Below are 264,116 nucleotides of genomic sequence, written 5' to 3' on the forward strand. Positions count from 1 at the left end.
ATCCAGTTCTGCGGGGTGCTTAGATCTGGCCCACGGGTCTGACGTGGAAACAACAAAGGATTTGGCACGTGGTGTCTCTGCCAGCACATTGGGGTGTGGTGTGGGGAGGCCTGATGTACCCCCAAGCTTAATTTTTGCTGGCAGAGGGAAATCAGAACAAACTAAAAACAAAACAAAAGGAATAACGTTTCCCCTTTTGCATTTGAGCATGCAGGAAGGGACAGGAAAGAAGAAAGGGAAAAAGGAAAGACAAAGAAAAAGAAGGGAAGATTGGAAGGGAGCAAGGAAGTAAAAATAAGGAAAGAGGGGAAGGGAGAAGGAGAATGAGGAGGAAAGGAAAAAGAAAAGAAAGGAAGGAAGGAAGGAAGGAAGGAAATGATTATAATGAGAGTGAGAGTCTCTGAGGTTAGTTGGGGGAAAGATTAGAAGCAATGTGAGAAAATATTATTTTACTGAAAGAGTAGTAGATGCTTGGAACAAACTTCCAGCAGACGTGGTCGGTAAATCCACAGTAACTGAATTTAAAAATGCCCGGGATAAACATATATCCATCCTAAGATAAAATACAAGAAATAGTATAAGGACAGACTAGATGGACCGTGAGGTCTTTTTCAGCCGTCAATCTTCTATGTTTCTATGTTTCAAGGAAGTCCTGCCTTAGCACCTGGCCACCACAAGTGTCCCTGATACGAGTCCCGTGTCACATTCCCCTGGAATCCTCCCCCTAGCCTGCCAAGGTCAAACACAACCCCGATGCGGCCCTCAATGGAATCGAGTTTGACATTCTTGTACTATGTAATAACAACAACAAAAAAAGGCCTTTAATTTCCTTTATGTCTTGTTGAGGGGTCCTTATACTATTTCCTGTATTTTATCTTACAATGGATACATGCCTGGGATAAACATAGATCCATTGTAAGATAAAATACAGGAAATAGTATAAGGGCAGGCTAGATGGACCATGAGGTCTTTTTCTGCCGTCAGTCTTCTATGTTTCTAAGTAAATCAAACCTCTGTGAAATCAAACTGTCGACTTAGGAAGCAACTCTGATTGACAATCAATTTCACACATTGTCAGCACATTCAACTTTGTACAGAGCAAAGTATTCAATGAGAATATTTCATTCATTCAGAACTAGGATGTGTTCCTTGAGGGTTCCCCTTATTTTTTTGAGTAGTGTATATGCCAAGGCAGGCCTAACTGAATTTAAACACTCTATGATTTCATTCCCAGTCCTGGATCCGATTAAAGGAATCTATTATTTTCCTTAGTAGTCCAAGAAATGTATCTCAGAAGTCTACAAACAGGTACAGTAGTCCCTTGCTGAAAAGTCAGGACTCCGGTAGTTTAATCAGAACTGGTTTATTCATAACGAGGCAAAATACAAGCACTGGAACAGCAGTTTTCCGAATGAAGGCAACGGCTAATCCGTTGCCCTATTTATACTCTCTTAAAACGGCGGGCTTTTTCTTAACTGACAACGATTTAACCTTCGCGGCTATTTTCTAAATAGCCGCGTCTTAACCAATCACAGATTTTCTGTGAATATTTTTAAACGAACACAACACTTGCTATACCGCGCTTCACCTACTGCGGCTTCACTTCATCGCGGGTTTTCAAGAAATATTAATGAGAAAAAGCATTCGCAGATCTTCGCTGGTTCGCGGGTTTCTGAGGAAGTCGATCGGCAGATTTAAACAGCCCGCGGAACTCGATCGGCAGGTTTTTCAAAAAAAAAATATCTAAAATTGTAAATACTGTATTTAAATACTGTATCTAAAATAAATACTGTGTGGGAAGGGTTTATAAACACTTAAAACAATGAAAACTTACCAAACAATTACAATATAAATACTTAAATAATTACTATCAGTCGATAAATTCCCCACCGTGGATTTCACCTATCGCGGCCGGGTCTGGAACGTAACACCAGCGATAGGTGAGGTCTTACTGTATAGCACAATTTACCTATGGCTGGAATGTAGCAATTGAAAGGTATAATATATTTAAGGGCAATGGAAGCAATAAAAAAAGGAGAAGCTACACTGTGAGTTAAAATTAGAAACATAGAAACATAGAAGACTGACGGCAGAAAAAGACCCCATGGTCCATCTAGTCTGCCCTTTTACTATTTCCTGTATTTTATCTTACAATGGATATATGTTTATCCCAGGCATGTTTAAATTCGGTTACTGTGGATTTACCAACCACGTCTGCTGGAAGTTTGTTCCAAGGATCTACTACTCTTTCAGTAAAATAATACTTTCTCATGTTGCCTTTGATCTTTCCCCCAACTAACTTCAGATTGTGTCCCCTTGTTCTTGTGTTCACTTTCCTGTTAAAAACACTTCCCTCCTGAACCCTATTTAACCCTTTAACATATTTAAATGTTTCGATCATGTCCCCCCTTTTCCTTCTGTCTTCCAGACTATACAGATTGAGTTCATTAAGTCTTTCCTGATACGTTTTATACTTCAGACCTTCCACCATTCTTGTAGCCCGTCTTTGGACCCGTTCAATATCTTTTTGTAGGTGAGGTCTCCAGAACTGAACACAGTACTCCAAATGTGGTCTCACCAGCGCTCTATATAAGGGGATCACAATCTCCCTCTTCCTGCTTGTTATACCTCTAGCTATGCAGCCAAGCATCCTACTTGCCTTTCCTACCGCCCGACCACACTGCTCACCCATTACTTAAATCTATTTGGGAATCCAAGTGAATAGACATAGTGTAGAGAAAATATTGTTAAAATAAGTGGAAGAGGTACAAATAAAAGCAGTGCTTTGGTTGATGTCTACTATCACTCACCAGGAAGAAGATGTGGATGTATTTCCAAACTGAGGCATAAAATAACAGCTGCAGGGGACTTTAATTAGCTTCGATGCTTCCAGAAAATGCCTAACTTGTATTACTAACAACCATCAATTTTACAGAAAGGAGGAAGTGCAAGAGGATCTTGCAACACCAAAGATAAGACTTAATTGAGGTGTAGTTAGAAAGAAAAGAAAAGCATTTACGTAATACAACATTGGAGTTTTTGATTTTAAGGAAAATTAAAGCTAAGTGTCATATACAGAGAAATAATATTTAACTTTCCATAGAAGAAGAAATTAATGGGTAAAGTTACTCCTAGGAATGAAGATATCAAAAACAATATAACAACAACAACAACAACAACAACAACAACAACAACAACAACAACAACAACAGAGTTGGAAGGGACCTTGGAGGTCTTCTAGTCCAACCCCCTGTTTAGGCAGGAAGCCCTACACTACTTCAAACAAATGGTTATCCAACATCTTCTTAAAAACTTCTAATGTAGCATTCACAACTTCTGGAGGCAAGCTGTTCCACTGACTGATTGTTCTAATTGTCAGGAATTTTCTCCTAAGTTCTAAGTTACTTCTCTCCTTGTTCAGTTGTCCATCCATTGATTCTTGTTCTACCTTTAGGTGTTTTGGAGAATAGGTTGACTCCCTCTTCTTTGGGGCAACCCCTGAGATATTGGAATACTGCTATCATATCTGCCCTGGAATTTCAAACATAGAAACATAGAAACATAGAAGTCTGACGGCAGAAAAAGACCTCATGGTCCATCTAGTCTGCCCTTATACTATTTTCTGTATTTTATCTTAGGATGGATATATGTTTATCCCAGGCATGTTTAAATTCAGTTACTGTGGATTTATCTACCACGTCTGCTGGAAGTTTGTTCCAAGGATCTACTACTCTTTCAGTAAAATAATATTTTCTCATGTTGCTTTTGATCTTTTCCCCAACTTAAATATTTTAATTAATTGGATTGTTGTGACTGTTTTTACTTGTTGTGAGCCGCCCCGAGTCTTCGGAGAGGGGCGGCATACAAGTCCAACTAATAAATAAATAAATAAATAAACTAACTTCAGATTGTGTCCCCTTGTTCTTGTGTTCACTTTCCTATTAAAAACACTTCCCTCCTGAACCTTATTTAACCCTTTAATATATTTAAATGTTTCGATCATGTCCCCCCTTTTCCTTCTGTCCTCCAGATTATACAGATTGAGTTCATTAAGTCTTTCCTGATACGTTTTATGCTTAAGACCTTCCACCATTCTTGTAGCCCGTCTTTGGACCCGTTCAATTTTGTCAATATCTTTTTGTAGGTGAGGTCTCCAGAACTGAACACAGTATTCCAAATGTGGTCTCACCAGCATTCTATATAGCGGGATCATAATCTCCCTCTTCCTGCTTGTTATACCTCTAGTTATGCAGCCAAGCATCCTACTTGCTTTCCCTACCGCCTGACTGCAAACAATTCCATTTTGGGCAAAATGGAAGAACATCTTGGGAAATCTTAGGAAAGACCTGAAAGGATAGGAGTTAAAAAGAGGGCCATGTCATCCAGGAGTAGTTTAGGCAATTATCCCACAGTTTTAGGGAGTTTCTTTGGACTAAGCTGAAGTTGGAGAAGGATGCTAAGAACAGCAATACACTTGTATTATGCAGTGCTGTGTGATTAGTGAAAGTTTTTCCTACCAACCAGTGATGGGTTTCTACCTGTTCACCCTGGTTCAGGCAAACCAGCAGCAGTGGTAGTGGGAGATGCTGTCCACCGACTCAAGCATTATCACAGACGTCCTGCGCATATGAAGAAGTGTTGTGCGCATGCATTCCCATTCCCAAACCTGTAGCAAAGATAACTGAAACCCACTATAGTGTTCCCTTGACTTTCACAGGGGATGCATTTCAAGACCGCCCGCGAAAGTCAAATTTCCACGGAGTAGAGATGCAGAAGTAATTACACTATTTTTGGCTAAGAACAGTATCGCAGGACATCCCCTAACACTTTAAACCCCTGAATTACAATTTCCTATTCCCTTAACAATTATTACTGGTACTCACCATTGAAGAAGATACTTAATGACCCTGATAATGATTAATATAATTATTTATTAACAATAATTATGATGTTGCAGGTGGGAAAAACCATGGTGTAGGAAAAAAAGTATTTTTTAATTAATTTTTTTTAAAAACCGTGGTATAGACTTTTCGCGAATGTCGGACCCGCGAAAGTCAAGGGAACACTGTACTACTACCAGCCAATAACATGCTGAAGAGGGCAGGCAGCAAAGCCAGAAGACTCAACCAATGACTTTGCTTATTGCAAACTTCACACATGTAATCAAGAGTGCATTGTTCAATAGTGAATCAGACCAGAGTCAACAGAAGCAAGATATGGATCTGCAATGGCAGCAACAAACTTCCCAGCAGTATTATTTTCATACTTTAATTAAGCCTGACCTTTGCTCAAGGTAGGAATCCATATGAAAGTATCCCCAGTGTGTCTATCCACCAGCCTACCACTGAAGGAAATCCACCATCTCTCTGGGAAATTGATTTATTCCACTAACAGATCTCCACATGTAAATTCAATTCAATTCAATTTATTAGATTTGTATGCCGCCCCTCTCCAAAGACCCGGGGCGGCTCACAACAATAATAAAAACAATATTATAGTGCAAACAAATCTAATATTAAAAAGAAATATATAAAACCCTATTATATTAAAAACCAGACAACACATACATACCAAACATAAAATATAAAGAGCCTGGGGGAAAGGTGTCTCAAATCCCCCGTGCCTGGTGGTAAAGGTGGGTCTTGAGTAGTTTATGAAAGACAAGGAGGGTGGGAGCAATTCTAATCTCCGGGGGGGTGTTGATTCCAGAGGACCGGGGCCGCCACAGGGAAGGCTCTTCCCCTGGGACCCGCCAGACGACATTGTTTAGTCGACAGGACTCGGAGAAGGCCAACTCTGTGGGACCTTATCGGTCGCTGGCATTTAATGTTTGCTTGTTTGTTTATTTATTTATGTATTTATTTATTTACTTGTCATACAAATCTAGTATTGTAGTACGTTTAACATAATATAAGTATAAAGTAGAGATAGAAAAGATAAAAAGACATTAGGACAGGGATGGTAGGCACGAAGGCGCACTTATGCACGCCCCTTACAGACCTCTTAGAAAAGGGGAGAGGTCTATTGTAGATAATGTAAGGTTGAAGATTTTGGGATTGGGGGAGGAAACAACAGAGTCCGGTAGTGAATTCCAGGCGTTGACCACTCTATTGCTGAAATCATATTTTCTGCAGTCTAGTTTGGAGTGATTTACATTTAGTTTGTATCTATTGCGTGCTCTTGTGTTATTATTGTTAAAGGTGAAGTAGGCACTAATAGGGACTACATTGTGATGTATGATTTTATAAACAACAGTTAAATCATTTTCCCCAGAGTTTCGGAAAGAAAAGAAAGAGAAGAAAGGGAAGGGAGGATAAGGGAAGGAAAGGAGGGAGGGAGGGAGGGAGGGAGGAAAGAAAGAAGGAAGGAAAGAAAGAAAGAAGGAAGGAAGGAAAGAAGGAAGGAAGGAAGGAAAGAAGGAAGGAAGAAATCTATCCGTTGAAAGATAGAATCCAAAGCAGGCCTCTTTTGCTAGAGTGAGTGGGATGGGCCAATCACACTGAGATGAGATAGTTCCTGAGATACCCTTGGTCCATGCCATAAAGGGCTTTAAAGGTAATAATCAACCATTTGAATTGGATTTAGAAGAAAACTGGCACTGGTTTTACATATGCAACCGCGAGAGCCTCTAGAACTGTCCATGCCATTGCATTCATATATCAATTGTACCTTCCAGGGCAGCCTCATGTAAAGCACATTGCAGTAATCCAGCTGAGAGATGACAAAGGCATGAGTGATGTATATTAAGTAATGGGGGACCGGCAGGAATCACATATCTTTATCTACTTCCTATTCAGCATTAAACCATGTACTAGGCATTCCATGTAGTCTCATCATGCATCCTTTGCTTCTACCATATGCATCTCTTAAATCAGCAGTCCCCAAACTACGGCCCACGGGCCGCATGCGGCCCTCTGAGGCCATTTATCCGGCCCGCGGGTGGGTGACACAACACAGTGTTCCATCTAATTTTCTATGAATAAAATGCGGTATTTTGTTAGTAACTAATATCAATTATCAAAAAAGTTGCAAAAGTTTTTCCCCTAATTTTGTCATCCAGTTACATTCATTTTCTTTTAATTAAATTCACTCCTTAATGTTCCTTCAAAAAGTACACCAATTATATTTCTAACTTATTAACCATTATGCCAAAGTGCTTCCTTCTTTCTTTATACATTTTTCTATAAGCCAAGAAAACCTACAATCAGATGTTAACAAAAGAAAATTAAAAACAAAACATAAACATATATGAATTTCAGATTTCTCCCCCCCCCCTCTAAATAGTACATTCCCATTTTGTTTTTTACTTTAAAATAAGGTATGTGCAGTGTGCATAGGAGTTTGTTCAGGGTTTTTTTATAGTCCGGCCCTCCAATAGTCTGAGGGACAGTGAACTGGCCCCCTGTGTAAAAAGTTTGGGGATCCCTGTCTTAAATGCTATGGTGGCTCAGTGGTTAAAATGCAGTATTGCAGGCTAACTCTGCCTATAGGCAGGAGTTCAATCCTGACCAGCTCAAAGTTAATTCGGCTTCCCATCCTTTCAAGGTTGGTAAAATGAGAATCCAGATTGTTGGGGGCAATATAATAATAATAATAATAATAATAATAATAATAACAACAACAACAACAACAATAACAATAACAACAACAACAGCAACAATAACAACAACAACATCAATAATAATAATAATAATAATATTAATTAGATTTGTATGCCGCCCTTCTCCGAAGACTCGGAGTGGCTTTATATGCTATAAAGCACTATGGAGTGCAGTCTAAGTCCTATTGCTATTGTTGCACCCAGCAAGCAACAGTCAATTCCATATTCACGTTAATTCTATAATTACAGCCTATTCACTTTTTTACTCATTTTCTCTGAATCTACAGATATACAATGAACTTTGTTTCAAAATACTATGTAGTGATACTTTATCGTTAATTGGTTCTGGGAGGTAAAACCACTAACCTCCACTAACCCCCTCAGAGAGGGTCCGCAACTTGGGCATCCTCCTCGATCCACAGCTCACATTAGAGAAACATCTTTCAGCTGTGGCAAGGGGGGTGTTTGCCCAGGTTCGCCTGGTGCACCAGTTGTGGCCCTACTTGGACCGGGAGTCACTGCTCACAGTCACTCATGCCGTCATCACCTCAAGGCTCGACTACTGTAACGCTCTCTACATGGGGCTACCTTTGAAAAGTGTTCGGAAACTTCAGATCGTGCAGAATGCAGCTGCGAGAGCAATCATGGGCCTTCCTAAATATGCCCATGTCACATCAACACTCCACAGTCTGCATTGGTTGCCAATCGGTTTCCGCCTTCTGCCGCACGAATCCCAGCGACCAGTTAGGTCCCACAGAGTGGGCCTTCTCCGGATCCCGTTGACTAAACAATGCCGTCTGGCGGGACCCAGGGGAAGAGCCTTCTCTGTGGCGACCCTGACCCTCTGGAACCAACTCCTCCCAGAGATGAGAGTTGCCCCCACCCTCCTTGCCTTTCGTAAGCTCCTTAAAACCCACTTCTGTCGTCAGGCATGGGGGAATTGAGATATTCCCTTCCCCCTAGGCTTATAAAATTTATGCTTGGTATGTCTGTATGTATGATTGGTTTGTCAAATTAGGGTTTTTTAATTTAACTCAAACTTAAATATTAGATTTGTTTATATTGTCTTATTATTGTTGTTAGCCGCCCCGAGTCTAAGGAGAGGGGCGGCATACAAATCTAATAAATAAATGAATGAATGAATGAATGAATGAATGAATAAACAAACAAACAAACAAACAAACAAACAAACAAACAAATAATTCAATTCAATTCAATTTATTAGATTTGTATGCCGCCCCACTCCGAAGACTCGGGGCAGCTCACAACAACAATAAAAACAGTATAACAATGGAACAAATCTAATAATAAAATTACATTAAAACCCCCCAACAATTTAAAAACCATACAACACATACATACCAAACATAAAATATAAGAAAGCCTGGGGGAGATGTCTTAATTCCCCCATGCCTGGCGATATAGGTGGGTCTTGAGTAACTTGCGAAAGACAAGGAGGGTGGGGGGCCTTCTAATCTCCGGAGGGAGTTGATTCCAGAGGGCCGGGGCTGCAACAAAGAAGGCTCTTCCCCTGGGGCCCGCCAAACGACATTGATCGACGGGACCCGGAGAAGGCCAACTCTGTGGGACCTTATCGGCCGCTGGGATTCGTGCGGTAGAAGGCAATAAATGAATGAATGAATGAATAAATAAATAAATAAAACAAGTATTAAAAACAAATGCCATGTAACTTACCATGGGAACGACTTCCTATCTGTCCCTTTCCTATGTCAGCGACCTTCCCAACATGACCATCTTCCTGTCCACTCTCTGCAGCATCCCCCTTTTCCTTTTGCAGTAATGTCCTCACTGATTCCTGTCCATTCTCCATGGCCACCCCCCATTTCCTATCACAGTGCATCAAGAACCCCAACAAATGAGTATCGGGACAACATTTTCCTGAGAAATTTGACAAGTTTGGAAGCAGTTGAGTATCAGGACACCACATTACGTTTAGCTGGTCCTTAGACATTTTCCAATGTGGAATTTTCTTAAGCCCTGAGTCCAACTGCCTATTTAGCACTCGATGTAAGTTCTAGAACTCCTACACTTATCCACTGCTTGCTCAATCATGTCTGCTGAATGCTGGCACATGTTTGTTCATGCACATATTTTAAATAGCAGCATTTGGCTGGAGATGTTCTGCTGAGATAATATTAACAAAGACAGTCCACAGGTCAAAGTATTATTAACTAAAGGTTCTTATTAATATAAGCCAAGGAGATACTACGGAAATTATATTCATTTGATTATAGCCTTGTTTTAGAGCTATTGCACTGTAGTTTCTGCTCTGGCAATCTCACACTACTTACCAGAGCTTACAAAACTTTCGCCAGACCCATCCTCGAATACAGCTCATCTGTTTGGAACCCATATCGCATTTCAGACATTAACACCCTTGAAAATGTTCAAAGATACTTCACCAGAAGAGCCCTTCACTCCTCCACGCGAAACGGAATACCCTACGTAACTAGACTGACAATCCTGGGTCTTGAAAGCTTAGAAGTACAGTATAACGCCTTAAACAAGATCTAAGTATTGCCCACAAGATCATATGTTGCAATGTCCTGCCTGTCAAAGTCTACTTCAGCTTCAACCACAACAACACAAGAGCACACAACAGACTCAAGCTTAATATTAACCGCTCCAAACTTGACTGTAAAAAATATGACTTTAGTAATCGGGTTGTTGAAGCGTGGAACTCATTACCGGACTCCGTAGTATCATCCCCTAACCCCCAACATTTTAATTTATGTATGTATGTATGTATGTATGTATGTATGTATGTATGTATGTATTTATTTATTTATTTATTTATTTATTCATTTATTCATTCATTCATTTATTCATTCATTCATTCATTTGTTCAATACACAATACATATGGAAGAGAATAGACATGAAGTAATATATATAAAGATAATATGTAAAAATAGAGGAGAAGATATATGAAAGGAAGAAAATATATATGATATATGAGATAAAGGAAAGACAATTGGACGGGGACAAAAGGCACACTAGTGCACTTATGTACGCCCCTTACTGACCTCTTAGGAACCTGGAGAGTCTAAGGGAGAAATGTTGGGGGTTAGGGGTTGACACTATTGAGTCCGGCAATGAGTTCCACGCTTCGACAACTCGATTGTTAAAGTCATATTTTTTACAGTCAAGTTTGGAGCGGTTAATATTAAGTTTGAAGCTGTTGCGTGCTCTTGTGTTGTTGCGGTTGAAGCTGAAGTAGTCATTGACCAGTAGGACGTTGCAGCATATGATCTTGTGGGCAATACTTAAATCGTGTTTTAGGCGCCGTAGTTCTAAGCTTTCTAGACCCAGGATTGTTAGTCTATTTTCGTAGGTTATTCTGTTTCAAGTGGAGGAGTGAGGGGCTCTTCTGGGGAAATATCTTTGGACATTTTCAAGGGTGTTGATTTCTGAGATGTGGTATGGGTTCCAGACAGATGAGCAGTAGTCTAGGATGGGTCTGGCAAAAGTTTTGTAGGCTCTTGTGAGTAGTGTGATATTGCCGGAGCAGAAGCTACGTAGGATCAGGCTAACAATCCTAGAAGCCTTTTTGGCGATATTTTACCCTTAGACTATCCACGGTTGACCTCTCCAGATTCCTAAGAGGTCAGTAAGGGGTGTACATAAGCGCACTGGAGTGTCTTCCGTCCCCTGTCCTATAGTCTCTCCTATATCTTGTATTTCTTCTCTACTATATCCTCTATAACCTTCATTGTGTATTATTGTGTATTGGACAAAATAAATAATTTTTTTTAAAAAAAACCTTCATTTCAAAGAAACAAATTACATATATCATGGATGAGTTAAAAAGTTGTCTTTTTATTTTAAAGCTAAGGATTTTATGAAAGTGGCATGGACATTAACTTCCGTTTCCTAATTTAGGGAAATTTGCATAGGTCTTCTGCTTTCATCCTCCCAGACCAGACTTATATTGCTGCATATTTGTACTCCTGTTGTTATACTTAACAGTGAAGAATCTTTCTGAGCTGATCAGATTCTTCCAGTCTTGGAAGGAAAAGGGGAAAATTACTGTGAAAGAGATGGCAATGACATGTATTACAAAGAAAAACATTTCAAAAAAATTCACAGGAATAGACGCGTTCTTCAAAAGCTTCTCGTACTATTAGGAAAAAAGAGTAATGGTCATAATAGAGTCTACCTATTATAAGATTTTTAAAAAATCACAGGACTAGTCTCGTTTGGTGACTTTTTTGGGTGGCCATTAAACAAACAAGTGGTGATAAGTACAAATGCCATGATGGTCATTAAACAAATGTCATGATCACTAAACAAAACCATTGTTTGCTCTAGCATTAATTTTATGTATGTATGTATGTATGTATGTATGTATGTATGTGTGTATATATGTATTTATTTATTTATTTAGCCCAATACATAATACACATTGAAGAGAATAGATATGTACTGTAGTAATATAACTAAAGAAACGAATAGAAGAAAAGATATAAAAGTATAGGTGAACAAATTTGAAAGGAAGAAAAGATAAATGAGATAAGGAGAGACAATTGGACAGAGAACGGAAGGCACACTGGTGCACTTATGCACGCCCCTTATTGACCTCTAAGGAACATGGAGAGGTCAATCGTGGATAGTCTAAGGGAAAAATGTTGGGGGTTAGGGGTTGACACTACTGAGTCAGGTAATGAGTTCCATGCTTCGACAACTGGGTTGCTGAAGTCATATTTTTTACAGTCAAGTTTGGAGCGGTTAATATTAAGTTTGAATCTGTTGCATGCTCTTGTGTTGTTGTGGTTGAAGCTGAAGTAGTCATTGACAGGTAGAACATTGCAGCATATGATCTTGTGGGCAATACTTAGATCATGTTTTAGGCATCGTAGTTCTAAGCTTTCAAGACCATTTTGCTGAAAATGGGAAGTAAGTGCTAGTTTTTTCAAAACCATCGTAAAACACTATCACCTGACTGTGGAATGCTGCAAATGGCTCTAAATAAGGTTGTGTTTACCGAGAACCCAAATTGTATTTATTTATTATGCATTTAATTGTCAAACATGTATACAATAGTAATAATTTGTAAAAGCAACATAAGTAAAAAGTAACATAAGTAAAAAGCATTGATCACTCTATTCCTAAAGCTATATATTCTGCAGTCAAGTTTGGATTGGTTTTCATTTAGTTTGAATCTATTACGTGCTCATGTATTGCTGCGGTTGAAGATGAAGTAACAATCGAGTCGTCGACGCGTGGAACTCATTACCAGACTCTATAGTGTCTACTCCCAACCCCCAACATTTCTCCCTTAGACTCTCCACGATTGACCTCTCCAGGTTCCTAAGAGGCCAGTAAGGGGCGTACATAAGTGCACTGATGTGCCTAACGTCCCCTGTCCAATTACCTTTCCTTTTCTCATATATCCTATATATTCTCTCCCTCTCATCCACTCCTCTTCTTTTTTACTTACTATCCCTATATATACTACTTAATGTCTATTTCATTCCATATGTATTGTATATTGGACAAAGAATAAATAAATAAAATAAAAAAAGTAGTCATTAACAGGAAGGACATTTTGGTATATGATTTTATGAACTACGTTTAGATCAGATCGGAGGCGATATAGTTGTAAATTGTCTAATCCCAGTATTCAAGTCTGGTGGAATAAGGTATTTTGTTGCGAGAGGAGTAGTGAAGGACTCTTCTTGTGAATTTTTTCTGGACTCTCTCAATTGTATTAATGTCTGATATGCAATGAGGATTCCTGACAGGTGAGCTGTATTTCAGAATTGGTCTAACAAATGTTTTGTCAGCTCTAGTTAGCAGTGTAGTATTGCCAGATAAAAAGCTGCGTAAGATTAGATTAAGAACTCTTAGTGCTTTGTTGGCAATGTTGTTACAGTTGGCTCCAGCACTTAGGTCACTGGATATGAGTAGTCCAAGGTCTTTGAAAGAGCGAGGGTCATATACAAGTTCATTTCCTCCAAGTTTGTCTTTTGTATTATTATTCTTTTTGCCAATAACAACAACAACAATAATAATAAACATTTATTTATAATGCCCTTTTCACAAAGGGCATAACAGCAAGCCATATACAATTAATAAAGACATTCAGTAACACTTATTAGGTAATATATACACTTAGCAAAAGCACAGCTAATAAAACCATAAAACTTGTTAAAAACATTCCCAACCACTCCAATATCTTCCCCTCTTATTGATCCCCGGAACAAGGATGTTTCAATTTGCCGAATCAAAAAGGAATGTTTTTAATGCCTTGCGAAAACAGAGTAATGTGAAATGTGTAAGACGGAGCATTTGTTGGTTGAGATTTGAAGTTGTCAGTTGTTTGACCATTCTGCTACATGGTCAAGGTTTCTTTGAAGGGTAGCAGGATTGCCGGTGATATTAAATAGTTTAAGATTGTGGTCACATGTTTGCAGGGTAAATGGTATAGTCGCAACTTAGAACTACGACGCCTTAAACATGATCTAAGTATTGCCCACAAGATCATATGCTGCAATATCCTGCCTGTCAACAACTACTTCAGCTTCAACCGCAATAACACAAGAGCACGCAACCGGTTCAAACTTAATATCAACCGCTCCAAACTTGACTGTAAAAAATATGACTTTAGCAATCGAGTTGTTGAAGCGTGGACCTCATTACCAGACTCCGTGGTGTCAACCCCCAACATTTTCCCCTTAGACTTTCCACGGTTGACTTCTCCAGATTCCTTAGAGGTCAGTAAGGGGCGAGCATAAGTGCACTAGTGTGCCTTCCGTCCCCTGTCCAATGGTCTCTCCTATATTTTATATATCTTTTCTCCCATCCATATATCCCTCCTCTACTCTTCATTGATGTATTCTATTCTCATATCTCTTCTTCTACCCCTTCCCTGATATTTACTACTACACGTTTTTATTCTCCTTAACTTTCAATTTGTATTGGACTAACTAACTAACTAACTAACTAACTAACTAACTAACTAACTAATAAAAACTTCAGATCTGGATCATAAATCCTCTTTTTTCATATGAGTTCGTAAGTTGAGAACTATCTATAATATCATGGGAAACTTGAATCTTCTAGATTTTGCCTCTTCCATGAATTCTAGGTAGCCTAATTCAAAGGTCTCCAACCTTGACAACCTTTAAGAATTCTGGGAGTTGAAGTCCACAAGTCTTAAAGTTGCCAAGGTTGGAGACCCCTGTTCTAATGGAAATACTACACGATGCTCTTTGAAATCTCAGACCTGTTCAGATAACCCAAATCAAACTCAGAGATTCCCTTGCTTCGCTCCTCTCTCTTACTTCATCTGTCTCTGTAAAAGGAAAATGGGAAATGAGTAATACCCATCTAGATATTCTTTAATCATCTCCTTTGAGGAAGGCTGAGATACAAGTTTAATATGTACTTGAATAATTAATGTATTACTATTATTATTATTTATCATTACTGAGAGTCAAAACAATTTTAAGATTACCTTGACCTTGGGTCAGCAAAGATTAGATGTTCTCGTTGACCAGCTGAGTGACGCTTTCAATGATTCATGTTTAAAAATAGGGTTAGGAGAATTAATTGGATCTCTCTATCAGCTGGGAGTTTTGTAAAAATTGTAAAAAATAATAATAATCAGGAGATAATTCAAAAGTCTGCATTGAGGTAAGCCATTTCTTTCACCAATCAAGCAGGCCTGTTCCTATTCAACATAATCAGTTCTATGGCTGCTTGGCTTCATATGTAGGGGTAGGGTGGGTTGCTACCGGTACGCCCCGGAGCTCCATTCTGGAAGTGGCCTGCAGATTGCGCAATTTGTATTTGCGGTCTTCACTTGTCTATCACGTGACACCATCTTTTTAAAAAAATCATTTTATTTTTTCTTGTGCATGCGTGGAAGTGAAATCTTGTGAGGGGACATGCGAGAGAGAGAGATTTTGGCAATTCTTTCTTCCACACTTGCAGAAAGTTCCTGATTGTGGGAACAATTAATCAGTAGAACAACGAGCCTCCAGAAGTTGTGAATTCTCTAACACTGAAAGTTTTAAAGAAGAGATTGGATAACCATTTTTCTGAAGTGGTATAGTTTCTGCCTAAGCAAGGGGTTGGACTAGAAGACCTCTAAGGTCCCATCCAACTCTTCTATTCCTGTTCCTATTCCTATTCCCATTCTCATTCCCATTCCTATTCCTACTCCATTCTTTCCTCGACTTATAACCATTTGTTTAGTACTGTTTGAATTTACAACAGCACTGGAAAAGTGACTTATGACTGTTTTTTATACTTATGATTTTGCAGCATCCCCACAATCACATGATCAAAATTTGGATGCTTGACAATTGACATGTGTGCATGACGGTTGCAGTATCTGGGGATCATAAGTTTTATTTTATTTTATTTTATTTTATTTTATTATTTTATTTTATTTTATTTTATTTTATTTTATTTTATTTTATTTTATTTTATTTTATTTTATTTTATTTTATTTTATTTTATTTTATTTTATTTTATTTTATTTTATTTTATTTTATTTTATTTTATTTTATTTTATTTTATTTTATTTTATTTTATTTTATTTTTTATTTTTTATTTTATTTTATTTTATTTTATTTTATTTTTTTAAATTTAATTTAATTTAATTTTTATTTTATTTTTTTATTTTATTTTTGTTTTGTTTTGTTTTGTTTTGTTTTGTTTTGTTTTGTTTTGTTTTGTTATTTTATTTTATTTTATTTTATTTTATTTTATTTTATTTTATTTTATTTTATTTTATTTTATTTTATTTTATTTTATTTTATTTTATTTTATTTTATTTTATTTTATTTTATTTTATTTTATTTTATTTTATTTTATTTTATTTTATTTTATTTTATTTTATTTTATTTTATTTTATTTTATTTTATTTTATTTTATTTTATTTTATTTTATTTTATTTTATTTTATTTTATTTTATTTTATTTTATTTTATTTTATTTTATTTTATTTTATTTTATTTTATTATTGTATTGCACAGAAGCAAAAAATGCCCAATACTCTCTCGCGCATGCGCCCCTTGTGAGATTTTGCTTCCTACACATGTGCAGAAGTAAAATCCCACAGGGACATGCGTGCGCACATGACGGAGATGCAGTGCTACGCGTGCAGCTCCATTTTCGCTACCAGTATGACTGGGTAACAACCTGATACTGATTTCACCCCTGATTTGTACCCCTTCAGGGTTTGTGTCATATTAGGCTCTGACGTCTACAGTAACATTTTCAATGGGAAGTTAGGCCTGAGGCCACAAGAGCTGAAAAGCAGGTAGAGTAATATTAATGGTTGGAAATCAGTGTCATTTCATTCACTTAAATGAAACCTGGCTATACTGGTTACCCTGCTTTTAGCTCCAGGTTGTTCTGACATTTATGACATTGTACTTAAGATAAATATAATACAAATTCTACTTAATGTAACATTAATCATAGATTTTAGCCATAGACCTTAAATTCCTACTAGTTAAGATACTCAGCTGTAGCAAAGCTAAGGATCTGAGAGTTCAGAAATCAAATAATTTTGAGATTATACAAGTAATCCTCGATTTAAAACAGTTCATTTTAGTGACCATTTGAAGTTACAATGAAAAAAGTGGCTTATGACTGTTTTTCACACTTATGGAAAACAGCATCCTTAGGGCCATGTGATCAAAATTCGAATGCTTGGTGGCAGACTCATATTTAAGACAGTCGCAAAATCCCAAGGTCATGTAATCACTTTTTGCAACCTTCTGATTCACTTAACAACTGCAGTGATTCACTTAAGGGCTGTAAAATGAGGCAAAACCTCCGTGACCGCCTTCTGCCGCACGAATCTCAGCAACCGATTAGGTCCCACAGAGTCGGCCTTCTCCGGGTCCCGTCGACGAAAATTGTTGTCTGGCGGGACCCAGGGGAAGAGCCTTCTCTGTGGCGGCCCCAACCCTCTGGAATCAACTCCCTCCGGAGATCAGGATTGCCCCCACCCTCCTTGCCTTTCGGAAACTCCTTAAAACCCACCTCTGTCGTCAGGCATGGGGAAATTGATTCCCCCGGGCCGTTCCGTTTTATGTATGGTTTGTCTGGGATGTATGACTGTTTTATATTAAGGGTTTTAACTGTTTTTTTAATCATTAGATTTGTACTGTGTTTTGCTGTTGTGAGCTGCTCCAAGTCTCCGGAGAGGGGCGGCATACAAATCTAATTAATAATAATAATAATAATAATAATAATAATAATAATAATAATAAAAATAAAAATAAAAATAAAATTCATTTAAAAACTGGCTCACTTAGCAACATAAATTTTGGGCTCAGCTCAATTGTGGTTGTAAGTCAAGGACTACTTCTACCAACTTTGGCTCTGGGTGGGGTTGTGCTAACTCAGACAGCCTTGTCCTATAATTTTTGGCTTCTGGGGGAAGATGACCAACTGGAGGCAGCTCCATGGAAAATCAGGGGCAATTTAAGTTCAAAATTTAGAAAGGAAATAAAAATGACAATACCAGATAACAATTGAAAACTTTTGTTTTTGTAGGCTTCACAATGGAGACCGTTTAAAGTATTGAAGAGTTTTGCAACAAGAATCAACAATCATCTGGGTGGATTAAAGGGAGAGATTACGCTGTACACTATAGAAAAAAAGGAATTGATTAGAGATAAAAGGGGACATGCCCTTTATGGAAAAATGTGGTATACTGGCTTTGCTTCAGTGAAGTGCTGCCAAATTTGTTACTACCACAGTGTGGGCGTGGCTTATTTTGTGGGTGTGGCTTGCTGGCCATGTGACCAGGCGAGAGTGGCTTGATGATCATGTGACCAGGGGTTGGCTTAAAGGTCATGTGACTGGCTTAAAGGTGGCCAACTTGATGACAATCATGTCAAGGATTTGGGTTAGGGTTAGGGTACCTGGCCTCTCCTCGCCTCAAAGAGATATAATTTCACTATCTATTTACTATTACTGAACATCCAAAATATACTATTTAATTCTACGTATATATGCCATATGTGTGCATATATATATCTTACACACAGGAACACAAAAATATACATTATCTACTACATAAACTGTATGTGTATGTACACACACGTACGCACAGCTCTTCTAAAATTATACACATTCAACCTCATTTACTGCGATAGGAAATACATACCCAGAGCCCAGAAGGGGAAAAAGAAAATCAAAAAATTTCTACCGGTTCTGCATAACTGACCGTACCTGTAGGAGCCCATCACTGTTTTGCTTATATTCAAGAAGTTAAAGTACTTTCCAATATAGTTACTTTATACTTTATACCAGTGTTCCCTCTAAATTTTTTTTGGTGTGGGCGGAAAAGTATAGTGTCTGAGTGGCAGTCCCTTCGGGACTGGGCGGCACAGAAATATTAAACAAACAAACAAACAAACAAACAAACAAACAAATAAAAAACCCACCCTGTTTTGCCTCAGAGAATTTCAAAAGAAAATACTGTACTGTGTGTCTATAACAGTGAGCTCATAATAGGGCAACTCTATCAATATCAAAATGCCACTTAAATAGTTGAGCTAGTTTCAAACTAGATTTTGATTTTCTTTCTCTCTTCCTTACTCCCATTCTTTTTCTTTCTCTTTTCCTTCCTCTCTTTTTTCTATCTGTTTCTCTCTCTTCCTCTCTCTCTCTCCTTCCCTCTCACTCTTTCCCTCTTGGCTTCTGGGCAGGTTTGAAAAACTCTGAGTTGATGATGATTTTTAAGTGAGCGATTGCTCACTGCTCAGCTTAGAGGGAACTATGCTTTATACCTTATAGTGTATTAAACTGGGTTTATATTTATCAGTTGTGAAATTCTTACTCTCTGGGGTTGGTTGGTTGGGTGTTAAAAGACATTTCATTACCTGATTTAGTAACATCATCAATAACTGTGAGGTTTACTCCCAGTTATTATACAATACCTTGCTCTACCAATGTTATTGTGGGTATGGTTTTCTTATTGGAAGCTCTTTCATTAGAGTACTGTTTTCTGCTTGATTGTCTGGTGTTAATCCATGTTTACCTTGGCTGCAGAAAAGAATGTGTGCTGATCTTTCCTTCTTAGCTTTTTTATTGAATCTTTTAAATTGTGTATAAATATAGTTTATCTTGGTAGATAATGAAAGCTATGTTATAAATTTAGAATAAGAGTAATGTAAATTTATCCTCATATCTCCTGTAAAGGAAATTTGGAAGTCATTTCTTGGTATTTCTTTTTTCTTTCTGCATTTTAAAAAGAAATCAGAATGATTTTCAATTTCTTTTACTTTGGTTTCCAAATCTGTGTCAATATAATGATAAGCAAAATATGTATAAAAAAATTAACAACCTGGCACTCGTGCCTGAAGCTTCTAACAACAATAACAACATAAATCAGTTCACCATCTCATCCAAAATGAACTGGATTATCATATTTTTGGAGTATAAGACACACCTTTTTTCTCTCTAAAAGAGGCTGATAATTTGGGTGCGTCTTATACTCTGAATGTAGCTTTTTTCTTCTAGCCCTAACTATCTGCTAACTTCCATTGCCAGATGAAGGCTCCCCTTGTTGGGAAACCCCACCTCTGGACCTTCCGTTGCCAGCGAAGTGCCCGTTTTTGTGCTGCTGGGATTCCCTTGAGGTTCCCCTCCATGGGAAACCCCACCTCCAGGCTTCCGCGTTTTTGCAATGCTGCAGGGGAATCTCAGCAGGGGAATCCCAGCATCGCAAAAATGGGTGCTTTGCTGGCAACGGAAGTCCAGAGGTGGGGTTTCCCAGCGAGGGAAGCCTCAGTGAAATCGCAGCAGCACAAAAACAGGCGCTTCAGCTGGCAAAAGGGGTAAATTTTGGGCTTGCACACATTAATCGCTTTTCCATTGATTCCTATGAGAAACATTGTTTCATCTTACGAACTTTTCACCTTACGAACCTCATCCCGGAACCAATTAAGTTTGTAAGACAAGGTATCACAGTACTTGTTCTCTATTGTCATTTAACAAAAATATGGTGGCAAGCTTCTTTGTGGTTGGAATAGGTAGGATTTCCCTAGTTCAGCAGAGTTAGCTATCTGGCAATATTATTATTATTATTATTATTATTATTATTATTATTATTATTATTGTTGTTGTTGTTGTTGTTGCTGTTGTTGCTGTTGTTGCTGCTGCTGTTATTATTGTTGCTGCTGCTATTCTTCTTCTTCTTCTTCTTCTTATTATTATTATTATTATTATTATTATTATTATTATTATTATTATTTATTAGACTTGTATGCCGCCCCTCTCCGGAGACCCGGGATGGCTCACAACATTCAACACAAAACAATATACATACAAATCTAATAATTAAAACTATGACTAAAATCCCATTATCTTAAAAAACAATCAATATTCCCCAATCATATCCACACATAACAATTAATGGTCAGAAGTGGGGAGGTTTCTCCTGGTTCGGATCGGTTCTATAGAACTGGTAGTGGGAATTTCCCCCCGCTTGCTGAACTGGGAGTGATCACTGGTTGGCCATGCCCCTGAACCGGCTCTCTTGGTGCTTTTGGCTTCTGTGCATGCGCAGAAACTGCTTTTTGCTTCTGCACAAGGGTAGAAGCTGAGTTTTTGGCACTGCGCATGCATGCGTGCCTGTGTGAAGTGCGTACTCACATGATGCACCCACACAATGTGCAAAAACCACACATCCACGCAGCGTAGAAGCAAATTATCTGGTGGTAAGGTAAGTTAGAACCAGTAGTGGGCTGCGCCTGGTACAGGCCACATTGTAGTGTGGTAGCAGAAATTGAGATGCGCACGCAACTCTGCGTCCATGACCCATGCCTGCATGAGAGTTTGCTTCCTGCGCATGTGCAGTAAATGAAATGTCATGTGAGAATGTTCTCTGGGATGCGATTTTGCCAATTTTTGCCTTTTTTTTGGCTTCCACACATGCGAGGAAGCAAAGAAATTGCCGAAAACCAGTGAAATCTCATGCACACAAACATGAGAGTTTATTTATTTATTTATTACATTTGTATGCCGCCCCTCTCAGTATACTTGGGGCAGGGGTTTGCCTCCTGCGCGTGCGCAGAAGTGGAATCTTGCACCAGCATCTGCACGTATGCAGGCCAGACATGTGCCCACCCGCGCCAGTCACTGGGAGCACATCAATAGCGCTGGTGTGCCCTTCACTGGTTAGAATCCACCTCCGGAATGAGATAAGTATTTCCTACAAACAAGAAAATACTTTCAGGTGCATTTTACAGTTAGAAGAAGACAATCAAGGACTGCTTTGTAATGTGCCAAATTGAATAGGAGGAGATTGTTTATCCTTTTTTCTGGGCAGGCATAATTGCAAGCATGAAATACCTGCAATTGTTCACTCCTTTGATTTCCAGTGGATGAAGCTCTTATGGAAAGGCTAGCTATTCAAGCAGAAGAGCACGTGTACGTGTAATAATTACATAATTACACCAATTTGGATAATCCTGTTCCAAAATCCAAAAATGTGGGTATGGGAAAACAAGACATATTGATTATGTACCGTATTTGGAGGACTTGTTTTCAACAATGAAGATAATCCAGTGATGCCTTCAGGTTCCCCTTAATTGTAGGAGACGCTAACGATCGATTTCCTAATCACAGTCTTTTGATCTCAGTCTTTGCTGCACTAAGGCTGGATATTACGTAATTTGAAATTTCTAAAATGGGACAACTGGGCAGTCCCCTACTTTATGATATTTTACAGGTGGAAAAAAGTAAAGCATGAATCCCAGCGGCCGATAAGGTCCCAGAGAGTTGGCCTTCTCCGGGTCCTGTCGACTAAACAATGTCATCTGGCGGGACCCGGGGAAGAGCCTCTTATGTGGCGGCCCCGGCCCTCTGGAATCAATTCCCCCCGGAGATCAGAACCACCTCCACACTCCTTGCCTTTTGTAAGTTACTCAAAACCCACTTTTGTCACCAGGCATGGGGTAACTGAGATACCCCTAGGCTATTATAGTATTGTGTATGGTATGACTGAACTGTATGGTTTTGATGTTATGGGTTTTAGATGTTGTTTTAATGTATTGGATTTGTTATATTGTGAGCCGTTCCAAGTCCTCGGAGAGGGGCGGCATACAAATTTAATAAATAAATAGATAGATAGATAGATAGATAGATAGATAGATAGATAGATAGATAGATAGATAGTGTTCTGCCGGGCTCTCTAGTATGAGCCTCCCAAAAATTCAAGGGTACACACATATTTGAAAATTCAAAACAATGCTCTTTATCACAAAATTCAAAAGAAACAAAGCACCCTCTTTGTATTGCAAAGAGCACTCGTCCCAAAACAACCTTGTAGGCTGTACAATTCCCTTAATCAGTCCTTAAGTACTTAACTAGCAGCTGTGAAGAAACGTCACAGCCCTCCTTCTTTCAACGAAGTGAGACACACACACTTTGCTCTGCTTTGGTTTCAAAGGCATGGAAAATCAACAACCAAAGTCCGGAAAACAGCAAAACACGGTCCTGAAGAACTGCGATCAGATAATCTTCCACAACGGCCAAACCAACACGCTGCTTTTGTATCAGCAGCTTTAATTACTAGAGCCCCACCCAAACACAGGTGGCCTCTCTTATCTCCTGTAATATGTCCTCAATTGGTCTCTTCTACACATAACTTTGTGCCTGCCTGGGTCCAAGACTTCCGCATCCGAATCGACCGAAGATAATGGAGATTGGCTTCCTGGGCTGTGTGCCAAGCCCCCCTCTTCCAAGTCATCCCCACCTTCTTCTTCGTCCGAGGAAACTGCACTACCTGCCTCTGTCGGCAATAAAACAGGCCTATGATAGATAGATAGATAGATAGATAGATAGATAGATAGATAGATAGATAGATAGATAGATAGATAAAGGGTGTGTTTGTAACCATGCATGACTATATGCTGAGGCGCATGGGATGCTGTTACCTTCCCATTGAAGTGGTTATCTAGTGGTTATCTATTTATCTAGTTGCATTTGCATGCTTTTGAACTGCTAGATGGTGCAATGGTTAGAGTGCAGTACTGCAAGCTACTTCTGCTGATCAACGTCTGCCAGCAGTATCGCAGATCAAATCTCATCAGGCTCAAGGTTAGCTCAGCCTTCCATCCTTCCGAGGCTGGTAAAATGAGGACCCAGATTGTTGGGGGCAATATGCTTACTCTCTGTAAACCGCTTAGAGAGGCCTGTAAGTAAATGCTAAATGCTATTGCTAGGAGCTGGGACAAGTAAGGGGAGTTCATCCCATTGTGCAGTGCTTAGGTCATGAATCCAGGATTATCTTTAACTGCTGAGCCGTCGTGCCCCTCCCATAAGTGGAAATAAGGACATTATTATCTTTTTAAAGATGCCAACGTTAATACTATAAACTTGATTAGCATGCTCGCTGATTAGCATGCTTCGCTGATAAAGTCGCTCAGATCCGGGCCGACCTCGACTCCAATTGTAAGACAGAGTCGACTGACAACGAGTCAGTCGAGGTGACTGGGACACGTACTTGTCCACCTGTCTGGGAAGAGTTTGACCTGGTGACACCTGATGAAGTGGACAAGGCCATTGGAGCTGTGAGTTCCGCCACCTGTTTACTGGATCCGTGTCCCTCCTGGTTGGTTTCGGCCAGCAGGGAGGTGACACGGAGCTGGGCCCAGGAGATTACCAACGCTTCCTTGGGGAGGGGAGTTTTTCCATCACTCTATAAAGAAGCGCTCGTGCGCCCCCTCCTCAAGAAGCCCTCCCTGGACCCAGCCGTGCTTAATAACTATCGTCCAGTCTCCAACCTTCCCTTTATGGGGAAGGTTGTTGAGAAGGTGGTGGCACTCCAGCTCCAGCGGTCCTTGGAAGAAGCCGATTATCTAGGTCCCCGGCAGTCGGGTTTCAGGCCCGGTTACAGCACGGAAACCGCTTTGGTCGCGTTGATGGATGATCTCTGGCGGGCCCGGGACAGGGGTTTATCCTCTGTCCTGGTGCTCCTTGACCTCATCGACCATGGTATCCTTCTGCACCGGCTGGCGGGGTTGGGGGAGGGAGGCACTGTTCTCCAGTGGTTCTCCTCCTACCTCTCTGGCCAGTTGCAGTCGGTGTTAGTGGGGGGTCAGAGGTCGGCTCCTAGGTTTCTCCCTTGTGGGGTGCCTCAGGGGTCGGTCCTCTCCCCCCTGCTATTTAACATCTACATGAAACCGCTGGGCGAGATCATCCAAGGACATGGGGTGAGGTATCATCAATATGCGGATGATACCCAGCTTTACATCTCCACCCCATGCCCAGTCAACGAAGCGGTGGAAGTGATGTGCCGGTGCCTGGAGGCTGTTGGGGCCTGGATGGGTGTCAACAGACTCAAGCTCAACCCGGATAAGACGGAGTGGCTGTGGGTTTTGCCTCCCAAGGACAATTCCATCTGTCCGTCCATTACCCTGGGGGGGGATTATTGACCCCCTCAGAGAGGGTCCGCAACTTGGGCGTCCTCCTCGATCCACAGCTCACATTAGAAAACCATCTCTCAGCTGTGGCGAGGGGGGTGTTTGCCCAGGTTCGCCTGGTGCACCAGTTGCGGCCCTATCTGGACCGGGACTCATTGCTCACAGTCACTCATGCCCTCATCACCTCGAGGTTCGACTACTGTAATGCTCTCTACATGGGGCTACCTTTGAAAAGTGTTCGGAAACTCCAGATCGTGCAGAATGCAGCTGCGAGAGCAGTCATGGGCTTACATAGGTATGCCCATGTTTCACCATCACTCCGCAGTCTGCATTGGCTGCCGATCAGTTTCCGGTCACAATTCAAAGTGTTGGTTATGACCTTTAAAGCCCTTCATGGCATTGGACCAGAATATCTCCGAGACCGCCTCCTGCCGCACGAATCCCAGCGACCGATTAGGTCCCACAGAGTGGGCCTTCTCCGGGTCCCGTCAACTAAACAATGTCGGTTGGCGGGCCCCAGGGGAAGAGCCTTCTCTGTGGCAGCACCGGCCCTCTGGAACCAACTCCCCCCGGAGATTAGAACTGCCCCTACTCTTCCTGCCTTCCGTAAACTCCTTAAAACCCACCTTTGCCGTCAGGCATGGGGGAACTGAAACATCTCCCCCTGGACATGTTTAATTTATATATGGTATGCTTGTGTGTGTGTGTGTCTGTTAGCATATGGGTTTTTTTAAATCTTTAAATATTTTAAATTTGTCAGATTATTTATGATTTGTTCCACGTGTTGTGAGCCGCCCCGAGTCCTCGGAGAGGGGCGGCATACAAATCCAAATAATAAATAAATAAATAAATAAATAAATAAACAAATAAATAAATAAATGCTCACCTAAAATAGGAACCGTGCATTATGATATTTAGAGCATCCTCACATTTGATGAGAATTTGGGGTTTGGTGATGTATTTATAACAGTTGCAGCATCTTGGGGTCATATGATTGCCATTTGCACCCTTCTCAGCTGGCGTCTGACAAACGAGGACAACGGGGGAAACCATATTCATTCAACATCCACATGATTCTTTAACAACTTCAGTGATTCACTTAACAGCTGTGGAAAAAAGGTCATAAAATCAAGCCCAATGCCTTAACAACTGCCTTGATTGGCAAGGGAAATTCTGGAACTCAATTGTGGTTGTAAGTTAAAAGGCTGTCTGTAGTTTGGCGTTTGTTGGTTTGGTTTTTATGCTCTGGCAAGAGGCAATGCAGTTTATTTTATTATTATTATTTATTTATTTATTTATTTATTTTGTCCAATACACAATGAGGGTTTTAGTGGGTATATATCTATATACACATAGTAAAACACATGATGAAGGTTATAGAGGAGATACTCATAGTAAAATATATCTAAGAAATAATAGAAAAGAAGATATAGTAATAGAACATATCAATGAAAGAATAAAAGAAGAGATATAGTTATAGAAGAAAGGTATAGGAGATATAGGAGAGCAATAGGACAGAGGACGGAAGGCACTCTAGTGCACTTGTACTCGCCCCTTACTGACCTCTTAGGAATCTGGATAGGTCAACCGTAGATAATCTAAGGGTAAACTATTGGGGGTTTGGGGATGACACTATAGAGTCCAGTAATGAGTTCCATGCTTCGACAACTCGGTTACTGAAGTCATATTTTTTACAGTCAAGTTTGGAGCGGTTAAATTAAGTTTAAATCTGTTGTGTGCTCTTGTGTTGTTGTGGTTGAAGCTGAAGTAGTCACCGACAGGCAGGACGTTGCAGCATATGATCTTGTGGGCAATACTTAGATCTTATTTAAGGCGTCTTAGTTCTAAACTTTCTAGGCCCAGGATTGAAAGTCTAGTCTCATAGGGTATTCTATTTCGAGTGGAGGAGTGAAGGGCTCTTCTGGTGAAGTATCTTTGGACATTTTCAAGGGTATTAATGTCTGAGATGCGATATGGGTTCCAAACAGATGAGCTGTATTCAAGGATGGGTCTGGCAAAAGTTTTGTAAGCTCTGGTAAGTAGTGTGAGATTGCCAGAGCAGAAGCTACATAGGATTAGGTTTACAACTCTTGAAGCCTTCTTGGCTATGTTGTTGCAGTGGGCTTTGGCACTTAAATCTTTTGTAATTAGTATACCAAGGTCTTTAACCGAGTGGGGATTATCTGTGATAATTTGATTATTCAGTTCGTCTTTGGAGTTCAGATTCTTCTTCCCAATGTGTAGGACAGAGCATTTGCTTGTTGTGGTAGCTTTCCACACAACTTTGCAGTGATTAAATTTAGAAGCCAGTTGCCTCCCAATTGACTTAAGTCACATGAGATTATTATATGCTGCCAAGGTTTGCAGACAAGTCTATTAAATGGGGCAGAGACTGACAAGGTCAGCCACATTTAGTAAACAGAGCCACACAGAAAGCATTGTAGGAAATGCTAATACCACTCTTTAAAGCCTTAGTAAGACCACACCTAGAATATTGCATCCAGTTTTGGTCATCATGTGATAAAAAAGCCATTGAGACTCTAGAAAAAAGTGCAGAGATGGACAATCAGGATGACTAGGGGCAGAGGTGGTTTCCTCCCAGTTTATTTATGCCAGACCCATCCTAGACTACTGCTCATCTGTCTGGAACCCATACCACATCTCAGATATCAACACCCTTGAAAATGTCCAAAGATATTTCATCAGAAGAGCCCTTCACTCCTCCCCTCGAAACAGAATATCCTACAAAAATAGACTAACAATCCTGGGCCTAGAAAGCCTAGAACTACGGCGCCTAAAACACGATTTGAGTATTGCCCACAAAATCATATGCTGCAACGTCCTACCGGTCAATGACTACTTCAGCTTCAACAGCAACAACACAAGAACCCGCAAAAGATTCAAACTTAATACGAACCGCTCCAAACTTGACTGTAAAAAATATGATTTCAACAATCGAGTTATCGAAGCGTGGAACACATTACTGGACTCAATTGTGTCAACCCCTAACCCCCAACACTTCTCCCTTACACTCTCCACAATTGACCTCTCCAGGTTCCTAAGAGGCCAGTAAGGGGCGTACATAAGTGCACTGGTGTGCTTTCATCCCCTGTCCAATTGTCTTTCCTTTCTTCCACCTATCTTATATATTCTCTTCCTTTCATATATCCTCTCCTCTAAGTTAACTTTCCCCCTCATATATATTACCACATGTCTATTTTTCTTCCTATGCATTTGTGTATTGGACAAATGAATAAATAAAATAAATAAAATAAAATATTTATTTAAATTTATATGCCACCCAACTCCCTAGGACCGTGATGGCGAACCTATGGCAAAAAAAGTTAAGCAACTCACTTAACAATCTTCCTCACTTAGGAATGGCAATTTTGGTCACAATTGTGGTTATAAGTTGAGTACTCACTGTATATGCAAAGAAGTATTTATACTAATTGGAGCTATATCCGGGTCCCAGTTTGTTTTTTAGCAAGAAAAGAACAGACTTCGTCCTGTAATACCTACCAGTGAAACTAAGGTAAATATCATATCATGCAATTTCCCATTACCTGACGATTGTGGGAGTTATGGAAACAGGCTAATCAAGAATACTATGTCATCACTGCCATATTATTAAATTTGAGATGCGAAGAAAAGTAAAAGAAATAATGTGCTTCCTGGTGCCAATAGCAGCTGGGCTCAGACTTGAAAATACATCATTTTGATGATTCTATCTTTAAAGAAACTTGCAAGACAGAAAGAACTTGAAAAAAGTTGCAAAAGACATTAGAAATTCAACTCATCAAAGAATCTGTAAAGATGATCTTTGAACTGCCCAATTAAAAAGCTTTTCCTGAATGCAAAAAAAGAGCAAGGCACCTTCATTCACACGCCGTGGTCGTGCCCCAGAGTGAAGAAATATTGGACAAAGATAAAAAAATTGGTCACAGGAAATAATAGGAATAACAGTAGAATCTCCCCCAGAACTCTTTTTAATTAGGTATTTTCAAAAGGCAGTACGATAAAAGTACCAAGTACAGTAGTACGAACCTAATTGGTTCCGGAAGTAGGTTCGTAAGGCGAAATGTTCGTAAGACGGAACATTGTTTCCCATAGGAAATAATGTAAAAGCGATTAATCCGTGCAAAAAGAAAAAAAATCGCAAAATGGCGCTCCGCTGGGCGCCGCCGCCTGGCTGTCACCTTTTAAAACAGCCGGGGGGCTTCTCGGCGTTCTCCCGAACCAGAACCCGAACCTGAACTTTTCGGGTTCGGATTTGGGGGAGCGGCGGCACCCAGCGGAGCGCCATTTTGCGATCTGCGGTGGGTTCGTAAAAATTTCCGAACCCCGGGTTCGTATCACAAGTTCGTATCACGAGGGGTTTGTATCACGAGGTACCACTGTATCTGATTTTGCACATCACAACAGCTGCTAGGATTGCATACACACAATGCTGGAGGAACACTAATACAACCATTGAAAATTTGGTAATCAAGACGATATATCCATCCTAAGATAAAATACAGGAAATAGTATAAGGGCAGACTAGATGGACCATTCTGCTGTCAATCTTCTATGTTTCTATATGTGATTGTGCAGAAATGGACAAATTAACCATAGAACGTAGAGGACAAAATGACTCAGACTATTACAAAATATGGGAAAAGTAGTATAATGATGATGTTTACATTGTATAAATATAGCAATAATGTATATAAAAGGTTATAGTTCTGCTCAAAGGGAATGCTATGATATGTATAATGTGAAAAATCAATAAAAACACATTTAAAAAATAAAAAAAAAGTTTCCTGAAGCCCAAATGAAAACAGCTTGGGTACTTATTACACTCCTCGTTTTAGAATAGTCTCCACTCCATGAACACTAAAAAACTAGCTTACAACCACCAGCACACAATGAAAACTGGGGAAGGAAGTGCTCTTTTTGCTGCATCCATCTATTTGTTATCAGAGGTTTACAATTTATGTCAGTTCAAGGACCTCACAAGATTTTTACTCAGCATGTTGTGGATGGAACATTTAAAGTAAGCCTCATATTGTGGGTGGATTGCAAGGGGGGGGGGAATTTTAAGGGGGGCGCAGGCAGCAGGCAGGATGAGGTGGAACGCAGTTCCAGTGGTGTAAATGAAGATGCATGCACAGCTCCTGCTGATCGGCAGCTGTCACTTCCTGGATTACTGGTCTCGGCTTAGCTCTCCTTTTCTTCCCTGCTGATGCATCTGCGCTCCTTGCTTTTTTCCTCTTTCCTCCTTCCTGGCCTCGGATGAGCTTCCCTCTCCCCTGCTCGGCTCCCCTCCAGCCTCAGGAGGCCACTTCCCACCTGAGATGCAAGCAGAAGGCTTGGGTGGAAGCGGCGCTGGCAGCATTTATGCTTCTGGCAGCACCCGTTCACCTAGCTACCCAGCCTGAGGTGGGGAGCGGCAACCCAGGAAAGAGAGCGCGGGAAACCCAAAGCAAATTGTCACCCCAGTGAGCGACACTGGTAAGGTTGTAAGCCAAGGACTTAACAGTTCACTTGAACAATTATGATTGTTCAAGCCACTCGCACCTGATCACATGGCTGGCAAGCCACTCCTACCCAGTCACATGGCTGGCAAGCCACTCCTACCCAGTCACATGACCATTAAGCCACACCTACAAAATAAGCCACACCCATAGTGTGGCAGTAAAAAATTTGGCTGCCCATTACTGGGCGTATGCACAGGGAGGAGTGCACACGGCATGAGTGTGGGCAATCACGTGCGCACTAGCGTTCACACAAACACACCCTTCTGGCACATGAACCAAAAAAGGTTCCCCACCACTACCCTAGGCACTTTCTACTTGCAAGAGGTTTAATACACCAAATACAGTTTTTAAAAGGGTGGCTTAAGTTGGAACAGGTTTAATGTTGCATTGAAAGTTTATTGGGTGACTTTAGTTAGTGGCTTTTGTCTCATTTTAAGTGACCCTACAATGGTGATAGTGTGGGGACAATTGACTAGGAACTGAGGACACACTTCAAACTCTCAGGGTAAAGGCCAGCTATAAAAGGCCTTCTTGACTTCTAAAATGTGGTTATTCTAGTAACAATGACCCCAGGCTTCTTTGCAGATGAATGACATTGGCTGTCTTTCGTGAGCACTTAAAATGATAAGCCTTTTTTTAAAAAATCAGAATTTATCCCCGTTTCTACCCAGGCTGGAATGTGAAATTCTGCAATTGATCTGCTGTCTGACCGGTTGGAGAAGTTTCTGCTGACCTTGAATGGTTATTGCAGTGAAGGATAATGTCCTGCCACTGGGAAATGTTACCATGAATTACAACCACTATTCTATCATAGGTGCTTCTGATGTACGTCTTTGGAATAAGAAGAAATGTTTCATAGAGGAAAAAAGAAAAATAACTCTGGGGAACAATTTGTAACACAATTTCTGTTGAGTTTGATTTTTGAGCTTTTTTATAGTTAATTAGGCATGCTGGTTTCAAAACTTTCTTCTACCACGTCAAGTTTTTTCTCTGCACCCTATATATATATATATGTCACATGTTTGTTTTTTTCCTGAATTTGAAAATTAAGGGAGACTAGGATAGATCTATTTCGGCCTTATTTTGGCCTCATCAGCTAGCCATACCCACTGGGACTTGAACCTGCAACCTTTGCCTTGTAAGGCAGAGAATTATCCTCTAGGCTACAGTATCCAATCCCTTCAGCTCTGCACCAGGGAAGGGTTACATATTTTGTGTTGAATCACCCTGGTGTATTGAAGGAACATCACAGCTCCTTTTTTTGCCTCTCAGCCTAACCCAGGGCCATTTCCAAGGCAGTTAATTTTATTGATAGCCGACAATTCTATCTGTATGTGTCACATGTTTTTTTTTTGCTGAATTTGAAAATTAAGGGAGACTAGGATAGATCTATTTTGGCCTTATTTTGGCCTCATCAGCTAGCCATACCTTCATTATATATATATATATATATATATATAGAGAGAGAGAGAGAGACAAAAAAGGAGCTGTGATGTTCCTTCAATATACCAGGGTGATTCGACACAAAATGTAACCCTTCCCTGGTACAGAGCTGAAGGGATTGGATACTGTAGCCTAGAGGATAATTCTCTGCCTTACAAGGCAAAGGTTGCAGGTTCAAGTCCCAGTGGGTATGGCTAGCTGATGAGGCCAAAATAAGGCCGAAATAGATCTATCCTAGTCTCCCTTAATTTTCAAATTCAGCTTAAACATGTGACATATATATATATATATATATATATATATATATATATATATATATATATATATATAAATATATAGTTAATTAGGCAACATGAGCATCAAATTGCATTTTTTACATAGCCATCTTGCTAACTTCCTGGAAAATCTTGATGCAGTCAGTGATGAGCAGGGTGAGTGATTCCACCAAGATTTGATGATCATGGAAGCAAGGTATCAAGGTAGATAGGATGTACCAGGGGTGGGCTACTGCCCGGATGGGGTGGAACGCAGTGGGGTAGCAAAAATGGAGCTCCACCCCAGAGCAACTAATTTGCACTGAAAGATGTTGAAAGAAAATGCAGGGCGTCCTGCATAAGCCACATCCACAGTGTAGTAGTAAAAATTTTGGTAGCCCTTCACCGGGATGTACATATGATGGCTGACTATTGTTGGAGCATCAAGCAAGAATGTCCACAGATGAAACACTCCAGAAAAAACTATAAGCAAAAATGTTCACCTTAATATGTATAATTACCATTCACTAAAAGAACAACTATTTGTATGAACACAATTTAACTTGCAGTAACGATTATAGCCTTTGTTATGAATTAAATTATTCTTTGTATATAGTATATTTGCTAGGATTTTACTTTACTTTCCTTTATATGCACAATTTGTATGACTTTTGAGGATATCCTGTAGCTTAAAAGGTTGACGTGATAGACAAAAATTCTGGTTATTTTTGGATCCAGAGGCCAAATGTAGCTGAAAACAAGTCACATATTTAAGATAACAAAATTGCTGTTCCCCAGTGTAATGGAATTAAAATAGGAGATGTCGCTTTATGATTAGCATTCAACCTCAACTAGGTTGGCCAACTGAACCACAGAGGGACCATAGCAAATCAACAAACAACAACAACAACAACAACAACTACCGTACTACTACTACTACTACTACTATTACTACTACTACTACTACTACTACTACTACTACTATTATTATTATTATTATTATTATTAAGGAATTGTATATATTAGGAATTGTATATATGTTTTTGGTTTTTTGTTTGTTCCTGGATGCATCGAACAATTTCTCTTTATAGACCTAAGTTTTTGAAAAGCCATTTGGCATTTAAAGACATCTGGCCTTCTAGCAGGCCTTCATCCCATGTCAAAAAAATAACAGCAAAGAGCCATTCAGTAGGTCTGGGTGCTAGTAAGGGTCAAAAACAAATCACAAAGATGAAAACATGATAGAACGTGAGATGTCATGACGCAAGCGATGGCCTTTTGTATTTGCGTCCAGATGTCAGATGCAAGGACATTGTTGATGTGGACAGCACCACAATATTGCAATGCCTGTTTCATCTTTTGTCCCCTTTGGTCTTCTCCAAGCATTCATCAAGGCTCTGTGTTATGTCTGTCCATATGGTGGAGAAATTGGGTTGTCGGCAGCCCAAGTACAGCAGCCTGCCAATCTATGCACCATTCATGGAGAACAGCCAGGAATCACAAAGTCTCTCACTTACTCAGAGTAGTACGAGTAGTGACCGATAGAACGTCAATGAATCAAGGCTGAGAATAAGTACCTCCTCCTTCCGTCAGTGCTGTTGTCTGACATTTTCATCTAAAAATAACTTTATAGCCAGCCTCCTCCTGTCCTTGCCTTACTACAGGCTTCCTTGTTCAGACAGATATGAATTTGGGGGTGGCGGACTGCCAGGGTTAGCTCATTACCTGGCTAGGGTTTAGCAATAAATGTCTTATTTTGCTGGATGTATCACTGAATGGCTTGACAAGCAGAAAGTATTTATTTATTTATTTATTACTTAGATTTGTATGCCGCCCCTCTCCGAAGACTCGGGGCGGCTAAGTGTGTTAGGAAAGACTGAGGAAGGGGAGAGAAAGGTAATCAACTGCAGGAAATACGACTTTCTTGTAGTTGATGCATAGAACTCACTACCTGACTTTGTGGTATCATCACCTAACCCCCAAAACTTTGCCCTTAGATCAGTGACGGTGAATTTTTGTTCCCTTGGGTGCCAAAAGAGTGTGCTCACATGCTATCATGCATGCCTGAGTGCCCACACCCATAATTCAATGCCTGGGGAGGATGAAAAGAGCTTCGCTCCACCCCCAGAGGCACCCTGAAGGCTGGAAATGGCTTGTTTCCCAACTTCTGGTGGACCCAGTAGGCTCATGTTTCGCCCTCCCCAGGCTCCAAAGGATTCCCTGGAGCCAGTGGAGGGTAAAAATGCCCTCCACTATTCCCCCAGAGGTTCTCTGGAAGCCAAAAATACCCTCCCAGAGCCTCTGTGCGAGCCAAAGATTAGCTGGCTGGCACACACATGCATGTTGGAGGGCAATGGCTTGCATGCCAGCAGATATGGATCTATGTACCACCTGTGACACCCATGCCATATGTTCGGCATCACTGCCTTAGAGTATCCACCGTTGACCTCTCCTGATTCCTAAGAGGTCAGTAAGGGGCATGCATAAGTGCAGGGGGGGACATGATCGAAACATTGTTTTTAATAGGAAAGTGAACACAAGAACAAGGGGACACAATCTGAAGTTAGTTGGGGGGAAAATCAAAAGCAACATTAGAAAATATTATTTTACTGAAAGAGTAGTAGATGCTTGGAACAAACTTCCAGCAGACGTGGTTGGTAAATCCACACAGTAACTGAATTTAAACATGCCTGGGATAAACATATATCCATCCTAAGATAAAATACAGGAAATAGTATAAGGGCAGACTAGGTGGACCATTGATCTTTCCCCCAACTAACCTCAGATTGTGCCCCCTTATTCTTGTGTTCACTTTCCTATTAAAAACACTTCCCTCCTGAACCTTATTTAACCCTTTAACATATTTAAATGTTTCAATCATGCCCCCCCCCCTTTTCTTCTGTACTCCAGACTCTACAGATTGAGTTCATTAAGTCTTTCCTGATACGTTTTATGCTTAAGACCTTCCACCATTCTTGTAGCCCGTCTTTGGACCCGTTCAATTTTGTCAATATCTTTTTGTAGGTGAGGTCTCTAGAACTGAACACAGTACTGTATTCCAAATGTGGTCTCACCAGTGCTCCATATAGCGGGATCACAATCTCCCTCTTCCTGCTTGTTATACCTCTAGCTATGCAGTCAAGTAATGAAGGTCTGCCGTCTTCGGCACTTCTGGTGTGCCCTCCAAGGCTGTCTTGGGCGTGGGTGTATCTAGTGAGTGCACATGTGTCCGTCAGCATGAGACTTGGCTTCTGTGCAGGTGCAGGGATGCACGAAGTCTCATCAGATTTTGGCCATTTTTGCTGATATTTTTGCTTCCGTGCAGAAAAAGGTTCACCATCACTGCTATAGGATGTTCAAATTATTAGACTTGTTTTTTTAAAGACTGCTTCATTCTTGTTCTAGACAACTTAACAAAATGAAGAAGCTTTTTAAAATAAATGCTTGATCTGAAGAGGCCCAATGCTATTGTATCTTCTTTTAAATAGCAGAGAATAACTATATCTCCAGAAAGTCACATCAATTTTAACAACCTGTGCGCAATTATTGTCTGAAATGTTAAAGTGTCCTGTTGTAGTATTAAGATAAGGCAGCTGAGTTAAACCCTGACCTAGTCATGTTTGGAGTCGATTTATTTAAATAATTGGGAGGAATTAGTATGACTTCATTTAAGAAAACTTTCTGGAATTAATATACTACCACAATGTACATTTAATAATAATTTCTCTAATACAGTGATACCTTGTCTTACAAACTTAATTGGTTCCGGGACGAGGTTCTTAAGGTGAAACGTTTGTAAGACGAAACAATGTTTCCCATAGGAATCAATGGAAAAGTGATTAATGTGTGCAAGCCCAAAATTTACCCCTTTTGCCAGCCTAAGCGCCCGTTTTTGTGCTGCTGGGATTCCCCTGAGGCTCCCTTCCATGGGAAACCCCATCTCCGGACTTCCGTGTTTTTGCGATGCTGCAATTTCACTGAGGCTCCCCTCGCTGGGAAACCCCACCTCCGGACTTCCATTGCCAGCGAAGCACCCATTTTTGCGCTTCTGTGATTCCCCTGCAGCATCACAAAAACACGGAAACCCGGAGGTGGGGTTTCCCATGGAGGGGAGCCTCAGGGGAATCGCAGCAGCACAAAAAAGGGTGCTTCGCTGGCAACGGAAGTCCAGAGGCGGGGCATCCCAGCTGCGGTGGTGGGTTTGTAAGGTGAAAATAGTTTGTAAGAAGAGGCAAAAAAATCTTAAATCCTGGGTTTGTATCTCGAAAAGTTTGTATGACGAGGCGTTTGTAAGACGAGGCATCACTGTACTTTGCTATTTTTATGGGTCAGGCATACATGCACAGAAATACACAGCAAACAGTGTATATAATCTGTGCTTTTTGTTGGGAGGCAAAACTTTTTCCCCTTGTTTTCCTCCCCCAAAACTAAGTTGCATCTTATACTCTGAATAATACAGTATATTTATGGAGCAGTGAAACTGGTTTAACTACAGTCCAAACGTTTTCCTCGTAAGTTCCAAATACTGAATTTCCCTATTTTTGGAAGGGTCATTTTGAAGACGGAATTGTTGACTTATCATTGCATACGTAGGGTGTACCATGTTTCCCCAAAATTAAGAACCTGTCTTATATTTCTTTTGAACCCTGAAATAAGTCCTTGGCCTTAGTGCCATGCACTCAAAAGCCCGACCGGACTTATTATTAAGGGGTGTCTTATTTTGGGGAATATGACAGTTCTTCTGACAGTAGATCTTTTTTTGCTAGCAATGTTTTGTTTATTTATGTTTTCCAGTTACAGGGAGCAAGGAAGGCTGGACAAATAAATTTATATATGTCACTGCTATTACTATTAAAGTAACCAAGCCAATGTGAGGTGTCTAATTAATTGATACAATATATAATTATAATGCAAGCTCAAAGCCCCGGCTGACACAAGGGGCAAATAACTTGAGCTCTCGTCATCCATTAATATGGCAAGGTAATGAATGAGTACTGAAGTATGGATCTTATTATCATGTCTACACACATGTGAGCTCTTTAAAGGTATTAGAATTAATTTGAAATCACCCTTCCTGTTTCTCCCAGAGGTTAATGAGTTGCTTCTGAACATGACTTTGGGAAGCTAACAACATCGAAATACACAATATTGGAACGATATTACAATAAATACATATTGGTAGTCGAGATTAAAAAACTCCCACGATCACCAGCACAACCACCCCGTAAATAATAAATATGTGAAATAATATCTTCTGCTTTTGGTTTTGAAGGGTAAAGAGTATGGAGGCAGGTAAAGTCTAAGGTTCAATATAACTTATCTGATTCTGCCTCAGAATGAGGTAAGAACTTTGCCATTACAATTAGCAAACTTCAGTTAACAGCTTAAACTTATAGACGACAATGTGAAAAATAAATTCAAATCACTTTTTGTATGTAAAGAAATGTAAACCGGAGCTAAGGGAGAAATTGAAACTTATTGTAAATAATATAACCCCCTAAATGGTGGTGGGTTTTTATTGGTGTTGGGCACATTTTTTTAAAGTATTTTTGTTTGTTGTTAACTTAGTAAATAAACTAATAAAATAATAATAATTTAAAAAAAACAGCTTAAACTTATGGATGATCCAGGCTATCATAGTTTGATCAATAAACCAGGGGGAGTGTGAATTTTGAACCCAATCAACCTATTATCATTCGATTTATTGTTAGGATTAAGGTTAGCAGTTCAAAGTTGTTATTGCAAGACAGATTTGCCGACATAAATCGAATGAATGGATGAATAAATAAATAACTAAATGAAGGCATCTAGCCTTGGTATCCTGTTACAATGCAGATTTTCTCCTGAGGAGTCGATATAGCAATTCATAGCTTAAATTTATTCTCTGCTTACTCTGTCTGAACCACCCTAAATTAATGGCTGTCACATTCTATGATAATGAATTCATACCAATCCAAAAATATGGTAGGGAATTCATTATCATAAACAAATAACAAAAACAGATGGAGGACTGTCCTTGGAAGAACTGTGAGATATTTATTGAAATTTATTTATTGTTCATTGATATTCCATCTTTAATATTTTTTGGGGGTGGGGGAATAACATAAGGTGGTGAATATATCTAATATTACTTCCTACTTTCCCATCAACAATCATCCTGTAAAATGGGTTGGGTTGAGAGAGGGCCTAGCCCAAAATCACCCTGCTGGCTTTCATGCCGAAAGTAGGCCCATGGTCGCCTGCTTTCTAGGCAGCACCTTAACCACTACGTCAAACTTTTAATTTCCAGGGAAAATAATAATTAAGTTCAAGGGAATTAATAATCAGTGCCCAGGTATCAAAATCTATCATTGCTACGAGGGCTGCCCAGAAAGTAATGCACCACAATTTTTTTCTCATCTTACAGTAATGGTACGAATGTGGAACTTTAGATATACAGTGATACCTCGTCTTATGAACCCTCGTCATACGACCTTTTCCAGATACAAACCGGGGGTTTAAGATTTTTTTGCCTCTTCTTCCAAACTATTTTCACCTTCCGAACCTGCCGCCGCTGTTGGGATGCCTTGCCTCTGGACTTCCGTTGCCAGCGAAGCACCCGTTTTTGCACTGCTGGGATTCCCCTGACGCTCCCCTCCATGGGAAACCCCACCTCTGGACTTCAGCGCTTTTGCGATGCTGCAGCGGAATACCAGCAGGGGAATACCAGCATCGCAAAAACGGATGCTTCACTGGCAACGGAAGTCCGGAGGTGGTGTTTCCCATGGAGTGGAGCCTCAGGGGAATCCCAGCAGTGCAAAAATGGGTGCTTCGGCTGGCAAAAGGGGTGAATTTTGGGCTTGCACGCATTAATCGCTTTTCCATTGATTCCTATGGGAAACATTGTTTTGTCTTACGAACTTTTCACCTTACGAACCTTGTCCTGGAACGAATTAAGTTTGTAAGACGAGGTATCACTATACATTATTTGAATTGCGTGTGTAAATTTTGCATTTCTTCAGACAGATAGCGTAGCTGCAGCAGTGTTTTGAAATAGCGTCTGTAAGTGATGTACGTTACAAGCAGCATGTCGTCATTGAATTTCTCACTGCGAAGAAAGAAACTGTTGGGAACATTCACAAATGTTTGTGTACAGTTTATGGAGAATCTGCAGTCGACAGAAGTACAGTTAGTCACTGGGCACAGAAGGTGAGGCCATTAGAAGAACGGAACAGAAGAACAGAGGGTAAGGCCCTTAGAATAAGGAATGCTACCGACAGGGCATACACGCGCTTGTGTCTCGCTGGAGAAAGGCCATAGAACGGGACAGAGATTACGTGGAAAATAGCGAGTATAGAAGAAACATCATTCTTTCTTGTGTGTAAGTTTCATTGTGTTCAATAAATAATTGTTCAAGAAAAAAAATGTGATGCATTACTTTCTGAGCGACCCTCGTCCCTTCTTTCCCACACCCCAACACTGGCCTCATGGCGGCAGCACCAACAACTGTGTGCATCAGGGGCCCATGTGCGCGCTGGCCTACGTCTGCTTGCTCGTGGCCATAAAGGAGGAGGAGGAGGCTGAGTGGTGTATTGGTGCCACGGTGAGGATGGACGGTGTGCAGGGCCTCTCAGATAAGCCAGTGGGGGCCATTTGGGGTAGGTCCACCCTCCCTGCCTTGTGGCAGTGTTGGTCTTCTCCGGGTCCCGTTGACTAAACAATGTAGTTTGGCGGGCCCCAGGGGAAGAGCCTTCTCTGTGGCGGTCCCGGCCCTCTGGAACCAACTCCCCCCAGAGATTAGAACTGCCCCCACCCTCCCTGTCTTTCGTAAACTACTCAAGACTCACTTATGCCGCCAGGCATGGGGGAGTTAAGATATTCCTTCCCCCTAGGCCATTACAAGTTATGCATGGTATGTTTGTGTGTATGTTTGGTTTTATAATAAGGGTTTTTCGTTGTTTTATTAATTGGATTGTTACATGCTGTTTTTTTATCATTGCTGTTAGCCGCCCCGAGTCTAGGGAGAGGGGCGGCATACAAATCCAATAAATAAATAAATAAATAAATAAATAAAATAAATATTAGCGCACTGTGTGGCTAAGAGCAAGCAGAAGTGGGCCTTCTGTACATAGGGGTGAAAATAAATAAGCTCTCAAAAATAAGCCCTAGTGCTTATTTTGGGACCTAAAAGAAAATCAGACCCAATCGGGTCTGGGAAACAGGGTAGTGGCGATATTTAGGGGTCATGGAGAAACAGGGTAGTAGCAATATTTAGGGGTCATGGAGTAGGAATTGACTCCTGGTGGCCTCGTGAACCAATGTTTGCTCTCTTGACTTCTTTCCAGCAATACCTCACAGGTCTTCCAAGGACAGTCCTCCAGTTTTTTTGATTCTGTCCATTCATCTTATCTGTCGTCCTCCCTTTCTTCTTCCCTCTGTCTTGCAACACATAATTTTTCCTCTCCCGTCATCCACTTGTATTACGGGCCCCTCTGTAAGGTAAGTAAATGTTACAGCATCACAATAATGCTACACATTACTCTTTGGGTCACTATATGAAGGTCTCCCCTTTGCTTTGCCTAAGAGCCGGGGTGGCGCAGTGGTTAGAGTGCTGCACTGCCGGCTACTTCAGCTAACTGCTAGCTGTAGTTCAGCAGTTCAAATCTCACCACCGGCTCAAGGTTGAGTCAGCCTTCCATCCTTCCGAGGTGGGTAAAATGAGGACCCAGATTGTTGGGGGCAATATGCTGATTCTGTACTTAGAGAGGGCTGTAAAAGCACTATGAAGCGGTATATAAGTCTAAATGCTAAATCTAAATGCTATGGAAGTTTTTATGGAAGTACAGTGCTCCCTCCACTTTCGTGGGGGATGCGTTCTGAGACCACCCGCAAAAGTCGAATTTCCGCGAAGTAGAGATGCGGAAGTAAATACACTATTTTTGGCTTTGAACAGTATCACAAGCCTTCCCTTAACACTTTAAACCCCTAAATTACAATTTCCCATTCCCTTAGCAACCATTTAGATTATTACTCACCATGTTTATTTATTAAAGTTTATTAAAAAATATTTATTAAAGGCGGACGAAAGTTTAGCTATGACATATGACATCATCAGGTGGGAAAAACTGTGGTATAGGGGAAAAAACAGTGAAGTATTTTTTTAATTAATATTTTTGAAAAACCGTGGTATAGACTTTTCGCGAAGTTTGAACCCGCGAAAATCGAGGGAACACTGTATTTTAAAAACTAGAATTTTAAGGATCGCTTTTTTATGTAGATTAATTGGATTGTTTTACTATTGTTTCTTGTATTTGTTGTGAGCCACCCTAACTCTAACCCTAACCCTAACCCTAATCTTAGCCCTAACCCTAACCCTAACCAACCCTAACCCTAACCAACCCTAACCCTAACCCTTAAACCTATTGCTTTACTGCTGGAAATCTTCCACCTTTTGTTCTAAACTAATAAAATCACTTTAAAAATACAACAACCCTGACTTCTGAAACAGTGACATCAAAAAGTTGATTGCCCCCCCCCTTTTTTTTCTTAAGGCAGGTTGCCATAGCTGGTTACATAATGTACATTGCCCAACAAAAAGGTCAGCTTAGTTTACGGCTGTGATAGCCTCTGTGAATGTCCTCTTTATAATTATGGAGAGCTCCTTCCTTGGTACAATGCCAGCAGCTCAGCCCTCTCCTCCTTTATGTCTCCACCCCCTTGAACATTTGACATGTGGCACAGGTGAATAGGCTTATAAGTCTTACGATAAATAGCAAGCTCAGGGGTGAAGTTGCAATTCAACTGGATTTTTCACTGTCTCCTTGTTTGCGGAGTGGGGAATAGTACCTGAAATATATATTCATCCAGGTGTTGCTTTCACTGTGAATTTTGTCATCTTGCATCACTCAAGACTGCAAAAGAAAGAGCAATTATTTGGGATTGACTGAAATAATTTTGGGCAACCTCCGAGCAGGTTAGTAGTACAACTGCTATCTCCATTTGCATCCTATATAGCTTTGCTTCTTTTTGCCTAAGCAGGGTAATTTCAATAGAATTGTTCTGGATTTCTGGGGTTTTTTTCCCCTTGGGGCCACGAGGATGCTTCTAGATGGACCTCTTCTTTTATTATCATGCAAAAGAGTTGGCAACACGGTCAGTTTCAACAGAACATATAGTCCAGGGGTCCCCAAACTTGACAACTTTTAAGACGTATGGACTTCAACTCTCAGAATTCTCCAGCCAGGTATTCTGGCTGCAGAATTCTGGGAGTTGAAGTCCACAAGTCTTAATGTTGCCAAGTTTGAAGACCACTGATATAGACTAACCAACTAAATATGGATTATAAATGGAAGAGGACCATATCGTGCAGAAAAAACAATTGCTGCCAACCTGCCTTCCATTGAGGACCTGTATACTGCACGAGTCAAAAAGAGGGCGGTGAAAATATTTACTGACCCCTCGCATCCTGGACACAAACTGTTTCAACTCCTACCCTCAAAACGTTGCTACAGAGCACTGCACAACAAGACAACTAGACACAAGAACATTTTCCCTCCGAATGCCATCATTCTACTAAACAAATAATTCCCTCAACACTGTCAAACTTTTTACTAAGTCTGCACTTCTATTTCTACTAGTTTTGTCTCATCATTCCTATCATCCATCTCCTCCCACTTAGGACTGTATGACTGTAACTTGTTCCTTGTATCCTAAGATTTTTATTAATATTGATTGTTTCTTCATTGCTTATTTGACCCCTATGACAACCATTAAGTGTTGAGCCTCATGATTCTTGACAAATGTATCTTTTTGTTTTATGTACACTGAAAGCATATGCACGAAGACAAATTCCTGGTGTGTCCAATCACACTTGGCCAATAAAGAATTCTATTCTATTCTATTCTATTCTATTCTATTGTACTTTACTCTACTCTACTCTATTCTTCCGGTAAGGTGGGAAGGGTGCGACTCTCCAGAGGCAGTTGGTTCCATAGAGTCAGAGCCACCACAGAGAAGGCACTTCTCTGTGGGTCTGCCAGTCAGCATTATTTGGCTGGCGGGACCTGGAGAAGGCCGACTCTTCTTATCGGCGGCTGGGAGGTGGTGCAGCAGAAGGCGGTCCTGATGATAGTCTGCTAGCTTGGTGTAATGGTTAAGGCATTAGCCTAGAAACCTCGAGATTTTGAGTTTGAGTCTTATCTTAGGCATAAAGCTGAATTTCATATATCTCTGAATAGCATTTGATGAAAAAAAACCAGAGAATTTTTTCTGAAACATATTAAGCTGGGCAATATTAAAACTCAAAGTCTTGGATCAGATGCTATTCATGGAACTCATAAACTTCTTTAAGCTCTTGACTTGCATTGGCATCCTTTGGTCTTGAAAGACCATGGTATATGCTCTGGATTCCCCAGAGCACAAAGCCTGGGTAGGTTAGTATGGAGGATGGACTGTTACCCAAGCAGCAGATCCTCCCTCTCCAAGTCTCTGAAATAATCCAATGGGATGGCAAAGGACAATACGATTGGTTCCAGCTACGTCGCAGGAGTTATCAGAACGTAGCTGTACACAGTCACGATCTACTTCCGGGACTCCGACTCTGGATTTTGGTTTACTCCTGAAGCCTTTTCCAACGATGGATATAGCCACAAAGCAGTGGAGGTTTGCAGTCAGAGTTTCCCTTCTCCTAGTGGTTGACCAGGGCGCCTTTCGTATCTTGACGTGCTCTTAGTGTACCACATCACTTGTAGAGACCTCCTTCATGACTGTTGACCTATTCTAGTAGGTTTCATCCATTCACTCCACCAGAAGCTGTCTTCAAGAACTCTTGACTAAAGGGTTATATTTTGCTCCCAGGATTTAGAACCAATAATCCTGAGGACCATAGGCATGAAACACTTGATCTCTCCCTTTTTTCTTTCCTGTTTACAAGGTTGAGGAATTCAGTGATATAATTTTAATAACAGCAAGAGGAAAAGAACCCTAAATATGTATATATATCCATCACTCATAACGTTATGAGCACAGCAAACATTAACTATGAAATAAGGAAGGAATATATGTATAAAATGTGCTGCGCAAATATTCTCCAAGGTGAACTTTCACACCTTTTAAACAAACAAAAAGGATTTAATCCTTATGTAACTGGCTAAATCCAGCATTTCTTAAAGGATCCTTGTCTCTCTCAGGATCTGCTTTTTTGCATCCTGTTAGCAAATAGGTTGAATTTTTATTTCGAGGTTGTATTATTAAAGCATCAAATTCTTAAAGACAGAGGAGTCTTCTTTGGAATAAGCCCCATCAAGGATCCAAATTGCCTAGGGCAGGATTAGTAATAGGACATAAACTAGGAATTATAAATCACTATGACTAGATTAACTAATCATTAAGACAAAAATGAATACATAAAATTGCATTTTAGTACAATCGGTGGCATTAAAGCTACATATTTGGGCTGCAAATTCTAGCAAGGAAATATATCATGCTCTAATATTTTGTTGTCATCTAGTAGTTCCTCAGATTTTGGCAGCTTGTACAGGTAGTCCTTGTCATACAACAGTTCATTTAGTGACTGTTCAAAGTTTCATTGGCACTGAAAAAAGTGACTTTGACTATTTCCCCCCTTAGAACCACTGTCGCATCTCCATGGTCATATGATCAAAATACTGATGCTTGGCAATTCCATAAACTAGAGCCATATGATCATTTTTTGCAACCTTCTGATAAGCAAAGTCAATTTCCAGTCACAATTCAAAGTGTTAGTTATGACCTACAAAGCCCTACATGGCATCGGACCAGAATACCTCTGAGACCGCCTTCTGCTGCACGAATCCCAGTGGCCGATTAGGTCCCACAGAGTTGGCCTTCTCGGGGTCCCGTTGACTAAACAATGTCGTCTAGGGGGACCCAGGGGGAGAGCCTTCTCTGTGGCGGCCCCGGCCCTCTGGAACCAACTCCCCCCAGAGATTAGGACTGCCCCCACCCTCCTTGCCTTTCATAAGTTATTAAAAGCTCATCTTTGCCACCAGGCATGGGGAAACTAACACACACCCTAATTGTCAAGGCTGGTGTATGGTTTGATTGGTTGTGTGATTATTTTATTTTATTATAAGGGTTTTGAATTGTATTTTAAAATTGGATTTGTACACTGTTTATGTTCTTGTGAGCCGTCCCGAGTCCGCAGAGAGGGGCGGCATACAAATCTAATAAATTATTCTTATTCTTATTCTTATTATGTCAATACAACACAGCAAACGAGATCACTATGCTGGAGTTCGTATTTCATCACCAGTCGGGTGCTTCCCAAGCACCTAGGACTGCGTGATGTAGTGGCGAATTATGTTTGCCGATCCCAGTAAAGCGGCCTTTTGCAACTGACAGATAGAGATTTTGTCAATTCCTATGGTTTTCAAATTATTATTATTATTATTATTATTATTATTATTATTATTAATTGGGGAAGCCACCTTCATTTAAGAACTATTTTACTAACTTAGCTGAATCAATTCACTTAACAACTATGGCAATAAATGTCGTAAAATGGGGCAAATTCACTTAACAACTGTCTTACTTAGTAACAGAAGTTTTGGGCTCCATTGTAGCCATAAGTCGAGAACTACTTGTAGGTGATGGTTTTAAGGGAGCACTTTCGTGGGAGTGGCTATTAATCCCAGGAGGTCTAAATATTTTCATTTGGATCTTTTTAAATGTTATTTTAAACTTTAAACTGAAAAAAGTTCTAATGAAGTAAAAATAATAAAAATAAAGAGAAATAGTAAATTATGACCAAAAAAAAAGAAAATAGGAAAAAAAGAGGGAACAGATAAAGGAAACTGCTTCCACTCTTTTTAACAAGCATAAATGTGCTTTATATTTTACCCTCTCTAAAGCTACCTCATAATGTCCTTCGCATCATTCCTATCAGCCATCTCCTCCCACTTATAATTGTAACTTGTTGCTTGTATCATGATTTATATTAATATTGATTGTTTCCTGATTGCTTATTTGTACCTTATGACAATCGTTAAGTGTTAATTGTTGTACCTCATGATTCATTCTTTTATGTACACTGAGAGCATATGCACCAAGACAAATTCCTTGTGTGTCCAATCACATTTGGCCAAGAAAGAATTCTGTACTGTACTGTACTACTCTGTACTGTACTACTCTACTCTACATTCCATAAACTATCCTTTCTAATTTTCCAACCCATACATCATAAATTTATGTTTCTATCTTTCTCAGCAAAAATTCCATAAGGAGTTTCCAGTAAGTGCTAAATGTAGTCGAACTTTCGCTAGTCTCACAAATTAATTTTGCTATCTCTGCTACTTCCGTCATCTTCCTCAACCATCCCTCTATTGTTGGTGTTTTAGAGCAATGGGTTCTCAATCTGGGGGGTCGGGACCCCTTTGGGAGTTGAACAAATTTCCCATGGAGTTAGGAACTAAATTAGGTTTCTATTCTGGTGCCTTGGAATATATTTTTACAATCTGACCAATCAGGCGTTTACAGTATGGGTGTCCCTCTGACCTTCCTGCCAATCAGCTTAAAGCTCTGTTGGGAGAATTGGTGCTAGACTTATGACTGGGGGTCACCACAACACGAGGAACTGTATTAAGGAGTTGCAACATTAGAAAGTTTGAGAACCACTGTTTTAGAGTTCTCCCATTCTTAGACACATAATCGTCCAGAAGTAATCATATATTTTACACACACACAATTATAGAAACATAGAAACATAGAAGTCTGACGGCAGAAAAAGACCTCATGGTCCATCTAGTCTGCCCTTATACTATTTTCTGTATTTTATCTTAGGATGGATATATGTTTATCCCAGGCATGTTTAAATTCAGTTACTGTGGATTTATCTACCACGTCTGCTGGAAGTTTGTTCCAAGGATCTACTACTCTTTCAGTAAAATAATATTTTCTCATGTTGCTTTTGATCTTTCCCCCAACTAACTTCAGATTGTGTCCCCTTGTTCTTGTGTTCACTTTCCTATTAAAAACACTTCCCTCCTGGACCTTATTTAACCCTTTAATATATTTAAATGTTTCGATCATGTCCCCCCTTTTCCTTCTGTCCCCCAGACTATACAGATTGAGTTCATTAACTCTTTCCTGATAAGTTTTATGCTTAAGACCTTCCACCATTCTTGTAGCCCGTCTTTGGACCCGTTCAATTTTGTCAATATCTTTTTGTAGGTGAGGTCTCCAGAACTGAACACACACACATATATATAATCACAATCCAAGGTTCTTTTCTAATTGACTGTCCATTAATCCCCCCCCCCCCCCCCCCAAAAAAAAAATCTGGTTTCAACAGAACATTGATCTGTAGAATCTTTCAGCCCTTAATAGAACTGGCATATTGCAGTTTTGCAACAACCAGCAAACTGAGGAAATGCACAGCTTTCTCATCCCAGCCTGAAGATATCTTAAATTACCATTTCCTAACCCTGCATGCCTCTACCTGTATTTTGCTATCCTCCCACAGCAAAGCACCTTTGGAGCAGCTCAAAGTACTCTAGTCTAGAAACAATGTTTTCCATAAGGCACATTTAGCAAGTCCCATGGAACTAAGGTCACATTCCCCAGAATCTTGTGGTACCTTAAGTTTCGCAAATGTAAAAATCTTGGGACCATTTTTAATGGAATCTGTTACCAAAACATGAGTTAACTAAGTTCATTAATGCAAAAACAATTGCCTTTTAAATTCTTTTATCACTCTCCCCCCCAAGCCCTTCTTTCTTTTTTTAAAAAATATTTTTTTATTATTTTTCATTAGACAAAGACAGACAACATTCAGCATTCAAGGAGCTACCATTGCTCCGCTTATCATAGAAGTCTAACTAATGCAAAAAAAATATACCTAACTATAATCAAATCGATTCAGAAATATAACACTCACACTCTATATTCTTATTAAATTTACCTCTGTTGTTTATACGTTATAGATTATATAACTTTAATTAATTTTCTTATCTATAAAATATAAGATACTTAAACTAGTAATACAATATTAAAAGATAATACTTTAATATTAGTGATATTGCAAAAATACTCTATATTTTTATTATTTTTAAATTATTACATTCTATTTATTGCTGTCATGTTATTTAATTAATTAATTAATATTCACTTATTTAATATAACTAAAAAAAAATAAAAAGAACACATTGTCATATTAATTTCCAAATATTCTTTCATCTATACTTTAATATTAGTGATATTGCAAAAATACTCTATATTTTTATTATTTTTAAACTATTACATTCTATCTATTGCTGTCATGTTATTTAATTAATTAATTAATATTCACTTATTTAATATACTGTAACTAAAAAAAATAAAAAAGAACACATTGTCATATTAATTTCTAAATATTCTTTCATCTATACATACAATTAACCTTCTAATTAATAAATTCAAATAATTATAATTTCTTACTTATATAATTTTACCACTATTTTTAAGATTCCACCATTTATATACTTTGTCCCATATTTTATAAAATTCTGTTTCAGCTTGATTATTTAAACGTTTTGTCATCATATCTAGTTCTGCACATTCCATAATTGTTTTAAATACTTCTACGTCTTTTGGTATTTCCTTTTCTTTCCATTTCTGTGCAAATGTAATTCTTGCCGCAACTAATATATGTATTATTAAATAATAAATTTCTTTTTTATACTTTGTATTTGAAATACCCAGTAGGAAAAATTCAGGGGATTTTTTAATCTTTTCCTTTGTTATTTCGTTTATCCATTTCTCTACTTTATTCCAATATTCCAAGCCCTTCTTTCAACGACAGTTGTTGAACTACTTTGTCAAAACTAAAATTAATAAATAAAATTTATTGAAAATGTAACATTTAAATAAAATTTGACCCAGCTGCTGTGGCATACAGGTGGAACTCTTGCTTCACAATCAGGAGATTGTGAGTTTGATCCTAGGTAGGGTCTCCTGCTTGGGCAGGGGGTTGGACTAGATAACCTGCAAGGTCTCTTGTTAATCCATTAAATCCATCTCGTAGATTTCATTAAATATACTGTCATCTAGGATGCCTACCTCAATAATAATATAATTAATATTAGGTTTCATAAGGGATATGCAATCTGATGCCATGTGATTTAGAATAGAATAGAATTCTTTATTAGCCAAGTGTGATTGGACACACAAGGAATTTGTCTTGGTGCCATATGCTCTCAGCGTACATAAAATAAAATATACATTTGTCAAAATCATGTGGTACGACACTTAATGATTGTCATAGGGGTCAAATAAGCGATGAGGTAAATCAATATTAATAAAAATCTTAAGGATACAAGCAACACATACTGAACTATAAACCAACCAGACTGAGCTCATACATCTGGTATTACAAACCAATGTCTTTGTGTGTCTGTGTAGGTGTGTGTGGGGGGGGCAGGCTTATTATTATTATTATTTTTAAAAAGCTGGTGTTGTGAGAATGCAGCTAAGTTTTTTCTTTATTGATTGATTGAACTTTAGCTTGTATCCTTAAGATTTTTATTAATATTGTTTCCTGATTGCTTACTTGACCCCTATGACCATCATTGTTGTACCTCGTGATTCTTGACAAGTGTATCTTTTCTTTTATGTACACTGAGCACATATGCATGAAGACAGGTTGCTTGTGTGTCCAATCACACTTGGCCAATAAAGAATTCTATTCTATTCTGTTCTATTCTACCTTCTGAGTACACAGTCTCCGTTCCTGCCTACTGAATGACTCCTTCCTTCCTTCCTTTCTTCCTTTCTTTCTTTCTTTTTCTTTCCTTCCTCCTTCTTTCCTCCCTCCTCCTCTTTCTTTCTTTCATTCTTTCTTTCCTTCTTCCTGCCTTTTCTTTCTTTCTTTTTTTCTGTTGTTCCTTCCTTCTTCTTCCTCCCTCCCCTTTCTTTCTTTCCTTCCTTCCTTCTTTCTTTCTTTCCTTCTTTCTTTTCTTCTTTCCTCCCTCCCCTCCCCTTTCTTTTTTTTCTTTCTTTCTTCCCTTTCTTCTTTCTTTCCTTCTTCTCTCCCTCCCTCCCCTTTCTTTCCTTCTTCCCTCCCTCCTTCCCTCCCCTTTCTTTCTTTCCCTTTTTTCTTTCCCTTCCTTCCTTCCTTCCTTCTCGAACAAGTATAGGGTTGCAGTTTGTAGTTTCAAGAAAGACGTGAAATAACTTCAAAACCGAACAGAAACCCTACTTTTAATCCAGCGTTTCTCTTAGAAGTCCACAAAAATTACTACAATTGAGCAACGCCGATGTAAACCCAACCCTTTCATCTCGATGCCGCCTTGGACCTTTAACACATATACGCGTCTTCCCATTCAGCTGGGAGCCGGGAAGGGCGTACCATTCCTCGTATGCGTGGGGGGAGGCTACTGAAAGGCAGGAGGGGAAAAAAATCTATTTCCGGGATCGGAAGCGAGATGGAACCGCTCGGGTTGGACCTTGGCACGAGAGATAGTAAAAAAGCCACCCTTTGGGAGAGAGAGGGAGGAGTTTGCCCGGGGTACGTTCTTAGCCCTTCCCTCCCCACGTCGCCCAGTGGTAGAGTCCGTTCTCCGCCCCTTCTTTCTGTCTTGGGCTTTCGGGAGGAGAGCTACCGCTCTTGCTCGTCGCCGCTGCAATGGGCCGTCGTTTTCCTTCCCACTCGGGGGGCCCGCTGGTGGGTGAGTGAGTTTGGGGGGCTGGGGGGGATCCCCAAATGTCGGAAGGGAAGAATTGGGGCGGAGATCGTATCGTGGGGTTCCCTGGCTTTGCTTTTAAACGGAGGGCAACGTAAAGAGGCCAGATTTCTGGGTTCTGGCTTTGCTTTAGAAGAGGAAGGGACCCGGTCCAGGAGTAGGAAGCTGGAAAGTGAGACTCTTACTCAGATGCTACGATAACGAAGATTGCAGAAAAACAAAGGGGGAAAGAAAGCAAAAGTGGCACCCCGGTTCTTCTGGGCCTGGAGGTTTTCCTTGTTATTGGAGAGGGGCGGCATACAAATCTAATAAATAATAATAATAGTAATAGTAGTAATAGTAGTAGTAGTAATAGTTTTCGGAGAGGGGCGGCATATACAGTAAATCCAATAAATAAATAAATAATAATAATAATAATAATAATAATTATTATTATTATTTGGCAAAAGGTTCAGTTCCTGTCTTTCAAGCCAGGCGCTTGCTTGACACCCTTGGATGGATTCTTTTTTAAAAGTGAAATTTTACAATTTTATTTTATTTTGTTTTAAAAAAGAAGATGTTCAGTGGCTATTTACTAAGTCTCCACTACTATTAACTACTAGTTTTTCTCCTCATTCCTATCACCCATTTCCTCCCACTTATGATTCTATGACAGGAACTTGTTGCTTGTATCTTTAAGATTTTTGTTAATATTGATGGTTTCCTCATTGCTTATTTATTTATTTATTTATATATTCAATTTATTTATTTATTTATTTTAATGCCACCCTTCTCCTTAGACTTAGGGCAGCTTACAACATGTTAGTAATAGCACTTTTTAACAGAGCCACCATATTGCCCCCACAATCCGGGTCCTCACTTGACCTCTATGACAATCATCAAGTGTTGTACCTCACGATTCTTGACAAATGTATCTTTTCTTTTATGTACCCCTGAGAGCATCTGCTTCAAAAACACAAATTCCTTGTGTGTGCAATCACACTTGGCCAATAAAGAATTCTATTCTATTCTATTCTATTCTATCAAAACTAGAGCATCCTATTTCATTGGGAAAGAGTGGGATGGGATCAATGTGCTGGTTCCTTGGCGTGATAGGTTTAAAAAAACCAAATCCAATGAAATCAAAGTCATTATGTTGGCACCAACATCTCTTTTGGATACTTGAGTTTTTCTTCTTCCTTGAAAAAGTTTTGCCTTTCAGAATGAATTCTGGAATGCCAGCCCGGCTGAAATCTCCATCTTTTTTCAGGTGGTATTAGAGTTTCCTTTATGTACTCGTCGGAATTGTGAGATTGTGTCAAGAATTTTGGTGCCTTGTGTAAATCAGTCTCTGTTGAGCTTTTAAATGCGGCAGATGATTGACTTGTTAATGGAGGCTGGCAGGAAGTGTGTTTTGTTTAGCAAGTGGAGAAATTACAATCAGGATGTACAAGATAGCAGGTATAGGTATAAACATAAACATGAGCAAAGTAAGTACAGTGGTACCTCTACTTAAGACCTTAATTCGTTCTGTGACCAGGTTCCTGAGTAGAAGCAATTTTCCCCATATAAATCAATGTAAAAGCAAATAATGCGTGCAAACCCATTAGGAAAGAAATAAAAGCTCGGAATTTGGGTGGGAGGAGGAAGAAGAAGAGGAGGACAGTTACTGCCGAAGGGAGAAAGTGAGGTGAGGAGAATCAAAAAAATCCAAAACTTTAAGGCTTTAAAAAAAAAAGAGGGACTTTGAGGCGGCGAAGAGGAGCACACGCCTCCCATACCCCTGGCACGAGGCTGCCTCCCATACACTGCGCCAGAGAGAGAAACCCAGGCGGGTGAGAGGGGGGAACCTCCCACTCCTTTGACCGAAAGGCGGCTGCTGCTGCTGCTGTTGCTACCTGCTGCCTCTTCCTTCCCATGCTGAAGGGCTCCCCTCTCCTCTTGCTCGTTCGCTTTGTAGCCGGTGCCTTTCCTTCACTGTGGTGACTCCTCAGTTTGGCTGAAGCCGAGTTGATCTGGCCGGGGCAAAGCGTCCCCTTTGGCCTTTCTGCGGCCAGACGCTCTGGAATGCAACCTCACGCCGGGTGTATGGGAGGCAGCGCAAGGGAGTCACCACAGCGAAGTGGTTTATTCCCTCTCCAAGTGCCCAGAGAAAGGAAAACACTCCGTTTGCTCTGGGCTGCCAAAGCCTCTTAAGGGCCACTAAAAGGCTCCTGGCAGCCCAGAAAAGCCCGAGATGGCCGGGATTAAAGGGGGAACGGCAGGAAACTGGCTGGGCCTTTGTGCCGCTCTCAAATATCCTGGGAAATTTTTCCAGGCTCAGGTTCTTAAGTAGAAAATGGTTCTTAAGTAGAGGCAAAAAAATCTTGAACACCCGGTTCTTATCTAGAAAAGTTCTTAAGTAGAGGCGTTCTTAAGTAGAGGTACCACTGTACAGATAAATGAGGACAATAGGACAGTAAGACAGGGACGGTAGGTAGGTATGGACGCCCCTTACAGACCTCTTAGGAATGGGGTGAGATCTAAGGTTAAAGCTTTGGGGATTTGGAGAAGAAACCACAGAATCTGGTAGTGAATTCCAGTATTGACCACTCTGTTACTGAAGTGGTATTTTCTGCAGTGGAGTTTGCAGTGGGTTTCCATTAAGTTTTTATCGATTGTGTGCTTGTGTATTGTTGTGGTTGAAGTTAAAGTAGTCATTGACATTGGTGGACGTTTTGAAAGAAGAGAAAGCAGTCACTCATTGCTGAGAAGCAACAGAAAAGAGAACCCCTCCTTTCCTACGTGATGAGATGTGAAATACTTTGGGATCCATCGTGGCAGTTCACTGGGCCACATCATAGTCCTCGTTGGCTCCGTACTTACGATACCTTTTGAGGAAGCCTTAAGTATGTGAAGCCAAGGATGCCTTACAGTGGTAATTTTTAACAGATTAACTTCTTAGAAATTAATGTTTTAGCAAGTAATTAATGTCAGTTAGACACCTGAAAGGGATACATTTTTCAGAAATTAAAAGACTAACCCTGTGATATATTGGGGATAGACTGAATTGAATTCATGAAATGATTTGGGAAAAAATAAATTGGAAGGGGTGTGTGCCCGTTTAACTCCTGTTGGCATGTTCTTAAATGTGTCTTAAAAAGAGGTGCTGCATTTTCACAGATCCCTTTTTGACTTCAAATCTTTGCACATCTTTAAAATATATAGCTGGTCTGATTCAGAGTATGGATGTATTACTAGCAGACATTTATAATCCCACATATACTCTTTCCCCCTCCATGTTCTGACTCTCCTTGGCATTTAAAAATATTTGGGTTCAAAGAGATTTTGGGTTTTCCTTGGGTGGAAATAGTTTTCATGACTAACGTAGACTCTCTTTACAATTATTCTTCCTATACACCTGGTCACCTGTTCATTTCTATTTGGTTCTATGTCAAAGTTGCTTGTATCCTAAGATTTTTATTAATATTGATTGTTTCTTCATTGCTTATTTGACCCCTATGATAATCATTAAGTGTTGTACCACATGATTCTTGACAAATCATATTTAATTGGATTTGTATGCTGCCCTGAGTCCTTGGAGAGGGGTGGCATACAAATCCAATTAAATAAATAAATAAATAAATAAAATCTATATTTTCTTTTATGTACACTGAGAGCATATGCACCAAGACAAATTCCTTGTGTGTCTAATCACACTTGGCCAATAAATAATTCTATATTCTATCTCTTACTCATGCAGTGTTAAGAAATTTGATGAATAGAATAGAATGGAATAGAATGGAATTCTATATTGGCCAAGTGTGATTGGACACACAAGGATTTTGTCTTTGGTGCATATGCTCTCAGTGTACATAAAAGAAAGGATACATTGGCCAAGAATCATGAGATACAACACTCAATGATTGTTGTAAGATACAAATAAGCTATCAGGAAATAATGCAAATCGCAAGGATATTAATACTAGGTTTGATTGTCAGCCCTAGGAGATAGATCTGATCAAAAAACTGACTCCCCAGGAAGACTAGATATATATATATGGGAGTCACTGCTCACAGTCATTCACACCCTCATCACCTCGAGGCTTGACTACTGTAACGCTCTCTACATGGGGCTACCCCTGAAAAGTGTTCGGAAACTTCAGATCGTGCAGAATGCAGCTGCGAGAGCAATCATGGGCTTCCCTAAATATGCCCATGTCACATCACTCCGCAGTCTGCATTGGTTGCCGATCAGTTTCCGGTCACAATTCAAAGTGTTGGTTATGACCTATAAAGCCCTTCATGGCATTGGACCAGAATATTTCCGGGACCTCCAGGACTTAATCACCAGGTTAATGCATACTCCCGTGCTTGTTGTTTCTGTATCAGGTTTCTGAATATTCCCTTCAACTCCTTGTTCATAGTTTTCTTCATCTGTAGACTCATTTTTCTGAATTAATGTCGCCCACTGAATAATGCTTCCTTCAAAATAGTTTTGGTCTTTCCCCCCCCCTCCAAAGTATATGTTTGGGCTTCTATATATCGTAGTGTTTGATTGTGACAGGTGGAAAATTATACTGGCTTTATACAGTTGTCCTTGTTATGTAATACAGTACGTGTTTTTAAGTGCGCTACAGAACATAAGACAACCTCAAATATGTGCTTAGGGATTGGCTCCTTATTATGGTATTTGTATTGCTTAGAGATAAAGTAGTGCCTCCTACTGGCTTTGGGGGCATTATTGGTTGTGTTAAACTAGAAGTCACTCCCTTATAATAGTTTTTCTTATCATGGTTGCAAAGCTGGCCTGCACATTTAGGCCGGAGAAGGCAAAAAAACCACCCCAAAACCCTCAGGAACTCTTGATGGAGATTTGAAAGTTATAGCATTAATTCAGAGGGGTTGGACTAGATGAACTTTAAGGCACCTTCTAACTGCTGTGAAGTTTTGAACAACAGGTTTAACCATGACAATAAAATCGTTAAACATTGCTAACATGAATAAATATATTCATTTCTCTGTCTCTTTGAGATTTCTGTGTAGAATACTTATGGTTTCCTTTAGTTCACATACATAAAACACATTCCTAGCCTTACATTAAAATATCTCTGTACTTTCTTTCCTTCTTTCTTTTTTCTTTCTTTCTTTCTTTCTTTCCTTCCTTCCTTCCTTCTTTCTTTCTTTCTTTCTTCCCTTCTTTCTTTCCTCCCTCCCCTTTCTTTCCTTTCTTCTTCCTTTCCTCCCTCCCTCCTCTTTTCTAGCCTTACATTAAAATATCCCTGTACTTTTGCCCAAGAGTGGGCCCTCTTAGGGCTTTTCCTAAAGAGTGGATCCCACATATTTGAACTGTGACCACATTTGAATCAAATGTACTTCTATTGATATGGGGGTTGTTGTAACTTTTCTAGGGCAAATAATGCCTCTTCTCTGTTTGCAATCAAAATTGACTTCTGTCCCAGAATTTGGTGAATTTGTTCCTGGAATGAGGAGTTGAAAGAATCTCTGACATCTGGTTGGCTAGGTGCTATGTTTTTTATTAAGATAAAAGCACTGTTTGCCTTCTGACATCGAATAGCACGTGATGTTCTGTCTCTGTCCTTTCTCCACTCACTGTCTCCTCTTTCGGGGACAGAAGTACATCTTGTGACACGATGAAGTAAAAACCTGCCACAAGTACAAGGTGGGCAGGATTTCATTAGATTCCCTTTAGAAAGAGTTTGGAGAGATCCAGGCATGGTAATGTGGGAGGGAGAGAGAATCGAGTAGTGTTAATTCAGACCTTTTTTAGTGGGCCTAGAAGGAATAAAAACACTTAAAAGTGCAGGAAAGTAATAAGAAGACAATGGAAGTAAAATAGAAAGAATAATAATAAAAATAATATATATATATATATATTATCCCAGTGGGTATGGCTAGCTGATGAGGCCAAAATAAGGCCGAAATAGATCTGTCCTAGTCTCCCTTAATTTTAAAATTCAGCAAAAAAACATGTGACGTGTGTGTGTGTGTGTGTATACAGTATATATATATGTATATATATTTGTTTTCGTAGATTTTCACGGGTATATGTATATAGATTGTTCTGAGTTCGGGTTTTGCCCCGTGTAATGTAGACACTCAAAACATTACACGGGGCAAAACCTGAACTCAGAACAATATATATATATATATATATATATATATATATATATATATATATATATATGTTTTCGTATATTTTCACGGGTATATGTATGTAGATTGTTCTGAGTTCGGGTTTTGCATATATATATATGTAGATTGTAGATTGTAGATTTTACATACATACATACATACATACATACATACATACATATATACATACATATATACAGTGGTACCTCGAGATACGAGTTTAATTCGTTCCGGACCTGGGCTCTTAAGTCGAGCAGCTCTTATCTCGAACGACTTTTCCCCATAGGAATTAATGTAAATAATTTTAATTGGTTCCAGCCCTCAAAAAACTCACAAAGTTAGTCTAAATTATGCAGAAAGACATGTTTTTAATGAAGAAATGTACATGTACATATAAATGAATAATGAAGTTTCTTTCACTTAACTTGTAAACTTTCTTAAACTTTTAAATTTACATATGTTCAACTTCTCTGCCACCCAATCCTGTAGGACAGAGGTCCCCAACCCTTTTTGCACCAGGGACCGGCTTTAAGCGATCAAGAGAGGAATGGGTGAATGAATGGACGGAGGGTGGGAAGGAAGGAAGGAAAGAGGGAAGGGACAGGAACAGAGGAAGGAAGCAAGGAAACTTATGAAAGGGGAGAGTAAGAGAGGAATGAGTGAAGGGAGGGAGGGAGGGAAGAAGGTGGGAAGGAGAAAGAAAAGAAGAAATAGAGGAATGGAAGGTAAAAGAGAGAAAGAAAAAGAGCAAGAAAGAAAGAAAGCAAGAAAGAAAGAAAGGGGGAAGGGACAGGAACAGAGGAAGGAAGCAAGGAAACTTATGAAAGGGGAGAGTAAGAGAGGAATGAGTGAAGGGAGGGAGGGAAGAAGGTGGGAAGGAGAAAGAAAAGAAGAAATAGAGGAAGGGAAGGTAAAAGAGAGAAAGAAAAAGAGCAAGAAAGAAAGAAAGAAAGAAAGAAAGAAAGGGGGAAGGGACAGGAACAGAGGAAGGAAGCAAGGAAACTTATGAAAGGGGAGAGTAAGAGAGGAATGAGTGAAGGGAGGGAGGGAGGGAAGAAGGTGGGAAGGAGAAAGAAAAGAAGAAATAGAAGGGAAGGTAAAAGAGAGAAAGAAAAAGAGCAAGAAAGAAAGCTGCAAGCACCCCCCCGAGCCCCCCAGGCCGGCTGCAACCTTTTAAAACACGCGCGCCGCTTCGCAGCTGTCTCCTGAAGCCGAACGCGGAAGTTAGCGTTTGGCTTCAGGAGACAGCTCCTTGGCGCTTGTATCTCGAATTTGGGCTTGTAAGTAGAACAAAAATATCTCTCCCCTCCCAGCTCTTATCTCGAGTTGCTCTTAAGTAGAGCAGCTCTTATGTCGGGGTTCCACTGTATTGTTCTGAGTTCGGGTTTTGTCCCATGTAATATTTTGAGTGTCTATGCGACGTTTCGGTGAAATCACATTCACCATCATCAGGCTGAAGTTGTAAGCTTTGTACTGCTGTAAATATAGTTTTCTATATTTACAGCAGTACAAAGCTTACAACTTCATCCTGATGATGGTGAATGTGATTTCACCGAAACGTCGCATAGACATGCAAAATATTACACGGGGCAAAACCTGAACTCAGAACAATCTACACACACACACACACACACACACACACACACACACACACACACACACATATAAAGTTACTTTTCATCCTCACCCCAAATATAAGCAATTTCAGTAACCAGCCTTCTTTTAAAATACAACAAATGATCTCTTCTTCATATATCCTGTATCTTATCTATAAACAAATCCATAAAGCTTTGTCATTTCAATCTTGATGTCAACAAAAGCCAATTAAGGTTTTCCAAAGATAACGTATCTATTTTAACCTTGATCAAATAACTTTATAGTCTTATTGTGTGAATAGAATAGAATAGAATAGAATTCTTTATTGGCCAATTGTGGTTGGACACACAAGGAATTTGTCTTTGAGTGATAGGAACGATGAGAAAAACTTCTAGTAGTAGTAATGCAGCCTTAATGAATAGTTGACCGTGGTAAGGGAATTATTTGGTTAGCAGAGTGATGACGTTCAGGGGAAAACTGTTCTTGTGTCTAGTTGTCTTGGTGTGCCGTTTCCATAGCGTGGTTTTCAGGGTAGGAGTTTAAACAATTTATGTCTAGGATGCAACGGATCAGTAAATATTTTCACAGCCTCCCTTTTGACTTGTGTAGTATTCTGTTCCTCAATGGAAGTCAGGTTGGCAGTAATTGTTTTAAAAGAACCCAAGTTTGAGAATTACTGCTCTAGAGGTTTGGTTCTATTGTCAGATTCCATTTACTATTAAAATGTTTCTTTAGATATATTAAAGAGTCTCTTTACTTGTAATGTTCTCCTTCTAGCACTCTGGAAGGAAAGAGAGTAAGTTTTAATCTTTTCCTTTGTGGCATTCTTTTAGTATTTGAAGAGTTTTGTCACTTCTCTCCTTTGATGGCGCTTCTCAAGGGCCACTTCTTTTCATAAAGTTTGATTCCTAGTGCCTTTATCATCTTTACTCTGATCTCTGAACCTATGATTTTTCTGAATTGTTTTGTCTTACTAACGTGTTAGAATTCTTTGAGGATGTAAATAAACACATAGATAAAGGGGACCCAGCTGATATTGTATATCTTGACTTTCAAAAGGCTTTTGACAAAGTCCCTCATCAAAGGCTCCTAAAAAAATCTCTTCGACCACGGAATTAGAAGACAGGTCTTGTCCTGGATTGGAAACTGGTTAAATTGTAGGAAGCAAAGGGTGGCAATAGAAACATAGAAGTCTGACGGCAGTAAAAGACCTCATGGCCCATCGAGTCTGCCCTTATACTATTTTCTGTATTTTATCTTAGGATGGATATATGTTTATCCCAGGCATGTTTAAATTCAGTTACTGTGGATTTATCTACCACGTCTGCTGGAAGTTTGTTCCAAGGATCTACTACTCTTTCAGTAAAATAATATTTTCTCATGTTGCTCTTGATCTTTCCCCCAACTAACTTCAGATTGTGTCCCCTTGTTCTTGAGTATACTTTCCTATTAAAAACACTTTCCTCCTGGACCTTATTTAACCCTTTAATATATTTAAATGTTTCGATCATGTCCCCCCTTTTCCTTCTGTCCTCCAGACTATACAGATTGAGTTCATTAAGTCTTTCCTGATACGTTTTATGCTTAAGGCCTTCCACCATTCTTGTAGCCCATCTTTGGACCCGTTCAATTTTGTCAATATCTTTTTGTAGGTGAGGTCTCCAGAACTGAACACAGTATTCCAAATGTGGTCTCACCAGCATTCTATATAGCGGGATCATAATCCAATAAATGGACAATTTTTGGATAGAAAGAAGTGAGAAGTGGTGTACCCAAGGTTCAGTTTTGGGACCTTTACTTTTTAATTTATTCATTAATTTATTAATTTATTTAGTTATTTATTGGATTTATATGCTGCCCCCTCCAAAAACTTGGGGCGGCTAACAGCAATCATAAACAGTGTACAATAAGAATCCAATTAATGATCTGGATGTAGATGTAAATAGTGAGGTAGCAAAATTTGCGGATGACTCTAAATTGTTCCGGGTAGTGAAAAGTGAAACTGATTGTTGGGAGCTCCAGAAGGATCTCTCGAAATTGAGTGAGTGGGCAACAAAGTGGCAAATGCATTTTATCCTAAACAAGTGCAAAGTTATGCATATCGGGGCAAAGGACTCCAATTATACCTACCAACTGATGGGGACCAAGCTTTTTGAGGCAACCCAAAAAAGGAATCTTGGGGTTTTGGTGGACAGCTCAATGAAGATGTCAACCCAGTGCGCAGCAGCAGTAAAAAAGCCAAATTCCATGCTTGGCATGATTATATTATATTATATATTATATTATATTATATTATATTATATTATATTATATTATATTATATTATATTATATTATATTATATTATATTATATTTGTAACATGCTTTGCTGAATTTGAAAATGGAGACTAGTATAGATCTATTTCAGCCTTGTTCTGGCCTCATCAGCTAGCCATACCCTCACTGGGATTTGAACTTGCAGCCTTTGCCTTATAAGGCAGAGAAATAACCTCTAGGCTACAGTATCTAATCCCTTCAGCTTTGTGCCAGGGAAGTGTTACAGTGATCCCCCGATCATTGCGAGGGTTCCGTTCCAGGACCCCTCGCAATGATCGGTTTTGCGCGAAGTAGCGCTGTGGAAGTAAAAACACCATCTGCGCATGCGCAGATGGTGTTTTTACTTCCCAGCAGCGAGGAGCCGAAGATTGGGGTTTCCCCCCCGCCCACGCAAACTCCTCACTGCTGCCGCGCCCGCCGCTCGCCCGCCCTTCGCCCGGCCACCCACCGTTCGCTCGCTGCTCGCCCGGCCACCCGGGTTCGTTTGGCTTCGGGACATGCCGGCGGCGACGTTTTAAAACAGCCGCGCGGCTTCCCAACTGAGTCCCGAAGTTCGCCTTTGGTAAAATGAAGACCCGGATTGTGGGGGCAATAGCCTAGCTCTGTTAAAAAAGTGCTATTGCTAACATGTTGTAAGCCGCCCTGAGTCTAAGGAGACGGGCGGCATAAAAATTGAATAAATAAATAAATAAATAAATAAATAAATAAATAAATAAGGAACATAAACAAACGACACCTCAGTGCTGAAGACATATAAACCAATCAGAACGTATCACCAACCTACAAATCCAAAACCTCCTCTAAAATATCGTACTCGGACTTTAGAGAATATTATAGTTATTGTTGTGGTTGGCTCTGGCCCAGCTCCTGCCCCAGGGAATGGGGAGGTGGATGCAGGGGAAAATTCAACATGTCACAGGCCTGTGTTATTGCCGACAGAATCAGTTCAGAGTTTAGTTTCCTCGGACGAAGAAGAAGGTGGGAGTGACTCGGCAGAGGGGGGCTTGGCACACAGCCCAGGCAGTCAATCTCCCTTATCTTCCCTTGATTCAGATGATGACGTTTTGGACCCACGCAAGCGCAGAATTATGCGTAGAAGAGACCAAGTAAGAACATATTACAGGAAATAAGGGAGGCCACCTGTGTTTGGGTGGGGCTCCAGTAATTAGGGCTGCTGCTATAAATAGCAGCATGTGGGTTTGGCCGTTGTGGAAGAATATCTGATCGGAGTTCGTCAGGAATCTTGCGTTGCTGGACTTTGTTGGTTTTTCACGCCTTTTAAACCAAAGCAGAGCAACGCGTGTGTTTGTGTATCTCACTTCGTTGGAAAAAGAAGGGGTGTGAAGTTTCTTCATAGCTGCTAGCTAAGTACTTAATGACTGCTTAAAGGAAATTGTACTGACTACCCGGTTGTTTTGGGACGAGTGCTCTTTGCAATACAAAAAGAGTGCTTTGTTTATTTTGAATTGTGTGATAAAGAACATTGTTTTGAATTTTCAAATGTGTGTCTGAAATTTGTACCCTTGAATTTTCGGGAGGCTCCTATTAGAGAGCCCGGCAGAACAGTTATAGTTATAGTTAGTTTATTAGATTTGTATGCCGCCCCTCTCCGAAGACTCGGGGCAGCTCACAGCATAATAGTGATACAATACATTACAAATCCAATAGTAGAAAGTTAAATCAATTAAAAAACATTAATACACAGTAAAATCCCTAACTATACAATCATACACATTCAACCTAATCCATCATACAGTGAGGCTGAAAACATAATAAAAAGGGGGAGAAAGTGGTAATTTATTATTATTATTATTATTATTATTATTATTATTATTATTTATTAGATTTGTATGCCGCCCCTCTCCGAAGACTTGGGGCGGCTAACAGCAATTTAAAAAGACAATGTAAACAAATCTAATATTAAAAACAATCTAAAAACCCCCAATTTAAAGAACCACTCATACATACAGACATACCATGCATAAATTCTATAAGCCTAGGGGGAAGGGAAATTTCAATTCCCCCATGCCTGACGACAGAGGTGGGTTTTAAGGAGCTTGCCTGGCGACAAAGGTGGGTCTTCAGCATTTTACAGAAGGCGAGGAGGGTGGAGGCTGTTCAAATCTCTGTAGGGAATTGATTCCAGAGAGCCGGGGCCGCCACAGAGAAGGCTCTTCCCCTGCCAGCCGACATCGTTTGGTCGATGGGACCAGGAGAAGGTCAACTCTGTGGGACCTAATCGGTCACTGGGATTCATGCGGCAGCAGGTGGTCCCGGAGGTATTCTGTTCCGATGCCATGTAGGGCTTTATAGGTCATAACCTATAACCCAAAAGTATATCTTCTACTCTGAAAAGTATGGCAACTGACATTGATCCTCGTGGGACCAACTTCCAGAAGTATGTCCCAGGAATTGTGTTTTTAAGGATCAACTGAAGCTCAGGTTTAAATTAGCATGTGAGCAGTTGCTTTGCATATGATGCAATGAACCAGCAAAATCTGCCTCCGGCTCTGTTGCTGACTTTAAAAATATGCCAATCATTTTTAGAGTAGCTTGTTTACCACTCTGCCTTTAACATAGGATGGTGACCTAATTGGAACCACCATTGCAGGGTAAAGGATAGTTGGGTCTTCCCTGCCACCATTCCTGTTGGAAGTGAAAAAATAATGAAGACCGAGTGAAGAGTCTATCTAATTCAGATGGCATACCAGATTATGGCTACGCTAGATAATAATTCAAGGCCAATAGAGAATATCTTATCTGTAGCTCGGGGTTGGACCAGGAAGTTCTTAGCGCTCCCCAAGTTTGTTGGTTCTTCTTAGCTGTATGAAGAGCCATTTATTGATTGATTGGTTGGATTTATATGCTGCCCAACTCCGAGGATTTGGGGCAGCTTACAACATATAAAAAACAATACAAAGTGTCATAAATCCAATTAAATTAAAAAAAAACCCTAGCTAATCGAAAAACCCAAATTTCATTAAAAATCAATAGTTCCCATTCCAAACGAACAAACATATTTCATTCATCAGCCAGGGATCTAGAGTCTAATGGCCTCAAGCCTGGCGGTACAAGTGAGTCTTCAATCTCTTGTGGAAGGTGAGGAGTATGGGGGCAGTGCGAATCTCTGGGGGGAGCTGATTCCAGAGGGCCGGGGCCCTCACAGAGAAGGCTCTTCCCCTGGGCCCCGCCAGACGACATTGTCTAGTTGACGGGACCTGGAGAAGGCCAACTCTGTGGGACCTAACCGGTCGCTGAGATTCGTGCGGCAGAAGGCGGTCTCGGAGATATACTGGTCCGATGTCAGGAAGAGCTTTATAGGTCATAACCAACACTTTGAATTATGACCGGAAACTGACCGGCAACCAATGCAGACTGTGGAGTGTTGGTATAACATGGGCATACCTAGGGAAGCCCATGATTGCTCTCTGCATTTTGCACGATCTGAAGTTTCTGAACACTCTTCAAAGGTAGCTCCATGTAGAGAGCGTTGCAGTAGTCGAACCTGTGGGACCTGACAGGTCGCTGGTCAGTTTGAGACGCGAACCATGTCTTTAGCAACAGATACAGTATGCCATAACATTATTTGCTTGGTTTTGATTTATTTCGTGTGTCATATGAACCTAAGGCATAATTAGGTATATTATAAAACTACCCACTATGTTAGATAATCTGGCAATCTGAATTTCCTTGTTCAGGCTAATTCCAAAGTAGTCTGCAAATTGCCGGTCTTGTTTTTCCGCTGTATTAAGTTATTATTTTTCTCAGGTTTACAGTTAGCTTCCCAAGGTATCGTTTTTTACAAAAGTGTTGCCTTTTGGAGAAGCTCTGTTTCATGTCTGGGCTGTAATAGATCCTTCCGAGATGGCTTTACATAAGCTTTCCCCCCTTTCTGTCTCGTTTCCAGCTGATCTAAATCGAAGCTGATTTTGAGGCTCCTTGCTTATAATCAAATTGTCAAGATTGCTTTTAGGCAGCTGTACTTGATTGTGGCTTTGATGGAAGAATAAAAAAAGAGAACCATCTGTAATTCTGTTCCCCAAATGATGTTCACTTATGCCCTGCTTAGTCAGCAACATTAATATATGTGAATGTGATTTGCAGTGACCCTATTGCAGTGGTTTTCAATCTTTTTTGAGCCACGGCACATTTTTTACATTTACAAAACCATGGGGCACATTGAGGGGGAGGGGGCGGCTAAAAAAGTTTGGACAAAAAAATTCTCTCTTCCTTTCGCTCTATTTCTCTCTCCCTCTTTCTCTCCCCCTTTTCTCTCTCTCCATCCCTCTTTCTTTCTCTCTTCCTTCTTTCCTCTTTTTTGCTCTTTCTCTCTCCCTCCCTCCCTCTCTCTATGTCTTTCTCTCTCCCACCTTCCCTCCCCCTCTCTCTCTTTCTTTCTCTCTCTTGCTCTCTCTCTTGCTTTCTTTCTTTCTTGTTCTCTTTCTCTCTCTTTCTTTCTCTCTCTTGCTCTAAAAAAGCCCTTCCCCATCCCTTTGGAGGCTCTCCGGAAACCCAAAAAGGCCCCCCAGAGCCTCTGTGTGAGCCAAAAATCAGCTGGCCAGCACACACATGCACGTTGGAGCTAAGCTAGGGCAACGGCTCGCATGCCAGCAGATATGAATCCACATGCCACCTGTGGAACCTATGCCATAGATTCGCCATCATTGCACTAGGAAGACAAATGGGGAGGGCATCAGGTTGTTCAATGGGGGACATGGGGGGATCTGATGTTAGTCTGATTGCCACTTTCAGTCTGGATTATTAAGTGATCTCAGGTTGGCTGGCTAGTTGGGGTTCTATGTTCTTCGCACCTCTCCCCCCACCCCACCAAAGTGTTCTCAGTATTATTATTATTATTATTATTATTATTATTATTATTATTATTATTATTAGTATTAGTATTAGTATTAATTAGATTTGTATGCTGCCCCTCTCCGTAGACTCGGGGCGGCTCACAACAGTGATAAAAACAATATATAATGACAAATCTAACAGTTAGAATCTAAAATAACAATAGTACATTTAAAAAAGTCTAAAAAGCAAGGAAGCCCAATATATAAAAACATACATACAGTCATATCATGCACAAAAACTACATAGGCAGGGGGAGATGTCTCAGTTCCCCCATGCTTGACGACAGAGGTGAGTTTTAAGGAGTTTATGAAAGGCAATTAAATTAGGTGTGTGGTCCAAATGAAGGTCTTAGTATAATCACAGGATGTCCAGCTAATCCTACAGCTGGCATGTTGGACCTTACCTAACCACTGTATCATTTTCATTTCACTAAACTGTAGGCAAATAAGGCTCTTCACTTAATTAAACTACACCCTCCAACACTCCCTGGTCAGGAATTTCCCACCCTTGTGCTAAGAAATTATTGCCAAGATCAGTAGTACAGTACAGTGGAACCCCGACATAAGAGCTGCTCTACTTAAGAGCAACTCGAGATAAGAGCTGGGAGGGGAGAGATATTTTTGTTCTACTTACAAGCCCAAATTCGAGATACAAGTGCCAAGGAGCTGTCTCCTGAAGCCAAACGCTAACTTCCGCGTTCGGCTTCAGGAGACAGCTGCGAAGCGGCGCACGTGTTTTAAAAGGTTGCAGCCGGCCTGGGGGGCTCGGGGGGGTGCTTGCAGCTTTCTTTCTTGCTCTTTTTCTTTCTCTCTTTTACCTTCCCTTCCTCTATTTCTTCTTTTCTTTCTCCTTCCCACCTTCTTCCCTCCCTCCCTCCCTTCACTCATTCCTCTCTTACTCTTCCCTTTCATAAGTTTCCTTGCTTCCTTCCTCTGTTCCTGTCCCTTCCCCCTTTCTTTCTTTCTTTCTTTCTTTCTTTCTTTCTTTCTTTCTTTCTTGCTCTTTTTCTTTCTCTCTTTTACCTTCCCTTCCTCTATTTCTTCTTTTCTTTCTCCTTCCCACCTTCTTCCCTCCCTCCCTCCCTTCACTCATTCCTCTCTTACTCTCCCCTTTCATAAGTTTCCTTGCTTCCTTCCTCTGTTCCTGTCCCTTCCCTCTTTCCTTCCTTCCTTCCCACCCTCCGTCCATTCATTCACCCATTCCTCTCTTGATCGCTTAAAGCCGGTCCCTGGTGCAAAAAGGGTTGGGGACCTCTGTCCTACAGGATTGGGTGGCAGAGAAGTTGAACATATGTAAATTTAAAAGTTTAAGAAAGTTTACAAGTTAAGTGAAAGAAACTTCATTATTCATTTATATGTACATGTACATTTCTTCATTAAAAACATGTCTTTCTGCATAATTTAGACTAACTTTGTGAGTTTTTTGAGGGCTGGAACCAATTAAAATTATTTACATTAATTCCTATGGGGAAAAGTCGTTCGAGATAAGAGCTGCTCGACTTAAGAGCCCAGGTCCAGAACGAATTAAACTCGTATCTCGAGGTACCACTGTACTCATTTTAAATCAGCTTACTTTTTAGTTTGTCCCCTCCCTCCCTGCCTCTCTCTCTCCCTCCCTCTCTCTCTCTCTCTCTTTTATTACTGCTTGCAAAAAAATTAAGGAAAGTTCTACAAACATTGCCCAGGGACACTTGGGGCAAAGGTCTTGTCTATGGCAGTGTGTTAAATGTCACTAGAATTAGCGACAGTGTGACCACCTCTTCTTGTCAAGTCAGCTTGCTGGAGACCATTGCTCTATGTTTTCGTCATGGCTCATCGTTTTTTAAAAATCAAAATTACTCCCCCTCCCATCCTTTTGCTGCACGAATAGGCAGAGGAGCCAGCATTTAATCCTGTTGTGCAAGAGACTTGGCACAGAAGGTCATTTGAAGTGGGAACTAAGATTAATCTTCAAACAAAAGTTGATGTTGTAAGAGGGAGGATTTCTTACATGCTGTATATTAAAAACCGTCTTCCTTCAAAGAACAGCATGGGAAGGATTTCCTTGCCATGTGACTAGCACAGGATATTTATATTTATTTTTATTATTATTATTTTTATTTATTCCATTTTTATGCTGCCCTTCTCCTTAGACTCAGGGCGGCTTACAACATGTTAGCAATAGCACTTTTTTTAACAGAGCAAGGCTATTGCCCCCACAATCCGGGTCCTCATTTTACCCACCTCAGATGGATGGAAGGCTGAGTCAACCTTGAGCCGGTGATGAGATTTGAACCGCTGACCTTCAGATCTACAAGTCAGCTTCAGTGGTCTGCAGTACAGCACTCTACCTGCTGCGCCAACCTGGCTCTTACAAGGTCTGGTGGCCACCTTTGGTTGGCCAAACTGGTCCCTTCAGATGTATTGGATCACGGCACCTAACTTGGAGAAAGTAGCTGATCAGAGAAACCAGGTTCACACAATTTACTAAGCTGTAACTTGGTTTTTTCTTTCTTATTTATATAAACATAAAAATAAATTTTTATATGAACATAAAAATAATTTATTTCTTATAAAGAGCCGGGATGGCGTGGTGGTTAGAGTGCAGCACTGCCGGCTACTTCAGCTAACTGCTAGCTGTAGTTCAGCAGTTCAAATCTCACCACCGGTTCAGGGTTGACTCAGCCTTCCATCGTGTTGGATGGCTGCCAACAGGCTTGGACTCAATCCAGACAAGACGGAATGGCTGTGGGTACTGCCTCCCAAGGACATGTCCATCTGTCTGTGCATCATCCTGGGGGAGGGAATTATTGACCTCCTCAGAGAGGGTTTGCAACTTGTGCATCCTCCTCGATCTACAGCTAACATTAGAACACCATCTTTCGGCTGTGGCGAGGGGGGCGTTTGCCCGGGTCTGCCTGGTGCACCAGTTGCTGCCCTACTTGGACAGGGAGTCTTTAATTACAGTCACTCATGCTCTTACCACCTCGAGGTTTGACTACTGCAATGCTCTCTACATATGGGCTTCCTTTGAAGAGTGTTCAGAAACTTCAGCTCGTCCAAAATGCAGCTGCACGAGCAGTTTTGGGCCTTCCAAGACATGCCCATATCTCGTAATCACTCCGCGGACTGCATTGGCTACCGATCTGTTTGCGGACACAATTCAAAGTGTTGGTTATGACCTATAATGCCCTACATGGAATAGGACCAGACTACCTCCGAGACCGCCTTCTGCCTCACGAATTCCAGCAACCGGTGAGGTCCCACAGAGTTGGTCTCCTTAGGGTCCCGTCAACCAAACAATGTCGGCTGGCGGGACCTAGGGGAAGAGCCTTCTCTGTGGGGGCCCCGGCCCTCTGGAATCAGCTCCCCCTGGAGATTCGTACTGCCCCCACCCTCGTCTTCCGAAAGAGTTTAAAAACTCATCTTTGCCGCCAGGCCTGGGGTTCCGTAGATCTTCCCCCCTGACCAATTAATGTATTATTAATTGGATTGTTGTTACTGTTTCCTGTTTTTTTCCGTACATGCTGTGAGCCGCCCCGAGTCCTCGGAGAGGGGCGGCATACAAATCCAATTAAATCTTAAATCTTCCGAGGTGGGTAAAATGAGGACCCAGATTGTTGGGGGCAAGACACTGACTCTGTAAACCACTTAGAGAGGGCTCTAAAAGCACTATGAACCAGTGTATAAGTCTAAATGCTATTGCTATGCTATTATTTACATCCAGTTTACTACCACATATCACACGTACCTGGTAGTATGTAATTCGAATGAATACAACATAACACCAGTAAATCAACATGCTGTACAAAAATGAATAGCCAAGAAAACCAAATTTCAGCCCGATGGTTGAAATGTTGTTAAAAGGCATTCTACAACTATCAAATGTCCTTCTGAATAGCTCTTATTTTCAAGGCTTTCCTAAAAAAACCACAAACTGAGATTGAATCTGCAGAGGGAGGGTGGAATCTGCAGATTCCAACGGATGAAAACCTCCAACGAGGAACATTGACTTCTTTATCCAAATCTCTGATTGGGGAAAATGACCATCAGCATAGTGATAAATAATAGGAAGGAACCTTTTGATACAGGTGGTCTTACAGGTACCCACTTTTGTGCCATGTACTGCTTATAGGTCAAAATTATTTTATGCCACTGTTAGCCATTGATTTATTTGTTCTTTTTAATTTATTAAATTTATTTGCTACCCATCTCGCCTCAAGATGATTCTAGAATCATGCCTATCAAGAGGATAACCAGCCCCTTAAATTTTACATCGAAACTAACACATAGATTAGCACCCAGTACTGGGCCTCCAGATCAAGTGTTATTCAGGCATGATGCTGTAGTAGAGAGTAAGGAGGATGATTTGATGTATGTATGTAGGGAGGGGGCACAATGGGCTGAAGCATTTTTTAAAGTCTCAAACGGCTGTATAACATTTGGAGACAGCCATAATTGTAGCTTCTGAGTCGTCTTAAAAGGCAACTCCGTGTAGACTGTGTACAGAAGACGCCTCACCCTCAACTGACAGATGACCAAGGATGGGAGAGAAGAACCCTGCAGTATCCACAGAGGAATAGCTGAGAAGTTACAAGGCAGGGTGATGCCCCAGTCACCACTAAAGACTGTACGCATCATAGTGAATATTATTTTATTTTATTTATTTTATTTTATTTTATTTTATTTATTTTATTTATTTTATTTATTTTATTTATTTTATTTATTTTATTTATTTTATTTATTTTATTTATTTATTTTATTTATTTATTTATTTTATTTATTTATTTTATTTATTTATTTATTTTATTTTATTTATTTTATTTTATTTTATTTATTAATTAATTAGATTTGTATGCCGCCCCTCTCTGCAGACTCAGGGCGGCTAACAGCAATAGTAAAACAGCATATAAAAAATCTAATGTTTAATAATTAAAAAACCAAACATACACACAAACATACCATGCATAAATTGTATAGGCCTAGGGGGAAAGGAATATCTCAATTCCCCCATGCCTGACGACAGAGGTGGGTTTTAAGGAGCTTATGAAAGGCGAGGAGAGTGGGGGCAGTCCTGATCTCTGGAGGGAACTGGTTCCAGACGGTTGGGGCCGCCACAGAGAAGGCTCTTCTCCTGGGTCCTGCCAAACGACATTGTTTAGTCGACGGGACCCGGAGCAGGCCGACTCTGTGGGACCTAACCGGTCGCTTGGATTCGTGCGGCAGAAGGCGGTCCCGGAGATATTCTGGTCCGATGCCATGAATCCCGGTACTTTATCAGGAAAACGTTGTGCCAATTGAACACAACAGTTGGGACTTAATGGGGTTGTTTCCTTTCCAACAGGGCTGCTGGACAGCAGATGTCTCATTCAGTAAGCACACTTTGCCTCCTCTTATTGCCACATGTAGGCTAAACATGGGCAAATACATCAACTCAGCCAGATTTACTACTAGACTTCCTCCACTGCGGCGTCATGTGTTGTTTCTGGCACTTCAGCTCCTGAAGGGTTTTAGTAAGCCATGGTGCCATTTGGGAGGGGATCCAGAAAGAGTCTCGCTTTGGAGCAGCAGTAGACTTGCCTCGCTTCCAGCTACTGGCTGCTTATTGGCTGCTGAACAGAACTTCCTGTCAAGATAGCTGGGAAGATGCCAACATAGCTTCTGAAAATCCATTAGGGCTGGAGTCAGCAACCCATGGCTCTGGAGCCATATGTGGCTCTTTCATCCTTCTGCTGCGGCTCCTTGTTGCTCAAAATATGTGTCGCAACCGTCAATGTGTAATAGCCACCAGCACATGATTTATTGAGCTTTTCGACCCCCCCAGTTGGCCAAACATGGATAAATCCAAGAAAAGAAAAGTTTCAGAAGAAAACAAAACATTTAATTCAGCTACATATGCTAGTTTTGTGTCTCTTCAGGAAATAGCGAGGCATGGGAAGAGTTTTGTGGTTCCCGATGTTTTCTTTTAGAAACATAGAAACATAGAATTCTGATGGCAGAAAAAGACCTCATAATCCATCTAGTTTGCCCTTATACTATTTTCTGTATTTTATCTTAGGATGGATATAAGTTTATCCCAGGCATGTTTAAATTCAGTTACTGTGGATTTATCTACCACGTCTGCTGGAAGTTTGTTCCAAGGATCTACTACTCTTTCAGTAAAATAATATTTTCTCACGTTGCTTTTGATCTTTCCCCCAACTAACTCCAGATTGTGTCCCCTTGTTCTTGTGTTCACTTTCCTATTAAAAACACTTCCCTCCTGGACCTTATTTAGCCCTTTAACATATTTAAATGTTTCAATCATTTCCCCCCTTTTCCTTCTGTCCTCCAGACTATACAGATTGAGACCCTGCTGTTCTGTTCGGGTCGTATGTGACCCGAAGCCAAGTTTGAGTCCCTGCAAAAAATTTTCCCTGCATATCTGAAACTTGAAATTTCATGCTGGTTCATCATTTCAGGGGTTCTCTCTATGAGAATTTTTTTGGGGGGGTGGGGGGCTTAGTTTTTGCTGGGCAAAAAAAGTTACAAATCTTATGTTCCTGGGTCACCCTGACCCGGACCGAAAACTCTTCATTTGCAGTGCTTATGTTTGGTCTTTTTGAAAGCTTTTTTCACTTGGAAAGTAGTCTGAACATTTCTGCACACAATGATATGAAAATTGAAATGAAAAAAGTAAATCTTATTGGTTTATTTTGCGGATATAATGCACGCCCCCCCCGTTTTTGTGAAAAAATTTTCAATTTATGGATAGTTTTGCTTGCAAAATGCATTCTATTTTACTAAAGTTGGTGTGGGATTGGTAGCTTGAACATTTCTGAATATAAGAAAAATATAAAGGAACTGAAAAAAATGATTCTTATTGGTTTTTTAACATCAGAAATAAGGCCTCCCCCCCCCCCTTGGCTGCTTGCAACCATTTTCACTTTTTATTTTTTTATGCTCCAAATCCGAAATATTCTTTAAAATCTTAGGCATTCATTTACTCAATTTAACAATGCTGATCATCAAAAAATATTTTTGGGGTGGTGGCTAATTGTTTTCTGGGCAAAAAAAAATCATAACTTTGAATCTGTTTCTGTTCGTATGTGACCGGACCAAAAATATTTTTTTTAGGTATTTGAATTTGATCTTTTTGAAAACTTTTTCAACTGGAAAACTAGTTTGAACATTTATGAACATAATGATATGAAAATTGAACTGGAAAAATTGAGACTTATATTTTTATTTTGATCAAAAAGCCCCTCCCCCCATCCTTTTTTAATTTCGTGTCAATTTCTATTTTTTAAGGCTACAAATCCCTAAGGAATTTCCCCCAAAAGGTTTGATATACTAAATTGAACATTTCTGAATATAAGAAAAATATAAATGAACTGAAAAAAATGGTTCTTATTGGTTTATTTTTGCCACAAAAGGGCCACCCCCCCTCGGCCTTGCTGTGTGCCATTATTGTCACTGTTTATACATATTTGTCTAGAAATATTTGGAATATCCTTTTGAAAATCAACCACATTGTAGCCAGAGAACTAATTTTATGAAACAAATCCATTTTACTAAAAAAAAGTATGTAAGTTTGAAATTAAACAGCATAATGTTTATATAAATTGAAATAATTGAGGCATACTTTATGTGCAAAATAAACCAATATGCATCAATTTTTCCAGTTCAATTTTCATATCATTATGTTCAGAAATGTTCAAGCTACCAATCCCACACCAACTTTAGTAAAATAGAATGTATTTTGCTAGCAAAACTATCCATAAAGTGAAGACTATTTTAAAAAAACGGGGGGGGGGCGTGCATTTCATCAACAAAATAAACCAATATGCATCAATTTTTCCAGTTCAATTTTCATATCATTATGTTCAGAAATGTTCAAGCTACCAATCCCATACCAACTTTAGTAAAATAGAATGCATTTTGCAAGCAAAACTATCCATAAATTGAAAAAAATTTCACAAAAACAGGGGGGGGCGTGCATTATATCCGCAAAATAAACCAATAAGATTTACTTTTTTCATTTCAATTTTCATATCATTGTGTGCAGAAATGTTCAGACTACTTTCCAAGTGAAAAAAGCTTTCAAAAAGACCAAACATAAGCACTGCAAATGAAGAGTTTTCGGTCCGGGTCAGGGTGACCCGGGAACATAAGATTTGTTACTTTTCTTAAACAGAACAGCAGGGTTAAGTCTTTCCTGATATGTTTTATGCTTAAGACCTTCCACCATTCTTGTAGCCCGTCTTTGGACCCGTTCAATTTTGTCAATATCTTTTTGTAGGTGAGCTTTTCGACCCCCCAGTTGGCCAAACATGGATAAATCCAAGAAAAGAAAAGTTTCAGAAGAAAACAAAACAATTAATTCAGCTACATATACAGTACAGTACTAGTTTTGTGTCTCTTCAGGAAATAGCCAGGCATGGGAAGAGTTTTGTGGTTCCCGATGTTTTCTTTTCTGTGGGAAACGGGTCCAAATGGCTCTTTGAGTGTTTAAGGTTGCCGACCCCTGCTTTAGGGGCCTGGGAGAGACTGCCTGGATTGTTTCCATTGCCTTACAGAGGTCCTGGGAGGCCACCTTCATAAATCAGACAAGGGTATGATCTGACTGTGGCAAAGGACCAGGAAAACTCCTCCGTCTCAGGATCATTCAATAACTGCTCAGGCAAAAACTGAGTGTGTGCCTTGGAAAGGAGCTGAAATAATCTAAGACAAGCCAGTGTCGTCATAATGACATGAGCTCTCAAGGTTTACTCAAGGCCTTGCAAATTGAAGTCCCCCAGAGAGAGTGGGCCTCCACCACCAAAGCTTATACGTATCAGACACTGTAGTTATATCTTACAAGCTTTGTAATTTGTATTTATGTATTTGTAATTACAATGGTCTATTTGCTCCCGAGCGTCGGCGGTGCAGCAGTTAGAATGCAGCAATGCAGACAAACTCTGCCCACAGCCAAGAGTTCAATCCAGACTGGCTCAAAGTTGACTCAGTAAAATAAAGGACCCAGATTGTTGGGGGTTGTATGTATGTATGTATGTATGTATGTATGTATGTATGTATTTATTTATTCATTCATTCATTCATTCATTTATTCATTTGTCTAATACATAAATACATAGGAAGAAAATAGACATGTGATAATATAAAAAGAGGGTGAAGGTGAACTTAGAGGAGAGGATATATGAAAGGAAGAGAATATACAAGATCGGTGAAAAAAAAGATCGTGTTTTAGGCGTTGTAGTTCTAGGCTTTCTAGGCCTAGGATTGTTAGTCTATTTTCGTAGGATATTCTGTTTCGAGTGGAGGAGTTGATGTCTGAGATGTAATATGGGTTCCAGACAGATGAGCTGTTAAGCATTATGAAGCAGCATATAAGAACTGTATTTTCCGGAATATAAGATACAGTAATACCTCATGATACGAACTTAATTGGTGCAAGGAGGAGGTTCGTAAGACGAAAGGTTCGTAAGACAAAACATTGTTTCCCATAGGAAACAATGTAAAGTCAATTAATCCGTGCAACCAAAAAACCCCCCGCAAAAAAACGGCTTTCGGCGACTGCTGGGAAGCCGCGCGGGTGTTTTAAAAGGTGACAGCCGGCCTGGGGGGCTTGCCAGCACCCCCCGAACCCGGGTTCAGGGTTCGGGGGGATGCTGGGAAGCCCCCCAGGCCGGCTGCGACCTTTTAAAAGAGCCGCGCCGCTTCCCATCTGTCTCCTGAAGCCGAACGGCAAAGCCGAACTTCCGCGTTCGGCTTCAGGAGACAGCTGCGAAGCGGCGCGGGTGTTTTAAAAGGTAACAGCCGGCCTGGGGGGCTTCCCAGCAACCTCCCGAACCGAACCCGGGGTTCAGCAAAATTTTGCCTCTTCTTACGAACTTTGTTCGAGTTACGAACCGGCGTTCGGGAGGCTTCTGGGAAGCCCCGCCGCCCGGCTGTTACCTTTTAAAACAGCCGCGCGGCTTCCCAGCAGTCTCCGAACGCCGGTTCGTAACTCGAAAAAAGTTCGTAAGAAGAGGCAAAATTTTTCTGAACCCCGGGTTCGTATCACGAGTTGTTCGTAAGACGAGGGGTTCGTATCTTGAGGTACCACTGTACATCTTTTCCCCCAAAAAAAGAGGCTGGAAATTTGGGTGTGTCTTATACTCCAAATTAGCTTTTGTCTAAGCTTTTCCCCCTAGCCCTAATGAGGGGCTAACAATCTTTCTGGCTTGCAGGCTTGTTTTCATTGCTACTGCCGCCAATTTTTTTTTTTTTAGTCCTAATGAAGGGATAAAATAATGTGCTGAAGCTGACCAGACTAAGAATACTATCTAGATGAATGAGGTAGTTTCCCCCCCTATTTTTCCTCCCCCAAAACTAAGGTGCGTCTTATACTTTGAAAAATATAGTACGTGCCAGTGCTATTACTACTTGTTCTGCACCACACCTTGGGAGAATGTGTAATACATGAGATAGTAATAAAAATTGTTTTAAATTTAATTTGGGTAACCTTCATAACTTGCTGATTCATCTATATACTACAGAGTAGTGTGTAGGAACACTCATTTTCTTCTATATCGTGTGTCAAAGCAATGGAAGTGATGTACCAGTGCCTGGAGGCTGTTGGGGTCTGGATGGGTGTCAACAAATTCAAACTCAAGCCAGACAAGACGGAGTGGCTGTGGGTTTTGCCTCCCAAGAACAATTCCATCTGTCCGTCCATTACCCGGGGGGGGGGGGGGAATTATTGACCACCTCAGAGAGGGTTCACAACTTGGGCGTCCTCCTCGATCCACAGCTAACATTGGAACACCATCTTTCGGCTGTGGCGAGGGGGGCGTTTGCCCAGGTTTACCTGGTGTACCAGTTGCGGCCCTATTTGGACAGGGAGTCATTGCTCACAGTCGCTCATGCCCTTATCACCTCGAGATTCGACTACTGCAACGCTATCTATATGGGGCTACCTTTGAAAAGTGTTCGGAAACTTCAGATCGTGCAGAATGCGGCTGTGAGAGCTATCGTGGGGCTTCCTAGATTCGCCCATGTTTCTACAACACTCCTTGGCCTGCACTAGCTGCCGATCGGTTTCCGGTCACAATTCAAAGTGTTGGTAATGACCTGTAAAGCCCTTCATGGCATTGGACCAGAATACCTCCGGAACCGCCTTCTACCGCACGAATCCCAGCGGCCGATAAGGTCCCACAGAGTTGGCCTTTTCCAGGTCCCGTCGACCAAACAATGTCGTTTGGCAGGCCCCAGGGGAAGAGCCTTCTTTGTGGTGGCCCCGGCCCTCTGGAATCAACTCCCCCCGGAGATTAGAATGGCCCTCACACTCTTTGTCTTTCGCAAGTTACTCAAGACCCACCTATATTGCCAGGCATGGGGGAATTAAGACATCTCCCCTCAGGCTTTCTTATATTTTATGTTTTTTAATATAATTTTATTATTAGATTTGTTTAATTGTTATACTGTTTTTATTATTGTTGTGAGCCGCCCCGAGTCTTCAGAGAGGGGCGGCATAGAAATCTAATAAATTGAATTGAATTGAATTTCTTTGAGGGTTGGATCAGCATTATAATTCTCCATGGGCCAGTGGAGGTGGGGGGGAGGAGACCAAATGGACACCTCCTGCAGTATCGTGCCAGCCAAAGTGGGGTGGGGGGGGCGACGTGCAGCCCCCTTGTGTCTCATTTTCAACCTGGATGGCCTCCTGCAGTACTTTGCCAGCCAAAACAGGGTGCGGGGAGGCATTGCATGGCCCTACATACCACATTTTGACCAGCAAAGTGCTGCCGGAGGCTGTCCAGGCAAAAATTGGGGGGGGGGGGCATTTTGGCTGCCAGAGGTACTGTGAACTGATCCTTTGCTATTTTCAAGCCGGCCCCGCGGTCCAGTTTTAAGCACCCCTGCTTTAGAGCCGGGGTGGTGCAGGGGCTAGAGTGCAGCACTGCAGGCTACTTCAGCTAACTGCTAATTGTAGTTCAGCAGTTCAAATCTCACTACCGGCTCAAGGTTGACTCAGCCTTCCATCCTTCCGAGGTGGATCAAATGAGGACCCAAATTGTTGGGGGCGATATGTTGATTTTGTGAACCACTTAGAGAGGGCTGTAAAAGCACTATGAACTGGTATATAAGCCTAGATGCTATTGCTATTTATATATTAGATAGGTTGGTTATACTGGAATAAGGCAACTGTGTAATATTTAGGAACTCAACTACCAGTACATATAGAATCATAGAATTGGAAGGGACCTCCAGAGTCATTGGGTCCAACCCCCTGCTCAATGTAGGATTCACTAAACCATCCCAGAAAGATGACTGTCCAGTCTCTGTATGAAGACCTCCAGTGAAGGCGAATTGTTCCACTGGCTTATCACCCTTACTGATAGAAAGTTTTTTCTGATACCTAATCTAAATCTACTCCCTTGCAATTTCATTCCATTGTTTTTAGTCCTTCCATGTGCTAATGAGAACAATGCTGATCCCTCTGCTCTGTGACAGCCCTTCAGATATTTGGGGACAGTTATCAAGTCTCCTCTCAGTCTTCTCCTTTGCAGACTAAACATCCCTAGATCCTTTAACCATTCCTCATAGGACATGGTTTTCAAGATTAAATCCAGTCCTTTGAATTGTTCTCAGAAGCTTGTTGAAGGTCAGTACAGTGTGCACAGATATGGCTGTAATGGCTTCTCTCACCAATCCATGGACCAATGAAGTGCAGTTTTTATAGTTTCCAGATGGTAGCTCTGCCCAGAGTTAATAATAATAATAATAATAATAATAATAATAATAATAATAATAATAATTATTATTTATTAGATTTGTATGCCGCCCCTCTCCGAAGACTCGGGGCGGCTCACAACAATAATAAAAACAATGTTACAGTGGAACAAATGTAATGTTAAAAGAGAAAAATATATAAAACCCCATCATTTAAAACCAAGCAACACATACATACCAAACATAAAATATAAAAGCCTGGGGGAGGTGTCTCAGTTCCCCCATGCCTGGCGATATAGGTGGGTTTTGAGTAATTTACGAAAGACAAAGAGGGTGGGGGCAGCTCTAATCTCCAGAGGGAGTTAATCCAGAGGGCCAGGGCCGCCACAGAGAAGGCTCTTCCACTGGGGCCCACCAAATGACATTGTTTAATCGACGGGACCCAGAGAAGGACGACTCTGTGGGACCTTATCGGTCGCTGGGATTCGTGCTGTAGCAGGCGGTTCCGGAGGTACTCTGGTCCAATGCCATGTAGGGCTTTAAAGGTCATAACCAACACTTTGAATTGTGACCGGAAACTGATCAGCAGCCAATGCAGGCCACGGAGTGTTGTAGAAACGTGGGTGAATCTAGGAAGCCCCACGATGGCTCTCGCGGCTGCATTCTGCACAATCTGAAGTTTATTGCAGTAGTCTATTTAGTGGTGGTGGAATTACTGGCTAAATGAGAGGAGGGGTGTGTGTGTTAAGAGGTATTCCAATATGGAATGCCTTTGGGGAACAAAACTTCATAGAGCAGACTAATTAAGCCTTACCTGTTGGCTCCCAAGAGAAAGCAGCCGGTCTGTCGAGATTCTTGCAATATAGGGTGATCAACAATAAAGATCTGCTTTGGCCTACCAGTATATGCAGTGATACCATGTCTTACAAACTTAATTGGTTCCGGGACAAGGTTCTTAAGGTGAAAAGTTTGTAAGATGAAACAATGTTTCCCATAGGAATCAATGGAAAAGCGATTAATGCGTGCAAGCCCAAAATTCACCCCTTTTGCCAGCCAAACGCCCGCTTTTGCATTGCTGGGATTACCCTGAGGCTCCCCTCCATGGGAAACCCCACCTCCGGACTTCTGTGTTTTTGCGATGCAGCAGGGGAATCCCAGCAGGGGAATTCCCACCATCGCAAAAGCAAGTGCTTCGCTGGCAATGGAAGTCCAGAGGTGGGGTTTCCCAGTGAAGGGAGCATCAGTGAAATCGCAGCATCGCAAAAACACCGAAGTCCTCAAAACTCCATCTCCAGACCTCTGTGTTTTTGCGATGCTGCGATTTCACTGAGGCTCCCCTCGCTGGGAAACCCCACCTCCGGACTTCCGTTGCCAGCGAAGCGCCAGTTTTTGCACTGCTGGGATCCCCTGCCGGGATTCCCCTGCAGCATCACAAAACACGGAAGTCCAGAGGTGGGGTTTCCCATGGAGGGAAGCCTCAGGGGAATTCCAGCAGTGCAAAAACGGGTGCTTTGCTGGCAACGGAAGTCTGGAGACGGGGCATCCCAGTGGCAGTAGTAGGTTTGTAAGGTGAAAATAGTTTGTAAAAAGAGGCAAAAAAATCTTAAACCCCGGGTTTGTATCTCGAAAAGTTTGTATGATGAGGCGTTTGTAAGATGAGGCATCACTGTATATTGAGTTCTGGTTCCTTGCCCCTGACACTGCTTATGAGTTACCAATTGCAAGGTTCTCTCTTTCTTTTCACATTCTTAATAGATCAACAGACCAGTCTTAGACCTTTAATATATAATGATTTCCCCCCCAAACTAAATTAAAAATAATCCTCTTTAGAAGAACTCCCATTCATTCCCCCCCCCCCCACGTTGTTCAGATCATTAAACATGCTGCCAGAGATGTCTTGGTTATATTGCCAGTATTTAAATCACATACAGGTAGTCATTTTGGCTAAAGAATTGGCAATATCTTTTAAGTGGATGGGACCTTTAATTTGCAGAGCTGCTACCAGTGGTTCTCAACCTTTCTAATACAGTTATGACCTATAAAGCCCTTCATGGCACTGGACCAGATTATCTCAGGGACCGCCTTCTGCTGCACGAATACCAGCGACCAGTTAGGTCCCACAGAGTGGGCCTTCTCCGGGTCCCGTCAACTTAACAATGTCATTTGGTGGGACCCAGGGGAAGAGCCTTCTCTGTGGCGGCCCCGGCCCTTTGGAACCAACTCCCCCCAGAGATTAGAATTGCCCCCACCCTCCTCGCCTTTCATAAGCTTCTAAAAACCCACCTCTGCCGTCAGGCATGGGGGAACTGAGATATTCTTTCCCCCTAGGCCTTTACAATTTACGCATGGTATGTCTGTCTGTATGTTTGGTTTTATAATAAGTTTTTTTTTAGTTATTTTAGTATTGGATTGTATTGTTACATGCTGTTTTTATCATTGTTGTTAGCCGCCCCGAGGGGCGGCATATACATCCAATAAATAAATAATAATAAATAAATAAATAGTTCCTCATGTTGTGGTGACTCCCAACCATAAGTCTAACACCAATTCTCCCAACAGAGCTTTAAGCTGATTGGCAGGAAGGTCAGAGGGACACCCCTACTGTAAATGCCTGATTGGTCCAATTGTAAAAATATGTTCCAAGGTGCCAGAATAGAAGTTTTTTAGTTCCTAACACCATGGGAAACGGTCTTTCGACCCCCAAAAGGGTCCCGACCCCCACGTTGAGAACCAATGTGCTAAGCAGAGCTTACATTCAGGAGGTTAAAAAAAATAGCCTTGTAGAAGCCCACCTCCCTATTTAGTATCTTCTCTGGAACCAATACTGGTTTTTTTTAATAGTGTTTACACATTCAGCTTAACCTGATTACTGTATAAATCCATGTTGTTTTGGGTTTGCGCAACCAACTACATGTACAGTGATGCCTCGTCTTACAAACGCCTCGTCATACAAACTTTTCGAGATACAAACCCGGGGTTTAAGATTTTTTTGCCTCTTCTTACAAACTATTTTCACCTTACAAACCCACTGCCACCGCTGGGATGCCCTGTCTCTGGACTTCGGTTGCCAGCGAAACACCCGATTTTCCCCTCCCAGTGAGGGGAGCCTCAGTGAAATCGCAGCATCGCAAAAACACAGAGGTCTGGAGGTGGGCTTTTGAGGACTTCAGTGTTTTTCTGATGCTGCGATTTCACTGAGGCTCCCTTGGCTGGAAAACCCCACCTCTGGACTTCCATTGCCAGCGAAGCGCTCGTTTTTGCAATACTGGGATTCCCCTGCTGGGATTCCCCTGCAGCATCGCAAAAACACAGAAGTCCGGAAGTGGGGTTTCCCATGGCGGGGAGCCTCAGGAAAATCCCAGCAGCGCAAAAACGGGTGCTTCGGCTGGCAAAAGGGGTGAATTTTGGGCTTGCACGCATTAATTGCTTTTCCATTGATTCCTATGGTAAACATTGTTTCGTCTTACAAACTTTTCACCTTAAGAACCTCATCCCGGAACCAATTAAGTTTGTAAGACGAGGTATCACTGTATATGGTTTCAATTTACACTAAGCATTAAACTGGGGGGCAGGAGGGAGAAACACTACCAGTTTCAAACAAGGCCAACTCAACATGGTTTCAAATGGGCTTGTTGGGCCTTTGATTGATGTAATTTGGAGTGTTGGGTGAATATTGTTTTTGGGATAGAGAAATAGTTAACTTGATTTGGATATTAAAATAATCCTATCAATCAAAATGCTTTAGAAAAGTAGGTCAGGATTTGAGCTGGCAGAATCCCCGGTGTTGTTGGTTGAACTAGATCTCTCTGTCCTCAAGACTTGGAGAATGTTTTCCCCAGCCTTAATACTCCCTGCATGTTTTGAATGTAAGAAGCTAGTCTTTTTAAATAAACAGTGATATTTTTGTGATCCAGAGCCATGCTTTTTTAATATTATTTGGGCTCAATTAATCTTTCCAAAATGAATTTGCCACCAAGAATTGCACTGCCAGTATACTTTGCTTTATTGGCAATAAGATTTTGATTTTGTCAGAATGAACTCGGGGAGTATCAAGATTGAAAGAATGCTATTTGTTCATCTGTGATTTAGCCCAGGACATTATTCTTTGTCCCAGGATGAACTGGCCTTCCAGAATTGCTGGATCACCCCTCAGCCAGCTGGCCAATAACAAGAGACTTAGGAATTGTAGTTCGTCAATTCCCGGAAAATGTTTGTTGTCCCTGCTCTCCTAGAAAAATAGTTTAATTGTCAAGGAACTTTGGCTGGAAATGTCAGTTCTGTCCTTGAATTGCCTACTCTAAAGAAAATTGGATTTTTTTCAATGGCTTTTTTTTTTTTGGCGTTCAAAGATTAATGCACAATAAATACTTAGCGACCAATCTGGGCTCAGAAATGTTTGTTTTCATTTATATTACTTATTCCTAATGTTTAACGTGCTCTGCCTGTTTTACATATGTCATGGATACTTTTGGCTACTGCCCAGACAAGAGCCTATTCTCTCATTCTGCCAGCCAGCCCAATGCTTGCTCCAGAGGAATGCAAATGCTGTTCTTCTCACTGCTCACCTTAGTAAAAGGCAGTTAATCCTCCAGCTACCTTGCCCAAAGGTTGCATAATAAGGTTTGTGTAATAAATGAGAATTGAAAAGAAGATTTCTTTACAGAGAGCAAAGTATAAAATTTGCTGTTATCAGATATGAGCATGCTTCCCTATTGAGATTCTCAGTGTGTTGCAAACTCAGACCACAGAACATAAGAACATAAGAAGAGCCATGCTGAATCGGGCCAAAGCCCATCGAGTCCAGCATTCTGTGTCACACAGTGGCCCACCAATTGTACATGGGGATCTTGAGCAGAAAGAGAAGGCAAAACTCTCCCTTTCTCTCGACCCCCAACAGCGTTTTTAAATATACATTGTTTTTATCATTGCTGTAAGCCGCCCGAGTCTATGGAGAGGTGCGGCATACAAATCTAATTAATAATATTAATAATAATAATAATAATAATAATAATTATTATTATTATTATTATTATTTAAAAATGATACTGAAGGAAATCCTGCCTGCCTCAACCAACACAGAGGCGGCACTTGGACACCCGTTTCAATAACCACCGATACACTTGGCATCCATGAATCTGTCTAATCCTGCCTTGAATCTATCAAGGCTGACAGCTGTCACAACCTCTTCTGGGAGTGAAGTCTATAAACCAACGGCTCTCTGAGTGAAGAAATATTTCCCTTTATTTGTCCTCGCTTTCTTACCTATAAGCTTTAGGGAGTGCCCCCTCATCCTAGTATTGTGTGATAGAGAAAATAATTTTTCTCTATCCACTCTTTCTATCCCATGCATGATTTTATACACTTCGATCAAGTCACCTCTTAAACGCCGTCTTTAGAAGAGAATGAAGGCCGTAGATTTATTGCCAGCAGGTGGTTTACCGTCATGGTGTACGGACCAGTGATGGTGAAACTTTTATTCCTTGGGTGCCAAAAGTGTAAACGTGCAGGCTATAGCACACGTGCAAGTACTCACACCCATAATTTAATGCCCTTCATGCCCTGCCCCTGTGCACATGTGTGTGTGACCCTCTCACCACTTCCTGTAGGCCTGTTTTTCGCCTCCCCCAGATCCAGGGGTTTTCTGGAGCTTGGGGAGGTTGAAAACAGTCTCCCCCACCCTCCAGAGACAGGAAATAAGCCTAACGTTAGTTGGGGGAATGATCAAAGGCAACATGAGAAAATATTATTTTACTGAAAGAGTAGTAGATCCTTGGAACAAACTTCCAGCAGACGTGGTTGGTAAATCCACAGTAACTGAATTTAAACATGCCTGGGATAAACATATATCCATTGTAAGATAAAATACAGGAAATAGTATAAGGGCAGACTAGATGGACCATGAGGTCTTTTTCTGCCATCAGTCTTCTATGTTTCTATGTTTCTATTTCCTGATTTCTGGTGGGCCCATTTTTCACCCTCCCAGGCTCCAGAGGTTTTCCCCCAGAGGTCCTCTGGAGGCCAAAAACGCCTTCCTAGAGCCTCAGTACGAGCCGAAGATCAGTTGGCTGGTGCGCACATATGCACTGGAGCTAAGCTAGAGCAACAGATCGAGTGCGGTAGATATGGCTCCATGTGCATGCATGCCATAAGTTCGCCATCATGGGTATAGGCTGTGACAGATGGTTAGAAAGCTGGCATGGTTTCTCGCTTTAAGTTTGGTGTCGGAAACCAATCTGGTAGCTTAGCAATTTTGGCTTCGAAATCCAGATAGATAGGATTTCTCTCTCCTTTTATAGGAGAGCAATAGGACAGGGGACGGAAGGCACTCTAGTGCACTTGTACTCGCCCCTTACTGACCTCTTAGGAATCTGGATAGGTCAACCGTAGATAATCTAAGGGTAAAGTGTTGGGGGTTTGGGGATGACACTATGGAGTCCGGTAATGAGTTCCACGCTTCGACAACTCGGTTACTGAAGTCATATTTTTTACAGTCAGGTTTGGAGAGGTTAATATTAAGTTTAAATCTGTTTTGTGCTCTTGTGTTGTTGTGGTTGAAGCTGAAGTAGTCGCCGACAGGCAGGACGTTGCAGCATATGATCTTGTGGGCAATACTTAGATCTTGTTTAAGGCGTCTTAGTTCTAAACTTTCTAGGCCTAGGATTGAAAGTCTAGTCTTGTAGGGTACATTCTATTCTTTTTTATGCTCCTTTAAAGACAAAATATACTGCAGCTTCTTACTGTCGGAGGCGATTTGATAGATTTCAATTCAAGGTTGTCATGGTGACCCTGGTGACTGTTGTCAGCCATGTGTTGTTATGGTTACCATCTCGTGGGCTTCACTGAAGGATTTTGAGATCATTTTGGAGAACTATCATGTTCTATTCCCTACTTTCCTTGACTTGATCCTTGTTACTGCTGACAAAGAAACTGTGGTCAGCAAAAAGAGCGAAGTCATGGAGATATTTTTTTTGCAGAGGAAGGTAGAAATGGCTGAAAAAATGAAGTTGGCTTAATATTTGTGTTGTCTGTGTGGCCTGAAAATGAGGTCCTGGGTTATAAATGTGATATGATAACTTCAGAAGAAAAGGATTTAGGGGTAGTGACTTCTGACAGTCTCAAAATGGGTGAACAGTGCAGTCAGGCGGTAGGGAAAGCAAGTAGGATGCTTGGCTGCATAGCTAGAGGTATAACAAGCAGGAAGAGGGAGATTGTGATCCCGCTATATAGAGCGCTGGTGAGACCACATTTGGAATACTGTGTTCAGTTCTGGAGACCTCACCTACAAAAAGATATTGACAAAATTGAACGGGTCCAAAGACGGGCTACAAGAATGGTGGAAGGTCTTAAGCATAAAACGTATCAGGAAAGACTTAATGAACTCAATCTGTATAGTCTGGAGGACAGAAGGAAAAGGGGGGACATGATCGAAACATTTAAATATGTTAAAGGGTTAAATAAGGTTCAGGAGTGTTTTTAATAGGAAAGTGAACACAAGAACAAGGGGACACAATCTGAAGTTAGTTGGGGGAAAGATCAAAAGCAACATGAGAAAATATTATTTTACTGAAAGAGTAGTAGATCCTTGGAACAAACTTCCAGCAGACGTGGTAGATAAATCCACAGTAACTGAATTTAAACATGCCTGGGATAAACATATATCCATCCTAAGATAAAATACAGAAAATAGTATAAGGGCAGACTAGATGGACTATGAGGTCTTTTTCTGCCGTCAGACTTCTATGTTTCTATATTTGTCACCCCTGAAAATACGTCATGTTGCAGACAGAGATGGAACTCCTCAGGTTGACCTGTCTGCCAAAATTTCTTGTTTCACATCTTTTGCATCGCCTACAGTTTGAGTTTCGTCATTCATCTATCCATTCTGCTGGGTCTGTACATGGTTGGTATACAGTGATCCCTCGATTTTCGCGGGGGTTGCGTTCCCAGACTGCCCGCGAAAGTCGAATTTCTGCGAAGTAGAGATGCGGAAGTAAAAACACCATTTTTGGCTATGGACAGCCAAAAACTACCCCTGTGCACCCTTTTCCAAGGCCACGCAAGGAGCCAGGCTTGAAGTTGGGGGCGGGGAGCAACGAAAGTGCGGAGGCCGGCAAAAATTGTTTTGAATTTCAGCTGCCCCCCCCCAGCGTCTCTGGCCCCCTCGCCGCTACCCCCCCGCCCGCCCGATCCGCCCCTCTCACTGGCTTTCTTGTGGCACGGGTCCTCCTGCAGCAGCACTAGTGGCTACGTCTTCTCGTCCTCCTCATTTGGCCGCTAGCCATTCTGAGCGCTTTGAGAATGCCTCACCTCTCGCAGTCTCTTAGCTCAGCGCTTTCGTCCCAGCTGTCAGCGAGGGGGCTGCAGGAGAGGCGGGGCAGGTGTTCTCACAGAGAGAGAGCAACAGAGTGAGATAGAAAGGAGAGAGTGAGAGAGAGAGTGAGAAAGAGAGAGAGAGAGAGCAAGAGGGGGGAGAGTGGAAGGTAGAGAGAGAGAGAGAGAGAGAAATGATAGAAAAAAGGAGAGAAAAAAAGAGAAATGAGAAAATGATTGAAGCAGGGAATGACAGGAAAGAGAGAAAGAGAGAGAGAAGTGACTCTAGGTGATGACGTATGATGTCATTGGGTGGGAAAAACCGTGGTTTAGAAAAAAAACCGCAGAGTATTTTTTAATTAATATTTTTTGAAAAACCATGGTATAGCCGTTTCGCGAAGTTTGAACCCGCGAAAATCGAGGGATCACTGTATATGTTGCACCCCACAAAGTCAGGTGTCCTGGGCCTTTCAGCCATAAATTGATGCAATAGTGGAGAATATACTATATGTAAATAAAGACTGAACTGTTGGGTGCTTGATTTTTTTTCTTCCTATTAACTAATCTGCTGATAAAAGGTCTGCAAGAGAAAAATTAAGGTTCAAGAACATCAAGAATCCAATAAATTAATGCATTGTGAGCCGCTCCAAGTTCTCGGAGAGGGGCGGCATACAAATCTAATAAATTATTATTATTATTAATTATTATTGCAAGAATTGTAATTAAGCTGATAGGACTCAGATAATGAGTAGGTTTTCAGAACTTTCAATATAAAATATTTTTTCCCTGGCATGAAGATACAAATATATCTTTTTCTTTTATGTACACTGAGAGCATATGCACCAAGACAAATTCCTTGTGTGTCCAATCACATGTGGCCAATAATGAATTTTATGAATTTGAAAACCGTACCTTGTTATTTATTGGATTTAGGTCTCATCTTTCCCTTCAGAATGGGTGAACAGTGTGGTCAGGCGGTAGGGAAAGCAAGTAGAATGCTTGGCTGCATAGCTAGAGGTATAACAAGCAGGAAGAGGGAGATTGTGATCCCCACTGTATAGAGCGCTGGTGAGACCACATTTGGAATACTGTGTTCAGTTCTGGAGACCTCACCTACAAAAAGATATTGATGAAATTGAACAGGTCCAAAGACGGGCTACAAGAATGGTGGAAGGTCTTAAGCATAAAACGTATCGAGAAAGACTTAATGAACTCAATCTGTATAGGACAGAAGGGAAAGGGGGCACATGATTGAAACCTTTAAATATGTTAAAGGGTTAAATAAGGTTCAGGAGGGAAGTGTTTTTAATAGGAAAGTGAACATAAGAACAAGGGGACACAATCTGAGGTCAGTTGGGGGAAAGATCAGAAGCAACATGAGGAAATATTATTTTACTGAAAGGGTAGTAGATGCTTGGTACAAACTTCCAGCAGACGTGATTGGTAAATCCACAGTAATTGAATTTAAACATGCCTGGGATAAACATATATTCATCGTAGAATAAAATACAGGAAATAGTATAAGGGCAGACTAGATGGACCATGAGGTCTTTTTCTGCCGTCAGACTTCTATGTTTCTATATTTCAGAGACTCAAGTGATGTACATATTTCCCGTCCTTCCAGATTTTCTTTGCAGTAAAAACCCTGCAAAGCAGGTTTTGCTCAGAGAAAGCAACAGGCTTTCGTTTATCATCCATAATTGCAGGTGGATTTGAATGTCAGCCTGAAATGATGCAATGTATTGGTTATCCACCTTTTGCAACACCATTGGCACGCTTAGTCCTTCCAAAAAGAACTAAGAACATAAGATTTTGTCCTAAAGAAGCGGCAGGGTTTAAAGTATGTTGTGCCACTTTATTTAATTACGCTAGTTGCATGCCTGGACTGGCCTATAAGGAAGGCAGGCGAAAAATAATTTAAGTAAGCATGACTTTTCTTCCAGTAGTGCTAGAAAGAGAGGGAGGGATACACCTGTATGCAATAACTATCTTCCTTCTGGGTTAGAGATCATTTTGTTGGCAAGGTCCTATTACATGAATGTTATGAAACCTACGGGAGTGATCAGGTTGATGTTTCCTATCACATTTCAAGCCAGGTCCAGTCCTGGGTGCCAAATGAAATACAGTGATACCTCGTCTTACAAACGCCTCATCATACAAACTTTTCAAGATACAAACCTGGGGTTTAAGATTTTTTTTGCCTCTTCTTACAAACTATTTTCACCTTACAAACCCACCGCCGGTGCCGAGATGCACCACCTCAGGACTCCCGTTGCCAGCGAAGCACCTGTTTTTGCGCTGCTGGGATTCCCCTGAAGCTCCCCTCCATGGGAAACCCCACCTCCGGACTTCAGTGTTTTTGTGATGCTGCAGGGGAATCCCAGCAGGAGAATTCCAGCAGCGCAAAAACGGGCACCTCGCTGGCAACGGAAGTCCGAAGGTGGGGTTTCCCAGCGAGGGGAGCCTCAGTGAAATCGCAGCATCGCAAAAACACAGAGGTCCGGAAGTGGAGTTTCGAGGACTTCGGTGTTTTTGCAATGCTGCGATTTCACTGATGCTCCCTTCAATGGGAAACCCCACCTCCAGACTTCCATTGCCAGCGAAGCGCTCGTTTTTGCGCTGCTGGGATTCCCCTGCTGGGATTTCCCTGCTGCATCACAAAAACACGGAAGTCCAGAGGTGGGGTTTCCTATGGAGGGGAACCTCAGGGAAATCCCAGCAGCACAAAAACGGGCACTTCGGCTGGCAAAAGGGGTGAATTTTGGGCTTGCACGCATTAATCGCTTTTCCATTGATTCCTATGGGAAACATTGTTTCGTCTTACAAACTTTTCACCTTAAGAACCTCATCCCGGAACCAATTAAGTTTGTAAGACAAGGTATCACGGTATATTTTTGTGGTTTTCAGGTATGTGGCTATGGCTGCTTTCTTCAAGAAACTGTCTTTGGTTTATTCTACTTAATCTGGGATAATCTCCGGGCACTCCCAGACTGAAGCTCTTCTACTTTTGCCCTGGGGTTTTTTGGCTCCAGATTGCTGATACTCAAAACCTATAGCAATGTATGTAACACGTTCTTCTTTTTTTATATATATTTTCATTTAGTTTTCATCTCCATGGAAACAGCATCATCTAAAGAGGAACCTTCTTCTGTAAAGAGTCCAGAGGCTTCAGCTGCCTTCAACATGATGGACATCTTCCTCTTCTCCATTGTCATTGGTCTCCTGACCTACTGGTTTTTCTTTCGTAAGAAGAAAGAGGAGATCCCGGAGTTTTCAAAAATCCAGACGCCAACAGCTGGAGCAACGTAAGTGGTTCGACAGTCAGGAGCACTTAACGAGACCTGGCTTTCTTGGGCGATGGATGCAATATGATTCTCTCACGTCTGTTTAGATTCTAAGAATTGAGTGCTGGATTTGAGCATCTTGAATTCATTAAGGATTTAGTCTGCACTGAAAATATAGTCTCCTTGGAGTATTTCCCCCCCCCCCATCTTAGTGTACTATTTATGGTACTTGTATGCTGCTGTTATTTATTGCCCATCCCTGTCCTAGTGAAACGATCTGATTGGCTAGGAACAGGTGGGGGTTGCCACTACCATTGCTACCAGTGCGCTACCCCTGCAGCTTCAGGCCTCCGGCGTGAACATGTGCATGCCCCAGTGAGATTTTGCTTCTGCGCATGCACAGGAAACAAAATTTTACGAGGGGATGCGCATATGCAGAAGCAAAAAATTGCCGAAGTCTTGTGATGTGCCAGTGCCTGGAGGCTGTTGGGGTCTGGATGGGTGCCAACAGACTCAAACTCAATCCAGACAAGACGGAGTGGCTGTGGGTACTGCCTCCCAAGGACACATCCATCTGTCCGTCCATCACCTCTGGGGGGGGGGAATTATTGACCCCCTCAGAGAGGGGCCGCAACTTGGTCGTCCTCCTCGATCCACAGCTAACTTTAGAACACCATCTTTCGGCTGTGGCGAGGGGGGGCGTTTGCCCGGGTTCGTCTGGTGCACCAGTTGCGACCCTATTTGGACAGGGAGTCTTTGCTCACGGTTACTCGCCAGAAGAGACGTCTGGAGAAGCGATGGAGGAAGAGTAAGTCCGAATCCGATCGAACACTTGTAAGAGCTCATATTAAGACTTACAAAGTGGCGCTCAAGGCGGCAAGATGCGCGTATCATGCCGCCTTGATTGCATCAGCGGAATCCCGCCCGGCCGCTCTGTTTAGGGTAACCCGCTCCCTTCTTAATCAGAGGGGAGTTGGGGAGCCCTTGCAGAGTAGTGCCGAGGATTTTAACACGTTTTTCGCTGATAAAATCGCCCGGATCCGAGCAGACCTCGACTCCAATTGTGAAACAGAGTCGACTGACAATGAGTCAGTCGAGGTGACTGGGGCTAAACGTCTTTGTCCATCTGTCTGGGAGGAGTTTGACTTGGTGACACCTGATGAAGTGGACAAGGCCATTGGAGCTGTGAGTTCCGCCACCTGTTTACTGGATCCGTGTCCCTCTTGGCTGGTTTCGGCCAGTCGAGGGGTGACACGGGGCTGGGTCCAGGAGATTGTCAACGCCTCCTTGGGGAGGGGGTCCTTTCCGCCACTTTATAAGGAGGCGGTTGTGCGCCCCCTCCTCAAGAAGCCTTCCCTGGACCCAGCCGTGCTTAATAACTACCGTCCAGTCTCCAACCTTCCCTTCATGGGGAAGGTTGTTGAGAAGGTGGTGGCACTTCAACTCCAGCGGTCCTTGGATGAAGCCGATTATCTAGGTCCTCAGCAGTCTGGATTCAGGCCCGGCTACAGCACGGAAACTGCTTTGGTCGCGTTGATGGATGATCTCTGGCGGGCCCGGGACAGGGGCTTGTCCTCTGTCCTGGTGCTCCTTGACCTCTCAGCGGCTTTCGATACCATCGACCATGGTATCCTTCTGCGCCGGCTGGAGGGGTTGGGAGTGGGAGGCACTGTTCTTCAGTGGTTCTCCTCCTACCTCTCCGGTCGGTCGCAGTCGGTGTTAGTGGGGGGTCAGAGGTCGACCCCGAGGTTTCTCCCTTGTGGGGTGCCTCAGGGGTCGGTCCTCTCCCCCCTGCTATTTAATATCTACATGAAACCGCTGGGTGAGATCATCCAAGGGCATGGGGTGAGGTATCATCAATATGCCGATGATACCCAGTTGTACATCTCCACCCCATGTCCAGTCAACGAAGCAGTGGAAGTGATGTGCCGGTGCCTGGAGGCTGTTGGGGCCTGGATGGGTGTCAACAAACTCAAACTCAACCCAGACAAGACGGAGTGGCTGTGGGTCTTGCCTCCCAAGGACAATTCTATCTGTCCGTCCATTACCCTGGGGGGGGAATTATTGACCCCCTCAGAGAGGGTCCGCAACTTGGGCGTCCTCCTCGATCCACAGCTCACATTAGAAAAACACCTTTCAGCTGTGGCGAGGGGGGCGTTTGCCCAGGTTCGCCTGGTGCGCCAGTTGCGGCCCTATTTGGACCGGGAGTCATTGCTCACAGTCACTCATGCCCTCATCACCTCGAGGCTCGACTACTGTAACGCTCTCTACATGGGGCTACCTTTGAAAAGTGTTCGGAAACTTCAGATCGTGCAGAATGCAGCTGCGAGAGCAATTATGGGCTTCTCCAAGTATGCCCATATCACTCCAACACTCCGCAGTCTGCATTGGCTGCCGATCAGTTTCCGGTCACAATTCAAAGTGTTGGTTATGACCTATAAAGCCCTTCATGGCACCGGACCAGAATATCTTCGGGACCGCCTCCTGCCGCACGAATCCCAGCGACCGGTTAGGTCCCACAGAGTTGGCCTTCTCCGGGTCCCGTCGACTAAACAATGTCGTCTGGCGGGACCCAGGGGAAGAGCCTTCTCTGTGGGGGCCCCGACCCTCTGGAACCAGCTCCCCCCTGAGATTAGGATTGCCCCCACCCTCCCTGCCTTTCGTAAACTCCTTAAGACCCACCTTTGCCGTCAGGCATGGGGGAACTAAAACACCTCCCCCTTGCCCATGTTGTTTTGTTGATTGATTGACTGTGTGCCTGTTTTTATATATACTGTTTTTTTATGAGATTATTAATTTCAATTGGAATCTGGATGGGTGGGCATTGGATCTGGTATTGTGTACTGTACTGTTTTTTATTATTGTTGTGAGCCGCCCCGAGTTTGCGGAGAGGGGCGGCATATAAATCCAATAAACCTAACCTAACCTAACCTAACCTACTCATGCTCTCATCACCTTGAGGTTCGACTTCTATAATGCTCTCTACATGGGACTACCTTTGAAAAGTGTTCAGAAACTTCAACTTATCCAAAATGCAGCCGCGCGAGCGGTCTTGGGCCTTCCAAGAAATGCCCACATCTCACCATCACTCCACGGACTGCATTGGCTACCGATCAGTTTCCGGGCACAATTCAAAGTGTTGGTTATGACCTATAAAGCCCTACATGGCACAGGGCCAGATTATCTCCGAGACCACCTTCTGCCACACGAATCCCAGCGGCCGATTAGGTCCCACAGAGTTGGCCTCCTTAGGGTCCCGTCGACCAAACAATGTCGGTTGGTGGGACCTACGGGAAGAGCCTTCTCTGTGGGAGCCCCGGCCCTCTGGATTCAACTCCCCCCAGAGATTCGCACTGCCCCCTCCCTTGGGACTCTTAGATCTTCCCCAACCACTGAATGCCTTAAGTATGATTGCTGAATGTTTGGTTAATAAGTTAATAAGGTTAATAAGTTAATTTTTTAGGTTCATCTTCTCTTTCTAATTGTTTTTATTATTGTAGTACTAATTGGATTATATTACTGTTCTTTTTATATATATGCTGTGAGCTGCCTCAAGTCTTCGGAGAGGGGTGGCATACAAATCCAAGAACAAGGGGACACAATCTGAAGTTAGTTGGGGGAAAGATCAAAGGCAACATGAGAAAGTATTATTTTACTGAAAGAGTAGTAGATCCTTGGAACAAACTTCCAGCAGACGTGGTTGGTAAATCCACAGTAACCGAATTTAAACATGCCTGGGATAAACATATATCCATTGTAAGATAAAATACAGGAAATAGTAAAAGGGCAGACTAGATGGACCATGGGGTCTTTTTCTGCCGTCAGTCTTCTATGTTTCTATGTTTCTAAATAAATAAATAAATAAATAGTTCTGTTTTTGAACTACCTCTTGCATTTTGGTGTCATGGGAATAGATGGGAAAAAAATATTGGGTCTCTGATTTCTCCAAATCTGAGTCCTTCCGTAGGACATTATATCAATGCTCCCTGCATTGTTTTAATGTGCAAGTAATTACTCCAAAGTTGAATTCAACAGGAGACTTTTTGAAGAAAAAAGTTAATTTTATCTAATAGACATGTACCCTACTTGGTTGGATCAACTTGTGTGTTACTGTATTGAAAAACACTAATGAAAAAGCCTATTCTTGGTAAGGCAAGATTAACTATGTTAAGTGTGTGTGTGTGTTTGTGAGAGAGAGAGGGAGAGAGGAGAGACCGAGAATGAGAATGAGAGAAAGATTGTTTAAAAGCACAGAAAGTACCAGAATCTTGGCAGCAGATGCTTTGGTGTAAAAGCAATCCATTAAATGTAATGTTTTTGTGGATCAATTGTGTAGGAGAGTTTGTTTTGAAATTTAAAAAGAATTTTTTAATCGCTGTTTCCTACCTTTCCTTTTATTGTAATTTCAATAAAGATGATTTCACATCCATATTAAGTTAAAACTGCCAAGATGATTAATAGCCACACTTCCAAAATATTCTGCATTGTTCGGAATCCTTCCGAAATATTGTTTCCCGATCGGATACCACATGCTGATGATTTCAACTAGAACAGTTAAGGGCCTCAAGGATAGTGTGTCAACTAGATACTGGTTCCTTGGAGGCAAAAAGAAGGGAATTGTGAATGTTTAGCCTTCAGAAAATATGACTGAGGAAAGAGCGACAGCAAGAGCTATCATGGGGCTTCCCAGATTCGCCCACGTTTCTCCAACACTCCATGGCCTGCACTGGTTGCCGATCAGTTTCCGGTCACAATTCAAAGTGTTGGTAATGACCTTTAAAGCCCTACATGGCATCGGACCAGAATACCTCCGGAACCGCCTTCTACCGCACGAATCCCAACAGCCGATAAGGTCCCACAGAGTTGGCCTTCTCCGGGTCCCGTCGACTAAACAATGTCGTTTGGCGGGCCCCAGGGGAGGAGCCTTCTCTGTGGCGGCCCCGGCCCCCTGGAATCAATTCCCGCCGGAGATTAGAACTGCCCCTACCCTCCTTGTCTTTCATAAATTACTTAAGACCCACCTGTATCGCCAGGCATGGGGGAACTGAGACAACTCCCCCAGGCTTTTACATTTTATGTATGGTTTTTTATATATGGTTGCATGGTTTTTTAAATGATGGGTTTTTAACTGCTTTTTTAATATTAGATTAAAGGGGAAAGATCAAAAGCAACATGAGAAAATATTATTTTGCTAAAAGAGTAGTAGATGTTTGGAACAAACTTCCAGCAGACGTGATTGGTAAATCCACAGTAACTGAATTTAAACATGCCTGGGATAAACATATATCCATCCTAAGATAAAATACAGGAAATAGTATAAGGGCAGACTAGATGGACCATGAGGTCTTTTTCTGCCATCAGTCTTCTATGCCAGTGTTTCCCAACATTGGCAACTTGAAGGTTATTTGGACTTCAACTCCCAGAATTCCCCAGCCAGCATTTGCTGGCTGGGTAATTCTGGGAGTTGAAGTCCAAATATCTTCAAGTTGCCAAGGTTGGGAAACACTGTTCTATGTTTCTATGTTTCTATGCGTGCCACAGGTGGCACACAGAATCATATCTGTGAGCCCACGAGGCATTGCCCAAATGTCAGCTCTGATTTTTGGCCTTCTTTTTGGACATTGTCACTCTTCCCAGGATTCAGGAAAGCCTTCTGAACCCTGTGGATGGCGAAAAACGGCCCAACTGGAAGTTATTTTCTGAACTTCCATTTGGACCTTTTTTGCTCTTCCCAAGGCTTCAGGAGGCTTTCCTAAACCCTAGGGAGAGCGAATGTCCGGGGGCTTCAGTGAGGCCAATGCACATGCTTAGGGGGGGTGCACGGGGGTTGTACGCATGCACGGGAGGGGGCATTGCATTGTGGGTGTGGGCACGTACACGCATGCACTATTTTGGCACCCAAGGCAAAAAAGGTTCGCCAAATGACCTTTAAAGCCCTACATGGCACTGGACCAGAATATCTCCAGAACCGCCTTATACTGCATGAATCCCAGCGGCCGATAAGGTCCCACAGAGTTGGCCTTCTCCGGGTCCCGTCGACTAAACAATGTCGTCTGGCGGGCCCCAGGGGAAGAGCCTTCTCTGTGGTGGCCCCGGCCCTCTGGGCATCAACTCCCCCCGGAGATCAGAACGGCCCCCACCCTCCTTGTCTTTCGCAAATTACTGAAGACTCAACTGTATTGCCAGACATGGGGGAACTGCGACACCTCCCCCAGGCTTCTATATTTTATGATTGGTATGTATGTGTTGTATGGTTTTTTATCTATTGGGGTTTTTATATATATATATATATATACATATATATATATGTGTGTGTGTGTGTGTGTGTGTGTGTTTGTGTGTATGTGTGTGTGTGTGTGTGTATATATATATATATATATATATATATATATATATATATATATATGTGTGTTTTCGTAAATTTTCACGGGTATATGTATGTAGATTGTTCTGAGTTCGGGTTTTGCCCTGTGTAATATTTTGCATGTCTATGCGACGTTTCGGCGAAATTACATTCACCATCATCAGGCTGAAGTTCCAATCTTTGTGTTGTTGTAAATGGAATGTTAGCAACTGTCATTTCTTCCTAGTATATAGTGTGGGGGTGGAGATTTGTTTTGAATGTAGCAAATAGATTGGGTGATTATGTTTCAGTGATCTGATTGGTTGGTGTAATCATAATTATTAGAAGGAATGACATGGAGATTTTTATGAAGTGTTTTGTTTAAGGCTGATTTCCAAATATAAAATTCTAAAATCATAATTATTAGAAGGATTGACATGCTGATTATTATGAAGTGCTGATTATTATGAACCCGAATATACCAAGACCGTCATACCTGTACCCGTGAAAATATACGAAAACAAATATATATATATGATCTGATAGCTCTAACTGCTAGTTCTCTGCTTTGCAAGGCAGAGTTCACCAGATCGAATCCCAGTAAAGGAAAGGGTGTGGCTAGCTGATGAGGCCAGAACAAGGCCGAAATGGGACCATCCTAGTCTCCCTTAATTTTTAATTTCCAGCTAAAAACATTTAACATATCTCTCTCTCTCTCTCTCTCTCTCTCTCTCTCTCTCTCTCTCTCTCTCTTAATATTAGATTTGTTTTACTATTATGTTCTTTTACTATTGTTGTGAGCCGCCCTGAGTCTTTGGAGAGGGGCGACATACAAATCTAATAAATAAATAATAATAATAATAATAATAATAATAATCACTGCTTTAGGCCAACCTCCTGTTCAATGCAAATCCACTGAGGCCCTTTGGTCAGTTAATAGACTGGCCTGTGTATCATGACCTCGTGCAAAGACCCCTTGACTTCGTGTATAGCCTGTTTCTCAGGTTGACAACTCATAGAATTGGGATTTTTTTTCTTGCTGTCCAGCCTAAATTTACTTCCTTGTATTTATAACTTTTTGCCTGGAGCAATAGGAAATAAACTTTCTCCCTTTTCTATGACAACCCCATCAGGTATTTGAAGGCTATATTCCATCTCCGCTTATTTCTTTTGTAGGCTAAACATTCTCAGATTCTACTTTAACTGCATCTAATAGAGCTTAGTTTCCTAACTCTCCGCCATTGTAAAATCTGTTCTCTGAACTTACTTTGAGTTGCTTCAAACTACTATATTTTTTGGAGTATAAGATGTTGGGAGAGGAAAATAAAGAAAAAATTGCCTCCCAGGAATTTGCCAAACACAAAACAGCAAATACACCGTTTGCTGTATATTTCTGTTCATGTGTGCCCATAGAAACGGCAAAGAATTGGAGAAATGTACATTCGTTATATAAGACACACCCAAGTTTTCACCCTCTTTTAGGGGGTAAAAAGGTGTGTCTTATACTCAAAAAAACAAGGTATGTCAAGTTGAAAGCTGCCCGGAGCTAGAAACAGGATTTAAGTGGGGTCTGACCAAGGGAGGATGGAATTGGAACCATTACTTTTTATGATCTCTGTTCTGTTTTCCTGTTCATGCATCCCAAAATCTTTGGTTTTTAAGCCCTTGCATGACATTGAGGCGTTGCATCACACATAAAGTTGCGCTCTTCAAATAAAATTTGCTTTAGAAAGCAATTTTTTGTGTTGAATATTGGAAATTTTATTTATTTATTTATTTATCTATTTATTTAGTTATTGGAAATTTTATTTATTTATTTGTTTGTTTATTTGTTTATTTGTTTGTTTATTTAAATTCTAAAATCATAATTATTAGAAGGATTGACATGCTGATTATTATGAAGTGTTTTTTTTGTTTAAGGCTGGTTTCCAAATTTCTGGTAGGCGGGACGTGTCATCTCTTTTATTTATGCAAAGGGGTCTCCTCTCAATTTCTATAGCTTCTAGAGAAATTCTTCTATATAAATTCTCTGTTTTGTGGAGTAATTTAGTTTTTTCAAAGTCAATTTCGTGCCCTGTTTTTTTAATGTGCTGGACAAGGGAGGAGGTCTTTTCTTCTTTTTTGACTGCATTCACATGTTCTGCTATGCGTTGGCTCACAAACTAACAGAAGAGTGAGCCAACGCATAGCAGAACATGTGAATGCAGTCAAAAAAGAAGAAAAGACCTCCTCCCTTGTCCAGCACATTAAAAAAACAGGGCACGAAATTGACTTTGAAAAAACTAAATTACTCCACAAAACAGAGAATTTATATAGAAGAATTTCTCTAGAAGCTATAGAAATTGAGAGGAGACCCCTTTGCATAAATAAAAGAGATGACACGTCCCGCCTACCAGAAATTTGGAAACCAGCCTTAAACAAAAAAAACACTTCATAATAATCAGCATGTCAATCCTTCTAATAATTATGATTTTAGAATTTTATATTTGGAAATCAGCCTTAAACAAAACACTTCATAAAAATCTCCATGTCATTCCTTCTAATAATTATGATTACACCAACCAATCAGATCGCTGAAACATAATCACCCAATCTATTTGCTACATTCAAAACAAATCTCCACCCCCACACTATATACTAGGAAGAAATGACAGTTGCTAACATTCCATTTACAACAACACAAAGATTGGAACTTCAGCCTGATGATGGTGAATGTGATTTCGCCGAAACGTCGCATAGACATGCAAAATATTACACAGGGCAAAACCCGAACTCAGAACAATCTACATATATATATATATATATATATATATATATATATATATATAAATAAATATATATTTGTTTTCGTAGATTTTCACGGGTATATGTATGTAGATTGTTCTGAGTTCGGGTTTTGCCCTGTGTAATATTTTGCATGTCTATGCGACGTTTCGGTGAAATCACATTCACCATCATCAGGCTGAAGTTTTAAGCTTCGTGTTGCTTTAAATATGCTGTAAATATTTACAGCAACACGAAGCTTAAAACTTCAGCCTGATGATGGTGAATGTGATTTCACCGAAATGTCGCATAGACATGCAAAATATTACACAGGGCAAAACCCGAACTCAGAACAATCTACATATATATATATATATATTTGTTTTCGTATATTTTCACGGGTATATGTATGTAGATTGTTCTGAGTTCGGGTTTTGCCCCGTGTAATATTTTGAGTGTCTATGCGACGTTTCGGTGAAATCACATTCATCATCATCAGGCTGAAGTTGTAAGCTTCGTGCTGCTGTAAATATAGAATGTTTATTTATAAACATCCAGTATTTATAGAAGGAAGGCAGCTCAGGTCTCGCAGTGTTCGCCTGAGAACAAGGACAGAAACACCAGCCTGAAGATGACGAGTGAGACCTCGTCGAAACGTCGCCAGAAATTTCCAAATCCTACACGGGAAGAAACCCGAATATACCAAGACCGTCATACCTGTACCCGTGAAAATATACGAAAACAAATATATATATATGATCTGATAGCTCTAACTGCTAGTTCTCTGCTTTGCAAGGCAGAGTTCACCAGATCGAATCCCAGTAAAGGAAAGGGTGTGGCTAGCTGATGAGGCCAGAACAAGGCCGAAATGGGACCATCCTAGTCTCCCTTAATTTTTTATTTCCAGCTAAAAACATTTAACATATCTCTCTCTCTCTCTCTCTCTCTCTCTCTCTCTCTCTCTCTCTCTCTCTCTCTCTCTCTCTCTCTTAATATTAGATTTGTTTTACTATTATGTTCTTTTACTATTGTTGTGAGCCGCCCTGAGTCTTTGGAGAGGGGCGACATACAAATCTAATAAATAAATAATAATAATAATAATAATAATAATAATCACTGCTTTAGGCCAACCTCCTGTTCAATGCAAATCCACTGAGGCCCTTTGGTCAGTTAATAGACTGGCCTGTGTATCATGACCTCGTGCAAAGACCCCTTGACTTCGTGTATAGCCTGTTTCTCAGGTTGACAACTCATAGAATTGGGATTTTTTTTCTTGCTGTCCAGCCTAAATTTACTTCCTTGTATTTATAACTTTTTGCCTGGAGCAATAGGAAATAAACTTTCTCCCTTTTCTATGACAACCCCATCAGGTATTTGAAGGCTATATTCCATCTCCGCTTATTTCTTTTGTAGGCTAAACATTCTCAGATTCTACTTTAACTGCATCTAATAGAGCTTAGTTTCCTAACTCTCCGCCATTGTAAAATCTGTTCTCTGAACTTACTTTGAGTTGCTTCAAACTACTATATTTTTTGGAGTATAAGATGTTGGGAGAGGAAAATAAAGAAAAAATTGCCTCCCAGGAATTTGCCAAACACAAAACAGCAAATACACCGTTTGCTGTATATTTCTGTTCATGTGTGCCCATAGAAACGGCAAAGAATTGGAGAAATGTACATTCGTTATATAAGACACACCCAAGTTTTCACCCTCTTTTAGGGGGTAAAAAGGTGTGTCTTATACTCAAAAAAACAAGGTATGTCAAGTTGAAAGCTGCCCGGAGCTAGAAACAGGATTTAAGTGGGGTCTGACCAAGGGAGGATGGAATTGGAACCATTACTTTTTATGATCTCTGTTCTGTTTTCCTGTTCATGCATCCCAAAATCTTTGGTTTTTAAGCCCTTGCATGACATTGAGGCGTTGCATCACACATAAAGTTGCGCTCTTCAAATAAAATTTGCTTTAGAAAGCAATTTTTTGTGTTGAATATTGGAAATTTTATTTATTTATTTATTTATTTATCTATTTATTTAGTTATTGGAAATTTTATTTATTTATTTATTTGTTTGTTTATTTGTTTATTTGTTTGTTTATTTATTTATTTAGTTAGTTAATTAGTTAGTTAGTTAGTTCAGTGTCTCCCAACCTTGGCCACTTGAAGATATTTGGACTTCAACTCCCAGAATTCTCCAGCCAGCGTTTGCTGGCTGGGGAATTCTGGGAGTTGAAGTCCAAATATCTTCAAGTGGCCAAGGTTGGGAAACACTGGGTTAGTTAGTTAGTCCAAAACATAATAATACACAATGAAGGTTACAGAGGATACACTCAAAGTAAAATATATCGAGAGAAGAGAAAATAAAGGAGTGAAATATATCAATGAGGATATATAGTCAGCTAGCTATTGGAAATTTTATTTATTTATTTATTTATTTATTTATTTATTTACTTACTTACTTACTTACTTACTTACTTACTTACTTACTTACTTACTTACTTACTTACTTACTTACTTACTTAGTTCAGTGTTTCCCAACCTTGGCCACTTGAAGATATTTGGACTTCAACTCCCAGAATTCTCCAGCCAGCATTCGCTGGCTGGGGAATTCTGGGAGTTGAAGTCCAAATATCTTCAAGTGGCCAAGGTTGGGAAACTCTGAGTTAGTTAGTTAGCCCAAAACACAATAATACACAATGAAGGTTACAGAGGATACACTCAAAGTAAAATATATTGAAAGAAGAGAAGAGAAAATAAAGGAGTGAAATATATCAGTGAGGATATAGAAGAAAAGTTAGAGGGATAGAAGAGAAGATATAGGAGAGACAGTAGGACAGGGGACGGAAGGCACGCTAGTGCGCTTATGCACGCCTCTTAGTGACCTCTTAGGAATCTGGAGAGGTCAACAGTGGACGGTCTTAAGGGTAAAATGTTGGGGGTGAGGAATAATTTCCTCATGGTCAGGATCAGTAGTGGGTTTCACTTATCTTCACTACCAGTTCGGAACTGGGAATTTGTGTGCACATTGTGCGAGGCACTTCTGCACATGTGCAGATCATCTTTGATGATGTCCAAGTGAGTGGGCGGAGCCTCCCACTGCTGCCGCTACTGCTTCTCCTGAACTGGGGCGAACCTGTAGCAACCTACCACTGCTTAGGATGCTTTACTAATGGAGCCTGTTATTAAGCTGATAGAGGGAGCTCAGTGGTTTAAAAATGGCATTTCCATTGTTCTGTTCTGGGCATTGGGCTAAATATACACTGCTCAAAAAAATAAAGGGAACACTTAAACAACATAGTATAACTCCAAGTAAATCAAACTTTTGTGAAATCAAACTGTCCACTTAGGAAGCAACACTGATTGACGATCAATTTCACATGCTGTTGCGCACATTCAACATTCAGCTCTCTACAAGGGGCTACCTTTGAAGAATGTTCAGAAACTTCAGATCGTGCAGAATGCAGCTGCAAGAGCAATCATGGCCTTTCCCAGATATGCCCATGTCACTCCGCAGTCTGCATTGGTTGCCGATCAGTTTCCGGTCACAATTCAAAGTGTTGGTTATGACCTATAAAGCCCCTCATGGCATCGGACCAGAATATCTCCAGGACCGCCTTCTGCCACACGAATCCCAGTGACCGATTAGGTCCCACAGAGTTGGCCTTCTCTGGGTCCCGTCGACAAAACAATGTCATCTGGCGGGGCCCAGGGGAAGAGCCTTCTCTGTGGCGGCCCCAACCCTCTGGAACCAACTCCCCCCCGAGATCAGGACTGCCCTCACCCTCCTTGCCTTTCGCAAACTTCTTAAAACCCACCTCTGCATGGGGAAATTGATTCCCCTGGGCTGGTCCATTTCATGCATGGTATGTTTGGAATGTTTGGTTGTTTTTACATTAAGGGTTTTAAACTGTTTTAATAATTGGATTTGTGCTATGCTTTATTGTTGTGAGCCGCCCCGAGTCTTTGGAGATGGGCAGCAAACAAATCTAATAAATAATAATAATAAATAACTTTGTATAGAACACAAAGTATTCAATGAGAATATTTCATTCAGATCTAGGATGTGTTATTTGAGTGTTCCCTTTATTTATTTATTTATTTTATTTATTTATTTGATTTTTATGCCGCCCTTCTCCTTAGACTCAGGGCAGCTTACAACATGTTAGCAATAGCACTTTACCCACCTCGGAAGGCTGGAAGGTTGAGTCAACCTTGAGCCGGTGATGAGAGTTGAACCACTGACCTTCAGATCTACAGTCAGCTTCAGTGGCCTGTAGTACAGTACTCTACCTGCTGCGCCACCCCGGCCCTTTATTTTTTTGAGCAGTGTATTATTATTCCTAGTCATCTTTGAGCTTATAGAGTTAAATTCACAGCCTTCAATGGATCTTTCCACTTCTATGAGTCTACAAATGCTGGGATATTTATTATTATTATTATTATTATTATTATTATTATTATTATTTATTAGATTTGTATGCCGCCCCTCTCCGAAGACTCGGGGCGGCTCACAACAATAAAAACAATATTATAACAAAACAAATCTAATATTAAAAGAAGCATATGAAACCCTATCATATATTTAAAAACCAAACAGCACATTCATACCAAACATGAAACAAAATATAAAGAAGCCTGGGGGGAAAGGTGTCTCAACTCCCCCATGCCTGGCGGTATAAGTGAGCCTTGAGTAATTTACGAAAGACTTTGCGCTTCTAAAAGTTGGAGGTGCTGTCGGGAGTGAGTTGGCTTTGAGAACCGGGGAGCATGCTTTGAGATGATGGGTGCCTTAATCCCTGCACCATTTTCTTGGCCCAGTGACTGAGAACAAAACCTATGGGTCCTGAAGACCTGAATTCCTAAATGCAACTACCCTCATATGAATTGATCCTATAAATCTCTTGTATTGCCATCCAAGAAGCCTGGAGGGCACAAGTTTGGGAAACAAACAATGGAAACAATTCCTGCAACACATGTTTCTTGTAAGGAAAAAGACGACAGTGCTAATGGCTGGTGTTAAGCTCACAGTCCTCCTTTCCATGAATTGGATTCAATTAATTCCAGAATGCGTCTTGTGGGAAATAACAGGCAGTGGGAAGACGGCTTTATTATCTTTAAGGAGATTTTGAATTCAGTGGATAAGTATTTGGGCTGATTATTATGTGGGCTTTTCTTGTTTCCCACTCCTAATTTGAACAAGTATACGAGGGTCGCCCAGAAAGTGATGCACCACATTTTTTTCTCAGCCTACAGTAATGGTACGAAGGCGAAACGTTAGATATACATTATTTGAATTGTCAGGAGTGCGTGCGTAAATTTAGCGTTTCTTCAGACAAATAGCGTAGCTGCAGCAATGTTTCGAAATGGCGTCTGTAAGTGATGTACACTACAAGCAGCGTGTTGTCATTGAATTTCTCATTGCGGAGAAAGAAACTGTTTGGAATATTCACAAATGTTTGTTTACAGTTTATGGAGAATCTGCTGTCGACAGAAGTACGGTTAGTCGCTGGGCACAGAGGGTGAGGCCAATAGAAGACGGTTTAGCAGAGCTCCAAGGCTTCATGGCCAGAATAAGGAGTGGTACCGACAGGGCATACACACCCTTGTGTCTCGCTGGAGGAGGGCCATAGAACGAGAGGGAGATTACGTGGAAAATAGGGAGTGTAGAAGAAACATCATTCTTTCTTTTGTATAAGCTTCATTGTGTTCAATAAATAATTTTTGAATAGTGTTGGGCGAACCCAACGAAGTTTGGGTTCGGGTTCGGCACCCAATTTTTTTAAAAGTTCGGGTTCGACACCCAAGCCTAAACTTTTGCCGAACTTCCGGGTTCGGCGTTTGGGAGACCGCCGAGAAGCGCCCCGGCTGTTTCTGAAGGTGACAGCTGGGCGGCGGTGCTTCCCAGAACAGCCGGGGAGCTGTCGGCCGGTCGGGAGGCAAAAAAGGAGGTGGAGAATCCCACGAGGGTATTCCAGGGATGGAGCTTTGACATCACTGAGAGGTCCTTCCTGGCCAGCTGAAACGGGGACTCCAGGAACCCGAACTTTTGCCGAACTTCCTGGCGCTCTCCCAAACCCGAACTTTTGCAAAAAATTCGGGCTCGGGTTCGGTACACTGAACCGCGCAAAGTTCGACACAGACCCGAACTTTACAGGTTCGGTTCGCCCAACACTATTGTTGAAGAAAAAAATGTGGTGCATTACTTTCTGGGCGACCCTCATATATACAGTGGTACCTCTACTTAAGAACTTAATTCGTTCCGTGACCAGGTTCTTAAGTATCGAAGTTTGTAAGTAGAAGCAATTTTTCCCCTAGGTATCAATGTAAAAGCAAATGATGCGTGCAAACGCATTAGAAAAGAAATAAAAGCTTGGAATTTGGGTGGGAGGAGGAGGAGGAGGAAGAAGAAGAGGAGGAGGACAGTCGCTGCCGAAGGGAGAAGGTGAGGTGAGGGGAATCAAAAAAATCCAAAACTTTAAGGCTTAAAAAAAAAAAGAGGGACTCTGAGACGGTAGGGAGGACCATGTGCCTCCCATACCCCTGGCGCGAGGCTGCCTGTCATACACTGCGCCAGAGAGAGAAGTCCAGGGGGAATGGTAGAAAACTGGCCAGGCCTTTGTGCTGCTCTCAAATAGAAGCAGGGGTGGCGCAGCAGGTAGAGTGCTGTACTGCAGGCCACTGAAGCTGACTGTAGATCTGAAGGTCAGCAGTTCAAATCTCATCACCGGCTCAAGGTTGACTCAGCCTTCCATCCTTCCGAGGTGGGTAAAATGAGGACCCGGATTGTGGGGGCAATAGCCTAGCTCTGTTAAAAAGTGCTATTGCTAACATGTAAGCCGCCCTGAGTATAAGGAGAAGGGTGGCATAAAAATCGAATAAATAAATAAACAAACAAACAAATATATATCCTGGGAATTTTTTCCGGGCTCGGGTTCTTAAGTAGAAAATGGTTCTTGAGAAGAGGCAAAAAAATCTTGAACACCCGGTTCTTATCTAGAAAAGTTCTTAAGTAGAGGTACCACTGTACTGTATCTCGTTTTTGGAACTTCTGTATAGCCTTCTGAAGTGGTTCAGCAGTGAAGGGCCCTTCTCAAAATTATAAGCGGCTTCTAATTATTCCTTGAAAGGCCTGTGGTGTAAAACGGTTGCTAAGGCGACGGAGGTCTCTCGCTGGGAAGCTCCCCCTGCTCACTCTTGAATGGGTAAAAGTAGGGAGGGAGGGTGCAAGGGTCCTTGGGAATATTCATTTGTAAGTTTTTTCCCCTTTCTCATTCCTTTCGGCCGCTGCCAGATGTTGACATTCTTGGGTTTGTGCCGGGGCCCTCTGGGTAATTCTGAAAGCAGCCGGCGTGAATCCCAGAGGATCAGGCTGCTGGTGCCGTCTGACTCAAGAGGGGTCGGTATGCGGGCTTTGCTGGGCTGCAACAAAAGGAGGCCGGCCGCTGACTTGGAAGATCCAAGACGGGGTAGTGTGTGAGCAACTCTGGGGACGCTTTGTTTCAGAGTGAAGTTTAGCTGTCTGCAGCCAGTATGAGATTGCAGGGTTGTGAAATACTGCACCCCCTTCTCCCGCTGTTTCCAATTCACTATGGGTTGCACATTTTCAGCCGGGCCCGAGGAGACGTTTCCTGGGAGGTAAGTTTAACCTGGGAGGTTTGGAAGCCTTTGGTGGATATGGGGTTTGCTAAGTTGGGAGAGGGTCGGAGCGAGCCTTTAAAAATAAAAAAAAGAATGATTTTAATTGATTATATGAAGTTAAAAAGAAAAGGAGGCAAACAAAACGCACATAACAAAACATTAAATGGACATTTCCGTAAGCAAGCCTTTTAAATGCAAAAACAGCTTAGATGCAGGAAAACTGCTGACCCAAACATGGATGTTGCCATGGGAGGCCACTATTTGGGGGTGATGCTGAGAAGTTTTTCTCACTCTCTTCCATCCTCCCATACTAGCTTATGTAAAACGGAGCTCTTGCTACTAAAGAAATGAAATAAAGCAGAAATCTCTATTTGGCAGGGAAAGTTAGTTTTCAACCAAAAACCAACTCTAAGATATCTGCCTTGTGTAGGATACTAACGGAAGGGATGATAGCTTGGAAAGATTAGGGGCATAGAAACATAGAAGATTGATAGCAGAAACAGACCTCATAGGCGTGCCCTTATATTCTGTATTCTATTTTAGGATGGATATATGTTTATCCCAGGCACGTTTAAATTCAGTTACTGTGGATTTACCAACCACGTCTGCTGGAAGTTTGTTCCAAGCATCTACTACTCTTTCAGTTAAAATAATATTTTCTCACTTTGCTTCTGATCCTTTCCCCCAACTAACCTCAGATTGTGCCCGCTTGTTCTTGTGTTCACATATAGCACATTTAAGAACAGAAAGAGGGGTGCCACATCAAACTGAAGAGCCATCTTTTCATCCGATAACATCTGCGAGTTTCAAAAGCAAGAGATAAACACATAGTACCCAAGTTTCCCAAGTAATTCAAACCGAGAGGAATACTTGCTTTGGTGGCTGAGTTAAAAAAATAAGTGTAATGACTAGACCGATCTTCTCTATTCATTCTTTGATCGCCTCCAAAGTGAATAGCTGCATTGTGCATAGCTTGGGGTTACTGCTTTGAAAAGAGTTCACAATATTCCGCTGGCTAGTTACTGGTGTGTGTGTGTGTGTGTGTGTGTGTGTTGTACGTGTAGGAGAGCCTTATTAATCTATACCAGATGTAGGCAAAGTTGGCTCTTCTATGACATTTGGACTTCAACTCCCAGAATTCCTGAGCTAGCATGATTGGCTTAGGAATTCTGGGAGTCGAAGTCCATAAGTCATAGAAGAGCCAACTTTGCCTATCCCTGGTCTATACAAGTAGTCCTTGACTTATGACCACTATTGAGCCTTACATTTGTTGTTAAGTGAGACATTTGTTAAGTGGGTTTCCTCCCAAATTTGTGACCTTTGTGCCACTGGCACAATCACTGCAATTGTTAAGTCAGAAACCTGGTTGTTAAGTGACTTGGGCTTCCCCGTCAAAAGATTGCAAAAGGGGATGATCACATGACTTTGAAGCAATTGCCAAACAGCTGAATTTTGGTCACATGATCATGGGGGGGGGTCTACAAAGGTGTGAAAAATGGTCGTAAGTCACTTTTTTCAGTGCTGTTGTAACTTGGGAATGGCCACTAACTGAACTGTTGTAAGTCAAGGACTACCTGTAGTGGCAAACTGGTAGTAACTAACTACTAACTTGCTAAACATTTTATTAAACTCTTGGAATTGTATGCCTTTCAAAAAAGTATACTGGTTGGAAAAGATGTTTCCAGATTCCTGGTTTGATGGTGGGGACTTTGAAAAACAAGACATTCTTTAAAGTGTTTTAGCCTACTCTTGAATATGCTGTTGTTAACATAGAAGTCCGACGGCAGAAAAAGACCTCATGGTCCATCTAGTCTGCCCTTATACTATTTTCTGTATTTTATCTTAGGATGGATATATGTTTATTCCAGGCATGTTTAAATTCAGTTACTGTGGATTTACCAACCACGTCTGCTGGAAGTTTGTTCCAGGGATCTACTCCTCTTGCAGTAAAATAAAACCCTTAACACTTTTTTAAACACACCCAGTACAGTTTTTCCCAAGCTGCAAATGGGAATGTCTTTCTTACCCCTGTCCCTTAGCCACTCTCCATAGGAAGCAGTGATAAAAGAAGGATTAATTTTGGGGGTCTTGTTTATGTTCCACTGATAATTGGGGGGTGTGAACCAGAGAGAATCTTGCATGTGGATTGTGAAAAAGAGTTTATGCTCCAGGCTAATGCTTCTCAACCACAAGCATTCTGGCTGGGGAATTCTGGGAGTTGAAGTCCACATATCCCCACCCCAAGACTTTCTGACTCCAGAAAACGTTGGTTGCGATGCAGCTGATAGAGACTATTGGCCTTGGTCTGCTAAGAAAATAGCATTACAGTGTTCCCTCGATTTTCGCGGGTTTGAACTTCACGAATGGCCTATACCACGGTTTTTAAAAAAATATTAATTAAAAAATACTTCGTGGTTTTTTTCTATACCATGTTTCCCACCCAATGACGTCATACGTCATCGCCAAACTAATAATTTTTGCAAATAACAAAAAAGAAATTATTGTTAATAAATAATTATGTTTATAAATATCAGGATCACTAAGTGTCTTATTCAATGGTGAGTACCAGTAATAATGGTGAGTAAATGGTTGTTAAGGGAATGGGAAATGGTAATTTAGGGGTTTAAAGTGTTAAGGGATGGCTTGTGATACTGTTCATAGCCAAAAATTGTGTTTTTATTTCCGCATCTCTACTTCGTGGAAATTCGACTTTCGCGGGTGGTCTCGGAACGCATCCCCCGCGAAAATCGAGGGAACACTGTATAATGCAGCTGCCAGCTCAGTCTTGCCGAACTTGATGCCTGCTAATTAAGATGGCTTATCATAATTAATATCCCCAAAATATTGTTTGTGCCACTGAAACGATTAAGGAGCGTGACAGATGTTGATAAGTAGCAGATTGGAGAATCTGCTGAACAAGTCAGGGGTTGGTGCATAACTGCAAATGTGAACGTTTCCAAAACCAATCCTTCCTTTCCTTTCTTTTTTAGTGGACAGTCAGCAAATGAAAACAGTTTTATTGAAAAAATGAAAAAGACGGTAAGTTTCACTTCATTATTTTCATGGTTAGTGCTTACTGAAACAGGCTTGTTACCTAAGCTTTTCCAACTATTTCAGACTCTTTTCAGTATGCGAGTGCCAGCTGGAAACAGAACATAGATTTTTTTTTGGGGGGGGGGAGGTGAAATATTTTTAAGTCTTGGATTCCCAGATGTAGTTGGAGTAGTGCTGTAATGTCTGCTGCTCTTAATCATGTATCTGGGAATAATAAATAGTAGAAGAAGAATTCGCTGGAGTATTATTTTCATGTCATGTCATGCTGGGAGAAAGCATGTTTGTGTAAAAATATGTATTTAGTGTAAAATATTGCTAAGAAATTAATGATTTGTTCACCAACAGCTTGGATTGCCCCAAAATTAGTTTCCTGGGTAGCATGCAAATCCATGGGTGGTCCTACAGGTAGTCCTTGATTTACAACAGTTCATTTAGTGACCATTTGAAGTTATAGCAGGCACGGAAAAAGTGATGTACAATTGTTTTTCACACTTACTTTTTTTAAAAAAATAAACTTTATTTAAACACACAAACAATAAAACACATGGAAAAAGAAAAAAAATGAAATAAAAGTTGGACAATTTGGACAATTTGATATTACAATTCTAATAGTGCTTATTTACTATTACATGGATTGTATTTACATATATACATCATGTTTTGCCAAATATCTTATTCTTTATTTTAAACAAAAATCTTTATTAATTATTTACATTAAGAAAAGTAAAAGAAACAACACAACATTTACAGAAGAAACAAGAAATTACATAAGATTACATAATTACATACATACACTCAAGACAAAATAAAGCATTATGCTTTAAATGTGAGTTGTTTTTGGTATCAGAACTTAGTAGTTGCACCTGCTAAATTGCAGGATAATTGGTTTTTGCAGCTTATTCATTTATAACAATTTTTTTCCTTATTTATTAATACACATAAATCTCGTTAATTTATTAATATCCATTTCTATGTGATTACTTTCATTTTCTCTATATTTTTCCATGGTATAATGGTGCCTTGAAACAACAATATTTACTTTTAACAACAGTTTAATTTTTCTCTCTTAGTTTTTTGTATAAATTGCATTATTATTATTATTATTATTATTATTATTATTATTATTATTATTATTATTATTATTATTAGTCAGATCTTATTCTTGTTCTGGTCTGACTGGCTGTTCCAAGAATACGGTCCTTACAGCAGTGTTTCCCAACCTTGGCAACTTGAAGAGATTTGGACTTCAATTCCCAGAATTCCTCAGCCAGCGAATGCTGTCTGGGGAATTCTGGGAGTTGAAGTCCAGATCTCTTCAAGTTGCCAAGGTTGGGAAACACTGCCTTAGAGGTTTGTAATTTTCAAAATAACATTTCTTTATTTAATTTCCCTCATGGTAATTCATCAGAATACCTCTCCGACATGCAGAATTGCATTCCAAACTCACTGGCAAAAAAAAGGTCATAAATTATTTCTAAATGAACAGACTGTCAACTTCAAACATATCCTTATCTCTGGGTTGGTGCACACTATTTTAAAACAGTTTTGTCATATATGGAGGATTAGAAACAATTGATTTTTTTCCCAAATTTTCACCATACCTAACAAAAAAAAAAATCAGGTTTCTTTTCTATTTTTCTCTCTAGTATTTCCTCCAACCACGTTTGAATTTCCCCCCAGTATCTCTGAACTTTGTCACAACTCCACCACCACATGTGATAATGTGATCCAAATTCTTTATTGTATCTCCAACATCTAAGTGAATGCTTTTTGTCTACTTTAGCTAATTGCGTGGGAGTTATATGCCACCTGAAGTACATATTGTGGCTAATGTTATCTTTTTGTTTCTGCTCCACGTTTGTTGCCATTCATTTAAAGTAATGGAGTAGTCAAAATCCTGTGCCCACTTAATCAAAACAAATATTTTGCTTAGCAACGTACATTTTGGACCGCCTGTAGTAATAGTAGTCCCGAAACATCTAGAGCAGGGGTTTCTAACCTTGGCGACTAAGACTTGTGGACCTCAACACCCAGAGTTCCTCAGCCAGCTTTGGAAGTTGAAGTCCACAAGTCTTAAAATTACCAAGATTGGAGACCCCTGATCTAGAGCAGTACATGAACTCCAGGAGCATTGACAAAATCACCGTTGGACAATTACAAAAGGCAGCTCTATTTGGAATAGCTTATACCCTGCAATACCTTTAATCTCATCAGACAAGCACATCTGCGTATTCTAGGTCCTTGAAAAGGGCTCAACTTGTGGATAAAAATGCCAAATCTAGTCTAAACCTTGGATTGACTTTGAAACGAACCATAATAATAATAATAAATACCAAAATGCCGTCTAAACATGCTGGCTGCAACAAGTCATAATAATGATAATGTGATTTTTAATAGGAAAGTGTTTTTAATAGGAAAGTGTTTTTAATAGGAAAGTGAACACAAGAACAAGGGGACACAATCTGAAGTTAGTTGGGGGAAAGATCAAAAGCAACATGAGAAAATATTATTTTACTGAAAGAGTAGTAGATCCTTGGAACAAACTTCCAGCAGACGTGGTTGATAAATCCACAGTAACTGAATTTAAACATGCCTGGGATAAACATATATCCATCCTAAGATAAAATACAGGAAATAGTATAAGGGCAGACTAGATGGACCATGAGGTCTTTTTCTGCCGTCAGACATCTATGTTTCTATGTTACTATGTGATTGCTATATTTCTTTCCATTTCCTTCTGTTTCTTTTACCTTGTAGATTATTTTGTAATTAAAGTAATGTTCTAGAAGAGATAACTTGGTTACCAAGAACAGAGAATAAAAATCATATAAAACAAATGCATAAAACCATACTAGTCTAGACTTTTAGCTATGCAATTTGGGATTATATAAATCCTTCCATTCCTCACCATCCAGTCAGATCTAAATAAGCTTCTTGGATGAGAAGCAAAATGTCTTTAATGAAAACCAGAAAATTCAGTTGCCTCTTGAAAAAGCACCTTTGGGATGACTAAGAATCCTTATAGATTTCAAGCTGGTAGTTCACATGCGTGTATCCCTATCCCTTTTCTGGTCATCCAATAGAAAAACAGCATGTTTTCTTTCTCTGAGTTTGGAGTTCAGTGGATGCAGAGAATGGGCCTGGAGTTGATCAACTACCACTCATCCGAGCCACTGTTGGTGAAAATAATCTATAATTATTTTCATCCTCCGTGTGAAGAATAGATTTTTTTAGGAGTGGCCAGATCAGTTTGTTTATTGGATACCACTTTCTCAAGGAGGAATTATTATTATTATTATTATTATTATTATTATTATTATTGTTGTTGTTGTTGTTGTTGTTGTTGTTGTTGTTATTGTTGTTGTTGTTATTATTATTATTATTATTATTATTATTTATTAGATTTGTATGCCGCCCCTCTCCGTAGACTCGGAGAGCTGTTGGATAAGTCAGTAGTCTAAATTTTCCTTAGCTTGCTTATAATTTAAGACGAAAAGGGCACAGAGAACAGTTAACATAATTTTAACATTCCCCCAAAAGTTGCAAAGGTATAACAACAACAACAACGGAGTTGGAAGGGACCTTGGAGGTCTTCCAGTCCAAACCTTCTTAAGCAGGGAACCCTGCACTACTTCAGACAGATGGTTATCCAACATCTTCTTAAAAACTTCTAGTGTTGGAGCATTCTGGAGGCAAGCTGTTCCATTGATTAATTGTTCTGTTACTCTCCTTAGTTCTAAATGACTTCTCTCCTTGTTTAGTTTCCCCCATTACTTCTTCTTCTACCCTCAGGTGCTTTGGAGAATAGGTTGACTTCCTTTTCTTTGTTGAATACACCTTTGCATTTTCCTGGAAAAACCACATATAAAATGTTACCTGGAACCTGCACTTGTTCAGTCTATTCTCTGTGCATTCTGTTCTTTTAAAAAAAAAATTTTTTTTTTTATTAAGTTGCAAAGACAGACAAAACATACATTACATGTAACGTTTAGTGGAGCAACAATTGCTCCTCTCAAAATAGAAGTCATCTTCATATTTTTATAAAGATTTTATAAAACTAACTCTATCATTGTTTATAAAATACTTAGAAATATTAATTGTAAGACGATAAGTAAAAACACATCTAAAACATTTAAAAATATATAGAAATTTTAAGATTATAACTTAAAATGAACTATGAAGAAAATAAAAGAGAAATAGTAGAAGAGGAAAGAAGGAGTTTATCTTTATATTGTAAATAATCACTATCTAATAGAATATAACTACTAGGTACAAATATATTTAAAGTAGTGTAAAAATAAGGTTATCTCTGTTTCTTTGTATCCCACCAGATATATAACTTTTGCCAAACCTCATAAAATTCTGATTCTTCTTGGTTTTTCAACCTTCTTGTCATCATGTCAAGCTCAGCACATTCTAAAACTTTCTTAAATACTGTATATCTGTTTCTTTTGGGGTCTCAAAATCTTTCCATTTTGTGCATTCTGTTCCTAATTAGCTTTTCAAAATATTGCATGCTTAAGCTTGATTTAGAGTTGCCTGCAGCAGAATGTAGGCAGTGAAAACGCCCTACCATGCCCCCTCTGAGGTCCTCCAGAAGACAAAAAAATACCCTCCCAGAGCCTCCACGTGAGCCAAAAATGAGCTGGAACTAAGCTAGAGCAACATCTTGTGTGCCAGCAAATATGGCTCTGTGTGTCACTTGAGGCACATGTGCCATAAGTTCGCCATTACTGCTTTAGAGCAGTGTTTCCCAACCTTGGCCACTTGAAGAGATTTGGACTTCAACTCCCAGAATTCCCCAGCCAGCGAAGCTAGCTAGGGGTATAACAAGCAGGAAGAGGGAGATTATGATCCCGCTATATAGAATCCTGGTGAGACCACATTTGGAATACTGTGTTCAGTTCTGGAGACCTCACCTACAAAAAGATATTGACAAAATTGAACGGGTCCAAAGACGGGCTACAAGAATGGTGGAAGGTTTTAAGCATAAAACGTATCAGGAAAGACTTAATGAACTCAATCTGTATAGTCTGGAGGACAGAAGGAAAAGGGGGGACATGATCGAAACATTTAAATATATTAAAGGGTTAAATAAGGTCCAGGAGGGAAGTGTTTTTAATAGGAAAGTGAACACAAGAACAAGGGGACACAATCTGAAGTTAGTTGGGGGAAAGATCAAAAGCAACATGAGAAAATATTATTTTACTGAAAGAGTAGTAGATCCTTGGAACAAACTTCCAGCAGACGTGGTAGATAAATCCGCAGTAACTGAATTTAAACATGCCTGGGATAAACATATATCCATCCTAAGATAAAATACAGAAAATAGTATAAGGGCAGACTAGATGGACCATGAGGTCTTTTTCTGCCGTCAGACTTCTATGTTTCTATGTTTCTAAGTAGCCAAGGTTGGGAAACACTGCTTTAGAGGAATACGTTAATTTCTGTTTTGATTTCAGATCCAATTGTAGTGCTCGAGATAGAAATTATGATCTGGCATAAGTAGCTTTATTGACTTGGAGCAGTTCCAAAGTCGTTGCTAATTTTTCTTTCTCCCATTTTGATTTCCTTTCCAGGGAAGAAACATTGTGGTGTTCTATGGATCTCAAACAGGGACTGCTGAAGAATTTGCCAACCGCCTTGCAAAAGATGCTCAGCGTTATGGGATGCGGGGCATGTCTGCTGATCCAGAAGAATATGACCTGGTATGTTCTCAGCAGCCTTGACGCCCTTTTCAATCCCTGCTGGTGTCACCTGAACTTGAGGTTACATTGTCCTATCAAATCTGCTGAGATTTGAATTTACTAAATATTAGAAGATTGCTGTCAAAGAGGTGCGCATGGAATAAAACCCCCATGCATAAGTCTTTCTCAACCTGGTGCTACCCCTAGATCAGTGTTTCCCAACCTTGGCAACTTGAAGATATCTGCACTTCAACTCCCAGAATTCCCCAGCCAGAGAATGCTGGCTGGAGAATTCTGGGAGTTGAAGTCCAGATATCTTAAAGTTGCCAAGGTTGGGAAACACTGCCCTAGGTGATAAGACTTCAGCTTGCTGAATTTTCCAACCAGTGTGGTTTGATAAAATAGGAATTCTATATATACTGCTCAAAAAAATAAAGAGAACACTCAAATAACACATCCTAGATCTGAATGAATGAAATACTCTCATTGAATATTTCATTTGCCCAACTATTCAATTTGCACAACAACATTTGATTTTATTTTATTTATTGGATTTGTATGCCGCCCCTCTCCGGAGACTCGGGGCGGCTAACAGCAATAATAGAACAGTATACACAATAATCCAATAGTAAAAACAATTAAAAACCCATTAAAGTAAAAACCAAACATACATTCAGACATACCATGCATAAAATTGTAAAGGCCTAGGGGGTAAGAGTATCTCAGTTCCCCCATGCCTGACGGCAGAGGTGGGGCAAGGAGGGTGGGGGCAATTCTAATCTCTGGGGGGAGTTGGTTCCAGAGGGTCGGGGCCGCCACAGAGAAGGCTGAACATGTGAAATTGATTGTCAATCAGTGTTGCTTCCTAAGTGGACAGTTTGATTTCACAGAAGCTTGATTTACTTGGAGCTATATTCTGTTGTTTAACTGTTCCCTTTATTTTTTTGAGCAGTGTACATTTTACTTCGCACCATATTAGAAGGGTAAACAATTTGGGGAGAATTGCATAAGAAGAGCAATAGCAATAGCACTTAGATATACATACTACTTCATAGTGTTTTCAGCCCTCTTTAAGTGTCAGCCTATAGAATCAACCAATTGCCCCCAACAATCTGGGACCTCGTTTTATCGACCTCAGAAGGATGGAAGGCTGAGTCAATCTTGAGCCAATCAGAACTGAACTGTTGGCAGTCGGCAGAGTTAGCCTTCAATACTGCATTCTCTAACCACTGTGCCACCAGCTGCCAGCAGTTTGGCAGTTTGAATCTCACCAGGCTCAAGGTTGACTCAGCCTTCCATCCTTTCGAGGTGGGTAAAATGTGGACCCAGATTTTTTGGGGCAAAATAAGCTGTAAACCGCTTACAGAGGGCTGCAAAGCTCTGTGAAGCAGTATATAAGTCTAAATGCTAATCTGCTAGCTTTTTTCCCCTGGTGCCTCTCCAATTTCTCCAGCAGAAGGGAAGCAGCAATGTAGCCAGGATCTAAAGAATGATAAATGGTTTTAATTTTCATTTTTCTTTAGGCAGCAGGGATTGAGTATATAATTTCATGCCTCTAAAAGTTCTGCTGCTACCCTCCACCTGATGGGAAAATTGCAATAGGCAGATTTGGATAGCTACAGGTTGGGGAAAACTGCACTCGGTTATAATTTTGTGTAATTATCACTTGCTCTTCTAATAAAGCATGCCTTGTATCCTAGAGGCCTTGTCATCTCTCAAAAAGCTCTGACAAACTGTCAGAATTAAGACTGTAATAATGACAAGTTGACAACCCACCTAAAAGAATGGCTGGAATTGTATGTCACTTAGATCAGTGATTTTCAACCTTTTTTGAGCTGCGGCATTTTTTTTATATATACAAAATCATGGGGCACATTGAGCCGAGGGGGGGGGGGGTGCTAAAAAAAGTTTGGACAAAAAAATTATCTCTCTCTCTCTCTCTCTCTTCCTCCCTTTTGCTCTATTTCTCTCCCTCTTTCTCTCTTTCTTTCTTCCCCCCTCTCTCTCTCCATTCCTCTTTCTTTCTCTCTTCCTTCCTTCTTCTCTTTTTTGCTCTCTTTCTATCTCTCCCTCCTTCCCTGCCTCTCTTGCTTTCTTTCTCTCTCTCTCTTGCTTTCTCTCTCTCTTTCTCTCTCTTGCTTTCTCTCTCTCTTGCTTTCTTTCTCTCTCTCTTGCTTTCTCTCTCTCTCTGTCTTTCTTTCTTTCTCTCTCTCTCTTTCTTTCTCTTGCTGAGCTTCGCGGAACACCTGACCATGTCTCACGGCACACTGGCTGAAAAATACTGACTTAGATCAGTGTTTCCCAACCTTGGCAACTTGAAGATATTTGGACTATCCAGATATCTTCAAGTTACCAAGGTTGGGAAACACTGACTTAGATGATTTCTGTGAAAAGAAAGGGAATCGGTGAAGCTAGTCTTGCTCAAGACCTGAAAACTTAAGTGAATCTGATCGTATCGTCCAGCCTTTTTGTTAAATTGCTGGCGTGGTGGATAGAGAATTTCACTGTCTAGAAAGAAAAGCTGGTGTTTATGAGTTCCTTATTTTCTGTACCCTCTTCTCTTATAGTCGGACCTCAGTCATTTATCGGAAATGGATAAGTCTCTGGCAATCTTCTGCATGGCCACCTATGGAGAAGGTGATCCCACCGATAATGCCCAAGATTTCTATGACTGGTTGCAAGACACGGATACCAAACTGAGTGGTATAAAATACGCGGTGAGCTTTGATGATCTCGACAGTGTTACTTTTGTGATGGGAGGCAGTGGGTAAAACAGTGCTGCCCAGGAGTTAGGTTATTTCATTGCAATGTGGATATGAATGAATTCTGACTGTACAAAGCCCATCTGAGTGCAACCTTTATGCACTTTGTGAAAGCTAGGAGGGCTGGTCCCAGAAAATGATTATGATAAAGTGTTATGGTTATCCCTGATTCCTGATGCAAATGCTCCTTTGGCAGATTCTAATCGGAGAAGAATCAGAGTCCAAAGGGTAAAGGAGAAAAGTTATCTTTTTTGCAAGTGCACTCACGCAGGCTTGTTAAATTGTAGAGCTGGAAGATATCTTAGACCTCGCCTAGTCTAACTTCCTGCTCAGTGTCCACTAAAACAATTCTGATGTCCTTATTTAAAAGTCTCCCCTTCTTTCCTATTCTTCTGTTCTGTTGAATGCTCAACATTTCCAACTCTCTCTCTCCACTTTACTTTATTTTACATTGCTTTGCTTTATTTTGCTTTGCTTTGCTTTGCTTTGCTTTGCTTTACTTTTACTTTACTTTACTTTACTTTACTTTACTTTACTTTACTTTACTTTACTTTACTTTACTTTACTTTACTTTACTTTACTTTACTTTACTTTACTTTACTTTACTTTACTGTACAGTGGTACCTCTACCTAAGAACGCCTGTACATAAGAATGTTTCTAGATTCTAGTTTACAGAATCAGCACACTGCCCCCAACAAACTGGGTCCTCATTTTACCCACCTTGGAAGGATGGAAGGCTGAGTCAACCTAGAGCCGGTGGTGAGATTTGAACTGCTACAGCTGGCAGTTAGCTGAAGTAGCCTGTGGGGCTGCACTCTAACCACTCCGATACCCCCCGGAGTTGATGAACACAGTTCTTGTGTGGGCCAACTTGGCTTCTGTGCCCTCTGTATCCACGCCTGAGAATTGAGGAAGCAAACTGAGCTTCTTTAATTCCTCTGAGAATTGTTCTTGAATTTTGGAGCATTTGTGGATGATTGAGCTCCAGGGATCAGAGTTCTCTTATTCCTCTCTTTTCGGTCTATTCAAATGCATCATTAGCTCTTTGTTGGAGGTGTTGTGGTGTATGCCAAAAAAGAGGCAACAAGAGGGAGAGATTCAACCTTGACAATTTTTCCTTGACAACTGAAAATCTAACAAAGAGATCTCAAGCCTTTCTCTCATTATTTTACCTTCCTCGCTATTATATTCCCAGGGCTGCTTCTATGAAAACAGGCATTTCGCTCTCTTGTCTCTCCAGCTGTAAATAGTGTTTTTCAAGTCCTCTCCTTCCATGCCTACCATTGGAGAAGCTCTTGTCCACTTCCATCCTTGAACCATCCAGCTCTCCCAAATTAGTTGTTCTTTCAAGTGCTTCCATCTAATGGTCAACAATAAAATAAATGCAGCAAATAACTATAGCATATTTCTAACCTCTACAGTTAATGACCTAAGCTGGATAATATCCAGAGGTCTATGACGTCAATCACAGCTCACTTTGGCTACAGTCCTTCTCTCTTTCCCATTCGTATAAGAGGAGAGACGTGAACATAAATAATGTTATTTCCTCTTGAGTTAGACCTGGTGGTTTTTGTTTTTTTTGTTTTGCTTTGACCACTGCTGCTGCTTCTTTTATTGCTACCCTTCCAAAATGCATCTTGTGCTCCTTTGACAATATGATACCTTACATATCTATATGGTAGACTTTTTCTGCTCTGGAGGCAACACCAAGTTTTATTTTTGCTCTCCTCAGTCCTAATACACTTTTTCTCCTTCCCCCCATGAAATTTGATAGAATAGAATTTTTTTATTGGCCAAGTGTGATTTGGGCGCACAAGGAATTTGTTTTGGTGCATACGCTCTTAGTGTATATTAAATAAAATATACATTCGTCACCCAGAGTCAGTTTGGAGTTGGGTGGGTTATAAATCAATCAATCAATCAATCAATCAATCAATCAATCAATCAATCAATCAATCTCTCTCTCTCTCTTTCATCTATCTATCTATCTATCTATCTATCTATCTATCTATCTATCTATCTATCTATCTATCTATCTATCTATCTATCTATCTATCATCTCTATCTCTCTCCCTCTCATCTATCTATCTATCTATCTATCTATCTATCTATCTATCTATCTATCTATCTATCTATCTATCATCTCTCTATCTCTCTCCCTCTCATCTGTCTGTCTGTCTGTCTGTCTGTCTGTCTGTCTGTCTGTCCGTCCGTCCATCCATCCATCCGCCTATTTATGCCGCCAGGCTTGGGGTCACTAGAAGGGCGGCATACAAATCCAATAAATAAAATAAATAAATAAAATAAAATAAGTTGCTCATCCTTGTACCCAAATAACCATAAACTGCAACGAGGAGGAAGGAAGGAGTAGTGAGTTGTTTATTAGGTTGTTCAAAATTCTGCCATCATCATCATCATCATCATCATCATCATCATCATTATTATTATTATTAAAAGGTGGCAAACAAACAGTACCTAATTCTTCATCTGCCATCTATTTTCCCCACAACTACAACCCTGTGAGGTAAATTGGGCTGAGAGAGAGTGAGTGAGTGACTGGCGTGGAAACTCTCTTGGACAATTTCTTAAGCTTGAAAATAATCCAGTATGTATCCATTTCTCCCTGAAGCCAAATCTGGCCCTTCTCAGGGGAAAAAACCCCATAAACTCACAATTTAACCCATTTGGACGATAACCAATCAAGAAGGTTGCCTTTCTGTGAGATTAAGAATAAGAGTAATTTTTTCCTGACATCCAAAGTAATTCCTTATGAATTGGTTAGCTATGTAAATTTGTTTGTCTATTTTGATTTCTAGGCCGCCCTCCTACGGAGGCTCAGGGCAGCTTACAACATAAAGAATAAATACATAAACATAGCACGGTAGAAATTGAGGTTAAAACCCAAACCAATTTAAAAACTAAAATCCATTAAGCATACTAAAATCCCATTTAACAAGCCTAAAATCCGTCTCATTAAAACCATTCAGTCACATCCATCCATGTTTCTGTCTGGGCTGGAACAGAGTATCTATGTTTAACAGCCCCAAGCCTGTCTGTCTTCAGCATCTTCCGAAAGGCCAGGAGAGTGGGAGCAGTGCAAATCTCTGGGTGGAGTTGATTCCAAAGGGCTGGAGCCGCAACAGAGAAGGCTCTTCCCTGGAGCCTGCCAGCCGGCATTGCTTGGCTGACGGGACCTGGAGAAGGCCAAATCTGTGAGGCCCTGACTGGCCGCTTGGATACAGGAGGCAAGAGACAGTCCCATTGGACTTGATAAACACTGATAAATAAATACATAGAAACGTAGAAGACTGACGGCAGAAAAAGACCTCATGGTCCATCTAGTCTGCCCTTATACTATTTTCTGTATTTTATCTTCGGATGGGTATATGTTTATCCCAGGCATGTTTAAATTCAGTTACTGTGGATTTATCAACCAAGTCTGCTGGAAGTTTGTTCCAAGGATCTACTACTCTTTCAGTAAAATAATATTTTCTCATGTTGCTTTTGATCTTTCCCCCAACTAACTTCAGATTGTGTCCCCTTGTTCTTGTGTTCAAGAAGACTGTGTCCCCTTGTTCTTGTATCACCTCAAAAATGGATATCGTAAACATTTGTGAATCCACAAAAATGTATTCCACATCCAATTTACAAGGAGTAGGAAAACCTCAGGTCGAGCATTGTTTAATAGATGTTTTAAGGCAGAATCCTCATCTGAACTTGCTGAAAGCCTTGTGAAACTCAAAATTACCTTTATTTCCAAGGAGATATTCCTTGGATTCCTCTGATCGCCTCTGAACTGATCCAATCTTCTGCTGTTTTCCAGGTGTTTGGACTTGGGAACAAAACGTACGAGCATTTCAACGCCATGGGGAAATTTGTAGACAAGAAGCTGGAGGAACTCGGAGCCCAACGGATATTTGAACTTGGCCTTGGAGATGACGATGGAAAGTGAGTGGCTGCTGAAATCTTCACTCCCAATTGGTTGGTTGGCCAGGATAGAGGGCAGCCTGTAGCACCCCTGCATATCCACGTGCGATTTCGCTACCTGCCCAGGTGCAGTAGCAGAATTGCGCTGGACTCTGCTAGCACTCAGAGCCACGGGGGCGAGCACACGTCACCGTTCCACCTTAGCAGCCCACCTCTGGTCTTCAGGCATGGCCAATCCTAAGTGGAGTTGGATGCCTATTTTCTCTGGAACAGGGCTGAATAATGTGAGCCTTTTGAATCACATGGACCCGATCTGAAGTTACTGTTCAATTATAATTTTCAGTAAGACAACAAGGAAAAAATTGCTTCCATTTATGACATTAATATTGTTATCTTAATCCAGGGGAAAAACTCAAAGCTGGATAAAAAGGCTAAATCCATTCTAAAACATAGGATGTGTGATCAACTGTAATAATACCTTACTATAAACATTATACATTAAATTATGCATATATTATGTATGCTTTATTGTATACTTTCTTATATAAGTAACCCTAAGAAAGCTTGGAAATTGCCCTGCATAGCCGTCCTGAAGTTACCATGCAATTATAATTTTTAAGATAAAGAAGGGAAAAAATGGGTTAGGTTTATGATATCAACCTTATTATTTCTATTATTGTAGTTATTATAACTCTGTGATGGCCATCACTGAGTTATAGTAACTACAGTAATAGAAATAATAAGGTTGATGTCATAAACCTAACCCATTTCATGTACTGCCTACAAGCTTGAAAAATGAGTCCCTCTTCCAAATCCTTTTGTAAAACGTATTTGTTGTGTGAAATGCCTGATGCAGCTGAACAAGTAAAGGAATGCATTTAAGCAAGAGTAGTACTAGTTGAACTTCCTCCTGACTGCAATTTTTAGAGTCACAGGACTGTCTATTGCGTTGGGCCTTTGACCTCCCGTATGAATGCCAATAAAATCGATGTCCCATATAAATGCCAATAGATCTGATGTTGCCATTTCTATAACTGGTTAGAGAGACACATGATTGAATCTGCTCTTTCTTATGGCTTGGACAGTATATAAAATCAAAAAGGATGATAAGATGAGGGATCTGGATCAGGATTGTTCAACCTTAGCTACTTTGAAATATGTGGATGTTAACTCCCAGAATTCCACAGGTTATGGGAAATTGGAATCCACACATCTTAAATGTTCTGTCGGGCTCTCTGGTAGAATCCTCCCAAAAATGCACAGGTACAAATTTCAGACACACACACGTTTGAAAATTCAAAACAATGTTCTTTATAATGAAAATTCACTTAAACCAAGCCCTCTTTTGGTATAGCAAAGAGCACTCGTCTCCAAACAAACTGGTAATTTGTACAAGTCCCTTATCAGTTCTGTGATACTTAGCTTGCAGCTGTGAGGCAATTCACAGTCCTTCTTCTTTCACAAAGTGAAACACCCTTTGCCCTGGTTTAGTTTCAAAGCGGGGAAAAATCAGCACACAAAAAGTCAAAGTCAGTAAAGCCGTCACGAAACACAACGATCAGATAATCCTCCACAATGGCCAAACCCACAGGCTGCTATTTATAGCAGCCTCGCTAATTAACACAGCCCCACCCAACCACAGGTGGCCTCATTTTCTTTGATAATAATCTCTCAGTTGTTGTTGCCTATGCATCGCTCTCCGCATGTGTGGTTGTATCATTAACTCTTGTTCCGAATCCAAGGAGGAGCTAGATAATTGATCTCCTTCTGAGCTGTCTGCCCCACTCTCCTCCTCCCTGTCACTCATGTCTTCTTGGTCAGAGGAGCCTTCATCATCAGATTCCACCGGAGGCGAAACAGGCCTGCAGCATGTGGATGTCTCCCCCACATCCACAGTCCTTGGGGCAGGAGCAGGGCCAGAGCTAACCACAACATTAAAGTTGCTGAGATTGAGAATCTATAATCTATATACTGGATATTGAATATGATGCCTGTGGTTTTCCTCATCTCACCCTTCACTCTTTCCAACAGCCTGGAAGAAGATTTCATCACTTGGCGCGAACAGTTTTGGCCCGCTGTGTGTGAACATTTTGGCGTGGAAGCCACAGGAGATGAATCCAGGTCAGTGTGGAATAGCAACTAGTAAGAGAAGAGGGCTTGGGAACCCCTGATACACCTTCTGCAAAGAGCAGGTTGGGGCAATGCTGGGTCTCAGCTTCATTTTCAAAGGGGCCTTCAAGTAAACATCTCTTGATGTCAAGGTTCCAGGTAACATCCAAACTAAATCAGAGTCCAAGCCAAAGTGCTCCTCAAAGTTCCAATTTATTTCCAGAGCCATCCTGGCACCTACACTGGGGAACCTGAATCTGAGTTTCCCACTCAGTTGAAGGTTCACATCCCTTGTCCCCCACTCACAAACCTGTCACGTTGCCCACTCAGATTGTGCCAGAGTGGCAAGTCCTCCTTCCACTTCCGCCCAGGTGGGAGGGCATAGGATGTCCTTGAACCACTTGAAAGAATGCTTTGTTGCTGCATCTGTTCCCTCCTGAAAATCACCCCTCCCAAGTTGTTGTTGTTGTTGTTATTATTATTATTTATTATTATTATTATTATTATTATTATTATTATTATTATTATTAATTAGATTTGTATGCCGCCCCTCTCTGTAGACTCGGGGCGGCTCACAACAATAACAAGAACAATGTAAGAACAAATCGAATAATTTAAAAAATGCTAAAAACTCCATTATTAAAAGCAAACATACACACAAACATACCATCTATAAACTGTATAGGCCTGGGGGAGATGTCTCAGTTCCCCCATGTCTGATGGCAGAGATGGGTCTTAAGAGCTTTACGAAAGGCAAGGAGGGTGGGGGCAGTTCTAATCTCCGGGGGGAGCTGGAGAAGGCTCTTCTCCTGGGTCCCACCAAACGACATTGTTTAGTCGACGGGACCCGGAGAAGGCCAACTCTGTGGGACCTAACCGGTCGCTGGGATTCGTGCAGCAGAAGGCGGTCATAAACATCAGATCTTCTATAGATAGTGTGGCAAGCCGTTAAATTTATCACCAACTTCTGCACCGGCTTGACACTTCAGTTTCTAGCAAGAGCAGTTTTGCATGGTGGCAGCAAAGGACGATGGAGGTCCTGTCCCCATTCCCATTCACGTAACCCATGATAAACTGCTCTTGGAAAAACATGGCATGTAGAAGAAGGAGGGAGAAACCCTCAGCCTTGTGGCTCTGCTGTGATCATGGTGGAGTCCCATAAAGTCTTCCTCCAGGTTCACCATGTGACAATATGAGCTTCTTCCCACTCTGTCCCCTGAGATTGAAACCCCAGTCGCTATCTCTCTATTGGTACCCTGGCTTTATTAATTTTACAAATAACTCAAGGCAGAGAACATACCCAACATACCTTTCTCCTCCTATTTCCCCCTCCCCCCCCCCGCCAACAACAACCCTGGGAGGTGGGTTGGACTGAGAGGGAGCGACAGGCCCAAATTCACTCAGCCGGCTTTCATGGCTAAGGTGGGACTTGAACTCTTGGTCTCGTATTTTCTAGCCTGGTGCCTTATTATCATTCATTCATTCATTCATTCATTCATTCAATGTTTATGCCGTCCTTCTCCTTAGACTCAGGGCGGCTTACATGTTAGCAATAGCACTTTTTTAACAGAGCTAGGCTATTGCCCCCACAATCTTGGTCCTCATTTTACCCACCTCGGAAGGATGGAAGGCTGAGTCAACCTTGAGCCGGTGGTGAGATTTGAACCGCTGACCTTCAGATCTACAGTCAGCTTCAGGGGCCTGCAGTACAGCACTCTACCTGCTGTGCCACCCTGGCTCTTATTATTATTATTATTATTATTATTATTATTATTATTATTATTCACAACAATAACAACAATGTAACAAATCTAATACATTAAAAGAAGTCTAAAACCCATTATTTAAAAACCATACAACACACTCATACCATACATAAATAATATAACCCAGGGGCTCAGCTTCCCCATGCCTGACAACATAGGTGGATCTTTAATAGCTTATGAAAGGCAAGGAGGGGGGGGGGCAGTTTTAATCTCCAATGGGACTTGGTTCCAGTGGGCCGGGGCCACACAGAGAAGGCTCTTCCCCTGGGGCCTGCCAGACGGCATTGGTCACTGGGATTCGTGCGGCAGAAGGCGGTCCAACAGGTATTCTGGTCCGATGCCATGAAGGTCTTTATAGGTCATTACCAACACTTAACCACTTGACCAAACTTATATTTCCTTTCTTTCTTTTTTTTCTCTAGTATTCGGCAGTACGAGCTGGTGGTTCACAAAGACATTGCCCCAGCCAAAATTTACATGGGTGAAATGGGACGTCTCAAGAGCTATGAGAACCAAAAACCGTAAGTTCATGAAAAAAAAAAGGCTGAGAGAGATGAACAAGGTATGGAGGTCAAAACCCTCCAAGCATGAACTAGTGGCCGACCTCCCCAGACCAGGAAAGATGTGTAGAATTATGTCTGAACAGCACAAATGGACTGCTGCCCCCATGCGGGGAGTAGGGGGACACACAGTGGGGCTAGTAGGTTTATGCACTATTTATTGAATACTTAATAGTTTTTTTATTGTCCTTCTCTAGTATCTTAGTATGATCCTTAATTACTTTTAAAATAGGAAATAATTAAATAGTATATTTTTACCCATAAATGCTTTAATCATTTTAATAATTATCTAGAACTGAACTTTTATAGCAATTAAGGAAAATTGAGCTACTTGCCTAATCTGTTATTATACTGAACCTTGGGGGTTCAGTACAAAACCTTAAAATGTTACTGTGCTCCTCAACAAATAATGCTATCTATCATTTGTCCTTTTTGTGGCTATTCAAATAATGCCATTTAATCAACTGAAAAAGAATCCAAGCACTTATTTGAAAACTTATCTTGGTCGGCAAGCCACTCCCACCCAGTCACATGACCTTTAAGCCATCCCGACCACATGATTGTCAAGCCACTCCCACCTGGACACATGACCAGCAAGCCACTCCTACCCGGTCACATGACCGTCAAGCCACACTCACAAAACAAGCCACGCCTACAGTGTGGCAGTAAAATTTTTGGCAGCCCATCACTGTTGAGCAGTTTCCTTTATTGCAGTGTTTCCCAACCTTGGCAACCTGAAGATATCTGGACTTCAACTCCCAGAATTCCCCAGCCAGCATTCGCTGGCTGTGGAATTCTGGGAGTTGAAGTCCAAATATCTTCAAGTTGCCAAGGTTGGGAAACACTGCTTTATTGTATCTCACCTATAGACAGACGTCTTGTCAAACTAAGGCAACTATTTGCATTGCCATAGATATACTCTGAGAATTGCTAGAAAGGAGCCTTATTAATTCTCTTTCTCCTGGTCAAACTATGTAAGCTTGGCTGCCTCTTTGCCATCTGGAATGCAGCCCCTTCCTTTTGGGAATCCAGGTTACATTCCACACAGGGCTGGGATTCAAAATTTTTAGCAAGGGGTTGGTTCTCTGCCCGATTGCTGGGTGGGTGTGGCCATGGAGGGCGTGGCCTAGTCGGAAGTGATGGGCTCCTACAGGTACGGTCAGGTATGCAGAACCGGTAGAAAATTTTTGAATTTTTTTCTTTTTTCCCCCTTCTGGGCTCTGGGTATGTTTTTCCTATCACAGTTAATAAGGTTGAGTATGTATAATTTCAGAAGAGGTGTGCATGCATGTGTGTGTACATACACATACAGTTTATATAGTAAATAATATATATTTTTGTGTGCCTGTGTGTAATATGTATGTACACATATTTGATTGATTTATTATTTATTATTTATTATTTATTATTTATTATTTATTATTTATTATTTATTATTTATTATTTATTATTTATTATTTATTATTTATTATTTATTATTTATTATTTATTATTTATTATTTATTATTTATTATTTATTATTTATTATTTATTATTTATTATTTATTATTTATTATTTATTATTTATTATTTATTATTTATTATTTTTATTATTATTTTTATTATTATTTTTATTATTATTTTTATTATTATTATTATTATTATTATTATTATTATTATTATTATTATAATGATTGATTGATTGGATTTGTATTCCGCCCCTCTCCGAGGACATATATACATATAATTAAATAGTATATTTTGGATGTTCACTAGTAAATAGAGAGGGAAATTATATCTCCTTGAGGCAAGGAAAGGCCAGGCACCCTGATGCTAACCCAAAACCTTGATGTGAGTGACGTCAAGTTGGCCACCTCTAAGCCAGTCACATGACCTTTCAGTCACCCCTCGGTCACATGATCATCAAGCCACTCTCACATGATCTACCAAGCCACACCCACAAAACAAGCCACGCCCACAGTGTGCTAGTAAAAAATGTTTCGGCCCTTCACTGCTAGTTGGCCTCCTGCACCACGGCGGGGGTGGGTGGGTGGGGATTTTTGCCCTCCCCAGGTCCCAGAGGCTTTCCTCAAGCCTCTGGGAAGGTGAAAATGGCCGCCCCAGGCTCCAGAGGTCCTCTGGAAGTAGGAAATGGTCTGGCCTTCCTGAATTTCCAGTAGGCCCGTTTTTCGCCCTCCCTGAGCCTCCATGTGTGCCCTGCGCTTACCTGCATCCAAAATGGGCTTCGTGAGGATTCGTGGGAAGGGTGGGCTGAGGTGGGCAAGGCCAGCCAGGCGTGGGATTTAGGGGTTCTCCAAACTGCACAGAATTAGTTGGGGGAAAGATCAAAAGCAACATGAGAAAATATTATTTTACTGAAAGAGTAGTAGATCCTTGGAACAAACTTCCAGCAGACATGGTTGGTAAATCCACAGTAACTGAATTTAAACATGCCTGGGATAAACATATATCCACCCTAAGATAAAATACAGAAAATAGTGTAAGGGCAGACTAGATGGATCATGAGGTCTTTTTCTACCGTCAGTCTTCTATCTGTGTATCTTAGCTAGATCTTCTCCTGAACCCCTGCGAACTCCCGGCAGCCCACCCCCTGATTCCACACCGCAGGTGGGGGCTGAATTGGTTGTAAGCCTTTCCCCAGCTGCGACAATAAAATCTTGACCGTTTTGCAATGTTTGAATTCCCCTTGCAAGGAAATCTGAAAATACATCTTTATTATCTCAGCAATAGTGGTAGCAGTAATAGTTTTTCTTCTGTTGTACTTCCTTCTCCTCTTCCTGCTTCCTTTTAAAATTATTACTATTACTATTTCTTCCTCCTTCTGCTCTTATCACTGTCATTAGGCCGTCTGCTGTTCCTTCTCCTCCTCCTCCATCTTCTACTTAATTATTATTCCTTCCCCTTTTTACTCCTAGTGGGACAAAGAGCGATATATGTAATAAGCAGGGCACACAGACAATAAAAACAATAAAATTCAAGAAGTGATCCCCTTTCTTTCTTTCTTTCTTTCTTTCTTTCTTTCTTTCTTTCTTTCTCTCTCTCTCTCTCTCTCTCTCTCTCTCTTTCCTTCCTTCCTTCCCTTCCTTCCCTTCCCTTCCTCCCTCCCTCCCTACCCCCTTCCTTCGACTAAATTAAAAAATTAACCCCAGTAATACAGAAGCAACGTGACAAAATATTATTTTACTGAAAGAGTAGTAGATGCTTGGAACAAACTTCCAGCAGATGTGGTTGGTAAATCCACAGTCACTGAATTTAAACATGCCTGGGATAAACATATATCCATCCTAAGATAAAATACAGGAAATAGTATAAGGGCAGACTAGATGGGCCATGAGATCTTTTTCTGCCGCCAATCTTCTATGTTTCTATGTTTCGATTGGTTTCATTTTTTTTAAATTCTGAAGAACGGTTGATGCCGTGTAGAGTTATGGGGAAGCAAACTTGGTATATGTGCTTAAGCAGTTCCTAGTGATTTACAGAATAGAAAAATATATCAAAAGATATTGCATGAATTGTTTTTTGCAAATCCACTAGAGAAGATGCCTGGTTTACAGTGTGTGTGTGTTTGTGTGTGCAGTGTAGCATGGATGCCATTGCAAAAAATTGCTTTTGGGGCCTTTATTGTGAAGGACCTCCTTGAGTCCAGAAGATCCAATTGGCAATGCAATCAACCATTCAAATCATTAACCAGATCTGTCTCCCGGGTTTCTTTGTAGACCGTTTGATGCCAAGAATCCCTATTTGGCCCCCGTTACTTTGAACCGGAAGCTCAACGAAGGTGGAGAGAGGCACCTAATGCATCATGAACTGGACATCACTGGGTCCAAAATCAGGTAAATGGGAATTTTGGAGCTGGGAAATTTGGAGATTCTGGAATCAGCAAAGCTGCAGGGCACTGGAATGAAGAGGCTTCCTTTAAACACATGCTTGATGTCTATGTTAACTTTGTTACTTTCCTGTGTGTGGGTTAGCAAGTTGTATTAAGTAGTGCACAATTGGTTAATTAATAGTTCATTGTACTGTGCCAACTCTGCATACAGGGAGACCTTGGTTAATGACTGCCCTGTTTTTAGCAACCATTCACAGTTACAGTAGCGCTGAAAGAGTAACTTAACAACCAGTCCTTGCATTTAGGACTCTTGTAGTGCTTCTGTGATCACTTGATCAGGATTTGGGCATTTCGCAACTGGCAGGCTTTTGTGGCCTTTGCTTCGATTGTGACTAACATTTGTGCATTTCATAGCCAGCGTCCAACAAGCAGTTGATGGAGAAACTGGCAGTAAAATCACAAATTTGACCATCTGACCACCATTTGCGGTCAGATGGTGTTGACTGCAACCATATCACGTGGCGAAGGAGTTGCTGGCTCCAATTAGGGTCCTTAAGTGAGGATTATTTTTAATGGATAAATTCAATAACCAGTTGAAACACGTTGTATAAATGCAACCTTTAATCCATGTCAAAGGATTTGCCTCCTCCTTCTTTAAAAATTGTGACTCTTTGTAATAGAGATGAAATGCTAATAATCCTAGCTTTAAGAGTATTGGATTAATAGTGTTGATGAGAAACTCCCAGGCTTAGTGGGGACCCTTAACAAGGATTGTGAATCCAGTGATCAACTTCAGACTAAACCGTGGGTGAAATTCAGCAGGTTCTGAGAGGTTCTGGAGAACTGGTAGTGGAAATTTTGAGTAGTTCAGAGAACTGGAAAATTCCACCTTTGGCTGGCCCCATAGTGGGATGGGAATGGAGATTTTGCAATATCCTTCTGCCAGGAGTGAGAAGGAAGTGGAGATTTTTCAGTATCCTTCCCCTGGAGTGTGTGTGTGGGGTTTTTAGGGGGGGGGGAAGGAATGGAGATTTTGCAGTGTCCTTCCCCTGCCACACCCACCAAGCCACACCCACAGAACCAGTAGTGAAATATTTTGAATTTCACCCCTGGACTAAACTCTGTGACTATGGTTCATTAAATCATAATGTGCTTTTGCTTTGGCTGAGCACATGGTATAAATCCAGACAGCAATGTTTTATTTATTTATTTATTGGATTTGTATGCCGCCCCTCTCTGGAGACTCGGGGCGGCTAACAGCAACAATAAGACAGTGTACAATAATAATCCAATATTAAAAATGATTAAAAACCCTTATTATAAAACCAAACATACATACAGACATACCATGCATAGAATTGTAAAGGCCAAGGGGGAAAGAGGATCTCAATTCCCCCATGCCTGATGGCAGAGGTGGGTTTTAAGTAGCTTACGAAAGGCAAGGAGGGTCGGGGCAATTCTAATTTCTGGGGGGAGTTGGTTCCAGAGGGCCGGTGCCGCCACAGAGAAGGCTCTTCCCCTGGGTCCCGCCAAGCGGCATTGTTTAGTTGACGGGACCATGAGAAGACCCACTCTGTGGGACCTAACTGGTTGCTGGGATTCGTGCAGCAGAAGGCGGTCCCTGAGATAATCTGGTCCGGTGCCATGAAGGGCTTTATAGGTCATAACCAACACTTTGAATTGTGACTGGAAACTGATCGGCAACCAATGCAGACTGTGGAGTGTTGGAGTGATATGGGCATACTTGGAGAAGCCCATGATTGCTCTCGCAGCTGCATTCTGCACAATCTGAAGTTTCCGAACACTCTTCAAAGGTAGCCCCATGTAGAGAGCATTACAATAGTCGAGCCTCGAGGTGATGAGGGCATGAGTGACTGTGAGCAGTGACTCCCAGTCCAGATAGGGCCGCAACTGGTGCACCAGGTGACCCTATTATTCAACAGACCATAGTTAAACCATACCTTACATGAGTTACAAGCTCAACCTCTTGATTTCTTTCCCAGGTATGAGTCTGGAGACCATATTGCTGTGTATCCAGCCAACGATACTTCGCTGGTGAATCAACTTGGTGAAATACTTGGTGCTGATTTGGATACAGTGATCTCCTTAAACAATTTAGATGGTGAGTACTTACAGATGCCTCCCTTGCATAAGTTATGTGCTTTTTTCATTTTGAAAATGGATGGTGCAAAATGTTTCCCCCATTTAATCAGAGCTCTTGATGCAACCTTTCCCATTCTTCTTTACTGTACGATCTGTGGCTGATGGAACATGCCGTTCCTAATAACCGTAAGGCAGTGTTTCTCAATGTCGGCCAATAGAACAGAACAGAACAGAATTTTATTGGACAAGTGCGATTGGACATATAAGAAATTCATCTCGGCGCACACACACTTTGTGTGTGGACTTCAACTCCCAAAATTCCCCAGCCAGCAATGTAGGTTGGCGCATCTTCAGTGGCTGATGTTAAGAAATACAGTGATACCTTGTCTTACGAACTTCATTGGTTCCAGGACGAGGTTCGTAAGGTGAAGAGTTCGTAAGACGAAACAATGTTTCCCATAGGAATCAATGGAAAAGCGATTAATGCGTGCAAGCCCAAAATTCATCCCTTTTGCCAGCTGAAGCGCTTGTTTCACTGAGGCTTCCCTTGCTGGGAAACCCCACCTCCGGACTTCCGTTGCCAGCCAAAGTGCCCGTTTTCGCACTGGTGGAGTTCTCCTGCTGGGATTCCCCTGCAGCATCGCAAAATCCGGAGTTGGGGATTCCCCATGGAGGGGAGCCTCAGGGGAATCCCACCAGCGGGGCATAATTTATTTATATATTTATTCAATTTTTATTTATTTATTTATTTATTATTTATTACTTAGATTTGTATGCCGCCCCTCTCCGAAGACTCGGGGCGGCTTACAACATGTTAGCAATAGCACTTCTTAACAGAGCCAGCCTATTGCCCCCACAATCCGGGTCCTCATTTTACCCACCTCGGAAGGATGGAAGGCTGAGTCAACCTTGAGCCGGTGATGAGATTTGAACCGCTGACCTACAGATCTACGGTCAGCTTTAGTGGCCTGCAGTAGAGCACTCTACCTGCTGCGCCACCTCGGCTCTATAAGGTGAAAATAGTTCGGAAGAAGAGGCAAAAAATCTTAAGGCCCGGGTTCGTATCTCGAAAAGTTCGTATGACGAGGGGTTTGTAAGACGAGGTATCACTGTACTGCCTTATAGTTATTAGGAACCGCGTGTTCCCACCACTTTATCAAAAGGGCCCCCTTCAGATCTAAGAGTCTACTTTGCTTTTCATGGATAGTTCTCATTCTTTGACAGCTTGTTTAACAGTTGCTGTAGCAAAAACATTTCATGCTGGCATCATTTCCAGTCTGCGCCATAGCGACTATTTGAACCTGGAATTCACTTCTGGCAGAACTAGTTTCCACACCCGATTTCAGGGGCGTTTACATCCAGTTGCCCTTTCAGGTTGCTCAATCAAGATAACTCTGCCGTCTTCTTTGGTCCTCTTTATAAACCCAAGACTTCAACATTTGAAGCGGGGAGACCTGCCAAACTTGCTAGGCTTGTTTGAGAATGTGTATTAGTGATGGGGGCAGACAGGCTCCATAGTTCCCTCTAAGCTGAGCAGTGAGCAATCGCTCACTTAAAAATCATCATCAACTCAGAGTTTTCTAAACCTGCCCAGAAGCCGAGAAGGAAAGAGTGAGAGGGAAGGAGAGAGAGAGGAAGAGAGAGAAACAGATAGAAAAAGAGAGGAAGGAAAAGAGAAAGAAAAAGAATGGGAGTAAGGAAGAGAGAAAGAAAATCAAAATCTAGTTTGAAACTAGCTCAACTATTTAAGTGGCATTTTGATATTGATTGAGTTGCCCTATTATGAGCTCACTGTTATAGACACACAGTACAGTATTTTATTTTGAGGCAAAACAGGGTGGGTTTTTTGTTTGTTTATTTGTTTATTTATTTGTTTATTTGTTTGTTTATTTGTTTGTTTGTTTATTTATTTATTTATTATTTCTGTGCCGCCCAGTCCCGAAGGGACTGCCGCTCAGACACTATACTTTTCTGCCCACCCCCCAAAAAATTAGAGGGAACACTGATAGGCTCCACTTGCATTTTGGGGGGATATTGAATGAAACCTTCCAGCTGAATCTGCAATAGATTCTGGGCTCAGCACTTGGCAGCTTTTAGCGCCACTGCTTCCTAAGCTCTTAACAAAGCCATTGCTAGTGTGTCTTTGTTGCAGTGTGGATGGCGAGGGAGGTGAACGAGGGCTCCTTCTTGGGTTCATATTAAAGCTTAGTGAACTGTTTGTTCTCCTGCATTGTGTGCTCTTTTGCAATTATTTCTCAGATTTCAAGTGCGCTGGTCTCTTTCACACGAGAGCTTTCTCTCCCTTTGCAACATGACCTTATCTGACACAAACGCTTTGGAAATTGGATACTTTAATGAAATCATTTCGTCCTGTTTTTATCCAGCTGTCCAGCCTGCATTGTCCATTAGGACACATGGTTCTGATCTCCATAACTACCAAAGCAATAGAACAATATTGGTCGCCAATAGGTTTCCGGACACAATTCAAAGTGTTGGTAATGACCTATAAAGCCCTACGTGGCATTGGCCCAGATTACCTGCAGGACGACCTTCTGCCGTATGAGTCCGAACGACCGGTTAGGTACCACAGAGTTGGCAGGTCCCGTCAACTAGACCAGTGATGTTCAACCTTTTTTGAGTTGCGGCACATTTTTTACATATACAAAATCATGGGGCACATTGAGCAGGGGGAAGTGGGGGGGCTAAAAAAAGTTTGGACAAAAAAAAAACCTCTCTCTTCCTCCCTTTCGCTCTATTTCTCTCCCTCTTTCTCTCTCTTCCTTCCTTCCCCTCTCTATCCATCCCTCTTCCTTCCTTCCTCTCTTTTTTGCTCTCTTTCTATCTCTCCCTCCTTCCCTGCCTTTCTTTCTCTCACTTGCTTGCTTTCTCTCTCTCTCTCTTTCTCTCTTGCTTTCTCTCTTTCTCTCTCTCTTGCTTTCTCTCTCTCTTGCTTTCTCTCTCTCTTGCTTTCTTTCTTTCTCTCTCTTGCTTTCTTTCTTTCTCTCTCTCTTGCTTTCTTTCCCTCTCTCTCTTTCTCTCTCTTGCTGAGCTTCGCGGCACACCTGACCATGTCTCGCGGCACACTAATGTGCCACGGCACACTGGTTGAAAAACACTGAACTAGACAATGTCGCTTGGCAGGGCCTATGGGAAGAGGCTTCTCTGTGGGGGCCCCAGCCCTCTGGAATCAGCTCCCCCTGGAGATTCGTGCTGCTCCCACCCTCCTTGCCTTTCGCAAGAGCCTTAAGACTCATTTATGTCACCAAGTATGGGCCGATTAGACTTTGGCCCCTGGCCAACGAATGATTGTATGGTTTATTTATTTATTTATTGGATTTGTATGCCGCCCCTCTCCAGAGACTCGGGGTGGCTAACAGCGACAATAAAACAGTGTACAGTAGTAATTTGGTATTGATGATTAAAAATCAATTAATATAAAAACCAAACATACATACATACCATGCATAGAATTGTAAAGGCCTAGGGGGAAAGAGGATCTCAATTCCCCCATGCCTGGCGGCAGAGGTGGGTTTTAAGTTGTTTACGAAAGGCAAGGAGGGTGGGGGCAGTTCTAATCTCTGGGGGGAGTTGGTTCCAGAGGGCCGGGGCCGCCACAGAGAAGGCTCTTCCCCTGGGTCCCGCCAGGCGACATTGCTTAGTTGACGGGACCCGGAGAAGATCCACTCTGTGGGACCTAACTGGTCGCTGGGATTCGTGCAGCAGAAGGCGGTCCCTGAGGTAATCTGGTCCGGTGCCATGAAGGGCTTTATAGGTCATAACCAACACTTTGAATTGTGACCGGAAACTGATCGGCAACCAATGCAGATTGCGGAGTGTTGGTGTAACATGGGCATATTTGGGAAAGCCCATGATTGCTCTCGCAGCTGCATTCTGCACGATCTGAAGTTTCCGAACATTTTTCAAAGGTAGCCCCATGTAGAGAGCGTTACAGTAGTCAAGCCTCGAGGTGATGAGGGCATGAGTGACCGTGAGCAGTGACTCCCGGTCCAAGTAGGGTCGCAACTGGTGCACCAGGCGAACCTGGGCAAACGTCCCCCTCGCCACAGCTGAAAGATGTTTCTCTAATGTGAGCTGTGGATCGAGGAGGACGCCCAAGTTGCGAACCTTCTCTGAGGGGGCCAGTGATTCTCCCCCCAGGGTAATGGACGGACAGATGGAGTTGTCCTTGGGAGGTAAGATCCACAGCCACTCCGTCTTGTCTGGGTTGAGTTTGAGCTTGCTGGGTTGCTGTACGAATGAGTGTGATTGATTTTAATATAGTTAGGGATTTTAGATAGTTATGTAATTTTAATTCAATTGGATTTAATCTTCTTGTAACCTACTGTTTTTAGAAATTGTAAGCTGCCCCGAGTCTACAGAGAGGGGCGGCATAGAAATCCAATTAAAATTAAAATTAAAATTAAAAAAATTAAAATTAAAATTAAAAAAATTAAAATTAAAATTAAAATAATTAAAATTAAAATAATTAAAATTAAAATAATTAAAATAATTAAAATAATTAAAATAATTAAAATAATTAAAATAATTAAAATAATTAAAATTAAAAAAATAAATAAAATAAAATAAAATAAATAACAAAATTGTCCAGTTAACAGCAGAGTTAAAATTGGGTAGATTACCCTTCCCTGTATGAATGCCATCCATATATGTGAACTTCAACTCCTATATTCCAAAGGTGGTTTTTAAAGAGGCAACTGGACTTTCTGTTTTTTTTCTTTGAATATATTTCACTTCTCATCCAAGAAGCTTCTTGGATAAAAAATGAAATGTCTTCAAAGGGAAAAAAAATGAGGAAGTCCAATTGGGACAACCATGATCTGGATGACTGAGAATCTCCAGAGAAATTCAACCCCTATAGTTCTTAGCTGGAGCCGTGCTAGGTTGGGAAAGGTTAGAATATGACTTTGGGTTCCTGTTAGAAAGACTATATTTTGCCTTTGCATCACTGTGGTGGAAGCTCAGGTTTTTTAGTCATTGAACACCATGGTTGATCTTATCCTTCGGTCTCAGCCAGGCAGTTGATGATGCAAGAGCACGCAGAGCTGCCAAGAGGCAAGAGTGGTTACTCCAGAGGAGGTCTCCTCAAGAGTAAGACTTGGGGCTAATTGGTCACTCCCCTCATCTACTTAAGGACAGCAGAGGCAGCTGAAAGGCTGCAGGAAACAACCTTTTAGAATCTTGTATCTGTCATGAGGACCTCGTGTTTAAGAAACCCTCTATTCTGCTTTCCTGCTTTGGCTTGCTTATCGAAAAAGACTTTAGGGATTGCTACTGATTTAAGACTTTGCTGAACTTATGACAGCTGTGAATGAAGATTTATCAGCAGCTGAGTTTTTGTAAGAAAAGATTGCTTTTAGATTTGTGTGTGTCTCCACTACTAAGCCAGTTATTAGTAGTGGTTTATTGATTAAATTAAATTCGTCCAACCCTTGTGTGTGTTACGTTCGAAACTGGGGCAGAACATTATGCAGGATTTGGAGGCTTACACAGTGGTACCTTTATACTTATCGTTAATTGGTTTCAGGATGTCAATGAGTACTAAAAATGATGAGTACCAAACACATTTTCCCCATCAGGAATAATTTAGTGAGTCACAAGGCAGCTGATACCAACAAATTCTAGCTTGTTTGTTGCGTACCAAACAATATGTACTAGGACAAAATTATCACATCAAAATTGTTGGGTAACAAATTTAGTGAGTTTCAAGGTACCATTGTATTTAAATTTCTGAACTCTTCCTCTCTCTTCTTCTTTGCAGAGGAATCCAACAAGAAGCACCCATTCCCTTGCCCAACTTCATACCGCACAGCCCTGACCTATTATTTGGATATCACTAATCCGCCACGCACAAACGTTCTCTATGAGTTGGCGCAATATGCCACAAATCCCAGTGAGCAGGAGCAACTGCGCAAGATGGCTTCCTCCTCTGCTGAAGGCAAGGTGAGTACGGATCTACGTTTGCTGCTTTCTTTAATGTAACATCTGTGGTTAGTGCCACCAAATTTGTACTGCAGCAAGTAACCAGGAGATGGCGGCAAAGATAAAGCCAAAAACTCAGTACAGTGATACCTCGTCTTACTAACGCCTCGTCATACAAACTTTTCGAGATACAAACCCGGGGTTTAAGATTTTTTTTGCCTCTTCTTACAAACTATTTTCACCTTACAAACCCATCGCCGCCGTTGGGATGCCCCACCTCTGGACTTCCATTGCTAGCAAAGCACCCGTTTTCGTGCTGCTGGGATTTCCCTGAGGCTCCCCTCCATGGGAAGCCCCACCTCTGGATTTCCGTGTTTTTGTGATACTGCAGGGAAATCCCAGCAGGGGAATCCCAGCAGCGCAAAAACGGGCGCTTCGCTGGCAACGGAAGTCCAGAGGTGGGGTTTCCCAGCGAGGGGAGCCTCAGTGAAATCGCAGCATCGCAAAAACACAGAGGTCCGGAGGTGGGGTTTCGAGGTGTTTTTGCGATGCTGCGATTTCACCGATGCTCCCTTCGCTGGGAAACCCCACCTCCAGACTTCCATTGCCAGCGAAGTGCTTGTTTTTGCAATGTTGGGATTCCCCTGCTGGGATTCCCCTGCAGCATCGCAAAAACACAGAAGTCTGGAGGTGGGGGTTCCCATGGAGGGGAGCCTCAGGCGAATCCCAGCAGCGCAAAAACGGTCGCTTTGGCTGGCAAAAAGGGTGAATTTTGAGCTTGCATGCATTAATCGCTTTTCCATTGATTCCTATGGGAAACATTGTTTCATCTTACAAACCTTTCACCTTAATAGAATAGAATAGAATAGAATAGAATAGAATTTTTATTGGCCAAGTGTGATTGGACACACAAGGAATTTGTCTTGGTGCATATGCTCTCAACGTACATAAAATAAAATATACATTTGTCAAGAATCATGTGATACAACACTTAATGATTGTCATAGGGGTCAAATAAGCAATGAAGAAGCAATATTAATAAAAATCTTAGGATATACGCAACAAGTTACAGTCATACAGTCAACATGGGAGGAAATGGGTGATAGGAATAATGAGAAAAACTAGTAGAATAGAAGTGCAGATTTAGTAGAAAGTCTGACAGTTTTGAGGGAATTATTTGTTTAGTAGAGTGATGGCGTTCGGGAAAAAACTGTTCTTGTGTCTAGTTGTCTTGGTGTGCAGTACTCTGTAGCGACGTTTTGAGGGTAGGAGTTGAAACAATTTGTGTCCAGGATGTGAGGGGTCAGTAAATATTTTACCCGCCCTCTTTTTGACTCGTGCAGTATACAGGTCCTCAATGGAAGGCAGATTGGCAGCAATTGTTTTTTATGCAATTCTGATTCTCCTCTGAAGTCTGTGTCGGTCCTGTTGGGTTGCAGCACCAAACCAGACAGTTATAGAGGTGCAGATGACAGACTCAATGATTCCTCTGTAGAACTGAATCAGCAGCTCTTTGGGCAGTTTGAGCTTCCTGAGCTGGCGCAGAAAGAACATTCTTTGTTGTGCTTTTTTGATGATGTTTTTGATGTTAGGTGACCATTTTAGGTCTTGAGATATGATAGAACCTAGAAATTTGAAGGTCTCTACTGTTGATACTGTGTTGTCTAGTATTGTGAGAGGTGGAAGGGTGGAAGGGTTTCTCTTAAAGTCTACCACCATTTCTACGGTTTTGAGTGTGTTCCGTTCTAGATTGTTCTGGTCACACCACAAGGATAGTTGTTCAACTTCCCGTCTGTATGCGGATTCATCATTGTCTCGAATGAGTCCGATCACTGTTGTATCATCTGCAAACTTCAGTAGTTTAACAGATGGATCGTATGAGATGCAGTCATTAGTGTATAGAGAGAAGAGAAGTGGTGAGAGTACACAGCCTTGGGGGGCACCTGTGCTAATTGTACATATATCTGATGTGATTTTTCCTAGCTTCACCTGCTGCTTCCTGTCTGTTAGGAAGCTTGTGATCCACTTACAAGTGTGTTCAGGTACCGCTAGCTGATTTAGTTTGGTTAAGAGAATGTCCGGTACGATGGTATTGAATGCTGAACTGAAGTCCACAAAGAGGACCCTGGCGTAGGTCATTGGAGATTCAAGATGTTGAAGGATGTAGTGTAGAGCCATATTAACAGCATCATCTGTTGATCTATTTGCTCGGTATGCAAATTGCAGGGGGTCTAACAGTGGATCCGTGATGGCTTTCAAATGGAACATCACTAGCCTTTCAAAGGTTTTCATAACTACAGATGTTAGAGCAACTGGTCTGTAGTCATCCCGGAACCAGTTAAGTTTGTAAGTCAAGGTATCACTGTATATTGCCATCTGGGAGTCCTCTGTATTTTTTGCAGCCCAGCTCTGAAAATCCTACTGTGTTTCCCCGAAAATAAGACCAGGTCTTATATTTATTTTTGCTCCAAAAGACACATAGAGCCTTGGTGGTGCAGTGGTTAGAGTGCAGTACTGCACGCTATTTCTGCTGATCACTGGCTGCCAGCAGTTCGGCAGGTCGAATCTCAGTAGGCTCAAGGTTGACTCAGCCTTCCATCCTTCCGAGGTGGGCAAAATGAGGACCCAGATTGTTGGGGGCAATATGCTTGCTCTCTGTAAACCGCTTAGAGAGGGCTGTAAAAGCATTGTGAAGCGGTATATAAGTCTAAATGCTATTGCCATTAGGGATTATTTTCCAGTTAAACCATATTTTCAGGGAAATATGGTACTAAATATATCCGTCTAGTTGACGAACTTAACTGGGGTTTATTTTGGGGTAGGTCTTATATTACAAGCATCCTGAAAAATTATGCTAGAGATTATTTTCCAGTTAAGTCTTAGTTTGGGGAAATACGGTATCATTGATCCTTGGAAGGAGAACCCTGTTTTCGCCGGCAGAGGGCTAGCAAAACAAACTCAAAGCAAAACAGAACAAAAGGAGAAAATGTTTTGCATTTGAGCACCCAAGAAGGGACAGGAAAAGCAAATGGGAAAGAGGAAAGATAAATTAAAAGAAGGAGAGATGGGACGAGAGCAAGGAAGGATAAAGAAGGAAAGAGGGGAAGAAAGAAGAAGAAAAGGGAGGGAAGGTCCTGCCTTAGCCCATGGCCATGGGGAAGCCTTCCCTGGAGGACAAGTGTTTGGTGGTATCCCCGGTCTTGCCCTCCTCTGTTGGAGGCAGTGGATCCCCCCCGGCCCAGTATTCGGTTCCTTACCAGTACGGGCCACACTGCACACTGGTAGTAAAAACGGCAATGCACGTGCAGTTCCGGGTAACAGCGGGCGGATGCATGCAGGTGTGCATACGCAGGAAACAAAATCCCATAAGAGGACACGTTTGTTTATGTGACATTTTGGCAACTTTTGTTCTTCCGTGCATGCGCAGAAGCAAAAAATTACCTAAATCTCATGTGTGTGTGTCCTCTCGTGAGATTTTGCTTCCTGTGCATGCGCAGGAGCAAAATCTCACCGGGACGCGTGCGCCCTCCTGCCAGTCACCCAGAGCTGTGCCTCCCTACCCCCAAACACAACCCTGATGTGACCCTCAATGAAATCGAGTTTGGCACCCCGGGTGTAGAACAAACCTTTTTTTGAAAATGAATCCACCTTGATTGCTTTCTCCCCTAACGTAAATGTTTACTCAATCTAGGGTTTGTATCTCAGCTGGGTTGTGGAATCCCGGAGGAATATCCTGGCTATCCTGCAGGACACACCTTCTCTGCGGCCCCCTATTGACCATCTTTGTGAACTGCTTCCCCGTCTTCAAGCTCGCTATTACTCCATCGCTTCTACATCCAAGGTGAGCACGTTGGCCAAGTCTCCTCTTTGACAATCGGATGTATTTTTACCTCTTTTTTTTTTTAACTACAACCTGTGCTCTTCACTGTTCTCAACCTTTCTAATGCTGCGACCCCTTAATATAGTTCCTCATGTTGTGGTGACCCCCAATCATAAGTCTAGCGCCAATTCTCCCAACAGAGCTTTAAGCTGATTGGCAGGCAGGTCAGGGAGACACTCCCACTGTAAACGCCTGATTGGTCAGATTGTAAAAATACGTTCCAACGTGCCAGAATAGAAGCTTTCGTTCCTAACAACAGGGGAAATTTGTCTTTTCCCATGGTCTTAGGTGACCCCTGTGAAATGATCAAAGTGTTCCCGGCGCCCAGGTTGAGAACCACTGATATATAGGAAGATTGATGTCAGCTGTATATTGTTTCTTTAATATCCAGTCTGCAGTAAGAAGAAGAGCCGAGGTGGTGCAGTACTGCAGGCTACTTCAACTGCTAGCTGCAGTTCGGCAGTTCAAATCTCACCGGCTCAACGTTGACTCACTTCCATCCTTCCGAAGTGGGTAAAATGAGGTCCCAGATTGTTGGGGGCAATATGCTGAACTCCGTAAACCACTTAGAGAGGGCTGTAAAAGCACTATGACTTGGTATATAAGTCTTAAGGTTTATGATTCATTCTGAACCCTGGACAGAGATTAATCCTGTCCCCAAATGAAGTATGTGATATACACTGCTAAAAAAAAAATGGAACACTTAAAAAACAGAATATATCTTCAAGTAAATCAAACGTCTATGAAAACAAACTGTCCACTTAGGAAGCAACACTGATTGACAGTCAATTTCACATGCTGTTGTGCAAATGGAATAGTTGTGCAAATGAGAATATTCAATGAGAATATTTCATTCATTCAGATCTAGGATGTGTTATTTGAGTGTTCCCTTTATTTTTTTTTTGAGCAGTATAGATAGAAATGGAGACTTCACTGTTAGAAACATAGAAGACTGACGGCAGAAAAAGACCTCATGGTCCATCTAGTCTGCCCTTATACTATTTCCTGTATTTTATCTTAGGATGGATATATGTTTATCCCAGGCATGTTTAAATTCAGTTACTGTGGATTTACCAACCACGTCTGCTGGAAGTTTGTTCGAAACATCTGCTACTCTTTCAGTAAAATAATATTTTCTCATGTTGCCTTTGATCTTTCCCCCAACTAACTTCAGATTGTGTCCCCTTGTTCTTGTGTTCACTTTCCTATTAAAAACACTTCCCTCCTGGACCTTATTTAACCCTTTGACATATTTAAATGTTTCGATCATGTCCCCCCTTTTCCTTCTGTCCTCCAGACTATACAGATTGTTGTCCTGAAAAAACTCTTGACAGCTCTTTCTTGCATCCCTTCCCATCCCTCTCCAGGTTCACCCAAATTCCATCCATATCTGTGCCGTTGTCGTGGAGTACACTACCAAAACGGACCGAGTAAACAAAGGGGTGGCGACTAACTGGCTGAAGAACAAGCAGCCCAATGAGAATGGGCACAAATCCACCGTGCCCTTGTATGTCCGGAAATCCCAGTTCCGGCTGCCCTTCAAGTGTAACACTCCTATCATTATGATTGGTCCAGGCACAGGGATCGCGCCCTTCATCGGTTTCATCCAGGAGCGGGGCTGGCTCAAACAACAAGGTGAGTGCTGAGCTCAGGTTGGCCTCTCAGCAGCAATCCCAGCGACCAGTTAGGTCCCACAGAGTGGGTCTTCTCCGGGTCCCATCAAATAAACAATGTCGCTTGGCGGGACCCAGGGGAAGAGCCTTCTCTGTGGCGGCCCCGGCCCTCTGGAACCAACTCCCCCCAGAGATTAGAATTGCCCCCACCCTCCTCGCCTTTTGTAAGCTGCTTAAAACCCACCTCTGCCGCCAGGCATGGGGGAATTGAGATACTCTTTCCTCCTAGGCCTTTACAATTTTATGCATGGTATGTCTGTACGTATGTTTGGTTTTATAATAAGGGTTTTTAACTGTTTTAGTATTGGATTATTATTATATGCTGTTTTATTGCTGTTGTTAGCCGCCCCGAGTCTGCGGAGAGGGGTGGCATACAAATCCAATGAATGAATGAATGGATGGATGGATGAATGAATGAATGAATGAATGAATAAATGAATGAATGAATGAATGAATGAATGAATGGGGTCCCCAGGTTAGATTGCTTGGAAAGCAAGCCAGGGAAAATCCCCAGGTGGTTGGCTGTGGGGGCGAATAGAGCATCCGCCGGTAGAGGCAGGTAGGTTGTTTATTTTAGTCGTTGCATTCCTTTCCCGCCTTTGCTCTGAGAGCTTGAGTCAACCTACGTGGGTTATCTGCTCTCATGATCATCCAAACAACCACCCCGTGAAGCAGGTTGGACTGATAGGGTGACTGGTTTAGAGCAGTGTTTCCCAACCTTGGCAACTTGAAGATATTTGGACTTCAACTCCCAGAATTCCCCAGCCAGCATTTGCTGGCTGTGGAATTCTGGGAGTTGAAGTCCAAATATCTTCAAGTTGCCAAGGTTGGGAAACACTGGTTAAGAGCCCTGCCTGGTGAGCCATCTGATTGAGTAGAGGCTTGCATTAAGTTTCCTTGAACCGGATCGAACATCTTTTTAAAAAAATTACAATTTTTAAAATTTTATTTCACATCTTTGACTCAGGTTTACACATAGAAACATAAAAACATAGAAGATTGGCGGCAGAAAAAGACCTCATAGTCCATCTAGTCTGCCCTTATACTATTTCCTGTATTTTAATCTTAGGATGGATATATGTTTATCCCAGGCATGTTTAAATTCAGTTACTGTGGATTTACCAACCATGTCTGCTGGAAGTTTGTTCCAAGCATCTATTATTCTTTCAGTAAAATAATATTTTCTCACATTGCTTCTGATCTTTCCCCCAACTAACTTCAGATTGTGTCCCCTTGTTCTTGGGTTCACTTTCCTATTAAAAACACTTCCCTCCTGAACCTTTTTTAACTCTTTAACTATGATGGTGAACCTATGGCACATGTGCCACAGGTGGCATGCGGAGACATATCAGAGGGCACGTGAGACTTTGCCCTGTGTCGGCTCCAGCGGATGAAGGAGGATTGTGCACATGGGCGGGGCAGCACGCAGGGTTGTGTGTGCAAGCGTGAGGGGGGAAGGGGTGAGGGAATGTGCATGCACGCTAGCACAGCCGCACACACCCTTTTGGCATGCGAACCAAAAAAACGTTTGCCATCACTGCGAGAGAAAATCTCCGGATCACAAGAGGTAAACTTCCAAATAAAAACACCACATATTTATATATACAGGGTGCGTTCCAATAGTAATGCAATTATTTTTTTAAAAGTAATTTATTGAACAGATTTGCACAAACACTTACAATTCTTCAAAGTACTGTCCTTGGGCCTCTACACATTTTTTCCAGCAACTCTGCCATGACCAGTACGCGACCTGGAAGGCGTCTTCGGGGAACTCTCGCAAGGCCTTCGTCACGGCTGATTGGATCTCTTCTATGGACAAAAAACACGCCTTGCCACAATGTGCTATGAGTCTGTGAGTTCCTGGCCAAACACCAGGCGCCAATGCTGCCTCACCCCCCTATAATCCTGATGTCGCCCCAGCAGACTTCTTTTTGTTCCCAGCCCTGAAAGGAACCCGATACAATCAGCTGTGACGAAGACCTTGCGAGAGGTCCCTGAAGATGCCTTCCAGAGCGCATACCGGTCATGGCAGAGTCGCTGGAAAAAATATGTGTTTGTGCAAATCTGTTCAATAAATTACTTTAAAAAAAAATGCATTACTTTTGGAATGCACCCTGTATATCATCTTCACCCATACTATATTATTTTTATTTTAGATTCTAACTATTAGATTTGCCATTATATACTGTTTTTATCATTGCTGTAAGCCGCCCCGAGTCTACGGAGAGGGGCGGCATACAAATCTAATAAATAATAATAATAATAATAATAATAATAATAATAATAATAATAATACTCCTTCATGACACTCCTTCTGTCACCTCCCCTTACACAATAATTTTATATAATGGTTTTTTAGCAGACTTACAGTATTTGGTGCTCATACTTTCCAACTTTGAGAGACCCTACAACATTTATCACTTATATAATCACTTATTTCCCAATTTTATGTCTTTATCATGTCAGCTTGCCCTCTATTCCCACATATAAACATCACCCTCTAGAGACAGACATATCTCGTTTATAAAGACTAACTGAAGATTATCACACTAAAGTACATTTTTTATTAGATAGTTGTGGGTTTTTTTTGCAACAACCCTTCAAAGATTCATCTCTTACAAGAATAACTTCTCACATGCTGGCATTGTAAAAGGCTCAAAGAGTGACTAAAGCACTATGGTGCAGTATGTAAGTCAAGATGATTAGGGGATTGGAGGCTAAAGGAAACATAAAGGACGGTGCTGGAATTGGGCATGTCTGGTTTAATGAAAAGAAGGGCTCGAGATGACATGATAGCCTGTTTCAATATGTCAGGGGCTGCCACAAAGAAGAGAGCTATTGTCCAAAGCATCTGAAGGCAAGACAAAAAGCAGTGGACGGAAACTGAACAAAGAGAGAAGCAACCTATAACTAAGGAGAAATTTCCTGATAGTTAGAACAATTAATCAGTTGAACAACTTGCCCCCAGAAGTTGTGAATGTTCCAATACTGGAAGTTTTTAAAATATTGGACAACCCTTTGTCTAAACATAGAAACATAGAAGTCTGACGGCAGAAAAAGACCTCATGGTCCATCTAGTCTGCCCTTATACTATTTTCTGTATTTTATCTTAGGATGGATATATGTTTATCCCAGGCATGTTTAAATTCAGTTACTGTGGATTTATCTACCACGTCTGCTGGGAGTTTGTTCCAAGGATCTACTACTCTTTCAGTAAAATAATATTTTCTCACGTTGCTTTTGATCTTTCCCCCAACTAACTTCAGATTGTGTCCCCTTGTTCTTGTGTTCACTTTCCCATTAAAAACACTTCCCTCCTGAACCTTATTTAACCCTTTAACATATTTAAATGTTTCGATCATGTCCCCCCTTTTCCTTCTGTCCTCCAGACTATACAGATTGAATTCATTAAGTCTTTCCTGAGAAGTTTTATGCTTAAGACCTTCCACCATTCTTGTAGCCCGTCTTTGGACCCGTTCAATTTTGTCAATATCTTTTTATAAGTGAGGTCTCCAGAACTGAACACAGTATTCCAAATGTGGTCTCACCAGCACTCTATATAGCGGGGTCATAATCTCCCTCTTCCTGCTTGTTATACCTCTAGCTATGCAGCCAAGCATCCTACTTGCTTTCCCTACCGCCTGACTGCACTGTTCACCCATTTTGAGACCGACAGAAATTACCCCTAAATCCTTTTCTTCTGAAGTTTTTGCTAACACAGAACTGCCAATACAATACTCAGATTGAGGATTCCTTTTCCCCAAGTGCATTATTTTACATTTGGAAACATTAAACTGTGGTTTCCATTGCTTTGACCATTTATCTAGTAAAGCTAAATCATTTACCATATTACAGACCCCTCCAGGAATATCAACCCTATTGCACACTTTAGAGTCATCGGCAAATAGGCAAACCTTTCCTACCAAACCTTTCCTGCCTTAGAAGGGGGTTGGACTAGAAGACCTCTAAAGCCCCTTCCAACTCTGTTATACTGTTATTCTATATTGTCTGAAATAGAGATCAAATCTGGAGCAGCACATTCAGGCTGCTATTTGTTGCAAGGAGACACAAGGTCACTCAGCAACTCTGAACTGAGGAATGTGTTGTTGTGTTTTAGGCAAGGAGGTTGGGGAGACAGTGCTGTATTTTGGCTGCCGGCATGAGAAGGAGGACTACATCTATAAGGATGAACTTGCCAAATTTGTCAAAGAAGGAGCCCTTACTCAACTCAATGTGGCTTTCTCGAGGGACCAGAAGGAAAAGGTAAGCCTGCTCCATTCTAAAACGTTCCACAATCTGTGGGCATTTGCATGAACTTGTCCTGTTTGGCTGGCTCTGCTTGAAAAATGAACTGTTTGTATGTTTTGTGCTTGGATTTAACTTAATTTAATATAATATAATTTAATCGACTTCTATGCCGCCCAATCCCGTGGAACTCAGGGCGGCTTACAACAATAAAAAAAATAATACAATAGCACAACAATAAAAAGAAGTCGAACACCAGCAGTAGATTCAGTAGAACATTAGATAAGCTTCTGCTGAGAAAAAAAAGAACCAAATAATGCCTGCGTTTTCCATAATTCTAGGAAATTCTGGTAAAGGCATTTTTTAAAAAAAACTCCTTCCCTGCTATTAGTCTGGTTCACTGGATTTTTGAACCAGGCATTATTTATTTTTTCAAAAGCACTTTTGTAGTCCTACCGTGTTTCCCCAAAACTATGACCTACTCAGAAAGTAAGTCCTAGCTTGATTTTTACATGTGCTCCCAATATAAGCCATTATTATTATTAATATTATTATTATTATTATTATTATTATTATTATTATTATTATTATTAATTAGATTTGTATGCTGCCCCTCTTTGTAGACTCAAAATAAGCCCTAATTACGACCCCGCCCACTCCAGGGTGCGCGGGTTACAAATTAGGGTGGGGAGGGTGGAGCTGTCCTACTACTTAGCTTTGTACAGTTGCAGCCAGGCCTCGCATACCTCGGCCCACTTCTTCTACCACCAAGGCTTTCCTGAAGGCCTCTGTAGCCGATTGTGGCCAATGTAGAGGTTCCTGAAGGCCTCTGATAGCGAAAAAGAGGATGGGGGTGATCCCAGGCACGTTTAAATTCAGTAACTGAATTTAAACATGCCTGCGATAAACATATATCCATCCTAAGATAAAACACAGGAAATAGTATAAGGGCGGAGTAGATGGACCAGGAGGTCTTTTCCTGCCATCAATCTTCTATGTTTCCATACATGCAAGTGAAGTGAGTCAGTGGATGACCCCCCCCCTCCCCGGAAAATAAGACTATTATAGAACTGGGAAAGGTGCAAAAAAAGACAACAAGAATGATCAAGGAAATGGAGCACCTCCCTTATGAAACCAGGTTGCAGCGCCTTGGTCTCTTCAGCCTTGAAAGACGGCGTTTAAGAGGTGACTTGATCGAAGTGTATAAAATCATGAATGGGATAGAAAAGGTGGATAGAGAAAAATTATTTTCTCTATCACACAATGCTAAGACGAGGGGGCACTCCTTAAAACTCACAGGTAAGAAAGTAAGGACAAATAAAGGGAAATATTTCTTCACCCAGAGGGTTGTTGGTTTATGGAATTCACTTCCAAAAGAGGTCGTGACAGCTGTCAGCCTGTATATGCTTCAAGGCAGGATTAGAAAGATTCATGGATGCCAAGTGTATCGGTGGTTATTGAAACAGATGTCCAAGTGCCGCCTCTATGTTGGTTGAGGCAGGCAGGGATTCCCTTGGGTACCATTTGTTGGGGCTCAAGGAAAAGGGAGGGTTTTGCCTTCTCTTTGTGCTCAAGATCCCCATGGACAATTGGTGGGCCACTGTGAGACACAGAATGCTGGACTCGATGGGCTTTGGCCTGATTCAGCATGGCTCTTCTGATGTCCTTATGTTCTAAGACCTAGTTCATTTTTGCTGGTAAAAGAAATATAAGACAGGTCTTGTTTTTGGGGAAACATGGTATACTTTTTTCTTTAAAAAAAAAGTATATGCCAGTTTTTATGCTGAAGGAGACACAATCGGTGAATATACACAGCTCTTAAGCCCAATTTTGTTTCTTTCAGATTTATGTGCAGCACCTGCTCAAAAAGAACAAGGAACACGTCTGGAAGCTGATCAGTGAAGGAAATGGCCACATCTACGTGTGCGGGTAAGGATGGCAAGCTCTCTTTGTTCACAGGTTACCTTGCAGCAATCAGCAATCAGAAATTGACTTGCAAACAAGAAAATTAGCAATTTTGCCTCTGGACCAGAACAGTTAGAAAGAAAACAGCAATGCGATGCTAGCTGGAAATGCTGGTATGAATAATGATATCTGAGGGTAGGTTAGGTAGCTTGCAAAGCATGCTTCGTTAGATGACATGTGTTCTGTCGGGCTCTCTGGTAGACTCCTCCCAAAAATTCACAGGTACAAATTTCAGACACACGCACGTTTGAAAATTCAAAACAATGTTCTTTATAATGAAAAGTGACTTAAACTAAGCCCTCTTTTGGTATAGCAAAGAGCACTGGTCTCCAAACAAACTGGTAATTTGTACAAGTCCCTTATCAGTTCTGTGATACTTAGCTTGCAGCTGTGAGGCAATTCACAGTCCTTCTTCTTTCACAAAGTGAAACACACTTTGCTCTGGTTTAGTTTCAAAGCGGGGAAAAACCAGCACACAAAAGGTCAAAGTCAGCAAAGCAGTCACGAAACACAACGATCAGATAATCCTCCACAATGGCCAAACCCACAGGCTGCTATTTATAGCAGCCTCACTAATCATCACAGCCCCACCCAACCACAGGTGGCCTCATTTTCTTTGATAATAATCTCTCAGTTGTTGTTGCCTATGCATCACTCTCCGCATGCGTGGCTGTATCATTAACTCTTGTTCTGAATCCAAGGAGGAGCTAGATAATTGATCCCCTTCTGAGCTGTCTGCCACACTCTCCTCCTCCCTGTCACTCATGTCTTCTTGGTCAGAGGAGCCTTCATCATCAGATTCCACCGGGGGCAAAACAGGCCTGCAGCATGTGGATGTCTCCCCCACATCCACAGTCCTTGGGGCAGGAGCTGGGCCAGAGCTAACCACAACAACATGTAAATTTATCAACATGAATTTGCAGAATTCGCTGAAGAATTTGCCAAAAGCACAAAAATATTCAAAATAATTCAAGGGAACTGAAGTGGGTGACTTCCCTGGATATATTGACTGAATGTCAGTCAGTCTCATAACAGCATAGCACCCATCTGTCTTCGCACAAACGTCAGTCTTTAACCTCCTCAAGATTCTGTTTTGAGAGTGAGCGCCATCTAAGCAGCTTTCTTAAACCATTCCAACCCAGTAGCTGACCTAATCCATGGAGATTACAGATCCTACTAAAGTGGCTCGGTTGAAGGAATTCTATTTCCAGGCCTCAGTCAGAGGATAAATGGCACAATTTGGGTGGTGGGGTGGTGGAGGGGGGTCTGTTGGGAGCATTTCCTAGCTCCGCCTGGAAATAATTGGGACTGAAATGGGACCCTTTGCTTGCAATTGGGCTGTTAAGAATCCTTTTGTCACTTAGATCTGTAAAATACTGTTGCCCTCAACTTGTAACTGCCCACTTGAGCCTGTTTTCCTCCACAATGTCAAGAGGTAGAATTTCTGTCTGTAGCCCGAGTCCTCTGAAATTGGAGAAACATGCCATTTCTTCAAAAATTTGCTTCTCGAATGTTTGATATCTTGAGTTCTAGCCACTTGCTCTTCACTGTCTAATTTTACTTTATTTTTTAAATTCTTCCTTCCAGTGATGCACGCAACATGGCCCGCGATGTGCAGAATGCCTTTTACGAGATTGTAGCTGAATATGGCAAGATGGACCAGCAACAGGCTGTGGACTATGTCAAGAAGCTGATGACCAAGGGCCGCTACTCCTTAGACGTTTGGAGTTAGGGGGCACGTGCTGCAGAAAAGAGGGGTGACTGCAGGCGGCTGGTGAAGAGCAGGGCAAGGACCCATCACTCTGCCTCCAGGGGACTGTGCATCTGTGCATACCTACCTTGACTTTCTCTAGCTCTAGCTCCCCATCCCGTTAAGACCGTTCCGCAGGGTGAATTTTGTGGGCTTTTGGTATTCTATGGCAAGATCTAATTGCATTGAGCTAGATTCTCAGAGCAGTGGAGAAACACCAGCATGCCTGTCTCTCTCACTCGTTCTTTCTTTGGTTGGTTGGTAGGTGCTGGAAAACATATCCGAGGGTGGGTTTTCCCACCTCTTCTTTACCCAACACACTTTTCTGTTTGAAAAAAGGGGGAATACCCTTCTTGTCTCAACTCACAGGCCATCTGTGCTCTGATGGAAATGGTGCTTAGATGACCTTGGCCCTTCAACTCTTTTAGAGTCCTCCTTGGGCTGCACTAAAGAATTACAGTGGCAACGGTTTTCATTGTTGGGATTCATGTGGGATGGGCGCCTTTGAAATGTCTGGAGGAGGCAGAAGGAATCATTTGGAAGGCAAGGGGTAGCAGTACAATGAAGCTCTCATCTTCATGTGTGTTAGAAGGCATGCTTTGGAGGGTGTATCTTCATGCGTGTTAGAAGGCATGCTTTGGAGGGTGCATCTTCATGTGTGTAAGAAGGCATGCTTTGGAGGGTGTATCTTCATGCGTGTTAGAAGGCACGCTTTGGAGGGTGATGGTGGAACTAAAATGCTATGCCCCAGCATGGACCATAGAAAAACCTGCTTGTGATATTTCCCCCTTTGTTCTTTTCCCTCTTGTGGGGGAAACTCATTTTACATGAATCTGAGCTTTCTCCAAGCCACCCTTTCTATTTCTCCCTTGCTTTGTTCCTTAACTGGACGAGATCCTGGACTGAGTCCGATCCAATTTCCGATGCCTTCGGTCCCATGCTGCTCTTCTGGACACAAATTTGCCTCCCGGCACTTTAACTCACCTGCGGTCTGGTGCCTAATAATGTGTGTTTGGAAACTGACCATGCAGCCTGTCTACCGATTGTACATAATTTTAAGAGCTTGTTCTTGAAATAAAATAACCTCTGATTCTTTTGTTCTGCCTCTTTGTGGACTTTTCCAGGGAAGGGAGGCTGGGGGTTTTGGAACGGAAACCATGCTGTTACAACAAAGTGGGGAAGCCTTGCTTCATAGGACCCAAGTTTATTTATGAATCTTTCAATCTAGAGCAAGGATGTCAGAATTAGCGGCCTGGAGGCCAATGCGTCACATTGGCTCCACCCCCACCCTGTTTAGCAAAAGGGAAAAAAGTCCCGATATGTCATGTGACAGACCCGTGCTCTAGAGCAGTGTTTTTCAACCAGTGTGCCGCGAGACATGATCAGGTGTGCCGCGAAGAAGGAAGCTCAGGTTCCAGTCTCGCAACTTTTTGCTGAGAGTGAGAGTGAGAAAGAGAGGGAGAAAGAAAGCAAGCAAGAGAGAAAGAGTGTGAGAGAGAAAGCAAGAGCGAGAGAGAAAGAAGGCAAGAGAGAGAGAGTAAAGGAGAGGAAGGGAGAGAGAGAAATGAGCAAAAAGGGGAGGAAAAAAGAAATGAGAAAATGATTGAGACAGAGAATGAGAGGAAAGAGAGAGAAACAATTGAGAGAGAGAAGTGACTCTTGATTTAAAGCATATGATAAAAAGCACCCAAAGAATAAGAGAGGAAACCCCCCAGCCCTCACCTGTTTTTGGAAAAGGTTCAAGAGTGTGTACACACACACACACACACACACAAGGGTGGGGAGGAGACAGGGATGGAAAAAGAGAGGAGAGTGTCTTAGGGTGTCATTTTGGTTGGTGGTGTGCCCCAGGATTTTGTAAATGTGCTGCGGCTCAAAAAAGGTTGGGAAACACTGCTCTAGAGCCATGTATGAGACAAGGTGTACATTTTTCCTCAGTAGTATGTTTATTTTTGCAATTCGCTTACTGTCTAGTTCCATGCCTGCAAATCTATGCCACGCGTGCCACAGGTGGCATGCAGAGCCACTTCGGAAGGCACGTGAGACCTTGTCCTGTGTCAGCTGATTTTTGGCCTTGGGAAAGCTATTTCGCCCTCTGGACGATGGAAGTTCAGAAAACGCACTCCCAGTTCGCCCATTGTGCTGTTTTTTTGCATTCCAGAGGGTTCAGGGAAGCTTCCTGAAGCCCCAGAGTGCAAAACCTCCCAGCACAATGGGCTAACGGGAAGTGCGTTTTCTGAACTTCTGGTTGGCCCATTAGGCCATTTTTTTCACATTCCAGGTTTCAGTGTGCACATGCACGGGGGCAGTGGTTGGGGATGCGCATGGATGGGGGTGGAAAGGTGTGGGTACATGCACGCATGCTAGCATTCCCACACACAACCCACTTGGCACATGAACCAAAAAAGGTTCGCCATCATTGGTCTAGTTAATCCAGATGGAAGTGAGAAATGAAGAAAGGAAGGATCTGAAAATTTCCATCACTAGTAGTTTGTCTGGGACTTTAAAAAAAAGGGTGTACAGTGTTCCCTCGATTTTCACAGGGGATGCATTCCGAGACCGCCCGCGAAAGTCGAATTTCTGTGAAGAAGAGATGCGGAAATAAATACACCATTTTTGGCTATGAACAGTATCACAATCCATCCCTTAACACTTTAAACCCCTAAATTACCATTTCCCATTCCATTAACAACCATTTACTCACCATTATTACTGGTACTCACCATTGAATAAGACACTTAGTGATCCTGATATTTATAAACATAATTATTTATTAACAATAATTAATTTTTTTTGTTATTTATTTGCAAAAATTATTAGTTTGGCGATGATGTCATCGGGCAGGAAAAACCGTGATATAGAAAAAAACCCATGAAGTGTTTTTTAATTAATATTTTTAAAAAAAACGTGGTATAGACTGTTCACGAAGTTTGAACCCGTGAAAATCGACGGAACACTGTATTCCACCAGCGTTTGCTGGTTAGAAAGTAGTACTTCTAGCCTTTGTTACAATAGTCTGGTATTTGTCTAGGGCAGTGTTTTTCAACCAGTGTGCCGGGGCACACTAGTGTGCCGCGAGACATGGTCAGGTGTGCCGCGAAGCTCAGAGAGAAAGAAAAAAAGAGAGAAAGAAAGCAAGAGAGAGAGAAAGCAAGAGAGAAAGCAAGCAAGAGAGAGAGAGCGTGAGAGAGCGTGAGAGAGCTAGAAAGAGAACAAGAGAGAGAGAGAAAACAAGAGAAAGAAAGAAAGAGAGAGAGAAAGAGAGGGAGGAAAAGAGAGAGAGAGAAAGACATAGAGGGAGGGAGGAAGAAAGAGAGCAAAAAAGAGAGGAAGAGAAAGAAAGAGGGATGGAGAGAGAGAGAAAGAAAGAGGAAGGAAGGGACAGAAAGAGGGAGGGAGAAAGAAATAGAGTGAAGGGGAGGAAGAGAGAGAGAGAGGATTTTTTTGTCCAAACTTTTTTTAGCCGCCCCCCCCCTTGCTCAATGTGCCCCAGGGTTTCGTAAATGTAAAAAATGTGCCGCGGCTCAAAAAAGATTGAAAATCACTGGTCTAGGGAGTCTACAGAGGGGGGCGGCATACAAATTTAATAAATAAAAATAATAATAATAATTTGGAAAAATAAACACCCTCCACTGGGAATTATTATTTTGCCATTCTGGTGAACATCTGCCTTCCTGTTAAAAAAGACATCTAAAGTTCATAACTGCACCATATTCCTGTTTCAGGAATGAACATGCTCACTCTAAAAGTCCTGGGCAAATATGCTTTTTCTTCAGTGTATCCTTTTGCCTTTCTTGCTATTTTAAGGTATTTATAAAATACCCAGTTCCAGATCACTCAACAGCAAAGAAATTCCCATCACCACAAGAACCTAATCATAAGTAAATCCAAATGAACAAACATGGACAATGAAGAAAAGTAAAGATAAAATCCCAAATAAAACCTGATAAAGGCACTCCGTTTGGACTGCAATAGCAATAAGACTAAGACTTATATACAGTAGTACCTCTACTTAAGAACTTAATCTGTTCCGTGACCAGATTCTTAAGTAGAAATGTTCTTAAGAAGCTATTTTCCCCATAAGAATCAATGTAAAAGCAAATAATGCATGCAAACCCATTAGGAAAGAAATAAAAGCTCGCAATTTGGGTGGGAGGAGGAGGAGGAAGAAGGAGGACAGTCGCTGCTGAAGGAAGGTTAAAAAAAAAAAGGGACTCTGAAGCGGGGAGGAGCATGCGTCTCCCATATACTCGGCGCGAGGCTGCCTCCCATACACTGGTTGCTGCCACTGTCTCTTCCTTATCAGGCTGAAGGGCTCCCCACTCCTCTCGCTCACTCGCTTTGTAGCCGACGCTTTTCCTTCACTGTGGTGACTCCTCAGCTGCCCAGAGCGAAGGGAGCGTTTCTTTTCTCTGGGCACTGGCAGAGGTTTATTCCCTCTCCAAGCGCCCAGAGAAAGGAAAATGCTTAATTCACTCTGGACTGCTAAAGCCTCCTTAAATGCCACCGAAAGGCTCCTCTGGCAGCCCAGAAAAGCCCGAGATGGCCGGGATTAAAGGGGGAATGGCAGGAAACTGGATGGGCCTTCGTGCTGCTCTCAAATATCCTGGGAAATGTTTCGTGCTCGGGTTCTTGAGTAGAAAATGGCTCTTAAGAAGAGGCAAAAAAATCTTGAACACCGGGTTCTTATCTAGAACAGTTCTTGAGTAGAGGCATTCTTAGGTAGAGGTACCACTGTACTCCTCTGTGTTTTACAGCTGAATTGTCCAATCTTTCCCGCTTTATGGATGAGGATGGTGGTGCAGATAGGAGATAGTTTTGTGTGAGTGGCGGGCAAGCACGCTTGTTCGGGCAGTTCAATTTTTGGTCCACCTGAAGACTAGTTCCAAAAGGCTCAAGGCAGTGGGTCCCGGCTTGGAGGTTGGGGACCCCTGTTTACAACCCTCTCTAAGTAGTTTACAGAGTCAGCAATTATTGCCCCCAACAATTATTGCCCCCAACAATCTGGGTCCTCAGTTTATCAACCTGAGAAGAATGGAAGTCTGAGTCAATGAAACCAAGCAAGTTTTACCTCATGAATCCAATACCATTAAGTTGGGGCTTGTGTTCTACAAGGTGGAGATCTTAAAACATTCAGAAGTTCTCTCGATGGCTGGAGCAGCTGGACAGAATCAATTCCAACAAAGTTGACTTTTGAGGCATCCCAGTGCAGTACATTTTTTTTTAAAAAAAGTTTATTTATATCCTGCCATGACTATTTTTACAAATAAGGTGGAAAACATACCCAACACACCTTCCTATTTCCCCCCATAACCACCACCCTGTGAGGTAAGTTGGGCTGAGAATCATACAGCCATGCCTACACTGGTCTCCGGCTTTCTAGCCTGATCCCTTAACCATTAGATTAAACTGGCTTCTTGGGCTTTAAATAGGACATCTTCCTATCATTTGCAATCTTCCCCCCCTCACAACCAATGTCATGTACCATTATCTGGAAATGTGATGATCAGTGACTAAAAAACCCCAAGGAATGTGGAAAGGAATCCTGAATTCGTTTTCCATGTAGTTGGTCTTTAAAATATCAAAACACATTTTTCCTCCTATTCATTTTGTGACTTTCATTGCAGTGCAACTTCTACTTAAGCTTTACCTAACTATCTCTGCATGACGTAGGCCTACAGTGCCAGTCGTCTTTAACCTATGTGCCCAATGGCCTAGTTCAGTGGTGACAGCTGTACCCAGCACATCTGGAAGTCAATTCATGAGAAAGACTGCAATAGTAATCTTCTAGGTCATGACACATGAGAAACAGAATTATGGCTGGCCCCAACTCTGCTGGCCATTAGAAAGCAGCTAATGCTTGAGGGATGAAAGTTTACTCAGGGCTTCAATGTTGTTTAAAATATTATATTGTGGTTTTGATTCTTGTCTGATGCCCATAATGCCTTCTGGTAGATGGGCAGCCATGTAAGTTTAATAAAGACTTCCTCGAGGGCAATCTCTGCACTTAAGCTTTGTCTTGTATCACATTTCTCTGTATCTGCACATTGGAGAGGAGAGGGGGACCAACCAGCACAACTGGGAACAATGGGATTAGCAACATCTGTTTTTAAGGGAGGGGAGAAGATCAAAGCATTGCTTAAAAACATTCAGACAAAACCGTTGAAAGAAATTCGGCTGCTTTTGGACAATATTTGCATTGATAGGTTGGTGGGTGATATACAGCTCATCCAGAATCTCAGGAAAGCTCACAACTCCTAGGTACCATTGTAGCTACCAATCAGGCCATGCACGCTTTGGATTCACACCATTTTCAGATGTATTTTCAATGTAATGGGTTCCAGTGAGTCTATAAAGTTCCCTTGGAGAGGGGGTGATCTTTCTTAATGCTGAAGTCCAGAACTCACCTACTTGTAGGATCTGGTTGCTCATCCCCAGCAGCAGAATGCCTAAACTTAAGATTTTAGTGTGATTCAACATCATTCTTAAAAAGTGGGATTGTACTCTAAAGCAGTGTTTCCCAACCTTGGCAACTTGAAGAGATCTGGACTTCAACTCCCAGAATTCCCCAGCCAGCGAATGCTGGCTGGGGAATTCTGGGAGTTGAAGTCCAGATCTCTTCAAGTTACCAAGGTTGGGAAACACTGCTCTAAAGTTCATAATGGTGTAAGGTCTTCTCCTAGTAGAATCCTGAGCTGTACGAAGTATCTATGCATTAAAGTTAAGAATCAACGGTTATGTTCTTCCATATTCCAGAGTTTTACATCCTTAACATAACACTATCTCCCTTACCTAGAAGTGCCAGGGATCCAGGTTTCCCCACGTTCTTTATTTCCCAGCCTCCTGCCCACCCCTTAATATGATAAGAATACATATTCAAAGACAACAATGCATGTTTGGATGTAGGCCAGCTTTTTCCAGTTTTAGAACCACTACAACACTTAAGACACACAAATGACAATGTGGACTGAGATCGGAGGGGACCAAATGCCACCACTGCTGCTTGCTTGGCCAACTATTGTTAAATAAAGGGGTTTTTCCCCCCAGCTTCTCTGGCAAAACACTTCCTAGGTGCTTATGAATCCAGGTTGCCCCTCCAAAAAGAGCACAGGGGTAGAAGTGCTGGGTCTTTGGCCCCTACAAGAGCTGAGAAGGCAACTCCAGGAGGAGAACTGCGAAGAGAGGGCTGAAAATAATCTGGTTATCATCTCAGATTTGTCATAAAATATACACCGAGAAGGGAAAGCAGGCTCTGGACTGAAGGTGCAGATGAGAAGCTGTCTCCTCTGCTCACTCATAAGTAGTAACGAAGAAAATCAGGATAGGGGAACATTTCTAAAGATGGGGAGAAAAGAATCAACCCAGTAGAAATAGGGGAAAACTTTGCCCATATAATCTGCTTCCAATAATAGTTAATGTCCTCAGTACTAAACATTGGGTGGCTTAGGTTGAACCTGCTCCGTTCCTTTGACTGCCACTCAGTTTGGGCAGACAGGGAATTATCAGCCCCCTGCTTTGGAGGAAGGGTACCAAAACCATGCAGGTGTTAGCTGGGAGTTGTATCCAAGGGTCACTTGAGTTCCTCATACAATTCTAATCCTTGAATCTCGCACCTGTCTTACGTCCAGAGTTCCTTTGGCAGCAGGAAGGGCTCAGGTTGGTGGCAGAAGCACTATTCGGACGTGGCTTCATTGACATCTGTATGCAAAAGAGTCACGGGGAGGGAGAGGAGGAAGAGGAGGAGGAGAACACCCAGTATAATTGTGGATCCTTCGGTCAGCAGAGTAGTAGTGCTCCCACCAACAGTGATAGCCAGGAATGGGGACAGGCACTTGAAAGGCTCATTCCTTCTTGGACTTATTCTGGATTTTCTGATGGACAACTCGCAATGTGGTGAAGAAGTTGCCAGTAAAGAGGGCGAGAAAGGGGAGGGCGCACATCAGGACCTGCCAATGAAATTTTCATGGTCAGCGCTTTAAGGGGAAGAGAGGGAAACAGAGGGAGAGACACACACACAAACAGACAGGCAGACATTCAGCAGTTTTCAAAAGGACTGGACTGCTGAAGAGAGATAAATTTATTTATTCCTTCATTCAATTCATTCAATTCATTCATTCATTCATTCATTCATTCATTCATTCATTCATTCATTCATTCATTCGACTTCTACGCCGTCCAATCCCAAAGGACTCAAGGTAGGCTTACAACAATATATAAGAGCCGGGGTGGCGCATAAGAGCCGGGGTGGCGCAGCAGGTAGAGTGCTGTACTGCAGGCCATTGAAGCTGACTGTAGATCTGAAGGTCAGCGGTTCAAATCTCATCACCGGCTCAAGGTTGACTCAGCCTTCCATCCTTTCGAGGTGGGTAAAGTGAGGACCCAGATTGTGGGGGCAATAGGCTGGCTGTGTTAAAAAGTGCTATTGCTAACATGTTGTAAGCCGCCCTGAGTCTAAGGAGAAGGGCGGCATAAAAATTGAATAAATAAATTGAATAAATAAATAAATATATATATACACTGCTCCAAAAAATAAAGGGAACACTTAAACAACACAATATAACTCCAAGTAAATCAAACTTCTGTGAAATCAAACTGTCCACTTAGGAAGCAACACGGATTGACAATCTATTTCACCTGCTGTTGTGCACATTCAGCTGTGTACAGAACAAAGTATTCAATGAGAATATCTCATTCATTCAGATCTAGGATGGGTTCTTTGAGTGTTCCCTTTATTTTTTTGAGCAGTGTATATATAAAAAATACAATAAAAGAAGTCAAATCTAGAATCTAAAACAGTAAAAAAACCTTTAAACCAACCAACCCCCCTCAACTATCCAATCAACACACATCCGTATCATTTGTCACGGTTTGGCCATGACAGATGTCAAGTTCACGCTCCCCCCCCCCCCCCCCCCCGGGGCTGCCGGCAGAGCCAGCCAGGTATTTGCGGCCTTGTGGAAGGCCAGTAGGGTGGGAGCAGTACGGATGTGGGGTGGGGGAGTTGGTTCCATGGAGCCAGGGCAACCACAGAGAAGGCCCTCCCCCGTGGCCCCGCCAACCTGCATTGCTTAGTTGACGGGACCTGGAGGAAGCCGACTCTGTGAGGTCTTATTAGTCTTTGGGAGGTATGCGGCAGGAGCTGGTCCCATAGATACTATGGTCCTAAACCATGTAGGGCTTAGGGCCAGACTATCTAATTTAACAAAGCTGTCAGGAATTAGAAGAACAGGAAGAGCAGCACAAAGCATCAGAAAGGGGTGTTGTGCCATGGATGTTAGTTCAAAGTGTTAAAGCATCTATGTCTTTCGTGAGACTTGTATAGTTTGTTTGTTTGTTTGTTTATTTTTATTTATTTATTTATTTGATTGATTGATTGATTGATTTGTATGCCGTCCCACTCCGTAGACTCGGGACGGCTCACAGCATACAATGAAACAATTCATAACAAATCTAATAACTTTAAAAAAACTTTTAAAAACCCCATTATTAAAACAGACATACATAAATTGTATAGGCCTGGGTGTGTGTGTGTGTGCCTCAATTCTCCCATGCCTGACGGCAGAGGTGGGTTGTAAGGTGTTTACGAAAGGCAAGGAGGGTGGGGGCAGTTCTAATCTCCGGAGGGAGCTGGTTCCAGAGAGTTGGGGCTGCCACAGAGAAGGCTCTTCCCCTGGGGCCCACCAGATGACATTGTTTAGTCCAGTGTTTCCCAACCTTTTTTGAGCCGCGGCACATTATTCACATTTACAAAATCCTGGGGAACATTGAGCGGGGGGGGGGGGGGGAAGTTTGGACAAAAAACCCTCTCTTCCTCCCTTTCACCCTATTTCTCTCTCCCTCCCTCTTTCTTTCCCCCTCTCTCTCCCTCCCTCTTTCTTTCCTCCTCTCTCTCCATTCCTCTTTCTTTCTTCCTTCCTCTCTTTTTTGCTCTTTCTCTCTCCCTCCTTCCCTCCCTCTTTCTCTCTTTCTCTTTTTCTCTCTTTCTCTTGCATTCTCTCTCTCTCTCTTGCTCTCTCTTTTATTCTCTCTTTCTCTCTCCCTTGCTTTCTCTCTCTCTCCCTTGCTTTCTCTCTTGCTTTCCTTCCCTTTCTCTTTCTCTCTTGCTTTCTCTCTCTCTCTTTCTTTCTCTCTCTCTCTCTCTCTTTCTCTGTCTTGCTTTCTTTCTCACACACACTCTTTCTCTTTCTCTCTCTCTTCCTTTCTTTTTCTCTCCCTCTCTTTCTTTCTTTCTCTCCTGCTTTCTCTCACACACACACTCTTTCTCTCTTCCTTGCTTTCTCTCTCCCTCTTGATTTCTTTCTTGCTTTTACTTCTCTCTCTTTCTCTCTTGCTTTCTCTCCTCCTTTCTCTCTCTCTCTCTCTTTCTCTCTGGTGCACCACACCAGCAACAGAGAGAGAAAGAGAGAGAGAGCGGAGAAAGAGTGGAGGGCGGCTTGCTGGTCCGCGACCCCCTGGATCAGCAGCCCCGCATGGCCCCAGCACGGACTCCGCCGTCGCCTTCGCCTCCGCCCAAGAGGCAGCAGCCACATTCACCCCTTCGCCCTCCCAGGTGTCCATGGCGCTCAGCGCCCGGCCAGGCGCCGCCTCCGCCTCTCAGTACCCCGCCTGACTGCTACCTGCAGGAACGGGTGGCGGGACGCCACAAAGGGCGGCGCTTGAAAGCCACCACGGCGCCGTTGTTGTCATCACGGCGCAAAGCCACACAGTCTCGGATCGCTTGCTTCTCCGGCCAGCAAGCCGGCTGCCTGGGAAAGCGGCACGCTTTTAAAATGCGCGTTTTTCAAATGCGCCGCTTTCCTAGGCAGCAGACTTTGCTGGCCGGAGAAGGGTGTGATTCAGGACTGTGTGGCTTTGCGCCACTTCAAAAATTTCTGCGGGGGGGGGGGGGGTCCCTAATGGCTGTGCGGGCGCCCGCCCACGCAGCTTAGAAGCAACAGTGGCCGGTGCCCTCCCACCGGGCCCCAAAAGCTCACGCCGTCACCGCTAGGGAAGCTCCAGCCAGGCTGGGCTCGCGGCACACCTGAACATGTCGCGCGGCACACTAGTGTGCCATGGCACACTGGTTGGGAAACACTGGTTTAGTCGACGGAGAAGACCAACTCTGTGGGACCTAATCGGTAGCTGGTATTCGTGTGGCAGAAGGCGGTCCTGGAGATATTCTGGTCCAATGCCATGAAGGGCTTTATAGGTCAAAACCAACACTTTGAATTGTGACCGGAAATTGATCGGCAACCAATGCAGACTGCGGAGTGTTGGTGTGACATGGGCATACCTTGGGAAGCCCATGATTGCTCTCGCAGCTACATTCTGCACAATCTGAAGTTTCCAAACACTTTTCAAAGGTAGCCCCATGTAGAGAGCATTACAGTAGTCGAATCTCGAGGTGATGAGGGCATGAGTGACTGTGAGCAGTGAGTCCCGGTCCAGATAGGGCTGCAACTGGTGCACCAGGCGAACCTGGGCAAACGTTATTTACAAGGCTGCCCTTAACAGCCATTTTGATGATGTTTTTAGAGAAAGAGTTGTTTTTACCCACCCAATTGACTGGGGACAGCCTTGGAAGCAGGAATAAGTCTCGCAAAAGGAGATAGCTGCTTTAACGCTTCAAAAGGTGGGAACTTTGCCCATACAAAAGATTCTTTGTGAAATATCTTTTTTGAATGCTTTGCACAAGCCCAAATCTGGCTTTTTACAAGTTTCCACTTTCAAATCCAAAAGGAACAGAGCACTTCCTCTTCCCCTGCTTACAAATTCAGTCTTACCTGCCATTCTTTGCATTCTGGGTCCCTGACCAGTTGGAAGAGTGTGATAGCATTGAAGAGTTGCCAGAACTAGAGAGAGAAGATAATTGTTTTATTTGCAACATCTCCCAGACTCCCACCATCAAAGGTGTCTCCGCAAGGGCAGGCTACTGGTTTCTGGCAGCATAATTTTTAGGACTCTTAATCAAAAATACTCTCCTCCAAACGGAGAACTGTCTGCTCCGATGACCATCCCTGTCCTTTGCCACCCACTGCGATTTCAACACAAGCACAGGCTTTTTTGGCAGTTTAATATCACAATAAGGGGACAATAGTTTATTTGGAGTACAAAATGCATCTAAAAATCCAGATTATTCACACGGGTTAATCAGTAGGCAATGTTCCCTCTAATTTTTTTTCGGTGTGGGCGGAAAAGTATAGTGTCTGAGCCTTTGGGACTGGGCGGCATAGAAGTAAGTACTAAGTAAGTAAGTAAGTAAGTAAGTAAGTAAGTAAGTAAGTAAGTAAGTAAGTAAGTAAGTAAGTAAGTAAATAAGAAAAAAATTCCGTTTTTTATTAAAAGAAATTAATAATAAAACAAAACCAAAATCTATTACTATTATTACTCTTCTCCTCTTTTTCCATCCCTGTCTCCTCCCCCCATGTGTGTGTGTGTTTGTGTGTGTGTGTATGTGTGAACTCTTGAACCATTTCCAATAACAGGTGAGGGCTATTGGAAATGGTTCAAGAGTTCACACACACACACACACACACAAATGGCTGGGGTTTTTTTCTGTTATTATTTGGGTGCTTTTTACCATATGCTTTAAATCAAGAGTCATTTCTCTCTCTTTCTCTCTCCCCCTCTTGCTCTCTCTTTTTCTCACTTTCTTTCTCCCTCTCTTTCTATCTTTCTCCCCCTATTGCTCTCTCTCTCTCTTTTTCTTTCTCTCTTTCTATTGCTTTCTTTCTCTCTCTTGCTTTCTTTCTCTTCTCTCTCTTGCTGTCTCTCTCCCCCCTTTCTCTCTCTCTCTCTTTCTCACTTACTTTCTCTCTCCCTCTCTCTCTGTCAGCGAGGGGGCTGCGAGAGCGCTTTCTCTGAGCGCTTTGGGAACGCTTGCCCTGCCTCTACTGCAGCCCCCTTGCTGAAAGTCCGGGATGAAAGCGCTCCCAGCAAAGGGGCTGCGAGAGTGGTGGGGCGGGCATTCCTGAAGCGCACAGAGAAAGCCCTCTCTCGCAGCCTCCTGGCTGGGAGCGCTTTTGTCCCGAGGAGAAGCCGCAGCCGCCACGGGAGAAGTCGCGCCCCAAGGCAGGAGGTGGCGGAGGAGGTGAGGGGGCGGATCGGGTGGGTGGGGGGCAGGGCCGAGAGGCATGGGGCGCGAGGGGGCTGGAGGCACCGTGGGGAGGCAGGGGCGGCCGCGGCTCCCACACCATCACTCTGTTAAACAAATAATTCCCTCAACACTGTCAAACTATTCACTGTCTGCATTATTATTACTATTAAACTTCTCATCATTCCTATCACTCATATCCTCCCACCTATGATTGAATGATTGCAACTTGTTTCTTGTATCCTTATGATTTTTATTAATATTATTTCCTGATTGCTTATTTGTACTCATTAAGTGTTGTACCTCATGATTCTTGACAAAATATATATTACAAAGTATATATATATATTAATAAATATTTATATATATTACAGTGATCCCTCGAGTTTCGCGATCTCGATGTTCGCTAAACGCTATATCGCGAGTTTTCAACCCGGAAGTAAACAACACCATCTGCGCATGCGTGCCCTTTTTTTTCTATGGCCACGCATGCGTAGATGGTGGAGTTTCCCCACCGGGCTGAGCGGCTTCCCCTGGGTCTTCCCCCTCTTGCCCCGGTAAGTGGCGCGAGCAACGGCGTGGGCGCGCGCGCGCGAGGTCCGCTTCCCAGCTGGGAAGCAACAACAGCAACCGGGTGGGTGGGGGAAGCCCCGGCGGCGCGCGCGCGCGAGGTCCGCTTCCCAGCTGGGAAGCAACAACAGCAACCGGGTGGGTGGGGGAAGCCCCGGCGGCGCGCGCGCGAGGCCCGCTTCCCAGCTGGGAAGCAACAACAGCAACCGGGTGGGTGGGGGAAGCCCCGGCGGCGCGCGCGCGAGGCCCGCTTCCCAGCTGGGAAGCAACAACAGCAACCGGGTGGGTGGGGGAAGCCCCGGCGGCGCGCGCGCGAGGTCCGCTTCCCAGCTGGGAAGCAACAACAGCAACCGGGTGGGTGGGGGAAGCCCCGGCGGCGCGCGCGCGAGGTCCGCTTCCCAGCTGGGAAGCAACAACAGCAACCGGGTGGGTGGGGGAAGCCCCGGCGGCGCGCGCGCGAGGTCCGCTTCCCAGCTGGGAAGCAACAACAGCAACCGGGTGGGTGGGGGAAGCCCCGGCGGCGCGCGCGCGAGGCCCGCTTCCCAGCTGGGAAGCAACAACAGCAACCGGGTGGGTGGGGGAAGCCCCGGCGGCGCGCGCGCGAGGCCCGCTTCCCAGCTGGGAAGCAACAACAGCAACCGGGTGGGTGGGGGAAGCCCCGGCGGCGCGCGCGCGAGGTCCGCTTCCCAGCTGGGAAGCAACAACAGCAACCGGGTGGGTGGGGGAAGCCCCGGCGGCGCGCGCGCGAGGTCCGCTTCCCAGCTGGGAAGCAACAACAGCAACCGGGTGGGTGGGGGAAGCCCCGGCGGCGCGCGCGCGCGAGGTCCGCTTCCCAGCTGGGAAGCAACAACAGCAACCGGGTGGGTGGGGGAAGCCCCGGCGGCGCGCGCGCGAGGCCCGCTTCCCAGCTGGGAAGCAACAACAGCAACCGGGTGGGTGGGGGAAGCCCCGGCGGCGCGCGCGCGAGGCCCGCTTCCCAGCTGGGAAGCAACAACACTAACCGGGTGGGTGGGGGAAGCCCCGGCGGCGCGCACGCGGATAAGCAGCAGCAGCGAGGCGGCGGGGAAACCCCAATCTTCGGCTCCTCGCTGCTGCGGTGGAAGTAAAAACACCATCTGCGCATGTGCAGATGGTGTTTTTACTTCCGCACCGCTACTTCGCGAAAAATCGATCATCGCGAGGGGTCCTGGAACGGAACCCTCGCGATGATCGAGGGACCACTGTACTACATGTCTATTTTTCTTCCTATGTATTTGTGTATTGGACAAATGAAAAAATAAATAAAATAAATAAAATGTATCTTTTATGTACACTGAGAACATATGTACCAAAGACAAATTCTTTGTGTGTCCAATCACACTTGGCCATTAAAGGTCTATTCTATTCTACAAAGTAAAAGCTCAATTTTTAAATTTATTTTATAAATTTATAACATGAAATAAATAAACTATGTTATTATTACTATGAAGCACACTTTCATTGTCTCCCATTTAGTCAGTATAAATAGAGTATGTATTTCCCCTGAAAAAAGAGCTAGTAAGAGAAAAAAATAAAATATATGTAAGAACTCTTACATTAGTCTAGTCCAGGGGCAGGAAAAGTTGGCTCTTCTATGACTTGTGAACTTCAACTCCCAGAATTCCGGAGCCTATCATGCTAGCTCAGGATTTCTGGGAGTTGAAGTCCACATGAGATAGAAGAGCCAACTTTGCCTACTCCTGGTCTAGTCTAGTGCAGAAGTCTCCAACCTTGGCAACTTAAAGACTTGTGGACTTCAACTCCCAGAATTCCTCAGCCAGCTAGGAGTTGAAGTCCACAAGTCTTTAAGTTGCCATGGCTGGAGACCTCTAGTCTAGTGGTTTGTCTAAAATCTAGGAGACTGAGAATTCTAGTCCAGTCTTCCTTCCTTCCTTCCTTCCTTCCTTCCTTCCTTCCTTCCTTCCTTCCTTATTAGATTTGTATGCCGCCCCTTTCCGTAGACTCGGGGCGGCTTATGCATGAAAGTAGGCTGAGTGACTTATGACCAGACTCCCAGCCCAACCCACCTTACAGGATTGTTGTTGTGAGGAAAATAGGAGCTAGCATGATTGGTTCAAGAATTCTGGGAGTTGAAGTCCACAAGTCATAGAAGAGCCAACTTTCCCTACCCCTGGTCTAGACTAAAGATAATCCCGAAAGAAGGGATGACGCACTTACTTGGCCGAAGAAGAGGAATGGAAGCAGGAAAGTGAGGCCTCTCCACATCCAGGACTGGAAACCCTCTGCAAGGAAAAACACACAGCCAAAGAATCAGGCCAGGGTTCACCAGTCCCAATGCACTCTTCAGACTGACTTGAGATGGCAACCTTTGGGAGATTTGACAGAGATCATGGACCTCTCACCTCTAACCAGAGAAGGAAATAGAGAAGCTTAGAGACAGACCAAACTGTTCTGTCTAGACCACCCACCGATCAGAATTAAAAGTCCACACACTCATGGGATAATACTTAAAAGGTACATTGATTACAAGACAATCAGGTAAAAAACTGATTAAATAGTTCCAACTCCAATTAAGTCCATTCTGGCAGTATTCCCAGCTTAATTTTCTTAATTTTAAGCTGGAAGCCAAAGTTTAATCAGGGGAATTTCTTTGAAGTGATTCTGTCAGTCAAACAGACTTACAATTCTCCTTGGTTTTTTCAAATGATGAGATTACATGACAATGAGCTTACATGAGTTAGAGCGATTTGCAAGCAAAGTGTTTTTGGAACTCCGGATCTTCCACACGGCCCTGATTTTTACAAATGTTGTTCGCTATGCCCACTTCCCCCAAGCCTGTTGTTTATATAGGGACAAGGCATGGCCAAGTGTTCCCTAGAGCAGTGTTTTTCAACCAGTGTGCCGCGAGACATGGTCAGGTGTGCCGCGAAGCTCAGCAAGAGAAAGAAAGAAAGCAAAAGAGAGAAAGAGAGAGAAAGAAAGCAAGAGAGAAAGAGAGAGAGAAAGAGAGAGAGAAAGAAAGCAAGAGAGAGAGAGAGAAAGAAAGCAAGAGAGAGAGAAAGAGAGAGAGAGAGAAAGCAAGAGAGAAAGAGAGAGAGAAAGAAAGCAAGAGAGAAAGAGAGAGAGAAAGAAAGCAAGAGAGAGAGAGAGAGAGAAAGAAAGCAAGAGAGAGAGAGAGAGAGAAAACAAGAGAAAGAGAGGCAGGGAAGGAGGGAGAGATAGAAAGAGAGCAAAAAAGAGAGGAAGGAAGGGAGAAAGAAAGAGGGATGGACAGATAGGGGAAGAAAGGAAGAGAGAGAAAGAGGGAGAGAAATAGAGCGAAAGGGAGGAAGAGAGAGATATAATTTTTTGTCCAAACTTTTTTTAGCCCCCCCCACTGCCCCCCCCTCAATGTGCCCCATGATTTTGTATATGTAAAAAATGTGCCGCAGCTCAAAAAAGGTTGAAAATCACTGCCCTAGAGCTACTAATGCCAAGACCCCATTCTTTTCAGATATTCTTGTCTGGACATAGTCCTTCTTACTCTAGCATCTAATATGGTCTTGTCCTCTAATTCATCTTCCTCTCTCTGACATAGTCAATACCATAGCAGGGGGTGCTCTAGTCTCGAGTTGATCCTCAGTCTCTAACTCCACATCACTCCAACTCTCGGACTCAGGTGACAAGAACACTAGCCTAAGATACCAATACGCATCCATTTCCTGCTCCTGGACATGGACCAGCCACAATACAAACATTCTTAAAATCTACCTCCCCAAGAATAAAATGCTCATCTCTTTGAGAAGGGCAGGGAAAGTTAATTTGAAAGGCAGCAGAACTATCTCCTAGTCAGATTCAGATTTTTTTGTATCTAAACTACCGGTATATTAACATGATTATTTGCAATTCTCTGCTTTTTAACAACTATGCCTAGAAGAGGACTATAAAAATGTTAATATCTCTAAAGCCAGGAAGTTCATATGAAACATGATCAAAAGAGCCTTTCCATATTAAGTTCTCCTGGTGACTTCAGGAGAACTTAATATGTAATTTTCTTAGCTATGACATAAAATAGTCATTATCTTATTCTGGTGTTTGTTTTTTGCTTGCTAAATAAAGGTTACAGCCCTGGGATTCCCTTGTAATCCCCCATCCAAATATGAACTAGGCCTTATCTAAATTGATGAAACAAGCCTAAGATCTAATTCCAGTACCCAAAGCTAGGGGGAAACTGCAGCTTGGAGGAATTATGGACCATACAAGCATCTCTGCAAGATGAGAATTGACGAAGCAAGTCTAGGCATAAGTTTTTGCTCTCCATCAGGAATTGGCCTGCTGTGGCTTCCCAGCCCCAGTATTTCATTATGATCCCATGGTCACTTTGTTCTCCTTTCAAACCCAGTGACTAGAAGAGCATCTTCTGTAGGGATAGCAATAGCAATACAGTGTTCCGTCGATTTTCACGGGTTCAAACTCCGTGAATAGCCTATACCACTCTTTTTCAAAAAATATTAATTAAAAAATACTTCACGGGTTTTTTTCTATACCATGGTTTTTCCTGCCCGATGACATCATATGTCATCACCAAACTAATAATTTTTGCAAATAAATAACAAAAAAAATAATTATTGTTAATAAATAATTATGTTTATAAATATCAGGATCACTAAGTGTCTTATTCAACGGTGAGTACCAGTAATAATGGTGAGTAAATGGTTGTTAAGGGAATGGGAAATGGTAATTTAGGGGTTTAAAGTGTTAAGGGATGGCTTGTGATACTGTCCATAGCCAAAAACGGGGTATTTACTTCCGCATCTCTACTTCGCGGAAATTCGACTTTCGCTGGCGGTCTCGGAACACATCCCCCGCGAAAATCGAGGGAACACTGTATTATTTAAGACTTGCATACCGCTTCACAGTGCTTAACAGCCCTCTCTAAGCGGTTTACAGAGTCAGCCAATAGCCCCCAACAATCTGGGTCCTCAATTTACTGACCTCGGGAGGATGGAAGGCTGAGTCAACCTTGAACCGGTGAGAATTGCCGAACTGCCGGAAACTGGCAGTCAGCAGAAGTAGCCTGCAGTTCTGCATTCTGACCACTGCGCCACCGCAGTCTATGACGTCACAGCCATTAGGGAATCCCTCACGCCAAAGTTTGACTCAGCAAAGGAAAAAGAGAAAGCAGAAATGCTACCTACCCACAGTGAGATCCATGTTGTGTCGTTCACCCAAAGCTCTCAACCGGTACAGACAACCACTCTGGTAATAATATTGAAGAAACTGGACGAAGCCTATCAAATTTCAGCAAAGGAGGCCAAAATTCAGAGGTGTAGCATGCAAAATGAGATACTTAAATTATACGTCCCTCATTTGTATTTATATTTATTAGATTTGTATGCCGCCCCTCTCCGAGGACTCGGAGCGGCTCAGAACAGAATACAATATTACAAATCCAGTATGTTAAAAAAGCCCATTAAAAGCCCATTATTAAAACCAAACAACTCAGTCACACCATACACAAATCTACAATAACCTAGAGGTAATTCAGTTACCCCATGCCTGGCGACATAGGTGGGTTTTGAGTAGCTTACGAAAGGCAAGGAGGGTGTGGGTGGTTCTAATCTCCGGGGGGAGTTGATTCCAGTGGCCCGGGGCCACCACAGAGAAGGCTCTTCTCCTGGGTCCCGCCAAACAACATTGTTTAGTCGACGGGACCCGGAGAAGGCCGACTCTCTGGGACCTAATTGGTCGTTGGGATTCGTGCGGCAGAAGACGGTCCCGAAGATATGCCATGTAGGGCTCATTGTTATTAAAGTGTCCCCTAAAACCAAAGCTCTAGTTTTGAACCCTTTCATCCATTACCTTTGGTGTTGGTATGGTTTTCCCCTTCTTAAAAACAAAAACACCTAGTGTTCACAGTATTGGAGAAGGAAAAAGCTCCAATGTATTTGAGCTGCTTCCGCTACAGTTAATTTGCCCTTTGCTTCACTGCCAGCTCCTAGGCCAGTGATGGTGAACCTTTTTTCCCCTGGGTGCTGAAAGCGTGTGCGCATACACACTATCTTGCCTGCATGAATGCCCACACCCATAATTCAATGCCTGGGGAGGGTGAAAATTGCCTCCCCTGCCCCTCTGGGGGCCAGAAACAGCCTGTTTCCCAACTTCTGGTAGGCCTAATAGGCCCATTTTTCACACTCTCTAGGCTCCAGAGTCTTCCTTGGAGGAACTGGGGTGGTCAAAAACGCCCTCCCACATCCTCCAGAGGCCCTCCGGAAGCCAAAAATGCCCTCCCAGAGCCTCTATGTGAGCCGAAAATCAGCTGACCAGTGCGCACATGAACGCTGGAGCTGAGCTAGGGCAACGGCCCTCAGATATGGCTCCACGTGCCACCTGTGGCACCCGTGCCATAGACTCGCCACCTTTGCCGTCAGGAATGGGGAAACTGAGACATCTCCCCTTGACTATGTAATTTTATGTATGGTACCGTATGTTTGTGTGTATGCTTTTTCATATAATGGGGGTTTTAGGTCTTTAATGTAAACTGTTATTTTAGACTTCAAGATTAGATTTGTTTATTGTATATTGTTTTTATCACTGCTGTGAGCCGCCCCGAGTCTGCAGAGAGGGGCGGCATACAAATCTAATAAATAATAATAAAAATAATAATAATAATACTGTCCTATGCCATTGCCCTTTCATCTAAATTCCCTCCCGCGAGGAAGCCTTTACATAGTGTAGTTTGACTGCCCCTTATTCAAACGCTCAGGGAGTAACAACAGAAGTCTCCCTCAGAAAAGGGAATTCTATGTTCCATGTTGCAGAACTTTGGCAACATAGCTACGAAGATCAAGGCTGGGATTCATCATTTTACTGACTCTCTGGATACTACAACTGCTTCCCTCCTACCTCATCTTTAATGCAGTCCCACTTACTCTGATACATGGAGAATGTGAGGAACTGGTTTCTGAACTTCTGGTACATGAGGCCATCTGGCCTGCAAAGAGAGAGAGAATGCAGAAACACCACATGTAATCAGAATCCACTGACAGGTGATGGACACTTGCTCTTTTCCGGAAAAGAATTAATCAATAGCAATAGTAATTAGACTTATATACCACGACATAATGCTTTTACATCCCCCTTTAAGCGGTTTACAGAATCAGCATATTGCCCCCAGCAATCTGGGTCCTTATTTTATCCACCTTGGAAGGATGGAAGGCCCAGGCAACCCAGAATCAAACTCACAGGCTATTAATTAAAACCACTGAAATCACAAGCATTATGCTTAACTCTCCCGCCCTCCCTGGAAATTGCCAAGGCAACTGAGATCAAGACTCACCAAGTCAGCATGACACCTGAGAGGAAGGTGGAAATGTAGTGATGAAATACCCACCAGCCTTTAATCCTGGAAGAGCAGGGATAAGTAGTTTCATTAGGATATTTCTCTTTTAAGCAGCCCAATATAATAAGCCAATGCTTGGAAGCTCGGTCTGGAAGGGCAATAGCAGCTGGAATACCTTACACTGAACACCAAGCACAGTGTTAATGGCCTTAAGTTTACGGAAAACACCCTTCCCTCCATTCTACTCTTGTTTATGATTGCAAGGAACATCCAGGATTGATTTTCCCCACAAAAATGCAAAATAATTTCTGCAGCCTGCTGTGTTAGATGGATTTGCATTACGTGCAAGCCAAGATTCCCAAAGAGATGCTTCCATATTGAATCCCGGCTTTTTTACAGCAGGACTAAGAATGGTTTTGCAGAGGACATGCACAGGGAACCCTATGTATGTCACCTTCTTAGAAATATAGACGGTTGAAGGCAGAAAAAGACCTCATGGTCCATCTAGTCTGCCCTTATACTATTTCCTGTATTTTATCTTAGGATGGATATATGTTTATCCCAGGCATGTTTAAATTCAGTTACTGAGGATTTACCAACCACGTCTGCTGGAAGTTTGCTCCAAGCATCTACTACTCTTTCAGTAAAGAAAATGTTTATCCTTCCTTAGCTTAAGGAAGGAGAAACGCTGGACAGCAGCACTACTTACTTAGAACCATTGTTGATCAAAATGCTCTCTCGAATTGTCAGCGTGCAGTAATACCAGACCAGGAGAAAATTAAAGACAGCATCCGTTACCCTGTCATAAAAAGTGAGGAAGAGATAAGTCAATTGTAACAATATAATTGTCGGATGAAGTGGGTGGCTGTTTGCCAGTTTCTATCTCTGGGATAGAGAACATAGAATAGGATTGCAAGGGACCTTGGCCGTCTTTTAATCCAAACCCTTGCGTATGGCAACAGATCCTATACCAATGATAGCAATAGCATTTAGACTTATATACTGCTTCATAGTGCTTTTACAGCCCTCTCTACCAGTTTACAGAATCAGGATCTTGCCCCCAACAATCTGGGTCCTTATTTTATCCACTTCAGAAGGATGGAAGGCTGAATCAACCTTGAGCCGGTGGTGAGATTTGAACTGCTGAACTATTGCTAGCAGTTAGCTGAAGAAGCCTGCAGTGCTGCACTCTAACCACTGCACCACCCCGGCTCTTGTATGATGGCAAAAGGGCACGCGTAGGTGCAATAACACTTGCGCATGGGCCCACACCCATCATTCAATGCCCTCACCTCGCACATGTGCACACAACTCCCCCCACGAATGTGTGCACACTCCTTTCCCTCCATTATTGTATTCGTGGTGAATCTTAGATTTTAAAATCAGAGATTTTATGTATTTATTTATTTATTAAATTTGTATACTTAAACTTGCCAACTTGTGGACTTCAACTGCCAGAATTGCAGCTACACTGGCTGGGGAATTCTGGGATTTGAAGTCCACAAGTCATAAAGTTGCCAAGTTTGGGGACTCCCTGACCTGAGTCATCTTTCACATCCCAGTAATAAGGGAGACTTCCTGTACGCTTCCCTCCCGCCAAGGAAACTGCCCCAGTCTGTTCACCTCTGCTCCAGTTACAGGACAATTCTGCAATCTAAATAATCCTCCCTTTTAATAACAGTGGAGGTTTTACTGGCTTTCCAAAGCTTCTCTCATCTGCATAGGAGACAGCAAGGCAGAGCTGGGCGCAACCAAGGGAGGAGAGGCCCCCACCAGTCATTACTCTCAAGAATTAAAGTTGGCAGCTTAACAATTTTTAGCCTGTTTATATTTGGTTGGCCATTAAAATGAATCTCACTGTATTGAAATGCTGTTTCTTGCAACACCTGGGTTGCCATTCCAAAAAAGGAAGCCACCTCTGCCTTGTCATTTCCCAAAGTCCTCCGAGGATTGGAGGTAATAATAATAATAATAATTTATTAGATTTGTATGCCGCCCCTCTCCGAAGACTTGGGGTGGCTCACAATAACGATAAAAACAATATTATACTGGCACAAATCTAATATTAAAAAAAAACTAAAAACCCTATCATAATTAAAAACCAAACAGCACATACATACCAAACATAAATTATAATAAGCCTGGGGGAAAGGGGTCTCAAATCCCCCATGCCTGGCGGTATAGATGGGTCTTAAGTAGTTTACGGAAGACAAAGAGGGTGGGAGCAGTTCTAATCTCCGGGGGGAGTTGATTCCAGAGGGCCGGGGCCGCCACAGAGAAGGCTCTTCCCCTGGGGCCCGCCAGACGACATTGTTTAGTCGACGGGACCTGGAGAAGGCCAACTCCGTGGGACCTTATCGGCCGCTGGGATTCGTGCGGTAGCAGGCGGTTCCGGAGGTACTCTGGTCCAATGCCATGTAGGGCTTTAAAGGTCATGACCAACACTTTGAATTGTGACCGGAAACTGATCGGCAGCCAATGCAGGCCACGGAGTGTTGTAGATACGTGGGCGAATCTGGGAAGCCCCACGATGGCTCTTGCGGCAGCGTTCTGCATGATCTGGAATTTCCGAACACTTTTCAAAGGTAGCCCCATGTAGAGAGCGTTGCAGTAATCGAACCTTGAGGTGATAAGGGCATGAGTGACTGTGAGCAATGACTCCCTGTCCAAATAGGGCCGCAACTGGTGCACCAGGCGAACCTGGGCAAACGCCCTCCTCGCCACAGCCGAAAGATAGCCCCTTCAGCTGGCCTGAAAGGAAGGAAAGAGGTTGTCCATCTCTCCGGATTGTGAACTCACCTGGAGTTGAGGAGGAAGCGGCAGGTGAAGGAGATGATGAGCAAAATGATGGTGAGATAAAGCTTGAACTTCTCGTACTCGTCCTTATATGCAAACCTAAAAGGAGAGGCAGAATGAGCCAGTTCTAACAGCCACTTGTGATCCTAGCTCCGTCTTTCCAAACCTGCTATCTTTCTTTTTTTTAAATTATTTTTAAAAGTTTTTATTTACAAAGATAAATACAATAAATACATTTAATTACAATTAACAATATAGACATGTCAAGGTACAGGGAGAAAAAAGAATAAGAGAATTGAATAATTGGAGTTTAAAAACAATAATTATATGTCAAATTATGGTCTAAACCAGTGATTTTCAACCTTTTTTGAGCCGCGGCACATTTTTTACATTTACAAAATCCTGGGGCACACCACCACCAACACAAAATGATACCATAGGACACTCTACTCTCTTTTTCCATCCCTGTCTCCTCCCCCCCTTGTGTGTGTGTGTGTGTGTACACATTTTTGAACCATTTCCAAAACCAGGTGAGGGCTAGGGTTTTTCTCTCTCTTATTCTTTGGGTGCTTTTTATCATATGCTTTAAATCAAGAGTCACTTCTCTCTCTCTTTTGTTTCTCTCTCTTTCCTCTCATTCTCTGTCACAATCATTTTCTCATTTCTCTTTTTTCCTCCCCTTTTTGCTCATTTCTCTCTCTCTCTCCCCCTCTCCTTTTCTCTCTTTCTCTCTTTCTTTCTCTCTTGCTTTCTTTCTCTCACTCTTTCTTTCTCTCTCTCTCTTTTCTTTCTCTCTCTTGCTTTCTCTCTCTCTCTCACTCTCTCTCTCTCTTTCTTTCTCTCTCTCTCTCTCAGCAAAATGTTGTGAGACCGAAACCTGAGCTTCCTTCTTCGCGGCACACCTGACCATGTCTCGCGGCACACTGGTTGAAAAACACTGGTCTAAACAATATGCATTTAACAGTAAACAGAAACAAACAAATAAAAAAGTTGACAAACATACAGACGTACAGAAAGAAAAAGGGAGAAAGAAAAAGAAAGAAGAGAAGAATAAAAGAAATGGAAAGGTGGGCGGGTGTACGATAGATCTGTATTGGAATTGTGAACTAGAAGTATTTTCAGTAGCTCACTCCCTTATATCTAATATTTTAAAATTATAGATAAATAAGAGAAAGTGTTGAATAAATCAAGATAAAGAGACAAACTAACTAACCAAACAAACCTGCTATCTTTCAAGAACAGTGGTACCTCTACCTAAGAATGCCTCTATTAACAAACTTTTCTAGATAAGAACCAGGTGTTCAAGATTTTTTTTGTCTCTTCTCAAGAACCATTTTCCACTTACAAACCCGAGCCTCCAAAACTGTAACCGGAAAAGGCGGGGAGAAGCCTCTGTGGGGCCTCTCGAGGAATCTCCTGGGAGGAAACAGGATCAGAAAAGACAGGGAGAAGCCTCCGTGGGGCCTCTCTAGGAATCTCCTGGGAGGAAACACAGCCAGGAGGGGCAGGGAGAAGCTTCTGTGGGGCCTTTCTAGGAATCTCCTGGGAGGAAACAGGGCTTCCACCCTCCCTGTGGTTTCCCCTATTGCACACATTATTTGCTTTTACATTGATTCCTATGGGAAAAATTGCTTCTTAAGAACATTTCTACTTAAGAACCTGGTCACGGAATGAATTAAGTTCGTAAGTAGAGGTACCACAGTATCTAGTGACTGTTAACTTCCCATAATCCCCAAACCCTAAGAAGTAGAGTTCCAACATAATCTGAAGGATGGCAGGATGGAGAAGAACTTCTCAAGCTCTTTATCTAGAGGGAATCCTCAACATATGCCTGCAATTGAGTCCAGAATTACAGACAAAAGTCACTGTGGTTGTTAAGTTAAGACACCCACGGGAGAGAAAGTAATTTTCCAGCCTTTTGTTTTGTTTTTTTGCAGTGGTTAAGTAAATGCTGCAGTCAAGCAAATGTTGTTTGCTAAGGGTTGTTTTAAGCAAACTCATTCATTTAAATGCGAGATTATTATTATTTTTTTGCTGGAAATCAGCAAAAACTTTACCAATAGCAGTTGTGTGATGCTATTGCCACAAATCATAAAACTGACTTGCAGTTGTATGACCAAAATGTGTGTTTCTTGTGGGCCAGTATTCGCTGGAGATGCTTTATGAGCAGCAAAAAGCCTATTCTATCGCCATCGAAACTTTGAACAGCTGTGAAACAACTGGTCATTAAATATGGACTACCTGTATGGCAATCTACAATTATAATAAATATTGATTTGATATGAAAACTCTTTGGCGCTTGGGACTCTGATGTTTTAAGGAACACTTTACTGTCAGGTCAGTCTGCCTAGCAATGAGCATCAGAAAGCTTCCTCCTAGACTACAGTACTTCCATCCTAGACTACTGCTCATCTGTCTGGAACCCATACCACATCTCAGACATCAACACCCTTGAAAATGTCCAAAGATATTTCAGCAGAAGAGCCCTTCACTCCTCTACTCGAAACAGAATATCCTACGAAAATAGACTAACAATCCTGGGCCTAGAAAGCCTAGAACTACGGCGCCTAAAACACGATTTGAGTATTGCCCACAAGATCATATGCTGCAATGTCCTACCGGTCAATGACTACTTCAGCTTCAACCGCAATAACACAAGAGCACGCAACAGATTCAAACTTAATACGAACCGCTCCAAACTTGACTGTAAAAAATATGATTTCAACAATTGAGTTAGCGAAGCGTGGAACTCATTACCAGACTCAATTGTGTCAACCCCTAACCCCCAACACTTCTCCCTTAGACTCTCCACGATTGACCTCTCCAGGTTCCTAAGAGGCCAGTAAGGGGCGTACATAAGTACACTAGCCTGCCTTTCATTCCCTGTCCAATTGTCTTTCCTTTCTTTCACCTATCTTATATATTCTCTTCCTTTCATATATCCTCTCCTCTAAGTTCACTTTCACCCTCTTTTATATTATCACATGTCTATTTTCTTCCTATGTATTTATGTATTGGACAAAGGAATAAATAAAATAAATAAATAAATAAATAAAATATGTGGCTTCTGGTTTTATTAAGGTGGGGATCTCCAAACCTGGCAACTTTAAGACTTAGGGACTTCAACTCCCAGAATTCTCAGCCAGCATAGTCCACACGTCTTAAAGTTGCCAGGTTTGAAGACCTCTGGAAAAGCAGGAACAAGATTTTTCCCAAAGGTGCTTCTTCAAGAGGCAAGTGGACTCTCTGTTTTTTCTTTGAAGATGTTTCGCTTCTCATCCAAGAATGAGACCATCCGGCCAGAGCTGAAGAAGCTTCTTGGATGAGAAATTAAACGTCTCCAAAATAAAAAACAGAAAGTCCAGTTGCTTTCTTGGGACAACCATGACCTGGAGGATTGAGAATCTCCATAGACAGGAACAAGAATGGTTAGTGTAGAATGGATTGAAATTCTCTCCCTGGAGGATTAATTAAATCAATTAAATTATACTTAGGAGAGTATATATTTTTTAATTACAAGAATGAACATGTGTTTCTCCAAGCATTAAGGAGTGTGCAGAGTTATCTCTGAGTGGTCAAAGATACACATACACTTAGGAAATGTGGAGGTCTTGCAAGTATCCAGCTGACAGACCAGAGATACAAGCAATAATACAAGCCAGATACATTAATTGTATAAACTATTATTTACTCTGGGAAATATCTGAGTCAAAAACGGTCCTAGTCATTCACAGTTAAATCAGTAAATACATTTCAATAAATATACAATACCATTTACTTTTCCAGCTTACAAATACATAAACCATCATTTGAACACACAGTTCTTACTACAGCATAGTCACAAAGGCAAAATTGAAATAGCAGAGTAGCCGAGACAGTGAAGCACACTTCTGGCTTTCTCTTATGGCAATCCGTTACACAAGCTCTTAAAGCAATAGTATTCTAATACATGCAAACATATATTGTTGGTTTATTCTATATACAGTAGTACCCCTAAATACGAGCATAATTCGTTCCATAAGGGAGCTTGTATCTCGAGGCAACTCGTATCTGGAACAAGTTGTTTTTCCCCTCCGAGATAACCAAAAGCAAGGATTCTTGCGCCACCTAGTGGACGCTCAGCTCGTATCCCGAATTTGAGCTCGGAACTAGAACAGAAATGTCTCTCCCCTCATGGCTCATATCTTGAAATACTCGCATGTAGAGCAGCTCGTATCTAGAGGTACTACTGTATTACCAAACCCAACTAGTTATGTACGTAGTACTAACAGTTTTGTGCCTCTATTTATGATTAATCTGATTCTGTATAGACTTTGGTTTCCAATGGTGCTGAACAAATGGTATTTACAAAGGGTGCTCAAAGTTCTTTTTGCAGCATCCTCATAATCGAATGATTGCGACTTTAAATATTCCCTGCCAACTTCTCACAAGCAAAGAAACATGAATCATCACTAAACAAGGGGAGTCACATAATGTTCTTGCAATCATTCAATTATGAGGATGCTGCAATAGAACTTTGAGGACCCTTTGTAAATACCATTTGTTCAGTATCATTAGAAACAAAAGTCTATACAGAATCAGATTAATCATAAATACAGGCACAAAACTGTTAGTACCATGCACATAAGTAATTGGGTTTGGCAATATATAAGTTGAAATACATATACTGTAACATCCAACTCTGAGTTTAATAGCAATAGCACTTAAACTTATATGCAATAGCAATAGCATTTAGACTTATATACCACTTCACAGTGCTTTACAGCCCTCTTTAAGCGGTTTACAGAGAGTAAGCATTCTGCCCCCAACAATCTGGGTCCTCATTTTACCAACCTTGGTAGGATGGAAGGCTGAGTCAACCTGGAGCCTACTGAGATTCGCTCTGCCAGTGATCAGCAGAAGTAGCTTGCAATACTGCACTCTAACTTCTGCCGCACGAATCCCAGCGACCGATTAGGTCCCACAGAGTGGGCCTTCTCCGGGTCCCGTCAACTAAACAATGTCGGTTGGCGGGCCTCAGGAGAACAGCCTTCTCTGTGGCGGCCCCGACTCTCTGGAACCAGCTCCCCCCAGAGATTAGAACTGCCCCTACCCTCCTTGCCTTTCATAAACTCCTTAAAACCCACCTTTGTCGTCAGGCATGGGGGAATTGAGATATCTCCCCCGGGCCTATACAATTTATGTATGGTATGCTTGTATGTATGTCTGCTTGATAATGGGTTTTTAAAAATATTTTAAATTGTAAATTATTAGATTTGTCATGAACTGTTTTTATTGTGTTGTGAGCCGCCCCGAGTCTACGGAAAGGGGCGGCATACAAATCTAATAAATAATAATAATAATAATAATAATAATAATAATAATAATAATAACTACTGCACCACCGAGGCTCTTAGTGCTTTACAGCCCTCTCTGTATACCACTTCTTAGTGCTTTACAGCCCTCTCTAAGCGGTTTATAGAGTCAGCGTATTGCCCCCAACAATCTGGATTCTCATTTTAACGACCTCAGAAGGATGGAAGGCTGAGTGAACCTTGAGCGGGTGAGAATCGAACTGCCGGCGGCTGGCAGTCAACAGAAGTAGCCTCCAGTACTGCATTCTAACCATTGCGCCACCATGGCTCATTAATCTTGTCTCGTTTGATTGGTTTTGTGGCTTAGCACAGTGAGAAACTTCATTTACATATTCTGAAATTTAAAAGAGGATTCATAATCCGTGAAACATCTCGGCAAGCAAATAAACTGCAATCAATTAGCACCTACTTGGAGTGCTTGCTCAGCAGAGTGACATTCACATTTCCCAGCACGAGACTTAAGTACAACCTGGAACACAACAGAAAGAGGGAAAAAGTACACCTCCGTAACTAAAACCTTAGTCACACAAGTCTCACATTCAGAGCATATTCAATATCGCAAATTGATCTGCAAGGAGTCATAATAAGGTATTCCTGGTTCCTTTTGACAGCAGCTGTGAGCACACTGCATTAACAGGGTATATAACGTGTGATTTTGCTATAATTAACTATAATTAGCACACAACTAACATCCGTTCCCAGAGTTACCAAGAGCTGGTGGCACCAAACTAACAACAGTGTTTCCCCGAAAATAACATCCCATATTTTTTTGAATCCTGAAATAAGCGCTTGGCTTAATTTTTGAGGGGGTCTTATTATTTTGGGGTGCTTGGAGCAAGACAGGGCTCCACGCATAAAAACATACGAAGAGTGATTGCAGGTTGCATGGCCAGCCTGGTGAACAGAAGGACTAGGGGTGACATGATAGCAGTATTCCAATACTGCCACACAGAAGAGGGGGTCAGACTTTTTTCCAAGGCACCAGAAGGCCAGAGAAGGAACAATGGTTCTTGCTCCAACACTTGAGACTTTCAAAGGGAGTTGGACTGCCATTTGTTTAAAACAGTGTTTCCCAACCTTGGCAACTTGAAGATATTTGGACTTCAACTCCCAGAATTCCCCAGACAGCGAATGCTGTCTGGGGAATTCTGGGAGTTGAAGTCCAGATATTTTCAAGTGGCCAAGGTTGGGAAACACTGGTCTAAAATAGTGTAGGGACTCCCACTTGAGTGGGGTGTTGGACTAGATAACCTATAGAAACATAGAAACATAGAAGACTGACGGCAGAAAAAGACTTCATGGTCCATCTAGTCTACCCTTATACTATTTCCTGTGTTTTATCTTAGGATGGATATATGTTTATCCCAGGCATGTTTAAATTCAGTTACTGTGGATTTACCAACCACGTCTGCTGGAAGTTTGTTCCAAGGATCTACTACTTTTTCAGTGAAATAATATTTCCTCACGTTGCTTTTGATCTTTCCCCCAACTAACTTCAGATTGTGTCCCCTTGTTCTTGTGTTCACTTTCCTATTAAAAACACTTCCCTCCTGGACCTTATTTAACCCTTTAACATATTTAAATGTTTCGATCATGCCCCCCCTTTTCCTTCTGTCCTCCAGACTATACAGATTGGGTCCCTATAAGGTCCCTTCCAACTTTAGTAATCTAATCCAGTGTTTCCCAACCTTGGCCACTTGAAGATATTTGGACTTCAACTCCCAGAATTCCCCAGCCAGCGAACGCTGGCTGGGGAATTCTGGGAGTTGAAGTCCTGATATCTTCAAATGCCCAAGGTTGGGAAACACTGATCGAATCATCTTGCAATATTACCTGATTTCCAGCTCTGTCTCCCTAACCCTAAACAGAGGAAATGGAGGGGACCAGCTTCGTATGCGTTTAAATATTTTTTGGGGATGTCTTATATTCAGGAAAACACAGCATACACACTTTGAATTCTGTCATCATAAAAGCCTGTAAACTTTTAAAGACTCACCTCTGCCGGCAGGCCTGGGGCCATTGAAATTTTAACACCTTGTCCCGCCCGACCAATGAATGAATGTGTAATGGATGACATATGAATGTGTTGTTGACTTTTAATTATGGGAATTTTAATATGTAATGTTATTTAGATTTCTACATGTTGTGAGCTGCCCTGAGTCCCAGGAGAAGGGCAGCATAGAAATCAAATAAATAAATAAATATGAAATATTTTTATTTTTTAATTTTAATATATGCCAATAAGTGTATGCTGGCCTTCTAATAAAGATTTGGCAATTTAGTTTTGGGCCTGAGTCTGAGGTCCTAGGTGTGTGATAAATCCATCACCCGACAGTTAGAATAATTGATTATGGGAGGGAGCATACTGCTTACTATATATACACTGCTGAAAAAAATAAAGGGGACACTTAAACAACACAATATAACTCCAAGTAAATCAAACTTCTTTGAAATCAAACTGTCCCCTTAGGAAGCAACACTGACTGACAATCAATTCCACATGCTGTTGTGCAAATGGAATAGTTGTGCAAATGAAATATACAATGAGAATATTTCATTCATTCATATCTAAAATGAGTTATTTGAGAGTTCCCTTTATTTTTTTCAGCAGTATATGTGCATATATATGAATGTATGTATACATGTAAAATATTTTGCTGATAATGAAAATGAAGGAGACTAGTATAGATCTATTTCAAGCTATTTAGCACCAGGATTTGATTCGACAGAAAAAAACATATATGTACACACACACGCATTTTAATTTTGCACTTATATTTATAAACAGTTTTATTGAGGTTTAATGTAACATAAAATACAACGAAACTGAAGATTTTATTTGGAATAAAGTTTATATATGGATAAACAAAAATAAAAGTAAAATTTAAATGATATGGAAAGGTTTAAATATATTAGAATAATTCTCTCCCTTTTTATTTTTCTGTTATAACATTTGAATTGTATAAAACAAAATTCTTCTTTTCATTTAAAATAGTATCTTGATTTTATGAATTATTAGTATATTCTTTTTCTGTATTAAAATAGACTTCTAAGAAAAGTGGGGTAAATGTAACCCCAACTATATGTTAAATGTGGGTATGTTTGTTTGTCATTTTTATGAAAATTAATAAAGTTTATAAAAAAAAAAGTGGGGGAAGTGCAAAATTAAAAAAAAAGAGGAGAAAAAAAGATGTTGATCTCACATAATATGAAGATAGTCCTTGACTTACGACCACAACAGAGCGCAAAATTTCCCTTGCTAAGTAAATAATTTATTAAGGGAATTTTGTCCCATTTTATGACCTTTCCAGCTAGAGTTGTTAAGCGAATCGCTACAATTGTTTAAGTCCGTGTCAAGTTGGTTAAGTGAATCTGCCTTCCCCTATTGACTCTGCTTGTCAGAAGATTACAAGGTGGGATCCCATGACTCCAGGACACTGCAACCATCATAAATATGAATCAGTTGCCAAGCATCTGAATTTTGATTACATCTCCATGGGGATTCAGCAATGGCTGTAAAGTGTGAACATTGGTTAAAGTCCAGGTTGTCCAGGGAGAAAGCATTTTGAAATTCCCTGAGGTTTCCCTGAGGTTTCCCTGTAACTTACAATCTGGTTAAGGCACAGTCGTAGACGATGTCATACCAAACGGCTAAGCCATGGAGAAATATCGGTAGCTAAGGAAGCAGGTTGTTGCCACAGTTATGCTCATTTTTGCTTGACTCTGCCAAGCAGCGCGATCTGGTTTTTTTACATGATTTTCCCCTGACTTTTAAACATTTTAATACAGATTGGGGTTTCTTCCCTGATTTATTCCATTTTTTCCACAAATTTATTTATATTTTATTTTATTTTATTTTATTTTATCCCGAAGGACCTGGGGCGGCTCACAACAATATTCCCTGATAATTCCCTGATTTCCCTGTTTTCCAGGCTTGCTGGACACCCTGTTAGTCACTTTTTTTCAGTGCTGTTGTAATCTTGAACGGTCGCTAAACAAATGATTGTAAGTCGAGGACTGCCTATGTTTTATCTATTTTATTGTAAGCTGCTTTAAGAGTCGCGAACGAAAGATAGGTGGCTGTATAAACCAATCGAGCAAACTGAATCCTTCTTATTTTCCATGTTAATTTTGGGGGAAATCTCAGTTCAATCCCCTTACCCGTTCTTCTTTGGCAAGTATGATTCCATTTCAAAAAAGACATCCTGTCTCTCTTTGATCATGTTTTGGAGTTCTTCGAGAGAATCCTCACTCTGCTCCTCCGGAGGAAGAGATTTGGACCTGTGCAGGACCAGGAAGAAGGAACACATCTCAGAAAGTGATTGATAATAATAATAATAATAATAATAATAATAATAATAATAATAATAACAACAACAACAACAACAACAACAACAACAACAATAATAATTTATTGGATTTGTATGCAGCCTCTCTCCGCAGACTCGGGGCGGCTAACAACAATAATAAACACAACATGTACAATCCAATAATAAAAAAAAACAACTAAAAACCCCTATTATAAAACCAAACATACACACAAACATACCATGCATAACTTGTAATGGCCTAGGGGGAAGGAATATCTCAACTCCCCCATGCCTGGCGGTATAAATGAGTCTTGAGTAGTTTACGAAAGACAGGGAGGGTGGGGGCAGTTCTAATCTCCGGAGGGAGTTGGTTCCAGAGGGCCGGGGCCGCCACAGAGAAGGCTTTTCCCCTGGGGCCCGCCAAACGACATTGTTTAGTCGACGGGACCCGGAGAAGGCCAACTCTGTGGGACCTTATCGGTCGCTGGGATTCGTGCGGTAGCAGGCGGTTCTGGAGGTAATCTGGTCCATTGCCAGGTAGGGCATAAGCAGCAGAACCCCCCCCCCCCAAACTTAACTTAATCTAATTTATTAAAATTACAAGACACTCAACCCTTTGCGGACTCTGGGCAATGTAAACTTCCAAATCCAGCATCATAAGCTTTCAGATCCTGTTTCAAAGCTTCTGAGCCTGGTATCCTCAGGGTGTGAAACTGGCGGCCCGTGGGCCAGATGCGTCACGTGCAGGCCATTGCCCGCCCCAGTTCCGTGAAGGGGAAGGAAAAAAAATCACGATATGTCACGTGACAGCAACATGACACACAGCCAGTTTGACATCTCTGCTCTAGAATTTGACACAGGCATTTTTCTTCTCCCACCTGCTTGTGGAGGAAATGGGAACAGGTGAGGATCATAGCTGGAGTACCAAAGGTGCTTTTTTTTTTTTAAATGCCTTTTTGGAAAATAACAATGAACCATCAGCTGGTTCAAAATGCAGCCGTGTGAGCTATAGCGGGTGTACCGACATACACCCGTATCACTCCAACTCTCTGTGAGCTGCATTGGCTACCAGTTGGTCTCTGAACGCAATTCAAGGTGTTGGTTATTACCTTTAAAGCCCTACGTGGCTTAGGACCAGACTATTTACGGGACCGCGTACTCCCTCATACTTCCCAGCAGCCAATAAGGGCTCACAGAATTGGCCTTCTCCAGGTCCTGTCTGCCAAACAACTCCAGTTGGCGGGTGTTGTGGTTAGCTTTGGCCCAGCTCCTGCCCCAAGGAATGTGCAGGTGGATGTGGGGGAAACATCCACATGCTGTAGGTCTGTTTTGCTCCCGATGGAATCTGCTGAAGAAGCCTCCTCTGACCAAGGAAGCGTGAGTGACAGGAAAGAGGGGAGTTTGGCAGACAGCCCAGGAGGAGATCAATCACCTGTATCATCCCTGGATTCTGAACAAGAATTAATGACACATCCACGCATGCGTAGAGTGATGCATAGGAGACAACAACTGAAGGATTATTACAAGAGAAAATGAGGCCACCTGTGGTTGGGTGGGGCTGCTGTAATTAGTGCTACAGATAAAAGTGCAGCTTGGTGTTTTAGCCTCATGGCAGTTTATCTGATTCATTATTTCGTCAAGATCGTGGTTTTCGTGCTGTTCAAGATTGTGTGTGGACTCTCTGGACTTTAGAATTGGACTCAATTTCCCAGTTATTGGGTGAGCAATTGGATTGCATTTAACCTGTGCCTTGTGTGTACCAGAAAATCCCTTTGACATTTAAAAAGGGAGCTGTTTCTGTTTTTCTGTTTATAAAAACATTTGGGTTTTCCTTTTATCATGTGGTGTGGGTCTCCCTGGACTAATTACCCTGTAATTACGGGCGGTTGAAACACGCCGGCAGAACAGCGGAGCCACGGGGAAGGGCCTTCTCTGTGGCAGCTCCGATGCTTTGGCACCAACTGCCTCCGGAGATCCATATCACCTCCATCCTACTGGTCTTCCAGAAAACCGTTAAGGTCTGGCTTTTCCGGCGAGGCTTTGACCATGAATGATTGAGAGTATGTATGTTTTTTAAGGATCATCCATGCATTTTTATATTATTTTTTATCGTTGTCATTATTGTAACCCATTTTTTACACGGTCCCTTAATTATTGTTATTATTGTAAGCCACCCAGAGTCCAATTGGAGCTGGGTGGCATATAAATCTCACAAATAAATGAAATCAATCAATAAATAAAATCTCCTGTTCCCATTGTAAGTGAACCATTGGGGTAAGTCACAAAGGAAGTGCTTATCTAAGCAGTAATGAGAAACCTTTCCAAATACACACTAATCTCAAAACTAATATTTGGCAATAGAACCCTTATGAACTCAGGATATAAAGTCTGCTTCTTCCTCTTGAAAGGCAAGAAATACATGCAGATGGAAAGCTATCGGAGGCTACAGTGAACATTTCAAAGTCTTTCATAACATCAAATTGCAAAACAATTTATATGAAAACTACTACTAACACTCCGACTGACCACCTAATTATTATTACAATTCATGCAAGACTTACTTATAAACCAACATGGTTTTAGCAAATAAGCAAATATAATGTTGCAGAAACAAGTATTTGAAGAGCAGTATAACTTAATGCAATTATTATTAGTAGTAATTTAATTTTAATAAGAGTTAACACTGCTGCTTCAACAATCAGGCATTTTATCTTTCTTTTTTCCTGGTTCCCATAAGGAGATTAACTCTTCTACCTCAAAGGCTCATCCTTTTATAATCTTACTCAATTTAAAACTTTTCGGCCAGCTGATGCGTGGATTTATTCAGAAGAAACACACATTTCTGTAAAACACAGACTGGCAGCTTTGCAAAATGTAAACCAGGGATCTCCAAAGTTGGCAACTTTAAAACTGATGGACTTCAAATCCCAGAATTTCTCAGACAGCCAAATGAAGTCCACAAGTCTTAAAAGTTGTTAAATTTAGGGACCCCTGATGTAAATCATACAATATAGTGCAAACTTATTTAAGTTAGCTCTGGCTTAATTTCTGTAACTACTAGCTTCTCCCAACTCTTGTGCTGAGACAGAAAATGCCCAGATAGACATAAAGTAGGCAGGAGTTTTCAACAGACTGATTTTCACTTTTAAGATGGGCTTAAGAGAGGAAAGGAAAAATATAAACTATTAAAAAGTTTTCAAGCCTGGTTGCTGTCTGGTCTCCTTTAAAAGAAGTAAGAGAGGGAAAGGTGCAAGTGAAGGTGCTGACACACCCAAAGAAAAGAGAGCCAACTCAATCTCATGGTTCATAATTCAATTATTGGCATTTGGATTAGGGTCATTCTTTATCAAGTGGACTAGGTGAAATTGAAACCTTATTTGAAAAGAAACCATCACAAAAACAATATATACAGTGATCCCTCGATTTTCGCGGGGGTTACGTTCCAAGACCTCCCGCGATAATCGATTTTCCGCGATATAGCGGCGCGGAAGTAAAAACACCATTTTTCAGTGCAGCACAAGGAGCCGGGCTTGAAATTAGGGCAGGGAGCGACGAAAGTGCGGCAGCCGACAAAGATTGCTTTGAATGTCGGCTGCCCCTGCCCCCCCAGCACCCGCTCGCCCGCCCGCCGCTCGCCCGCCCGCCGCTCGCCCCGCCCGCCCGCCGCTCGCCCGCCGTTCGCCCGGCCACTCGCTCGCCGCTCGCCCGCCCACCCGGCCGCTCGCTTGCCGCTCGCCCGCCCACCCGGCCGCTCGCTCGCCGCTCGCCCGCCCACCCGGCCGCTCGCTCGCCGCTCGCCCGCCCACCCGGCCACTCGCTCGCCGCCCCGCCCGCCGTTTGCTTGGCCACCCGCCGTTCGCCCGGCCGCTCGCTCGCCGCTCGAGAGCAAGAGGGGGAGAGATAGAGAAAGAGAGAGAAGGAAAGAAAGAAAGAGATGAGAGAGGAGGAAGATAGTGTGAGAGAGGAAGAAGCAAGATAGAGAAAGAGAGAGAGAAAGGAAGATGAGAAAGGAAGGAGGAGAGTGAGAGAGAGGAAGAAAGAGAGAGAGAGAAGAGTGGAAGGAAGAGAGAGAGAAATGATAGAAAAAAGGGGAGAAAAAAAGAGAAATGAGAAAATGATTGAAACAGAGAATGACAGGAAAGAAAGAGAAAGAGACAGAGAAGTGACTCTTGGTGATGACGTCATCGGGTGGGGAAAACCGTGGTATAGCAAAAAAAACCGTGGAGTATTTTTTAATTAATATTTTTTGAAAAACCGTGGTATAGCGTTTCGCGAAGTTTGAAGCCGCGAAAATCGAGGGATCACTGTATATCTGGCATCGGACCAGAATATCTCTGGCACCGCCTTCTGCTGCACGAATCCCAGCGACCGATTAGATCCCACAGAGTTGGCCTTCTCCGGGTCCCGTCAACTAAACAATGCCATTTGGCGGGTCCCAGGGGAAGAGCCTTCTCTGTGGCGGCCCCGACCCTCTGGAACCAGCTTCCCCCTGAGATTAGAACTGCCCCCACCCTCCTTGCCTTTTGTAAACTGCTTAAAACCCACTCTGTCGTCAGGCATGGGGGAACTGATATAACTTCCCCAGGCCTATATTGTTTATGTATGGTATGTTGTGTGCATGTTTTTTTAAATTATGGGCTTTTAGTTTTAATTATTAGATTTGTATTCTACATTGTTTTTTTCTATTATTGTTGTGAACCGCCCCAAGTCTACGGAGAGGGGCGGCATACAAATTTAATAAATAAATAAATAAATAAATATATAATAGAAAAAACATGCTCTTTCTAATGAAATAAAAATAGAAAACAGAGCGCGATAGAAAAAAACGTGCTCATTCTAATGAAGATGATTGAAGGTGATAAAACAGAGCTCTCTGTTTTCTCACCTTCAATCATCTTCATTTTTGTTTCATTAGAACGAGCACATTTTTTTCCTATCATATATGTTATTTTTGTGATGGTTTCTTTTCAAATAACATTGCAAAAACAAGTCACGTGGACACCTGGTCCACTTGACAAAGAATGACCCTATAATACAACAGTTATCTGCTTGCTTAGTAGTTTAATAGACATCACTTGTCCAAGCACTTCCACTCATGCATTGCAAACAATATGGAATAATGGCTATAGACGTACTTCTTAAGGGTCAGAGAGAGCTCCTTTAGTTGCTTTTTCTGTCGTGAAATATTGCTGGAGATGTTGTCTTGGAGCTTTGTCAGCTCATCCAGCTTCTGTTTGTATTGCTTGTGAGTTTCCTAAAGAAAACAAGAAGAGAGTACCACAGTTTAGGACAGCAACTCAAGGTGTCGGTCATCACCTATAAAGTCCTACATGGCTTAGGTGCAGACTATCTTCAGGACCGTTTTTTGCCACACAGGGTTGGCATCCTCCAGGACCCGTCGGCTAAGCAGTGCAGGCTTAGGGCCACGAGAATGGCCTTCTCTGTGGCAGCACCATCTCTCTGGAACTAGCTTCCTCCCGAGATCCATACTCCCCTCCCCCTACTGGCTTTCCAGAAAGCCTTGAGCCGTTGAGCAAATGAGATATCTTTTAGATCCGGTCACAAAGAATATGAATGTTTTTATAAGGGGTTACTGTTCTTTTAAATTGTTTTTTAGATGTTCTAGCTGTAAGCCACCCAGAGTTCCCTGGGAGTTGGGCGGCATACATGCTCTCTACATGGGGCTACCTTTGAAAAGTGTTCGGAAACTTCAGATCGTGCAGAATGCGGCCGCGAGAGCTATCGTGGGGCTTCCTAGATTCGCCCACGTTTCTACAACACTCTGTGGCCTGCACTGGCTGCCGATCGGTTTCCGGTCACAATTCAAAGTGTTGGTAATGACCTTTAAAGCCCTTCATGGCATTGAACCAGAATACCTCCGGAACTGCCTTCTACCGCACGAATCCCAGCGGCTGATAAGGTCCCACAGAGTTGGCCTTCTCCAGGTCCCGTCAACCAAACAATGTTGTTTGGCGGGCCCCAGGGGAAGAGCCTTTTCTGTGGCGGCACCGGCCCTCTGGAATCAACTCCCCCCGGAGATTAGAACGGCCCCCACCCTCCTTGTCTTTCGCAAGTTACTCAAGACCCACCTATATCCCCAGGCATGGGGGAATTAAGACATCTCCCCCAGGCTTTCTTATATTTTATGTTTGGTATGTGTTGTGGTTCCGTCTGAGGCCCCTCCGGGAACGGCTGACCTTCTGTCGGTTTCCAGCTCAGAGGGAGAGGCTGAGGAACAGGAGGTGCAGACAGACGAGGAGGAGGAATCCCAGGCTGAAGAAGAGGGAGGACAGCCAGAGTCCCACCAGGGGGAGCTCTCCCCAGCAAGCAGCCTGGATTCCTTAGAGGAAAGTGCACAAGCCATAATTGATCTGCGACAACGAAGAGCTACTCAGAGACGGAATCAATTGGCTAAATACTTTCAGCATTAAAGTGGCAACAGCTGGGTTTGGGTGTGGTGCTCTTGGGAAAGGCTAAAAGGCAGACCCACCCTTCCTGGCTTGTGGAGTTTTATCTTTGAGAGTCGTGGGACCTGACTGTGAACTTTGGCGTCTTGGAATCCTGGTTTGTGCCTTTGACTATTGAAACCTTGGGGGGGGGGGGGTGCCAGCAAGAAGCTTGCTGTATTGACTGGACATCAGGACCCTGCTGTACCGTATTATATCCTGTCTGTTGGGAAGAACAGGTTTTCCTCTGTGCTTATTTTTTCCAGTTATAAAATACTTTTGGCTTTTACCAGAGTGTCTGGCTGTTTTTTCCAGTTGGTGTTGAGGTCTGGGGGAACCCAGACAGAACAGTATGTATGTGTTATATGGTTTTTAAATTGTTGGGTTTTTTAATGTAATTTTATTATTAGATTTGCATTAGCATTGCCCCCACCCTCCTTGCCTTTTGTAAACTCCTTAAAACCCACTTCTGTCATCAGGCACGGGGAAATTGATTCCCCTGAGCCGTTTCCGTTTTATGTATGGTTTGTATGAGACGTATGATTGTTTTTTACATTAAGGGGTTTTAAACTGTTTTCATTCATCAATATTGTTGTGAGCCTCCCCGAGTCTTCGGAGAGGGGCAGCATAAAAATCTAATTAATAATAATAATAATAATAATAATAATAATAATAATAATAATAATAATAATTATTATTATTATTATTATTATTATTGGATTTGTACTGTTTTTATTGTTGTGAGCCGCCCCGAGTCTTCAGAGAGGGGCGGTATACAAATCTAATTAATAATAATAATAATAATAATAATAATAATAATAATACACGTCCCAGCATTTTTTTGCTTCTTCGCATGCGCAGGAGGCACGTGCGTGCAAGATTTCGGCATGCGCGGAAACAAAAAAAACGCCAACATCTTGTGCGTGCTTTCTGTGCATGGGTCAAAAGCAAAAACACACTGGACATGCACAAGAGCACGCATGACACCCAAAGCTGCGCGGGCAGCACACCAGTAGCAGCGAAAACAGGAATCCACCCCTGGATGCCACCATTGTCATAAGTATGAAATAAATGTCCCTCAGTCACTTTTTTCAGCGACGTTGTAACTTTGAATGATGGTTAAACGAACTGTTGTAAGTTGAGGACTACCTATACTAAACAAACTTAAAGGAAACAAATCCCACAATGGTGCATGAATCCAGTAGGTATCAAGTAGCTATGTGGTCCTCAAACTTGGCAAGTTTAAGACTTGTGGACTTCAACTCCCAGAATTCAAGCAAGCTACTTCTGCTGATCACCAGCAGTTTGGCAGATCGAATGTTAGTAGGTTTAAGGTTGACTCAGCCTTCCATCCTTCCAAGATCAGTAAAATGAGGACCCAGATTGTTGGGGCCAATATGCTTACTCTCTGTAAACTGCTCAGAGAGGGTTGTAAAGCGCTATGAAGCAGTATATAAGTCTAAATGCTAATGTTAAATGCTAATTCTCCAGCCAGCATTCTAGGAGTTGGAAGTTCACAAGTCTTAAAGTCGCCATGTTTGAAGACCTCTGATGTAGCACAATCTGAAGTTAGTTGGGGGAAAGTTTAGAAGTAACATGAGAAAATATTATTTGACTGAAAGAGTAGTAGATGCTTGGAACAAATGTCCAGCAGACGTGGTTGGTAAATCCACAGTAACTGAATTTAAACATGCCTGGGATAAACATACCGTGTTTCCCCGAAAATAAGACACTGTCTTATATTAATTTTTGCTCCAAAAGTTGTGCTACGTCTTATTTTCGGGGGGTGCCTTATATTTCTCAAATAAGACAAATTCACAGGCAGAAAAGCTGACACCCCCAAAGAACGTGTACCGTACAGTACACTGATTACGGTACGGTACCTGTCAGTATGGCACCCACACACACGAACGACGGCACTTATATGGTACAACAGTATACTCCCGCTATTGCAGCTTCCGGCCACCAGAGGAACTACGCACTGTAGTGGAGACTGTAATGGCGGTGAGACAGCAGCAGACTGTGTCTTCTGTACTGGACAGTACAAAGCGATGGAAGGGGCCAGCAGGGGACGCCGCATTATTACAGTACCGCTATGAACAGCTTAGAATGGTACCGTATGTTTTTCCACCGTACCGTATGTAAACTTGACTATGCCTTATTTTCCGGGAGTGCCTTATATTAGCAAATTCTGCAAAACCTCTGACATGCCTTACTTTTGGGGTACGTCTTATTTTCGGGGAAACATGGTAGATCCATCCTAAGATAAAATACAGGAAATAGTATAAGGGCAGACTAGATGGACCGGGAGGTCTTTTTCTGCCGTCAATCTTCTATGTTTCTATGTAGTTTATGAGCCATAAATTGTTGACCAGAAAACCTCTAATGTTTCTCTGCATGTGGAAAAGGGGAGGAGGGAATGGAGATTCAGGAACTGAACGTTTTCTGAAAGGGCCCTGTACAAGTGATGATGTAACACCACTAAGCAAGACAGTGTACTTTGGTCTGTGCCAAACTAGGGCAGAGGTGTCTTGGCGCTTGCTTGGCAGAGCTGAAAGTGCAGCCTTGTTGCTCAACCTACTGCACGTCACAAAGGCGAGGAACAACAACCTTTCAACCAGGACCCATGATGCAAATGCAAGTCAGGAGGATGACAAATGAACTCCCTCATTAGTCAAGTTTCTGCCTTTCCATCTTGAAAAGGTGTGTCACAGCTATTACTGAGTAAACACAGGACAATTATCCATGCTTTGTATGCAGATGTAGAAGACATCTAATGCACAAAGGTCAGAAGGTGTTCCAAAGTCTAAGTGCAGCGATACAAGATCAGATATTCCATTACTTCCAACTGTTGTCCTTTCAATGATCAGAAACTTCCTAAAGTATCCATCCAATTGCAACCTGGTACCTTAAAGCTGCTGGAAAAAGGACGGGAACCCAAAAGTCCAGAGGATTCCCTCCATTCCTGTTATTCTGTTCTATTACTTTGCTATTCCCATCCTTGGGAATCAGAATATTCTTTTGATAAGCTGCGTTATCAACAGGAAACCAGAAGCACCACTACCTACACATTCAAATATCATTGCAAAGTTCCACCTTGTAACTTTGCTATTTCTGCGTGCCTGGAATTCTTTCTCTTTAATTAAGTTGTTTTTTTAATATCATTTTTTTATTCCCCCTCCCCCATAATTTTCATATGTATATCAATACATATAGCTTAGAACTTGGGGTTTGGGACCCCTTCGGGCAAGGGTAGGCAAAGTTGGCTCTTTTAGGACATGTGGACTTAAACTCCCAGAATTCCTGAGCTAGCATGATTGGTTCAGGAATTCTGGGAGTTGAAGTCCAAAAGTCATAGAAGAGTCAACTTTGTCTACCTCTGCAACTGTTTCACAGGGGTCGCCTAAAAGACAAATTTCCCATTTAATTAATTAATTAATTAATTAATTAATTAATTAATTATTTAGATTTGTATGCCGCCTCTCTCCGCAGACTCGGGGCGGCTCACAACAAAATGAAACAATTCATAACAAATCTAAATTATAGTTTAAAATATTTAAAAACCCCATGGTGTTAGGTATTAAAGCTTTTATTCTGGAGCCTTGGAACATATTTTTACAATCCGACCAATCAGGCGTTTACAGTGGGGGTGTCCCTCTGAACTTCCTGCCAATCAGCTTACAGCTCTGTTGGGAGAATTGGTGCAAGACTTATGGTTGGGGGTCACCACAACATGAGGAACTGTATTAAGGGGTCGCAGCATTAGAAAAGTTGAGAAACACTGGCTTAGAATATGTCAATAATATACACAATTATACATTTTTATCAATCATTCCTAAATCAATATCCTATTTTGCACCTATTTTATATTGCTATTCATCACACTGCTGTCCTTCATTTTATTTGCACTCCTCTCCCTCTACCTTCTTACTCCTTCTCTCCTACTTCCCTCCACTCCTTCTCTTCTCCCTTCACCTTTCTACTTCCTCTTTCTCCTTCTTTACCTTTCCCTGAGTGATTCTTATCCTAGTTCATCTCTTGTTGAACAGGCTGAAAACCTGTTCCCATACTCCTTAAAACTGAAAAGTTTTAAGTTGTTCTTGAATTTAAGACTCCTTCGCATCAAAAAAGACTTCTTAACATGGAGGTCTCTTGGCAATGACACAGAAGTGGTTTGTTACTGTTTTTTTTAGGATATTTTTTTTTCTACTTTGGTGCTCTCTCATCCAAGCGCTAACTCTGATCCTGCCTAAGATTTTTAAAAGCAGCCAAGATCAGCTAAAGGCTGCCACCTGTTGTGACATCTGGATTGGGATCAGGGAGATCCTGTTTCAAGCCCACCCCTAATCCATTGTAACTCACTGGGTAATTAGGATCAATTTCACAGGGCTAAAATTCCTGTGTAAACTGCTCTGAGCTCATGAGGAAGGCTGGGATATTTATCTAGTAAATAAATCAATTTCCCCAGAAGCTATGTTTGTAACAACCAGATCTATTTAACGTCTACAAATGCATCATCTACCAAGCCTGATTAATATTTTTCATTCTTGATAATTTTCATTCCTAATTAGTGTCTTTCTGTCTACAGGTAGACCTCGATTTGCAACGGTTCCATTTAGTGACTGTTCAAAATTGCAATGACACTGAAAAAAATGTGACATGGCCATTTTTCAGAGTTATGGCGTTTGCCGAGTCTCTGGGGTCATGTGATCCAAATTCAGATGCTTAGCAACTGGTTCATCTTTATGATTGACTCCACTGTCCCCAGGCCATGTAATTCAGTAGTGGGATTCAATTATTTTTGCTACTGGTTTGCTATTGGTGAACATGCATGTGGTGCTTCAGTGGATGCGCAGAAGCTTCTGCACATGCGCAGAGACTTCGATCTGGGGTGAACCGATAGTAACCCACCACTGTTGAACCGATAGTAACCCACCACTGTTGTGATCCCTTCTTTTGCAACTTTCTGGCAAGGAAAGTCAATAGGGAAGACAGATTTACTTACCAACCATGTTACTTTCTTATCAACTGCAGTGATTCCCTTAACAAGGGTGGCAAGAAAAGGCATAAAATAGGACAAAACTCACTTAACAAATGCTGCATTTAACAAAAATTTTGGGCTGAATTGTGGTTGTAAATTGAGGATTACATGTACTGCATGAACTCAAGTCTCCTTGGTAATGGCAATATTTTATTTATCAAACAAATTTAGATGGCCACCCAGAGCATGAAAATTGACTCTAAACCATGTACAGCAATCAGGACCCCATACACACATAATTACAACAATCATATAATAAAGTAGGACTATGAAAAGCTAAATATCGTTAAAAGAAAAATATACAAACCCTAAGCCCAGGATAGCAAAACTGTGGCACGTGGAGCTATATCGGAGGACATGCGAGACGTTGCCATATGTCAGCTCCAGCGCATATGCACGCTGACCAGCTAATTTTTGGCCTTGGGAAAGGTTGCTCTCTGGACACTTCCGGGGAGCTTCCCTGAAGCCCTGGAGTATAAAAAAAATCCACCCAATGGACAAACCGGAAGTTCAGAAAATGTACTTCCGGTTTGCCCACTCTGCTGTTTTTTGGCACTCTGGAGGGTTCAGGGAAGCTTCCTGAAGCCGTGGAGTGCAAACAACAGCACAACAGGCAAACAGGAAGTTCATTTTTCTGAACTTCCGGTTTGTCTGTTTTTTCACTTCCCAGGCTTCATTGAGGCCTACCCAAATTTTTAATACCTGCGCTCCAGTTTGGCTTCCAGGTTGGTGTAGGAGGCCTTCCATGCCCTAAACGGTGTGTGGTGTATGTGTGTGTCGCACACACATTGCATTATGTGTGTGGTGTGCGCTGTTGTGTGCACGTGCGTTTTGGCACACAACAACAAGTAGTAAGAGTAGTAGATGCTTGGAATAAACTTCAAGCAGACGTGGCTGGTAAATCCACAGTAACTGAATTTAAACATGCCTGGGAGAAACTTGTATCCATCCTAAGATAAAATACAGGAAATAGTATATGTGTAGACTAGATGGACCATGAGGTCTTTTTCTGCTGTCCATCTTCTATGTTTCTATGTTAGCCATCACTGACATAAAACACCTAGAACAGATACCACTTTCAGTCAAGCTACAATCACTTTCATTTCTTAACATCTTTCTCCAAATTCTTTACCTTCTCAGTAACTCCAGTATCAATAGATCAACAATTCAAACTTGTCAGAAAACAACTGGAGGATCAGAGGATGTTTTCCCATATTCCATGCCCTACTTTCCAGATCCCATTATCAAACCTAGCTTCATCCACATCTGCAGATTATTAGCATTTTTCCATAGCACCTGGAACTCATGTACACACACTTTCAGTTTTTTCCTCAATAATAATATTTGAAAAATAGAAGGGCTGGAAGTCAGTCTGGTTGGAAAGCAGAAGATCCAGTTATTCTGGATCCACAGAGATACCTGAAAATTCAGCATCCTATTTTTCAAGGGGTCAGCTAGATACCTCCAGGAAACTTAACAGTCAAATTCCTCAAAAGATGATTTCATCAAAATCTGCCTAGGATTGCCACATATTTAATCATATTTTCAAAATTGTTTTGCAGAACCCTGAACACAAGAATTTGATGGGGTTTGTGAGACACTAAAGGGGAGAAAAGTTGTCTTGAACATAACTTTCTTTCTTGATCAGGATTTAAGATAATCACGCTCTATAACCTGAAAGGTTTGAAACCAAACCATGGTTTGTTGAGTAAACACAGTTGGCTGGGTCTATATTATTATTATTATTATTATTATTATTATTATTATTATTATTATTTTATTATTAATTAGATTTGTATGCCGCCCCTCTCCGTAGACTTGGGGCGGTTCACAGCATACAATAGAACAATTCACAACAAATCCAATAAATTTTAAAAACATAAAAAAACCCCCATTATTAAACCAGACCATACATAAATTGTATAGGCCCGGGGGAGGGGGGGGAAGCCTCAATTCCTCCATGCCTGATGGCAGAGGTGAGTTTTAAGGAGTTTACGGAAGGCAAGGAGGGTGGGGGCAGTTCTAATCTCTGGGGGGAGCTGGTTCCAGAGAGTCGGGGCCGCCACAGAGAAGGCTCTTCCTCTGGGACCCGCCAGATGACATTGTTTAGTCGACGGGACCCGGAGAAGGCCAACTCTGTGGGACCTAATCGGTCGCTGGGATTCGTGCGGCAGAAGGCAGTCCCGGAGATATTCTGGTCCGATGCCATGAAGGGCTTTATAGGTCATAACCAACACTTTGAATTGTGACCAGAAATTGATCTGCAACCAATGCAGACTGCGGAGGGTTGGTGTTACATGTGCATACCTAGGGAAGCCCATGATTGCTCTCGCAGCTGCATTCTGCACGATCTGAAGTTTCCGAACACTTTTCAAAGGTAGCCCCATGTAGAGAGCATTGCAGTAGTCGAATCTCGAGGTGATGAGGGCATGAGTGACTGTGAACAGTGAGTCCTGGTCCAAATAGGGCCGCAACTGGTGCACCAGGCAAACACACAGTGCCATGAATCAGACGCCCACAATGGGATTAGTACGATGTTCTGTGAATGTAGCCAGCATACACAATTATATCCCTCAAAATAGTGGAAAGGTCTACCAAGAAAAGTGGTCAATTTTTGGATAGAATGCGTTCAAACAGAGGCTAGAAAAGGAACTGACAGGTAAACTGTAGTTGTAAGGATTTTATTTTTTAACCTCCATAGCAGATATCTTAGTTATCCTTTGATTTTGCAATTTACAGTAGAGCAAAAGCCACTTACGGTAATAATTGCTACTATGCAACTGGTGCCAGAACTTACAGTGCCCTTCATAATGATAACGTGATAACCCTTTGGACCAGTAACTAATGATTAGCCATGCCTTCTGCATATACTGTAGTATCTTCGTGGCATCGGACCAGAATATCTCCGGGACTGCCTTCTGCCGCACAAATCCCAGCGACCGATTAGGTCCCACAGAGTTGGCCTTCTCCGGGTCCCGTCGACTAAACAATGTCGTTTGGCGGGTCCCAGGGGAAGAGCCTTCTCTGTGGCGGCTCCGACTCTCTTTGTGAAAGCAGCAGAGGAAGGAACTCCTCGTATGCTCAGCAATGCTTTTCTCGTGCATGCTCTAGACCAGTGTTTCCCAACTGTGGCAACTTGAAGAGATCTGGACTTCAACATTCGCTGGCTGGGGAATTCTGGGAGTTGAAGTCCAGATCTCTTCAAGTTGCCAAGGTTGGGAAACACTGCTCTAGACTAGAAGATATTAAAAACTCTAACACACGCTCTCTCTCTTCTGCTTTAATACAGAGGTTGGATTTAATTCTTTATTGGCCAAGGGTGATTGGACACACAAGGAATTTGTCTTTGGTGCATGTACTCTCAGTGTACATAAAAGAAAAGATACATTTGTCAAGAATCATAAGGCACAACACTCAATGATTGTCATGGGGTACAAATAAGCAATGAGGAAACAATATTAATATAACTATTATTATTCTATGTTCTTTGCGGAGGGGACGACATACAAATCTAAATAACAACAACAACAATTTCCTCCAGAGCAGGGGTGTCCAACCTTGGCCCCTTTAAGAATAATAATAATAACAATTTCCTCCAGAGCAGGGGTGTCCAACCTTGGCCCCTTTAAGCCTGGCGGACTTCAACTCCCAGAATGCCCCAGCCAGCTTTGGGAGTTGAAGTCCGCCAGGCTTAAAGGGGCAAAGGTTGGACACCCCTGCTCCAGAGGCCACCTGCTTTGAGGAGCGCTGCCAAACACCCCGCTACTGGTGGGCGCGGCGGGGCCGAGCCCGGCTTCCTTCCCGCTCGCCGCCTCCCGTTTCTGTCTCCGCTCGACAACGCCCCTCTCCGTGAACGTGGCATCCCCCCCCTTCCCCGCCCCCGACACCCCCCCCCCGTCCTCCGGAGGGCACCTGCACGAGATGGAAGCCGTCCTGCAGCTGCTCCCAGTCTTGGAGGCACTCGGCGACCGCCGGCCCGCGGTCCATGGCGGCTGGGTCTCTTCCGAGACCGGCGGGCAACCCTTTGCCGAAGAGCGCCTTCCCGCAGAGCGGGGGCGGAGTGGAGAAAGAGGCGGGAGCGACGCTTCCGAAGGACGCTTCGGCCAATCCACGGCCCGGGGCTCTCGGGGAACCCGCCCGCTGAGGGCCGGGCCAACGAGCGCCGAGGCGAAGCCGGCGGGCGGGCGGAGTGAAGGACGGCGAGGTGGGCTGGAGGGCGAGAGGTCGAGAGCGGAGCCTGCGCTGCCCCCCCCCCCGCAAAGAACATAGAATAATAATAGTTATAATAATATTGTTTCCTCATCGCTTATTTGTACCCTATGACAATCATTAAATGTTTTACCTCATGATTCTTGACAAATGTATATTTTCATTTATGTACACTGAGCATATGCACCAAAGACAAATTCTTTATGTGTCCAATCACACTTGGCCAATATAGAATCCTTCCTTCCTTCCTATCATCCATCCTATCTGTCTGTCTATAGAAACATAGAAGTCTTCCTGCTTCCTATCCTATTTTGAGTTGCAATGGACTCTGGGGGTCTTCTAGTCCAACTCTGTGCTCAAGGAGACCCAACCTATATCATTTCAGGCAAATGGCTGTCCAATATTATCTTCTTGAAAGCTTCCAGTGATGTAACACCCACAATTTGTTAATTTCTCCCAGGCTAGCTTGTGGAACCAATTTTCTTTTATGTATGCTGAGAGCATATGCACCAGAGACAAATTCCTTGTGTGTTCAATCACGCTTGGCCAATAAATAATTCTATTCTATTCTTGTGGCCTTTGGGAAATATTTAATTTATATGCCACCCAACTCCTGGAGGACTCTGGGAAGCTTACTGCAAACACATCTAAAAAAGTTTAAAATAACTATTTAAAACCCCTTATAAAAAAAGCATTCATATCCTTTGTGGCCGGATCTAAAAGATGTCTCATTTGCTCAGTGGCAAATGGCTACCTCGTCTTTGAAGAAGCCCTTCAAATATTGGAACATTGCTATCATGTTCTCCTTTTCACAAGATTAAACATATGCAATTGCTGTAAATGTTAGCCTCAGGCCCCATAATCATTTTTGTTGCTCTTCTTGGCACATTTTACAGTTTGTTTGTGTCAGACAGTAGGATGTCAGATACCAGTGAAGTCGCATCAATATGGTGGCCTAACTATCCTGCTAAGCCAAGGTTTGTTTAGCTGTGATCTGTCACATAAAGCAGTGTTTCCCAACCTTAGCAACTTGAAGATATCTGGACTTCAACTCCCAGAATTCCAAATGTCTTCAAGTTGCCAAGTTTGGGAAACACTGACATAAAGCACCCATTGGTTGGGTCTCTTGATAGTCTCACCAGATCTAGCTCGGCTATCAGAGAATTCATGGACTGCCTGCTTGGCAGTTTTGCTTTCTTTTAGACCTCTGTAATTTTACACTGGTCTCTCATGCAATTGTAGCCTGATCTGACCCTTTCCAGATCAAACAAACAACAAACCAGGCCTTTATTATCTATGTCGTCAGAATTCTTAGTCACATAAGGGTTTACGTTCATAGTTCCCTCTAAGCTGAGCAGTGAGCAATCGCTCACTTAAAAATCATCATCAACTCAGAGTTTTCCAAACTTGCCCAGAAGCCGAGAGGGAAAGAGTGAGAGGGAAGGAGAGAGAGAGGAAGAGAGGAGAGAGGAAGGAAAAGAGAAAGAAAAAGAATGGGAGTAAGGAAGAGAGAAAGAAAATCAAAATCTAGTTTGAAACTAGCTCAACTATTTAAGTGGCATTTTGATATTGATAGAGTTGCCCTATTATGAGCTCACTGTTATAGACACACAGTACAGTATTTTATTTTGAAATTCTCTGAGGCAAAACAGGGTGGGGTTTTTGTTTATTTGTTGTTTGTTTATTTATTTATTATTTCTGTGCCGCCCAGTCCCAAAGGGACTGCCGCTCAGACACTATACTTTTCCGCCCACCCCCCCAAAAAATTAGAGGGAACACTGTTTACGTTACTGGCGGAAACTGGGGCGAGAATTCTCTGCAAACAGCTTCATCTTATTCTTTAAATTCATTTTTAAGCAACCATTTTTTAAAATGGTCCATAGTGATTTGCTTCTTGCGCCCCTTGTTTTTGCTGCAACGTCTGTAACTTCTCTTTGGTTCCCTTCTAATGTAAACTACAAGTTTCCATCACAACAGGGTGAGAGTAGCTGGAGTCGGTGGCATAATTGCAGGAGGCATTTTGAGTTTTGTGCAGTTTGCTGCCTAGTCACTTGGGTGGGCTGAGGGATGATTCTAAGGGCGAAACACAAGTTTGAGAGCCATGTGTAATCTGTAGACTGTCAGTTGTCACTTAGAAAATTGCCGGTCTGTTTGCTCTAGCCAAGTTCTTGCAACCTTCATAATAAAACTGTCACGCAGCACCCTATTATGTCCTTGATATGTTATTAGATCCTTGTGGGTCATTATCCCTGCTGCCAGTTGACTGGCAAGCTTCACAGGCATCATACAATTGAGTGATGGTTCTTTACATGCATTTTGTTTTTTCTGAGCTTTAATCCCAATCGTTGCTGATCTGAGATCATGACTTTGCTTAGTTCTTCGGAATTAAATCTAGAAACTAAGTCTTTCTATTACCATTGTAATAGATGTTACTGGCGCGTCAGGTAAAGGAAAATATGACTTGCTTGCTTGAAGTCTGGGTCACATGGATTGCCAGGGATTATTCAAATAGATTGTTTATGCAGGATTCCACTTCATTTCTAATATACCTGTGTGAGATTTCTGGCTTTTCTCCTGAGGCAATCATATTCCATAGGACTCCCTGTAAGGGATTACTCTATTAAGGCTCCTAAAGGAACGCATATAACCCTAGTAGTAGAACTCAGTAGTAAAAGACCAAGTAGAACACTGCTCAAAAAAATAAAGGGAACACTTAAACAACACAATGTAACTCCAAGTAAATCAAACTTGTTAAAACAAACTGTCCACTTAGGAAGCAACACTGATTGACAATCAATTTCACATGTTGTTGTGCACATTCAACTTTGTACAGAACAAAGTATTCAATGAGAATATTTCATTCATTTAGATCTAGGATGTATTATTTGAGTGTTCCCTTTATGTTTTCGAGCAGTATATTTAACTGGCACCTGAAAAAGACATATTATGCCTCATAATAATGACTTTTTGTGATGTTGCCCTGAATGGTAGTGTAAAGTTAAAGTGACCATCCACTCCTTGTATTACTCCCCCTTCTGCCTATGTTGTAATGGCTAAGAACCAAAACATCAACAACAGCTGGAGCTTGTACTTCTCATTCTCTCTGGTAGGGCTTAATGCATATTGCCTGTTTTCTAACCCTACATGCTGATTGATGTGCCTACAGCTTGTACTTGTTATTTTTTTTTAATCCACCCTTCTCCACTAAAACTTTGGGCATCTTACAGGTTATAAAACAAATAGAAAATAATTAAAATATAACATCAAAACTCCACAGATTAATATTTTTAAAACTATACAGAAACCAGAGATGGGATGGGAATTAAGCAAGAAGCGGCTCCCTTGGGGCTCCACACCAACTGGCAAAGCCAAGTTTTAATATCCTCCAGGAAGGCTAAAAGGGTGGGAGCAGGTCTCACCTCTGATGGTAGTGTTCCATAACGAGGGGGCTACAACTTTTCTAGATCTGTAGCTGGAAACAAATATCTTCAATTGAAGTACAGTATCTTGTTTGGGGAAAAAGCGTTTTGGATGCCTGAAAGTTTATTCTATATAATATCTTTCTGACCTTGACGAACAAGCTCATGAAAACATAAATGAAGTCTGTTGAGTGTGAGACTGATGATGAAGTCAGCAATAATGCAACAATGGAAGGTAAAGTTTTCTTTCAACAGTTTCTGAAAAATAAACGTTGGTTTCCTTCTCACTTTTCTGTCCCACTAACACAATAAACAAAGCTGCCAATCAGTAATTTGGTTCTGAAATGTCAGTGACGGCACTTAAAAAGAACTTTTCTTCCCAATCTGACAGCTGTTTCACAAATGCTCGATTGGGCCGCATGTTATTTTTACATTTCTGGACATGATTCCATGCTTTCTGTGAAAAAAAGGTATAAAATGCAAAGATCATGAGCAGGGAAAATATTTGAGAACAGCCCCAAAGCATTTTGGGGGAACAGAAGACTTGCACTGAACTATGTCTTCCTAGAGTTGTAGCCATCTATACTATAATCAGGGAACAGTTCTCTGTAACTTCATCGTGGAATACCTGCCTCATGTGCCAAAACCCTAAGTTCAGTTCTTGATATATCAGTTGAAACTTTACTGCTTTTTATGTTTATACAATATACAATGGAGTATTTACATAGCAAGATGGTAGGTGGACCAAGGGAATCACAGAATGAATCTCACTTGATAAAAGAGTCCATAAAAGAGACTTAAAACAAAATGGATGAACAACACCAGCAAATATTGTGGTCCAATTGGCAAAAGAAAGCTCAGGACCATATTGGTTGGAAATATGCAGAAAAGGCTTTCATCCTGCAGTAAATAGACAATGACTAAAATGATGGTGATGATGAGCCAGGGTGGCGCAGCAGGTAGAGTGCTGTACTGCAGGCCACTGAAGCTGACTGTAGATCTGTAAGTCAGCGGTTCAAATCTCATCACCGGCTCAAGGTTGACTCAGCCTTCCATCCTTCCGAGATGGGTAAAATGAGGACCCGGACTGTGGGGGCAATAGGCTGGCTCTGTTAAGAAGCGCTATTGCTAACATGTTGTAAGCCGCCTGAGTCTAAGGAGAAGGGCGGCATAAAAATTGAATAAATAAAATAAATAAATAAATGACAGTATACAATAAAAGGTGCAAGGCTTTAGCCATGCACACCAAGCTTTAATTTGCCATATTTCCCATTCTCAGTTTCCAGCTAAGAGTCAGGAAGAAAGTGGTGGGAAGTTCTCCTTGCTCGAGCCTTTGACCACTGACGATCATGCAATATTAGGCGAAATAGACCAAAAGAAAGACTCAGTATCAGACACCAAAAAGTAAAGTAAACATGATTCATATTCTAATTTGGGCATAAAGGCCACAATATCACCTTTGATTTCACATTCTGTTTTTAAAACTGCCTGAACTGATTACCATCAAACTTAATTTGACAGTAGAAATATTACACACAAGGTAGGTTTCTGTTCCAAGAATCTTAGGGTTGAAAAACTGACATATACAAAATAATGGGAGAGAAATTTGGACAAAAAGATATCTGATAATGTGATGAGTGCAGCTACATGAACCATTAGCATAATGACAAAACATGTTGGGGATGGGGACAGCTAACTTTAGTGTATGATAGCCTCTTCTACTTGTCTTCTCCAGGTGTTTGGCAAATTATAGTCCTAACGTACCCAGAGAGCCTCTAGTAGGAAAGGTTGTTACAAGTTGTTAGTATTCTGTACAAATGGTTGGGTTGGTAATATATAAACAACCCAACAATGTATGTTTGCACGGATTAATGTAGTATAGCTTTAAAATGTATGCTATGTTCTGATTGGCTGTAGTATTGCAAGTTGTCATAAGAGGAAACGAGATCATGGCTTATTCTATGTTGTTTCATTTTGATTGACTCTTTGACTTGCTAGTAATCTGTCTTATGCTCTGTTATTCTGATCTGTTTGTAAACTGTAATATCTTTGTTGAACATATATGACAAAGACAAAATGGTAAGAAGATTATTGTACTTTCAGAGATTGATTGATTTGTACCTGTATGACCTGGAATGTTAATTTGGACTGTGTTATTTGTTAAAGTAAACGCTACCTGTGTATCTGGTTGTGTGACTGGATAATTACTCATATCTACTGCATATCTACTGCAATACCCCATTTCTATGTGCATGTCCTTGATAACTCAAGGGTTGCTCTGCCCACACTTTAACACAGATACTCACCTTCAAGTAAAACTTCCAAGAATGGATAAGGTAAGCCATCACTGCTGTGCTACACCTGCTTATTCCAAAAGTGGAGAAGACCAGGATTGCTTCTTTACTGATATGAGAATCTAAACAATTTTTTCATTAATTTATTTTTTTCATTAGGAGTTTGAAAGATATATATTCTACATAAAAAGTGATTTTTCTTTTTTACAGTTTTAATCTTGATGCCAATTTATGTGGGAAAATTATGAGAGATGGTTGGGCCAAATGTGAATTCTTCAAGTTTATGCTCATACATTTAAGTCCAGTAGGATGTCCCATTGATGTCAATCAGACTTTTTTCTGTGTCAAAGTTTGTAAAAGTTATGGGAAGGCATGACATTATGTCCCTAAGGGACATGCGGAGAGGGGCGGCATACAAATCCAATAAATAATAATAATAAAAATAATAATGAAGGCCCACTTGCCAATGCGCGGCTTACAAATTCCAGTAAGAAATGAAGTCTGTTACCTAAAGAACTAAAGGTTTTGAATTGACACCATGAATTCTCTAAACAAAAGGGATTTTAAAAATACTACTATATAAATATAGTTGGAAAACCAGTTTGCTGTACTATAGTGGTTAAAACACCAGGAAATTGAGTTCTAATCATGCCTCTGGCATTGAGTCAGTTTGGTCTCTCCCAGCCCAAGAAGGGGGAGGGGCAGTGGGAAACTACTTCTGAATTTTTTTTACCACAAAAAGCAGGCAGCTCACAATATGATGATGATTTCTACAGATGTTCTCTAAATGGACTTATGTCTGTATATTTATGTCTGTATATTTTAATAAAAATGCAGGCATAAATTACCCACTGCAGATCAACAGGCAAAAGGATCAAATTTGCATTGATTTGCACTTATCCATTAAAAAGCCTCTTGCCTCAGCAAGTGGTCCATACTCATATTTTGTTCTCCTTAGAGAAGGTGACAAAAGTAGTTGCTCTTTTCCTGATCCTGAAAAAAGATGTAGCTGCTTTAGGAGGAGGCTAAGTGTATGCTGTAGCATCATTTTCCTTTTTTTTGTCCCCATTATCTCAGACTATACTCATCACTTTAGGTGATCCCTAAATGTTCTGCTGGCATTCTCAATTACAGGGTTGTGATTGTGACAGAATCAGCAGCAGTCTAAAATAGCTAAACCACAAATTAATAATAATAATTATTATTTATTAGATTTGTATGCCGCCCCTCTCCGAAGACTCGAGGCGGCTCACAACAATGATAAAAACAATATTATAATGGCACAAATCTAATACAGTGAACCCTCGATCATCGCGAGGGTTCCGTTCCAGGACCCCAAGCGATGATCGATTTTTCGCGAAGTAGCGGTGCGGAAGTAAAAACACCATCTGCGCATGTGCAGATGGTGTTTTTACTTTCACCGCCGCCCGCAGCGCGTTGCTGGGGAGCGCGCGCGCGCGTTGCTGGGGCTGCTCCCCAGCTGGGGAGCGGATCTGGGGTTTCCCCAAGCGCGCGCGCGTTGCTGGGGCCGCTTCCCAGCTGGGGAGCGGAGCCGGGGTTTCCCCAAGCGCGCGCCCGTTGCTGGGGCCGCTCCCCAGCTGGGGAGCGGATCTGGGGTTTCCCCAAGCGCGCGCGTTGCTGGGGAGCGGAGCCGGGGTTTCCCCAAGCGCGCGCGCGTTGCTGGGGGCCGCTTCCCAGCTGGAGAGCGGCCCCAGCAACGCGCACGCGCTTGGAGAAATCCCGGCTCCGCTCCCCAGCTGGGAAGCGGCCCCAGCAACGCGCGCGCGCTTGGGGAAACCCCAGATCCGCTCCCCAGCAACGCGCGCGCGCTTGGAGAAACCCCGGCTCTGCTCCCCAGATGGGAAGCGGCCCCAGCAACGCGCGCGCGCTTGGGTAAACCCCAGATCCGCTCCCCAGCTGGGGAGCGGCCCCAGCAACGCGCGCGCGCTTGGAGAAACCCCGGCTCTGCTCCCCAGCTGGGAAGCGGCCCCAGCAACGCGCGCACGCTTGGGGAAACCCCAGATCCGCTCCCCAGCTGGGGAGCGGCCCCAGCAACGCGCGCGCGCTTGGAGAAACCCCGGCTCCGCTCCCCAGCTGGGAAGCGGCCCCAGCAACACGCGCGCGCTTGGGGAAACCCCAGATCCGCTCCCCAGCTGGGCAGCGGAGCTGGGGTGTCCCCGCGCGTGCCGCCCGCCCGCCCACGCCGTTGCTCGCGCCGCCGCTGGGGTCTTACGGGGCAAGAGGGGAAAGACCCAGGGAAGCCCCCCAGCTTCCCAGCTGGGGAACTCCACCATCTACGCACACATGCGCAGATGGTGGAGTTTACTTCCGGGTTTAAAACTCGCGAAATAGCCCTTTCGCGATGCTTGAGGACGCGAAACTTGAGGGTTCACTGTATTAAAAAACTAAAAATGCTATCATAATTAAAAAACAAACAGCACATACATACCAAACATAAATTATAATAAGCCTGGGGGAAAGGTGTCTCAAATCCCCCATGCCTGGCGGTATAGGTGGGTCTTAAGTAGTTTACGGAAGACAAGGAGGGTGGGAGCAGTTCTAATCTCCGGAGGGAGTTGATTCCAGAGGGCCGGGGCCGCCACAGAGAAGGCTCTTCCCCTGGGGCCCGCCAGACGACATTGTTTAGTCGGCGGGACCCGGAGAAGGCCAACTCTGTGGGACCTTATCGGCCGCTGGGATTTGTGTGGTAGCAGGCGGTTCTGGAGGTACTCTGGTCCAATGCCATGTAGGGCTTTAAAGGTCATGACCAACACTTTGAATTGTGACCGGAAACTGATCGGCAGCCAATGCAGGCCACGGAGTGTTGTAGATACGTGGGCGAATCTGGGAAACCCCACGATGGCTCTCGCGGCCGCGTTCTGCATTCTTTTTTTACTATTCTGACCTAATGACAATTTTGAATTTAGGATCAGAAATTTGGGACTATATTATATTAGAGTCCAAATCAATGTCGTTCAATCTCAGCAACTTTGAGTAGACTTCAATTTTCAGAATTCCCTAGCCAATAGGGCTGGCTGGGGAATTCTGGTAGTTGAAGTCCACAAATGGACTTCCCTCAAGAAGTTTAGTCTGAAGGTTTTTAACTTACAAATGTACTGAGAATGCAGATGACAATCCTGTCTTTTTACCAGGGATGTGATGAGGTGAAATGATGGAAAGATTGAATATTTGGAATAAGCAGCTAAAAAATGAGTTTGTGGCTACACACTTACCTGCTGGACCAGAGTAGGGGAAAATGCCATTACTGTCTACTTACCAATAAAGTGACAAATGTCGGCAAAGTGAGAAAATAAATCTGCCTCAAGAGAATCAGGAATAGGAATATGAAACAGTTTTTCGCTGTCTTCAAGGAAGCTGGGGAAAGAGACAATCTGCTTAGAAGCATGCAAAACTGAACCAGCTCAGTCAATATCATCACAATATTATAACTGATTAGCATTGAACTAGTTCAATTTTTTCTTTAGGTATAAAGTTCATGGATGGGCTTCAGTCAATCATTCTCAAACTGGCCTAACTCATGGCGTTGTTTGAAAAGATAAAGTGATGATGGTGGTGGGAATTATATATACTGTTGTAAGCTATTTAGAGGATGAGTCATTCAAAAACACAGCAGAGTTTGAAAAATGGACAAGGAATCATAGGTAACCCAAGTTTCTATTTTTGTAGATGTATTCTCATTGTGCAGGGGAAATAACAACAACAACAGAGTTGAAAGGGACCTTGGAGGTCTTTTAGTCCAACCCCCTGCTTAGGCAGGAACTTGACACTACTTCAGACCAGTGGTTATCCAACATCTTCTTAAAAACTTCCAGTGTTGGAGCATTCACAACTTCTGGAGGAAAGCTATTCCGCTGATTAATTATTCTAACTGTCAGGAAATTTCTCCTTAGTTCTAAGTTGCTTCTCTCCTTGTTCAGCTTCCACCCATTGCTTCTTGTTCTACCTTCGGGTGCTTTGGAGAATAGGTTGACTCCTTCTTTGTGGCAACCTCTAAGATATTGGAACACTGCCATCATGACTCATCTAGTCCTTCTTTCCTACAACCATTCTTCATGTTTTAGCCTCCAGTCCCCTAATCACCTTTGTTGCTCTTCTCTGCACTCTATTAATGCAGCCTAGAACTGTGTTGGCTTTTTTGGGAGCTGCTGCAAACTGCTGGCTCATATTTAAATGGTTGTCCACTGGGACTCCAAGATCCCTACTGTTGAGCAAGGTATCACATATACTGTACCTGTGTATTTTGTTTTTCTTGCCTATATATATATATAGGCAAGAAAAACAAAATACACAGGTACAGTGTATGTGATACCTTGCTCAATATATGAGTTTGGGTTTTGCCCCGTGTAATATTTTGAATGTCTATGCGACGTTTCGGTGAAATCACATTCACTATCATCAGGCTGAAGTTGTAAGTTGTAGTTACTATATTTACAGCAGCACGAACCTTACATAAATGTTTATATATATATATATAAATATATTTATATAAATATGTTTTTGCTGATAATGAAAATGAAGGGAGACTAGTATGGATCTAATTCAAGCTATTTAGCTCTCATCAACTAGCCATACCTTCCTGGGATTTGAACCTGGGCAGCCTGCCTGTAAGGCACTATGCCTTTTTAAGACCTGCAAATGGAATTAAAGGTTGCCTTCAGGCTGAGATGCTTTTCAATCATCTACCCACTTCTTTTTGATATTAAGGTAGACAATCTTTGATTGATAAGAAATCCACATTTTTAAGGTGACATTGTATACTGGTTTTCTTTCTTCCAGGTATTTTTTGGGTGAAAATAGAGGAAGGTCTTTTAAAAAACAATATTAAGCCTACAATAGGTCTTTCACTTATAAATTCCACATGTCTACCACTGCAGAAATTGCACTTAAAAAACCCATTTAAGTGCTAAAATTCAGTGGCATGACTGAAAATGGCATCATAAGATACCTAGGACTAAAATAATGCACGGGAAGATAACTATTGTGATTTCTCTTACAAGACTAGAAAAGTGCCGAGTACTGAATTGTCTTCAGTATACTGTTACTGCAGACTGTATACTCACAATACGCCAGCTTCCTCACAGATATTAATATGAGCCTTGATTTTCAGATCCTTCTGAATCTGACTGTCACAGGCTTGTTTGTAGTTTCCCATGTACAGCTTAGCAGGCATGATTTCTACTGGATAGGTCTTAAAGGCTTCCAATTCCTGTTGGGGAGGGGGACAGGATCATGCAATGAAAGCACAGTACAGTGGTACCTCTACTTACGAACTTAATTCGTTCCGTGACCAGGTTCTTAAGTAGAAAAGTTTGTAAGAAGAAGCAATTTTTCCCATAGGAATCAATGTAAAGGCAAATAATGTGTATGATTGGGGAAACCACAGGGAGGGTGGATGCCCTATTTCCTCCCGGGAGATTCCTAGAGAGGCCCCACAGAGACTTCTCCCCGCCTTTTGGGGCCCTGTTTCCTCCCAAGAGATTCCTAGAAAGCCCCCATAGAGGCTTCTCCCGCCTTTTCTGGCTACAGTTTCAGAGGCTCGGGTTTGTAAGTGGTAAATGGTGCTTGAGAAGAGCCAAAAAAATCTTGAACACCCAGTTCTTATCTAGAAAAGTTCCTAAGTAGAGACATTTTTATGTAGAGGTACCACTGTACTTGTTTAAAGTCAGGGCACTGAATTCAATATGGCCATTTTCAAGATCCTATTTGTTGCAAGAGGGGTCATTGAATGATTAAGCTTTACATCTCAAATCCAATAAAGTGTAGAACCTTGTAGGCTGCAGACCACTCAGAATGAGTCCCATCAAACTCAATGATACCTATGTACTTCTCATTAGACAAAGGGAAAGCAGGCAGTGTGAGTTTGGCAAAGAATTATATAAAGGTGTAAAATTCACTAAGAGAATATTGCAGGATATTCCCCAAGGAGGAAGGATTCTGGTTGTCTGCCTCAATTGCCTGCTGGATTTGGGAAGCTTTTGCTACTTAATGAAAAGAGAAGGAATTCAGAGTTCAAAAACCTCTTCTGGATAATAAAAATCTAGTCTGTACAGAGAGAGGAGGTCTGAGCTTATTATACTCAGCTTACTGTGTGTACACACTGAGCAGGACCCCTCAAATAATTTTAACCAGGACAGCTAAAGACATTAAGGAATAATAAAGGTAGAAAGAATATTTAGGGTATCAAATGCTAGACATAATTCTAAAAAAAAAAATTGGGTGCAATCTACCCACTTATTGGGAGACTCTTTTGAACAATACTTGCTTTTCAGCCACTGCTACATGAACATGGATCAGCCAATCATTGCTTTATTCAATAAGTAAGCTAAGCCTTAGAGAATGCAGTCTACTTTATAGAAGAACAAGAGTTCCCAACCAAATTTCTGACCTTACTTTTATATATACATCTCCCATCTGTAGTTATTTTTCTTGACATTAACATCTTTGGCATGCTGTAATGTGCACGTTTTGTATACACCTTTCCCCTAATTTTTGCATCCTGATATAGATTAGGATTGTAACATGCATCATAAAGTTCTGAAAAATATGGCTGATTACTTATATGAGAACTCTGTCCAACCTTCACACACAGAGTTATAAAGCAAAAAATTGAATGTAATTACATATGCATTTGAACACGTTCACTAATTGGAGCACCAAAGAAGAGGATTTAAGTTTCCCATCACAAAGACGGTCAAATATGTGGGTGTGCATATATATACCTGAGGTTTCCCAAGGCAAATTTATTAATAAAAAAGTAATACTCCTCTGACTTGAAGAAGAAAAAGGGGAAATTTTGAAGTATAAGGTATGATGTTTGTCATACTTGAGGCATCCAAAAGATCTTTTGGGTCCTGAGGTAGTGATAGGAGGTTGTAAAGCGTTCATAACCGCCTCTTAAGATCATGACTGGAAAGCGGGTGAGCCGCTGCATAGTTCTTGCGCAGCGAGCCGCAGAGCCTTCTTTAGCATCTACAAGCAGATCATGTAGATAATAAAGTGTTAATACAAAATATTAATTTGGAGCATGGGCTTCCATAAGTCCATCCCATTTGTTACTAGATCTCTGTATTACATGTATGTTCCTGTGTTCATTATAATAGGATCAAAGTTCTGTCTCTTAAAAGCAATGCCTCTTTCTGTATATTTGACACTCCATTGTTTTCCCCTCTACTATTTATTTATTTAAATGACTTATAACACTAGTAATAAAAATTAGACTTATATACCGGTTCATGGTGCTTTACAGCCTCTCTAAGCCGTTTACAGGGTGAGCATAGGGTCCTCGTTTTACTGACCTCAGATGGATAAAGTGGTCAGGATCGAACTTCTGCAATACTACATTCTATCAAGATCACACATTTTGCAGCAATGGCTCTATTAACCATGTTATTAATATCTAACTACAGGAGCTAGCCAGTCATTTTTGTTCTAGGCTTGCAACACCCACCCACCCCCAATGCAGGAAAGGAAGGTACTTCTAAGGTAGACACGTATCAAGGAGTTGTGGATTTATCTACACCCTTAAATCCCACTTACACGAACAAGTGATTTGCCACTACAGTGATCCCTCGATTATTGCGGGGGTTACGTTCCAAGACCTCCTGCGATAATCGATTTTCCGTGGTATAGTGGTGCGGAAGTAAAAACACCATCTGCGCATGCGTGCCCTTTTTTCCATGGCCGTGCATGCGCAGATGCTGGAGGCGGGGAGCGACGAAAGTGCGGAAGTCGACAAAGATTGCTTAGAATGTCGGCTGCCCCCACCCCCCCAGCACCCGCCCGCCCGCCGTTTGCCCGCCCGCTCGTTCGCTCGCCCGTTCGCTCGGCCGGCTGCTCGTTCGCTCGCCGCTCTCCTGTTCGCTCGCTCGCCCGGCCGCTCGCCCGCCGTTCACCCGCCGTTCGCCCGGCCACCCGCCGTTCGCCCGGCCGCTCGAGAGCAAGAGGGGGAGAAATAGAGATGAGAGAGGGAGGAAGAGAGTGTGAGAGAGGAAGAAGCAAGATAGAGAAAGAGAGAGAGAAAGAAAGATGAGAAAGGAAGGAAGAGAGTGAGAGAGAGGAAGAAAGAGAGAGAGAGAAGAGTGGAAGGAAGAGAGAGAGAAATTATAGAAAAAAGGGGAGAAAAAAAGAGAAATGAGAAAATGATTGAAGCAGAGAATGACAGGAAAGAAAGAGAAAGAGACAGAGAAGTGACTCTTGGTGATGACGTATGACGTCATCGGGTGGGAAAAACCGTGGTATAGCAAAAAAAACCGTGGAGTATTTTTTAATTATTATTTTTTGAAAAACCGTGGTGTAGCGTTTCGCGAAAATCGAGACCGCAAAAATCGAGGGATCACTGTATAACGATAACATAAAACATACTATATTCAGAAGATGGTTTCTTTCTTAATTCCTTTATGTCAATTCCTGTGTCAAATGCTAGATGGAAAGAAACAGAAACAAAAGGATTTTAAAACAGAGTTCTGAAACTTATTACAAGATGTAGAAGTATTTCCCCCATTTAAGAAGTCTCCATGCAGAACATTTGCTGCAGTAGACTGGGGCTCATTCAGCAGCCTCAGGTTGAGTAAGGCAACTGCTTGATGTAATTAAGCCTTTGATGGGCTGGTCTGAGGCTGTCAGGAGCCCAACTGGGAATTGTAGACACTGATTCCAGTAAATGTAATCATCACCAAGTTCAATAAGAATGAGACATTTGGGAGCATCACTCTAGAGTGAGCCAAGTCTTAGCAAACTACCCTGCCTTTTTAGTTTTGAGAAAAAGAAGGATGATACGTGTTAGTTCTTTATCCACGTCAAGTAGATCGTAATCCATGTTAAAAGCTCCTTCCACAGTCTCCGTTTTGCCATCATATATTACACAGTATCGAACACATTCCAGGTTGACAGATTCAGGCACCAAATATTTGCCCAGTGGATTCTTTAAAACAAATGAAAGTAAATTAAGTAGCATGAAATGCAATTACTAAAGAAGAGTATGATATTTCTGTGGTGGATTCTAAGGAAGTTAATCTAATCCTAACATAGAAATATCCAAGATCCGGTCCCATTCTTATAAAGTAAAACCGATTTTGAAACCTTCAGCTATGAAATCGCCCTATTGTGACACTCAAATGCAATTGTATGTTGGAGAAGATATGAGACTAATTTTAGGGTAGGGATAATGGCTCCCAAAGAATCTTGCTCTGGATCATGTTTGCTAGGATATGGATTAGTTAAAAATATTTGAGGAAAACGTGCAGCCTGTTCTGCTATATACATTCTATTCCTCATTTTGAGTATTATCCTACATCACAAGACAGATAGCCCTCATGATTTTTTATCCCCCTACCTCAGGTTTTCAGCCTAGGTGACGTAGTGGTTAAAATGCAGTATTAACACAGTCTGGAGTTTGATCCTTACAGGCCTCAAAGTTAACTCAGCCTTCCATCATTCAGAGGTCGATAAAATGAAGACCCAGATTGTTGGGGGTAATATGCTGACATTGTAAACTGCTCAGAGAATGCTGTAAAAGCACCATGGAGCAGTATATAAGTCTAAGTGCTACTGTTATTGCTATTTTGAAGAAGATTGATATTATTACTGTTCAATATTATTACTACAGTGTTTGTTTGTTTCTTGTCTTAATATGCAAAAAAACTATAGCACTGTCACATATGCGTATTGGTGCAGGCGGATGATATAGCTAGCTCAAAACTCTGTTCCCAAATGCTCAATGCTACTTTATGGAAACTGCTATGGAACAATAGGTTCCCCAAGAACCATTGATTGCTGTATTCAAAACAAATAAACTTCTAGTCTACCATGAATCTGCCTTGCCAATGAAGAACAGTTTTCAAATTATTCTGAATCCTGATCCTAATCCTTCATTCAAAAACAAGCTACCAAAATCAAATTATATTCCCTAAATTAAAAATTTTCACTTTCAAAATTCAAAGTAAGTGTTTTCAACTTGAAACACTTCAGAATGGTTTCAAATTACTAATGGAACAGTTCTGATAATGTTGGGAAGTATATTGAAACACGAAACAGGCCTTTTTAATGTTGTGTTTGTTTTAATTTCAAAACACTTTTCAATCAGTACTTCAAATGTTGGAACACATTAATCACACAAGAACCTGGTTTCTTCCTTCTTGCTTTCTAGGCAACAAGCCAAATCTATTCTACCTGAATAAATGGAATAAATGAGATTGTTTCAGTTATGTTTCTGCTCTTTTATTATTGTCATGCAATGTATATTTACAAAGCAACAAGCCCCATTTTGTCTGATAGGGTTATATCAGGATAAATGTGCATAGGCTAGCCTAAAGGTAGAGTATGATTATAAAAGCAATAGTTAATTTCATTCCATAAATGTTAGCAAAGAAAATTAAGAGTTTCTAGCCATTAGAAAAATCTCTGCATGGTTGTTATCTTTCATTTAGCGTATATGATGAGATTAAAAATCATAGACTTCTCCAGAAATAAAACTCACTGTTTTGACTCTTAATGCTGTCATCAAGTGGCTTTCATTATATTCTCTCTTGGTACGAGCATCTGAAAGTAAAGCAACAAGAATATAAATCTACAAGTACAAATCTATACTGAAATGTATATGGAAAGAAGGGCAGTAAAACTAGTGGTTAAGGTGCTGAACTAGGAATGGCCCAGGGAACCAGCAGGTTACCTTGGAATGGTTATTGTATATACCGTGTTTCCCCAAAAGTAAGACAGTGTCTTACTTTCTTTTTACCCCCAAAAGCCCCACTACGTCTTACTTTCGGGGTATGTCTTACATTGGAAAAAAATTGAAAGGGTTGCGTTCCCGAAGGCATCTCCCCAGAGTCCAGAAGGGCAGCCGCGCGACAGGAGCCTCGTGAGCCCTTTTCCAAGTTCAACCTCAGGGCTCCAAGTGGTGTGCACACGTGGAGCCACAGACGCATGTCGGGGAAGCGTGTGTCTGGAGGGGAGGAGCCGCTCTGCGCAGTTCGGCAGCCCCACCTGCCTGCCGGAAAGGAGGCGGGCAAAGGAGGGCGCAGCTCCGGCCGCTCGCCTCGGAGCTGGTCGGCCTTGCTGGCCGCTTGCAGCCGAGCCTCGGCAGGACTCGGTTGCTGGGACGAGCGCCTTCGCTGCAAGCCGCCGCCCACTCGGCTCGCTTCGGACCAGCGCCGTCCTTCGCTTTGTCAAGCTGGGGAAGAGGCAGTGGCGCCGCGGCGAGGTGAAGGCGAGGAGCGTGCGGGGAGCTTGGAAGCGACGTCATCGGGCTCCCCCCCCGGCAATACCCCCGTGTTTCCCCGAAAGTAAGACATATGTCTTACTTTCGGGTACGGCTTATATTAGCCGACCCCCCTGAAACCCCCGATACGTCTTACAATTGGGGGTGTCTTACTATCGGGGAAACAGGGTAACTATATATATAATCTGCAGTAATGCACTGCAGATGTTCTAAAGAGATAGGGTTAGCATCATAACTCTAAGTTCACCAAGTTGTCAATTTTTAAAACTCCCCATTCTTACTCTAATCTAGACATTTGTGGGTGCTGAAGAAATCAGTAGAGACACTCAAGTTCTAAGAGAAGTTCATTAGGTCAGTGATTTTCAACCTTTTTTGAGCCATGGCACATTTTTTACATTTACAAAACCCTGGGGCACACCACCAACCAAAATGACACAAAATGACACCCTAAGACACTCTCCTCTCTTTTTCCACCCCTATCTCTCCCCCCCCCCCGTGTCTGTGTGTATACACACTCTTGAACCATTTCCAAAAACAGGTGAGGGCTGGGGGGTTTTCTTTCTTATTCTTTGGGTACTTTTTATCATATGCTTTAAATCAAGAATCACTTCTCTCTCTCTCTCTCTCTCTCTCTCTCTTGTTTCTCTCTCTCCTCTCATTCTCTGTCTCAATCATTTTCTCATTTCCCTCTTTTCCTCCCCTTTTTGCTCATTTCTCTCTCTCTCTCTCCCTTCCTTTCCTTTTCTCTCCCTCTTTCTTCCTTTCTCTCTCCTTCTCTCTCTTTCTTTCTCTCTCTTTCTCTTGCTTTCTTTCTCTCTCTCTCTCAGCAAAAAATTGTGAGACCGGAACCTGAGCTTCCTTCTTCGCGGCACACCTGACCATGTCTCGCGGCACACTAGTGTGCCACGGCACACTGGTTGAAAAACACTGCATTAGGTGACTTTGAACAAACCTTTCTCTCTTAGCCCATCTTATTTCTCAGGGCTAGTTTGATGGGAAAAATAGGAGGACAGAAGATACCAATGAAAGTCAGGACATAAAGGTAATAAATAAAATAAATATGGTCTCAGTGGATAAGAATCTCCAGTGCAGCTGATCAGTTTTAGTCCCAAAGCGAGACCAGGTTCCTCAGGGATTTGCTAAAGGTTCAAGGGATGATAGCTTTGTACACAAGGCTCATAGCTGTAGCAACACTCAAACAGGATTTATACGAAGCAGTTTTAAAAATGGGGAAAAATAGCAGCAATGGCATCTGCAATAAGCCATGTTAATATTCTAATCTATTCCTATGTCCAATTGCAACATGTATTAATGTAACTATGTTTGATGACTTTCACTTACCCAATAAACAGAGATAGTTTGGCTCTGCTAATCTAGATATCCTTGTAGACTGATTCAACAAATTATACAGTTCTGTTGGTTCACACAAGGTCACCCCTGCCATCACACTGGAAAAAAAATTATTCAGTGCCACAAATCCAATTGCTTTCTCTATAAAGATTAATTTTTGTAGAAGGCTAATTCAGAGTCATGTGGCTCCTCCATTTAAAAAATAGTTCATATTTAAACTGAAATAGAAGGTATCAGGGTTCTGTTCACTCTAAAAACAGAAAAAAAGGGATCGTCATCTAGAGGTAACACAATAACACAATATAGGAAATCTTGTTAATTCAATTGTAAAATGCCGCCCTGAATCTATGTAGAGGGGCAGCATACAAATCCAATAAATAATAATAATAAAAAATAAAAATGGCTTGCAAAAATCAGCAAAGAACCAGTTGGTTAGGCTTATAAAAGAAAATGCCTGATATAAAAGGAAAATACATTAAAATATCTTTTACTGATTCAATGTTTGCTGAACATCCTCTGCTTTGTGCTTCAAGTGGAATGGCTCCCAGTAGGATTAAATAAAGATACAGGTACGACATAATAGGAAAACAGAAAGGACAAATAAAGGAAAATAAGAATATTCAGGCATTACTTCTTAATATTAGAAGGGATTTACAACAGATTTTAGGATGGCAATTGAGGGAGAGGCAGTGTTCAGTAAAATTGACTTTATTGATATAATGAAGATGGCACTACAGTGTTCCCTCGATTTCCGCGGGGGATGCGTTCCGAGACCACCTGCGAAAGTCGAATTTCCATGAAATAGAGATGCGGAAGTAAATACATCATTTTTGGCTATGGACAGTATCACAAGCCATCCTTTAACACTTTAAACCCCTAAATTACCATTTCCCATTCCCTTAACAACCATTTACTCACCATTATTACTGGTACTCACCATTGAATAAGACAAGTGATTTTCAACCTTTTTTGAGCCGCAGCACATTTTTTACATTTACAAAACAGTGGGGCACATTGAGTGGGGGCGGGGGGGTGGCTAAAAAAACTTTGGACAAAAAAAATCTCCCTTTCGCTCTATTTCTCCCTCCCTCTTTCTCTTCCTCTTTTTTTTTTCTCTCTCTCTCCATCCCTCTTTCTCTTCCTTCTTTCCTCTTTTTTGCTCTCTCTCTCTCCCTCCCTATCTCCCTCTATGTCTTTCTCCCACCTTCCCTACCTCTCTTTCTCTCTCTCTCTCTTGCTTTCTTTCTTTCTTTCTCTCTCTTTCTCTCTCTTGCTTTCTTTCTCTCGTTTTCTTTCTCTTTCTTGTTTTCTTTCTCTCTTGCTTGCTTTCTCTCTCTCTTGCTCTTTCTCTCTTTCTCTTTCTTTCTCTCTCTCTTGTTTTCTTTCTCTCTCTCTGAGCTTCGCGGCACACCTGACCATGTCTCGCGGCACACTGGTGTGCCATGGCACATTGGTTGAAAAACACTGGAATAAGACACTTAGTGATCCTGATATTTATAAATATAATTATTTATTAACAATAATTATTTTTTTGTTATTTATTTGCAAAAATTATTAGTTTGGCGATGACATATGATGTCACTGGGTGGGGAAAACCGTGGTATAGGAAAAAAACCACGAAGTATTTTTAAATTAATATTTTTTGAAAAACCGTGGTATAGACTATTCGTGAAGTTCGAACCCGCGAAAATCGAGGGAACACTGTACTTTCATTTTCCCCCTTTATAAATAAGAGCTTCCTCATTCAGGGCTGAATTAGCTATGTATTCAGTAATAGTTTGCCTCACGGTTAGCAATGCTATATGGCAAGTGTGGTGCAGACCACCAAACTTAACAGGATAATAAGTAATTCTCTCTCTCTTTCTCTCTGTGTGTGTGCATTCATGTATCCCAGGCAGAACTGCTGTCTGTCTATGGATGAATAAGCTGAAATGGAATAGTGATTGCTTCCTTACAGAAGTCTCAGTGGCAGAGCTTATGCTTGCAAGCCAAATTCCAGGTTCAGCCCTCTATATTTCTACTAAGAAAGGCACACATATGAGGAACTGTTGAAGTATCACTGTGGACAATGGAAAGCAATTAATCCTCCATGGAAGGAAGGGCAAGATGTGAACATAATTGTAAAATTATTCATGCTTCGGAAACACAGCCTTGTTTTTTGGAGCTAGTAAATTGAGGTTAAGGTCTCCATGTTCTCTATCCATGTAGCTGGAAACCCACCAACCATGTGCAGTTCGGGACATCTACTGTCAGGGGAATTGTGGTTCCTGTTGCTATGTATAATAATTAAATTATTATTATATATTTTATTAATTTTATTATTTCATTAATTTTATTGTTTCTTCATTGCTTATTTGACTCCTATAACAACCACTAAGTGTTGTACCACATGATTCTTGACAAATCTATATTTTCTTTTTATGTACACTGACAGCATCTGCACCAAAGACAAATTCCTTGTGTGTCCAATCACACTTGGGCAATAAAGAATTCTATTCTATTCTATTCAAAACCACCTTTATCAAATTAATTTATATAAGATAAAATTGAAAAAAAAAGTTAGGTAAAATACTGATCAACTCAGTTCAGAACCTAGCAGGCATTATTCAAAAGACAAACCCACCAAACAATGTACAGTTCGGGACATCTACTGTCAGGGGAATTGTGGTTCCTGTTGTTATGTGTCTGTCCACGGTTACCAGGGGACCCATAGAATCTATTTTTTTCATATTGCCGAGTTTAATGGTGCTGCAGTTACTATAGTTGCAGCCACTCTACCACCGTCGGTCTTCGGCAGGTCCTTACCGTCCAAAGTGACATGGGCAACTTCAACGCAATAAAGTATCTCGCTGCGCCTAGCGGGATCTCCTTTGCCTCTCCATCGCCACCTCTGGCGACAGACCCACCGGGTCCATTGAAACTCCCGCTCTCATGCAGGAGACGCTTTATATGGTAACTATGAGAAGACGTCACTCGAGCTTTCGTATTCGCGCTTCCTCTCGCGATACACGACGCTAACCACAACCCCGAAAAATCGGTTTTTTTGGCGAAGGTATAAAACTGTCGCGAGAGTTGGGAAGTTAGTGCCCTTTTACCTTGACAGCTGGAGTGTATAGTATAGAAATAGTGTAGTACTGTACTGTATAGTAATAGTAATGTATTATGATAATAGTATAGTATAGAATATTTATTTACTAATTTATTTATGGAATTTCTATGCCGCCCAACTCCCGGGGGACTCTGAGCGGCTAACTAGTATAGAGTAGTATAGATTAATGTATAATATAATAGGAGTAATAGGAATGCATTGGCATCCTTAGTCTCGAAAGGCTATGGTATCATGCTCTGGATTCCCCATATGAATATATAGAATAATATATGAGTAGTATATATATTATATACATATATTATACTATAATGTATTATATATATGTAATAGGACTATGTGATTTTTTTGTCGTCACCCTGGTATATTGAAGGAGCATCACAGCTTCCTTTTTGCCTCGGCCCCACGAGGGGCCATATTCCAAGGCAGATAAGCTTTTTATATTCCTCCTATATCCCTTCCTTTTCATTATCAGAAAAATATGTTACACATAATAGGAATAGTACAGAACCCAGTTTCCACAAAAACTGTTCGAAGGGAGCGTCACAAATCTGGATTCCACGGAAGAGCTGCAAGGTGTTTCCTTTTTTTTGTCCAACCCCTGTATAATACAATATGAATAATATAGTATAGAATAGGAATAGAACAGAAAGAGAAATGGAAAAGAATAACAGGTGGAAGGGACCTTGGAGGTCTTCTCGCTTAACCCCTACTCAGTCGGGAAGCCCTACATCAGACAAATGATCGTCTAATCTCTTAAAAACTTCCAGTGTTGGAGCATTCACAACTTCAGGAGGCAAGTCGTTCCACTGATTAATTGTTCTGACAGAAAATACGTTAAAAGTTCCTTTCGTTTTAATTTCACTTGGTCTGAGGCGTTAGAGTTCCCTAGGAGCGAAATAACCGTTTCATTCCTTGGGGCCTCTAAGCAAACTAGAATAAATTGACAAGCGGGTGACAGACAAAGGAAATGAACAAGACGGGCTCTCGAGAGTTTAGGGAAGGAAAGCACAGCGAGAAGTAGAGCTGGCAATAATGAACCCGGCTGGCCCGTTCAATTCTTCTCAGCGTTATTTCGTTGCAAATAACGTTAACCCGTTAACTTTGTGAGAAGGCAATTCTATTTAAGAGTTTCAAAGCCTGCTTTCAATTCTCATTGGGAAACGTGAGCACGAACGGAGAAACTTTGCTGCCGATGCGACAAAACGTCTAAATCGGAATTTATAACGCGAGACGGGCGCAGTTCGTCGCCTCACGCGAGCGCTAAAATAAGCGAAAGGATTCGTTTTTCTTTGTTCCGTGCATTATTGAACTATTTATTAAATTGACATCGTCGCCCATGTCAATCAACGCGACTCGGGGCGGCTACCCCAATTGAAAGCAGCAAGAATGAAAAAATAAAATAAAAAGTCTTTGAAAACCGAATCCCGCCCCCTCCCCGGGAGATTTTTTTTTAAAAGGGCGATAGCGGATTTCGCGAAGTGACAGATCTCGCGAGATTCGAGTGAGATTTTAAAAAAGGCCGTCCAGTGCGAGCCGCCAAATTGTCGCGAGAGCTCGGGGGAGAAAAGTCTCGCGGTGCCCTCGCGCTGCCTGGAGGTCGTCGAGGATAAGCAGCAAAACCCTGCCGAGTCCTTCCCTCTTTTTCTGCCGACGTCTCTTCCCCGCCATGTTCTCCCGTTTCACACGATCTGCCTGCGCTGGGCTTCGTAGAGGATTCGGCACCACCTCGCAGGTAGTCAGGAGTGTGTGGGGAATGCGGAGCAGACGGGGGGCTGGTAGACTCAATTCTTTCCGCTGAGTCTGGAGGGCGGCCCTGTGGCCGGCATGGTTAAAGGGATCGCGGGGCTAGACGAGCTCCACAGGGCAGACCTTGCTCTCTTGCTCTCTTGCTGGCGTTATAGAATAGAATAGAATTCTTTATTGGCCAAGGGTGATTGGACACACCAGGAATTTGTCTTTGGTGCATATGCTCCCAGTGTACATAAAAGAAAAAGATACATTTGTCAAGAATCATGAGGTGCAACACTTAATGATTGTCAGAGGGGTCAAATAAGCAATGAAGAAACAATATTAACAAAAATCTTAAGGATAAAAGCAACAAGTTACAGTCATACAGTCATAAGTGGGAGGAAATGGCTAATAGGAATGATGGGAAAAACTACTAGTAATAGTAGTGCAGATTTAGTAAATAGTTTGACATTGTTGAGGGAGTTATTTGTTTAGCAGAGTGATGGCGTTCAGGAAAAAAATTGTTCTTGTGTCTAGTTGTCTTGGCGTGCAGTGCTCTGTAGCGACGTTTTGAGGGTAGGAGTTGAAACAGTTTATGTCCAGGATGTGAGGGGTCAGTAAATATTTTCACCGCCCTCTTTTTGACTCATGCAGTATACAGGGTCTCAATGGAAGGCAGGTTGGCAGCAATTGTTTTTTTCTATATTTGTAATTATCCTCTGAAGTCTGTGTCTGTCTTGTTGGGTTGCAGAACCAAACCAGACAGTTATAGAGGTGCAGATGACAGACTCAATGATTCCTCTGTAGAACTGTATCGGCAGCTCCTTGGGCAGTTTGAGCTTCCTGAGTTGGTGCAGAAATAACTGTGTTGTGCTTTTTTGATGATGTTTTTGATGCTAGGTGACCATTTTATCGATTGAGGCCTTAGAATTGATTGACTGGGACCTTTTCCTATTTATAACAATCTACACCAGGGGTCTCCAACCTTGGCAACCTTAAGACTTATGGACTTCAAGTCCCAGAATTCCCCAGCCAGCATACTGTATGTAGGGGGCGTTAGGCTGGCTGAGGAATTCTGGGGGCACACACCTCAAAGTTGCTAAGTTTGAGAAACACTGGCTTAAAGTGACCTCTAACTAATACAAAGACAATGGGAGATAAACACAAGTTGATAAGGGGGGGAAATACATTTGGCTATGTATTTGAAAGCTTCATTTGATATGGGATATAGGAGCAAATGGATAATGAAATGGAAGGCATATAATTTTAATTAAATGATTAAGAAATAAATGGCACTGAATTTTTGACAGATGTGTCACCACTACTCCCTGAGCTGCACTGATGACCATATACTTCCAGGTGCAATTCAAGGTACTAGTTGTCAACTTTAAAGCCTTTTATGACTTGGGACCCAGCTGATTCTATTCATCTTAACTTTTCAGGCAAGATGGTTAATAGGTAATAGGAATTTTAATTTCAGTAAGAGGTGGAGGCTGAACTGCAGAGGGGAACCAAGAGGTTTACCTGGAGTAGGAAAGATCCCTCATTAAATTTTACCTCTTGTTCCTGCCTAAGAGGGTTTCTGGAATTGGAGCTGAGGTCTTGATAAGTTAGTTCTGGCCAATGGTTCATGTGGGTTTTAATTTGTGATTCATCTGTGTAAGGAGCTAATCAAAAAATGTGAAAGGTTCCTTCATATTTAAAAATGGAAATAAGAAAATTATTTTGTGAAATTGAGCTTCATTAGCATCCCACAAATCCATCAATAGACCAAATCACAGTGTAAGAAAGCAAAGCTGAACGTATATTCAATGAAACTGTAGATAAGAAATTTTTTCCTGATTCTTTTCACACATGCAGGTTTTTATTTTATTTTAAATATTTCATTTCACTTTAGAAAGCCAGGATGTATTGATTTTTACTTGACTATTTGTGTAGGTCTTAGGGCAAGAAGAACTTTTTATATCTGTTACTAGACATGGTGAATTTCAGTTCATAGCTTAATATTTTATTTGGTTTATGCAAATGTTGGAAATATATATCTTTCTTCTGAAGTTGTTCCATAAATCAATGCCCTATTTGCTAATGTTGCTTGATTTGTGATTTTATAGGTGTTAGAATCATAGCTGAATAACATCTAAAGAGGTTTACATTTCCTTAAAAAAAAAATCAGGATTATCCTGCCTGATACCTCCTAATGCTGAAGTTAAATTAACTTGCTCTGCAGTTTCCCAGCTCAGTGATGCATCTTGCCTTTGGCATGCAATTATTGTTGAATATATTCCTTACATTTTCTTACTGCTTGCTAAATAGATGTGATATACTATAAAAGGAATAAGGAAGCAAAAATATACTATACAGGTACTATATCTGGTACATAGATAACCATTTTTAAACCTCTATTTCTCATCTTCAGATGTAACTTTATGAATTAGTTTAAAGCCTGTGAGGAAACTTGGATAAAATATTTGAATATTTAGCTTTATTATTTCCCAATTGTGGGAAAGGATACCCAGAAAGGATCACAAACAAGTTGATTTGGTTTTAGTCTAACGCTTGGTGTGGTTAGGTTAATGAATGCCTTTTATAGTCTTCATGTTTCTGAACTCCTATCTTAAAATCTTTACGAGATTTTAAGATAGGAGTTTAAATCTTTAAAAGATTTAATTTACCTATTTAGAGATATGGAACTAGCTTTTCATAGGGAGGTGAATAAAATTTTAAGTACTGAAACTTTAAAGCCAGATATGACGTCACTGCAGGCAGAAGAACACAGTTATCTTGGAAATAATCTCTTACCTTTAGTTCATTGCATTGGCCAATCGCAACACTAGATTGTGGTCACATTTGCAATTGTAACAGAAATGTATTATCAGCAGTGTCCCATTAAAACCTCAAATGTCAATATTTGAACTTTCTTCCTAGGTCAGGATGGGAATCTCCTGTCTCAACATATTTTCATGATTTCTGATACATTCTTGCAGTTGTGCAAATGACAATGCAATGTTTTTTAATAACCCGATATAGAATTGTAGTGTCCTTATAAGTTCTGGTTTCTGAAAATTAGAACAGCAACTTAGAGTAAACTATTTTAACAGAATAACAGAGTCGGGAGGGACTTGGAGGGTTTCTAGTCCAACTCTATACTGTACCATTTCAGATAAATGATTCTCAGTCTCTTTTTTAAAACTTCCAGTGTTGAAGCATTCACAACTTCTGGAGGCGAGTTGTTCCACTGATTAATTGTTCTATCAGGAAATTTCTCCTTAGTTCTAGGTTTATTTATTTATTTATTCAATTTTTATGCTGCCCTTCTCCTTAGACTCAGGGCGGCTTACAACATGTTAGCAATAGCACTTTTTCACACAGCCAGCATATTGCCCCCACAATCTGAGTCCTCATTTTACGCACCTCGGAAGGATGGAAGGCTGAGTCAACCTTGAGCCGGTGATGAGATCTGAACCGCTGACCTTCAGATCTACAGTCAGCTTCAGTGGCCTGCAGTACAGCACTCTACCTGCTGCGCCACCCTGGCTCTTTAAAGGTTAAATAAGCTTTTAGATTTTTCCTTAACAATGCTAATGTTCTCTTGTTTGTGCTTGGATTTATATTAGTTAATGTTACCACATTATATTACTTCTGAAAACAATTTTTTTCTACATTTAGGAGATCACAAACAGTGTTAAGCATTCAATTGTTCATTCCTAATTCAATACAGACAAGATGAATAGGGACAAAATATTTTTTGAAGATGAAGAGACTGAGATATTTTATATTTTATCCCCCAAATAACTATTTCTTCAATACTTCAGGTGGGAGCGGAGAAAACAAGCTGGCTTTGTTCAGACCAGCTGCTTCTTAGCACATACAGGAAGGCAGAATTAATATTATGAGTAGATTCTGACTAGACCAGTGATGGTTAACCTTTTTGGTGCTGAGTGCCAAATGTGCGCGCAAATGTATGCGTTTGTGCCCCAAACCCCAAAACGCAATGCAAGCGTCCGTGTGCATGTACTCTGCCTGGCATCCCCGGCCCCCATTTTGGATTTTAGGTTGGTGCAGGAGACTTTCCAGGCCCAAAATGGGGCTGGGGAGCTTCCCAATCTCTTTTTAAATTTTTTAAATTTTTATTATTATTTTATTGATTTTAAAATATAGAATATAAAACACACACACAACATATAACTAGTGCTCAGTGATTGGTGCCCACTACCAGACAAACATTCACACCCCACCACCAAATTGGGGGCGTTTCTTATATATACCATTTTAACTCAAGAGCAAAATATCTATTTACTTATTATAAAGTGATTCCAATCTATTCCTTGTAGCTTGGTCTCGGATTCTACTAACCATATTGGCTTCTTCAATCTCTACAGTTTCTCCCCCCAGCGCCCCCTAGTTTTCTCCTGCATTTCTGCCACAGAAGCACCTGCGAAGGCTGGAACCTGCGGAGATTGGGGAAGGCAGGGTTGGCAGAAATGCAGGAGAAAGCTAAGGCATGCTGGGGGGTGGAACTGTAGAGATTGGGGAAGGAAGATCAGCTGGCTGGCGGGAGGCACCCATGCATGTGCTGTGGAACTGGGTTGGGGTGACAGCTGGCATGCCCATATAGAGGGCTCTGCATGCCACGGTTCGCCATCACGGGACTAGACATTCAGAGGCTACTATACAAGTACTGCTTATCATCTGCCAGATTAGAGCCAATTCTGCCCTGCCTCTCTGCTGTCTCCAGCTATCAGCTGGTCACAGCCTGTTCGCATTCTCATTCACAGCTCTCCTGACAACTTGCCTCAACCTTGTTGCTTGTTAGCGAAGGCAAACAGAAGGGGCCTGGAGAGCAAATTCAGGCTAATTAAAGTGGGGAGATGTAGTAGAACCATGTGATAGATGTCTACCCACCAAAGTGGAAAACCATGATGCTATATGCTGCTCTGCTTGAGTTACTAATTCTATGCCTAAAACTGCAGCCTGGTATTTTTACTATTGTTATATTTCACTTTGTCTTTTAAGATTTCATATCTATTCAATTAAAATGTTAAAACACTTTGCCATCCTTACAAAGCTCAGCATATAAGGGATAATGATGCAAAAAATGGGAGAAGCTTCGTACACTTGGACCTCCATGTTTCTTTTTCTTTTGTCCCCATTCAGAATCATGCTAAAGTGGCTGTACTTGGTGCTTCTGGTGGAATTGGCCAGCCCCTTTCCCTCTTGCTGAAGAACAGCCCTTTAGTCAGTCAACTCAATCTCTATGATATCGCGCACACACCTGGTGTTGCAGCTGATCTCAGCCACATCGAAACAAGAGCTGAAGTCAAAGGTAAGAGAGATCTATGTCAAGGTTCAGGTAACATCCGAACTAAATCAGAGTCCGAGTCAAAGTGCTCCTCAAAGTTCCAATTTATTTCCAGAGCCATCCTGGCACCTACACTGGGAAACCTGAATCTGAGTTTCCCACTCAGTTGAAAATTCACATCCCTTGTCTCCCACCCACATATTTGTCATGTTGCCCATTCAGATTGTGCCAGCGTGGCAAGTCCTTCCTCTGCTTCCGTCCAGGTGGGTTGGCATAGGATGTCCTTGAACCACTCAAAAGAATGCTTTGTGGCTGCATCTGTTCCCTGATGAAAAATCACCCCTCCCAAGTTTACCATAAATACCAGGCCGCCTTTAGATAGTGTGGCAAGCCATTAATTTCTCACCAATTTCCACACCGGCTTGATAACCTGCTCACTTCAGATATCTTGCTTTATTTTTATAATTTCCTAATTATATATTAATTTCCACTAATTCAGACGACTTATTAAGTGGGTCCTGTTGCTATAGTAAAAGCTACAATTGATAGATTTCAATCCCAGAAGTAGTTATTGATGTTAGTAGTCAAAATCTCAATCATGGATTGACTAGTTTTTTCAGTTTGCCTGATTTTAAAAGCTTCCAAAGGCAATCCGATCATATATGCTTTTAAAACAACCTATCTTCCTTGGCCCCCCATGGACAGCGAGGAAAAGAGATTGATCCTGACATGCAACCACTGAAAAAGGTTCCTCATCTGTTAATCTAAAATGAGTTTCTGCTGTACGTTACAATTCAGGATAGGAGGATATCTGCTCTTTGGTGAAAACTGCAGCTTAGATTGTCTTTATTGGAGCTTAGGTCCTAATAAATTTGGTTTAGAACAAGCATGAAGTGTTCAGAATCCAGAATTTCTAAAGCGTTGGAGACCAGGAAAGGGGTGGGGGGTGTCTTTAATTGTATAAAAACTAAGACCAGGTTATATAAAAATAGTTAATGATCTTATTTGGTTCTAAAGCTCAATTTATGGTTTGTATTACAAGAATGAAATGCTTCATGTAATTGGGGTATTTCCATGGCCTCAACAAATTGAATTTTTAAAAATCTTGTTTTATCTATGGTTTCTGTTTATTGATGCAGTCTTTGCCTGTCATGTCCTATTTTGAAATTTATTTATATCTCTTGGATGTGAATCAGTTTTGGTGTTATGCTTGCTTTATATGTATACTTCTTATGTCTTTTACTGGTTTATCTAACCTGTTCCACGAGAACCTTAATCTGGCTATTTTTGAGTTCTGTGAGCAACGTGTTATCATAATACCATTGAAACTGAGTAGGGAAATCAGTTTTAAAATGTCCAGATTCTTAGGTATTGATAGAAAATGTCACATCCCAGGTACAAATCTTTCTAAACAAAATTTTTACTATATTAATGTTTTCAGTGAATTCCCAGCCAATAGCATGTTGTAAATATACCTGCTCCATTTCATTGCTTTAGGTTTCCTAGGACCGGAGCAGTTGCCAGATTGCCTAAAGGGCAGCGAAGTTGTTGTAATCCCAGCTGGAGTCCCTAGAAAGCCTGGTAAGTTGTAGTCTGAAAGATTGCAAAGAGATCCAGGTCACATGGAGTCATTGCAAAGAGCATCTAGCATAATGGATATTAAGATTTGCCGATGTTCGGCGAAATAGGAAAAAAAAGAGCTTGTATCTATTTATGCTGCAGTGTTCCTTGTATCCTGTTGTTGGGCTATTTTTATCTGTTATAAAAGTATTTTGGGAAATTAGAATAAATCTTAATATGTGCTGTCAATTTCTTATTTATTCTTCAAAACACTACATTATTTAATCCATTTGAAAGATTCCCCCTCTTCTTTTTTGAAGCAGATTTCTCCTTATTTTGTTCCTTTGTCCAACACTGCTGGCACAAAGTTATTTCCTGTGGATTCTTAATACTTCCCATCTCTACAGTATAGCTTTATAAGGATTAATGGGGTCATTTAAGGAGGCATTAGCCTTAGTTTCCTTGGATTCTTTGCCTGGCAGTGATCATAGCTCTGTTGCTGTGCCTTTTCCTGGCTCCATAAGACTCTTGAGAGCATTGTATGCAGGATCAATTTTTGCAATGTGATCCTTCATGAAATTTTTGTTATCAACTTCAAGTCTCCTAAAAATACATTTACCAATTTGCTGCTGTCAAATGGGTCTGCTAGAGTAGCTGTGGGGGTAGTTAATGCCCTGAAAGCCCTTACTCTGCTATTTGATGAATTTTAATATTGATTTTTTAATCATTCTTGTCTTTTAAATTTCTATATGCTATTTTTATGTTTTAATATTTATTTGTACACCAACCAAAACACCTCTCTTGGAAATGGGCAATTTAAAAATTGATATATACTAAAAAAAAGTTTGATGAAATTACCCAGTCCTTCAGAATCTGGGGAAAAGTCAGTCTAAAGTCTGAGACATCTTTTCTATTCATGAAGGAGAGATTTCTGACCTTCCACTTGACCTTAAATTTGACATCTGAGTGTGGAGATGGGAAGAATGATGGTTTATTCTGCTGTTATAAGAGTATACATTCTGCCTACCTCTGAAGGAATATTTGTTAGTAACCTTTTACCATCTTTCGGCTGTGGCCAGGAGGGTGTTTGCCCAGGTCCGCCTGGTGCACCAGTTGCGGCCCTATTTGGACAGGGAGTCACTGCTCAAAGTCGCTCATGCCTTCATCACCTCGAGGTTCGATTACTGCAACGCTCTCTACATGGGGCTACCTCTGAAAAGTGTTCGGAAACTTCAGATCGTGCAGAACGCGGCCGCGAGAGCCATCGTGGGGCTTCCTAGATTCACCCACGTTTCTGCAACACTCTGTGGCCTGCATTGGCTGCCGATCAGTTTCCGGTCACGGTGATGACCTTTAAAGCCCTGCATGGCATTGGACCAGAGTACCTCCGGAACCGCCTGCTACCGCACGAATCCCAGCGACCGATAAGGTCCCACGGAGTTGGCCTTCTCCGGGTCCCGTCGACCAAACAATGTCGTTTGGCGGGCCCCAGGGGAAGATCCTTCTCTGTGGCAGCCCCGGCCCTCTGGAATCAACTCCCCCCGGAGATTAGAACTGCCCCCACACTCCTTGTCTTTCATAAATTACTCAAGACCCATCTATACCGTCAGGCATGGGGGAGTTGAGACACCTTTCCCCCAGGCTTTTTTATATTTATGTTTGGGTATGTATATGTTGTTTGCTTTTTTAAATATGATAGGGTTTTATGTGCTTTTTAATATTAGATTTGTTTTCGCTGGAATATTGTTTTTATTATTGTTGTGAGCTGCTCCGAGTCTTCGGAGAGGGACGGCATACAAATGTAATAAATTGAATTGAATTGAATTATCAGTTCTGCAAAGTGTCTTGTCTCTGTGATTCAGATGGCTCCTGGAGACAAGAAAATCTTGAAGGATATTTTTGAAATAGAATAAACAGATTTTGGGTGGGGAGAGCAATTCTAGCTGTACGCTGCAGTATATAGGGATATGTAAATTATGTTGACATATCTGTCAGGTATAATCTGGATGGAGTGCAGAACACTGTTAACAGATTCTTTATGCTAATATACAGGGATGACTCGTGATGACCTGTTCAATACAAATGCTACCATTGTTGCTAACCTGGCAGCTGCTTGTGCCCAGCATTGCCCTAAAGCTCTTATCTGTATTATTGCAAATCCGGTAAGTACATTCTAGCCATGTTCTTTGAAAAATATCATGCAAATATATTGTGGCTGCAGTGGCTTCATAATAAGCCACATAAGGAAAATTTAGACACATTGCTGCCATTTTAAGCACATCTACCCTTTTACTACAACTGGTGGAAATTAAATGGCCTGCTGAGCATTAACCGCAGACTCCCCATGTTTCCAAGAGAGCCATATACATAGATTTTCATCATCTCCATGTTCATTCAGATTAGAATCACAGACTACCACATTCCCTGCTCCGCCACAGAACAGCCAATTATCGAAGTAGTTTTTGAGAGGTAACAGATACTAATGGTAAAACTGTTTATATAGAACTGTTACTTAGGATATATGCAAGGAATTCCATGTGTATGTGCTGTGCTACTAAAATAGTTGGTGGGGATATATTCTTTTATATTTTTCTTGTGGTTTCTACTGTACAGGAAAAGGAATTCGCATATTGTTTTATGATTGTTTCATCATCTTACCATCAAGATAATATTAAATACATAAACTTGAAATTCTGTTTTAAAACATTTTGGATGAAAGCTGTTTCAAGGGAAGCGTAAAATATTAGAAAATTAAGATAAAGAAACCCAAAAGAATGTTATAATTTCAAATTAAGGCAGTAAACTATTTTCATTTTTCAGGTCAATTCCACTATCCCAATCACTTCTGAGATTTTTAAGAAGCATGGTGTATATAATCCCAACACAATTTTTGGTGTCACAACTTTGGACATTGTGAGAGCAAATACTTTTGTAGCTGAATTGAAGGTATGTTGGTAAGATTGCAATCAAAGGTGTCATTTTCACAGCAAAGCATTTTCCATTGAAATGGATTCTTCTTTCTATCCTCTTGTCAGTTTCAACAAAATTTTCTAAGCATGACTGTTACGGTATTCTCTTGCTAAAATAAAATTAAAAAGAGTTATAGACATAGAAAACTTCCAGCAACTAAACCTTTTCTTCTTTAGAACTAATTTATCTCTGGCTCTAATTTTCTGATTCATAAGACTTCTGACCGATGATATGATAAGGAGGTGGGTTTGCACTGATACAATAATAGAAAAGCTTGCAGCTGACTATTTACATAAAGTTTCAGGAGACTATTTTAATTTGTCTGGGAACCAATGAGTACATTTTCATGTGATTTCCCATATCTACTCTGGAGGAATCAGGAATTATCCAGACGAGATTAGGGGTATATCAAGTTATGGGACCATAGTAAATTTTCTCTCATTGCTATATGTTGATCAAACAGGCATGGTCAAGGAATGTGATCATCAATCAGAATTCATTACCATTTTGGCATATTTTTAAAAGATATTTTTTAAATCCTACCTTTATTAAAAATAACAGAAAAATTGAGAGCATTTCTAAAACTCCTTTCTCCCTCTATTTTCCCTATAACAACAACAACAATCCTGTGAGGTGTTTGGGGCTGAGAGAGAGTCATTGGCCCAAAGTCACCCAGCTGTCTTTCATGCCTAAGGTGGGACTAGAACCCCCAATCACCTGGTTTGTAGCCTAGAACTTTAATCATTAGACCAATTTGCATATGAGCTAAGGAAAAGAATATTTTTTTTCATTCTTTGATCTTGAGGGTCATTGCTCATGTCTCGGGGGGGGGGAGGGCATTGCTCATGTCCTCATAACTTCAACAAGGAACTAAATTTTACATGCTAGTGAAAAATAAATGCTAGCAATCTCAGCAAGTCAAGGACACTGCTTGTTTATGTGTTCCACATTGTGCATGGGTGGTAAATACCTTACCAGTGGGTGTGGTATGGTTTGGTTTCCCAACCTTCAATACCCTACCCCATAATGGAATGATACAAATCAGGAATATTTTCAGATCGTAGACGCCACATAAAGTTATTGCTGATCTTTAATACCAGCTTAATCTTTCAGTTTTCATACAGCATAATTCTGCCAATTAACACATTGTGAAGGGGGCTAATAGTTGTGCCAAAGGTGTTTTAAAACCAAAAAGTCTAGTTGCCTCTTGGAAAAGCACCTTTGGGACAACCATGACCTGGATGACCTGAATCTCCATAGACATTGAGACTAATAGTTGTTCCTCTGGGATTTCTCTTGCTAGCTAAAAAGGTTCAGTGAGCAGTAGAAAACTTGTCCTCAAGCTGTGAAAAACTGGTTCCTGGCCAACTGTAAACCACATCTGTCTGTTTGTGCAGGACAGTATATCCTCTTGTCACCTTGGCATTAGGCTTGCTAGGATCATGTCATGGTTCCCATGTCATGGTTCTGATTTACTTCTTTTAGTTTGGTTGCATGACAAATACTTCCAGAATTAGTCTGCATTATTAGTCTGTTGTCAGGACGTAAAGAAGAAACGGCCAAAGAATCTCTGTTCTCTGAACACATTACGACCAACCAACCACATTGGTAAATTGTTGCAGAGATGCCCAGCTATGAAACAGCAGCTCATCTCTCTTGGCTAAAATACCTCTAAAATATCCTAAGCAGTTTGCAAACACGTTCTTCTTCCTGTTGCAGATCATAGAAACAGCCTGGCTGATGGCAGCCTATCCAGGTTTTCCGGTAAATCAGAGTAGATGGGCAAGAATGATCACCTGGGTCTTCAGGAGGCCCACCAGCATCCCATTTGTGTTCTTAAAGTTCCCAAGAATCAATGGGACTAAAAATGTTAGCGATTTTTATTTAGTTTGGGGATATTGAAGTTTACAATGAAAAAAAAGGGCTTAATGTTCCCATTTTACCATTAAGCCTCCTGGTTTAAGTGAAGCGCATCTCTCAGCATGACATACAAAGCCCTGGTTTGGCCCTCGAGGTAACAAGCTGTGTGTTTTTAAATTGAGGGGAAAAAATCCAGGTCAGAACACAGTTGGAACTGAGAACCTAAACAGTGTAAGTGTTTCAATTTCAATTTCTCTGACAAAAGAAAAGTAAAAGGAAAATTTATAAACTATACATCTCCTTGTCACATTTTCCATTTTTGTTCTGTTTTGGGAAGAGTGGGAGGTTTTACTGTTGAATTATGTACATTGTGCTTACCTATGATCCATCCAGCTTGGGGTAGAGCTGAGTTCCCAATATATCTTGAAAATTGGCGTTTCCACAGGGCTTGGATCCAGCTCGTGTCAATGTTCCTGTGATTGGTGGCCATGCAGGGAAGACCATCATCCCTCTAATCTCACAGGTGTGTGATACAATTATATTTCTCTGAGTAGCTCTGGCTGATAAGGGAACATATCACCATGTAGAACCTGCAGGACCCATGAAAAGAATTTGAATTTGGGAAGAAGCTGGTCTCTGCTTTCAACCACTTGTCAAATGCATCTCTGTGTTCTAACATGAAAGTAGCCTATCTTTCAACTCTGGCCCAGCCAACTGAAGCTGTCAAGCCTATGTTCCAGTGCCTGGAAGCTGGGCAGGTTTAGATAGGTAGGAACCATCTCTGCTGGGTGAAACAGTCTCACCAAAATTGAGTGGCTGTGATTGGACCGCTCAGATCTGGACTATTCCAGCTTTGAGCTTGAATGGATTTGCACTTCACCATTCAAGGAAGATGAACAATTTTGGGGTCCTTCTGTAGTTATAGCTCCTGCTGAATGAGCAGATGACATCTGTGGCTATGAAGGCTCAGATGATGTGCCAATTGCACCCTTTCCTAGATCAGAGGCCCCTTCACTCACTTGCCCTGATCACCTCATGGCTGGACTACTCCTTTGTGCCCTACATGGGGTTGCTCTTAAAGAAGAACCATTGGAAGATTTACCTGGTCTAGAATGTTACAGTACAGGCAATTATGAGTAGGCTTTCTTATTTTAAAGGACTGCTTCTCTCTTGTGGAAAACTAAGTGCCGAACCCCTTCTTCAGATCTTTGCACTGTTAATCATTCATCCCCAGGTTGTTTTCATTTGGAATGAATCTGTCAGCTGCTTTATTTTGGAAAGTTGGAGGAGGTTAATTGAGAAATGGTGGAGTAGATTTGGGTTCCACATTCCTTTTCCTGACAGACTCTAATGGTCTTGGACCCACCTCTGCCGCCAGGCATGGGGGAACTAAGATACACTTTCCCCCTAGGCCTTTACAATTTTATGCATGGTATGTTTGTATGTATGACTGGTTTTTATATAATGGGTTTTTAACTGTTTTTTAGTATTGGATTTTGTTGTACTGTTTTACTGCTGTTGTTAGCTGCCCCGAGTCTGCGGAGAGGGGCGGCATACAAATCCAATAAATAATAATAATAATAATAATAATAATAATAATAATAATAAATATACGAATGTTGACTTGAAGGCTGAGCCTGCAATATGATTTAATTGATTCTTAATTGGTGTATCGCTAAGGGATAAAGAAAGAAGCTTTAGTTCTGCTATTGAAAGTTCCTGTTAAAAACCTAATAATATAAGCGTATGGTAGAGATGAAATAAATCCTGTGCTCTTTTCCTGTTGCAGTGCACACCAAAGGTAGATTTTCCTGAAAGTCAGCTGGTGCCCCTCGTCGAAAGGATTCAGGAAGCCGGAACTGAAGTTGTCAAAGCAAAAGCAGGCGCAGGTTAGTTTGTGGAATATTTTCCCTCTACCTGGATTGTTTGTAGTACAGGTGAGCTGTTCTGATATGTGACTGTAAGAAACCACTAGAGAAATTGGGGTGTTAGATTCCATAGCTGGGGTCATCTTCTTGCTTGTATCAGCACTTTCCCCATCTTCCTCTCATAAGGGTCGTCCACACAATGGTATAAGGCTCCTTATTTGTGATTTCCTGGGTCAGCCTCATCTCAAGGCTCTCCATGGCTATCTTATGACCAACTTCTTCAGAGTAATTTGTGTGGCTGATGATGGAAGGCGTTTGGGGATTTAAGTGTGTTTATAAGCCCTGACAATGGTTGTATCACAGTATTGTGGTTTTTACCACAATAGGTAAAGTACCTATTAGGGGGAGTACCGCAGGATATGAAGGAGGCAAATATTTATTTATTTATTTATTTATTACTTAGATTTGTATGCCGCCCCTCTCCGAAGACTCGGGGCGGCTCACAACATGTAAAAACAAATCATAAGCAATCAGACAAATTTAAAATATTTAAATATTTAAAAAACCCATATACTAACAGTCATATCATCGCATTATATAAGAAAAAAGTGATGGGGCCACTGTAACAACTACTGCGATATCTCTCTTCTTAGTGTGGTGGGGAAGCTGCTTGCCCGTGTCGTATTGAAGAGGCTCCAGGTGCTTGCAGAGAAAGTTTGTCTAGAATCAGAGTGTGGATTCTGAGCCAACAGGCCCACCACTGATATGGTATTTTCTCTTAGACAGCTGCAGGAGAAATGCAGGGAACAAAGGCAGCCATTTTTTGGTAGTGTTTATAGATCTTATGAAAGCTTTTAACTTGATTAGTAGGTATGGCCTCTATAAAATCTTCCCCAAGATTGGCTGTCCACCCCAGCTCCTCAACATCATCAGGTCCTTTCATGAGGAAATGAAGGCACAGTAGTTGTTGATGGCTTAACATCAGATTCTTTTGATATTCGGAGTGAAACAGGGCTGCATCCTTGAGCCAACTCTATTCGGGATCTTCTTTGCTGTCATGCTGAAGCATGCTTTTGGAACTGTAACAGAGGGAGCCTATCTCCAGACTAGATCAGACGGAAAACTCTTTAGCTTCCCTAGATTGAGAGCAAAGTCTAAAGTTCAGCTGAAATGCTTATGGGATTTCCTCTTCGCTGATGATGATGCCATTACTGCTCATTCTGCGGAAGACCTTCAACGACTCATTGACTGTTTTAGCAAGGCCTGCCGAGATTTTGGATTAACAATCAGCCTGAAAAAAATGCAAGCCATGGGTCAGGACGTGGATTCATCTTCCCTTATTAAAGTCTTTGCACAAGAATTGGAGATCGTCCATGACTTTGTGTTTCTTGGCTCAACCATCGCCGATACTCTCTCTAGATACTGAGCTGAATAAACGTATTGGTAAAGCGGCCACCGCATTCTCTAGACTCAGAAAGAGAATATGGCTTAATAAGAAGCTGATAGAGCATACAAAGATCCAGGTTTATAGAGCCTGTGTCCTGAGCACACTTGTACTGTAGCGAGTCTTGGACTCTACGCAAAGCAAGATAGAAAATTGAATACCTTCCATATGCGCTGTCTCCAAAGTATCCTTGGCATCACCTGGCATAACAAAGTTCCAAATAGCACAGTCTTGAAACATGCTGGAATATCTAGCATGTATATACACTATTGAAACTGTGACGTCTTTGCTGGCTTGGGCATGTTGTGAGAATGCATGATGGACCAATTCTGAAAGATCTCCTGTATGGTGAATTAATGCAGGGAAAGCGCCCCATAGGGAGACCACAGCTGCGATATAAGGATATCTGTAAGAAGGATATAAAGGCCTTGGGAATGGGACATCAACAGCTGGGAATACCTGACCTCTGATTGTTCAGCTTGGAGGTGCAGCATGGACTTCTCCATTTCGAAGAGACGCTTGTTCAGCAGGCTGAGGCAAAGAGGCAATCCTGGAACCAGTGAAATCTGGGGGCCAGGCAGGGGGCAGAGTGGATCTCTCAGTGTGAAAGGGATTGTCACTTTCAGATTGGCCTTTTTAGTCACATTAGATGCTGTTCTAGGAACTCATTCCAGAGCACGATACCATAGTCTTTCTTCTTGAAGGTTGCCAATAGTGAAATGTATTTCAGTGATTCAAATGAAACACGGGCAGTAGGAAAAGCAAGTAGGATGCTTGGCTGCATAGCTAGATGTATAACAAGCAGGAAGAGGGAGATTGTGATCCCCTTATATAGAGCGCTGGTGAGACCACATTTGGAATACTGTGTTCAGTTCTGGAGACCTCACCTACAAAAAGATATTGACAAAATTGAATGGGTCCAAAGACGGGCTACAAGAATGGTGGAAGGTCTTCATAAAACGTATCAGGAAAGACTTAATGAGCTCAATCTGTATAGTCTGGAGGACAGAAGGAAAAGGGGGGACATGATCGAAACATTTAAATATGTTAAAGGGTTAAATAAGGTTCAGGAGGGAAGTGTTTTTAATAGGAAAGTGAACACAAGAACAAGGGGACATAATCTGAAGTTAGTTGGGGGAAAGATCAGAAGCAATGTGAGAAAATATTATTTCACTGAAAGAGCAGTAGATCCTTGGAACAAACTTCCAGCAGACGTGGTTGGTAAATCCACAGTAACTGAATTTAAACATGCCTGGGATAAACATATATCCATTGTAAGATAAAATACAGGAAATAGTATAAGGGCAGACTAGATGGACCATGAGGTCTTTTTCTGCCGTCAGTCTTCTATGTTTCTAACTACTATTAGATTTATGTTGGGAAAATATACGGGAAACTCGACAGAAGCATTTTCTTATCTTTGAACCTTCTTCTTTTATTTCAACAGGATCAGCTACGTTGTCCATGGCCTATGCTGGTGCCCGGTTTGTCTTCTCCGTCCTAGATGCTGTGAATGGGAAAGAAGGTGTCATCGAATGTGCCTTCGTCCGATCGGAGGAAACAGAATGTCCTTACTTTTCAACACCTCTGCTACTTGGGGTATATAATCTGTGCAGCTCTTAATTTAATTTGCTTTATGTATCATTGCCTTCTAGTGATGTAATTGTTACTTTATGTTTTAGGGGGAACATTATGTACCCAGTGGTACATAATGAATGAAAGCAATCTTATGTATAAATCAGCATTCAAATAAATAGCAGAGCAGCAGTACAGCAACATATTGTAATACAGTAGTACCTCTAGATACGAGCTGCTCCACATGCGAGTATTCCAAGTTACGAGCCGCAACGCGAGCGAAATTTCTGTTCGACACCCGAGCTCAAATTCGGGATACGAGCCGAGCTTCTGCTAGGTGGCACAAGAATCTCCTTGCTTCCGGTTATCTCGGCGCAAAAAACAAAGTCTAAAGGCATTCGTTCGAGATGCGAGTTGATTGACTTACGAGCTCGGGTCTGGAACGAATTAAACTCGTATGTCGAGGTACCATTGTATTAATAAAAAAATAGATTATGCCAGGCATTTTTAAATAGGTAACATTAAATAACATGGGAAACATGCCTGTTCCTATTCGACAGGAATAGATTCTCACAGCATGGGCTACTGGGGAGCTGTCCTTGTCTGATATTTGTTATTTGCATTTGTTTTAAAAGGCACCCAAAAAGTTTTTATTTAATTTCTGCCCTGCCTTCCTGCTCTTCAGAGTACTCAGAATAGTTAGCACAAATACATTAAAATTGATACTAAAACAAATGAGTCCTCGGAAAGGGGCGGCTAACAAATCGAATGAATGAATGAATGAACAAACTGTTAAAAGCCTGTCAAAAAAGAGAAATGCAGAAAGTTGGACTGCCAACCATCCCAGGATGATGAATTAATAACCTGAGATCAGTGTAGGAGGAAGCCTTCCTGTGTGACAGGAAGATGAGCTGCTGACCATGTTGGGTCTTGTACATATTTGAACAGGATTCTAATAGGAGGCATGATCCCTTAGATCTGTGGGTTTCAACTAGTATGTTAACTATGGGTGGGACTTAGGGGTTGTCTAATTGGTAAACAGCCATTAGAACCCCAGACTGTAAACTTACAGGTACTAATGATGGCTGTAATGTCCTTGGGAAAAAAATGGATATTTTTTTGTTTCTGCTGGAGTAGACTCTGGGTCTTTGACTGTGACTGATGGGTTTTAAGATATCAAGCCCTAAGGTTAAGGCAGTATAACAACCGCCAGTAACAAATTATCTTGATAATGTTTGATGTGATGACCTTTAAAAGAAGGTCCTATGATTTGCAGAGGCAGTTTCTATCAACCAGGCCCTTGGCTAATCAAGCTTCCAAAGTCCATGTTAGTACTTATTAAATTGAGACCAGCATTTTAATTGTAGCCTATGTAGGGTAAATACAGGATGAGTTGGAGCTAGCTAGCTAGCTATTTATTTATTTACTTGTTTGTTTGTTTGTTTGATTCCTCCGCTGCCCCTCTCTGAGGACTATAATAGTTCCGAGGCAGTTATCCAGTGGACAAATGTATACAATGGGCAATTAGCTCTTGATAGTGTAAGAATCTAGTCAAATAATAGTAATATTGGGACAGGTCAGGCCAGAATATTAGTTAACAGCCATTCATTTTTAGGCTACTAGTATACTACATTGACACAAGTTTTTATCAAGAGCCTTCTCTTAAATATGGCTCAGATAATTTGACCCATCTGGAAACCTGGAAATAGACTATGTTTTCTGGTTCCTAGGTGTCTTATGCTAGCTAATGATTTTCCAGTTAAAAGTTATGCTTGCTATTAATGTCTTACTACAGTGTGCTAATTTTCAATCTTTCTTGCCCTTCTCTCTCAGAAAAACGGTATTGAGAAAAACTTGGGTATTGGCAAGATCACTCCTTTTGAAGAGAAGATGGTGGCCGGGGCCATTACAGAGCTGAAAGCTTCCATCAAGAAAGGTGAAGAGTTTGCCAAGAGCATGAAGTGAAGCATCAATGAAGAAAGAGAACTGCTGTCCCCTTAATTTATTTAAGGTGCATCATGTCACTTTAAAGCCTTCTGGAGGCAAAAGTAAAATTTTTTGCCTGAAGGCCCGATATTGACTTGCCCTCTAATCTATCATTTGGAATTCTGTTCAATTAAAAAAAATCTTATTTTTTTTCAGGATATTCCCTGAGTATTTTGTGTGTGGGTCATAATTTGTGTGTACGTCTCTGAATTGTGGTGTTGGTTATGACCTATAAAGCCCTTCATGGCATCGGACCAGAATACCTCCGGGACCGCCTTCTGACGCACGAATCCCAGCGACCAGTTAGGTCCCATAGAGTTAGCCTTCTCCGGGTCCCGTCGACTAAACAATGCCGTTTGACGGGACCCAGGGGAAGAGCCTTCTCTGGCGGCCCCGGCCCCCTGGAACCAATTCCCCCCAGATATCGGAGTTGCCCCCACCCTCCTTGCCTTTCGTAAGCTCCTTAAAACCCACCTCTCGTCAGGCATGGAGGAATTGAGATATTCCCTTCCCCATGGCTTATAAAAAAATTATGCATGGTATGTCTGTATGGATGATTGGTCTCTTAAATTGGGGTTTCTTTTTAAAATTAACTTAAATATCAGATTTGTTTATATTGTTTTATTACTGTTGTTAGCCGCCCCGAGTCTGTGGAGAGGGGCGGCAAGCAAATTTGATTAATAAATAATAAATTAATAAAACCTGAACTGCCTGGCAGAGATTGGAAGGAAAGGACTCAGAGGATAAGACAATGATGACCAGTCAGATAAAATTAGATGGAAAGAGTATATAAACCACTCAGTCACTTATGAATGAGTTAGGTGGCTATATGAATTTATTTAATATTGTTGGAGAAGAATTTGAAAATTTAAGATGCAGTGCCAAATTAGTCATCTTGTTGGCAGACTTGCAGCATTGTTAATTTCCTTAAAAACTAGGCAGCTGCTTTCCCGAAATTTCTCCTCTTCAGGTTTTGATTGATTCTCTACTTCTTCAGATTAAATTTCCCCCCAGGATCGGATCTCCTTGAAGCCCGTCCCTGGCCATGGTTTGAGGGAATGGTAAAAATTCAGAGAGAGAAAACAGTGACTTTCCCAGGAAATGAAATGATTGCATTGCACATTTGCCAGAAAAGGGGGATTCTGCTTAATGCAACATTGCTACCATTGCCACTGCTAAGCATACCTCAACGTACTTATATCTTCATAGTTCAGTGTTTATAGAAACAATATGTCATGCTGCTTAAGCCAGACCTTCAAGTGCCCTTAGGCATCATTTCAATAAGTGGTGGATATTTTTCACAACTTCAAGTAAGATCTCTGCAACCTTAAAGCACTCGATTATGCTATTTAATAACTTGTTGGGTGACCTACCTCAGCCTTCACCTGTAATTTGGAAGGGGTAATATTTTTCTGTCTTGCAGCTCAGTCGTAATTCTCTAGCCTGCCTTTCTTAGCTGCTCCTTTGATTTAGTAGATCAAAGCATTGAGGTTGCAATTCTAGGCAACCTTTGCCCTGAGAAATAAATCATGGTATTATCAAAGGCTACACTGATAATCCACATTCATTTCTTCCTCCCCCTTCCAGCAAATTTCAAAAGGCAAGTATTAAAAAAACCTAAAGTAATACAGTTATTGTGACTATAGTTGAACAGGATTAGTAATGTTAGCAAGCTGAGTATTGTATTACACACTGATTGTTCAATTTCCACATATACAAAATAGATAATTAGACTTCTTAAAAAAACACATATAAATTGTAATTTAAATTGCCCAGCGAGGGGGAAATCAATAATTTACAAGTGTTTGCCACTACTTAAAGTGTGCGGTATCAACACAATCACAAGCAACAGCTTTAGAATACATTTGCATCCATAAGGATTTGAACATTTTGGATTAAAAGCCAAATTGTCTAAAGTCTAAATTGGCTGAATTCTATGAAGTGCATCAGTGAAGTGCATCTTCAACCTGGATAATTATCTCCCCATACGTATCCACCTCAAAAACAAAGACTTCTGCACATCTAACAACTGGTAGCCTTAGGAAATCAATATAAATAAAATTTTATACACGCATACTATTAAACTCAGTTTCCTCTAACCTTGAAATAATGCATATATGATAAAACATTTTCAATGAAGCTGATTTCTTTCAAAAGGCAACTGCACTTTCTTGGTATTTTCTTTGAAAATGTTTCTTCTCAATCAAGAAGGTTCTTCAGTTCTTGGATGAGAAGTGAAAGATTTTCAAAGGAAAAAAGAAACCACCAAATCCAGTTGCCTTTCAGAAAAAGTACTTTTAGGTCAACGGGGTGTCAAATTCAAGGCAGTGGGGCAGATCTGACTTGCAAGGTGCTTAGATCTGGCTCGCGTGGCTGCCCCGGAAACAGCGAAGGACCAGCCGGCAATGCCTCTGCCAGCAAGCGCTTGGGCTGCCACAGGTGTCCCTGACACAAGTGATATCAAGCTGGCCACGTCTACCCTAGCCACAAAAACATACCTGCTCCTCAAGGCCAAACACAACCCTGATGTGCCCTTCAATGAAATCTAGTCTAACTTAGATGAGTGTTTCCCAACCTTGGCAACTTGAAGATATTTGGACTTCAACTCCCAGAATTCCCCAGCCAGCGAATGCTGGCTGGGGAATTCTGGGAGTTGAAGTCCAGATATCTTCAAGTTGCCAAGGTTGGGAAACACTGACTTAGATGATTGACATTCCATTGCCATTTTCAACCAAAGTACCCCAAATGAGCTAGCTTGCAGAATCTCCAAAATCAGGAGCCCAATATGTGGTGTAGTGGTTAGAGTGCAGCACTGCAGGCTACTTCAGCTAACCACTAGCTGCAGTTCACCAGTTCAAATCTCAACACCGGCTCAAGGTTGACTGAGCCTTCCATCCTTCCGAGGTGGATCAAACGAGGACCCAGATTGTTGGGGGCAATAGGCTGATTCTGTAAACCGCATAGAGAGGGTTGCAAAAGCACTATGAAGCGGTATATAAGTCATTGCTATAACTCCTATAGAACTGAACTTTGGCAAATTTAATAAAACATGTTATGGCGGAAACATGATCCAAGAAAGGTTGATGACAATTTAAAATGTTAGAAAACATTTCTTGGGCTGATGTTTGTGCTGTACAGTTCAACGTGGGCTATTTTCAAGGCTGATGCATCTGAATGTATCCCAACTTTTCCAGTGAAGACGGTGGGTGCATTAGGAATTCTGCCGTTGCTGAAGGCACTGAGGAACCTGGCAAAGAAACATCTCTGAAATGATGATCCAAGGGATTGTTGGAAGGAAAATCCATCTGATTCAGTTACAAACTGGGAGAAAGAGGCTGGAAACAACATGGAGGCTGATTGGAAAGAGAGTTTAATGATGAAGCAGAACCACCAACCACATGTGATTTTGGGACAGCTGACAAAATGGAGTTAGGAGTGGATGGGTTTTTCTATGTTTGGGCTTTATATTTGAGCTTCCTGTTCCTGCGCAAGAACATGTGCTTTAATAGTCTATTGGCTGTTGTCAAATTCATATGGGGATCATGTAGGGGTTATGTAGGGCAGTGATTTTCAACCTTTTTTGAGCGCGGCACATTTTTTACATTTACAAAACCATGGGGCACATTGAGTGGGGGTGGGATGGGGGGTGGCTAAAAAAAGTTTGGACAAAAAATTCTCTCTCTCTTCCTCCCTTTCGCTCTATTTCTCTCTCCCTCCTTCTCTCTCTCCCTTCCTCTTTTCTTTCCTCTTTTTTGCTCTCTTTCTCTCTCCCTCCCTACCTCCCTCTATGTCTTTCTCTCTCCCACCTACCCTTCCTCTCTCTCTCTCTTGCTTTCTTTTTTCTCTCTCTCTTGCTTTCTTTCTCTCTTTCTTGTTTTTTTTCTCTCTCTCTCTTGCTTGCTTGCTTTCTCTCTCTCTTGCTCTTTCTTTCTTTCTGTTTCTCTCTCTCTCTCTTTCTCTCTTGTTTTTTTTCTCTCTCTGAGCTTTGCGGCACACCTGACCATGTCTCGCGGCACACTAGTGTGCCACGGCACACTGGTTGAAAAACACTGATGTAGGGGTCATAGCTGGCTCTATAGGCCAGTGTTTCCCAACCTTGGCAACTTGAAGATATCTGGACTTCAACTCCCAGAATTCCCCAGCCATCGTTCGCTGGCTGGTGAATTCTGGGAGTTGAAGTCCAGATATCTTCAAGTTGCCAAGGTTGGCAAACACTGCTATAGGCAAAAGAGAAAACAAATCCCAAGTCCATGTTGGTGAACCTATGGCATGCGTGCCTGAGGTGGCACACAGAGCCCTCTCTTCTGGCACATGCGCCATCGCCCAAGGTCAGATCTCCGTGGCATTTCTTTCATGAGCTTCTGTTTCCCTGCAAATGAAACACAAGCTCACAAAAGAAAAAGATCTTGTCTCTTGCTGCGCTGCAAGTGTTGGGATGCCTCACTTCGCCTCCCGTCGGCCAGCTGGTCTTTGAGCCTCTGTTGAGCATGTGTGCATCTGCGCATGTGCAGGTTTGCGCATGTCCATGCATGCACATATTCACACACATTCTCACATGTGTATGTCCACATATGCACATGTGCACCTTTCAGTTTGGGCATGGTGTCTAAAAGGTTCACCATCTCTCTCCTAGATGTCTGTCTCAAGTAATTTCACGAACCTTTTGTTTCTTGCTTATCTTAGTTTCTGTCTTGGCCCAGCCTTTCTGAACAGACTACCAAATCTACATTTCTAACAGCTGACCTTCTTAGTTTTTGCCTGGAGGCAAGGAGACGGGCTGCTTCCCACCTCCTTTAAGACCCCCCCCCATTTCTCCTTTAGGGGAAGTATTCTATCCTGCCTTTAAAAAAAAAAAATCCTAAAATATTTCATTCTTCTGAGGTGGGGTGGAGATTCCCACAGGGCCATGATTTACTAGATACTGGGTTATCTAGTACAGTGTTTCCCAACCTTTTTTGAGCCACGGCACATTTTTTACATTTACAAAATCCTGGGGCACACCACCAACCCAAATGACACAAAATGACACCCCAAGACATTTTCCTCTCTTTTTCCATCCCTGTCTCCTCCCCACCCTTCTGTGTGTGTGTGTATACACTCTTGAATCATTTCCAAAAACAGGTGAGGGCTTATTCTCTTATTCTTTGGCTTTTTATCATATGCTTTAAATCAAGAGTCACTTCTCTCTCTCTTTTGTTTCTCTCTCTTTCTTCTCATTCTCTGTCTCAATCATTTTCTCATTTCTCTTTTTTCCTACCCTTTTTGTTCATTTCTCTCTCTCTCTCTCCCTTCTCCTTTTCTCTCTCTCTCTCTCTTGCTTTCTTTCTCTCTCACTCTTGCTTTTTCTCTCTTTTGCTTTTCTTTCTCTCTTGCTTTCTCTCTCACACACACTCTCTTTCTCTCTCCCTTGCTTTCTTTCTCTCTCTTTCTCTCTCTTGCTTTCTCTCTCTCTCTCTCACTCTCATTCTCTCTCTCAGCAAAACCTGAGCTTCCTTCTTCGCGGCACACCTGACCATGTCTCGCGGCACACTAGTGTGCCACGGCACACTGGTTGAAAAACACTGATCTAGTAAATCATAACAGCAGAATTTTGAAATCCTAAAAGCCTTTCCCCTACTTTCTTATGTCAGAGGGAGTTTCATCTTGATCCGTGATGGCAAACACGCAGGCGAGACGTTGCCCTACATCAGCTCCAGGGCACATGCATGTGGTGGCCAGCTGATTTTCGGCTGATTTTCGGCCTTGGGAAAGGCCATTTTGCCCTCCAGATGCTTCAGGGAAGCTTCCATGAAGCCATGGAGTGCAAAAAAACCCCCACTCAATGGACAAACCGGAAGTTCAGAAAACACACTTCCGGTTTGCCTGTTGTGCTGTTTTTTGCAGTCCAGAGGATTCAGGGAAGCTTCCTGAAGCCCCGGAGTGCAAAAAACAGCACAACAGGCAAACTGGATGTGCATTTTCGAACTTCCGGTTTGCCCGTTTGTCCGTTTTTTCACATCCCAGGCTTCGGTAAGGCCTGTGTGCTATGCACAGGGACGGGGGGATTGTGCACAGGCATGGGGGCAGCATGGGAGTGTGAGCATACACTGGGGGAGGGAAGGGGTGTGGGCATGTGCACGCATACTAGCACACACACACACACACTTTTGGCACGCAAACCAAAAAAGTTTCACCATCATTGATCTAGATCAGGGGTAGGCTCTTCTATGACTTGTGGACTTCAACTCCCAGAATTCCTGAGCCAATCATGCAAGCTCAGGAATTCTGGGAGTTGAAGTTCACATGTCACAAAAGAGCCAACTTTGCCTAACCCTGATCTAGATCATTAAATTTCTCATGCTATCTTGTCTTTGCAGACTGAGCTCACAATTTGCTAATGGTCTGCATCTGCCTTATCTGAGGTCATCTCTCCTTCTCTATAGCACAGGAACCTTAGCTGCCTTTATACATGGTAATTGATGGAGAACTCTCTCAGTGTCCTTACACTTCCTCAATGTGATTTAAGTTAGTGACCATCATTGCATTTTGGAACAGCAAAGTCAATTAATTATGTTCTTGTTGAAGACACTTTTTTTCAACCCATTATCCGTCAATGCCACTGGATGACAAAGTCTTTGCACTATAAATAGAGGGGTTCCATCCTTGTGCTCTGATATTATCAAACTCATCATTCTCTTGTTTTTTTCTAACTGAAGAAGCTCAAACCATTAAGTCTAAATGCATCTCAATCCTATTGATAATTTTGACCAGCCTTCTCTACCTTTTCAATAGTAGAATAACTTTTAGAGAAGTGTTTTTCAACTTTGGCAGTTTTAAGAGGTATGGACTTTAACTCCCAGAATTCTCTACTCAACATGCTGCTTGGGGAATTCTGGGAGTCGAAGTGAACAAATCTTAAAAGTTGTTGAGGTTGGAAAATGCTACTTTAGACTCAGAGCAACCAAGGGTTTGCCTTCCTTTCCACAGTGTGCTCAATTATAAATGTCAGAATTAAGCATTCTGGAAGTGCAATTATAAACAGTTTAGTTATTTTTTAATGTTACTATGCAATTCTAATATATTATACAGTTCCACTTAGAAAGTAAACTAACTGCACTACATTTTTGAATCATGTAGAGTCCAAGAGATGGCGCCAGAGAATTACCTTATTTTATTTCTCTGACACACCCAAGAATATACTGTATGCCTTTGACTTTTCCACAATTTAAAAAAGGGGGCATTTTTTTCTTTTTAAAATGATTTTTTGTTTACTTCATTTTATATATTTCAATGATACATTTAATTGCATTTTTTGAAATACAGTGGTACCTCTACTTACGAACTTAAGTTGTTCCGCGACAAGTCTCTTAAATAGAAACGTTTGTAAGAAGAAGCAATTTTCCCCATAGGAATCAATGTGAAAGCAAATAATACATGTGATTGGGGAAACCACAGGGAGGGTGGAGGCCCTGTTTCCTCCCAGGAGATTCCTAGAGAGGCCCCACAGAGGCTTCTCCTCACTTTTTCTGGCCCTGTTTCCTCCCAGAAGATTCCTAGAAAGGCCTCATGGAAGCTTCTCCCTGCAGTTTCTTGAGAAGAGGCAAAAAAAATCTTGAACACCCAGTTCTTATCTAGAAAAGTTTGTAAGTAGAGGTGTTTATAGGTAGAGGTACCACTGTAGTTGGAGCAAACTAGGATGATGTTACCTTTATACCCACTGCCTGTACAAATAAGCCTATCATAACTGGGATTATGGTAGCCCTACTCTTTATCTGAATCAAGGAGTCTCTTTCAAAGCTCAGAATCTTATTAATCAGTCAGAATTGTTTGTAATCTGAATCTGATCCAGTTAATTTTGGCTCTAAATAAGGAACGTTGCCGGCTGTTGAAGTAAGGAAGGCAAAGCTTATAAGACGCCTGCTAATAAGAACATAAGATCATAAGAAGAGCCATGCTGAATCAGGCCAAAGCCCATCGAGTCCAGCATTCTGTGTCACACAGTGGCCCACCAATTGTCCTTGGGGATCTTGAGCAGAAGGAGAAGGAAAGACCCTCCCTTTCCCTTGACCCCCAACAAGTGGTACTCAAGGGAATCCTGCCTGCCTCAACCAACATAGAGGCGGCACCTGGACATCCATTTCAATAACCACGGATACACTTGGCATCCATAAATCTGTCTAATCCTGCCTTGAAGCTATCAAGGCTGACAGCTGTCATGACCTCTTCTGGAAGTGAATGACCCTCTGGGTGAAGAAATATTTCCCTTGATTTGTCCTCACTTTGTTACGTATGAGCTTTAGGGAGTGCCCCCTTGTACTAATATTGTGTGATAGAGAAAATAATTTTTTCTATCCACCTTTTCTATCCCATGCATGATTTTATACACTTTGATCAAGTCACCCCTTAAATGCCGTCTTTCAAGGCTGAAGAGACCAAGGAGTTGCAACCTGATTTTATAAGGGAGGTGCTCCATTTCCTTTAGCATTCTTGTTTCTTGTAGTTGCAGTTCTTGATTTTAGAGTGGGTAGGAAAATAAGTTTATCATGGAGATGCAAATCTTAACCTGATCTCTTGTTTTTCAGCAGGACCATATCCTGATAGAACATATCAAATTGAGGATCGGATGACTATAAAGTTTCCTCAAAGGGGCTGCCTTCTCTGTTTACCAGCCCCCTTGCCCCTTCTAGTTTATTATTTATGTAGATGTTTTTAATTAAAACGAAAAGGAAACTGGCAGGCAGCAATATACAGCACTGGCATCTAACATTTTGTTCATTTACCATATAGCCTATGGGGACTGCATAAATCTCGGAATATAAAATGGTGAAGGACTGCAGCTCCAGATCTTGTTAGTAATATATTATTCTGTCCTGAAGAGGGGAAAAAACCAACAGTGATGAACTGTAATGGTTTAAAGCATTGTCAGGGCTAAAGAAAGTGGTGGGGATAATCTCTCCTCTCATTACCACTTTTGCTGACTGGAAACAATTTGTAGAATCCAGCATGGCTTCCATTTTGTGATCCTCAGGATGGCTGCCATTTTGTGAAAAATACTACGGCTTCTTTCACTGATAGAGGAGAATATTTGTAGCTCAGGATTAAAATGAGGGTCCGTTGGTACTCTCTGAGCATGGCTATTTTCTTGCAGACATTTCATTACCAAACTACCAGGTTACAACGCCTTGGTCTCTTCAGCCTTGAAAGATGGCGTTTAAGGGGTGACTTGATTGAAGTGTATAAAATCATGCATGGGATAGAAAAGGTGGATAGAGAAAAAATCTTTATCACACAATACTAGGATGAGGGGTCCATCCCTAAAGCTCATAGGTAAGAAAGTGAGGACAAATAAAGGGAAATATTTCTTCACCCAGAGGGTCGTTGATTTATGGAATTCACTTCCAGAAGAGGTTGTGACAGCTGTCAGCCTTGACAGCTTCAAGGCAGGATTAGACAGATTCATGGATGCCAAGCATATATATGGTTATTGAAACAGATGTCCAAGTGCTGCCTCTATGTTGGTTGAGGAAGGCAGGATTCCCTTCAGTACCACTTGTTGGGGGTCAGGGGAAAGGGAGGGTCTTGCCTTCTCTTTCCGCTCAAGATCCCCATGGACAATTGGTGGGCCACTGTGTGACACATAATGCTGGACCCATTTCTTCCCACTTATGACTGTAAGACTGTAACTTGTTGCTTGTACCCTTAAGATTTTTATTAATACAGTGATACCTCGTCTTACGAACTTAATTGGTTCCGGGATGAGGTTTGTAAGGTGAAAAGATTGTAAGACGAAACAATGTTTTCCATAGGAATCAATGGAAAAGCAATTAATGAGTGCAAGCCCAAAACTCACTCCTTTTGCTAGCCGAAGCACCTGTTTTTGCTCTGCTGGGATTTCCCTGAGGCTCCCCTCCATGAGAAACCCCACCTCCGAACTTCCGTGTTTTTGTGATACTGCAGGGGAATCCCAGCAGCGCAAAAACGGGTGCTTTGCTGGCAACGGAAGTCTGGAGGTGGGGTTTCCCAGTGAGGGGATCCTCAGCGAAATTGCAGCATCGCAAAAACACAGGAGCCCTCGAAACCCCACCTCCGGACTTCCGTGTTTTTGTGATGCTGCAATTTCGCTGAACTCAATATGTCTAGTCTTAGTAAAAAAGGACTAGGGATGACATGAAGCAGTGTTCCAATATCTCAGAGGCTGCCACAAAGAAGAGGGAGTGAAGCTATTCTCCAAAGTACCTGAGGGTAGAACAAGAAGCAACGGGTGGAAACTAATCAAGGAGAGAAGCAACCTAGAATTAAGGAGAAATTTCTTGACATTTAGAACAATTAATCCGTAGAATAGCTTGCCTTGAGGAGTTGTAAATGCTCCAACACTGGAAGTTTTAAAGAAGATGTTGGATAACCATTTGATCGATGTGGTGCAGGGTTTCCTGCCTAAGCAAGGGGTTGGACTAGAAGACCTCCAAAGTCCCTCCCAACTCTGTTATTCTATTCTATTCTGTTCTGTTCTGTTCTATTCCATCCCATTCCATTCCATGAGCCAGGGTGGCGCAGCAGGTAGAGTGCTGTACTGCAGGCCACTGAAGCTGATTTGTAGATCTGAAGGTCAGCGGTTCTAATCTCATCACCGGCTCAAGGTTGACTCAGCCTTCTATCCTTCCGAGGTGGGTAAAATGAGGACCCGGATTATGGGGGCAATAGCCTAGCTCTGTTAAAAAAGTGCTATTGCTAACATGTTGTAAGCCGCCCTGAGTCTAAGGAGAAGGGCGGCATAAAAATTGAATAAATAAATAAATAAATTAAATAAATAAATTCCATCCCATCCCATTCCATCCATGTGTCCTTTTTTTGGAGATGCAGGAAATAGATTATCAGCCTTTCCTCATTATGCACAGAGAGTCAAAATATGCCCAGCGCCCATTGATCACAGCCACCTTGGCTGACAAGGGTAAATCTCTCTGAGACTCAGGAAAAAGAAATCTGAAAACTATGAAACAAATGGGGAGAATAGGATCAGAAGAACTTTCTGCATATTGTTATTCAGAAAGAAGCAAGGAGATAAGGCAGAACTCAAGGTGAAAGAAAGTCATTTATGCTGTCAGGACTGTTACTAATATAAACAGATGAGCAGATCATACCGGCCAAGAGCTCAAAATACCCACAACAATTTGAGGAGAATCAAGTGGAGAAAAATTGTTCTAATGTGTAAGGAAGGATTCTAGGATGTAAGGATTCTGCCGTTTGGATACCACACAATTTGGTAGCAATCAAACCCTTCTTTAATATTGACTTCTTTCTACAATAATGATTTCTTCACTATTTTTTCTATATCACAAGAATGAATGAGATGAGACAGGCAGCTAAGAAATCAAATAAATAAGTAAAATAAATAAATACACTGCTCAAAAAAATAAAGGGACCACTCAAATAACACATCCTAGATCTGAATGAATGAAATATTCCCATTGAATACTTTGTTCTGTACAAAGTTGAATGTGTACAACAGCATGTGAAATTGATTGTCGATCAGTGTTGCTTCCTAAGTTTGATTTACTTGGAGTTGTATTGTGTTGTTCCCTTTATTTTTTTGAGCAGTGTACATTTTGTCTTCTTGAGCCCACTATTACATTTGGATCCTACTATACAAGTACAGTGTTCCCTCGATTTTCGTGGGTTTGAACTTCGCGAAAAGTCTATACCATGGTTTTTCAAAAATATTAATTAAAAAATACTTCATGGTTTTTTACCCTATATCATGTCATATGTCATCGCCAAACTTTCGTCTGCCTTTAATAAATATTTTTTAAATAAACTTTAATAAATAAACATGGTGAGTAATAATCTAAATGGCTGCTAAGGGAATGGGAAATTGCAATTTAGGGGTTTAAAGTGTTAAGGGAAGGCTTGTGATACTGTTCATAGCCTAAAATAGTGTATTTACTTCCGCATCTCTACTTCGCGGAAATTCGACTTTCACGGGCAGTCTCGGAACGCATCCCCCGCGAAAATTGAGGGAACACTGTACTTCTCAATTTATAAGCTGGGGTAGTGCAGTGGTTAGAATGCAGCACTACAGGCTACTCCAACTAACTGCTAGTTGTTGTTCAGCAGTTCAAATCTCACCACCAGCTCAAGGTTGATTCAGCCTTCCATCCTTCCAAGGTGGGTAAAATGAGGACCCAGATTGTTGGGGGCAATATACTTACTCTCTGTAAATCGCTTAGAGAGGGCTGTAAAAGTACTATGAAGCGGTATATAAGTCTAAATGCTATTGCTATAACAGTTCATTTACAGTTTAATGTTACAACAGCACTGAAAAAAGTTATTTATAACACGATTTGAGTATTACCCACAAGATCATATGCTGCAACGTCCTACCAGTCAATGACTACTTCAGCTTCAACTGCAATAACACAAGAGCACGCAACAGATTCAAACTTAATACGAACCGTGCCAAACTTGACTGTAAAAATATGATTTCAACAATCAAGTTATCGAAGCGTGGAACTCATTACTGGACTCAATTGTGTCAACCCCTAACCCCCAACACTTCTCCCTTAGACTCTCCACGATTGACCTCTCCAGGTTCCTAAGAGGCCAGTAAGGGGCATACATAAGTGCACTGGTGTGCCTTTCATCCCCTGTCCAATTGTCTTTCCTTTCTTTCACCTATCTTATATATTCTCTTCCTTTCATATATCCTCTCCTCTAAGTTCACTTTCACCCTCTTTTATATTATCACATGTCTATTTTTCTTCCTATGTATTTGTGTATTGGACAAATGAATAAATAAATAAAATAAATAAATAAATTACAACCATTGTTTCATCCCCATGGCCACATGATCAAAATTCAGGTGCTTGGCAACTGACTAATATTTATGACAGATTCGGTGTCCAGGGGTCATGTGATCACCTTTTGCAACCTTTGGATGAGCCAAGTCGATGGAGAAGCCAGATTCGTGTTAACAACCATGTTATTAGCTTACCAAACACAATGATTCACTTAACCACTATGGCAAGAAAGGCTGTAAACCTCAGTTCAACTGTCCCACGTTGCAACAGAAGTATAGGACTCAATTGTGGTTGTAAGTTGAAGGCAACTCGTGATATCTAAGATGCATTATAAGCAGAAGAGACAACCTCCAGGATCCTTTCTACTCAATTGGATATTATGGGACAATTGAAGAATACCAGGGGCTTGAGATGCTGTTACCATAAATAAAAAGAGAATGGCAGAATTATATCCTATATTATAATTATAGGATATAAATATAAGTTTTTATAGACCTTGTTCTTTTATAGACCTAGTTTTTATAGACCTCCAAAACATGAATGTGATTCTCAAGCCCTCTTAATTGTGTATATGCAGACAGGGGATTGATTAAGTTTGTCAGCTAACATTGTACATTAAAGACAATTTTAATTAAGCTTTAGTCTATAATTAATATCTTCAATTCAAGTTTCTAAGCCCTCACTTACTACTCAAATACTATCAGCCTGAGGAAGGTTGCTCCTTAAAGTAAGCCAAGAGAGGGATGAATTGGCAAAGGTGATAAGAAATATCGGGTGATGAATTATTAGGCAAAAGGGATGGAAGTTTCTGTAGTCACCATGAAGACCCAGGGAATTGGGAATAATTATTTCCCAGGCCTATCACAGCAGTAGTCAAGGAGTTGGCTCAGATTATAAGGAAAAAAAGGGGAGAAAATGAATGAAGCTCACAGTGTGGTGTGATTTCTGTGGCCCAATTCAGTTACACTAATATGGAAGAAATGGTAGAATAGAATCATTAAAGAAAGGATGCCAAGGGAGAGACAAAATGAAATGCGAATATACAAAAATTAAAATAATTTTTAGATTAGTTTAAATAATTAAACTGAATTGTTGAATTGTCCCACAGCCATTTGTGCCTCAGCGAGTTGTCCCATTCTGGGCTGGGGAATTGAAGTCTACACATTTTAAAGTTATTTAAACTTCAGAAATCCCAGAGATGGGCTTACGAAGATACAATCTGTCTCTTTTAGCACTTCAAATGTTGTTCTTGGCACGAGATGGGTTGCAATGTTGCTTTGACTCATTTTAAAACATGCTTCATTTTTTGCCATAATTCCCAAGATTGGAAAATACAGTATTAGATGAATGTATATTCTTAACTATCTAGCAATGATTGCAGATTTTTGCCATGTTGTTATTTTGACAGGCCTACTTCCAACACTTAGTTTTAGCTTTCAAAACCATGTTCTTAATTTAGGTTGCTGTCTTTTCTGCAGGGCGACCCATTCCTGGTATCTGCCTATCTCGCCTACGCAAATGGCAAGTCGATTTGCACATCAAAAACCCAATATAGCACTGAAGTAGGAAGAAGACATAAAACGTAACAAGGCCTGCCCTTGTTATACAGCTGAAAATAATCTGGGAAGCAAGTGGTTAATGTGCTCTCAGCAAATGGAAGAGAATGTGGTCAAGGGCAGTGACCTTTAGTCTTTAATTTAATGTGCCAGTTTCAAGACTGTGTGACACATCAGTGACAACTTACAATAAAATAAAAGTAAAAGTTAGCATATATCAAAGGAAAGAAGAGATGGCTGGCTGAAGACCAATCACTCAAGTGGGAGCAATATAGACCTTCAGGGAAATCTCATTCCAGGCAGGAATGGTCTGTGACAGATTCCAGGTGAAAGCAGTCTTTCCAATCAAGCACAGTTTATTTATTTATTTATTACTTAGATTTGTATGCCGCCCCTCTCCGAAGACTCGGGGCGGCTCACAACATGTAGAAACAAATCATGGGTAATCAGACAAGTTTAAAATGTTTAAATATTAAAAACCCCATATGCTAACAGACACACACACAGACATACCATGCATAAATTAAACGTGCCCAGGGGGAGATGTTTCAGTTCCCCCATGCCTGACGGCAAAGGTGGGTTTTAAGGAGTTTACGGAAGGCAGGAAGAGCAGGGGCAGTCCTAATCTCTGGGGGGAGTTGGTTCCAGAGGGCCGGTGCCGCCACAGAGAAGGCTCTTCCCCTGGGGCCCGCCAACCGACATTGTTTAGTTGACGGAACCCGGAGAAGGCCCACTCTGTGGGACCTAATCGGTCGCTGGGATTCGTGCGGCAGGAGGCGGTCTCGGAGATATTCTGGTCCGATGCCATGAAGGGCTTTAAAGGTCATAACCAACACTTTGAATTGTGACCGGAAATTGATCGGCAGCCAATGCAGACTGCGGAGTGATGGTGAAACATGGGCATATCTAGGTAGGCCCATGACTGCTCTCGCAGCTGCATTTTGCACGATCTGAAGTTTCCGAACACTTTTCAAAGGTAGCCCCATGTAGAGAGCATTACAGTAGTCGAACCTCGAGGTGATGAGGGCATGAGTGACTGTGAGCAATGAGTCCCGGTCCAGATAGGGCCGCAACTGGTGCACCAGGCAAACGCCCCCCTCGCCACAGCTGAAAGATGTTGTTCTAATGTGAGCTGTGGATCGAGGAGGACGCCCAAGTTGCGGACCCTCTCTGAGGGGGTCAATGATTCCCCCCCCCAGGGTAATGGATGGACAGATGGAATTGTCCTTGGGAGGCAAAACCCACAGCCACTCCGTCTTATCCGGGTTGAGCTTGAGTCTGTTGACACCCATCCAGGCCCCAACAGCCTCCAGGCACCGGCACATCACTTCCACCGCTTCGTTGACTGGGCATGGGGTGGAGATGTAAAGCTGGGTATCATCCGCATATTGATGATACCTCACCCCATGTCCTTGGATGATCTCGCCCAGCGGTTTCATGTAGATGTTAAATAGCAGGGGGGAGAGGACCGACCCCTGAGGCACCCCACAAGGGAGAGACCTAGGAGTCGACCTCTGACCCCCCACTAACACCGACTGCGACCGGCCAGAGAGGTAGGAGGAGAACCACTGCAGAACAGTGCCTCCCACCCCCAGCCCCTCCAGCCGGTGCAGAAGGATACCACGGTCGATGGTATCGAAAGCCGCTGAGAGGTCAAGGAGCACCAGGACAGAGGATAAACCCCTGTCCCGGGCCCGCCAGAGATCATCCATCAACGCGACCAAAGCGGTTTCCGTGCTGTAACCGGGCCTGAAACCCGACTGCCGGGGACCTGGATAATCGGCTTCTTCCAAGGACCGCTGGAGCTGGAGTGCCACCACCTTCTCAACAACCTTCCCCATAAAGGGAAGGTTGGAGACTGGACGATAGTTATTAAGGACAGCTGGGTCCAGGGAGGGCTTCTTGAGGAGGGGGCGCACAAGCGCTTCTTTATAGAGTGATGGAAAAACTCCCCTCTCCAAGGAAGCGTTGGTAATCTCCTGGGCCCAGCTCCGTGTCACCTCCCTGCTGGCCGAAACCAACCAGGAGGGACACGGATCCAGTAAACAGGTGGCGGAACTCACAGCTCCAATGGCCTTGTCCACTTCATCAGGTGTCACCAGATCAAACTCTTCCCAGACAGGTGGACAAGTACATGCCCCAGTCACCTCGACTGACTCGTTGTCAGTCGACTCTGTTGTACAATTGGAGTCGAGGTCGGCCCGAATCCAAGCGACAGGCAGGAATTGTTGGCAGGAATTGTTATCATTTTGCAGCCTAGTGCTATTGAATTGTCATGAAGACATCAAGAGCCGGGGTGGCGCAGCAGGTAGAGTGCTGTACTGCAGGCCACTGAAGCTGACTGTAGATCTGAAGGTCAGCGGTTCAAATCTCATCACCGGCTCAAGGTTGACTCAGCCTTCCATCCTGGAGGTGGGTAAAATGAGGTGGGTAAAATGAGGACCTGGATTGTGGGGGCAATAGCCTAGCTCTGTTAAAAAGTGCTATTGCTAACATGTTGTAAGCCGCCCTGAGTCTAAGGAGAAGGGCGGCATGAAAATCAAACAAACAAATAAACAAATACATACATACATACATACATACATACATACATACATACATACATACATAAATCTCTCTTTTTAATATATTTAGAATCATAGAATTGTAGGGCTTGAATGGGCCCTGGACGAGTCCCCCACCCCTCAAGAAATAGCCCCCCCACACTGATTTTACAAGATTTATTATTTATTATTATTTATTAATTGAATTTGTATCTCCGAGGACTCGGGGCGGCTCACAACGTATCAGAACAATATAACAATACATCTAAAAAATCCAATTAATTAAATCCAATTTAAGCATGTAATTCTAACATTTTAGGACTAAGGAGGTTTGGATTAAGAAATCCAGCAACAAATCAAGAAATAAGTCTGATTGGTACCAGCTGCTAATTAACGTCCAAAACAGAAATAAAAAACTCACAGGTATTTTCTTTGATCACTGACTCACCCTGAGCTGGCAGGAAGCCCAGAGATAATGATCCCAACTTCCCAGTTCGTAATTCATCATTGAAATAATATCCCAAGAGAGAAATCTGAGTGGACATCTGGAACATAACGAAAGTTGACTTCCGCACTGAAGCATCACATGACTTGACCTTAAATAGCCTAAGGGCATGGCCAATTGTTCTAGAGATCTATTAACGCAGAGGCCTCATCTTGCTTAGCCACTCATGCCTTCTGAGAACTCTGCATGCCCTAGCATCAAGGAGAGGCTCCTCCTCTTCTTCTGAGTCACTCATGTGCACCTCGGGAGGTGCAGAAGGCCCTGGTTGGCTTTCAGCCTCTAACACCACATCCTCTCCGACCTCATCACTATCAGACTTGGGTGCCAGATACACAGGCCTAGGGGATTAGGCCACAACCGTCTCTCGATCATTGGGATCCGACCAGTTGCACTGGGGGCAGATGGGCCACAACAGAAGTCATCTAGTCCAACCTCCTGGACCTCCAGCAATGAAGTACCCACATCTCTGGGAGGCAAGCTATTCCATTGATAAATTGTTCTCATTGTCAGGAAATGTCTTCTTAGTTTCTAGGTTGGATCTCATTTAATCTAGATTGGATTAATTTTAATCCAAATCGTTTGATAAAGTTAAAATGAGATGTTTCATCCAGTGGAATGATTTGCACTCTCTTTTATTTTTAATACATTTCTTTGCAAACTTTCCCCTATATTACCTGTTGTGGTTGGCTTTGGCCCAGCTCCTGCCCCAGGGAATGGGGAGGTGGATGCAGGGGAAAATTCAACATGTCACAGGCCTGTGTTATTGCCGACAGAATCAGATCAGAGTTTAGTTTCCTTGGATGAAGAAGAAGGTGGGAGTGACTCGGCAGAGGAGGGCTTGGCACACAGCCAAGGCAGTCAATCTTCCTTATCCTCTATAGCTTTAGATGATGACATTTTGGATCCACGCAAGCGCAGAATTATGCATAGAAGAGACCAAGTAAGAACATATTACAGGAAATAAGGGAGGTCACCTGGGTTTGGGTGGGGCTCCAGTAATTAGGGCTGCTGCTATAAATAGCAGCATGTGGGTTTGGCCATTGTGGAAGAATATCTGTTGCAGTTTCGTCAGGAATCTTGTGTGCTGGACTTTGTTGCTTTTTCATGCCTTTGAAACCAAAGCAGAGCAGCGTGTGTGTGTGTCTCCCTTCGTTAGAAGAAGAAGGGGTATGAAGTTTCTCCACAGCTGCTGGCTAAGTACTTAATGACTGCTTAAGGGACATTGTACAGATTACCCGGTTGTTTTGGGAAGAGTGCTCTTTGCAATACAAAAAGAGTGTTTAGTTTATTTTGACTTTTGTGATAAAGAACATTGTTTTGAATTTTCAAACGTGTGTGTGTCTCAAATTTGTATCCTTGAATTTTCGGGAGGCTCCTATCAGAGAGCCTGACAGAACATTACCTAAGGAGAAATTAAATCTAAAACTAAGAAATTAAAGAGTGTGCATAAATGCACCAGAGTGGCTTCCGTCCCCTGTCCTAATGTTTCTCTTTTACTAGTATCATGCATATAAATATTATTATGTCTTTGTATACCACCAATATGTATTTGACAAAACAAACAAACAAACAAATTAATTAATTAAAAACATTCCTGATAGAACAATTCATCAGTTGAATGACTTGCCTCCAGAGATTGTGGGTGCTCCAACACTGGAACTTTTAAAGAAGAGATTGGACAGCGGTTTTATGAAAGGGTGTAAGGCCTCTTGGTTGAACAGTGAGTTGGACTAGAAGACCTCTAAAGGTCCCTTCCAACTCTGTTATTCTGTTCTGTTATCTGTATTTTGGAATTTCTATCTTTATTTAGATACAGATACTGTTGTGGTTAGCTCTGGCCCAGCTCCTGCCCCAAGGCCTGTGGATGTGGGGGAGACATCCACATGCCACAGGCCTGTTGTGCTCCTGGTGGAATCTGCTGATGAAGGCTCCTCTGACCAAGAAGACATGAGTGACAGGGAGGAGGAGAGTGTGGCAGACAGCTCAGAAGGAGATCAATTATCTAGCTCCTCCTTGGATTCGGAACAAGAGTTAATGATACAGCCACGTATGCGGAGAGCGATGCATAGGCAGCAACAACTGAGAGATTATTATAAAAAAAAATGAGGCCACCTGTGGTTGGTTGGGGCTGTGGTAATTAGTGAGGTTGCTATAAAGAGCAGCCTGTGGGTTTGGCCATTGTGGAGGATTATCTGATCATTGTGTTTCGTGCCTGCCTTACTGACTTTGACCTTTGTGTGCTGATTTTCCCCCGCTTTGAAACTAAACCAGAGCAAAGTGTGTTTCACTTTGTGAAAGAAGAAGGACTGTGAATTGCCTCACAGCTGCAAGCTAAGTATCACAGAACTGATAAGGGACTTGTACATATTACCAGTTTGTTTGGAGATGAGTGTTCTTTGCTATGCAAAAAGAGTGCTTTGTTTATTTGGATTTTCGGTACAAAGAACATTGTTTTGAATTTTCAAACGTGTGTGTGTCTGACATTTGTATCTGTGAATTTCCGGGAGGATTCTACCAGAGACCTCGACAGAACAGATACAGATGAACAGACTTGGAAAGCCAGCAACTAGGCAGAGAACCTCTTGCTAAAAGTAGCCTCTGAAAACAAAACTGCAATTTTGGGCCTCTCCTCCATTTGGGAGTGAAACGTTTCCCTTCTTTCGGAAAGGCACCGGTTAATAGCTTCAGAGACACGAGGCTTCCTTGCTGAATTTGTCTCGTGTTTAAACAAAGACACAGGCTGGCAGCACGTCCCTCTTCCCAGGCCATCTTCCCAGCCTGCAGCACTTCACATTTAAATGTATTAAGTGTCACTTCATTGTACCCCCAGCCTGGCTTTTCATTCTGTCAAAAGCTCTTTGGTTGTTTGCTATAGAAACTCGGCTGACAGCTCTCTCGCACTGGAGGACGATTCAGCCTCTTTCATACAGGTAAACAAAGGGAAAATGGCCTTTAACAACACAAAGGGAAGAAGCCATCAAATAAGCAGGTGAGCTGGGACCCGCGTTGGCTGTCCTTGATGGAGCAAACACCCTGGAGATTCAGAAGCTGCCAAGAAAGCAGAGGATGGCTTTTCCTCTATGCAAATAAACTTTTCCATTGTATTTCCTATGGCGCACAGAATATAGGCAGTCCTTCACTTATGACCGCAGTTGCGCTCTAACTATATGTTGCTATGTGAAACAATTGTTGAGGTTTTGCCCCATTTTATGAACTGTTGCTGCCACTGTGAAGGAAATCATTGCAATTGAGTCTGAGTCCCAGCGACCGGTTAGGTCCCACAGAGTCGGCTTTCACGTCCCATCAACTAGACAATTATTATTATTATTTATTAGATTTGTATGCCGCCCCTCTCCGAAGACTCGGGGCAGCTCACAACAGTAATAAAAACAGTATAACAATGGGACAAATCTAATAATAAAAATATATAAAAACTCCAATAATTAAACACCATACAGCACATACACACCAAACATGAAATATAAAAAGCCTGGAGGAGATGTCTTAGTTCCCCCATGCCTGGCGATATAGGTGGGTCTTGAGTAACTTGCGAAAGACAAGGAGGGTGGGGGCCATTCTAATCTCCGGGGAGGAGTTGATTCCAGAGGGCCAGGGCCACCACAGAGAAGGCTCTTCCCCTGGGGCCTGCCAAATGACATTGTTTGGTCGATGGGACCCGGAGAAGGCCAACTCTGTGGGACCTTATTGGCCGCTGGGATTCGTGCGGTAGAAGGCGGTTCCAGAGGTATTCTGGTCCAATGCCATGTAGGGCTTTAAAGGTCATTACCAACACTTTGAATTGTGACAATGTCGCTTGGTGGGGACTAGGGGAAGAGCCTTCTCTGTGGAGGCCCCGGCCCTCTGGAATCAGCTCCTCCCAGAGATACACACT

At 41.8% G+C, this 264,116-nt stretch overlaps 4 protein-coding genes across 8 annotated transcripts; 2 read left to right on the forward strand and 2 right to left on the reverse strand.

Moving 5' to 3' along the window:
• The first annotated feature begins 41,971 nt into the window (after positions 1-41,971).
• On the forward strand, positions 41,972-153,147 carry POR (cytochrome p450 oxidoreductase). Of its 2 annotated transcripts, none has more exons than XM_070735144.1 (16): positions 41,972-42,192; positions 89,881-90,082; positions 109,791-109,839; positions 115,434-115,562; positions 118,109-118,258; positions 122,128-122,252; positions 124,263-124,352; positions 126,529-126,627; positions 130,383-130,499; positions 132,499-132,617; positions 138,378-138,559; positions 142,230-142,379; positions 143,786-144,053; positions 148,209-148,354; positions 150,180-150,265; positions 151,889-153,147. In XM_070735144.1, exons 2-16 carry the CDS (start codon positions 89,892-89,894, stop codon positions 152,031-152,033), a joined length of 2,046 nt encoding a protein of 681 aa, XP_070591245.1. In that variant the 5' UTR covers positions 41,972-42,192; positions 89,881-89,891; the 3' UTR covers positions 152,034-153,147. The 2 variants fall into 2 exon arrangements, with proteins under 2 accessions (XP_070591245.1, XP_070591244.1); XM_070735143.1 differs by lacking the exon at positions 41,972-42,192 and adding an exon at positions 50,774-50,899.
• A 5,795-nt stretch (positions 153,148-158,942) lies between these two features.
• TMEM120A (transmembrane protein 120A) lies at positions 158,943-201,190 on the reverse strand. The gene is made up of 12 exons (XM_070735145.1): positions 200,853-201,190; positions 190,589-190,707; positions 185,305-185,424; positions 181,553-181,612; positions 175,793-175,888; positions 173,703-173,792; positions 172,991-173,056; positions 172,584-172,645; positions 170,850-170,942; positions 167,890-167,954; positions 163,814-163,882; positions 158,943-159,997 (listed from the first exon to the last, which is right to left on the reverse strand). The coding sequence occupies exons 1-12, from the start codon at positions 200,925-200,927 to the stop codon at positions 159,893-159,895; spliced, it is 1,020 nt and encodes a 339-aa protein (XP_070591246.1). The 5' UTR covers positions 200,928-201,190; the 3' UTR covers positions 158,943-159,892.
• A 3,469-nt stretch (positions 201,191-204,659) lies between these two features.
• Positions 204,660-222,402, reverse strand: STYXL1 (serine/threonine/tyrosine interacting like 1). Of its 4 annotated transcripts, none has more exons than XM_070742298.1 (10): positions 222,254-222,402; positions 219,440-219,698; positions 217,358-217,419; positions 215,659-215,803; positions 215,245-215,301; positions 213,707-213,852; positions 211,944-212,089; positions 210,140-210,237; positions 206,875-206,984; positions 204,660-205,025 (listed from the first exon to the last, which is right to left on the reverse strand). In XM_070742298.1, the coding sequence occupies exons 2-10, from the start codon at positions 219,540-219,542 to the stop codon at positions 204,894-204,896; spliced, it is 999 nt and encodes a 332-aa protein (XP_070598399.1). In that variant the 5' UTR covers positions 219,543-219,698; positions 222,254-222,402; the 3' UTR covers positions 204,660-204,893. The 4 variants fall into 4 exon arrangements, with proteins under 4 accessions (XP_070598399.1, XP_070598408.1, XP_070598424.1 ...); XM_070742307.1 differs by having other exon boundaries at positions 219,440-219,546; positions 222,254-222,339; XM_070742314.1 differs by lacking the exon at positions 204,660-205,025 and adding an exon at positions 205,820-205,908.
• A 1,695-nt stretch (positions 222,403-224,097) lies between these two features.
• On the forward strand, positions 224,098-243,018 carry MDH2 (malate dehydrogenase 2). The gene is made up of 9 exons (XM_070735147.1): positions 224,098-224,289; positions 229,440-229,608; positions 231,082-231,165; positions 233,197-233,306; positions 233,965-234,090; positions 236,420-236,497; positions 237,764-237,863; positions 240,734-240,885; positions 242,695-243,018. Exons 1-9 carry the CDS (start codon positions 224,224-224,226, stop codon positions 242,824-242,826), a joined length of 1,017 nt encoding a protein of 338 aa, XP_070591248.1. The 5' UTR covers positions 224,098-224,223; the 3' UTR covers positions 242,827-243,018.
• Positions 243,019-264,116: the final 21,098 nt, after the last annotated feature.

This window comes from Erythrolamprus reginae, chromosome 1, assembly GCF_031021105.1.
Source record: "Erythrolamprus reginae isolate rEryReg1 chromosome 1, rEryReg1.hap1, whole genome shotgun sequence".
NCBI classification, from domain to species: Eukaryota; Metazoa; Chordata; class Lepidosauria; order Squamata; family Dipsadidae; genus Erythrolamprus; species Erythrolamprus reginae.

Coding starts and splice junctions, on each gene's coding strand:
- MDH2 (XM_070735147.1), top strand. CDS start 224,224: ATGTTCTCCCGTTTCACACGATCTGCCTGCGCTGGGCTTCGTAGAGGA. Junction 231,166..233,196: donor TGGAGTCCCTAGAAAGCCTG/GTAAGTTGTAGT, acceptor GCTAATATACAG/GGATGACTCGTGATGACCTG. Junction 240,886..242,694: donor CAACACCTCTGCTACTTGGG/GTATATAATCTG, acceptor CTTCTCTCTCAG/AAAAACGGTATTGAGAAAAA.
- POR (XM_070735143.1), top strand. CDS start 50,857: ATGGGCCGTCGTTTTCCTTCCCACTCGGGGGGCCCGCTGGTGG. Junction 50,900..89,880: donor CTCGGGGGGCCCGCTGGTGG/GTGAGTGAGTTT, acceptor ATTTTCATTTAG/TTTTCATCTCCATGGAAACA. Junction 142,380..143,785: donor CCATCGCTTCTACATCCAAG/GTGAGCACGTTG, acceptor ATCCCTCTCCAG/GTTCACCCAAATTCCATCCA.
- STYXL1 (XM_070742298.1), bottom strand. CDS start 219,542: ATGGCAGGGGTGACCTTGTGTGAACCAACAGAACTGTATAATTTGTTG. Junction 215,302..215,658: donor CGTGGATAAAGAACTAACAC/GTATCATCCTTC, acceptor CTTTCCATCTAG/CATTTGACACAGGAATTGAC. Junction 205,026..206,874: donor CTTGGAAGTTTTACTTGAAG/GTGAGTATCTGT, acceptor TTTTTTTCACAG/AAAGCATGGAATCATGTCCA.
- TMEM120A (XM_070735145.1), bottom strand. CDS start 200,927: ATGGACCGCGGGCCGGCGGTCGCCGAGTGCCTCCAAGACTGGGAGCAG. Junction 167,955..170,849: donor CAACATGGATCTCACTGTGG/GTAGGTAGCATT, acceptor TTTTCCTTGCAG/AGGGTTTCCAGTCCTGGATG. Junction 159,998..163,813: donor CAGAATGCAAAGAATGGCAG/GTAAGACTGAAT, acceptor TTTCATTGGCAG/GTCCTGATGTGCGCCCTCCC.